The 209,473-nt window shown below is 35.7% G+C and overlaps 17 protein-coding genes across 22 annotated transcripts; 11 read left to right on the top strand and 6 right to left on the bottom strand.

Annotated features, from left to right (window-relative positions):
• Positions 1-4,075: 4,075 nt before the first annotated feature.
• On the bottom strand, positions 4,076-9,433 carry Clbn (Nuclear export mediator factor NEMF homolog Clbn). Its single transcript, XM_066406717.1, has 16 exons — positions 9,250-9,433; positions 9,022-9,193; positions 8,098-8,434; positions 7,876-8,039; positions 7,630-7,825; positions 7,395-7,576; positions 6,862-7,343; positions 6,502-6,636; positions 6,255-6,349; positions 6,090-6,197; positions 5,922-6,029; positions 5,670-5,868; positions 5,442-5,611; positions 4,692-4,810; positions 4,386-4,639; positions 4,076-4,334 (listed from the first exon to the last, which is right to left on the bottom strand). Exons 1-16 carry the CDS (start codon positions 9,303-9,305, stop codon positions 4,136-4,138), a joined length of 2,976 nt encoding a protein of 991 aa, XP_066262814.1. The 5' UTR covers positions 9,306-9,433; the 3' UTR covers positions 4,076-4,135.
• A 290-nt stretch (positions 9,434-9,723) lies between these two features.
• On the top strand, positions 9,724-36,510 carry Myo81F (Myosin 81F). Its single transcript, XM_066406716.1, has 34 exons — positions 9,724-9,913; positions 13,713-13,819; positions 20,389-20,451; positions 22,907-23,180; positions 23,958-24,148; positions 24,204-24,423; positions 24,478-24,635; positions 24,687-24,929; positions 24,984-25,176; positions 25,810-26,074; positions 26,257-26,463; positions 26,514-26,717; positions 26,773-26,927; positions 26,983-27,223; positions 27,484-27,719; positions 27,857-28,015; positions 28,138-28,301; positions 28,427-28,700; positions 29,752-29,906; positions 29,962-30,090; positions 30,147-30,377; positions 30,440-30,669; positions 30,721-30,907; positions 31,037-31,201; positions 31,258-31,423; positions 31,481-31,750; positions 32,228-32,401; positions 32,462-32,620; positions 32,689-32,932; positions 33,234-33,496; positions 33,603-33,898; positions 33,963-34,202; positions 34,449-34,709; positions 34,766-36,510. The coding sequence occupies exons 1-34, from the start codon at positions 9,886-9,888 to the stop codon at positions 34,856-34,858; spliced, it is 6,645 nt and encodes a 2,214-aa protein (XP_066262813.1). The 5' UTR covers positions 9,724-9,885; the 3' UTR covers positions 34,859-36,510.
• A 2,026-nt stretch (positions 36,511-38,536) lies between these two features.
• LOC136420003 (uncharacterized) lies at positions 38,537-39,903 on the bottom strand. The gene is made up of 2 exons (XM_066406626.1): positions 39,331-39,903; positions 38,537-39,075 (listed from the first exon to the last, which is right to left on the bottom strand). The coding sequence occupies exons 1-2, from the start codon at positions 39,815-39,817 to the stop codon at positions 38,696-38,698; spliced, it is 867 nt and encodes a 288-aa protein (XP_066262723.1). The 5' UTR covers positions 39,818-39,903; the 3' UTR covers positions 38,537-38,695.
• A 427-nt stretch (positions 39,904-40,330) lies between these two features.
• Positions 40,331-43,751, top strand: LOC136419908 (asparagine synthetase domain-containing protein CG17486). The gene is made up of 7 exons (XM_066406505.1): positions 40,331-40,481; positions 40,593-41,475; positions 41,532-41,657; positions 41,777-41,991; positions 42,042-42,125; positions 42,289-42,446; positions 42,915-43,751. Exons 1-7 carry the CDS (start codon positions 40,419-40,421, stop codon positions 43,093-43,095), a joined length of 1,710 nt encoding a protein of 569 aa, XP_066262602.1. The 5' UTR covers positions 40,331-40,418; the 3' UTR covers positions 43,096-43,751.
• A 367-nt stretch (positions 43,752-44,118) lies between these two features.
• Positions 44,119-120,433, top strand: pnt (pointed). 2 transcript variants are annotated; one of them, XM_066406506.1, is made up of 11 exons: positions 44,119-44,392; positions 49,352-49,477; positions 58,711-58,843; positions 90,027-90,143; positions 97,281-97,481; positions 98,906-99,115; positions 116,654-116,911; positions 117,047-117,325; positions 117,382-117,500; positions 117,562-117,719; positions 117,779-120,433. In XM_066406506.1, exons 2-11 carry the CDS (start codon positions 49,352-49,354, stop codon positions 117,840-117,842), a joined length of 1,665 nt encoding a protein of 554 aa, XP_066262603.1. In that variant the 5' UTR covers positions 44,119-44,392; the 3' UTR covers positions 117,843-120,433. The 2 variants fall into 2 exon arrangements, with proteins under 2 accessions (XP_066262603.1, XP_066262604.1); XM_066406507.1 differs by lacking the exons at positions 44,119-44,392; positions 49,352-49,477; positions 58,711-58,843 and adding an exon at positions 81,112-81,811.
• A 1,063-nt stretch (positions 120,434-121,496) lies between these two features.
• On the top strand, positions 121,497-123,893 carry spn-A (RAD51 recombinase homolog spn-A). The gene is made up of 6 exons (XM_066406550.1): positions 121,497-121,740; positions 122,001-122,348; positions 122,401-122,609; positions 122,815-122,944; positions 123,150-123,288; positions 123,382-123,893. The coding sequence occupies exons 1-6, from the start codon at positions 121,651-121,653 to the stop codon at positions 123,486-123,488; spliced, it is 1,023 nt and encodes a 340-aa protein (XP_066262647.1). The 5' UTR covers positions 121,497-121,650; the 3' UTR covers positions 123,489-123,893.
• A 3,108-nt stretch (positions 123,894-127,001) lies between these two features.
• On the bottom strand, positions 127,002-128,063 carry BORCS5 (BLOC-1 related complex subunit 5). Its single transcript, XM_066406311.1, has 3 exons — positions 127,770-128,063; positions 127,508-127,718; positions 127,002-127,453 (listed from the first exon to the last, which is right to left on the bottom strand). Exons 1-3 carry the CDS (start codon positions 127,993-127,995, stop codon positions 127,090-127,092), a joined length of 801 nt encoding a protein of 266 aa, XP_066262408.1. The 5' UTR covers positions 127,996-128,063; the 3' UTR covers positions 127,002-127,089.
• Positions 128,064-128,387: 324 nt separating this feature from the next.
• Positions 128,388-129,328, top strand: strat (RAB interacting factor STRAT). The gene is made up of 2 exons (XM_066406361.1): positions 128,388-128,585; positions 128,661-129,328. The coding sequence occupies exons 1-2, from the start codon at positions 128,460-128,462 to the stop codon at positions 128,895-128,897; spliced, it is 363 nt and encodes a 120-aa protein (XP_066262458.1). The 5' UTR covers positions 128,388-128,459; the 3' UTR covers positions 128,898-129,328.
• A 7,153-nt stretch (positions 129,329-136,481) lies between these two features.
• On the top strand, positions 136,482-148,664 carry LOC136419923 (uncharacterized). 2 transcript variants are annotated; one of them, XM_066406529.1, is made up of 7 exons: positions 136,482-136,553; positions 145,147-145,242; positions 145,298-145,384; positions 146,000-146,275; positions 146,327-146,623; positions 146,746-146,838; positions 146,893-148,664. In XM_066406529.1, the coding sequence occupies exons 2-7, from the start codon at positions 145,149-145,151 to the stop codon at positions 148,182-148,184; spliced, it is 2,139 nt and encodes a 712-aa protein (XP_066262626.1). In that variant the 5' UTR covers positions 136,482-136,553; positions 145,147-145,148; the 3' UTR covers positions 148,185-148,664. The 2 variants fall into 2 exon arrangements, with proteins under 2 accessions (XP_066262626.1, XP_066262625.1); XM_066406528.1 differs by lacking the exon at positions 136,482-136,553 and adding an exon at positions 136,581-136,679.
• A 1,542-nt stretch (positions 148,665-150,206) lies between these two features.
• Nf-YC (nuclear factor Y-box C) lies at positions 150,207-153,382 on the top strand. The gene is made up of 8 exons (XM_066406080.1): positions 150,207-150,457; positions 150,964-151,090; positions 151,158-151,343; positions 151,410-151,532; positions 151,592-151,759; positions 152,065-152,211; positions 152,297-152,413; positions 152,598-153,382. Exons 1-8 carry the CDS (start codon positions 150,429-150,431, stop codon positions 152,661-152,663), a joined length of 963 nt encoding a protein of 320 aa, XP_066262177.1. The 5' UTR covers positions 150,207-150,428; the 3' UTR covers positions 152,664-153,382.
• A 133-nt stretch (positions 153,383-153,515) lies between these two features.
• LOC136419608 (XK-related protein 6-like) lies at positions 153,516-166,891 on the bottom strand. Its single transcript, XM_066406079.1, has 6 exons — positions 166,246-166,891; positions 162,923-163,108; positions 159,950-160,095; positions 159,728-159,889; positions 158,245-158,524; positions 153,516-156,694 (listed from the first exon to the last, which is right to left on the bottom strand). Exons 1-6 carry the CDS (start codon positions 166,533-166,535, stop codon positions 156,475-156,477), a joined length of 1,284 nt encoding a protein of 427 aa, XP_066262176.1. The 5' UTR covers positions 166,536-166,891; the 3' UTR covers positions 153,516-156,474.
• A 423-nt stretch (positions 166,892-167,314) lies between these two features.
• Positions 167,315-173,955, top strand: mute (muscle wasted). Its single transcript, XM_066406502.1, has 14 exons — positions 167,315-167,442; positions 167,499-167,648; positions 167,701-167,916; positions 167,970-168,128; positions 168,213-168,352; positions 168,476-168,676; positions 168,733-169,084; positions 170,487-171,302; positions 171,503-171,689; positions 171,744-172,188; positions 172,250-172,448; positions 172,499-172,696; positions 172,746-173,289; positions 173,552-173,955. Exons 1-14 carry the CDS (start codon positions 167,335-167,337, stop codon positions 173,833-173,835), a joined length of 3,999 nt encoding a protein of 1,332 aa, XP_066262599.1. The 5' UTR covers positions 167,315-167,334; the 3' UTR covers positions 173,836-173,955.
• LOC136419910 (dnaJ homolog subfamily C member 17) lies at positions 169,152-170,133 on the bottom strand. Its single transcript, XM_066406508.1, has one exon. The coding sequence runs from the start codon at positions 170,079-170,081 to the stop codon at positions 169,215-169,217; it is 867 nt and encodes a 288-aa protein (XP_066262605.1). The 5' UTR covers positions 170,082-170,133; the 3' UTR covers positions 169,152-169,214.
• Positions 173,956-174,554: 599 nt separating the features above from the next.
• Positions 174,555-177,247, top strand: LOC136420016 (putative leucine-rich repeat-containing protein DDB_G0290503). The gene is made up of 2 exons (XM_066406652.1): positions 174,555-176,183; positions 176,525-177,247. Exons 1-2 carry the CDS (start codon positions 174,559-174,561, stop codon positions 177,165-177,167), a joined length of 2,268 nt encoding a protein of 755 aa, XP_066262749.1. The 5' UTR covers positions 174,555-174,558; the 3' UTR covers positions 177,168-177,247.
• A 580-nt stretch (positions 177,248-177,827) lies between these two features.
• On the top strand, positions 177,828-181,782 carry LOC136419734 (polyadenylate-binding protein 1-like). Of its 2 annotated transcripts, none has more exons than XM_066406265.1 (9): positions 177,828-178,038; positions 179,688-180,053; positions 180,102-180,377; positions 180,434-180,658; positions 180,709-180,912; positions 180,968-181,193; positions 181,298-181,399; positions 181,450-181,580; positions 181,636-181,782. In XM_066406265.1, exons 1-9 carry the CDS (start codon positions 177,949-177,951, stop codon positions 181,708-181,710), a joined length of 1,695 nt encoding a protein of 564 aa, XP_066262362.1. In that variant the 5' UTR covers positions 177,828-177,948; the 3' UTR covers positions 181,711-181,782. The 2 variants fall into 2 exon arrangements, with proteins under 2 accessions (XP_066262362.1, XP_066262361.1); XM_066406264.1 differs by having other exon boundaries at positions 181,280-181,399.
• Positions 181,783-182,371: 589 nt separating this feature from the next.
• On the bottom strand, positions 182,372-187,494 carry mIF2 (mitochondrial translation initiation factor 2). The gene is made up of 11 exons (XM_066406547.1): positions 187,334-187,494; positions 186,867-186,996; positions 186,586-186,808; positions 186,286-186,519; positions 186,071-186,232; positions 185,698-185,991; positions 185,448-185,647; positions 185,232-185,400; positions 184,870-185,176; positions 182,655-182,827; positions 182,372-182,565 (listed from the first exon to the last, which is right to left on the bottom strand). The coding sequence occupies exons 1-11, from the start codon at positions 187,420-187,422 to the stop codon at positions 182,393-182,395; spliced, it is 2,154 nt and encodes a 717-aa protein (XP_066262644.1). The 5' UTR covers positions 187,423-187,494; the 3' UTR covers positions 182,372-182,392.
• Positions 187,495-187,803: 309 nt separating this feature from the next.
• On the top strand, positions 187,804-209,010 carry Dhc64C (dynein heavy chain, cytoplasmic). Of its 3 annotated transcripts, XM_066406764.1 has the most exons (46): positions 187,804-188,281; positions 188,721-188,878; positions 188,946-189,061; positions 189,114-189,369; positions 189,430-189,579; positions 189,635-190,573; positions 190,637-190,772; positions 190,936-191,309; positions 191,460-191,495; positions 192,430-192,930; positions 192,988-193,112; positions 193,169-193,289; positions 193,340-193,759; positions 193,966-194,222; positions 194,276-194,512; positions 194,586-195,831; positions 195,973-196,196; positions 196,246-196,433; positions 196,486-196,758; positions 196,812-197,046; positions 197,104-197,414; positions 197,470-197,558; positions 198,161-198,181; positions 198,452-198,687; positions 198,746-198,923; positions 198,976-199,111; positions 199,898-200,117; positions 200,166-200,539; positions 200,593-200,780; positions 200,831-201,045; positions 201,170-201,424; positions 201,473-202,161; positions 202,276-202,466; positions 202,527-203,097; positions 203,805-204,003; positions 204,116-205,858; positions 205,911-206,200; positions 206,340-206,505; positions 206,566-206,779; positions 206,839-207,033; positions 207,086-207,318; positions 207,378-207,546; positions 207,604-207,849; positions 207,901-208,098; positions 208,231-208,402; positions 208,534-209,010. In XM_066406764.1, exons 1-46 carry the CDS (start codon positions 188,035-188,037, stop codon positions 208,797-208,799), a joined length of 14,004 nt encoding a protein of 4,667 aa, XP_066262861.1. In that variant the 5' UTR covers positions 187,804-188,034; the 3' UTR covers positions 208,800-209,010. The 3 variants fall into 3 exon arrangements, with proteins under 3 accessions (XP_066262861.1, XP_066262862.1, XP_066262863.1); XM_066406765.1 differs by lacking the exon at positions 191,460-191,495; XM_066406766.1 differs by lacking the exons at positions 191,460-191,495; positions 198,161-198,181.
• The last annotated feature ends 463 nt before the right edge of the window (positions 209,011-209,473 follow it).

Below are 209,473 nucleotides of genomic sequence, written 5' to 3'. Positions count from 1 at the left end.
TTGAAAATTTGTTTTCATACAATTTCAATATACACCTTTCAAACATTTTACTTTACCGTTTATTGCCGTTTTCACTATTTTTTCTGAAATTCTGAAGACGCCGACAGATTTGTCATCGGAGCATCTGTGTTGGTCCAAGCCTTTAGTAAAGGGTGAATGTTATTCTCGGTTACTTCTAACTAAGAATAACCTGCAACTCTGTTCCTTCAACAACCCCTTCTTATGTGAGACATTATTCCCAAACTGAATAAAAGGAAAAATTATATAGTATGTTCCATTAGCGATCGGAACAGAGCTGCAATTTGGTATTTGGCAATTTGGCAATTGGTAAACTTTTGCAAACTGTAGGCGTCCTCCTCAGCGCGCCCCTGTCAAGTCATAATCAAATAAAAAACTCAATATTCAAATCAAACACAAGAAATCTATTTGCATTTTAAAGTTCTATTAAAATCAGTGATGCAACGAGCTTAGGTATAACATGACAAAGATAAATATTGAAAATTCGTAAAATTTTGCAAATTTTTCTGTGCAAATTCAATTGTAGATAGATGCAACTAAACCTATCTACAATTGAATTTGCAGTTGTAGTAGGGCCCCATTGATAAATAAATTAAAATCGTTGTTAAATAAAATGTGGAGGCTCTTTCTTAAATGGGGCAAGGAATATAAGCTCATAAGCCTGAATTACATTGACCTGGGCAAGCTGATATTTTTAATATTTGGCAACTCTTTTATGTTTGTTTTACGTGGGAAATGTAACTTAATACCTACCTAGACAGAAAATAGGTATTACAGTTAAGAGATGTCAAAAATACCAATATTTCTTGGTCTGCTGATAATTATTTGATATGTCACTTGTTTATTTTTTGAAAACAATTGAATGGCATTTAAATTTTATGGTTTGCGGAATATTTTAACCAAAAGTTGTTCGCATGCGTAAGGAAATGATCCTTTTTGAAGATGCGCATGCGTATCCTCAAGCAAAGAAAAATAAGCTCTCAATGATGAATAAGTTGAACTTTCCAAAAACCATCCAGGCTAAAAATTTTAAAAATGTATTACAGGACTCTAAACCAAGACATTTAAGGAACCAAGAACTTTTTTAAAATGAAAAATATCACAGTATACGGGATGTTGATATTTTCGATGGTCACTATTCGTATATTTCGGTATCTCTGTATAATTCGTACAACATCGATCAAATTGCAGAAAAAATACGCTGTTATATTAGGTTTTTATTAAAAATATATGTAATCAACACTTCTTTCTTACAAACCGGGGTATTTCACTCAAAGCTTTCCGCATTTAATAAAAATCGGTAGTTTTACGTTTTTGGCCTTTCAACGTCGTGAGTGCAAATTCCTTGATTCAAGTTATATCGTTACATCGTTCGTTTTTTAGTTAAAACTTCCCACAAAGCCGGATTTCATTGCAGCCTCTCAACGAGGACTAAGATAATAAGACAGCTCATAGTGAGAAATTAAAAACAAAAACGCACACTGAGAAATAACAAATGTAGGAAAAACCTTTAGGTCCTGCTTGACCGAAAAACGACGTTATAGTACTACCTAATGGATATCTAATGACCGGCAAAATTCAAAGAATAAGAAGTGTATAAGACCCTCGACTCCATTGTTATTATCGTTATTATATGACGTAATAGCGTATCTATTTTTCATACTCCTAATAATATTTAATTGTGTAGTACAATTATTTCCAATTAAAATTAAAATCGTAACTGATTTATTATTCATTGGCTTCGCCTGGCCAGTCCTTTTAGTTATTGTTTACCTATGTAGGTACCACAATCATTAAATCGTTTTAACCAGTTTTTAAGCTTAAGTAATTAGTAGATTTATGTAAAAATAAATCGAATTAAGAGGTGCGAAAGATGTGCACATAGTAAAAAATTAATCACCTACATCTAATACCGGCCTTAAGAGGATGGGGGTAAGGTCTGCGATTGCCCAGGACGGCGGACTTTTCTGCTCGACCGTTTATTCTTGGGAGTAAGGAGGTGGTGATTAAAAATTTTAAAATTCGCCCAGAGCGCCATACCTGTTAAGGCCGTCCCTGTCTACATATGAAAGAAATCTTCGTGATAAAATCGCTCGTCACTGAAATTTATGCAATTATTTGAAATCTATGTCTAGTACATAATATAATTTGAGGTATCATAATGATGAAGTTTTTCATTTAATAAAAATAAAAAGAATCGGAGTTAGAAAAACCTAAACAGCTGGCGATCTCCTTCACCTAAAACTCGTTTTAGAAGGCCGAATTTTTATAATTTAATTCTTTGACTTACATAGTATAATATTGATTCAATTTTTTGCAGTTTTATTTATGGGGATCCTGATTCATGGTAAAATAATATGCAGACGATATCCATGACTCATTAAATCTAGGTTGGCTCATGGAGCAGGGTTTCGTGTCATTTGTCTCAAAGGTTGTCCACTTGTATTTCAAGTCTTTTTTCTTCCCCAGATGTTTCAATATTTAATCTAATATTTATGTACATTAATATTTATAGATTTAATATTCAATAACGTCTGATTTGCTTTTTATTAATTGCCTTAACTTGAATGTTAATACCCACAATGCAGTTATTTAGTCGAGAGTCGATTAGAAAGGCATTTGCCATATTTACTACCATCGAAGTACCATGCAGGATCTCATGAAAAACTATTTAATAAGAATTTATCTCGCTTACTTTTTTGTATCCGTTTTTAGGTGTAAAAATTTACAAATTCACTGTGTCGTTTTGGACCCCTCAATGACATTGAACACAATTTTGTGGTCATATTAGCCAAGAATTGGAAATAACTCAGTGCAGTCTTGAAAATATTGGGTATTTTATTGATAATATTATGTATAAGAATCACATAATTTTTTTTTTTAGATATAAAGACAATACAGAGAATGTTTCAGGAATCAGTATAAAGTTCTGAAATTCTGAAAATATAGCGGATGTTTTTGAGAAACGGTTCATTCATGTTAAAAGTACATATGGTCCATCGAATGCCTGGTCGCATCGCGGGTACTTGCTTAGTGAGTATATGCTCAAACTTTTTCGTTTTTCGGCCAATTTCATTTATATTTTCAAACCATATATTTTCCACATGCTTATATAGCAAAAAGATATACTGTAAATATGCTTTAGGCATCCTTAAAAGTATATTGGTTTAGTAACGTACACATTCTATGGATATGCCATTTCTCGCCGAAGAGCTGACCTCAAGGCTGTACGAATACAAATATTCACAAGTATCGCCTAGAAGTTAGCAAGGAATGTCATATAGAGTGTCTCACTTGCGTTATCTTGTCAGGTAACCCTGAACTTATTATCGAAGTTTTTCCTATATCAAGCCTAAGTCTCATATGCTTAAGCTTGTATAAGGTCGGGAATATAATACAAATTCAAAGATATGCACACTTAACTAAGGTTGTATATATTTGTTTAATTCGAACCTTCTACTAGACACTTTACATGAGAAAACAAGTCTAATTAAATAGGAGTGGATTTTACCTAAAGTTTAAGTGCTTCAAGTGTTCTTATTTTAAAAATTAAACATGTTAGGTTTATTCAACCAATTTTATTGCGTCTTTTAAAAATAAAAAGCGATAAGGCTAATCAAAGTCGCATTAACTTGATTTAGGTTAATTTGGTTAATAAGGAATGTTGCTCATTTAAAGAACGGAGAAATATGAATCAGGTACTAGAGTCGGAATGCGGAATCGGTTCAAATGTAAACAAGCTCATATAGCTTCTTAAAATCATAAAAACCAGCCAAATTATATACGTTTTCACTTAATTTCAACTTAGTTTATTAACTAAAAGGTGACTCATAACATAACGTCGCACAACCACATTATAAAAAAGCAACACTGCGGCAACATTGCCAGATGTGCTAAAAATGTAAGATCGGTATTCGATGATGAAATTAGACATCTCTCTTAATTTGCCCCCCTCCAAAAAAGTTTTGACGGTCCTATGTTTTGCATCTCTATATACATCCCTGCTGCATTCCCAGCTCTAATTTACTTCTTTGTTTTGTACGAAATAAAATGCACTCTCCCAACAATTATAAATTTTAATTACAAATGAACTCCAAATCGAAAATCAATGGGAAAACTACTTTCTGAGGTTCTGCATTTTAGGCGCTGATAGTTTGACCTTTCCGGGAATATTCCTCGCCAACTGTTCGTCTTTTACCGCTTTTAGAAGGTCCTTTTCACGAGACGTTATTGATCTGTCTTTGAAAAACATGGAAACGGCAGTTTTAGCCGCTTTGCCTCTTTTTGCTGTACCTGGGGTTAATTTTACTTTAAACCTAAAAAAGACATAAAATAAATCTTCATAATACCGCTAATAAGACACCTACTTGTAATTTGCTAGGGTATTATACGGAGCTATAACAGGAACTGCAAAAAGCAACTCATCTGTCTCTAATGGGATTCCAGTTAGAGCGTTCACCATATCTACATCAGCTTGTACTGTAAGTTCATCGTCATCCAAATCGTTGGATTCTTTAGGCACCTGCGGCCTGGGCATTCTAGGCTCCCTTTTGGTGTTCCTAGATTGCTGTTCTTTACCACCTTTCTTACACTTTTTAACGTCCTTTTGATTACCTGAGGACTAACAACAAACATCATTCCCGTATAATTAATTCATATAACATCCAAACCACCTGCAAAACATCCATTCTTAACCTTCTCTCTTCCTCATCCTGATCCTTGTACTTCTCCTTAATTTTCTTAAGCTTGCTTTTTTGCCCTCTCTTTGCCTGAGATTGCTTTACTGGCTCGTCTAAAAAAAAATTGCCAAATTTTATCAAAACTAACAGCATCCAATTTAATTAACCCTGATTTAAACGACCTTAAAAATTGAAAGAAAACTCTACCACAAGTGTCAACGCTTTTACATAACGCAGTTACCGCAAAACCGTTCTAAACGTTTTAATCTGCGAGCGGTTTTATTATTTATACGCTAAAAAAATTGGCATTAGCGATGAACGTATAGGCTTTAATTAATTTGCTTGTTTCGTAATAATTTAGTTAGACTTACAATGATTATGTGATCCAATTATTGAGCGTAATAACGCAAAATTCTCTTATTTGAAGTGCCACTCGAATCCAATTATCGCCACGCCATATACATTAATAATAGTTAAAAAAGTTAAGAACTAAATAGATAATTTTAGAAAAACATTAATTATTGTTTTTTTTTGTAAAATACTTATTTGTTTGCTTTTGTGGGAGTGTTTCAATCAGTAATTCTAACCATTTTTTAAATACATTTTTTAGGTATCTTCAGGAAACTTTTTTACTCTTCCCACCCTTTTAAGAAACCCTTAAAAGTAAAGTAAAATTAAAAAGAGCAAAGTAGAAATTCTTCGGCTCAACTTCAAAGTTTGCATACAATAAAATCAAATACTAACTCTTCTGAGACTTGTTGCTTCTATCTTTATTACTTGATTCACTAACGCCTCTGCTTTTCGCCTTCGATTGGTTGGGTTTCAGAATTACAGGTTTGTCGTCACCCAGAAAAATGATGTTGTCCTCATCTTGCTGTTTCTGGTCTTTAACAACTGGTTCGGTTAAAATTTGTCTATAAAAATAATTTTTCAGATATCTAATGCTCAGTCAAGGCTCCATGTCTAACACACCTAGTGCCGCCGAAATGATGAATTTTTATATGCGTATCAGGAAATCGGGAATCTTCCTCATTTTCGCTACCAGAAGAAGACTCCTCTTGTGGTGCCTCATCAGTTTTCTCCTCGATATTTCCACTTTCAACTACGTTTTTGTCAGTTAGGTTTTCATTACTCTTTTTATAGATTTCCCCGTCTTTCTTAATTTCGTCTTCTGCAAATAATTCTGCTAAAGACAACTTTTACCCTTTTTTAAATCAAACGTACCATCACTTTCATCCAATACTGGTACTTCGACATCCTCATCTTTGCCTGATTCGTTGTCTTGAATACTGACATTATCGTCGCCTTCTTGGACGATAACTTTGCGCTCCCCTGATAATTATTACCATCATTATTTACATTCAATATACCATTTTTTGAATATAGATTTACCTAAATGTTTTTCAATACATCCATCTTCCAATCGGAATAAGAAGCTCAACCCCAGAATCAAATGAGAGGGTGGTAGGAAATTCTTTTTGCCTCTTATCATGAAGCTTCCTAGAAAAGTACACATGTATACGTTTTTGTAAAATAATGATGTTAGAAGGGACCAACCAGTGGACAAATATTCCCCAGTAGGTGCAGTTTTGCTGACTTGCTCGCCCCACACCCAATAGGCATTAGTTACTACTTTGGCATCCCAGGCCACACTGGAAACATAATATACAAGTCAAATGACATGTAAATTTAGCTTACTGCAATGAATAATTCAAAAATTTGTTGAGTTTCAAGACAGTTTTGGTCTGAGTATCGGTCTAAGCTTAAGAAAAGAACAAAGACATTTAAGAATGTTTTCACCCACCTGTAACATATGGCCATGGTACCTGCTTCATTTAATGTTTTTGGGGGTACTGGCAGTCCAGTAGGGTTCTTAATAACTACACTACTAGCGCCATGAATATCGGCGTGAACGTAAACATCTGTAGGTTTCATATATCTGAAAGAAAAATATCAATAAATTGAGAAATGATGAACAAAAATGTACCGAAGTTAAAAATTGATTGCATTCAGCAGAGTATTGAAAAACTGTTAGGATTTACTCAGACATTTAAAAGAACATTTTTAAAAAACATATTAAATAAAAGAGTTGCCTAACTGTTACCTGTACTGAACATTTATAACAGACCTACATTGATATTTAAAACACAATTTATCTTCTCACCTTTTAACAATAAGCTCATTTTGTTGCTGATCCCGTCCCGCAATAACCAAATAATTCTCAGAACTAATAAACCAATAAAACTTCTCGAACCAATACACCTTTCTGGCCTTGTTGATGTTGGTTATCGTTTGCACATCCTTCAAAGTTTGCTTAGTTTTTCTTTCTGCAGATTTTAAGGCTTTGGTATGTGATTCGATAGTCTTCTGCTGCTTTTTTGCCGCCGTGCGTTTTTGATCATAATATCTTCTAGCATTGGCAAAAGCCGTAAGATCCAGATCAAGGTCCACCACCATTGAGGGAATTTTATCATCATCTTCATTCTCCTGATTCGATTCATCACTATTTGCGGATTCTGCGTAAGGGTCTTGCAAAAACATGCTAATGTGGTTGATTTCTAGTTTTAGCTTTTTAATTGCTAAAGCACTAGGGTCACTTCTAGTTCTAGCTTCATCAATTATTTCTTCAATATTGTCCCAAGACATCTGAAAATATAACCACTAAATTGAAGAATTATTAATAATAATGAATTCAACCTGTTGTCCCAAAAGCATTTGTACAGAGAGTATAGTACGATCCACTAACTCCTGATTGCTTGTAATCAATTCTGCTTTTTGTTTGTCCATCTCCTGAGCCTTTTCCAGCCCCACTAGACGCTGACTATGATCTTTTCTAACATTTTCCAGTTTTTTCATAGCTTCCCTTTCCTGCTGAACAGCTACAAACTTCCCAATAATAAAGTCATATTATGAACATACACTGAATTGAAACCTTTTAACTCCAACTTCTGACTCTCCAAGCTGGAAAAATACTCATCTACAGCTAAACAAAATGAATTGAATTCTTTGTATGGCATGGAAGCATATTGCTCAAAAAGTATTGGGTGAAACTCCTGATTGGAATAGAAGTATTCCACTTCTTTGGTATCGGCAGCAGGATGTTCCTCTTTCTTTTGGATTATAAAACCCTAAAAAAAAAGCGTTAAATTTACTGATATGGACAGATAGACATTCATACCTTAAGCAAATCTTTTTGTGCTGAGTTAAAGATTGACTTGGCCTCAGAAAGACCCAACATGAGTTTATCAATATCCTGGTTTATATCAAAAGTTTTTCCGATTTTGGTTGAATTTGTGAAGCCTTGTTTCAATAAAACATGCTCCAAGAGTGAAGGACCATATTCTACAATAATTTTTTTGTCAAACAAACCATTTTAATTATCTTAAAAAGGATTCCCTACCTAAATTCGAAACAAGCACTTTCTTCAGCTGATCACCAACTTTGGTTTTCCCCAAAACCTCCACAATTCTTTCTTTACTAACACTCTCCTCTTCTCTAGCCCTGTTTTGTGGATATTTTTCCCTTACGGCGAATTTTACTTTGTCTCCTTCAGTGTGTGGTCTTAAAACATACAAGATGGTCATCTCATAGTCGGTCAGCACTATGTTACCACGGTCATAAAGCTCTAAAATTACATGATAAGCCGCTTCGCCCGATCCAAATTGCAGGTCAATGATACGATCCACTCCTAGTTGGGATAGGCTCTCTAATCGTTTGTTTTTTAAATGTTTTCTTAGCTGCAAATTAAGATTAGATTAATGTCAATTAAGCCAATATGGTACAAAATTATATATTAAATATAAGAAAAACCCCTTATTCAGTGAAGGAACCCTTTAGATCCTGAACATTTGGAAAGGGAGAAACAAGTATTGTTGAATGAACCTGTGTGAAGTACCCTATGTAATGGGCTCTATATACTTTTTTCAAAAGAAATAATATGGTCATTAAGGATGGTTAGCACACTAGAAATTCTAGTTAAGGTTATTTTATTAAATGAAAATGAAATTGAACAAAAATGTTGGCAAATATCTATACATCCTCCTCCTCCAAGACTGAACTCCAGATCTGGAATCTCAATTGACTTTCGAAATTTTCTAAAAATTTCCAAAAGGCAAAGATGTCTACTTTTTGACCATTTTCAAATTTTAAACACTGATATTTTGAGAACATGAGGAGCAATTGCTTTAAAAAATAGCTCAAATTAATTGTCACAATGCTCTCTATATATAAACAAAACAACAATCACAATATTTCTTAGCACTCTTGTGATTGCTATATAGCCCTAAGGCGAAATTAAAATTTCAAAACTCCGTGACTGACTTACTTTCATACTAAATCCTGATGGTGCAACATTTTTGGGCCACTCAAAACTTGTTGAATGTATTCGATTACCTGATTCCAACAATATAACCTGTTTTTCTTCTCCACCTTGCAGCCTTATCAGATAGGTCTTACTGTCGATGTCATAGATATTATTCACTCTCAAGCCAATAAACCTTTAATCAACAAAAAACCTTTGGTAAAGGCTGTTTGGGAACTGTAAAGTACTTACTTTTGAAGTTCTTTAACAACACAAACAATATCTAGTGTGTTAAAACGTGTCTTCATTTTAATGAATTTTACCGAATTTATTCAGAATTGTATTTTATTATTTATTTTTTGTTTAGACAGAACAAAGGCGCAAAAAGTTACGCAAGAAAACATCTATTTTCACTTTCTTTATTATTTTAATTTGCAACTAAAGAAAATCTAATTATTTTATACTCAGTGTGGAAATGTCAAAATCAGCTGCTTATGTATACTTTCACCATCTATTCATAACTCCACATAATAGTAGATAGTTTAAAGGAGAAACTTCATTTCTTCCTCACCAATTTTGCATACTTCAGCCTCCCGTCCACAGATGGACGATGGTAGAATTGATTTATTTTCTCCATTCCTTTTCCTGCGTGAAACAAAGACGCAGATACGAAATTCGCGCTTATCCTCTTTCTTCAAACAAATTTCGCCCGATTCGTCACTCGCTCGTTGAACTTCGCGTGTGTGTTTTGTTTCTCTGTGTGGCGTATGTAGGAATTCCCTCGTTTATCGGAACCATAAACTGGATTTTGCAATGTTTTTTGGGCAAATTTTGCCATTTCATGAATGAAAACTTGTTCTAAATAGTGACTTTCTAGTGCCAACAACCATGGTTCAGCTGGATTTTAGTTCAGTGGGTGAGTAACTTGTGGAAATATCGCGGAAATCGCCACCCTCGATACCAAGGGCGGTATTGACATTTTGCCAGTCGGGAGGGTTTTGTTTCTAGCTTCCCTTTTGAAACCTGAATTTGTATCATTGTAGCGTTGATAATTAAGAAAGGGGCTCTGTAGCATGTTACATTGGGGTAGGATATGCCCCCTTTGGGAGATTTAATTTATTCAAATAAATTTTTGTTTAAATCCCGGATGACAGGTCAGCTGTGCGAACTAGGGGAGGTGCCCCTAAGCCCATACCTTGCAATGTGATTATTTCAATGTCCTTAATGGATAATAATTAATTATTGCAAATATTTGTTTGTTGATTTTGTTATCATTTATGGACGAATTCTTAATAATGCCATTAATTGTGTAATTAATAGGTAATAAGTAGGAGGCATTATTTACTTGAAGCTTCCAAAGGGGAGCTCTCTACAGAAGAATCCTCAAAATTACGCTCTGAATAAATTCCCATGCTCTGAACCTTTACTGCCACATCGTCTTTGACGTAGCTTAGGTATAATTTTTATTTAGAGGCAGCTCAATTCAATGGTTTTAGCACATTTCGTTGCTTCGAAATGCAATTTGGCAAGCAAAATGAACGTTTTTACGCGATGTTTTTACGTTTGAAGAACAGACTGATATGTTATTATCATATATAACTTTTCAAATTGTCGAGAGGCGTTTAAAAAGAACTGGAAGTCGCAAATTGAGAAAAATGGATGCAGAAAGGCAATACGTTCCTATAGTTGAAGTGGAAGAGGAACTGTTAAATCGTGTTGAAGAAGATGCAACAAAAGCAGCTGCTAAAGAGACTGAAAATTGGAGGAGTTTGATGAGCAGGATTATTCGCAAACAGTCGTTACATGACTTTCACATTCAGAGTTCAAGAGCTTTTACTTGTCGACAAACTAAACAGATTGAAGTTTTGGTGTCTTCTTCAGGCACCACTTCTAAACAATAACATGACACTATTGTTTCCTGACGAGTCTCGCTATACCTAAAAATGAAATTACAAATAATCGCAATAGACATGTGCTTTCAGACGGGAATTCTTTCGTATTACCAGAACGAAATATGCAACAAGAGTTTGGAATAAATAATGAATGGGTACCATTAAAGAATTTTTACTAGGGTTATAAGATTTCTAAAGTGCTTTAATGGGGAATTAGAGAGACAAATCGCTGAGGTATTTCGGTTTACACGCTCCAGGTATGTCGAAGCATTTCCGAAACATTTTAACATGCAATATTTTCATCAACGCGTCTCCCCCCAATTTGCAATTCGAACATTTTTTAAGGAAACTTTTGGTTCCGCGGCAAACACCTAAATAATAATACAGTCACGTTGCCATCAATGTATTTCTTATAATCAGCCAGCCACCTGACGTTATTTGCTAAATGTGTAAACTGCTAAACCTCGGGCAGCGACTTTAAACCGAAGAAAAGCCTCTTGGCCATTGTCCAAATCGAGCCGAAAAATAAGCCTTGAAGATGGATCGGCAGATGTTCACCACAATATTCACCCAACGAAACTTGCACGTGCCGCATGGCCAACCAGACACCCAAAACCACTGATAAAATTAAATTTCGGAGTTCATGCACGCCAGGTGTTGTGAGCACAACACAAAGCAGGTACACCCGTCGAAATCCTTTTTCTTGAAAATGGAGTTACAACCTCGGTTTTTAAGACAAACGACCCCTTCATTTTAGAAGATATTGGTAAAATATTGGCAGGGATTCCAAATAAAGTTCCTTTAAATACTGATAATAGAAATGTGAATTCCACCAAGGAATGATTTCCTTATATTCCTACTCTTCTATGATTTATTACCAAAGGTTTCTGTCGGTGTTTGTCTTTTGTTAAATTATTTGCTCTTCAAATCTTCACAAATTTGATAAGGAAAGATCTAATTTCAGTATTTCCCAGGGTACTCCTGTTCTTGAGGTCATTCAATTAGCGCGAGTTTGTGAAGCTTGTTTTTCCAAGTCGATGCTGGTTTTTATCCAGACTTGTTGTCATGTTTACGTGGATGTTTCTCGAAATAAACCTTGAAATAAACAGCTATACCTGGAAAATGTTGACGCTGAAACGTAGACACATAATCAGGTTAGGCGGTGATAAAAACATGAATTGATGGACATTTTTACAAACTCATTTAAGGTACATAATAGCTTTGCCACTAAACCCCGTGAAACCACAACCAGTCCGGTTTTAGTTCGACTTATTGGCTTGAAGCCAGGCCCTCTCCCTCGCTCTCCCGTGTCATATTTCATTTTGGAAATGACATTTTAACATAGGGAAATTGCGAAATCCAATGCAATCTCTAACAAAATTCCTGCAATTTGTGACACTCGAAATGCGGTTTTTATATAGAACCACTTTTTTGCTTTGCCTCGGTACTGGTTAAAACCGGTCATAAATACTCAAAATTGACTGATTAAAACCCACAATGCCCATCCGAAAACTAAAAGAATATTTTTCAGTACGAAAGAGTTAAATCAAACTCATATTGACCTCCATGATTATAGGTATTCTATCCAATACCAGCAAGCCCTGCAGTAAAACGGTTTCACATAGCTTCTTCCGAACAAGTAAAATACCACCTCTCTTCTACATACATGTTAATTATAACTGATTCTATGGAAACATTTTTGCTTATCCTTGAAGAGGTACTTTAACCGCCCATCCTTGGGCAGTCATTGATTGGTGATGGCCCTTAGGGCAGCAGCCCAGCCCGCCTTCGATCGCTAGGCTTGCTTATTAACGAAGCCATGTTTGAGCTTTCTTGTTGTTAGTACTCATTATTTAGATTTTTGCATTTGCAACTACGTGCCAAGTGTAATTACTGCTGTGAGAATTATTGCTATTACAGGGGTTCGTACCGTAGAAATCTAAATAGGTACTTGATGGTAGCTAAGATCTTTGTCGGCCTAAATTTTTTTGTCATGTCATAGTTGACAGTGTATTCTTTTTTATTCGCTCAGCTCAATGTTATTACTAAAACGCGTGATTTGATTAAATCTTGAATATTATTGTAGCATTATGTGTTGCTTTTTGATAATATTCCACAAGCAAACGTATCATTATGGCAAGGTCAATAAATAGTTGCAGTCGTTCACACTTTGCTTCGCCGATTATCAATTTTCTTGTTCCCTCTTATCAAGTACAATTATCGTTACGGCACTGCATCAAGCTTGTTATTGGCTTGTGCAAGGGTTTATGGCACAGCACTAAGTGCGGCTTAGTATTAATCCAAGGTTAAAAACGTGAGAAATTTGACCACGCATCCTCACATTTATCTATACATATGTGCCATAATACTCAATGGTCATCTTGAGTCAAAATTACAAGTGGTCATTTTGTCTTTTGGGGATCTCTTCTTGGCTAAATGTTCAAATTGTTGTTAAGCTGAATTGGCGAAATATGTATGTATTATTAATGGCTTGCACTATTGAAATGCAACTGATCATTAAGTTACATAACAATTATTGTGGATAATGTGTACAGTAAATAAAAAAAATGTCTTTGTTTTTATGTGCGAGGAAGTTGCTAGCTATTATTATATACATATATACTTATATATAGTACAAAGTGTTCACAATTCGGCGTTCGACATGAAGGGCTTATGATACCCACAGATTAAATCGAGACAAAGTGGCTAATAATAATAATAATAATAATAATTAGAAAAGTGATATTGTATTGTAAAAAATCTCGCTACCGTATATAAAAATATAAGTGTATATTTTACCTATTTTTGTTCATTTTCTTGCAGGTACAATGCCGGAAGAAGGGGTACCCGACATGACCAGCCTCACTGTCCTGGACGAGGCTATCATTAACAAGAATTTGAAAGTGCGTTACAAGCGGGACAACATCTATGTATCCTTTTATTGGTTAGTTGTCAGTAATTAACATTTTCCTTCTGAATTACGTAAGTACGTGAGGAAAATAGTATTATCAACTGGGAATTTGTAGGTAGAAGTAGTCTATTTTTGACCGTAAATTGCTGTAACTTCATAAGATATAAAACACAGTGAAATACTTAATTTACCTACATGTGTCTTTACTTTTGCCTTTGGTTTAATTGAAAAACTACTATTACTCACGTGAAGAAAACGTGAATATTTTAGAAGGTTGTGCCGAAAAAGGTCACGCATTTTGCTCAAAACATCAACCCGCCCTTTCCGTGTACCCTGCTAATATATTGAAACAAGCAATATGGATCACGTAACTTTTTTATTACTAAAAATACCATAAAACTGTCAGCGACATTCGAGGGATGTCCTTGCGGTCATCAGGTTACAGGGAATCAATCTAATAAACTGGAACGTGGTTCTAGGTGTAAAAGTTGAATGATGATGAGCGATGATGATTCAGCCAAAGAATGCAGTAAAACAACGTTTCGTGTATGTGAAATTGCGTTATTGGCATTCGACGTATTAGAAAAAAATATATATGAAAAAAACACACTTTTCAGCGCTTGTAAACTGTAATGTTTTAACATAAAGCCAGCTGAGATAAATTCAACAATTTCCTGCATAGTTCACTCAGCTTATCAGCCATTAGCTTTTCCATTGAGCATTAATGGAAAAATCTATTTCAAGAAATCAATAACCGGCTTTCAAGTTATTTCAATCAAAAGCAGTGAAGCCCGAGCCTACGCATGATGATAATTTAACACAGTTTACTGCTGAACTGTCATATGTTTTGGCATTACGTTAATTATTGGGGGCTTCGCTTCGTTTAAATGAAATTCCTCCGTGGAACTTATTATCTCCACTCTCACCTTGACACCAACCATAGAAAGCAGTTGACGTTAATCCGGTCCTGCAAAGAATAGAAATGCCGGCTTAGTCATTGCATTCGGGAACTTCCTAAAATCAATTCTTCGAATTTCATCCGAATCGAGAACCGGAACCTCTTGTCTTGACTCTTGAGGTCGGGCTGACTCACTCTCTGCAGGAATGTTCCTTTCCTGCCTTTGTCATATTCAAATTAAATGTCTAGGAGAGGAAGTGATTCGAGGTTCGGTATCCTTCACTTATCGACCAATATAATCGAAATTGGTTTAGGAATTATTATTGCAGTTGATTGATGATTTACCGTTAAAAAAAAGTCCGAATGAACTAGTTATGATTAATCTTAATTAGTGTTTTATAGTAATAATTTAGTCTACTTTTCGGTTTTTTTCAAACGGCAAGAAACAGTGGCAGACTGAAAGTTATGAAATTTTTTTCGTATAGTTTTTCACACAAAATTTGCCTTAGAATTCTGTAGACAAGATTCTACCAAAGCCTGCATATAAGTACGTTGTGGCGATTTTGAGATGCTTTTTGTCGCGTTTCATTTTGAGATCTTCAATTTTGAAATTTTAGGTGCAAACCTGGAATCAAAAATAGGTTACTGCTGCTGCCAATATTATCCCAACTCAATTATATTGCCAGCATTAATCACTGTTTGTCACTGTTATTAGTAGTCAGTTATCCCTGTCAAACTCACTTTCTATTATTGTGTCAATTCCTTACTCGAATTACACCAAGTGTGAGTGTCGTAATGCAGCCAGTCTATTAAACAATTCCTACCGTATTGGTATTAGGGAATTTTTTTTTGAAATTTTGTAATAACAGCGAGATACAAAAACTGGACCTCTTGCAACCCAATATTTAAATTCGCTACTTAAGACTAACCATCTTTAAGCTACTTTTAACCCTTACTTCCTTCATTGAATCATCACGCAAAGAAGCACATAGGATTGAACCCCTTGAGAGCTCTATCCGTGATCACAACAATATACGACACAGTGACACCAGTCCAAAATACAATGCGCCCTCATTTACTGGCGTATCGACGACGCCCGTGCACTGCCCTATTTTTTAAGGGCGAAAAGAGCCCCAAGGATCGAACTGCGATAAGCCCGACCTGAATGTTCTGTGATTCGCAAACCCTGCGAAGCGTATTGGGGCTTACGTGTGCACTTGCAAATGACGATTAAATTTTAATGAAATGTGGAGAAGCTCGAGTAATTTGCCACTTGAGAGCCTCTATTTAAGAGTCTCCGGCTGGATCGTTAAGACTGACTCAGGGAGGGGAAGATACGCAAATAATATCAGCGTTTTTGTCGAATTTTGAAGGCCTGAATCCCCCAATAAAATGGCTGGACGGATAATTGATTAATGAAGGTTTGTTGGCTTAATTGACATGCTACTAGCAGGAGATTAATCAAAATTGCTTTATCAGTGTCCGTATATTGAGTCTAAACACGGGGGCTTTAACTTAATTGCCGTTGTTAGCCCTATATCGAGTTTGTTTCCAAACAGGCCTAATTGAATCTTTGCCTATCATACCTAACCAACTTTTTTTTATTCAGTACATATAACATAATTTCTATGTATCAATTCACTTGAACATCTCCACATACATATGCCGCGGTTCCCTCTTTTATCCATACAATTCATTGTAGTCGTCACCCATTCAATAATTTCACGGCAGTTTACTTATGCTCATCATGTCCTACACCGTGCATTGAAGCATTGTCCTTTTAGCAGTTGAGGTGTATTTACTGCAATAGGTGGAAAATTGGTTTTTCTTTTTTATTTCTGAACTTGGGGCGTGGAGAAATCGTGATGTCAGACAGAACTCGTTTCTAGTTCATGGTTGCTTGGTAAGCAGTCCTTAAGACACAGTAGCGTCCTTCAAACAAGAGAAAATATATGATTTTAGGAGGTGATGATTAAAATGTTTTACAACGTAAAAAATTCCCATTTTTCTCCAATTATTAAAGTTTAATTCCGAGATTCTGCCTTTAAAAAGCGAAAATAGTTCATTAGTTACCAAAATTAAATATTTTTAATGAAGGATAAAGCGTCACGTCGCGGCATTATATTCCTTATCCAACGTTTCATTGTCCCTGATTTCTTTGCTCTATAATTATCGCAGTACCTTAAGAAATTTAGAATAGTAAGTGTGACAACAGTGCCCTATCTGATGGGTAAAGGTGCATCGAGTGTTGCCTATGTCGCGTCACAGAGCATATTAGTAAATATCAGGCGTCGTTGCCGTAACTTCAAGTATTCCCTTTGTACTCCCTGGTAGGTTTACCTAATTTTTCCAAGTTATGACCTGATCTAATGTAAGTCTTTTAAGTGTATCGGTTAGATATTTAATCATTTTCCTCGAAAAAATCTTCGTCTGCAACTTTCTAAAACAGTCATTGATTTGCAACAATTGAGTATGTTTTTGCCACCTTTCAACAAATATTCCCAAAAGAAAATCGTTCAATTAGACATTGTAAATATTGCGTGGCTATTGACAATTAAAGCGGGACTAATTGCAAGAAGGAAGAAAGTTCAATAATACTTGACAATGAGGGAACAGGGCCCATCTAAAAATGGAGCATAGAATCAAAAAATAATATTTTCATGATGTGTTTTTACTGAATCAGAAAGGTCTTAAGATAATTAACAGGGAATTAAAGGTACATTTATAAATAAATATTGCATTGTAATACCTAAAGTCCTAGTGACGTCCAATTTTCGATTAGCGAAGTCGCAACATAACATGATTCAGAGAGTAGTTCAATAATTTTTGGAGAAGTTTCAGAGGTGACTATAATTCGTTTTAACATTTGATCACACCAGAGTTTTTCGAATTATTTATTTAACTCATTTTTCGAGTTCTTAATTTTTTGACGATTATTTCGTTCAGCTTTTCGTGCATCAAATGCTTTATTTTTTATTCAGTTTAATAACTCAAATCCTCTAATTCCTCCGATTTAAATGTTGGTAATACCATTTAAAAGCCAGCGATAAGTCAGTCTTCTTCTTAAAAGCTCTTAAACCGTAATTCTCTTGTAAAGCGATCTTAGAAGCCCTACTCCTGACTTAAAAACCTCTTTAAATCTGTATATGAAACCTTAAGATAACATACGCCTCTAATAGCAAGATGATCTAATTTCGTACAGCACGAATCTGTTAGTACCGCGCGTAAAAGTTAAAAAGTAATTTATTTCACATATGGATTTGTTTCACGAGCAGAACAAGAATTCGTCTTAAGTACTGAAAATAAAGAAGAAAAGTGACGACTGGAAATGAACGTGCTGTTGAAAACCAGATCTAAATTTGTTTCTCTGATCGAATTCAAATGGGATTTCGGTTCATCTTTTGCATAATGTTTGTTTTTACAGATGTTAAATGTGCCTTATACGTTTCAAAATTAGACCAGATGTATAAGTAAATAATAGGAATCTCTACGCATACATGAGTAATAAATAAAGCGCATTTTATTTGTTTATCTAATCGAATGTTCATAAAAATGCAAAACAATGAAATTACCTACTTTTGTGTTGCTCTCGAAGCACATTAAGAACAATTGCTTTTATGCAACATAGATAAGATTTTGCTAAATCAGTATGGAACTGATGGTTTATTGTAATCACATGCAAATTTAATTTTAATATCAAACAAGCATTATATGAGTCAAAGCATTATTCTCGTTCACACCACGCGTACCCACTTAATATTTTATCCTAACATTTTAATTTTAACTCATGTTTTAAAGGCCACCATTAATAAATTAGCCTTAATTAAAAAAATACCAAACAAATTACAATTAATTAGGGTAAAAGGTATCTAAATGTAACAATTGTGTACGAAGGCACAGCTGTTCGGGTTTAGAGGCCACCATGAATTTATCATTTGAGGACACTTCCTGTCAGCGTGTGCATTTGATAACCAATTTCTGCTGTTTACCTCATAACGAAGATATTCGGGTTGGGAAAAGCTCAAATATTCCCTATATTTATCTTAATTCATACTGAGAAAGTGGAATTCTCAGACATTGATGTCTCATGATAAATATATGGGTAAATGCGCTCACTACAATTTTATTTGTCTGATGAAATGGGCTGTTTAATATTTCTTTGTAGAGTTATATTTTATGAATGGTAAAAGGTCGGTTAGTTCAGGTCCAAATATCAGTTTAATACATTGTGCCTTGATGCCTAAAAGTGCGGAAAAAATATATTTTCCGCGCTGAAAAATTTTTGCAGCCGAAAACTTCCACTCGCTGCACTCAAATGCATGCGGAAAGTAAACTTTCGTGCACGCAAGTAAAAACATGAATAAAATGGCATAATTTCGGACTCATTATTGAATTGAATAGCATTTTTCTTGATCACTAAATCAGGCATGCAGTGTGGTATTAAATAATGACCAAATAAGTACCTTACAGATAATGGGAAAAAAATACAAAGTGTTCATTTCAAAACGAACCAGCTGAAATATCTGTTCATTGGGAGGAAAATTTTTAAGTATTCAAAATGTGAACCGTTATTAGCGAGTAATGATAAAGTTCATTTTCAAATTCTTTTCAAATATTGACCAAAGTTTGTCCAATATTACTTCTAAATTCCAGGAAAACTATCTTTCAATTCTTGAATACTTTCAAGTGGAGTTAAACACTTTACGTTTTAAATAATCCCATAGAAAAAAGTCTAATGGACTGAGACGTGGAGATCGTGCTGGCCAATCTAATACAACTTTTCTGTCAATTCATTTTTCCGAAAATCGTTCTTTGAGCCATTTTCGAAACAGACTTTATTGTTTCCTTGTTAATAGCGGTCCCCATTTTGATCACTTAATAAAATAAATGATTTAATCCTAATAAGCTATTTGCATTAGTAAATATTTTTCCTTCTAACTCTCGGCTCTATTAACCGATTTCAGTTTTCTTGTTACAGTTACATAATAAATTGAATTTCGCTTGCAATGATGTACCACTCATTGGGGTGTGCCATTTGAAATATCAAAGTGAGGGTACCTGGGGATGACGGGGTGACTGACACACTTCTCTCTAATGTCAAATTAAACTTCCCCCTAGAGATTTAAACAGGTATTTTCTTCATTAATTTAAATTTTCCTCCCAATCAAGAAATATTTTGGGTCATTCGTTTTGAAACGAACACCCTGTATATAAATCAATGTACATTCTATCTCATTTTTCTGGACCTAGAAAATCTGACAGAAGGTGCAGTGTCCAATTTATCTTCCTCAAGGCACAGAAATTTCAAATATCTTTATATACCTACGTTACAAGAGTCCAGATGGAGCTGGGACAAAATCATTTATCAACTTGGCCTTGTTTCCTCTTTTTGCGGTCTTTCGCAGGTTCTCGAACTCTTTATTGTTTATTCAACGGTGTTTCCTTTTCACGGCACAGTTCCTCCCCAGCCCCAACAATTCCTCAGTTTTGGTTTGTTTTTTACATATACTTTGTCACTTTTGAATTTAAAGTGGCATTGCGAGGAAAAAGCATTGTTTTTGACGGCTGCAGAATGCGGAAACTAGGGCTTTAAAGTGTTTTTCATCAACAGTGAATTTCAAAAATAAGTTGAAGTTGTTTTTTTTTTAATTATTATTATAGTGAAGGTATTCCTTAATTAATATTTTTAGACATACACAGGCTCAATTCTGGTAGCAGTTAACCCTTACAAAGACTTGGACATCTACTCCCAGGTAAGTGTGTTATTACCTCAAAGACAGCATAATAAGAAACGCGCAATTTCACATAAGCCAACATAAAGCCACATTTTCGGCATCTTAAGTTTGCAAACTAAATAGGCAATTTATTAGCTTATTTCGGTAAAAATCCCAAGTTGAGGTAAATCAGCATGGCAACTTAGACGTGGGTCTTTAAGAAACTTTCCCTACTCTCACTATTTTGTTAGGGCCAAATTAATTACACTTAATGATCATAGAAAAGCTTTGGCTGTTCATAATTGAAAATTTAGTTACAGCCTCGCGTTTTACTCACAAATAGTTACCAACTCTCATTGAACTGAACAAATGTAGCCACACCCTTACATGCTTCACATGAAGTCTCGGTATTATCTCAACAGGATCTGAAAGCAAGTGATCCCCGAAATGAAAAATCTATATTGTGTAAAGGAACAAATCGCGTTTAATTCAGAAAAAACTGCTAAAGTACGTGGGTTTCGTACCAACTTAATATCAGGTATTGGGGCGATCGATAAAGCAACCCCCGGGTGTTTGATATTACAGCCGAATGTTCTAGATTTGCGGGACTTATTGCCTGAAAATCGGCCATAAAGTACGCTTTTATTGCTTTTTCGCAGTTTATGATATTTAAGAGTCCTTTTATTAATCGAGGTATAAGAATCTTTCAGCCAGAACAAATTCTCTCATGCACAATCCATTGAGAATTTTCATATATGGTCTCTAAGGCTTGTTTGATATGCAAGATCAATTGCAAAAATTGCTTTTTCCATCCAGGAAGTAAGCAAAATGTAGAAATTAAAAATTTTAAATGGGCCTAAATTGACGGAAAATCAGTACCTGTTTTTTTTTACAAAATGTTTCCTAAATGTTGAGTTCTGGGTGTAATTTATTTGGTCAGCCATTCCTTGCCTAAATGATGAGACTTACCAATTTACATTTGGTTACATATAGTTCCATTTGTGCAGTTCCCATGGTCAATCGGAAACGTAAATGATTCGTGTGCCATGTTATTAATTTAAATAACACGAAATGCGTAATGCGACAATTAATATGGTGATCAGAACGCAGCGGCACTTCCGCTCCTAAAGGTCAGTTTTTTAATATAAATGCCTAGCCTGAGAATAGCGGTTGTCAGCGGAATTTTATAAAGTCTAAGCATTGTTTAGGAGGTGGCATTTGAGTAGGGTCTTTATTCTAATGCTTTTAATTTAAGACGTTCTGCCTTCGTGCCTACCTTCCTTTTCCGGGTCCACAGCTGATTCCTCTATTTTCATTATAAAAAGAGAACTATATGAAGGATAAGTTGCCGCTCTACGTATTCTCTTGGGTGGTAAATAATTAAGCTATGAAAAGTATGAAGGATGTACTGCCTACTGGTGTACCATGTACTTGCGTCTATAGCGCTTGCATTGTTATGTAAATAAGTGGCACAGGTAAAGAATAAGTTATTACCTACTTATTTCATATAGGTAGGCAAGTTTTGTTGCTTTTGTTTATATACTGAACTGAGTTTTTAATTAATTTCTTTCAGTTGAGTTTGTTTTTGTATTGATCGAGTCACACATGGGTGGCATTATAAATACCTTTAATCAAATTCGACGGACATTATGGAACTTCTATCCCATTCTTGTTGGCTAATCTTCATAGGTATCTACATATATATGGAGAAACTATAAAATAAATACATTTTCAGGAAAAGCTACTAACGTAATTTTACGTCAGATATTTTTGTTACACCATAAAATCTCAATACTAAAATCAGTGGTATTGTTCTGTCTGAGAAAATAGTAGATTTTATAATTGAGCCCCGAAGGGTCGTGGGAAGGCTTTTCTTTTACCGTCGAAAAGAAGAATTATTGTATTCGGTCGTTACGCCATCTGGGCAAGGAGAATGGTTGTAATTGCGTTTTTATAACCCTTTTGGGCAAATTGCTACTTGTTATTTATGACTTTGATATGCAAATCTCGTCCACTTTCCATTATTAAAATTGCCCTTATGATATTGAGTTGCATTGCGTAAAATTAAGCAGTTTGCCAGAACTAACCAGAAGTTTTCTAAGAAGAAGTCTTCTAAAACAAGAAATTTTTCAATGGCCTCTGACACGAGATGTCATCAAAATTATAGGAGATATAAGAACGTATAAAAACCATGTGATGCGAAAGAGAAGTTAAGAAAAAAATTAGGGATAATGGCAAAAATGCGGAAAGTGTGAAAACATGTCGGAAATTGTACAATAACGGAGAAAATGAGTCTGAAATGTAGCAAAACATCAATAATTTAGAAATATTTTGTAAAATTCCCATATGGTATTCAAAATTTGGAACACTTAGCGCTTTACCCCTCAACGTGTAGCTGTGATTTGACTGACTCTCAGATAGTTCAGTAGAATTCCACATCCAGAATTTTGGGGTTACAATTCACATTTTTGGTTTATATTCTCTTTATTTGCAGGAATACGTAAACAAATACCACGACCGTAAACTCAGCGAGCTCGAGCCCCACGTCTTCGCAATAGCAGAGGCTGCTTACGCATCAATCCAAACATGTCTTCCCGTGGTAGACAGATCTCACAAAAACCAAAGTTTAGTTATAAGTGGCGAAAGCGGTGCTGGAAAGACCGAGAGCACTAGGTTTATCTTGCAGTACCTGTGCTCGGTAACTTCGGGGGTGTCTGCCTGGGTGGAGCAGCAGATTCTGGAAGCCAACACCATTTTGGAGGCTTTTGGTAAATATTATCCACCGAATTTTCATCAATTTTTGAAGAGAACTTGGCTAAGAATTTTAATATAAGATTTAAAAAATAATCCAATTATCCTCCACCTATCTCTACAGAACAATTCTTGGTAATTTAAGAGAATTCATAGCAGTATTTATCTCAATTGATTGACTAGTTTTTAAATTCGATACACAATCCTGGAATTCTTTCCAATTAAGGAATCAAGTCACTATCTCATTAAGACGCAATCGTAATGTAAAAATAATTGCCACCATTTTACATACTGCAAATGAGGTATGCCGGGAAATTACTCGGAAACCTAGTTTATGCACATTTATCTTGTTAATCCATCCATAGCTAATGTTTAGTCTTCAGTGCACTATATTACCATTAATTGTATTGTCATAAAGGTCCTAATTATTGCGGTAAATATTTAATATAGTGGTATTTGTCCACACAGTTCCTTTGTTATATCAAATCTTCGGTTTGGGTTTTACATCTTCTTTCTCAACACTTTAAATATCCATCAAATTGAATATGAAAACTGCAGGATTTGCCTGCAGCAATGAGGAAGAACCTAAACATGACAAGGTTAAATTGCCATAATCCTTGTTAATCAAGTAAATTAGCTTTGTTGAAGCGGTCACTCTGTAACACACCGTAGTTCCCAATTTCAGTCTCTTTAATTAAAGTAAATTGGAATGGAAAGAAGTAACTGAAAATTATTAAAAACTTCAGTAATTGAACATTTCCTGCAAATTAAAATTCTACATTTTCTCGGTAAAGGAAATGCAAAAACAATCCGAAATGACAACTCCAGCAGATTCGGAAAATTCATGCAAGTCTGCTTCGATTCGAGATGGATGATAGCGGGGTGCATTGTCCAGGATTATCTCTTGGAACAATCTCGAATCACTTTTCAAGGTTCGGGAGAACGAAATTATCACGTGTTTTATCAATTAGTCGAAGAAGCAAAGGTCAGTAATGTTATAATTTCTTATTATTGTGCCCAAGCATAAAAAGCGTTTTTAGCACAACAATGAATTAGCATCCCAACTGCACCTGAGAGACGCCAAATTTTACAACTACTTGAACCAATCTCATAGCATTAAGATCGATTCAGAAGCCAGAGGTCTGGATAGCCTACGGCTGGCATTCCAAGTCCTTCAGGTGCCTGCGAATATGTGCAGTGGAATTTTTCAAACCCTCTCTGCTATCTTATGGTTAGGCAACTTATCGTTTGAGGATGTGGGTTAGTAGAGTGCAATTTAATTTGATATGTTGGGTGTAATTTATTTAAATCTAGATGGAGAAAAGTGTCAGTTAACCAAAGATGATGAGGGGATTCTGGAGATTTTGTCCAAGTTACTCGGCTTGGAAATTGAGAATTTGAGGCAGGTGGTCTTGTTGCGACAGATTAATGTCAGGGGAAATATTACGGAGATTCCGCTTACAAAGCAGCAGGTAGGCGAAGCCTTGCACCTGTTTGCATAATACATGAAACAATCATTTTAGGCTGGAGAAAACCGAAATGCGATGGCAAAAGCCTTATATTCAAGGACATTTGCCTGGCTGATAAACCATATTAACAACTGCATAAACCCTGGCCAGGACTCTTCCAGATTTCTGGGAGTTTTGGATATTTTCGGCTTCGAGAATTTTTCGATCAACTCCTTTGAGCAGCTGTGCATTAACTACACCAACGAGAAACTGCATAAATTTTTTAATCATTACGTTTTTGCCTTGGAACAAGAAATCGTAAGTTTTTCCACTTTTTTTAAGAGAAAATCTGCAGTTTTTGAATTGTTCTAGTATGAGCAAGAAGAAATAACTTTCAATCACATAGCATTTACGGATAATACGCTATGTTTGGAGTTATTGGAAAAGCCGCCAAGATGTATTTTGAGACTGCTAAGCGAGCAGTGTCACTTGCCTAGAGGTTGTGACGCTTCATACATTTCCAACCTGCATTCGGAGTTTGAGAGTCATGAGAGATATGTGAAAGGTAAGGGTCCAATTTTTTATTTTAAACAATTTTTGATACCATTTGGGGGGTAAACAAATTCCATTCATTTCAATCTACTAGTGAAAAAATTCAAACGTTGCAACATTTTTCCTCATTCATGAATGACTTCAAATTCTTTACAATTCCCTGTAATAGTAAAGTGTAACATCCTCATGAATTATTTTTTAATATTAAACCAAATCACTAAGAAGTTTTAATTATTCATGTGAACCCAGTCCGTGTTTGTTGATGGGTGTTTAAAAAGGTGCTTAAATAATGAACTATAGTAGTAGGTCAATGTTCTGTTTCTAAACTCAAAGGATTTTTTAAACTTTAAATCGGAGGATTAAAATTCTCCTATGGCCAAAATTTTACGGTTAATATGCGAGAAGCTATTAATGAAATGTCCACATAATTAACAAACCTTTCGAGGTGCACGAAATTTTTATCGAAGACCGAAGCACAAAGCGTTGAAGGTCGTTATAATGGGGTATTTATTTTTAATTTGTAGGGCAACAGCACACGTTGCGGCACGAAAATAATTGCTTGTGTTTAGGGTGAATTGAAAAGTTTGCTATATGATATATGCAAAACATAATAATTATTATATGTATGTTTTGAACTTTATTACAGGTGACGATCGGAGGAGATGGGAGACTGAATTCGGCGTAAAACACTACGCAGGCTGTGTTACGTATAATGTTAAAGGATTCGTAGATAAAAACCGGGATGTGCAACAAGACGTATTTTTCGATATTATTTCCCGGAGTACCAACGAGTTTGTGCAGGAATTATCCACGTTTCAAGATTTGGCCCAGAAGACGCAAACTACTAACGGGGTGGGAACTGTTTCTAGGGGAACTAGCAAAGGAAAACCTACAGTTTCAGACACATTTAGGTAAATTAAGTACTGAAGACGGTTTTTTTTAATGGCAAATTAGGGAACAACAGCTGTCAGTTACAAACTGATTGTGAGATAAAGTGTGTATTTTTTTGGCGGGAACACGTGCATTTCGCTATTTTCAGAACTGTAGCGCCACTTAGAAAATTTACCAAAACATTCTAAACTTTTTTACCTAGATACCAACTCCAAGCATTAGTAGATGTTCTGCAATCAACTACTCCTTGGTACGTCAGATGCATTAAGCCAAACAAAGACAAACTGCCGAACGATTACGATGACGCTTTAGTTTTGGACCAATTAAAATACTTAGGAATGCTAGACATTATTAGGATAAGGAAAGAAGGTTTTCCTATACACATGTCTTATGAGGATTTTGTTATACGGTAAAACATTATTTTTCAAAGAAATTTAAAGTTGATAATGATAATTGTAGATATCACTGTCTTTCCAAAAACCGGCTGCCTCCTGACGTCAACAAAGCTTCCTTGTGTTTGATAGAGAGCTATCAGTTACCGAAAACGGAGTGGCAATTAGGGAAAACTAAGGTGTTCATGAGATCGCACGTACACGAGCCTTTGGAGGACAGGAGGAATAAAATGATTAAGGATAAGACTGTTTTAATACAAAAAACGTGGAGGTATACTTTATTTGAATTAAAGAGATAGTTCTCATTCATTAATAACGATTTTTAGGAGGTATAAAGCTAGAAAAGAATATGTTAGAATTAGGAACGCTGTACTGCGAATTCAGCACGCTTATAAAGGATGGAAATTAAGAATAGAGTTTTTGAAGAAGAGGAGAGCCGCTGTTGTTATACAAAGCCATTTGAGAGGTGTTTTTGCAAGAGGTAATAAATCTTTGATTCTATTTTTCTTCATTTCATCTTGATTTTGGGTTCTTAGAAGTTGCTGCCGCTCTTCGAGAAATGAGAAGAGTAGAGGAGGAAATGCGTAAAAGGGAACGATTAGAAGAGGAACGAAAGCAGAGAGAGGCGGAGAGATTAGAGAGGGAGCGACAAGCCAAAGAAGCAGAGGCAGCTAGATTGGCGGAAGAAAAAGAGAAGGAATCTTTGGAAATGGAAGCGTTACCACCTCCACCGATTCCAACAGATTTGCAAAATGGAGATTTAGAGCAAAGCGAAAGGTAAATAGGTAGTCATTAAGAATGACAGAACACATTTTTTAATAGGAACATTGGAAATTTCTTTTTATTTTTAAAAAGTAGATTCTATCAAACCAGATGTTAAAGTCAACTGCTCGAACTAACTGAATTTTGTGACTAAATCTGGAATTTAATATCGTAAGCCATTCGTTCACGTGTGAATTTCGTCAACTTTTCACCATCAATAAATTACTTATAACTTCTATGCCTTTTGATTTAGTGTAATACTGTATTTATTCCAGAGCTGCAGAGCAAGAAATTGCAGCTCTATCGCAGATGGCTCAACAGCTCAAACCGCATCTCAATGAAACTACCATCGAATCCGTCGATTTAGACAATCTCTTTGCCTTTTTGTCTGATGTGGGTCCGCAGACAATTAGTCGGATTAACATTATAGACGAAATTGGGGAAAAAATGAACGAGCTAGTGGAGGACTTAGACGTGGAGCTTGAAACAGTGATACAGCAAGAATTAGAAGGTAAGTTTTTAATTTCAAAGCAAAATTATTAAAGTTAAAGTGCCCCAAAAAAATCGATTGTAATGTTATCTCTGGGAAATTATATTTTCTATATTTATATGCTTCATTTAAATTTTGAAAACATAATTCTCTTCTAGGATTAGCCAAGGAGCAACAAACCCCAGTTCTTCCAAAAATGGGTTTGCCGAGCCTTCCAGAACCTACAGGTCCCCCTCCCCCGCCACCACCGGCATTCCAGTCATCGCCCGAAACTCCAGTTCCTTCTCCACCTCCTGTGGAACACATTCCAAATGATCGTAAGTTAAAGTTCTTTCATGATGCGACTACATATTTTCATGAGGTACATTATATCAATTTTTAGCAATAAGTATTGAGTCGTTATGTTTAATGACCTTAATATTTAATTGTAATTATCCAGGAGGAAAGCCTCGAAAGAAGGAACCGATTTATGAGTCGGTATTGCCAAGAGAAGAGCCAATAATGCCAGTTTGCGTATCACCACCGCCTCTTCCGGCTCCTCCTAAATTACCTTCGGAAAGTCCTAGACCTACCCCTGCAGTCTCAAGGTCCAGTAGTTCGCTGGTGAGTATCCTTAGCTTCAACGATAACGAATAAATTGTTAATCCTGCAAAATATTTAGCTATTCATACTTGAACCTAAATTAATAAAGAAAAGACAACAGCAACTCATGTTCTGCAACGTTTCAGTCACAACATTGGAAACACAACAACCATGAAGTGCCCATTCAACAGCCTTACCAAAACAATCATCTCAGCAATCAACAGTACCATCAACAACAATTAGATAAATTGCCACAGGTGATCAACACTGAACGCGAACAACGCCGCAAGTTTAGGGTGGAGAAGAAATTGCAGGAGCTAAACGAGAATAAGGAGAGAGAAAGCAATACGGAAGAACTACATTTCGATATGGTTGAGTTCGCCAATCAACACTTTAATGCGCACGAACGCAGTCCTGAAGGTGAGTTTTTGTTTTGCAATATGTATTTTATGACAAATCTAAAAACATATTGTAAATATGTATTTTTTAGTCACTGTTATTATTGTCATTGCTGTAAAACACTGTAAATAATTCATTCAAGTTAAACCAGTTATCATAATCCCTGATGCGAATGGTCATGTCCCAGTTATCATGGCTTAGGGAATTGATAGAATTCCTCTCCAACAATGCTTTCAGTATGGTAGCTGCACTCTTAGACCCCCCGAGATGTACAATTTTTACAGAGAAACTATTGACGATTAAGAATTTTGTTTTCTAAATTGCAGGATACAGTCAGTCCATAGGCTGTTGGTTGTTTTCCTGCTGTAGAGTTGGTGAAAGGTATGGCTAGGAATCTAATTACAAAAAAAAATACCATCGTAGAATTGCAGATATTACCAATGCGTAGTTGCAAAAAAAACCGTGAATAATGCTTGGATCTCTACTCAGACACAGATTTTAAAACATACACATTTGATTTTTTGCGTAATATTGCCTACTAGAAATCTGGTAAACAATACTGAGGTACTAGTAGGGACGTAATTTCTTTATTTAATGAATACAACAGCATATATTGTTATATGTATACCTAATAATTCTTTGAGCAAGAGTATTTCATTGCATACATTAATTTGCTTTTCCTAACATGCCGCAAGACCACTTTATTTTACGCTATTTTAAGAATTTAACATACCGAAAGCATTATTGAGAGTTAAATTCATATCAAATAAGGAGCCTAATAAAGTTTCTTGTTCACGAAATTCGTATAACTTATACGGTCACATCCTCGGCAATATATATATTGTAATAATTTGGCCTCCTTTTTTCATAAAATCATTATCCAGAAATTGGGATGTTACGTCTTTTTAAGGCGCCGGGAAAAGGTGGAAAATTTCATAAGAATCTGCTAAAAATAAAATATAAAATCACACTTTTCAACGTAAAATTAAACAATATTGCGGTAACAACTTCGAATATATTAAATATTTATCAAAAACTATAATCTTGTTAACGTAATTCTTTTTTCTTATAGGCACGATAATGGCAACTTTAACCCGGAAACGGCAAAGTTCTGAAATGATACCGAAGTACGAGATGGTAACTTATTATAAGGGCAACACTATCCCCAATTCCCATATGCATTTATATGATCCAGATAATGTCAATGTTGCCTGTACCATTTTTCGAGTAAGTACCACCATTTTTTGTCCTTCCAAAGGTGTTAGGTTATTCGAAATTTTAGGATCTCTGCAAATATTTACGAGGCGAACTAAATGCCGATAGAGAACTGTTTGTTATTCAATCCATTATCGGTTTTGCCCTAGAGCGAGAAGAGCTTAGGGATGAGGTGTTTGTACAGTGTATTAGACAGGTATTTTCAACGAATCAAAACGTTTTTGAGTCTTAGTGTTGTATTCTTTTTGATAGGCTACAAATAACCCAAGTCCAGACGCAACCGAGAGAGTTTGGCTATTGCTGTGCCTCTGCGTGGTGTCCTTTCAACCCTCAAAGTTGCTGTATAGATATTTTATTTCGTTTTTAAAGAAAAATCTTTCTCAGGACGGGAAAATTGCTCAATACGTTCAGTGGTGCTTAGACAATTGCAACAACAATAAAGTTACTGTTAGGGAACACCCGCCCTCTTCAGTGGAAGTTGCTGTGAGTGCCAACATTTTTGCGTGTAGTAGCAGCAGCAACAGGAAAAATTTTTGTTTTTAAAGGCAATGAAAAGATTAGGCACAATTGTCTGCCGCTTTTTCTTTTTGGACGGACGAACTAAAGCAATAGACGTTCATCCGACTGATACAGCTCAAGACGCTGCAAAGAAACTAGCAGAACGATTAGGGCTTCGCAATTTGGAGGGATGGGCTATATATCAGAGCAGGCCCGATGGGGAGGAACACGTGCGTGCACATCATTATTTGTACGACATTATTGCGCAATGGGAACAGTAAGCATTATCAAAATAATTGTGGATGTTTCTTATAATAAATTATTGTAGAAATCAGAACAAATTAACACCTCCAAGTGGCTTGGCCACTTTGGGAAGACGCAGCACGCAGGGCCTTAGCGGTGGCGAAAATCGATTTATCTTTAAAAGGAGGCTCTTCAAGGCTTCGCGAGTGCTTAGCCAGGATCCCGTCGAAGTGAATTTGTTATATGCTCAAGCTGTTCATAGTGTCGTTAAGGTAAGGTTTGTGAACTTAAATTTATATTGGTCATTTATAAAACTAGCTTAGGATCATACATGGCTAAATCTACAACACAATGCTTAGATGTACTGTTTCAAATGATGGTTACGTGTTTTTTTTTTGCAGCGAGACGATTTCCCTGTCACCGAAAAAGTAGCTTTGCAACTAGCAGGCTTGCAAGCGCAGGTAGCATTAGGCAATCCTAAGGATAATAATAAATTGGAATATTATACAGATATTGATACGTATTTGCCTTATCGCATATCAAAAACCAGGGGCGATGACGTATGGGTTAGTTAAATCTACATGATATTAAAAAAAAGGCGTCATTACTGAAAAATTTGTAGGTCCCTATTATTGCTCAAGCCCACCGTCAATACGGAGCTAATCGCTTGGAATTAACTGCCAAAGCTCTTTACCTCACTTGCGTAATGCAGTATCCTTTATACGGCACAACAATGTTCCCAGTTACGTATCGAGGATATTGGTCATATGGCAACGCTTTAATATTAGGTACTTACAATACAAAAATAACCTTTCAATTTCGTAAAAAGAATTGTTCTTCTTTAGGTGTCAATTGTGATGGAGTAATGTTAATCAAAAACGACGACAAGTTCGTCTTAAATGAATTTAGATACCAAGACATAGAGAGTATTTTATTAGACCCTAGTGATAGTTTCATAACTATAACCCTTCAAAGAACAGTGGGAGAGAGCAGTCACAAGTGTTACGTGTTTGAGACTAAACAGAAGAATGAAATTGGGTCTTTAATTGCTAGTTATTATCCAGCATTGGCAGGGTGGATGACTGAGAGTGAGGCGCCGCAAAAACGGATAAAAAGTAAGTACACAGAAAGTTATGCTTAAAGAAATAACTAAGTCCACAAGTGGAGAAATATACGGGAAATATGTATATCGGGAAAAGCATGCCTTCAGTCATTACTAATATCTAATTATAGTTTAAACAAAACATTGAAAGCTCCAAAATGTTTTGGATTTGACGTGTTCATATAACAAGGTATTTGATGTAGACAACCAATATATTTTTTACTTCGCATGCATCATATAATAGACTTTTTGTATTCGCCGCAGCGTGCGACGATCTTTGTGATACATATATGTTCACTAGGAGAACAATATCAACACTTTAACAAATTCATAATACTTCTTGACGCCTAAATGCGTCAATCAATTGTAATATTTTCAGCAGCTTCGTCGCTTCGACAGTTCGTTCGACGCACAAATTTTAAGGGCCTTTTTATACTATTACATGGACATGTACAATACATTTTTTTAACCCGATATCCGATGTCGATAGGTATCACCAACGAAGATAGAGTCCGCCTTTATCACAATCTAGTGAACTGCAGAAGAGCCCTGGTCGACCATGAGATTTTACGCAAACCCACCGACTCATCTGGCAGTTTCTTAAGGAATACTTTAAGGAGACTAAGTAAACACAAATTAGATAAACTGAGGCAAGAACACGGAGGTATGAAACTGCAACGTTTTTTATGTTTGCAATGAATTAAAGAGTTTTATTTATTATTAGGGGATACGTCAGAGACTTACAAAGGTTTCCATCATGCCTTTTGGGCGTTTAGTAAACAGCCCTTGCTGCAAAGCATCAGCAACATCCCCGAGCCTAGCGAACAGATAATGCTACAAGTCTTTCAAATTATTTTAACGTACGCCGGTTTAGGACAAAATGGTAAATTTGTGATAATAGAATGTTAAAAATGGGCGATATTTTTTCCTAACTGAAACATTTCTCTGCAGGTGAAATAATTCGAAGAGTAGAAGACGAGCACGTGTCTCTATTGCAAACGATCCTAGAGAGGTGCATGAAGAAGGATGTATTGTTGTGCGAATTGTACTTACAGCTGATCAAACAGACTACAGACCATCCAGATCCTAATTCCAGAGTTAATTTGAGGCACTGGGCGCTGTTATCCTTGTCCTGTTCCGTTGTATTACCTCCGAATAAGGTTATCAGGAGGTACCTGATTTCTCATTTAAAAAGGTATGAAAATAATTTGCTAAAACTCCCGAAGCATTATGTTTACTATCGAAGGGATATTTCAATATTATCAATCAATATTACAAATGTAACCGACAATGTCACTTTAACAGTGAACGAGAATACGATAACAGAAATGTCTTTAAATAGCTTAAAAAAATTGACGAATAAAAAAATGACGAATCTTATCAATAAACTCAGTTTGAAGGTAAAATCTTGTCAAGTTGATATGTTGATTAGTAAGATCCTAAGCCAAGCAAATATCTTTTATATTTTCCCCTTCTACCAACATTTTTTGTTTCAGATGTGGCTCAGACTACGTTACAGAAGAAGGTAAATATGCCAGATTTGCCGAAAAGTGTCTTCTCAAGACCCAAAGCACCCGCCGTCGCCAGTGGCCTCCATCCCGTGAAGAAATCCTTTGTACCATCAATAGAAGACCTGTTTATGCGAGATTTCACTTCATGGATGGTCAATACCACAGTGTAGAATTTAATCCTTCGGCGACTGCAAAAGAAGTTTTGGAGGTGGTTCGGGACAAAATTGGTTTATCTCCGGAGGCAAAAGGTGTGTTAGAATAGTGATATGTTATTGACATCTATGCTCGTTCTACATATACGTACAAACACATTGGTAATTTCTCTTTTAATAAATTCTCTTCTGTCCTCTTCAGGTTATGCAATCTATGAAGTGTTAGGTAACTCAGAACGCAGTTTATCCTCCGAGGAAAAGATAGCCGACGTTATGGCCAAATGGGAACGATACAGGGCAGCTTCGACGGCAACACAGACCAATAATACTGGGACAGCGAAGAAAGTGCGCCCCCAACACCACTTCTTTCTTTTCAAGAAGCACCTGTTCATGGACAACTATATCATTCTGAACGATCCAGTGGAGAAGGAGCTATTGTATCATCAGGTGTTGCACGATTTACGCACTGATCGCTTTCCGATTACTGATAAAGAAGCGGTAAATAATCTTTGAAGACCTGCTTGAATGGGGTTTTTACATATTATACATGTCTTTTTTCCAGATGATGTTAACAGCGCTGCAAGCGCAACTAGAACTAGGGGACTTTGATGAAACAATCCACGATTATCGCCCGATTGCATGTCATTGTCTCCCTGCTCGGATAGTTCCAACGGTGCCGCAAGACGGGGTGCAAATGCATCATCAGAGCTTAAGAGGGATGACTGCTTCAGAAGCTAAACAGGCGTTTTTGAATTTGATTCAAAGCTGGCCGTTGCATAAGGCCACCATATTTGATGTTATGGTAAGAATTTACACTGGTAATTACAATCTACCGTATTTCTCATATCAAATTTATCACTCTTAGTGTGAATAAATTAAACACATGATAGTTGACGCATATGTCAGCTATCACGCAACTAATTGACATTTTCATCCCATATTTGATGCCAGTCCATTTATATACATGTTTTTAAGGCCTTTAACATGGCCTCAAAAACGGTTCCGTCATGTTATGTGTTAATATGATTTCTTCTTTTACTCGAATCAGCAATCATTTACCTCGAATTGGCCTCGAGTTCTGTGGCTGGCAGTCGATCAAAAAGGACTTCACTTATTGGAGCATCGATCGAGGAATACTCTATGCACATACGATTACAATAGTATCATGTCTTATTCGCCTGCGTTGCAATGTCTCATGATCATCACCGGGAGTAATCACAAACAAAGCAAAGTGATTTTAACCACCGCCCAAGCCTTTCAAATTGCTACGTTAATTAGGGAATACATGGAAGTTCTACATGAAAATATGGTAATTATGATTTGATATATCATGTGTCACATAGAGTGTCCTTTTTGTATTTCTAGGTGGAAATGAGGAAAGTAGAACAAACGAGAAGCCGACCGGTCAGCGCAGCTCTACATCCACATGCTCCTTTAGTACCTCCGCAACCCAGCTAGAAGAGGGTCACATTCGCAGATGACGTCGCTAGACCCAGCTGTGGTTAAACTACTGGCGGTCTAGGGGCAAACCCTGCTTGGTAACATCATTTACATTCTAATAAGTTATGTTAATAAAATTCCTCCTTCATTCTTGTCCTACAATTTAACAACCAATATCAAACGAGAGCATATTTAACTGCCATTTTGTATAACGCATCACTGCCAGTAATACACACATCGACAATTTACTGTCACCATTTACAAAAACACTATCAATATTTCATTCGGGGTCACTACTTCTGATTTTCAATGCTTTATTATATGAAACTATTAGTCAAGAAAAATAACAAAAAAATACCCATACTAATATTACGGTTACCAAGCATGGTTTGTAGTTTTCTGCGAAGAGCAAAATTTTAGCCGTTTTAATTTCGCCATCGCATTCAATTGCCGCGTTAATAATAACCAAAGAATTGCATGATAAAATAGCATCATCAGTGTTATTATTTGATATTTATTTACAGCGGAAATTCGTCTAAAAAACGGTTTTAGGAGTCAAATTATTAAAGTACTTCAATTTAGAACATTTTCATAATTTTGACTATTAGTGGTAGAAGCACAATTTTTATATGGAATATACAGATCTGTTTTTACTGCTTGAGTTATATAACAATTTCTACTTTTGTATTGAAATCATTCATATTCTGCTTATTGTTGTAAATTATGACAATGAAACGGTTAATCTCTGATAATTTTGCCTTCAAAAAGTCTTATTTTAGTTAGTCCACTTTTTGCCTTCTGAAACATAATTTAGCAGTGTAATATAGAAGATGAGACGTTTTAATAACCTACATGAAAATTGGACAACCAGTTATTCAAAAATTCAGAAAACTTTCCGAATAGTTGTGCTTCGTTGACTGGTGTTTAAATGGACGATTTTGCCGTTATCTATTGTTAGCAAATAGAAATAGAGCAGTTAATATTAAATACTCACTATGTCTCAATTCATGTTTAAGATGTTGGACTAGCCTAATAACTTGTAAAAAAGACTGAGTAGCCAAAACAGGACGATGCGAAACAAAGATATTTTACTATTGTTTATAAGAATTTCTTTGACTAAATTTAGTATGCTGGATTGATCATAAATTGAACCGAGAACATTCACCACTTTGTTGGGTAGTTTTAGATGTTTATTTTTGAACACGAAGTCTTCAAACAAAGTCACTTTACTGTACGGTCTGTAACAGTACAGTAATATGGACATTATAGTATTGTTTAATTATTAGACATAATAATGAAGATTATGGTGTGGTCATAAGCTGGACATGGAATGAAACTGAAGTGGTGTACCGCTGGTGGCACACAATTACCATTGTAATAATAGATCTTCTTGAACGTATTAAGGAATCTTAGATATAAAAATCGTTAATTGAACCTAGTCAAATGTACATATTATTACGTACGATACAGAATTTTATGACTGTACAGATGTTATGCGCGCATTGTTTGTCTTGTATATTATTTTCTTGGTAGACATAATCCGAGTTTTAGACAATTCTTATTTGTGATACATTTATGGCATTAACTGAATTTTTAAATGCTTCCTTTGTACATTTTATTTGCTTTTTATTTGCTTTCTGTATAAATATTTATACTTATAATATTATTAAAATAAATGAAAGTCAAGTAAAATTTTCTTATCGATTTTGTAGATTACTCACCTTATTCCCACTACATAAAACAAAAAATTGTAGTAAAAAATAATTTTAAAAAATCGATTTCGCTAATCTGTAAAAAAACTTTCCCACGTTTTTATAAGAGAATTTGTTTTCCCACGCTTTCGTAAGAAAAAACTTTTTCCTCCTTTATTATAAGGAAAAGCTTTTTTCCCACGTTTTTATAATAAAAAACTTTCCTACGTTTTTATAATAAAAAACTTTCCCACGTTTTTATAACAAAAAAACATTTTCCCACGTTTTTATAAGGAAAAGCTTTTTCCCACGTTTTTATAACAAAAAACATTTCCCCACGCTTTCATAAGAAAAAACTTTTTCCTACGTTTTTATAAGGAAAAACTTTTTCCCACATTTTTATAACAAAAAACTTTTTCCAACGTTTTTATAACAAAAAACTTTTTCCCACGTTTTTATAAGAAAAACATTTCCACATTTTTCTAAGGGTGGGAAAAAACTTCCACAAGGTGCTTCTTTAATGAAGGTGTTTGATTTAAGAATTTACTTTAGAAAAATCGATTTATTTATTTTCAAATATTTTACAGAATTTACAAAGTCATGTAACACGTAATATATTAAAAATATAAGCATAGAAAAACAACATAGTATATATATATGTATTTAAAAACTGCTTTTAGTTATTAACTAAAATACAACACTTCAGGAGACAAAGTATCTTTTTTACTTTGGTATCACATAAAAAGAAAACTTTGTAAAACTAATTTTAATTCAAATACAAAAAAAAAACGAAAAAATATACAGTATCTTTTTCGTCGCTATACACAGTTTTAGTAACTGCAAATAAAAGGCAATTAGGCAACTAATAAGTGCGAGGAACACAGGCTATTGTTTGCTTTTCCATTGTCAACGATCGGTTAGCGTCGGTGATTCGCAAGCAGTATTCTTTAATCTGAAGATGGATGTAGTTCTACGTAATTTTGGAGGATACAAATTACGTGCATACATTCCATTTTATAATAAATTTTAATTTTTGAGATTCAAAACAACAGTTACAAGAAAATCTATTTTTTCTAAAAAAGAGGTTTATAGAAGGTGCGCGAACCGACCACCTCTTTGTGCTAAATAATACCCGAGACGATTATAGATCTCTACGAACATTATTTAGCATGTCCGGCATAATTGATTGACAAGCATCAAGAATTTTTTCTCAATTCTGCTAAATCAAATGCCCGATTTTCCTCATATTGTATGATTGTTCATTTAAGATAATGTGACACAATGTTCCTGATAGTGCTCATCGAAAAAGCAGGTCGATCAGGGAATTTTAAAGCAAATTCCCATTGAACACATACTAAGGAACCTCCAAAATAGAAGATGTAAATTTGAATGCGTTCTTCGAGAACAAATTCTATAGTAAATTTTAATGTAGCTTCACCTCTACGAACACCATGGTAGAAATAATATTTTTAGAACGCATCAATTGAAAAACAAGCCCTTTTTGTGTCATGATCCATCCTCGAATTAAAGCATACAGCTACGATAACCTGTCTTCCTCGCACTTATCAATCGTCTGATTGCTTTTTTGCTTGCACTCACTAAACTTCCATGTGCATAGTAGCGAAAAAGGTACTGTATTCTTATATAATCAAAAAAATCATAAATAGCACCCTTTATAATGCATATAAACATATAAAGAAACCACATAAATATCCAACTCAGATTTCATTTGTTTTAAATTGAGAAAAATTAAGGAATTGTGTTCCGTAAATATTAATGACGACAGATGAAACATTCACATAAAACGAGATTACATTCCTAGGAAATTGTAAATAATTTAATTGAAGGGCTTATTGTAATAACACAAGCCACAGACAATAAACCTATTTTTTTAATGTGGCAAGTCATGTTAATATACACAATTGTATAAATTTAAAATTTGAATAATGAAATACAACAATAATATAGATTTGCTTGTTAGTGTAATTTATCATGTTACAATAAGCCCTTCAATTCAGAAAATAAAACAAACTTTTATTTTCTTATTTTGAAGTAAGGAACGTCTACAGATAGGTACTATCAAAATATTTAAACTGGGTATCCTTGCAAATTTGTTTTTAAATGAGAAATATCTTCAAACCTAATATATCATTAAAATAACTACCTATACCAATTTGAGATTAACACCTTGATATTCCCGAAGTACCTCATTTGCCTTATGTATGTCACCAGCCAAGCCATATTCTAACTCAGCAAAAGAAGGTAACAAAAATGGCAACTTTGGAATTTTTCCATGTTTTGAAGCTTTTCTTTGTGTATACCTAATTTCCCTTATTTCTGATAAGGTCATTGACTTGGCTAAATGATCTGTGATCATGGAATTGATAAATTGATAATTATTCTGGTCTCGTAATTGTAAAAAGAGGCACTTGTTCATTTCGTCTACATTAGTCACTTGGCCATAGCACACTTTGTTAGAAACCAAATTGACAAATTGGGTGACTGCTACTGAAGACCAGTATGACTGATTTATAGGTCCCAATCCTGAAAAGAAAGTCTTTTCTGTAAAACACATTTCTATTTAACTGGTTTTTGCAAAAAAAAAGGAGTTTCTAAAGTACTTCAAACATAGAAGACAACTGAATTCAACTGATATCAAATCTCATTGACGAACTTACAAGACCAAATTGAAATTAATTATACATCAACTTTTAGAACTTATGGTAAATGTTACAAAATCCACTTATCTTCAGAAGACCAATAGGAAATTTTTTAAACTTCTTAAAAAACAAAGCTTACCAGATAATGTTGCCCTTACAGCAAATTGTGGCACATCATATAAATTCTTCGTCATAAAGTAGATTTGATCAATTGGAACCTTGGCTGTATACCCAAAGTCCATAAGAAACACGAAAACCCAAGTGGTTTTTTCAATTTGCAAAGGAACATTCATTAATATTACACGGTAAAATTCATTGCAGACTAAACACACACAAGGCATTTTCAATCCAAAATAATTAGCACTCAACTTGTAGTGCATATGGTGTTGTGAATAGAAATCATTTATATATTTATGTAGAATGTCCACCGCCTTTTCTTCTGTAATTACCCAGAAATGGGAAGGATCATATATGTCGATTATTCTCATCAGGTGGACGGAACCTATGGTCCATTTTACCTGATCAAAGTAGGATTTCATTTGAAACTTATTAGAGAGCCCTTTGAAGTATTTCCAGTCATCTTCCCAGTGTGGAGGCTTCACAAGTACTTCTTTTGAATCTTCCATTCTCTATAAGACCAGCAGATACTTCAAATTTATCTTGAATTTAGAAGGTAAAAGAAACCCTCGACTTATAACAATTAATAGATTTATAGCTACAAAACAGTGTTTTCTTTCAAGTTAAAATTTAAAGGAAGAGGAAAACAGAAGACACCACCTAACCAACAAATTACAACAATGTGAAATTATCATTACTTTGTCGATCAAAAACGTATAATTTAACTAACCGTAAAGCTTAAAATGTAGCAATGCCACTACTAGTGTCGATTTAGGAATATTTAGAAATAGTACCTCATATAATTATTAATTCACGTTTAATAAGAATCGCTTAAAACGAGAGTGAATAACTAAGTGAAAAAAAATAGAATACATATAAGGAAAAATTACCTTTTATGTGGGAGAAATAAACAGACTAAAATCTATAAGTAGGAGTAGGTTTAGAACGTATCCGAAGAACAATTGCAGAGATGCCAATTCGTATATCATGGCTCTCGAACACATTTTGCGTATACATTTAACACTTGACGAAAAGATTGACGTCACGCATTGACGTAAGTGTCCATTTTTGAATTTTTTCTTCGAAAGAAAACACAAATTAAATTTCAAAATGTGTGGAATTTTTTGCGTTTTGAACAGTTTTTGCAACAATTGTGACAACCTAATTAGCCAGGTATGTGAACTAGTTCACATATTTTTTCACATGGTCTCTATTCATGTATTTCTGAGCTCTATGTATTATAAGCATCAAATAAATCCTTAAAAGACTTCGTACCATTTTTAGCTAAAATTTGAATCAAACGTTAAAAGACGAGGTCCAGATAGCTTCGATTTTCGTGTAACATCTACAGAAGAAAGCAGCCTCGCTTTGGCGGCGAGTGTTTTGTGGCTACAAGGAGCTTCTCCAACAACTCAACCTCTCGAAGATACAGACTCAATATTTTGCTATAATGGAGACATTTTCTGGGGGTTTGACCCCAACGTGCAAAAAACTGAAGGAGACACCAAGCTATTTCATACATTATTAAAGCAGGAGATTGCTTTGAACTCTTTTATAGACTTAGGTAAAATCCATGGCCCTTATGCCTTTATATTTTATGATAAAAACAACAAAAAACTATATTTTGGAAGAGACATGTTTGGGAGACGCAGCTTGTTGTTAGGCCAAAATAAGGAAAAAGACACTTTGGTGTTGACTAGTGTGGCCAAACGGCAATCTGAGTTTAGGTTCATTGAAGTTCCATCAGTGGGGGTGTTCTGCTTTGATATTCAGGAGAGAAAATTTAATATAGAGTTCTGGCAGCACAAAAACAAAAATTTCTATAGTAAATTGAAAGAACTTGAGGTTTTTTTGGACACAGAAATACAAACCCCTTCCCACATCAGTGAGTCAGAACTGCTTACACACAATTTTGAGGACAATAGCAATTTAATACTATTGAAAAGCCTTACTGAAAATGTGAGACCTGGTGACGTAAATACTGATTCAGATGGCGTTTTCGAAACCCTTCTAAACTCATACACCTGGGTGCACAATATTAACAATCTGAAAAACTTTCTTGAAAAAGCTGTTTACAGTAGGATATTTAGTCAACCAGAATATTGCAAAGATTGTGTCGCCAATAGGTTGAAATGTAAACATGCTACAACAGGTATTCTGTTCTCAGGTTGTTATAATTTCATATAATTTCATGCAGTGGAAGGATATAATGAGATATTTTAGGAGGCGTTGATTGTGCGATCCTAGCCGCCTTGTGTCACAAATATGTAGATAAATCTAAACCTATAGATTTACTGAATGTTTCATTTGATGAGGCAAATAACTATCAATCTCCAGATAGAGTTACTGGCAAGTAATAAGGTTAATTTTGTTAATATTTTATTTTGAAACTTATATTTTTATTATCGTACTATTCAACGCTTTTTCCTTCAGAGTAAAAGATCATTTTCTTTCACTTTTACTCTTAGGCTTAGAAACCTATAAAGAACTAAAAGCTTGTTATCCAAATCGATCATGGAATTTTGTTCAAATCAACGTCTCAAAAGAAACTCTGAATGAAGAGAGGGAAAAACATATTGCAGATTTAATTTACCCTTTAAATACAATATTAGACGACAGCCTAGGATGTGCTTTATGGTTTGCCAGTAAAGGTACTGGAGAAACCTACACCTCTCCGGCAAGAGTAAGGGAAAGAAATTAGTTTGTTATTAAGGTAATTGATGACAATTTTAGATCTTGATTGTGGGCATGGGAGCTGATGAGTTGTTTGGGGGGTATCATAGACACAGGATGGGATTCATGAGGTATTCATGGCAGGTAAGGTGGTTTGAAATGAAGGGCATAGTGTGTTTGTATAAAAAAGTTTAGGTTAGTTCAGGTTAGTGAACTGTGAGAATTGAATCAAACTGTAAGGTCATTTTTCTCTTGGCGCATATGTTAGATGTTAAATTATAGTAAATATCCATTTATTCAAATTCAGGGTCTACAAGAACTCCTTGATGAAGATTGGATGAATCTTCCATATAGAAATTTGGGTAGAGACGATCGAGTTGTCTCAGACCATGGCCGGCAGCTTCGAACTCCATATCTAGACGAAAAAGTGGTAGAGTTTGTCAACAGTCTCGAGTGTTGGGAAAAGTAAGTCTGAATCTTTAATTTAAAGGCTTTGGTTTCTTATAAGGGTTAGAAAAAACCTTTATTTCTATTATAAAAGTGTATAAGTTTTATTTGGAAACCTTTTTGCTGAGAAACAGAATAGAACAATTGTTTGTAAGGAAATTTAAAGACAAATCCAAAAATGTTATAACTGTTGCAATAAATCAATTGCATATAGAGTTTATATGAAACACATCACTAACTCCATAACTCCATAAACAATACGAGGGTTAATTGGCTAATTGTAAAGTATCCAGTTGGCCACAAGAAATAACATTCACTGAAAGCATTTTTTTTTTCAATCATCGTAAGGGAAGCAGCCTATAAGTTATGCACCGTATTTAAGAAACATCCTATCTATTGAAAAAAGAGTAGGGATAAAAATGTTTTAAAAGCAAATAATTTTATGAAAATAATTTAACCCTAGTCCAAACATTTAAATATTTTTAGATCATACCCCTCGTGTCGTCTTCCACTGGGAGTGGGTGAAAAAATCCTGCTTCGATCATTAGCTTACCAACTCGGGTTAAAAAATGCAGCAGTCCTCAAGAAACGGGCTCTCCAATTTGGGTCTAGAATAGCCAATCCTAAAGAAAACGCACACGAAGTGTCTCCAAGACTGGTGTTTTGAAAACCGTAAGGTAGCTTAAAGGATTATTTATATCCCTTGCGATTTGTAATGTAAACATATACAACATTGCATTTTTTTGTTATATTATATAGTTACATAGTTTATCTTGCACGTGAGTAATTTATTCTGCAGGGTGTCACATAATTAATAATGACATATAATCTGAACCACAAATTTCTTATGTAAAAATATTTTGATAAACGAAATACTAATTATTGTTACGTTACATACAGGATATCCTAAACTACCAGCTGACCTTTGGGATCTCAGTAATTGTAAGAAATGTAGATGGAGCTGCACAGTTAATTGAGGTTTTGATATTAAGAAAATTATCAGTGTTTTCTCAGATATAAAGAAGGACCAGTCTACAATAAACACGATTTTTCAAGACTAAGTGAATGCGCTATAACACTGTTAATTGTGGGATACTCTGTATATTAGCAGGGCTTTACATAGAAGTTGCGGATATACTTATAAGAGCTTTATTATTATACGAGTTTTACTATTTTGTACTAATTGGGTAGTCTAGTGTTGACGAATTGGATATAATATACTCGTTAGTTATTAAATAATTGTTGCCATTATGGTTTATTTCGTAATCCCGCCCTCGGGTTAAGAATCTAATTGACATTCTTAAGAAATCCCAAATACAACGAGTTGATTCACATCTACCGATATTAAATTGTTTGTAGTTATAAACGTTTATGCGATACTCGTTTCAGACGTAACTCATTCATAAATTCTATTCCCCACCCGATTCCTCTTTCCCCAGGTTCTATAAGTAGTTACTCGTTTGTAGTTTTAAGCACAAATTAATGGGCCCCAAATCGATATTTTTGCAAACGAATTTTGGACTTGCCGACAGAAACTAGAAAAGAAAAATAAGCGATTTTACCAATAAAAAAATTGAAAATATTACATCGTCGTCGTAAATCTCAAGTGGTACTTCAAATAATCGGTACACAGATGCTTGGTGCCGATAGAAGCGAGTTAAACTTAGCCATGAACGTGACGCGCCACCAATCACATTCAAACGAGGCCCCTCCACCATGCGGTTCACGTTCATTCATTAAACAACAGACTGTCTGTGTTGCTTGCTCGGTCTTGGCCATCTCCGTTTCTGAGATTTTTACGCCATCTGATTTTTAGTACCGCGTCGTGCTTACTTTTTCACGGGTTTTCCGACCGTATTGCAAGAATTTCGGTACCGCAGTGCTTACTCAGTGACTCAATACATGTCCTAACATTTTGGATTTTGCATTCAATTCAGTTTGGCAGTACACGATAGTACCAGAAGGTGAGGTTAAGTTTATCTTAAGAGTACTGCTTTGTTTACACGATCTGTCAGAGCGGCGATGCGTTAACTGTTGCGTTGACCTAATCAAATGTGGAATTGCTCGTTCGATTAGTATGCCAGTGAAGCTGGGTGGTACTGCTTTAGCTGCTGAATGTTGTTTTGCTAATTTAGTAAATTTGGAATACCCTGTTAATGTAGAACCGTAGAAGTTTCTGTTTACTTAGCGGGGAACCTGGTAAACCACCAATAATCAGTTTAGCTCAAGGTTAAGTCCTGGAAAGTCGATAAGACTGTCGTAATTATTTATCAAAGTAGCACTGACAAGAAATGCATAAGTTCCATTATGCGTATAACACACATGTCTACTTACGTATCAAGATCAAGCGCTCATATTTATTTATCGGAAATTGCTAAAGAGGTCTCCAAATATAAAAAAATAGTTAAAGAAATTAAATAAAGAAAATATAAATGATACCGTGTTTTGGTTTAAATTCAATAATTTCGTTAAAAAAAAAACGAAAAAGGGATTTTGGAACAGCAAAAAGAAGGGGAATATCTGAATTTCTTGAAATTAACTCCATTACCAAGTTTTTACACGTAATGTAGAAAGCAGTTTTCGAAGTGTATTTTCCCCGATTCTGCCTTCCGCACTTAGGCTTTTATGGTTAAACAATCGTATAAAATTCAAGGTAGCCCAAAATTGAGTTCACCATTGAAATCTTGGAAATTATACCAGATTTAGCTCTCGATTAAGTTGTAGAGGTGTTATGCTATTAGTTCCCCAACAAATTGTCTTCTATCAACACCAAAATAAGTGTACATATTTTCATTCATTTCTATGTCCAGTAGACACTGTTTTCTTGGCCATTTTTCCTTCTGCTGGTAACACGAATTATAATACATTATAGGCGTTCCTACATACATATGTATGTATTTTCCTTAATGCTCTTATTAATATAAATAATAACCCATATCAGTTTATCAATTAAGATAAGGGTACACATTCTGCCGGGTAATTATTGATAAATTAAAAACAAGTTCAAAGTCGTGCATGAACGAATCGCAAATTAAAAAAAAAATCATCTGATGTCGTTGGGAATTATTACCCCAATCAAGACAATGTGCAAAATTTAGTTTCTCAAACTGTGAGCCACAATAAGCCTTGTGCCTGTGATTGTTTTTATTTAAGACATAATATACAGGATGTTCCAAAAAAATTGTGTCAAACTTAAGAAGGTCATAGGGGACATTGCGATGAACGATTTTTACATGGAAACCTGTAGTCAAAAATAAGCCATTTTTATTCGAAGGCCATTTTTGTTCAAAAGATTTCAGAGTTTAATCAATAACCAAGTTCAAGTCAAGTCAAGATTAAGTTAAATAAATAAAATAAAAACAAACAAAATAAATATTTTTTGGCTCATGATTCAAATTTATAAATTGTACTCTTAAACTATATTTGTTGAATAATGATTTTAATCGTAATCGTAGCAAATAAGTTGCTTCATATTCATTCTTATGGCGATAAATTTTTGCGTTTGAACTGGAAAAATGTTCTAATTTTTGTTATGGACCTATCAAGTTGCCAACGCGAAATCCTAATTCAAGCCCGTTGGATTTTTTTCTCTGGGATTAGGTCAAGTCGTTGGTGCACGAATGAAGTATAATGTTCCCTATAACTTCCTTAAGTTCAAAGTTCAAATAATAAGAAAGGAAAATGCGAAAATTTATCTTGGTGTCGACGAGAGAGAGGAGAAAATGGGGGAATGGAGTCAATAACTTAAAAGTAAATTTCTCTTTGGTTTTGACCCATTTGGATTCGGATCTTCATATATTTAGAATTTTTCTAAATCCCAAATTAGCAATGTTTATTAGACAAATGATTAATTTTTTATTATTCACATATCAAGTGGCATATGTATACATTTACCAGTAATATAACTGCCATTGAAAGTAAGACATCAATTAATCTGTCTCATGATTTGAAAGTTTCTATGGTATTTACCAAGAAAATGATGTTGAATATTAATTAACCATAAAAGAAAAGAGATCATCTAAATCCAAACGAAACAACAAACTTAAACTACCCACATTACCAGCAATAGATAGAATGAACTATTAGTGGTAAATTTTAACATCAGAATATATTCGCTGCAGTTTGTCGGAACCAATTTATAACAGAAAATCATTTTTACGACTTATCTTTTTTCTACACCAATGTGACGAAGCATCTGCTTGATGGCAGGATCTACCTACGCCCCTGGGTTTTCACCGTAGGAGTAGGTATAACATGCATACATTTTTATTTACCCACAACGTCTGCAGACCACCTGTTAGCAACCCGTAAGATTTCGTATCGAATTTCAAAGGGGCAGAAACTAAACATCCACGCCAAGAATAAGAATTGAGAAGAAGTCTTAAGTACAAGAAAAATAAAGTGATTTGACATTACTATTAATGGTTAAAGTGCAAAAACTCCTAAGAATTTTTTGAAGGCCAATATATCGAAGTAATGGTAACTTTATCTAGAAATCAGTTTCCGTAGATTCTAAGAAATAATCTGTCCCTATTTGATCATTCGCATGGAAATTATCCTCTCGGTTAAAGACACCTAGACTGAGTTTTCAGTAGGTGCGGAAAATCAAGGGACTGATAATATTGCCCAGAGGGTAAAAATAAAGGCACATCAATGGTTTATTGCTTTGTTTTCATATTGGCCCTAAAGATTTCAAAGCCCTAATATAAACCTTTCGAGCTTCTGAGATCATTTCCGATTCTATTGAAAAGTTATTTACCTAACTCTGTATCACTACAGACAAATATACTTTTACATCACTGAAATAATCCCGTTGTGCAATTTTAGGGCCTATTGACCGATATGTGTTTTAATCTAAATCTAAATGACGTAGTAAAAAAATGCACCATAAATTTTTCAAAAAGACACGGCGCAACCTTAATATTTCTGCCGATCAGTGATTAGGTCTCGTATCGATTAACTCCTATTCTGAACTCATGAGTAAATCGCGGAATTGTAATGGAGGTCCGCCTCCGTTTGAAATAATCGTAAAACTCTCTGTAATAATTAATAAGACAATCGAAAAGCATATATTTATAGATCACCGACCTGATTAGATAAGGCAAGAAATGTACCGTTTATAACTGACTAATAATATAATACAATAACACGAGTTCATATATATATATATATATATTTTACTTAGACTTTAAGATTTTCAAATATTTTTTCCAACTTGTAAGTATTTCATGTGAATTTGATTTTCTGAGAGCGTTGTCACAACAAAAACATAAAATTCATGATTGAGACAGTATGTTTGTTGTTCTAAATTCGCAGTCATTCCAGGAACTGCATATGCGGTCCTGATAATATGTGAATCTTCTTGCTGTTCCAGAACCTGAACCTAGTCAGAAAATTTCTCCACATGACAAATTACGTATCTTCGCACGTTTAATTTCTCAATCAAAACGCCAGTAAATATTATTACGTAATTACGTGAAATTCGGTTATTCTCATGGAGTAGATCTTAGCACCTATAAATTATACAGGGTCGAGGTGAATCAGGTAAACTTTAAAATTACTCCAGAAGTCACTTCTAAACCGAGTGTAAAACACCTAGCGACAAAAGCCAAGTTATTTATATTCCATAAAAGCTTTCAGAACCTTTTCGTATTCATGGCGCCATAGTCCCGAAAGAAGCAGGTATGGTTGCATGTCTCAGGGCTGTATGGTTTTGAAGAGGATGGGCAAAGTGGAAATTTTATGGTGGGCCAAATATAAAAAGTCAAGAACCATGAAATAAGGCACAATATTATTATCTTTTATTCTTTCATTCTTATAATTATGGGCAAATTTAGTTTGCGACAGATTTTGGTTAAACTGAAGAAAGGAGGATGAGGATGTGAAGTTTTATAGATTATTTGCGCTATAAGGGGTTATAAATAGCTGAATTTTGAAAATGCGTACAAGGACAAGTAAACTGATGAAATGAACATCTTTGGGGAGAAAGTAGCAGTTGCATTACTAGCTTATATCCAAATAAAATAAGGCACAAGCTATAATCAGTTTTCTCATCTGACTTGATTTAAATGCATGTATGGAAATTATACCATCTAGAAGCACCCATTTCGCAGCTGGCATATTTCCAAGCCAAGCCTTTCATTTTAAATGCGGCTCTGTGCAAGTCAAAAGTAACGATTTCAGCGTCTCCACCGATCCGATTTCGAATTGAATTAAATTATGAAAATAACTTTCCAAAGATGAGACACCTTGTATAATTTATACGAGATTTAGAAATGGTCCCAGTCAACCTGGTATAAACGAAAATGCAATACATATTGGTATTCGTAAAAATAAAGTCTTCCCCATTGAAAACACTGTTTGACCATTTTTTTCACCGTGAAACTGTCAATAATTATTAATACATAGAAATCTTCTAGAGTGAATTTTAAATCTCTTAAATTTATATAGAAGCGCAGGGCATTTGTTGAAGAAATTGTGAGTGTTACATGTTCTCTTCAGTGGGCTTTCTATGGTTTCAATCAGTCTTAGAAATTATCTGAAAGTAGAGAAAACACATGAAGTTTCTAATAACCACATTTATAATGTTTTGTTACTAACTGAATTTTTGGTATTTTGTCGACGGTATAATGAAATTTGCTATAAAATAATACCGGATTAACCTACATCTATGATTGGACAAGTACACTAGAAATGTCGGAGTTGCTAATATTTGTATGCATTTCTTCATATTACAATTTCAGATAGCGATTGCTCTAACCTTGCTTCGAATTTTTGCAATTCAAACATTTTAATTTCCATCGTCGCAGTAACACTAGTTTTAATGTTATAAATATAAAAGTAGCTCAGAAATATTATAAATTGTGCTGTTTATAGGAAGTTTGTTGTTGAAATCGACACAATTAATTTATTTCTTATTGCAGATGGAGCTAGACTCATACGACACACAATTTGACTACGGGATAGATGATCAAAATTTTTACGACAATCCTCCGATTAAAAAGGAAAATTTGAGGAAAGTCACCTTCAATCCTCAAATTTATATAAAGGTAAGACATTTTTTCAAGTGCAATCTCAAAGGCGAACCTCCCTATAGGCAGTCTTTCAATTTATAAAAGCAATCTTTCCCACATTAGCTACTACCATTATTTTCCCAAGAAATCTAACCTTGTAACGGTTTAAAAGAAGACTGGCACCCTCATATATCTAAAGCAGGTTGCTGGCTTCTCGTATTACAGTTAAGGGCACTTTTTAGACCGATGGTTGAATTAGTTCATATGAAATGACTTGCAGTTCTAGGGCTAGACCGATGAAAATTTCCCTTTCTTGCACTGAAAACAATGCTACTACAGTGTCGACTTAAATTTCCTGTATCCCAATCTAACTTTAAACCTGCGTGTCGTTTATTTTTATTTCCCTTCTAGGACCTACAATAATAGCTTATCTTTCCGGTGTTTAAACATGTGTCGGCGATCCATACCAGTGACTTCTTACGTACCCTTTTTGTTGTGGACTTCTAATTAAAGGACAATCAGTGTAGAAGCACTAATTTGCCGCCGGAAACCGGTAATAGAACACTCTGTATATACTTGCATTCACTGCGTCGCCACTTGTGAGGTTGATCACCAGGTGCTCTTTTATCGCCATAATTGAGAAACCTGGGATGCCAAAAGGTCTGTGGCCGTATCTTCGAGGGATTTAGGGAAGTGAAGTTCGCAGAGTTTTATTAATTGAACGAGTACGTGCATTGACACTTTGATTTTTTGATTGATCGACTAAACGGCGATAGTGGACAACTTTAGACTAAAATTTCAGTAAATAATGTACAGATTATTTACTTAAGTGCATGCACCCTCCACAACTATAAGTTTCGATTAGTGAACGCAAAATATGGTGCCAGTTTCGATTCTTCTTAGAATTGGAATGCATAGATGCTAAAAATAATTGGAATGTAAAGCTTCGTGCTGATCGCAAACGCCTTGAATATATTTCTTGATTTAAACGAATATTCCAAACAGAAAGTATTAAGGTGCATCTTTAAATGGATTAGGGCGCGTTCCCTTTGACGTTCGGGAATAAACCAAAATGTGACGGGAACACTGCAAATCGTTTGCAGAATAGGAATGATTACGAACCTGAATAACGTTATAACGCCTCTTTTTTAACTTTCACATTTTTGATTCTCCAAAGAAGTGCTTTAGAAGTGTTAAAAGGTACCATATTTGGAATATACAGGGTGCCCCAAAAAAGCGAAGTTTACGAAATTAGTAGTTTTTTAAACAACTTAAAGAAATCACCAACACAAAAAATTAAATTAGAAAAAGACAGAGGTTAGATTAGGTCAATTACTTACTTCGAATCTTTATTGTTGACACAGCACGCACTGCACTGTCCTGTCTCAGATGAGCCCCTGAACTTTTTCTTCTGAATAACTGAAACTTCTACTTGGACTCAATTTGAGTTCCGTCCAGGTATGTTGCTCGGTGATCGTTCAACTTCGGAGACTCGAAAGTAACCGACACGATATCGCTGGTATTATCAAATAAAATTGAATTTTAAAAACGCGATTTTTATCTGTTTTCAACCGGGCATAATTCCGGACAAACACTCATTACGTATCTCTTTAATTAACTTTCAAGTGCGCACATACTTTCCAAGTTTTTTCCACATTTTCAGTCGAAATTTGATACTTTTTGCGAGTGAAATAGAAGCTAACGCGAAAACTCCATTAACACTGACTGACAACCGAAGCGTTATCGTTGTCTCCAAAGCCTTTTTGACCCAAAGCATCACTCCCATATGACGGATTATTGAAAACCACGTGTCAATTTGTTTATACTGAATTTAGTCAAGTTCCGTTGTCATAATGAAAAATACCAAATAAAATAATCTTAAAGCGAGCGGTTTATAAACTTCTTGTCGTCTTAAGTGAGTAAATGTGTTTTTTTAGCGACCTTCAATGTCTTGCAATGTTGTAAATTCCATTTGATTAAATTTTTGCCAAAATATTTGCGTTCAGCTTCCGGGGTGGCAAAGAAATGGTTGCGAGAAAACAGTTGCAACTAACATGAAGCCCCAAATTGTTGAATAATGTTGAAAAAGAAAGGCGAGAAGAGCTCCATCGAACAATATACAGGGGATATCATTAAAAACTAGTTTGGTCTGCCACGCTTTTTTCGAACACTCTGTATATTCCAAATATGACGTGTTCAAATTTTTAGATAAAATCTTACTCCTACAAATATTATTAGTGGATTATTCATCTTGTAAGTGATCTATAAATCAAAAAACAGTCTCCACTAAATTCGTACTTGTCTTATGTGGGTAATTTCCGAGAAATAAAACTTTTCAGATTAGAGAATTTACAATTGCTAAACCATAAAAATGATTAATGAATGATATGCCTATGTAATTTTATAAGTGTATTAAATTAAATGTATTTTAAAAATAATTTTGAATGGAAAAATTTGTCAAGTTCTCAAGAAGAAAATAAAGTATGGGAATTTACCGAGCATTATCTGTTATTATTTGATCTAGATACCATCAAATATATTGTGCCTAACCTGTTACTGTCCGTATGCGAACGGGGAATCAGTATTAAAGCTTTAAGATTTCGGAGGCATACTTTTGAATTAGCCTTGTGAAACAATCTTACCTCGTTTAAGGATTTCTTATGATTCTTGAGGACTATTTTTTATCGTCAGCTCTTAAGAAAGGCCCTTAGTCTCTGAAACAAAAGTTAGTATTATTGTATACAGGGTGTAACATATCATCATGGAGATAATTCAGGAGGGGATAGTACAGGAAGATGTGATGTTCGTATTCAATATTGATAACTAAGTGGTGACCTCGCACTGAGTACGTTTTGTGCAACGGCCCTCAAAGTAACTCAAAACCACTTTTGCATGGCTCTAAGACTTCTACGTCCCTGGCGTTGTAAGGCCTGCACTGGTACACTAAACCATCATCATAACTGTTCTTTAAACTTGACTTTGAAGTTCCAGAAATAGCTGGAGCACCGTTTCTTGGCAGCATACACACCATTCTTGCAGAAGGTTCCCCGCCTTGCTCCTGACGTCTATTTATACGGGCTCCTTCACAAATCATCCTTTTTCAATACACTCCTTCATAATAAAAATGTCTTCACGATCACGCGACAAACTCAAATTTGTTCCGTTACACAAGTAGCGCGAGCGCATATCTTCCGGATATCAACAATGACACGTTTTCGGTGTTGCTACAAGCCGGATGTTACATAGATTTATTTTGTGAGAAATTTGTTCACCTATGCCTGCTCAAAGGGGAGACGGATTTAATAAACTGCCTTTGATGTCAGCGCCCGTAGATTCGGGTGCCAACAAATTAAATTATTTCAAAATAATTTAATGCCTCCATTAATCCTCCGCAAAGCAAAGAGCTGAAGTGTTTGGAAAAATACTGAGACTAGTTAATGTTTGATGCTAATAATTGAGGAAAAGGGGATTATAGGAATGTCAGAGTAATCAGCCTCTTCTCTTGATTCGCAGTTTGCCGTGATGGTTGCTTGTAATAACAAAAATTGTCATGATTAATTTGTGTCGTCTATGTTAATTTAGAATTTTTATGCAGTTTTTAAATAAGGAAATAATATTTGCCCTCTGCTTCCGGCTCATAATGCTTATCAATTGTGACATGAAAGATGCAAGTACGTAAGTTTTATCAGTTTTTATGTGTGATTTAATGATTCATGATCAACAGCTACTTGTTTGCTCTTTTTGAATTATTAATGCTGGTTCACGAGGTAAACAAAGTATTTAAAAGGAATGTTGAAAAATGGTGAAATAATTTTTTTTAAGTTTGGGAAAAGACTTTTTGAAAACTATCACAGAAGTACCTAAGAGATTCCTACCGTCTCGGTTTCCGAAAAAAAGAACGAAGAAACACCTACCGATCTTGTGGAAATTTAGATCCTTCAAGGTTCTCATAAAGAATTGTGGACTCGGAAAATAAACCCCCCTGAAAAACTTGAGTTCCAAATGCCTTGATTTCTGAAAATGTTCAGTGAGGAAAGCAGACCAGTTGAGGAAAGTGTGAACTTTTAAGCCACAAAATTAGAGACATAAATACGAGAAATTTCAGTTACTCTTGGTTTACGAAATATTCGGGAAAATTAGGGCATGAAAACAATTAATTTAAAATTTTAACTCCAAGAAAATTACATCTGATTAACGTAGCAAAAGAAAAATGTGCCTATAAACTGAAACGTCGGCAATTAGCGAAATTTTGACGTAATTTCAAGGAAATGTTATATCGTTGAAAATTAACTTTGGTGTTTAAGAATTGATTTCTAAATTTGAGAGTAGAAATTCCATGAAAATCTCGTCAAATTGGCGTGCTTGAACTGTCAGCAGGCACAGATGGGCTTGCTGACAGGTCAATTACATGTCATGGTGGCAGATGTCAAAATCAAATACAAGTCAGGGCAGTAAACGCCGGGGTAGCATACCTGTGCTTGCTAACATGTAATTTTGACGTTACTTTTGGAAAATTCACTTGAAAACCCACAGTTGGTACTTTAAAACCGAATGTGTTTTCGTTGCTATAAATATTTACGGAAAGTTTCCAGTAAAAGTTGAATATTATTGGTCTTCGCCATTACCGTTATTACATTACGTTAATTAAAAATTGCACAGTGCTATTCTAGTAAGTCCCGTTTCGCTAAGTTTTGAACCACTGGGTTCACCTCCGTAAGTCTGGCACGCCCCGGGACGTCATTAACAGCGAAAAATAAACAATAGATGGATTTCAGTTTCAATCCTACGTATATTTCTGGCATTTCCCCAGCTTATTGCCTGTATTCGCTTGCTCTATGCACGTTCATACAACAAAACTTTCGAATCGGCATTAAATCAAAACCCTGCGCAATTTGACTTGATTTTGCACCTTACTTAACAGCATGACCTGCTTTTATTGACGTTTAAAAACCTACGCATTTGTGCAAAAGTAAATTTATATTGACAAACAGCCAATTTGCTATTTTGTCTAAAAAATGCGTCGTCAAACATGCAAGCTATGTGCTACTATAATGTTTTATTCCTTTATGCGCCATTGAATATCAATGGCATTCGGAGGCAACAATAAATTAACATAAAATATGCTAAATCTAACGTTCGTATGGAGTGTGGTTGGACATACAAATCGGCCCTTCTACAGAGAAGTCACTTCCTTTCGAGGTGTTTAACAGCGGTTGGTTTGAATGTTTCGGTACAAAAATTAAGAATCCGAAGGGCTCGGAGCAAAAATGATTTTTTTCCACCAAGTAAACCCAGAATTGTAAGATCAAGTAATCAGTGAAGAAATACAGAAAAGAGGAAAAGCGAGATTATTCTGACAGGAGTTCAAGACATTTCTTAACACTCCCTGGTTTTGACATACATTATAAACGCTCTATATTGCTTTTCATTAAACTATACAAGGTGTTATTTAAGTACGTGGTCAAACTTCAAGGGGTGATTCATTGGGTGATTCTAAGACGAAAAGTTTATATAAATATAGGTCCGGTAATGCTTCGTTTTTAAGATACAGGGTGTCAAACTTTTTTTTAGAATCACCTGAAGAAATCACCTTTGATGAAGTTTGGATACGTACTTAAATATAACCCTGTACAATATACACAAAGTGTAACATATCATCATGGAAATATATTAGGGGGTGATAATACTGTATAAAGTAATAAAAAAATGCTAATAGACCCACGATTAAAAAAGGATCATTTTCAATATACAGGGTGGCAAAGTTTCACATTTTTTTATCATGTTTCCTGATTTTTTCATGTATGCATTGAGTTCAATGTTTGAAATATCGTACACTTACTTTCTTTAAGACTCTCTACAATAAAATGTCAAAATCGTCAGTTGCCATATGTAAGGTGTCATGTCTTTGGGTTGTACTATTTTATGTTTTGTATCTCTTTTTTGGAACAGCCTGTATGAATTATGATATCAACTTTGAATTTCTTCTTTAATGCATTAGCTTTTTGGTGTATTGCAGTATTTTCATATTTTTTGCTGTTTTCATAGATTTTGCAAAAATATGTATCTATCAATGCAAAATAAGAATGTAAAGGAAATAAGGAAAAAATTATAATCCGACTCAGTTATAAACTATCTGAAGCAATTCGTAAGATTTAATCAAATTTCTTAAGACAAAAATAAATCTTAAACGAAAACAAAATCATAAAAACTATTGAAAGAGTCCTCCTCCTATTAAAATGCGGAATTAAATTTTACCACCTTGTATATAAAAAGTGGGACGTTTTTGACCATGCATCTATGGCATTTTTTTATTATTTTACAGAATACTATAGGTCCCTAAAATATCTCCATGATGAAACATTATATCTTATACAGGTTGTTTCCTAAATGTTAAGTAACATTTTAGGAGGCTATTATCTGAGTAATTTTAAGAATTTTTTGTCCAGAGGGGTGAAGTTTCGGAATCTGGCTGACCACAAGTGAGGTCCACTATGACCAATTCAGCGATCTTCATATATTTTCATTAAAAATTCGCGAGCTATCCTACTAAAATGCGCAGGTGCAAATGCATGTCAGTCATCTTAGCATTCGTATAAATACTTATGATAAAAAAAAGATTAAAAATGATAAATTTGGAAACGTATTCAAATTAAATGACGTTCAATATGTTTACTAGTGTTGTTTTCAAGATTCACACTATCTTACTACGCTTATTTGAACCATTTTAATAAAAAAGAAAAAAATTTGGTCAATAAACAGTTATGGCCTTTTATCTAGGGAACAAAGCATTTTTCCTAAAATTGTCAAAGGATAAAAATTTTTTAAAATTACTCAGAGAATAGCCCCCTAAATTTTTGTTTCATATTTAGGAAACACCTTGTATATTAAATTGCAAGGAATTTAGCCCTAAAACGTCGCTACTAAATATAAAGATGTGATGTAATTTGAATCAAAATACGAAATAAACTGACGACAAAATGACGTCACATTCTTCAGTTTGTCTTGTCCTGGTCAGGTCAATGACCTACACTAACGTACCATTCAAAGTGATAAATTATTACTACGCTGGACTTTGGTTCTGATTAAAATTCTCTTTAAGTACAAACATTAGTTTTACAATGGCCAATTCCTCTCACATGCTCTAGCGTTTTTTTAACCCTATTATTATATAAAAGTCTTCAACAACAACTTCTCGATTCTCAAAACAATCTCAAGGACTCCAACGATTGAAAACTTAAATTTTTTGCTCTTCATCTGCTACTTTCAATAATTTGATACGAGCCTAATCTAGATCCTTTTTCTGCCAACATCGCCCTGATCAAAGATCTCCACTTTCCTATTATAACACCATGAAGTTGACATCCTCAGCACTTTCTGTCGATTCAGAAAAACTGGTAAAACCTTTCGCTAGATGAATTCTCTACATTGGTCCTGGACAACATTTCTAGGTTTGCTAATTAAGTCGTGGGCATCATCCTAGCTCAGGCCTCCACACGCAAAACTATTTTTTTCAATTATGATGCCTTTGTTATTTATGATCCTCTTGCATGCTTATCATTATGGTGGTAAAACTTGGATTATATTTTTTGTCCACAAACCCACATACGTAGGTGAAAAGTAACGGGGCTTGCCAAATTATTCTATGGTTCTCTTTCATTTCTATCAAGGGTCAAAATCTTGAGGGGTCTTTCTATGTGCCTTCATTCTTGTGAGTTTTACTTGCACTCGCAGCATTCAGTCTCCCATTAAATAGAAGATTTATTTTCCGTTTTTAGTTTTTAAATTAGACTAAACTGATTTCAATATAACTCGATCTCACAAAATAAAATCAACATGTTTTTGCTTATCTCAAATACTTTCTTATCCATTCACATCCAACCATAATAATGGCCCACTGCGTATACCGAATAGTACTTAATGAAATTAAATGATGGTTGTTGTATTATATGTACGTAATATTAATGACATCAGTTGATATAAAACTCTTTAGATTATAATAATGCAATATGGATTTTAATACGCGTTTTTAAGTGTATTTAAGATTAATTGAGGAGTGATGACATTAAAATACGAGTCAGTTTTGCTGAGGATATAAACATCTGAGAGAACATTTTTGTAGAGAATAAATATTTCGTACTTTTGCCGAAATAATGAATGTCCTCAATCTGCCGCGAACCTTTGAGTTCTCAGCATAAGGCCCCCGTATACTCGGCTTCTCTTTTTATTGCGTTATGCTCAAGTCATTAACACTGTTCTCACAAAGCCAGTAGCAGCAAGAGACAAAGTCACTCCTATATCATATCATTACGTGCTTTTTATGGTGGAACCCGTCATAAACATGATTAATTTTTTGTTTGGATCCGCGTTAATTCATTTTAAATTTTATAGTTTTTATTATCATTAGGCCTCATTTGGTTGCGAGCAGTCCCGTAACAACAATTAATTTATTTCAATGTGAAATAGTATTATTTATGAAGGCGACAACAGTGGATCGGAACGATATCATTAGATACCTTCAGTAGCACAAAGACTTCGGTCTTCATGCAGTAACGCCACTGTTTCTCTAGTGATGCCAACAGACTAGACTCTTCTATCAATAATTATTGTGGGTATAAAAAGGCAATCTGGGACCTGTTTGAGAGCAGGTTTGGTGGATGCCTTTACTTAACTAGATACGAACCCAATTCCCATTCCACATTGCGTACGTGGACAAACTCGCAAGAACTATTATTATGGACATTGAGGTATAACGAGGATCACAAAACCTATGGGGAACGACCATAATCGTTTGATTATAGTTGAATGTCGAAGTCCAATGCGTTCGATGTCCGAAAAATCATGAACATTTCTTATCGACTTTGATTTTATAACAGATTCTTTCAAGTTAATTAGGAATGAGAATTTGCCGACATCCAATTTCGGACGTATAGGACTGCAGCTTAAGAATTATCGGTTAATTGCATTCAATTATCATAGTCGCACCCACTACAGTGTCTGGTCTTCAGTTCTTTTCGTGTGCCTACTCTCGTATTCCCGCCATCACTTACTCTTTCGTTTCGTCCATTCATTCATGTCTTAACCGAGTGCTTTGTATGCATTCGGATGTCACAATATGAACTTTATACAGTGAGAACCTACGAAGTCAGCCAAAAAAGTGCCTTGCAGACACTGCGTGAAACTTGAACCGTAGCGTTTGTTTGCTGTTTTGTAGAAGTTGGGTCACAATCATCTTGCAATTGAAGAAAATCTAATTTAATTTTTTTTCTTAGGAAGAGGAATATGGACTTAAACAAGAAATCTTGGATGATAGCAGCGATGAGGATCAGAGTCAAATGCAAGCTTTGGAGTCTATCCAGAAGGTACCATCTATCAGCGATCTGTCGGATCCAGAAGCTTCGCTTGGTGAGTTTAGAACATAGTAAATTTCCTTGAGGGATGTGTAACAGTGTCAGGTCGTTGGTTTGACCTGCCTCACGGGCATTATCAAATTGAAAGCGATTCAAGTCATGTATAATATGGCTTAATGAGGATGTAATTTTGGGCTATTTAGCCTTGGGCACAACCAATTGAGGCTCAGTAGAGATATTTTATAATAATTATGAAAAATATATCACAGCACTGTAATTATAGGAAATTAGGGGGGAATGAAAGTGTATGTGTTTCGTAAAAAAAATTAAAAATTTCTGGTTAAAAGTTTGGGGGAAGCCAAATAGAAAATAGTTTTTTAAATATTACTATTTCTTTTCAAAACCATCCTACGAATGTGTGACTGACTTATGTCATTAAAAATTATAAATAAGTGAATGAATGAATAATGAAGTGAATAAAAATTACAAATTAGTTATTGCTCAAAGCAGCCTAAGTAGATATTCTTGATATAATGGTGAAGGAATTTTATTTGGTTACACACTTCATAATCGATATCTACAGAATACAATAACTTTATTAGTCACATTTATACAAATACATGTTCAATATTGTCAGGTAAACTAAAATAACACATAAATCATACTACGTCCCAATCTGGATCAATAATATTTCAATATTTCATTAATTTTCTTCATATTTTCAAAAGGCTAATTTATGTGTTAATAAAATATTAGAGAATATAGCTAAAGTAATAGTATTTTTCAATCATTTTTTTCCTTAACTTTTACTCATCACTCATACTTGATTTTTAAAATATGTAACAGTTTATAAATTATTGTAAACAGCCAAGATAGAGTTCCTTCAGCTTCATGCAAAGCTAAAGACATTCTGTCTTGGTTATAAATTTAAAAAAAACGTGAGACATAATATTCGGAACGCAATTCGAGGTAGGTATATTTGCATTTTATAGGGCAGTTTAAATATCCACGGTGAAACATACTAAAAATAACAATTATTGTTCATTTTAAATTGGGCAATTAGGTAACAATTCGAATATATTCTGGCCCTAAGAAATAAATGAAAAAAACTAAGGCAATCAAAGTTCATCTAATCTGAAAAAACCATCATTACTGAAAATTGATTTAATTGGGCACATTCCCAGTAACCTTATAATAAATAGATTAGTTCGAGTAATTTCGTAAGTATTTATTGGAAATTTCTATTTAAGACAATTAAATTAAAACATTGAAATCAATTCGTAATGCCAAAAACAATAAAGCGAAGCAATGCAAAGATTGTACTACGGTAGAATAAATTGCATTCACCATTCTGTCGAGAAGTACTGGCGTTATGAATATTTTTAAATTAATTGTTCAACAATGTATTGGTCTAGGCTTTGCAAACCGGATTTTCCATTAATATAAACCGATTTTTCTTTACTTTTCTTCTAATTAACGTTGATTAATTTTCATCCTATGAAGAAAGATTTTTTGTTGAATTTTGAGAATTCTCGGAAAACTTCGTATAAGAGCTTGCTCGTGATATGTGTTGGTATTGCTGTCTAGTCCAGGACACTGGGTAATTATCATTTTAATGATCTTAAAATTATATTGAATGGTAGACGTTCTAAAGATGTAAACTGCATATTAATTTATCCCCTTTCAGACTTTTGTCCTTCTATTGCTTGCAACAACATATTTTGTTGTCAAGCTAAAGTAATCTTAATCAGCAAATCCACCCAAAAGTCACTCAACTCTTGCCCTCTCCGAGTTTAAACAATTTGCCCTATCTTTAAAATTATCGGATTTAAAGATTGTATCATTTAATAAGTTTCCATATCATGCCGAGGTGTTATATTGCTACTGCATTGATCTTAGGTGTTAGTGAAAGAAACCTCTTCCCCATTGGACGCCTCCCAATTTAATTAAATTCGTAAAAATCCCCGGTCTCTCGTTAAAGAGAGATACGAAATGTGACGATAATATCTTTCAGAAATTATAGTTCCAGCTTCAAAGGTGTTATAACGTGCTACTGAATAAATTGCCCTTTGCCGTAAGTATTCAATAAATAAATTGGTTATTGCTTACAAGCCCCAGCGTCTCGCGTATATTTCTGGATTTTTCAAAATGAAGATGAAGCATGTGTTTTTGCGTCCATTGAAATTCTTCAGTTATGCTCTGGAGAATTCTTATTAGTTTTAATTGGCGATAAGGAATTTTCTTTATAATTCTGTGATTTAGTCTTATTGAGTGTATCGATAATCATCGATAGACCATATGAGAATTGAGACTATGCACACTTGCAATCCTCAAGTGAAATATTTTAAAGAAAAAATCAAAAACAATCAAAATATTCACAAATAAAAGTTATTAACGTCGACCTTGAAACACAAGAAACAAAAATAGATTTTAATAAGGAGCTTCGAGTTCGTTGGGTATTGCCTTATTATACATATTTTAATGTAATAAAGGAATGAAGCGGTATGAACCCATTAATATCGTAATAACAACGCAAGTATAGCCATTGAAAACTTGTTCTTTCCTTGAACTCTTTCGTAGAGTGCAAGTGAGCAGGTGCATCTCGAGATTGATTGTGTTATGTAAAATCGGTTGCAGGGAGTTTTTAAACGGGCAAGAGAGACGAAGATGTGAATAAATTCTATAATTCTTGAAGAAGCTGCTGGAGTTGATATGGAAGTGTTCGAGTTACTGGAAGTTTGGATTGCGTGAAAGTTGAGGAGAAATTATGGAAAGTGGATATATATGGATGCAGTGAAAAGCCACAGTTGTTGCGCATGTTGACTCTTGGTAGAAGTCACTGAGATACCAGCCTCACGTGACAAGTGAAAACCTCTAGAAAGGCCTCTTAAATCTTACTGCCCAAGACAGGCCAGTTCAGTTTAGATATTTGTAAAAACTGCTTAATTCGCAGAAACAGGTATCAAAGTGATCAGCTGCTCTACAAACTCCCGAGATATCTAAAATTAAATTTCGAAAAAAATAAAAAATTAGGCGCCCCTTCCATTTAGAAATTCTTAAGATTTTTTTTTTGAAGAGGTGTTTTTCACTTCAAATCGACTGATTTATTATGGATTATTTCCATGGTTTTAGATTTCCATGTTTCAGTTTTGTAAAGCCGAGTATCGACTAAAGGACTGATGAAGAGCAATTATTTGCTCGTGTTTGCTAATGTTCCTCTGCGCTCGTGCCTGTTTCCTCACGCTTGCTCAAACGTTGTCCAAACTAACCAGAGCGTGTAAATGTTCTTGTATTCATAGATAGGTCACAATAGAAACTTTGAATATATTTTGATAACTTGTAAGGTTTCTGAGACACTGGACTATAGCCAAATTTATCAATGACCCTCTATTAGATTTAAATGAATCCAAAGAAATCACCCATAGGAATTTGTCGAGCTCTATAAAAAAGTTTTTGTATTATTTGTGGGATGTACAAGTCGTAAATCCAATTAAAAATGCTTATAAATATTAAAAATTTTCATTTAGAAACATTCTCAATTCTCACCTGACAACTTTAACTACGATTTCTTAATTTGCTTAACAAACCAGGTAAAACTGCCCATTAACATCTACCTAATAAACAAATTCTCCCAAACGAGGAATTCAGCATAAAATTACAAAGCAACTTAGGCGCCAGAAAAATCACACATCATTAATGATATTTACATAACAAAAATCGCCACAGGAAACAATTCGGCTACATAAAAGTCACTAAATCTTTCAAGAAGTTTCTTTCCCATAGTGGTACTAAAAATCAAATGGGAAAAACCGCTTTTGCGCATCTCATTAGCCGAAATATTATAATCCACTATCTCCGAAACGATAAGAGGGAATCTCGATTAGTTGTTTATTGGCAAGCCTTGTTGCCACATTTTTGAGATTCTTAAGGATTATACGATTCTGCCACTCAATTATATGACAGTTAAGGTTTGACATTCTGATTATAAAATTATGCTTTGACCTATGTTTACATCCAGTAGATTATATGTCTTGTTGCCAAAATTCCTCTGCATCCCCATTCGTTTCCAAATTTTTTTATACATCACCATTCTTATCTTGGACACATCGTATTTCTAATGTCTCGGAAAGATTCGTGAAATATTTCACTAAAAATATATTTCATGAAATTTCCCAATAATCAACTTGTCTGAAGCATCTCGACTCTATGCGTCAAGTATTCTTAATAAGGATACAGTCTCACCAACTAGAAATACGTAGTGAAGAGAACTTCCTGCTGTCGCACTTTCGGCTTCATTGATCGAGATTCGACTTTGGCAACATCGAAGGTATCAGTTCCCGTGTATTTCCTGCAGTTTAATTTCGACGTCCCCCCAGGACTGGTAGTAGGTATACTGACCCCATAATATACCTGTTCATTCATACACACTCACACATCGTGGGAAACTGCGGCGGATGGGCAGCACGCCATGTGCCTTTCTCTTTTCTACGGACGTAAACGACGTTCACTTTGTCTTTGTCGTTTTGTCAGATTCTGGCCATCGATATACGCTGACCGCCGATTGCCCTGCAGGTGATGGTTTATCCTAACAGTGGTGGAGAATTATCTCTTAATCACTTGAACATATTTTTTTTCACTAGTAAATGTGTAACACTCTACTTGACTCCAATGATTTCTTGGTCCTTCTTTTCCAGTCCGGTCCTGTACTTCCTCAAAGCTACATATAAAATGTGGATTGGAAAATTTTTTTCTTTGATGTGAAATTTCTAATGATCTCAAATAGAAAATCTCCGCCACTGTATAAGGAACTGACCATTTACTCCGCCACAACCGGAGGCAGCTATAATTTTTACAGTAGGCAAATGTATCAGCGTTGGAGAGTATACGGTTATGCTAAAGATAAATGGCGATTTCACAATGGTAGGCTGGATTTATTAACGTATGTGGTTTGTGGCTGTTGGTTCGCTACCTGATTTGTTAATTGCCCTTTTCCTGGTGGCCTTTAGGGCATGCTTTTGCCGGTATTGTTACGACTCGAGCTCAGTTTATCAGCAGGCCCTTAGCGCTGCTTTATGCTATTTTCTTCGCTGACAAATCGCCTCGACCGGAGAGATAGGTGATTAATAATTACGAGCAATTTTATGTAACTTATTTGCTATGTTATTCATTAAAAACATATTCGTAGCTCTCGTTTTGCTGCTGTTGCGACGATTACATACTTATAAATCATAATTTGCTATCGGTTCCCACGGATTATTATTAAATCACATTAGAAAATTAGAACAGATAAGTTTTGAAATTATTTTGCACCTAATATAGAAGATATCAGAGGCGGATCTATGAAGTGTCTATTAAGAAATGAATCAGCTAATTCAATATTGAATTAGTCTTTATAGGACGTGTTTCCTACATACATACAACTTTCATGCAGGGTCTTAGATTAAGAATCGTGTCATCAATCATGATATAGATGGATCGAAACTTATGTTTGGTGATATTGAAAAATCCAGGTTTACACATATAGGATGGTCTATGCTAAAAAATTCAGTTAATGGAAAACAGTGATCAGGTAGATATAAAAATATTGCCTCGAAGCTCTTAGAGGTAGCTATAGGAAATAATATGGCTATTGGTTATTGAACTCGAGTGACAATTAAAAATACAGGGTGTCCTATGTGGAAAAATCATGTTTTTAAAAGGCGGTTCTAGTACCTATTTTTTGGTTTGTGCAAGTATGGCGCTTCAAATATCTTGTAAACTATCGAAAATGAGTCAGGTCATATTTGATTCTAAATGGAGCCTTTGATTGATAAAGTAAAAAATCACATAATGTACAACGAAAGCAACCATGTATAGCATGTTTTTATCGGATGGTGAACACGTTTGCAACTGAAATGCCGCACTTAAGGCTTTTGAAGTGTCCAGTGAGAATTCCACGTTGGCTTGCACCATAATAATTTGCAAAGCTATTCTATTCCTATCTTCGAACTAATTAGTGATATTAATATTCCGCAATTGCATGTAATCCTGTTTCCTCGAAAGAGCCAAGTGATCCGTAGCGAAAACAAGGAAGAAAATTACTAGCTGCGTCCAACTACTTATTTTATAGGACCAGTAGTGGGTACTTATGTATGAAATTATCAATGGAATTCCTTATTCTGCAACTGCTGCCGCCGTTTTCTCTTTATTAGTTATTTTCAATTAATAACATTGACGTGGAGTTATTGAGTTGCGAGGTAGGCGATAGCGCGAATGAGAGTTAAAGCCTCATTCATTTCTAAACTCGTAACTGAGCTGAGCTATAAATCACCGATTTTTTTTTACCGCTGGTACCGCCTTGTGGGCCATGGGTACCAACGTTTATCTAATCACATACACACTTCGTGATGAAACGTTTGTAACGTAACTGACCGAAGAACTGCATCTCATCATTCAAGTTTCTGGTCCTGTATGGAGAGGGAAAAGGCATGAATGAACAGTCGCGTGGCTGACAGAACCTGTTGCTGAAAACGGGTACCGAACTTGATGGGTTAGAGTAGAGGATTAATAGTCTAAGTACCTTTGATTGTAGTGATATAACGAAGCTGGAGCTATTGGTAGAAGAGCAAGATTGCATTGTTAGACTTATGAGAAATATAGGTACCGTTCGAAGTGCTGAGTCTTGAGTTTTATGCCTAGAACGGATGAGTTTCATAGCGCATACTTTGAATTTCCACATAGGGATGAGGAAAACTTAAGACTCGGTTCGCAGTAGGTTCCAGCAAAAAAATAACTCGAGACTTAGCTTCATAATTAAGCTTCTAACGCCTTGATTCAATGAATTCTCGCCCCTGAACTTGGTTATTCTGATTGACTGCAATTAAATAAACCTGGAAAGTTAAATCTAGGTTTTTGAATTTTTGTGTGGAAACTTGTGAATTTTAAGACTAGAAATTGATATTTCCCGAAACTTATTGCTTTGAAAGAAAGCCCGTCCTCATACGGCAAAGATCGCACGGAAAAACTTATTAGCTGGGAAACTATATCTAACCCGGCATATTCTACTGATTTGTCTCCTTTTGACTATCAGCTGTTCAAAGCACTGGACAACAATATGAGTATTTTTATTAAAAAAAAAAGGAATTCGGTATTTGAGTCACGTTGGAAAAAGGTTTTGGGGAGTGAATGTGTTTGTTTTGGTGCGTAAATAATATTTAAAATATTCGTTTGCTTTGTTCTTGCCTCGTAGCAAAAAAACGATAGGACTTTTGGCTGTACTTGTATAATATGTGGCTAATTGATAAATTTCGCTGCATGCATCGAAACCCTAAAAAAGTTGTTTTTTGCTCAAACAAAAGAATTTTGTATGTTTTGGTGCGTGCATAAGCAAATCCAAGTGGTCCAGCTTTACCGCAAACAAACCTGACACTTATTATCTCCCGACGGATATCCTGTATAAGTGCTTGAAAAATGAAGAGATAAAGATGTACTAATAACATTAAAAGTCCGAAATCGTTTCAGTAAATAATGCATAAATTTTCTTTTCACAGTCTTTTTATTTGTTGATCAATAGCCGTCATAAAAAAAAATGTAAAAATTCAAGTGCAAAAACACGGTCTTAGTGCAGTTAGATTTGTTGAAAGAATAAATCATGTAAACACTCTTCCATTGGTTATTGTGACTGGTCTGGTAAATCAGAGAACCATGTTTAAAGATAACATTTGTCGAGCTTAACCAACGAGCAAGGCGTCTGGAGGTCAGGGGTCACTTTAAGGCGTGAATAATAGGGAGATGGAATAAATAGCCACACAATAGTGAATCTCCATTGTATTTTTTGTTTATTTTGAAGGTGGATGAGAAATCAGGACAGCAAACTGGTGGGTAGAAAATGCGCGTTTAACTCATTTCCGTAAGTTGAATAGGCATGTGGTCTGAGAGGGCAATGAAAGGTTCTAACCAAACAGTCCAATCCTACCTCCACTTTGCGGAATTATGGTACGACACATTACTATAATTTACCATCAAGTTGCAGTAATTGGGCCGTAAACCAAATCCACAAGCGCTGTACCATCGTCGTCAATAATTTTCCTGTCAGCTGTATTTTTCTAGGCAATTTCATCTGACGCAATGATTACTCTAGAATTTAAGAGACTCATTAAAGTGAAAAAAGTGAGTATTTAAAGCCCGAGTGGAAGGCAACAAGTAGCCAGAGTCAAAGAAGTCGGCAGCATCGGTCTATTTGCAATGCAAATAACGCACCTGCGTTGGTTGCCATATTTTTTCTTCCCAAGAAAAGCTCTTTGGTTGGCAGTATGTGTTATTTATGTTTGAGTTTATTAGCGTCTCTAATGTGTTGTGGAACAGTTCCCAGTGGTTTCGAATATTAAGGGCAACGATTGTGAACATGTATTAGCGGGGAAATAAAGAACTTCTGAAATGTTCATTGCAGGCTCGCGAATGATAAACAAAAGCGGAGCAACTCCCCGGAACGAGCTCATTAAAAGGAAGAATTCCTTCGACTGCGTAAGAAGCAATCAAACTTGGAGATAACCGTTAAATTACCCGATGCAAAATCGGCACTATTTTTGACGCCCGTTTTCCGGCGTACCGGGAATTTTAAAAAGAAAAGTAAAACTTTCGAATTGACTAAGCAACAAACGTTCATCGATCTGGCAACAAGAGTTTACCTAACATTAGTTTATAACAATGCAAAAATCCACCTCGATAGTCAGCGTACCTTGAAATGACGCATTGTGTCATTTCTTATTTCTTTAGCATAACAGCGCTTCCTTCGATTGTCGATTCGTTTTGCGCTGTGCCGCCAATCAGATTTTCTAATTTTTAATCGAACAAAAAATGCGAGTTTTTATGCCTCGGTTAGATTTTTTAGACCGACTCCGTATATTGTTCCTTGTTGTCTCGCATAACTGGAAATTCTCGAAGAGAAAAGTCAATGACTTCACTGCAGCGCAAAAATAAACCATCATCCACACATCAACCCTATACATATACAGGGTTTTCCACATGAGAGCGACTACCCGTATCTCTTTTACCCCTTGAGGCGGATCAAAAAGTTAAGTGGCACAGTGCGGAGCATTTTTCAAAATGTCTGCAAAATATACGAGGCGGTTAAAAAATGTTCCGATTGCTTTAGAACCCTTTTGAGGTCGCAGAGGTAAATTTGAAAACTTGTGAGAGATCGGAACAGGAATTGAGAACAGGTATACACTAAGCAGGATTCAGAAGCTCCATCCACGTTTTTAAAACGCGTTAAGGGGCCCCTAATAGGGCCCAGAAGAGGCAGAGAAATCATGGAAAATTATGCTGCTCGACGTGGACTTTACTAAAAACTAGTGACCGTTTCCTGGAAATCGGTTACCCCTGGACTACAGTTAGGCAGGCTTGACAGCTACACCAAATATTCTATTAGGAAAATTTTGGTTTTATCAAAGGTAGAGACAAGCATTATCCAGAAATGGGTGGAATTCATGAAAATTACAAGAAAGTTTGTTCAACACGTTAGAGTGGCACAGTTATTTCAGACACATTTAAAAATTTACGAGTTAACTAGAGTCACTTTGGTTTTAGGGGCATTTCCTCGGTACTTGGTTGCCCAAATAAAGTGGATGATATAAATGAGGTTTTGGAAAACGATAAAAGATGCAGAGTGATAAATTCTTAGAAATTCAAAATTTGTATACAGGGTTTTTCAAACGATGAGAAAAAATATCTAAATCTCTGTTGAAATTGATGGAAATTCTCAATTTCTCAATAAGTTATTTTCAATGTATGAGGCCCTCGTAATGTCCCACACTAAAACTTGAAATAATTTATTCCCCGAAGAAGCTCCCCGTTCTTAGACATGAATTCGTGACACCCCGTATGCGTAACGAGACTATCATTAGTGTCACTAATTACTTTAAAAAAAAAATATTAATATTGAAGTAAAAACCGATTAACGGACAAAAGTGAGGTGGACAAAGCTGAGCAGTAGTTCACACCTGCCTTTGTTCGCGCCACTTCTCGTTTCCCACGCAGTTAAAATTCATAAAATATAGGAAAACGCACGTGTGTCCGGGAGCATCATATCGTAGCTAAATGATGCATGAACGTAGTTACACTTCGATTACGTTTAACGTTACGTTCGAGTGCAACGCAAGTGGTCAGTTTATCCATAAATTGACCCTTACGACGATGTAGTACGAATGCCCTAGAACCATCGTGGTGTGTGATGTACATCAGTATTTACATCATTAAAACGATGGGTATTTAGAGCCAGCAGGTGCACATTCTTCGAAAATCACCAAGAGGAGTTTTTCATGCGGAGAGATAATTTCATCGAATATCAGTGAAGCCAGAGTTTGCGGATATCTGTGTCTTGTAATATTTTTGACTAATATTTTATCTTATGTTCATTAATAATAAAAATGGCGTAGCAACAAAATGCTCGACAGTCCATCAGGCGGTAGACATCTCGTCTTTCATGGAAACTAAAAGGTTTTACAGATCGTTCCCACCGATAGAGTTCGCATTGTTTCGTGAAGCCACTACATATTCATTATTTTATTTTTGTGCAGTGGAAATAAATTTTTGACTTTATGTGTGTTCATGTGCATATAATGTATCGAGCAGGCATTTTAGAGGTTGTTTTGCATTTTTTTAAATCCTTGGTCCTTCCCAGACTCCCGCTAGCGAATGCTAAAGGACAATCGCCTCGAAATTAGTCGATATTGCCTCCCTTGACAGTTGCACAAAGTCGATTTTTCTTTGAGGAGATTGAGAGCGATGTTAATTAATTTCAGGTCCTCGGCGACACTTTTTGTCAACACTCCACGCGTTAAGATCGGCTTCGAGGGTAACTAGCCCGAGGTGTTTTATTGCTTTCAACCCCATCGCTGTGATCGCTTATTTGAGTTGCACGCTTTAGCGGACAATCCCCGATTATTAAGGGCACTTGCGTCTCATTATAAGCTGACACTTTGAGGAAAGCGTCTCATATAGGTGATTTTCAATCGTTGATGCAAATTACTTTTCCCAGAACTTGTTAGCTCAATGGTATATATGTACGGAATGTATATCGTGACGACGTAACTCGAGAAGGTCTCATGCTGCTAGAACAAGTGGCTAAAGACTCTCGTGTAACTATTTTCCATAACAATAATTATAGCCAACGTAAAACGCGATAAACCAACAGCCGGCCTTCTTCTTATTAGGATTCGCCTTCTCTTTTTTCTCCTCGAATCGATGATAACTACTTAATTCTAAACGGTGGGGACTTGTAATCGTAATTTCAGCAAAGACAAGAGCTATAATAATAATAAAATATAAGAGCAAACGCGCTTACGACTTTATATTCGTTTTATTTATTTCTCCCCGTAATTACATTCGCATGTAACTTCTTTTATTTATCGGTTCCAGTAAATTATATCTTGTTAGTCGGCATTTTTGTATGCAGCTTTTCTGCGGCTTTCGCCTGGTTATTTGACCTTAGTTCAACTTAAATAGAGGTGTTCAGGTAATTTCATGAACCATCGAAATTGGCAAAAACACCTGGTACGTTCCGACGAAAGTGGAGATATTCCGGATAATTTGGGCGCAGAGACCCTCCAGAAACGATCGCTGTTAGTTACCGAGGTAGGAAGAAAACCAATTTTAAATCATATGCCAGTTCAGTCTGAGAGCAAGTACATTTATCCCAACTTGACCAAATTCGTATCTGTCACTGGTTTCAAAATTTCTATGCTTAGCCTGAGATTTGTGGCACCCTGTGTAAATGTTTCAGGAAATAGATTTTTTTGCTAACCCTGTAAGTCGCACAATTAAACGGCCACAAAAGCTTAATTGTGCAGAAAATAAAAAACCGTAGCCAGTCCCTCCAAATTACTGGCAAAGTTTAACTCGAAGCTGTGTTGGACTGAAGATCTGTCAGTCGTTCAGTTGATGTTTGATAACAGTTCAGTAACAGCTAGATAAAGGAATGCATCCGTGCTGCCGGCTCTCGTAAATCTCCTCATTTGCAACCTTTTCAGAATTGTTTTCCTTACGGTTCACATCCTTCGGGCGTACAAATCGAGTTTCAATTCACATGCGAGTTGCTTCAATAAATTTGTTGTTCGTGGACCAACCTTTTTGATATAAACTCCCAAAACCCTTATACGAGACAATAAAACGAAAAAATAATGCTTAAGTGCGTACTGTCTGTTAGCCATTAAAGGCCCACCATATCGAAATAAAATACTGTCCACAAGTGGCGTATAATGGCTTTATGTTAATTGAAAAATCTACATATAATGCAAAAGAGACAATGAATATTCATGGTGGTTTATTATTATTGCGGGGGATCATAGAACTGCCCTGACCCTTTATCGGGAACATCGTGGACTAAATTTAGATTGCTGTTACACCACTCATATAGCAATCGGATGTATGCAAATATCGGTCAATATTCTTATGTCCAACGTGACTTCGGAAGTTATTTTTTATTTCAGTCCACGCTGCGAGGCACTTTACACAAATCATACATAATTATGTTGTGTCACATTAATTTACGAAAATTCATCGCCAACTCGGATTTGAAGAATCTAATGACGTATTATCGGACTAACTAGTTAAAAAAATAATTTTTCATTTTTGTTTGTGAATTTCCACAATTTTTTCATTCTCTTCCTACTCTTACATGTCACATTTCCATACTAACAAGTAGGTGTTTATTAATATATCGCCACTCTGGCATTAGTCGTCATAAAACCCTTCCTGCATAACAAGTTTAAATTGGAAAAGAGATGTTATCGGCGCTTAACCGTTCAAAACTCATAAATTCATTACGATTCCTTAAATAACTCTACCACTTAATTTAGGGGGCTGCGTCAAAAATAGGGGTAGTTGTAACTTTGATGTTTTCACATAACGTAATTGCAAAGGGGGAGCCAACGACCGGAACAAACAGGTGGACAATAGTGTGGGAAAAAAGTTTTGCAGGTGGGGAAAAATAGCAGGAAGTTGGTAAATTTGATCTTTCGAGAAAAATGGTCGGTTTTGGGGTGGATGAGATGAAAATAGATTGGTGAAGATATGAATATTCAATGTCAAATTAAGAAACGCAACCTTGGGATGCAAAGACCGTCAGGAAACTGTGTTGACGCACTACAATCCCAGACAAAACCACCGTTTCTTTGATCGATATTTTTCATTTAATATTAAAGTTCTGCAATATCGCCTGTTTTCCGTATTTTCTAACTGCACTAATATGATCACGAACACAACTATTACTCAATTTCTCCCTTTCCGTTAGTACAACTCGTCATTGAGTATTCGAGTACGTCTCTGTATTGTTGTCTAAAATTACTATCAGACGCGGTGTTTATAAAAGCCCATTGTTAAATTGTATGATGCCAACTGAATTATAATGTTTAGTGGGTTCCAGGAACGTTAAATTATTTAAATGATCTTATTTCGTATGGTAAAACTAAAGTGGACCTTTGAAAATAAACGAAAATAGCATTGCCGTGAATCACGAAATAATTAAACCGAAATCTTCGCGCGCATCTTTGGCTTATACCGAATTCGTGATTCATTGGAATGTACATTTGATATTTGATCTGTCTTACTCAAATTGGCTGCCACGAGAAATTGATGAATAATTAAATATATTGGTTCTCCTCATTCTGTTGGTATTTATTGAAACCTCTAAATGCAAAACCTTTAAAATCGTAATATTATGTTCCTCCGCGATAATCAGCAAAACAAAATCGATTTTTATTAGGACATAACCACGGAAAAATATGACCCTGTAGGTTTTCAATATTGTTTATTAAATCTATCTATATAACCTGCTACATGCTCTCCATATAAATATCTCAAAAATCGCAGGCGCTATGACGTGAAAATTGAAATTTTTCACTTAGGCATCTTAGGGACAAGACTTTTGTCTGAGACAAATGTTAAAATCTTTTTCACTCATTTTGGGCATCCCGTATACGGTACGTCAGTAGTCTTGTACAAAAATCGGGATATGCTCTCCAGAAAAACTCTCTTACACTTCTTTGACAGTATTCAATATATACACGGTGACTCAAAAAACATCCTTTTAATAACCTTATTCTCATTAAAACATTAAAGGCGAGATATAGGGTATATTAGATGGAAATTGTTCAAAATTAGTATCCACACGACTGACCGTTAAGCAGACAAAGACAGTCAGTCACACGTCACGACTCATCGGCATCGCGTCATCAAAGGAGAGCATTCCAATTTTTTCTCTTAAACAAACCAGGCGTTTGTCACAAAATTTTCGAAGAACATTATTCCACGGTCCTCAAATATTGACCGTACAAACATTTATATGTTAAATACGAAGTGTTAACTCGTACAAGATTGCTCGAAACCTTAAGAGTATTTATCTGTGTACACATATAATGTGTTCGTCATTATGTGAAATGTTTGGCTTTTAGTCGTTTGTACAAACAGAGTATTGGTATCTCACGAATGCGCACTTCAAACAGATATCGGCCAAGTCGGTCATCAAAAGTTTCGTCTTTGGTCTTTGTTTTTGTTTGCACGGGGCACGTGACGTGACAGTTACAACCACCAACCAACGGTTTTGAAAATTTCCTTGGGTTGAGAAGAGAAAAGGGGGAAGCAATTTCTAGGCCATGTAAGCCTAAGCGGTTGAAGGAATTGTTAATCATTGCCATAGACCAAAGGTGGTGTCTACCAACCAAGCCTATCTACTTGACAGAATAAATGACAGCAAATCTTCTTTGTGCAATATATTCTCCATACAAATCACATCAAAAATTACTCGATAACTTCAGGTTCACAGCAGCAACCTTCCGAATGCTTCTAGACCGCCTCAACAATATAACACAGTTCTTTTTTCACAGTCAAGATCCTGAATTACTCCCCTGTAACTGTTTAGTCATCTATCACTGTCCCATATCACAAAATCTTTTATGTTGCTGATCTATGCTAGACGTGGTTTATCCAACATTAATTATTTCCTCTACTTGTAAAAGAAAACGATCCATTACGTTCAGTGCGATCATCGCCAGTCTGAAGCACCTCCAAAATGAAATTTATCTTCAAGCTTCGCAATACGCAATCGCAGTTGGTCCAACTCTAGGTTATTCTAAGCCAATCACGAAACTCTTCACGACTTCGATGACTCAGCAAAACCGAGAGGATGACCCGGATAAATTCCATTAATATTAATTTTTTTAAAATTTTGTCGTTAGTTGGGTTCGAAATTTTACAGATTTAAGTAATAACATTCTGTATTTGAATGAAAGCAGTAAGATGTATAATTTTTAATGTCAAGTAGCCAATAGTAAGGTTTGCACAATTTTATGCAAGCGACTCTGAATAGGTAAAATCTATCTGAACAGAGAGGAGTTAATGTGATTATCTTAAGATAAAATAGACAAGGTTCTAGAAGCTTTCAGGAATGTGCTTTGGACATTGAAAATTAATCTCAATTATCTGAGTAAACACAGGCGATTTTTCAAAACCTTTTCCCTAAGACTTAAAAAAATCTGCACTAAGTCCGGCCCTGAACTTATTAGCCCATCACAACAAGCGAAAACAATTATTCGTCGTTAATAACGTTGTCCATTCCAAGGTGGAAGGGACCTCTCCGTGGAGCGGAACCACGCTCTGGTGCTCCTGGTCTGTTCTGGGTGCGCCTTTGACCCCGACCGGTAAAAACCACTGGGAAACCGTCCGTCTAGTGTGATGATTCGTCTGAGCTTCGTTTTGCTCTATTTTTTCGACATTTTTCAACTTCTACGGGCATTTACTGCTCGCCTCGAAATTCCATTCCGAAGATCTTATTTGCCTCGCTATAAACTTTATAGTCAAATACCTCAGAGAATTCCCAGCTCTATCTATTACTAGATTCCTAGATGCGCATTTAAAAAATAGCTTCAAACGAAAACAGTCGAAAATGGTAACTTGACGGTTGTGCACGTATTTAAATTATTTAATTAATGCGATCGATTTCCAATTGCTTCTTAGATGCCATTATAAGCAAAACGGGTCTTCGAGATCATCTGCGCAACTTAAACACACATGTACAAATCAAAGGTGACAAATTGATGAGACCCAGGAGCTCTACGGCCATACCTGGGGGCCCTGTTTCACGGTGTGATGAACACGCTGGTTGGCAGGATTAACGATGGTCTTATGTTAATTCCAACTGGTGAAACAATGGAACAGAAAATGGGAGTAATAGTCATCTTTTTTTATATATTTAGATCACCTATTGTTTTTCGCATATAAGCTGTTGGGGTGACGCCGCAGACCCATTATGGACGTAATTAAAAGCTTCGACAACAGAAATGGACAAGCACCAAACATTAAAGTGTCAAGGTCTCGTTTGACCTCTTGAACATATTTAAATTTGTAAATCCTACTGTATAAATAACATGATGCGAAATTACCAATTTTAATTTTTTTTTAATTGTAGGAATTGTCTAATTAGAGTGCATCCCATGGCCGGATGTTGTGCGAAATTCAAGGCTAGAAGCCATATTTTTGAGTTTCAATGTTTCAACTTTGTTCACATTCAATACCAAATAGATCTACTGAAGACACGAATACTTAAGACGTACCAAAAGGAAACGAAGGTAATAAAGCTCGAGCCGGCGTAATTTTAATGAACAGCATCCTGGCTATCTTATTCAGCAACAGGTTTATCTAGTTTTAATAAGCTCTCGGTCCATCGACTGATGAATGAATATTACTCGACATAACAGTACTTTAATATAAAGACACAATTAATTCGCGTACAAAAACCCGATTTCCGATTTCCTTCGTTGACGATCCATTTCCGATCGAGCCGAGATCTAATCCGGTTTTTCTCTCTAAGGAAAAATTCTTCTTTTATTAGAGACTTTACTTAATAATTATTGTGAGAGTTTTAATTTCTTTTAATGTGATCGAACAGAGTTACGTGGAAATGATAGTCTAACATCCTTTTAAAGAGATATGTGCACCATATCTTCTATAAAGGTATTTCCTGCAGTAAGTTAATTTGTGAATGAATGAGTAAGTTAATGAACTGAAAACTTTCTAGTACTAATAACGTTGAATAATTATTATGATTTGAAATTTTGTATTAAAAAATGTAAAAGTATTTAAAAATATTCTCGAGTGCACCTGGATTGTGCAGATAAACTCCCGAATTTGATACTTTTTGTGGGTAAACAAATATGTCCGATTTGACCCTGGCAAAATCTCCGAGCCACTTTCTAAAAATGACCTTCAGGAGTGCCTAAACACAAAAAATCGCTACCAGTAGTCTACAAGGACGAGTTGAATATTGCAACAGCCAAACAAATCAACAATTTATAAATTTTGAAATGTTGATAAACACACAATAGGCAGAGATACTAGATCCTTCCATAAAGTGAACATAGATGAGAAACAAAATTAAAACCAAGTGAGGAAAACGTCAGCCTGTAATCACATTTTTATGAAATACTCAGTTTGATACTTGATGTAAATTTGGGATGCTTTGATGAGATCCCGCGGAGGCACAAAGGTTTTTGCACCTTGATTGAATCACTCTAGATCGAAGAACTGAAGAAAATATTATTTTATCCACTACTGTTCAAATAATAGTCAGCACAGAAGTAGCTAATTCTGTGGAACAATTTGAAGATCTTCCAGGGGAAACTCAACGATGGCCTCTCTCTATTCGATGAAAAATCATTAATAACTGAATAGATATTGAATTAAATATATATAGAAGATAGATTATCCAGATACAAAGTTGATCCTGAACTTGAGCCATTTGATAGTTGTCGCCTATTTTCGTCTTAGATGCACATTAGTTTTGTTTCCACGAAACGTTATTTTGGAATCAAAAATTTTTGTGCACCTCACAGACAATTCTGTGGTATTCTGGTTAAACCAGTATCTCCCCGCGTTTAAATTTGTCTCTTAACATCCTCCCAAACATCGATCAAATTGTATCGCAATGCGAATTAACATCAACCAGACATTTTGGGGCAATATGCAACTTGTGAATAAAACGCGACCACTTTTGGTTTAGGACCTTCATGGCATTAGTTGACTTAAAGTCATCAATCATACGTCAAATTTCTTCCAGGTTATCAGTTAGTTTCTAATCATTTCCTCCATGATGATTCATGTAATGACCATCTCCATCCATCAGTTTGCTTTTAAGCTTTATTGCTCACCCTTTGGCTTGAATAACATAATAATAAGACGGCTCCGAAAGGCAGCATCATCGTGAAAAATGAACCTGAAGATCGATATCGCAGTTTCACCGATTACACGTTCGGGTTCGACACCCATTGACCCATGCAGAACCATGAACGGCGAACTTAATTGGGCCACATTAACGGCAACGCAGCTTCCTTTTCAATGTACGGATCCCGCATCCGGTCTCGTTGTTTCTTCTTAGCTACTGTAAGATTTCAGTATAATGTCTGTAATGGACGTAACGAGTTGTGTTATTAAATCAGTCTTTAACTGGTTTTAAGTAAATTATTTTTTTAAGTTGAACATTTAAGGTGGGCGTTTATTAAAAACTGCTAAGATTTAAGGTGTGCTTAGTAAATGACCACCGCAGAGGCTTTTTTGCCCATAAGGAAGAACATAATGAATAAACCAAAAAACCGGGTATATGGTCGTCATTTTAATCTGCGACGAGATTTAATAGACTAACATCCTGTTTGCGGAGGCAAGTTCATATTTATTTTGCTAATATTAGACGACCACGGCCTATTATGGTCAGTTATTAATTTAAAATGTTGTAATAAACAAAAAATACTTTGTTGGGTAAAATAACGTCAGTGTAATTATATAATATTAGTGACCATTTACAAGTTAAGCGAGGAGATGCTGCACTGAAAAAGCAGTCAGAGGAGCTTTGATAACCAAAAAAAATATATTCATTTTAGAGAATGTTTGTCTCTTCATTTAAGAATAAATTAAGCCGGTGACGCAGCCTCAAGAAGGAAGCGAGGCTGTAAATGGCACAGAAAAAAAATTGAAAGCTGAATGGAAAACACTATTATCAAAAATGTATAATTAATTTTAACTTGAAATGTATTGGAAGATCTTTATTTGATTCGTATGAGTCGGGTTCCCACGAGGCCAATTCCCACGCATTCCAACTTGAATGTGCACCCAAGTGCACCCAATAGTGAAATTGGAAAAATGATTCAACTTCCGCTGATTTATCCAAAGTCTCTCCTAAACAGAATCATATGAACTGAATCCAGGATTCGTTTCAGTCGTGTTACCACGGGACGTCACGGCGCACTATAAGAGCACTCGAGCAGTTGGAATTTATTTTTTTCACTTCATCACTTTGTGATTAAACGTTTCCTGATTTATTCCAAAGTTGCAGCTTTGTTCTACGACGCATCCAATCGAAATTTTAGCCGCGTTCTCTGAGAGAGCTCGCAAAAGCTGCGATGTCGTTTTTAGGCATCCAGGCAATTTAAAAAAGTTTCGAATAACACAAATTATCCTCAGTGACATTCTCACATTTCCATGAATTTCTTACGGTATGCAATGTGGGCCAAAATACCAGACACTATACAGGTAAAATTCATTCGGGTCTGGTGCAACCTTCATCTTGGCTAATGTGCCTGTGTCGTCACTTATCGTTTACATTAGAGGGGTGAACGAGGCTGCAAGACAACCCGCCGGAAGTGGAACAGCAGCCACCCCCGCTGCTTTTACACCGGAAGTTGGGGATGACCCTGTTAGAGGCTAGATTTGCAAGGGGGCTTTAGACGTTCAGGGCTTCTTCGGCTGGTATTCGGGTTAATGGGTTTTAAGGTGGGATATCACCTCGATTTCCTTGAACAAAAATAATACAGAAAAAATGGAAAAGGTACCCCATGACCTGTTACGAATTTTCTGTATGGAAATTTGCTGCAATCCTCTGAAGGTTAGAGGGAACTTAGACGAGTATTGTCACAGATCCATCTGGATTTAGAGAGGGATTTTCATAAATTCACGCTGAATTTAAAAAGGAATTTAACCGAATCCAGAGGGAGATCTCTAGGTTATTATTATTTTTTTACTTTCGGCTTGATACTACTATGGGAATTTTTAAATATCTTTGATTAAGGGTCTTCGTATCGCCTTTCTAAGACTAGGAGAGGGGGTTTATGCACAAAGAATACAGTTATGAATGTTCTAAGTAAAAGTTAAAGCCAATACCAAGCTCTAAAATTAAACATCTCTCATTATAGTGACAAATTGAATATTAAGTGAATAATTTCTGGAAATCGCTGCATATACAGACATTAAAAACTGTCCGGATTTTCTTTAGATGTTTCAAATGCATTTAATTCGTAATTTATGCTGTTTGGCAGATAAATCGTATTATTTTGCTGGATGTATTTATTTATTTCGTGTTGAACATGCCACAGCGAAAAGCTCATTTATCTCACTGGTGTGGAGAAACTGAAGATGCTCAAGACATAAGGGAATAATGGTAGTTTTGTGCTTAGAATTATGGGACAATTCAAAATAGAAATAATGGAGAAGGAATGTACAAAATAAGTCGGATTTATTCGTCGAAATTCTTATTAACTCGATACAGGGAAACATTCCCTTAGGGATTTTTCCAAAATTTTAGGGTATTTTGATAGCCTATTTTTTCTTGTTACATCATCATTTTTGGTTCTGAATGAATATTTCCTCAACGTTTCCATTGAATTAAAAAGAAATTAATGAAATTCAAATATAATAACTGCGTGATACATAACGAGTTCCTTGGGAAACGTTCATTCATAAACTTATTGAAGCCAAAATTTGAATAAACACCTGGTTGATTCGAACATAAGTACGATTTTATTTGTCTTTATTGTTCGCTTATAACACTTCAAAAAGTCCAACAATTCTGAAATGATCATTTGCGATAATAAATTAATTGAAATAGGCTTATTTTCATATTTTTGTGTCGGATGTGGATATCCGTCTTGAAAGAGAAAAAGTAGCTTGTGTGTGTTGAAAAAGATGAAATAAGTAATTGATTCTGGTACAGAATTTCTAAACATCCGCCAGCACGTATTGGTACCACCGATATCCTTTAATATGTAGTTAGATATTAATATTTCACTTATTATAAATAATTAGTGTACGTTAAGAACTGATTATATCAGTTTTAGAAAATGGATAATAATGCCAATAAGCGCGATAACAGTGCGGCTATTTTATGATAATGATTGTTTGCTTAATCCTTGCGGCTTTAACAAAGCAATGAAAATGCGTATAAGAAGTGAAAATCTAAGGGAGGAAAAGTGGAACTGAAAAGATTAAAATATGGAACTAAAAGATTTGGAAAATAATGCAAATCCTCCTTTTGTTCGCTGTGGAATGTTTCATGAAAAGGAGCGGATTAGTCACGATGCTTCAACCTAATTATCCAAAGATAAAACCCTATTCATCCTTGTCAAAAGATTCATTTACTCAAACCCTTTTCTACAACCTTCAATACAAATTATCTTTCGTTCAGCCACACTTTCAATGTCATTAATATTTGCTAGTCTTTGTAAAAACAGTCCATTATTCTGTCATTTTTAACAAAATTAATTTAAAATCCTGGATTCAAAAGTTGCTTTAAAAAATATAGAGCTTAAGACTGTACAAGGTTTTTTCGAAAAACTTAAACACTTCCAACTAACTGTTTTTTAAAAAAGCCGCTCACTCTAGTTTGTACCGCGCATGTGCTGAACTCACTTTCAGCGCGCAGAAGTGTACGGAAAATAGTTTCTTTCCATACCCTCTATAATGATATTTTTCAAGAACAAGTGGAGCGGACTGACCGTCATATTTAACATGATAATCACAGAATTTGAGTCAAGCTGTACATATTGGACTTATTCTGTTTAGTTATTGAGGATACATCCTTCTCTTTTCGGCAAGATTAAATAATTGGAAAGGGGATTTTTCCGTCAGTTCCAATAATCATGACGAGATCCGTGTGAAACAAGCACGATTAATTAATTTCTTATACCGAGCCGATCCCAGAATCCATCCAGATCCACTTGTACCCTGTGTCACGGCTTATAATTGCAGCCATTGCCGAGGCAGTACACCAAATTAAACATCTTCATTCTTAACACCATCACCAAACAAGTAAATGCTCTTCAGGTTATTCAGATTGAGCAAACAAGATTTTTTCGGTCTCGGGTCACACTCGCATCTCAATGAGATGAAAAAACTATGGTCTCTCGAGGCTCGTACTACTACGTCACATGACTCCCTGCCTATAGACTATTAGCTTTCATTCATAATTTCAGAGCGTAGTGGAAGGGAGCGAACGCGTTTCCTTAGCTAAACATATACACCAATTCATAACACTGAGTGCGGCGGTACTGCAGGTGCTCGCTCTTTTGTACATGCCTTTTGTGTCTCCTTCTCGGTACCAGCATCTTTTATATTATTTGAAGGTTAAATAGTACCTTGTAGTAAGGTAAGAACTTAGTACCGGTGTCCGCGAACCCTTTTTGTGCAATGCTGTGGTACCCATTCGCACCGGGAGGTGGTGGTACTTACAGTGATCGGAACAATTGACGTTTGCGTTCTAGTGAGTGTTCACGGTGATATTACCGGGTAGGCTGTAAGAAAATTCCTGTGTAAGTTGCCTCGGAACCGATTTTGTGAATGTACCGACTGAGTGAATCGAAAACATCATCAATGGCGGGCCTATTTTAAGCGCTCCCAGAAATAGCGCGCAGTGACAACATAAAGCCAATGGACATTATGTCGTATCAAGCAAAAAATCTTTGCCAATATGACTTTGACTGAACTATTTTTGTGATATCTGTGATTTTAGAGTATAAGTTTTTCTCGAATCTCTTGTATATATAAAAAAAAAATCTCAAGCAAAAATTTAGTTCCTGAATATCGGACTGAAGGAGGGGGACGGTGTTTGTTCTTATGTTGTGTTGAAGTGTGTACAGCAAGATTGTGGTCTAGTCAATGTATATAGACACTTGGAGGCCCTATAGCGGGATGGGAATAAAAACAATGAAAGCAGTCAGTAGGCAGAAAGGTAAGGAGAAAAGCTGTTGTTCTTGTGGTGCTTGTTTAGGGAGTTTTTGCGTTGGAGGATCCATTTGCTTCAACAACGTTGATTTAAATCACAACTCAACAAAAATTATTAATTCAAGTTAGGAATGCCGTATCTTAAATTGTTTCTCTAATATCTAACATATATCCAAGAAATTGTGTTAGTACTTAAGGGAACGTATGGTTTGAGGCTTCCCATCAGAAGTAAAGACAGACTCTGCTTCCCGTTCAATACCTGGAATATGATGTTGTCAATTGAATCTCAAATCGAGTAAGAAATATCGAAATTACTGTTAGTATGACGTTAAGGAATTTTTCTAAAAATATTTTTGTTTAGTTGGAATCAAACTAAGACTTAAACTAACTTTGAAGGAGCACAAGAGCATCAATCTCCACAGCGAAGTTATACTTCATTCTGCTGATGATTATCACATTCTAATAAAATTTATAGGAACAATACAAAACTGCTAAATAGTGAATATAAGGTGTCTCTAAATGATATGTACAAAAGGCTACCACTGATTTGTGAAGTCGATGTGTGATATCTGACGATTGACGATTATAATTGAAAAACCTTTCCACAACATATATAAGTTTCTTTCTAGTTTCATAGTCCATAGTTTCATCTTAAGTTTCTTCACTTGTTTTATTATCACTTACATGGGTTTTCTCAATTTTTACAACGTTTAGTCATATAGTTTTCAAGCATCCGATAACTTTGGTTTTACATCATTAAGACCTTTGTTTCTCCACTTACACAAGTTTTCCCAACTTTTTTCAAGTGTATTCATGTAATTCTCAGATCGTATAAAACTTCTGCTTTATGCCATTATTGTCATTTTACGAATTTCTGAGGTTTTCCAGACTTGTTTCCTTATTGTTTACAGGTTTCTAGAGATCATTGTCATAATAGACTTTTTCTGAATTTTAGCTCTTGGAAAACATTTTTAATCGAATTCAATAATAGTTAAGAAAATGAAGAGCGAATTGTAAAATGAGGACAGTCAAACTGAGCGAGTATATGTGTGAGTCAAACATCACTGTTGAACAGCAATTCACATTTTACTCATTTCTCTTCAATTTACCGCAACTGCATGTCAAACTCCCCCCAAATGAAACATCACTCCCGAACCCAGCAACAGTGTCATATCAAGCCTGCCACCGCATAAATCACCAACAACCAAATCGCATTAAGTCAGTACCCTCGGAACCTTAAAAACCATTAACCCAAAATTTCATCCCACGCTGTTCCGAGTGTTTCTCTCTCTCTCCCTCGCTCATTCTCTGCAGAACTACCACATTAACGAATATGATCGACCCTAACATGTGTTCACCACGTTCGAGGCCTTCGACGAACTTGTACCGGGTCGTACCCATCAGTTTTAGCATTGCCTGTGCGTTTATGTTAAATTAAGAATCGTTTAACGTATCTCGGACTGATAGCCCTTAAGCACTGTACTAAACTCATATGATAATATTGTTCTTGGAAACTGACGGAGAATTGTGGTTTATAATTGTTGAGGCTTTAGGTGAAGTAGGCATCATGAGAGCCTCGTCAAGAACCATTATCAAACGATCATAGGTTAGCCTTGGGCATTCGCCCACGGTCGTCTGATGAGTTCCAAATAGCAAGAAATTGGTGACGGTTTGATCTGGGTTGCTGTGTCTACTGTAAAGTGGATGGTTATTCGACATGGGACTCTAATTTCTTGTGATGATCATTAGGATTAGTGGATATTCTTTTGAGTTTCCCCTGTTTCAAGTGTTTAACAATTAGGAAAAACTTTGTACTTCAATGCCTGGAGAGGTGTTAGCTTTCCAAGCAGTTGTTCCTCTTTTATCCTCTTAACCCTGTATAGTTAAGCGTGTTTTTTAACGTAAATTCCTCGACATTTTCCACGTTTTTGGCATATTTGCCATATTTTCTTTTGTAAATTTTTCACACTTGCCCCCATTCTTAGAGCATTTTTAATGGAAATGCCCCCAAATTTTTAACTTATGAACTTTAAGTAAGATCTCCCAGCGACCTCCTAATGTAAGTTAAAACGTTTCCATTAAACCAATCAAATTGTTCTTGGAATTTCTCAGCATTCAAACTTCAAAGGAAACTAAATCTCGTTACAAGTAACGTCTTAATCCACCGTGTTGTGGTGACGTATTGGATATTATGAAGACTTCATTACTCTTTGTTTTATTACCATTAGCTAATAAAATCGTTTTAGATGTTCAGCCGACCTCCCCGAACTAATAGGTTTTATTCCATTGACCAAGTCTACATTTATTTAAGTGTTAAATGTATTATTCACACCACGTTTGCGGCATTAAAAACGCAATTTTTCATCTGAAAGTTATTGTCTAGGAAGATTGCTCAATTTTATGAAATTCTTGTTAGAAAAATGAGAGAGAAACTGGATGATTTTGGACGTCCCTCGTAGCTTCGGTTGCAGTAGGTAGACGCTAGATTAGTTGATTGCCGGATGTGGACACTTCATCTCATTTTCTTTGTTTTCGTCATTTTGCCTCTTTTCTACGTTTAGTGAACGATTATTTCGGTACATACAGCTACAGTCCTAATGATTATCCTATACCAAATGAGTTTGTTTCCGACACAATCAATCAATTTCACTGGAATCTGCCGGACATCTCAGAACAATAACTCAAAGACAGATTGCCGCCAATTAACCAATTAGAAGCGCCTAGAGACATGAGCTGATGACATATCAAACTACTTTACACATAATTGAAGTTATGGCGCAATTAACTAATCAAGTGAAACAGTAATTGCCACAAAGTTTCCGGGGGTTTTATACGGTTTTTGTTGTTATTAGATTAGACTGTTACAATTAAATTACACTGATACGTGTAACTGTCAGCATTAATCAATGCAACGACCACACGAAACGGCTATATTGATATGATGCCCCCAATGATGGATGTTTTAATCGGTCTCTCAGGGTTTTAATTGCTGTACACAAAAAGCATCTCAATACCGAAGCCTGACGTGTACTTCAACTCAATCTAAATAATTGCTACCTATAGACCCAGCTGATGAAGAGCATCATCTTCACTAAATCAGAGGCGATGTTATTGCTTTTTTTACAATACCAACGACCCGTATCTCGCAATTGTGCTTTCTAAAGATGGTACTTCAATCAATTGACGTGAACAACAAAAATAAAGAGCTTGGAAATATCGCTCTTAAGAAAACTTAGTGCGTGCGTTGGCCAGCTCTATTATGCTCTAATTTATCGAATTATGTCAATTAGTTTGGTATTGTTGCGTTGGTTTTGTTCTCTTTTGATATGCACGGGGTATTAGCTTTTTATCCGATAATGGGCGATTTGTGAACTGAAACGACTGGATGGTGTCCAACTGAAAGGCTACCACGGGGGCAACAGATATTTTACAGCGAAAATGCTGTCAAAACACGTTGTAATCGATACTTTTCACGTTGTAGTGTAAATGAAATTATCTGGTGGCGAGTTAACGTGACTGTTTTGATTTTTTTAATGGAGGTGCTTTCAGCGCTGTTTTATCAACAACTTTAACTGAACGAATAAGATTTGTTAAAAATGTTGCGGATCGCAAAACAAAAAACAGATGGAAATTGCGACAAAAGAAAAATCGAACTGAAAAGGAAAATGAAACTCACATAGTAAAACCCTTCGTAACACGTTCTAGAGTAGTGAAAGCAATTAACAGAGTGTGTGAAAAGTTTCCAAGATACGGGAGCAATCTGCGATTTTGAAAATTCCTTAGCAATTTCAAAACTTCCAAAAATGTTTATGGGGGATATTTTTCGTTTTAACACGTTTCGTTGAAAATAATAAAAGTTGAACAATGAACTGATTCAGTGCAGGTATACGCAATAAACAATATAAAGGGATACTTTTTTGACTGGCAAAATGCCACCTCAATACTTTCTTGCCACGGGTTTACTTTGGTTTTCTGTGGTCTTACCGAGTAATGGCAACAATCTTATTCATTTCGAAGTGTTACGTGACAAATTGTTTGGCACGCTCAAAACCCGTGCCACAGACCTCGCGACTGACCGATGGATGCTCGTCTGGACGTGACATCTCCTCTGCCCCCGCCCATTCACTTCAAAGACATCTATTCGAATACCAATTACCTGATAGGCGATCGCCTAAACCTCTGTTTGCTTATTTCAAACTTCCACCTTGGATTCATTCGTTCATTATACACCTAGACTATAGTCATCTATCAATCAGCTGATGAAGGCTTGACCGAAACCGGTGAAATCCAGCCTTAGTTCAGCCGTCCAAAAGCGCATTCGATATGCAGATCGCGCTTAGAATTTCTATTTGTTGTCGATAATACCATTCATGGAATCTCAGTGTTTCATTGGAAGGCATTAGCCGTTTATTCAGTACCATTGATTGGACGAGTGGCTTTGCAGACGAAACAACACAAGTTTGTCATTGAAATTCCGTCATGCGGATGGGTTTGTGCTTTGGATGACTAAAGCTTTAGCTTTGGCATATTTCGTCGTTTACAAGTACTTAATTAAGTAGAACAACACGGGATGGAATATGAGTGGTCTCCGAAAAAATATCAAGCCTGTGGCGTGTAAAGTTATATTCACCGAAAGATCGAAAGCTGATATTTTGCTGGTTCTTGTCAAATTTAATATTCCACATTAATGGGTCACCGCCCATTGTTTGTGAATTATGTAAAGTTAGCCTGAGATAGGCAAAAGGTTCAGACAAATACATAAACATTCCCATCACAATATACGTACAACGTAAAGTGAAATAATCTCGAAACCAATTTACATCGGTCATATCGTAAATAATGGTCAATTATGTGAAAAACGCATGGGAAAATCATTCGAGTGTCCGCTCGGACGAAAGGTGTACGGTGGCAAATGCGTAAAATGTAGACCGTTTTTAATTATAAAAAATAACGTAATGTGACTTGCGCACGCAATGGCAGGTCGTTCGTACCGGGGTGAGAGAAAGCAGGTGGTTTCAGTCTCGGTACGATGAAGGTACGTTACAAAAACGCCTCAGACCAATAGGCCGATTAAGCTGTCCGAGAGTGATTCTTCAGTGTTTTGTTTTGGGTCAATTTTTATTGTTAATGTGAGTTCAATCAGACTACATATTTAAATCCGAATTTTGCAAATATTTTTTCCTGATAAAAAAATACAGTGTGCTGTTTTCATTAGTAATGGGGGATTCAATGAGATAAACATGGAAAAAATGCAAAAAGAAAAAGAACAAAAATAGAAAGAACCAAGGAGAAATCTTTCAAAATATAAGTTTTCGATGGAAAAAGGAGAAAGCTACTGAGCCTTAAAAGTCACCCATTTCAAGCAATTACTTATAACAACTTCCATATTAGAATAAATGCGGTTTAAAATTACATACACAGAAAGGTGGCAGCTGGTTTGGCAAAAAGATACAAAACCGTTTTAAACAAATAATAGAACAGAAATTTTCTGTGTCTTAAATTGTTTTCAAATAGATTTCAAGAGAAAAGGGCAGGAAAACGTTGAAAAATGCTAAAAAACATGTTCTAAATCATAATCCTTCCCCTTCACGCAATTTCCTGGGAGTTCAATACAAAAGCAGATGATAGTTTGGGAATAAATATTCCATGGAAGTGGGAGAAATGTTCTAAAAATAGGTGAATTCATAATCAAAAAAGTAGAAAATCGTTCATAACAAATAACACGTGCGAAATTTTCGGAATCTCGGTAATCTTTCTCTCCATCCTATTTTCTGGTAGATTTCGAAGCTAGAAAGTAAAAAGTATTCAGTGCCTCCAAAATCTTTCTTTACCAAATGTTTCTTTGGTAAATTTCGAAGCAATAAAGTAGAGAACCATTTAATACAAATATTGCATGGAACAAGGATGAATGCAGAGCCTTGAGAGCCGACTATTTTAATACAATAATATGGGGCTCTAATTTATTTCCTTTATTAACAACTTAGGTGTGGTTTTTAGTTCTTTGTCGGTCTGCCTTTCTCTACCCAATATTTAATTATTTGTTCAAACTTTAAACCCTTTGATTGTGCCGTTTCAATATCAGTTCTAACTGTATTAGTTATTCATAGATTATCTTTTTCCTTGCTACAGTTTTAGACTCGAAATTTGATCTTGCTAAAATTTGCGTTCTGTGTTTGTTGGTACCATCTTATTATTGCTGCCACAATTAGGTTCCACATAATAATAATACATACAATCCATTTTCAATGAAAAATCACATCAAGCATTCAAAACAAAATTAATGGCATGCTTAATCAGCTCAAATTGAACAAGTTGTGTGAACTCGCGACAAGGCAATATAATATTGAATGATAATTGAAACTGAACAACTAATGCTTTTATAATTCGATTTAACGAGTTTATTTTCATCGAACTAGGATTCCCAATAAAATAATTACTCATTTGCTTTAGGGCTTGCATAACATCGTGAATACAAATAGCGATCAAGGAGGGTTATTTTCCATTAATTTTTTACTCATTTTGGAGTCCCTACAATTTGTATATTTGGTAATATTATTTGTCATAATAATGGGGAGCCATCTAGATATTCAAAATACGCATAAAATGTTCTCATTTAATATCCAAAACCCCTGTCTCCGTAGTATATTATTACACCAACTTGACTGATGGACTACTGACAACCCGAAAATTGAAGTTGGGAACTGAGGCAAATTGAAGAAGAAGCCACGCTTCAACCATGATTTCAACGTTTCTATGGAAACAGCTTGCAGTTAATGTTGGCAGCATATTAGTAATTCGACCCTTAATCAAATCGATGGGGTTTCAGTTATGTATAATTTTACTAAAACTAAAAGTTAATAGCTTAGAACTCAAGTCAATATCTTTGGAACTTTGACGCGGAGGTTTAACGAAAATTATTTGAAAAAAGAGTCTTTTAGGAAATAATGGACTATTTTGGTTATTTTTTCAGTGATGATGTAACAACAATACCGAAGATTAACGGTTTTGCTTCTGAAATGATCTAAAAACTCTTACAAATTGCTATTACATACGATTCAGAGCCAAAGAGGATTCATATCTCTAATGATTTTTTCATTGTAGAAATCCGGAATTACGAAGCACAAAAACTAGTTAAAGTTCTCGGATTTTTGCTTTTCAACCTTAACCTTGGACATTCTGCATGTCTCTGTTAGATTGTATCTGCTGCGTAAGATCAAGGCTAAAACGCCTGCGTTTTTCCCTAATAGTTGAAAACTAATACCTGATTCATTTAATAACTCTGGCAATATTTGCGATATACATACATCCTTGCAGTAACTAAAAATGGATATTTAAAAATGTACAATTAATAGTTAAAAAATCTAAATATATGTCAGGATTAAATTGATACTGAATTATGCACGACTTTTAGCATTAAAATGAAACCAATTATCGCTTAAACAACAGACAAATGTTCACTTTCCTCCATGCAATCAATGAAGACCTCGACCGGAAACGACCCGCGGATAACTCACGCCTATAAAACAATAACTCCCTACTTGTATGAATAAATTTCAATTTAAATTAATTTGTAAAATTCAATATAATTTATCAGTAATGGATATGAGGATCAGGTTTATAGAAGCGATTTAATTCTCAGCGTGAAATAAATTTTTTTATGGAACGGCGGTTTTATGGAGCCATTAGAAAAGCTGTAAAGTTGATTCAGTCAGCACCTGGCTGGAGAATTAAATTTAGAGTGATTACAAATCAATTTTTAGATCTGTTTTCTAAGTCAAAACAATAGCCTTCCGAGATCTAAGGTACATCCACTTAAAAGCCCCTAATCACTCAATGAAAGCAGGAATCGGGCAAGTTATATTCGATGATGTTAAAGTATCAATTCATTTATGCAGTAGATATTTATTTATGTATAAACCCACAACCTCATAATGCCATCAATGTGTCGCCGTGTGTTTGGAGCTTAAAGCCAAAGCTTAAAGTGAGGCTTAAAGCGGGACCATCTACGCCAACAACGGAAGTCAGTGTTTAAAGTCTCGAATTATGTCATTTAATTTATTCCTTCTAATTGCGTGAAATGCCCATTATTAGGAAAGGGTGGGGGCTGTGATGACTGGACTAAAAGCTTGCATTCCTGATATATGTCGCCCCACATTAATTTACCGTAATTTTTACATGATCTAATTGGTATACAGGGAGTAATTTTTTCCTGTTCATTGCAGATATTCCGACGCAAGTGCCCCCTTTGACGCCGGGCACCAACAAGACCATGGCCGAGGCGCTGAAAGCGTCATTTGCGTCTTGGGAAAAAGAACAGATTCGTCTAAATATAACCAAAGGTAAGTGAAATTTTCAAATTATATGGGAAAAAGTAAGAATTCACTGCTTTACTTAATTTTCAAGGTACTTTAGATGACTTACCTAGAAGCGAGTCAAGCTTGACCGAATATATCAAATCAAGTCAATAGTTTTATGGTGAAGCACTTTAACAATTCAAGTGGTTTAATTCATTGCTTTAATTTTTGAATTAAAATAAATTATTATTCAATTGGAGGTCTACAGCGGCATCCCGAGGCGTCTAGAATTATTTAAAATTTATTAAAACATGAATTTTTCTCAATCATTGAATATCCCAGTTTCTGGATTTGGACCTCAAATTAAAGTTCCAGAAATATCCATCCTTTGGTAAATGTTTAAATTCAAGTTGCTGCCCTCAGTGATGCCTCAAGATGTCTAGAACTTTCCTATATAGTTTATCATCTTTTCGACGCCCCGTTTTTTTTTTCGATTTTCAATGTCAAATTTCATTCAACTCCACGAGTATTTCATAAAATATTAAACTACTTGACTGAACGCAACCATAGAAAGAACCCGAGTCTCGGTGTGGCACATTATTTAAAACTCTTAAAAGGAATCCAGTATTATCATAAAAACATCCGATAAAATCGCAGACCTCTCCATTCTTCAGTTTACAAGCCGTTAACGGTCAATATTGTGACCACAAGCTGTCATCGGAGCCCCGTTTATTGGTAATAAAATTGGCTCAAAACGAGCAAACGGGAAATTGGCATAAACTAAGTCAATCGTAATCAATTTTGAATTTATCGTTTTGCTTTAATAATGAAAACGTCACTAGCAAAGATTTTAAATGAGTCATAATGAGACGAAACCCCTAGGTTCGGGGTGTCTAGACATCTAGACTCTTTCATCTAGCCGACTTACAGTTGATTGAACCGATGCTCGGACAGGGTCAGTTTTTGTAACATTTATTGCGACCATTGTAAGTATTAATAGTGTCTGATAGTAGTAATTCAGGTACAAACTTCACAACCACGGACGAATGCTACATTTTACAAGCTGAAAATGCATTCAAAGGCAGCGATCCTGCTACAACGTTTACATTTTAATCAGCTTCCATTCTCGGCCTTAAGCCTGTCGAGCTTGTCTAGGATCGGTCGGTAAGGTCGGAAATCCTTTCTGGTCCGAAAGACGAAAGTTTAGTTAGAGTATACAGGGTGTTTTGTTAACGATGGGAAATCCATTAACTGAAGCTACGAGGGAACAAACAACGACCAAATATTGGTACTTTGGTAAATCGCTGACTTGCTTCGCTGAGTTTTTTTTAAAGTTACTTGTTATCCACTATAAAACATCAATTTTTTACCTGCACGTAGGATATGGTTGACATTAGGAATCGAGTGATAAGAACTTCGGTAGACTCTGATCCGAGCTACGAGGAACGCTCTATTATCAGTTCTTTATTTTCACAGGTCGTGTAGGCAATGCCTAAGTTTAAATGTATTAGTATTAGTAGATGAGATAGTGTTTGAAGTAAATTTTCAGGTAATAGCAGAGCTTTAAGAAGAGGGTGTACCTTTCCTGGAGGTCAACCAGGTGGTAATTGATTTTCTACAATGCACAGTAGACACGAAGAAAAAATTGAATTTTTAAAGCAAAATTTTCATAGTTCAGTATACACATACATATGTTTGCTGTATATATACAAGGAAAAATTGTTTAATTTTAACACTCAGGTTACAAATTTATTCAGTACCTTTGACCCTTCCAGATGAATTGACCTTGCATATGACTATGGACCTAAGATGTATGACCTATTTGGAGTTTAATGATCTTTTTTCGATGCATGATAGTGAACCTAGCACTAATACGACTCAGCGTGTTATTTGATTAAAAGAGGACAGGATTGTTCAGCAAAAACCTTATCCCGTTTCACCTAGAGAGACTCTGTATCAGCAAATTGTTGATATGCTACATACGTTTGTAATTATTGTTATGTTACATATGAGACTAGTAGCTCCGATTACCCACTGTTCTCCCATCGTACTGGTCGATAAACCAAATGCCTCTTATCCTCCATTCTGCATTGATTTTCAAATTGAATGACATCACTATTAATGAATCTTTCAACTCACCAAATAAGAATTATTAACTTTGCCAGCATCTAAAAAGTTGGCCTTGCATTCCCGATGAGTCTTTATAATAATTTTCGTGTAATGTCTTTTGGAATCAAAAATGCACCTTGTACTCTTTTGATGACTCAAAGTATTGGCAGGATACTTGCATACATTTTTGAAAGTATATTTAGACGATGTGATCATTTACAGTCCAGATATTCGAACGTCTCATTTAAAACATCTTCGGCTTATCTTAGAACCTTTTAAAATTCATAAACTTTAATACAATGTATTTTCGATAAGCGGCCTACATTCGGATAAGACACATTAAGGCCAGTCAACATTTTTCGATGTGAAGTATCCCTACTAATCGTTTCTTCATTGTCAATAAAACACCCTTTGTAATCACCGTAGCTTTGAACTTTGGTAACACCTCTTTTACCAAAGGATTTAGAGTATTAAAAACCAACCATAATTAGGTCTTTGTTATTTCTAAATGTGACGGAATTCTTGAAGGTACAGCATGAGGTGCAAGGGCGGTTTTCAAGTGTTAAAGGCCATTATATGCAAAATGGAATTTCTTGTGTTTACTTAGGTCCGAGCAATGACTTGCGGTTCGTTTACAAATAAATTTTCCCAGGCACTTTCCGAAGTGTATAATTTTAAGTGGAATGACCACACATACTACCCTACTAATAGAAAAAAGTTACAATTAGGCTGAAGTACCCTGCTGGGACCTAAACGAAGGTGGATTTTTCAATTTCCAAATTCAAAATACTAGTTTTCCTTAAAGGATTTTCATTACAACTTGTTGTTGTTGATGGGCAACATATTGTCTTACAAAAAAGTACCACAAGCACGCCTCAAAAAACCAAATTCCTGACAGACGGTCGACTAATTATAGCTAATAATTGCCGTCGATCGGGCACTTTTTCCACCGCAAACCCGCCTCTGATCTTAAGTATCTCTTCCGATGATAAACGCCAAAAGAACAGAGTACCACCAACTAATTAAAACCCAGTGGAGCGTGAACGATTGGCAGTAAAATTTGTTTATACCCCCTAGTAATTAAAGCTTATTAAACGTGTAGCTGGTAGGCAACTGTAACCACTGAGTTGTGTATGACAAGGTTTAATGGGACCACTGTGTAGAGTCATTTGTGGCTCTCATCAGATTTCTTTTTATATTAATATTTTGTGTCTTTGACACATGTAGTTTTATAGTAAACAGCAGTGATGAATAAACTTTCTGATATTTACAGCTAATTCTCAAAATTTACAAAAAATCAGTTTCCTTTACTATTGCCTAAAACAACTCAATTTACGTTGCAACTACTTCGAAAAATTATTACATTTATTGATTTTTTAACTGAATCACAGATAGACAGCAATAAAAATTAATTACTTATTTGAATTAACAATTCACCGCGACCACCCAGTACTGTGAGAGTACTTGACGTCACGCCACGTCTGACGGCACATGCCCGGCATTCGAAACGTTGCAGTATTTGTGTGTTCCCAGAATGGCGGACCCATTTGTATTATTGTATTGTTGTTGCAAAATTATGAAAATAATGTGTGAGGAGACAATTATTGAGCTCCAACCGTCATGGACAATGAGCTTTGCCGTTGGCTGACGTGATTTTTTGTTCGAGGGGAAAACACTACCATTATGTCGTGTATAATAGTGTGGCCAACCAAATTCGTAAGGCAAGTGTTATTTTGCAACATTTATATACTTGATATGAATTAATGAATATCTAAACAAGCGCAGTAGCGCATTGCGAGCACATCTACAGCGGAAGAGATCAAAAGGCGTGTAAATATAACATAGTGTTAGTTTATTCTAAATAGGAATGAACAGTCGTAAAAGCGATACGGAAGCTTTCGCAGCTTAGTCAGTTGAAAAACTGAAACACATTATGATTTATGGAGTTAAACTTTTACTTTCGTTGCAAACGTTACTACATATCAATGTGAAGAAGGTTAGTCAGTCTTACTAATTTCAAAAGCAACAAAGTCCTCAAAAAGCCAAACCCACAGCAAATCATTGTTTGAAGAGATTAGAGCATGTTTATAGAATCGTTTTTTTCTCATAACCACAAACCTAGTGCAAACACATTCCATAACAATTTATTACAGTTTTCTAATGAATTTTACCCAGATATATTACTTATCAAATTAGTAGGCTAAATTTCAGTTTCATGAGGTTTAAGCAATATTTGACTAGACAATTTGTTTTAATTATTATTTTGTGAAAAATGATGTATCGTAGTACGAAAAATTAAGAGCGCTTTTTTATTCCAAATTCACCATTTATTGAAGGAAAAATTTTCGTTTTGATGGAGATAGAGCGTACGTATTTTTTTCTTTAGAGTAACTACAATAGTATTTTCGGGCACACCACTGGTGAAAGTACCTTTGGCAACAGATAATACTCACAAAATTTCAGAAAAACCATGAAAATGGTTTCAGAGAATTTTTTCTGTACTTCCGATTTTTTTAAAGAAAGTGACGGTCTGTATATTAACACCTTGTACCTCAAATCTTACGAATTCTCAGACAGAAAAACTTGTTCCACTAACTCCACTACTCTCTCTCTCCCTCTTTCTGTCTCCTCAAGACACATATCTTCCGTCGACATCAAGTTAATTTAAGACTTCTACGACCTTGAGTCTCTTGGTCCTGCCCTGAATTCCAACTTCGCACCTTCTAAAGTGTTCATAACTGTTTATTTCAGCAAATTTGTGTGTGTGTGTATGTACAGGTGATTTCATTAATAACAACTGATAGCGGATGCAGCATCGTTACACATTGTTGCTTTTCAATAGCGCCGGATACTTCCTCTTTTCCCCCCGAAACTTTAATCATTTCCGGTATCGCCGTCCCCCCTCCTCCCTCAAATACCGCCCGCTTTCACAAAAATAGAAAATATCTCATATATGAACGGGTGCACGATGATAAAGTATGGTACATAATGAAACCTGTACTCCATGCGTTTTAAATTGATCTCCGCCTGGATAACGGAGTCGTATGGCATTAATCATAATTAGATGTAATTTGCAAGTGAATTAGCTCCAGTAGCGTAGAGAGTGAGGTTGATAAAAATATTTTGTGGTTGTTAGTGCGTGGAATTTTTCGCGTTCTTTACGACTGATTTATCGGTCCCTATGGACAATTATTGTAAAATAATGATACACGTGGTATTTAATAATAATTTCCTCTGTAACGAGACACTCCATAACACAAATACCTCGAGACGGAGTGTTCAATTAGTTACGCAGAATGCAACAAAGGTGTTTGACAACTTGTATATTAATCTGTCCCGATGAATTACTCACGTTACAGTAAGAAGTGCAAATTGTCTATGAATCATGCAATTAATTCCAATAAAAAAGCGTACTCATTAATTACCTACATGATTATCTGTGACCTAAAAAAATACGATTTAACGTCAGATTACGGCAACAAAAGACCGTTTTGACCCAATTCCATTTCTGAGGGTCGATTTCCATTTTTATTGTAATAAAAGATCACTTAAAACGACTAGGAGCACCACTAATTACGGTAAAGTTCCATCAGTTTTAATTTCATGTTGGCAACAAATTTTTACGCTCGCTGACTCCAATGCTGTCATAAGTTATGAAACTCTTTTTTTTGTAATGTTCGGTATGGTTATGTGTGTTAATGGCAAGAATGCACCTGCTCGCCAGAGTCCACTAATTCAGTTGAAAATTGAAAAAAAATTTAGAGATTAGTTGACTCACCAAAAAGAAGATTCAACTAACATGTAAGAGAAAACAAGAAGACTGAAGGTTTTCCGAGCATTTTCATTATCTCATCTCTTTGATAGCAGAAATAACAAATGGGTTTAGAAGATACGGCTCTCGCACAAAATGTGTATGGAAGGTTAGACAATGGAAGAAAAGAATTTTCTATAGAACGGTTGTCACATGTTTGTACCGGCTTTTATATATGTATATAGCCTACATGTATTCATACAAGATCATCCACTTCAAGTTGCCATCCATAGCACGTGTCAGACCCTTCAGACTTTTCTCAGATATTCATTGCAGAAATTATACGTTTCAGCAGAATATATGCCAACTCCTCCATGTTTCACTTCAACTTTACAGTTGCACGATACCAGTTTATAATTTGTTACCTTAACAAAAACTTGTCTTCGACATTAATTCATTGTTCACTTAGTATTAGCATGTGAGATTTATCTTCAGCTCCCTCAATTAAATATTCAATCTCAAACATCTTAATTTTTATTATTTTTTAATGCGATCTAAACTGCTTGGCGCAATTCTCTTTTTATCCAACGTAACAACAAGCAATTCCGATATTTGTAATCGTTATTGCTCCACGCAGTGCTTTATAGTTGGCTTTTTGAGCTGTCAGTCTTTGTAAGATCGGACAAGATGTTCTAAAAGCTGCATGGTTTTGGTCCATGACGTGGCACTTATGATCTTCGGTGACATATCTTCCACATGATTTAGAATCGGTACATTCTACTGCCAAATATCGGAATTTGTGCCAATTATATTACTTGTATGTTACTATGTACAAATATACAGCATATTCCACCCTTTTTTAGACTTTGATAGTTACTAAATATCGAATTCAGTTGGGTTTTCACTGGTAAAGCTCTGTTACGACTTCTGAAGTACCCCATTTTTTTAATGGTACATCCATTAGGAATCTTTTAGTACCTACAAATTTTTTTTAATAAGAATTGTCGGTTCCATTCACCTTAAGTCGATTTTACACGTCTATGGTTCGGCCAAACGAAGCGTTACTCTGAATAAAAACGCGACGCAGTACTCGGTCGTGGGCGTAATCGCGTTGCTTGCAATTGGCGATCACTGGACCGCGAGAGGGCCGACTCCCTATCAAAGCAAAAATCTCAACGTCGAGAACAATGGCCGACTTCAATCGGCATTAGCGTCACTCGCGTTTCCAACATATTAAAAAAACTAAGCAAAATTGTTTCTTTAAATCTCCAAAGAAAGTTCGTCTTCCATCCAAAATATTTAACATGGGAATTTTGTTTCAGATCCGCGTCAATGGAGCGAGAACCACGTGGCCCACTGGCTCCAATGGGCAGCCAAGGAGTTTTCCTTAGAATGCAGCCCCCTTCACCAATTCCGAATGAAGGGCAAGGACATCTGTGCTATGGGCAAGGACGCTTTTTTGGCACGAGCGCCTGCTTTCGTAGGAGACATCTTGTGGGAGCACTTAGAACTGTTACAGAAAGGTAATTTGTTGAAATATTCAATAAATGATCCGAAATTATCGATAAAAAGTCTGAAAAATTATTATACATTCTGCATGGGTTTTTTCATTCTCTGGAAGTATACCTGTACTCTACTAGTTATTTTCCGTCAACTTTCGTTAACACGAACACTTCATCTGACTTTCTCACTCCTTCAGATGTTTTCAAAATCCAGTACCAGAATGGGTATTTACTTCTCAAATTCCTCAATGAATCCTTGTTAAGGGCTCTTTTCACTTTAACAGGTTAAAGTCGTTGAACTTCTAGATTTATTTAATTATATTACTGGTCTTTGATGGTTATTACTAGTGTTTCACATTATTTATTAATGGTGGTTTAACCAGGTTTGAATACTCGATCTCTCGATAGCTCAGTTTGGTATTTCAACGAATTTTATAAGCCAGTTACTTTATTATTTCATGTTTACTGCTTCTACTTCAGTTGACTACTAGTGCTTCATTGATATTTAGTATTAGACATCTCTTGTATTTTAATAAAGCCAGTTACTTCTGATGTATTACTGCTATATGTCACTCAGGTTTCAAAATATATAAACAAATTTAGAACCAAGTTATTACAGGTTATTTCAATTTTATTTTAAGAAAGCTTCAAATTTAGTACTAGATACTGCTTCAAATCAATTACTACAATCATGTTTGAATGGTACCTCCAAATATCTGATACTTTAACGAGTTTTACAAGAAAACTATTTCAGATTTATTACTGGTGCTTCATTAATGCTTGAATATGTACTATTTAACAAATTTTGCAATTTAATAAATTACTTCATATTTTTATTTTTCTTACTAGTGTGTTAGGTTTGTATATTACCTGGAAATCCTTAGTATTTTAGGTAAATTTTGCAAACCAATTACCACAAGTTACTTCAGTTTTATTACTGGTGCTTTATTTAAGTTTGATTGATAGCTGGGAATATCTGGAATCTTAACAAGCCATGGTATTTAACAAGCCACCACTTCAGATTTATTACTAGTGTTCTAGTTCTTCACTCATGTTTGAATACTACCTCGAAATCTCTGGCATTTTAACGAATTTATACTTTCTACTAGCTACTTAGGTTAGTTCAGATTTCTTACTGGTGTTTTAGATTTATTCCTGCTCCGCGCGCAATAAGCCAGTTTTTAGTAGATGTGCAACATAATGCATCATTTTATGTTTATAAGCAGACACCATATTTGCATTCATGCATATACACTTTTAATTTTTTATAGGCTGCATTTATGCAGGTACTTGAAAAATTAAAATCGTAAATTTGTTTTTATTTGTATCACAATAAAACATTCCTTGATTCATCATTTCACGTAGTAGTTCGTTTCGAATAATTTTGAATTAAGACAGAAAATTCGACAACAAGCGTCTACTGAAACTTTATTAAATTATTTTAGATGTCGAAAAGGAAGAACGACTCTCCATCTCCAATGCTATGTATGACTCCATATGCGTCCCGGAAATCCCGCCTTTCATCGACTACACGCAGGCGCCTGTACTCAGCCCTGCAGAGGACCGGAAGCCTGTTCCCTTGACAGCTGTCACTCCACCCCCCACCAATACCCCGGCACCTGCGCAACCCACGAATAACAACTTTCTACACGATGGTAAGTACTCGTTATTTCTAACAAAAAAACCTAAACGTAAAAATATATATGAAATAACCAAACTAGCAAGGTCAAAGAATGACCTTAAAACTGCTCCTCGGGCTCCAGTTTGCTGATGCAGTAATAGCATGTTAATCTCTACTTTCATTACGGACTAGAACTTTGATATGGTAAAATTAATCGAGAAGATATCTCTTGTTTTATTATTTGTAATAACTCCTTAAGAACTCGTTATTTCATCACACCAAGGTAATAATTTATGGCTGATACACGATTCGGTGTAATGGTAGCTCCTATGTGGTACAGTTATGCTAATTAAAGCCGAGCTCTTCTCTTGGCGTGTTTAAACCTCTGCGGGAATCACCAGTTTCATATTGAAAAAAAAAACTATATATAGTAAGTATCTGTTTTATAATTATTGAGATGTATTGATGGAAACTGGGATGATTTTCCTTAGCAGGATATTTTCTGAAGGGGTAATCTGAAGATGAAGACGTGGTTACCCAAACTCAAGTCTTCGTGAAAATTACATAATTTCGAATAAAATTATCTGTCCGGTCACTTAATTTACAAATGATTGATGTTTGACTTGGCTTCACAGGAAGTTGGCCAGAAGAGCGTTCTGAATGAAAATGAGGCGTAGTGAGTGTTATAAGGTTTATGAATCGAACGCTCAGCCTGCCAGTAGCCCGAGAATTATAACTGTTTTCTTCGAAAAACTGGTACTACGATGTTGTGCAAGATGCTTGAGTTGATTTAATAAATGGATTTCGTGATTTGAAAGATTTTCCATCGCTACCTGAGTCAGCGAAGGAAATATCTACAAAGAACCGCAATATTTCCTCCACACTTGTGAATAAATTTATGCTTTCTTATGTAAATAGTAATTATAATAATTTTTGCTACATACATATGATTCATGCACGATAAACGTATCCATTATACGCGTTATTAATGAACTCTTTGCTACTGATGCGTAAAACAAGACCTAAATACGAGCAATTATTGTTGGTAAACCGAAAAATGGAGGCGGTCTTACGATAACGCATATGCTTGAATATAATATGTCGGCCAGACAAAAGATGTTTTAACGTATTAACTTAACCTAAATTAAGTAATAATAACTTTCGTATTTAAGGTGCCGTGACGACGTTTCAGTTATGCAATTTACGGCCCGATGGTCATACAAGGTCTGAATGAAGAACACCTTTGTTTCTGGTTCTCGGTTTTTGCACCATTTGAAGGTTATGATGGAAATGAAAATTATTGGTAAAGTACTATCTTCTTCGAAAGTGATATGGATTTAAGCTAAGAATCTCTTATAGTAGTGAGCAGATGATTTCAAGTGAAAATAGGTCTCTGAAGGAACTATTTTCTGAACAGTTTTATGTAAAAAGCTCACCTCGCTAAAAAAATCTTGTACCTCATCCTTCATGAGAAAAACTCGACCTACTTAAGAATATTTAATAGCGATGTCCTTAAAACTTTTGGACTCCGTATTACAGAGCCCAAGTTTAGAGAATATCTTATTCATTTTCTACATTGTGCCACTAGTGCTAAAATGCCTCGATAGATGGTTCAAAGTCCACGTACAACTTTAGTCCTCAAGTCGGCATCTAAACATTTTTTAAATTCATTTTTCTAACAGTTTTCAACTTTGATATGCTGATTAGCAAATAACGATGACTACCACTTTATGATGTGTGCGTTGTCATGTGTTGCTTATCTTAGTAGAGATGCATGTTTTAAGCTTCTTGTATTTAAAATTTGTTTTTAAGACCTGTTTTAAACAAAACAACAAAGAAGGAACGCCTTAAATAAAGGAACCTGAACTGCATGGAGCACTTGAACAATTAATACCACTACAGAAAATGTTCTGTATCGTAAGCTTAATTCTCAAAAAGTATATTCTGAATTTCCGCCATTATTGTCAAAGTGTATTTCTTTTTATCTAGCCATCAATTAGTTTCGGTTTCCAAAATCGATGTTCTGGCACTAGTACATGCCACAGATCAATGTTGTTTAAAAGACGAATTAACAGAATCGCACCCATTAGGACAAATATCCGGAACATGAATCTAGAACGTACACCCTCATATTTTCCATTCACAAATTTAAATATCATTAAAGATATTGCAAATCTACATTCCATCGAGATTACAAATCAGAAATGTTTAAATCTCTAGAAAATTAATAAAAATCCAAAAACCCTTTAAATAGAAAAAGTGAATCTAGACTTAAATTCGCCCAAACAAAGTGACAAAACTGGGTCAAAACCCAAGAATCAAACGAGGATGAAGGATGAGTTTGATAGTGAAAGCCAGATAAGGAATATTGCACACAGTTGCTGCAAACCTCTAGACATGGTTCGCTACCCTGCTAACAATGCTAATAGCGTTCTCTATTCTTCTTCTTTAGTACTGCTCGTCTCTCCTCCTTTTCAGTTATTAATTACCCTTTCTGCTGAGGAAATCACAATCAAAACGATCCTCCGTGGTGTCAATCTTGATATGCCCAGTTCACGTTAATTGAAGAATCGAATCGGTTAAGTGTCTGTTTGTGGTTTCGTGGTTTCATGAATCAATGGTGCCCGATTTTCTTAATCTCAGGATGGCTATCATTTTAAGAGGTGCGTATTATTGCTCTAAGGAGATAACCCTTTGGAACCCTTTTTCAAGAGTCTAAATATAGCGGTCGTTTTTCCCCATACGTAAACAACGCAGCATGTTCCTTCTTCACTTCAACAGCCCTCCAAGTGGAGTCCATGAATGAAGTGCCCTGTTTAGCGGTAATAAAAACAAGTGGCCATGATTCTGTCGCACGTGTTCCCAAAAGAACCCCTGACATATGAGCACTACTTCCCGTGCTTTCACGGTGTCGAGATGGGGTAATGTAGAGGGTTGGATTCCTGAAGTAGTTTTCGGGGCCTACTATGCGCTTTTCTTGCCTCAACATTTACGGCATGCATTGAACGACACAGGATGCGATTTGTTAATGACTCTCGGTACTACCTAGTTTATTTATGCCCGGTAATTATTATTAAAGAGGTGATCGGCCAGATCTCCATGTAAGAGGAAATGCTTCGTTTCAGGTCGGAATCGAATTCTTATCGGGCAGGGTTTTTAATATTTCCTGCTTTCTGCAAAAGTCCGGAATCCTGTTTACGAGATACCGATCGGGTGTCGAAGGAAGGAAACTACATACCTTTGTCACGACAAAAGATGCCCCTACTGGTTTATAATCGTGTTCGTTATCTCTACATTGATTGACATGAATCTGATGAGAGTCATAATTTATTAAAAAAATCTCGATCAAAAAACTCTGCTATTATCGATTAGCTGCTTTAATGGATTGCATTACTTTGCACTAAAGGTGTAGAAGAGAAAAAGATGTTGACGCAGCCCCGCGGAAGAGTTTTTCAAGGAGAAGTTAACCAGATGTATGCAAAATGGCGGAAAGGGTTTTTTAAAATTTGCTAACTACTAATAAAAGCCATACGCGCAATATTTGTTTCCCTGCATTCAGGAGCAGAACCCAGAACACCTGAAAGGATGTACGCGAGTTACGTACATAAAACATGCAGAATTTATGCAAACTCGATTTATTTTCAACATTCACTTTTTTCCGGTTTTAAAGACATTCACCAAAACTCTTAAAACAAACACAAGCAACAGTTATCAATAAAAAGACACCATCAGGCGCAAAGCTCGAGCACAAACAGATAATGCTGAACCTTATCTAGTTAAAACACACACATTTTTATTCAAAACAAACCAGTCTGGGTTATCTGTGTCTTCAATTGGGCATAGGGTGTTATTTACTTGTTTAACTTAATTATGAGATAATTGAAACAAATGTCAATCTATTAGCGACAGTCTCAGTTGTAACGGTTGACATGGTAAATTGGATCTTAAATGGATTCTTGTTAGTCATAATATGTAAAGTGATCCATAGAAGCCGGTTTTAACACTTTATTGTGAAGGAAAACTTAACCCTCTATAGAATCAAATCAAGAAGTTCCAGTTAGAGAAGCCAGGGAATTAATATATACGATATGTGTCATATGGACTTTTTTTCTACCAAGGTGATCCCACTCGAGGCACACCCATTTCCGTTCCCTGCTTTAGTGGTGTCTATACAAACACACCAATAATGTCTTCGGAAGTTACCACGTGCGCCATTTTCCTTAGGGGGTAACCAGAGAAGATTTTGCGGACCCTTCAGAGATTTTATACCTACTATGGTGATCATGTGGTATGACTCAAATAACAGAAGTTGTTTTTTTGGTAATTTTGGTACTTTAAAGGTGGCAAAAATTGTTTGTTCGAATTACTAGTTTACTAGATTCGATTAAAACATAAATTTCAAATACAAAAAATGTGTTTTCTTTGCAATTGTAGGTGGATGATCTTGTCAGAAAGAACTCAAACCAATGCGTTTTGACAGCATTGCGCTACACATACTTTACAATATTATTTAACAATTACTTTTTACAAAAAAATACTAAAACTTACAGGGGCGTAGAATCTGAGATCACAGAGTCTATGTGGCGAGTAAAAAGCTATTTTTCTGAAATCGTTTGTATGAAATGGGCTTGCTGTACGGGTAAAAACAGCACAAAAAACAGGCACTGCGATTTCAGGAATTTTGACCAACTTCATTAAAGCAAAAAAAGGAATGCTAGTAGATATTGATTTTACCCGTTTCTCGTAAGTTGGGTGATTGCATATAAGAGTTTAAGGTTTTGCATGTCAACAATAGCTAAATTTCTCAAGTTATAGCATCCCTAAGTGTAGAGTAGACTCTCAGGCTATGTCAGAATAATGATTATTCAATATGGTCATTGACAACAGCGAAATTACTTTGATAATGATAGTGAAATTTTTGTCATTAGTAATGACATTGACAGTTGCATTGCCCTTATAGCGACCATATAAATAAATTATTAAGGCCAAAAAATGATTCATATTTCTAATTTCTTCTTACGATCCATTTTAACTATATCAAATTTTCGAGGCTTAATTTAACAGCTAATGAAAAATCATATGTCCGTACTTTATAGCAAACAATAGGGCTTCGTCCATTGACATTCGTGCTACGTTTAATTTTCTGGTGTCAAATTGGAAATCAGACGGGCTTAATTACGCCGCCAACGATCAAATCCCGTGCTGCCCCCTTTATTTAAGCCAGTTAATTATTTATTTGTTTTTTATTCAAGCATGCTAGATGTTATCGGCCATGTTTCCTGTTTTGGAACGGAAATCGGATTTCTGTTTTATTGTTTTTTATGGAGGTGTCCAGGGGATCTCGTGTTTAGGGGCATAGATGATAATAATTATTACCAAGTTCATCTCATGGCAAAGATTCGCAATCTCCGCGGCAATTTTAGATCCAATTTTTGACGTTGCCTCACGTGAAATTTTTATATAAAAAAAAAAAATCGCAGCTTCGATTACATTGCCAAAGATCATTTACAATAAACACATAATTAGTCCATGGCAGAACTTAATTTTGATGTATTACCACTAAAATGTTAATAACAGGATGTAACTCATAAAATTTCGTAACAGACATAAAAGTTGACACGCCATTCACAGACAAATATCCGAATTTTGTAGTGCTAGTTTTTTCTTTATTGACTTTTCTGTGTACGCGACATATCCGTTCGATTTTTCAGCCAGATCCAACAATTTCTTTTTTGCCGAAGCGCCCACGGGGTGCTGAATTCGAAACAGCCTTATTAACAGAGATCTTAATCGCGATTAGGGCTGGAAACGTGCTCTGTATGCGCTTCACCTGGCCGAGGGTGGTTTGAGGGCGTACCATTTTTCATAAAAACAAAGCAGGGTGATGACACTATCGACCATTCTTTTTAAACAGGTGCGAAAAGTGCAGCACAGATAACGGCATACTCAGATCTTTTTGGAAATGGCCCTAAAGATGGCTTCAGATAGCGAGTTGGGACGTTGTGTTGGGAATACCATATTGCGTCAAGCTGCTGTAATACTTGCTTAATTAACAATCCGAATAATATTAATCGCAGACACTATTTTTAATCACTTATTCTAATATTCAAAACAACCGGAAAAACTTATTATCCACGTGCGTCGTTTTGAATTTTGACACCCGAGATGCATAATGCGTGGATTCCTCTTTCACGACCGATTTAAAAATGTCCGTCACGTGCCACCAATCACTTCCTGTCTGCGCGAAGGTTAGGAAATAATAATAATTCAAAAGAGGCTTTAGAGAGCTATTAAAAGGGGCTATCACGATGATCGTTGGGGTCGTTCCTTGTACACCACGTTCATTAAAAGAACTTCATTACCTGGGCTGCAAGAATGAGCATCGATCTTCGGAGTAGAATAAAAAAAATGGGGGCGGTTTGCATCCAGCGTGTGCATTTGGCAATCGTATTGAAACTGCGATTGAGATTCGAGTGCGTTTCACGACATGAATGAGTCGACGAAGAAAGGGAATACGCGTTCATTGTGAGCACTTCCGGCCGGAAACTCCCGCAACCTGACACCGACACACATGATTGTCCTAAACTTACCCAAAATTGTGCTAAGCGAATGGATTAGACGATATGAGGCGGGATTGATTCTTCATAGGTTTCGGTTGTATGAAAAAATTGATTTATGGTCTCTACGGTTCAAGGTTCACGAAAAGTACTACCAAAAGCAATGGATTTCTGGTAAATGTCACAATAAATAAGTAAAAGTTGAAATATGAGTTTGACCGGAGGGTTGTCTCAAAGGTATAATAATTATGCGTTTTGCATCTCTAGTAAGTTTTTGCGATCCAGTAAGCACTTGTAAATTTTTTATCGGTTTTAAGAATACCATTTATTACAAATTCATTGATTTATCGCACTAATTTATGTAATATTTTAGTTTTTCACTAATTTTATGCTCCTGTCTAAATTGCCTATACATAGTTAACATGAGTTCAAGAGCTCTACTTTCGTAGTTTTTCTCCCTCCTCAAAGTATCGATAAACATAATTTTTGAGATAGTCTCAAAGAGATGAACTCTAATGGGGTGATGTCCCGAGAACAGGCTAGTGGGTCCGGAAAAAGCGTTAATACATAGAGAAACGTATACAGTGGGTAAACAGTATCCACCTTTATTAATAGCACAATTCATCCGCAGATTCCCTATATAAAAACATAGGTTAAAATTAGGTTGATATTAACCTAATTGCTATATAATCAGCTAGACTGGCAAAGTTTAAGATTATTAATAGAGGGGTAATTAATGATGATTGTACTCCCTTCTAAAGATAAGTAATATTATTTTAATTTGACCTGCCGGAACCTCCTAGGATACATAATATCCTCTGAATAAAACCTAAAAAGTATACAAGACGTTTGGATGTTTGAAAAGTAAATATGTACAATCCTGAGTTCAAAAATGTTGAATGTAACACATACAGGCTGTTTGCTGGTCTAAAAATTCTAAATGTTCAAGTAATAAACTATCTAAACTGCATCATTGGTCATTTTATGATAATATGCGCGAAAACAGAGCACACACATTGAGAAATCGCGAAAATCATTGCGTGAAAAGAAGAAAAAGATAAAAGAAAATTATTTCAACTTTTTCTATAGCACTTCGAAAGTTTATCACACATAACTATAATATTAAATTCGATGTGGAGTCTTAAGGTCACACGACATGCCACCCGTTGGTGCTGAAAATCTTCAGGATGTTAGCTAGTTATTTTGAAAGGAGATTTCCATCCGTTTTTCCAAGCTTATTGTATTCCAAAACTATTGTCACCGTAAATTTTTCACTGCAATTGAGACGTAATATTGTGCAGTCAGATTTCCCAACAAAAACCTTTTACATCTCTGATTACATGAACGAAACCACCTGTACTACTATCTTATGCTCAGAAAAGCACCTTACACCCTCTCAATCGGTCTCTAGCAAATTCTCAAATTTCAAAATCTCACACTATTATACCTATCTCAAAGAATCTGCTTTTTTCATCTTTTATCCTCCGCTTTGGCTAGGTCTTTACAATTGTCATTTTCGGATGATGCTGGTCTTTCCCACGTATATAACCATCAAAAGACTGGGACCGCCTAATTTTCTACCGGGTGAAACAAAAGACCTTTTTAGAGCACCACTTCTTGCAGTCTCCGATGCAAAGAGACGCATTAGGCTTTTGTCTGCTATAATAGCGTCTTCAGAAAAATTCTTCAATGGTAAATTGTATTACATAGTTTGGTGGCAAAAATGGGTCTGTAGTCACATACATAATATCAAGGCCGGAAATGCGATATAAACTATCATGTGGTTATTTTAATTAACACTATGAGACAAATATGTAAATTCCGATTATTTCGCAAATCCACTGTAAAACACATTTTTTTCGTGATTCGTTCTTCTTCCCTTTTAATGCCCCATCATAAATCTTACGGCTTTATTAACTCATCTCAAAGATTTGCATAAACTGATTTGAAGCAGTAGCAATTTTTTTATCAGACGAGGCATATCCTTCGAAACCTCATAACGTTAATGATCTAATGTTAATAATGTTATAAATACGTGATTTTACATGTTTTATATTGAGGAAGTTACGAGTACATTTATCGCAACAACCGGCCTATTTTGAACACTGAATAAATTTCAACATTTTCCCGTTTCAAAGCATTAAACGCAGGCTCGTTTTGCATTTACAGGTTGTCCCTAAAAAACCTACAGTTTGGATGTGTATGCGTGTAATTGAGAACGTGTTATGTATATGACTTGATAATCACTCGAAACCATTAATGATTATTAGGAGGAAATCGAGTTGTCGTTTCCTTTTATAACCAATTAGTGCATTAATTCGATTTTTCAATTCATTGATTTCTTGAATGAAGCAAATTATGAATGACTGATTCCACTATCATAGAACTCAGCCTAAAGTAGTAGTTGTATAGAGAAATGATTGACATCTTCTATCTCTAATTCCAATAGCTTTAATTTGGTCTTTTCAAGTTTACCTAGGCGTTCTTTCCCTTCGTAAACATTTTTTTTTGAAGTCATACTAATCAAAATACCATAACGGTAATTTTTGAGACGTTTATGTAACTTTCCAGAAATAGGAAATCAATTCTGATAACTGATGAGAATGACCTGATTAAAAATTAGGAAATGTGCTTTTGGACAACTAGCGATATTGTGTGAGAAAATATTTGATAGTGTGCGATGAGTGGCCTACCTATCAATATATAGCTTCTGTGTACGTAAAAGATGACCATTGTTAACATTGACTTTTTGGTTGAATATTCACCTGATTTGAGATGGATTTTTCTGTTGAAATTGTTTATCTACGGTTTATACGAAATTGAGGAAAGTATAAAGCATAGGAAAACAATGTTTTGCAGAGTAAACCAAGTAGCTAAATACATTTTCGATAGCGTAACGTACAATATTTTTTACGACAGATTTTAGTTGATACTTTCCAAAAACATTGACATTATTTAAAGTTTTACAGTATCGTTTCGCAGACAGAGGGACCGGATCAAACCATTACCGATCCCTTAAGGCAACTTTCCTCTCTTGACCGGCGAAACCTTACTTTGAGGCATAAATATTGAACAGAAAGTGCATACTTTCTGGCTGGTCATAAAAAAATAAGAAACTTCATTTTTTATATGTATAATTTCCTCTTATAAATCAAGTTATTTTGCTGAATTTTGCCGGTAACGAAGCATTAATTTTAGGATCTAAAATTCTTGATATGCAAGAATGAAAAAAAATTCTCCAAGAAATACATGATGTATGTACCTATTATACGGCTAATTATTGATTACCAGCTCATTACGGACTAAAATTCTTGCTGCTCTAATTGCATTGGAGTGTCCCAATAAAATATACCTTTGAGATTATTTAGACATCCATCACCCCAATTAACCACATCGATCCCGATCAAAACGTAATCTCTAATTCCCGGAGAATTTGAAAACCTAATCAAGCTCTTAATTTGATGTAGGTATCTCTGCAACGTAAAGATTCAAATCATCATCAAAGTCCGGTAATAAAGGCAGAATACCGTTGGAACCGGACTTTGAAACATTATCTCCCATTAAACCTTCAACCGGAGTGGTTAATTACCATAAGAGGGCGCTCGACGACGTTCTCAGTTCTTGCTCATTCAACCGTCGTGAGCACATAGGTGGGGGGAACCACTATCGCGGTCCTTCTCAACGACCCACCGCTTTATGATGAGCAGTTCGGCAACGTTCGCAGAAGTTTACGGACCGGCAGTGACGTCATTTACGAACAAAATCGCGACAGTTCGGATACGATTACGAGCGGAAACAACACGGCGGAGGTAGCGGCGATACGTCAAAGCACCATGGTCCTACAGGTGCTTGACCATGTTGGTACCGGGGAGGAAGAGTCGTTTTACGGGGACTGTCCCACCAGTTTGTCGGGTACTATTAGTTCGTATACGAATTTAGATGTTACTACAGGACAGCCCACTTGTACTGTCATCTCTCCAGGTTAGTGCTTGGTAGTTATGAACAAAAATGTGTTACTAAAAGTAATGCATATTCGTCAATCTTTAACTAAGGTTTTTCCAAAAAGCTCTGCGTCGAATTTGGGAAATTTTACTAACAATACTGAGCAATATCCGATTGGAAATAATTGATTCTTATTATGTGTTTCCTTGAAGGTTTGATGTCCTACTATACAATTGTAATTAAATTTGAGGTTGCCTGTAGGTCACGTTATTGAATTATTTATTCCTATAAATTTCCGAAATATCCATATTCGCGACTATTTTTAGCCTTTTCTCTCTCATCTTGTGTCAATTTAGGTCTTTTTTATTCGTTTTTGGATTGCGTTATTTAAATATTAATGTAAATATTAAAGAGTATTCTACACAGGGAAAAGAAACTAAGACAAAATATGTACATTAAACTAGATTTTCAAATAAAATCAACTAGGCGTATTCATGTTTTCAATATTCACGTAGAAAATACTTATTTTACGACAAGTGAATTATTTATTAATGAAGACAATTAATAAATCGAATCTTTAGCGTTTATGTAGAAGTAGGTTCATTGAACCTACTTCTACGTAAATACTAAACATTCCAAGTTGAAATTATTTCTCCTCAAAAATCAATATTTTATTCAAATTCGCGTTAATGGAAGTCGAGATTATTAATTACTCATCAATATGAGTGTAAGTTACAAGATTTTTTCCATCACTCTAAATTTAAAACTCTCTACCTACTCTAAGTGATTAACACTACAATATGAGATTGAAAACTTCTAAATCAAAAAATGAGAGTCCGTCAGAAATGACAGACAGATATTGATGATCCCTCGGATCAACTTATAATCAGTCCACAGTTTTTGGCAAAAGCATACGCTTTTTATAATAAGTCGGAACCTAAAACAATATTTTTCTTCACTGTACATCGCAAAAACAGATAAATGCACATTACATAAAAGGTACTACATATTTACTTAAATTACATTGGTGTACAATCTTAATCGAATAGTAAATTTGGAGACCCATTGCAAGGATGTTTTAAAAGCTCATTCTTTAGACAACATTTTAAGCATCCTCTAAAGTGCTTAAGGGATGTACCTTAAATTTAAGTGCCTGATATTGATCCTTAAACGGGCACTTAAATTTAAGCAACCCATGTAACATGTCAATGTTGACTTTAAGGATTGATAAAAGAAGAAACCTCTCAAACACCTTTTGAAATTTTATTGCACAAGCGTCGCAGGGATCGTTATAAGATAATTAGAATATATGCCAAAATTCATCGTAATGAGACACTCAGTGACAACAAGAGTGTCAATCTGAGTTGAAAAATTGAAATAAGCAATATTCTACTACAAAAGCTAAAAGCTAATCCAAAAAGCAACTAGCTGTAACCAATAATAGCAATTCAAACTCCCAAATTAGTAATTAAAAAAATTAATACGTCAATGCTGTGTTGTCGGATCTTCTCCCAGTACACTTCTCTACCTAAACTGGTTTATATTATACTAAGACCCCGTTTTTATCCTGCCTATACAGGGTGCCCTTCTCCTTGTCGCAGAATATTAACAGCTTATTTTAATCCATTTTAAGGTCACATTTCATTAGGAACTTATATGCCAAATGCTTAGTTTTCTCGGTAACAATAAAGCTTTAAATACTTTTTGAAATTTTAAAACAAATAATAGAAACTTTGCTAGTTTTCACGTATAATAAAATCTATTTTTCTTGGAGTGCCGATAAACTAGCTTTACCTCATTTAAGCGCTGAAAGTGTCACTTCACTGCACGTGTGCTGTAAAAAGTTTCGCCGCACGCAAAGGGGAATGAGTAGCTCTAAAATTATACAGGGTGTTAATATGACATATTCATTTGTGGTACGAAATATTTTAATAAATAAAGGGCGATCGTTAAAAAACCTCAAGTAGGCGTTGATGCCCCAGCGTCACGTCTTCGAGGTTTGCTTTTATCTATTGGCAATATCACACGCTTGATAATAACCCTGAATGGCTTAATTAACGCCCGACATTGACGGTTCACCACTGTTTTTTTTTTTAATGATCACACGTCATGAGCTGTAGTGTCTGAGAAGTTCAAAGAGTTTGATAAAAAACATAAACCTATGACAACATAACTGTTACATTGATCGCTATATTGGACTTATTCCCTAATTCGATCATTGTTGATTATCATAAATGTGAATTAAAATTCTAAATTCGAAAAAAAGCCATATGGGTTATAGAGAAAGTATATAGCGGAATTTTTAATGAATGGTGATAGGAGGAAGTAAACTCGTTAAGACATTATTTCAAGCAAATTAACAACATCAAAGACTTGGATCTAATTTCGAGTTAGAGACATAGTGATAGAGAATCGTGAACGAGGTCTTAAAGGGCATTCTTATGAGGGCAAGTTGGTAAGAGTCTGTTGGCACTGAAACGAAAAGAAGTACTTGGAATATGAAGATCTGAAGATGATTCCTCTTTTTTTTAAATTTAACCTAGACTAAGGTTTTATCTAGGACTCTTCTAAACATCTTTCTATTTAGAACTTTCTGACTTTGTTCAATTTATGAGATATTTCCTCGATTATAACATTTATTAGTTTATTTAAAATCAGTTCTTTTGGACACAGTTCATAAACTAGATTTAGTTTCTCGAGATCTATAATATTTGAATTTCATCACATTAATTGGCTTTCAAGAAAAATTTAACGGTTGCGTATTTGATAACAATGTTTATGACATGTTTATATCGTTCCGTCTTGTATCCATTGCCTCCTTTCCCCGTTGTTTTTCTAGTTTTTTTGTATTATCCCACGAAATTATGCTGATCTCTTTAATCAACCATTTTCGTTCTCCACATAAATTTCACTATACACATTTTATATTCCATCGAATTACTTGTTTTTCACCAGACTACACGATCAGCATCAATCTGAAATGACACAAACAATGCAAAACCATCGGAGCGCAACTGAGTTACACGGACACACAGCAAATTTGAGTCGCATACACATTTTATACGAACAGAGGTCGACAACTCAAATAATATAATTTCAAAATGCCATGTCGGTTTCGTAAGTTGGGCGGTCCGTAACCGTCAAACGGTAATTTTTCAACGAGTTTCCCAACGACCACAGTAATAATTTTAAAAAGCTATTATTTGATGGTAGACGAGCAGACAAATACGCATGTGCCCGTGGAAAGTGAGGATTTAAGTATGTTGCAAAAATTGTAAATTAAGGTGAGTTTTTACAGTCTGCCAGTTTTGAACCTGAAAGTTGTTACGTGCAGTAGATGAAAGAGTAACGTATGTTGTTTTTAAATTCGTTACAGTTTATGAATTTGAAAACGATTGGAAGTGGTTTTGATTTTAAGATCAATGGGTTACCACATTTACTGAATTTTTACTTACTTACGATTCCTAAACGCACGTTCAGTTTTCACACATATAGAAAATTTACACTTTAGAGGGCTGGTCTGCCCCTTAACTAACCCCAAATCCAACGTTTGTGATGGAGAAATGGGGCATATGTTCGAAAACGATCGATTCGCAGCTGACTTTCGGGTATTACTGTATCTGCCTTATGGCCTAACCACCTGTTACAGGGCTCGTGCTATCACACTGACAAACTTTTATGTATTTTTCTGATTGTGGGCAATTATCCCGTCGACCGTTAGGTTGTCTACAAATTTGCATCCCAAGACATCTTGCAAACACCTTGCAGCCATATTTCCACAATAGCGATTTTATCGGGGAGGTTCGACTGCGAAAATAACCTGTTGATAAGATCGGTTGGAATTTTCGGAAATCTTATCGGGTGATATGCAGAAAGCAAGCTGCGAGCTGTCTCTGATAAGCATGTTTATGAAATTTTGGTAGATTAACTTAAGACATGTCCAAAACAACTTTACCGTACAATGATTAGAAGGTTCCGAAATCATGGCTCATGGTCAGCCGACAAAGACCGGAGTGGCTATTTTTTAAAGTCGAACCGCTCGGACAAGTGCAAGTTTTCAGTTAAAAATACAAACTGGTGTATAGGAACGAGACAGGTGCTGCGTTTTGAGCCACCTGCTGCACCGAAGAAGTTCACTCTCGACGAGAAACCGAGGGCCTTAACATCTTGAACAATAATAACGGCCTTATAGTGGGTCGATTGGAATAATATTTTCTGAAGCATTCAATTGGAAAATTAAATTTCTTTGCGACCTAAATACTAGATATTTCGCATATCACAATCCTAACAAACATTAAGTCTGAACAAAAACATCATTGGGCGCGTTAAACATCCGACATTAATCGATTGAGTGGACGCAGACCTTACACCCTTTTGAGTGATCATCCAAACATTATCATCCGGTTGTCGGTGAAGATTTGCCAGCCCTCTTTTTTGCGTAGGTATTAGTTTACACCTCGATGGAGAATAAACGGCTTCCGCCATTTCAATATATTGTTTTTCACTCCAGATGAAAATAAACTGGACATTTTCTATGAGGTTTGCGCCAGCAACGCAGTTTTTCTGGATGTAGTCTTGTCAGAGCTTCCGCAACGTGTTTTAGTATTGAACAGTGCGATTTTTATCATGAATGTGCATTTTGCGAAATGTATGTATGCTTTTAATAATTAGAACATAACTTATTTACAATCTTAAATAGCATTTTTCTCTAAGCCAATATCCAAAGGCAAAGCTTACCGTATCTTGAGATTTCTTATTGTTTCAGCAACTTTAACAATTCATCAATGATATGCAGATCTTTACCTTATATTCGGGTGTCCGTGTTGGTCTTGTAAATTACTCTAATAGGAAATAGCGAGATAGAATCAATAGAATATTATATAATGTCCACATATGATATGTATGAGCGTTTTAAAGTCACTCCAGACACCGCTTAAGGAGAAAGAACAGGTGTCGTATAGGAGTAAAAACACAGTTGAAACACAGATTTTTTTAGCATGTTTCGAAAATATAATTTTTACAATAAATGGACGTATCAAACGAATGCAGGCATTCCATTAAAATTAGTCCCATTTTTTAAATAGAAGATCACCAAGCATTAACATCCTTGTAACGTCGCGTTTTGGTAAAAGATGTCATAAGCTGAAACAATCGGCGTATATAGGAAATAAAAAGTCATCGTTTCATTCGATATCGCCGCCATGGATTTACCAAAGAATGTGACAAAAAAATTCCCCCTTTTGGCAAATGGAGACGGCAAAAACTGTAAAAAATAAGTCCTTCTAGATCATTGCCTACAGGTCAGAAATTTTTTAACTAACTGTAACAAATAATTCCATTGTTTGCAAAAAAGTTCATAACGTTAACGCTAACGCTTCATTATCGAAATAGTGTTTAAGTTTTAGATTTTTTCGAACGAAGCAATACCATAGCGATTTGTGTTTATGTTCATTTTTCGATTAGAATCATAATTCCTACCGTCAGTATTTTTTTTACATTTTCAATCGGAACATTCTGTATACAGGGAGTATCATCATGTTTTAATGCATAAAATTTAATGGGTTTTTCTACCTCAACAACAAATTACACTAAACAACGTTTACAAATGGTCTAAGCACAGTAACTACACATGCGCCTAATTTATAAAACGACATCAGCAAATCGGTCCTTTATTAAGAAGAACGTGGTGCGTAGTAGAAATGCGCCGCAAAACTGTTTCGACCTCCCTGCGAGATTTTCATAGCCAATTAACGAACTTCACTACTATCCTATTACCAGTCGCTATATTATGGGTTATCTATTATTATATCATTATCAGTGACAATATCATTGTTGTCTGACTGTGAACATTGTAGGTTTTTATCGTATAATTATGATCACAAACATAATGAAACTAGCGAGAGAAAATTATGAAATCACGTTATATACTGCGTAATTTCAATAACTATTCGTTCTCTGCTCTTTCTTAACCATTAGTGTAGAAAGATTAGAGAGAAATGTGGAAGCTCGAAACAAAATGGAATTAGGAAAGTCCTCAGAACTATGTATTGAAAAAAAGTCCAACAGATGTTTGTTGAAATTGTTGGTAATTAAAGATCGGGCTGAACATCTCCCTTTTCATATTACTTAAATGGTACCCGCAATAGACACTTCCCCTAAATTAGCAACATCAACGAAGCATGGTTGTTTCTTCCAATTTAGATACAGCAGATTATTCCGTATATTATTAATCTGACAAAAAACCGTTTCCTGTCTACCTATTGGACGGACAAACCGCTTCTCACGCTACGTTGCCGGCATTTAACCAAATCTGCTTTTTCCGCCAAGGCCATGGTTTCTCGTTAACTATAGTTTATTAACGAGGAATAATCGCTGATTCCTCCAAAAAGGCGGTCCTCAGGCCCCCCAGAAGATGCCCCATTCCGCGAGACTGCTTCACATTCGATTGGCCCACCACAGGCCCGCCTTTCGCGGCACGGCGTCGTACTCGTGAAGCTGCGTCCGCCCATCGAATCCGCTAACCTATACGCTCCACTCCATCTAGCACCTAAACTAATCGGTTACGGTTTATTTGAGTCATCACTTTTTTGTGGGAGATCTATTTGCATGTTAAACGGTTTTTTTGTCCTGGCGGAACTTTGCTTTATGTTGGTTTTCTTGCGCCATTTAGGTGTGGTCTTGTTTCGCTCTAAATGTTTAATTAAGTATACGTATTTGGTATTGAACTAAAACAATCGCTTTAGGGAAAGTTCGAAATCACTCTAAAAATTTGCCGATGCTGGATCTAGATATACTTTTTTACTCTTATTGACTACTCGAACTGTCGATAAAGGAGCTGCAAAACGTGTCGTAGGAGTAATTGGGAATCCAAAATGAATGGCAAAAATGCAACCAATATCTCACTCCACTGAGTTAATTTAAGCATCATCTAAGTGATAGACTTCAGTTTTTAAAAGTGATCACGCTAATATTTGTTACCCATTTTCATGTGTTTCACAACGCTCTTATTGGTAACTAAATTCCTCAATAATTCACCCCGCAGTTCAACCACATCAAAAAATGTTTTGTTACAGGCACGGGTCGGTTTAGCGACACCCCTTATGGCGACGCCTATGGCAGTCCCTACCAGGAGGGTTCCCCGTACCAAACGGTGCCCAGCGGCGGCTCCAGCGGGTCGGAGCAATGGGGGCACACCCCTAGTCATGACTTATCGATGGGTAGTCATGCACCCCCTTCGCATCATCCTGACACCAAACCAACAATGCTACAAAACGGGATGCTAGCGGGATACCCTAGTAACCCTCCGGGTACTGGCGGGCATTGCTTCTCCGGTAAGTAAAAAATTGTCATGAATAGTAGACATTTTTTATCCATATTTCTTTTTGAGAAGCGACTGAAACCTTCCATACATGTATTCAATACTTTTCAATTATCATACTTCAGAAAGTCACTTCTTTGATTCCCAGGAACGGGTCGGTATACCGACGGTTACAGTGACATGTACGGACCACCATATGACAATTCCCCATTCCAAACGGTGCCGAGTGGCGGTGGTAACGCCACTCCAGACCAATGGGCCCACAACGAGTTGTCACTCTCACACCATCCTCATGGGCATCCAGCATTCTTACCTCCTGGATTGGTGCGGGATGGCCTGGGAGGGATCTCTCAGGACACCAAGCCAATGATTCAGAACGGGATGATAGCGTACCCGAGCAGTCAAACTGCAGGACCATGCTTCACCGGTAATGTTGGAATAATAGGAAATTTTGCATATGTAATCTAACAACGTATTTCTTAGGTTCTGGGCCAATTCAGTTGTGGCAATTTCTGCTGGAGCTTTTAACAGACAAATCCTGTCAAGGATTTATATCATGGACTGGAGATGGCTGGGAGTTTAAACTTACCGATCCAGATGAGGTAATTGATCAATATTTTTTCTTAAAGCTTATATTTTGTTTATTTAAACTTTGATTTAAAGGTTGCGCGAAGGTGGGGCATAAGAAAAAACAAGCCTAAAATGAACTACGAAAAACTGTCGAGGGGGCTGCGCTACTACTACGACAAAAATATTATTCACAAGACTGCCGGCAAGCGATATGTGTATCGGTTTGTGTGCGATTTGCAGACTCTGTTAGGGTTAGTTGATACAAAAACTTTTGACTCATCAATATACATGAATCATTGCCTTGTTGCAGATATACTCCGGAAGAACTGCACGCCATGGTTGATCTCAAACCAGAAAAGAAAGAAGACGACTGAAGCAACAAAACAATCTTCCAATCGCCGACAATAAACAAAAACTGGATTACAATTGCAATTAGTGGTGCCTAAAAATCATTATATTTCAATAATTACTTTTGCAATACAATCGTTGTTTAAATTTAAATTAGTAAACAAGTGTAAGTAACCGATTTGTTGCTAATCTGATGTTTGAAACCTAATTTTGTTATCATGTCTTCAAACGAGTAGCATTAATATCATAATTAGTTGTTAAAGTTCTAAAAACTGGAAAAATGTGTACTGGGTGCATAATATTTTTGCACCGTTGCAGGTCACTGGAATGTGATTTCTTACCAAAAAGTAATAGGTGTTAAAATGTTGCGCATGTGTGCAGAGATGTTAAAGGGCTTGCAAAATTGCTTAGAACTGACTATATGAGTTTCACACTGACGAGTTCAGTACGTACAAAAAACGGACAATACGTAAATGTTTAAAATAATAGCAGAATCAATATCATATTTTGCACAATTTTTAAAACTTCGCAATATATACATATTGGTAAAGTTGGAGAATTTTTACATATATTAAAAAAAACTTAATGCATGGTCTTTTTTTATCCAAATATTTGTTATACTAATATGACTAATATGACTAGAATTATCAGGTATGCCTAAACACTGGAATTCAATTTAAAGAAGAAATCCAGTTATCTTTCAAATTAGAAATAACAATTCATCGGAAACTATTCGTAGAATAATGTAACAGTGAGTTCAAAATCAGTTGTTCTAAATGATTAAAAAGAAGAGACTCCGTGTCCATAAGTTCCTGTACTATGATAAGGTTGCCACATTGACTACTTTAATGAATATTACCACATTTTCGTTTTATGAAAATGGAGAAAGTCCGGTTTAAATTTCGAAGCCGGATCTAGCAATTAGGGTTTACAGGGAAGTCAAATCGGATCTGATTTCAGTACCTTGAGAATGATTTCAAAGCTTCAGGAAAGCGTGGTAATTCTTAAAAAGTAATTCAGGGTCCAATTTCTACAAGAGTAAGAGATAAGTACTAAAGTTAGAAGTATAATTCTCTACAAACGAAGAAATAACGAAATAAAAGTTGCATATAGGGTTAGTGCTAAATTAAATCAGATGGGATTCATCAATTAATTAATAGCACAATTGTCAATGTAAAATCAGTTTTAATAAGTGAATTAATTCATCAACAGACTTGATAAATAAACTCACAAGTTACACAGATGACAATATGGTTTAAGAAATGATGTTAAATCATATCCATGCAACACTATGAATGCAATTAAACTTAAAGTTAATGATACAATAACTATTTACTGCTAATGCTTAATCCTTATTGAAATTGGACTCTGATAGAATTGAACTAAATTGAGGGTGAGGTGAAACAAGGTACATTTTTATTGGGTCTAGATGTTCATGGCCCAAAACTAGACCGTGTTTCTTCACTCCCCATCAGTTATTGTTCGTTTTATCGTTCTTCATTGAATCTAGAATTTACTCAAAACTTAGACTTACCTTTAGTTTGTAGATCAGGCTTGACCATTTTGAATCTTCCATCGTTAACATTTTCAATTGTCCGATGACGCGCACACCACTAAATATTCTGTTCCGGTATTATGTTGCCACAAAATGCTTAAATTTACTTTTACTAGTACATATTTACCGCATTTTCTGCCGATATATTCGATTTAACATCGACAAAAATTAAAGAGTATTTTTCCCGAAATACCCGGCCGTCACTTAATCGCTCCATTTTCAAATAAAAGAACAACGAAAACAAACGTCAAAACAAAATTACTACTGTTCAGATTTGTTTATGCAATCTTTATACACTTTCCGAGTATTCCGATCTTAAAGGGAGGTAAATGGCAATTCTTCAAGGTTTAATATTTCCGAGACTATGCATTTAAGGGATTTGCCGTATGATTCATTTGTTTACTTTGTGCAAAGTATTCATCATTGAAACCGAACAAATCGCCGAACAGAAAGAAAACTATTATACTTAGAAAATAAAGCCGTTTTCTGTAAATATAAATGTTAATTGTGATAAGCCTATAAAATCAGATAGTTGAGAATAAAGTAATGTTTATATTTAGAAGAAAAATATTGGACTTTTGAGGGGTAATAGGTTGACCCCCTTCGATAAGTATTTTTATATTGGATGTCTTTCCTGTTAAATAGGATTATTTATAAATATTAAACTTTAAAGTACTTCTTTTTAATTAGTCAACACGCTGCGACCTTCAGTTCATAACTTTTATTTGCAATAAGGTGCTAATAGTGATATTATTTTATATTCACTGCAGGTGTTAAGTGCCCAAATTTAATCTTAATTATTTCTTCCAAACCCTGATAATGTCTGAAATTTTTAAATAAACCGACATTGTTTTCCTAATCAAAGCGTGTTGATTAGTTGTTTTAATATTGTGGTCTCAGTCTAGGTTTTAAATTAAGTTATTTTAAAATACAGCACATCAAAAGTATGGCTACCGTCTCGTTATATGGGATGTTATTTGCTGAACTTTTAATTGTTGTATTATTCCTACATTATATAAACTACTGTATTAAAAATAATAAAAAAGTGTTTCAATAAATATTCGTATTGATTTTTATTTTTCTTCAGAATTTGTGAAGTTTAGGTCATTTATTTTGGTGACTTGTGGTGGCACTGTAACAAAAAAATAACCACAATAAACCTATATTGTAGCAGTGTTTTTCACTAAAGATCTAACCTATCGTTAACCGAGATTTGCTCTGTATATTTAGTCGGCCCTACTTCAGGGATTTAACAGACTATTGATCGAACCCTGCAGTTACGTGTATCAAGAATTAGATTTGTCACCATAAAGTACAGAATTTTATATTTACCTCTCAACATCTTTTCTTACAGTATTGAGAAAAACTTTTGATTGAAAAAAAATAGGTACGTGCTCATGTGTATCCCTTGGTTTCTTTACAGCTTCTCTATACGGAAAAAAGTGAAAATATATATAGTTCTACCACTTACTTAAAACATACCATATCTCCGCAACTCCATATAGATAGCTAAAATTTGTCCTCCACTCACATTTTATTAAATTTCTCAGTAAGAAAACCAAATAAAAAAATTTAAATAACGTCTCTTATTTTTTCAATCTCATCTTAAATTTAAAGATCTTTCTGAACATTTTTGCGAAGTCCTCCTTCGTATCAGACAATGTAAGATTGTTCTGATTTTTGAACGACACACCTTAAAATAAAATTTACGAGCCCAATGGATAAAATCTATTGATATAAGAATTGAGGTGTTAAGACAGCTCCAATACTGATAGACGCCTTGCAGCGGTAATAAAGAAGAGTTTGAGTAATATACTCCCAAATTATAAAATTCATGGAGATTTGAAACATTTTAGCTAGAACTGGCTTTTTTGGAATGAGAGCGACACTGTCCATTTTTATGGAAAATTACGAAATGTTTTTTTATTTATAATTTTGGTATTCGAAGGGTAAGGAAACAAAAGATTGTGCTTCAGGTATATAAAGTATAGTCGTGTTGGAAAGCTACAAAAGAAAACTTCATACTTCAGAACTGTTTCGAACTACTCCCTCGATCAGATGGAAAGCACCTATGACGATTGTTATTTTCTTAACGACATCTGATGGTTGAGCATCGTGACATTAACCCGCCATTTTTCATACAAGTTTTGTTTATTAGTTTCGTTTGGTTAGTGTCTTATAGCAAATGTTACCGGTTTTTATAATAAAGTTTTAATCCTTTTTTAAGGAAATTTTAAAGAGAAATAGTTGATTTATAATTAAAAAGCCTACGTTTCACCATGAGTGTTAGCGCGGCATCCACCACCACCGTTAGAGAAGATGATTTGAACGAAAATGATTGTGGCCCTCAGCCCATTGCCAGGCTGGAGGTAAATCTCACATTTTAAATTGAAAATAGCTCCACTAAATGAAAAGTTTTTAAATTGTTGTTAGGCAAGGATCCACACACACACTTACATATTACTTCTCCCTTTAGTTAGAGTGGTTTATTTCTTGAATTTGGAGTTTTATCTTAATTTTATTTGGGTCAGCTGATTACTCACCAACCCTACTTAAATCATACCAATGCTCTAATTGAAAATATTTATTTTCTGTAAAAAATAGTTTGACATTTTTAACCTTTTTTTAGGGTAATGGTATAAATGCAGCAGATATAAAAAAATTAGAAGGATGTGGCTACAATACAATAGAATCTGTGGCTTTTACACCAAAAAAAAATCTTCTTGCCATCAAAGGCATTTCTGAACAAAAGGCTGAGAAGATCATAGCTGAAGCCTCAAAACTCGTCCCTATGGGTTTTACTACCGCCACTGAATTCCATCAAAAACGTGCGGACATGATTGCGATTACTACAGGGTCAAAAGAGCTCGATAGGTTATTGGGAGGTGGCATTGAAACTGGTTCTATTACTGAATTGTTTGGAGAGTTTCGCACAGGAAAAACTCAAATTTGCCATACTTTAGCTGTTACTTGCCAAGTAAGAGGCTTTACAAATATGGAGTATTATTTAATTTATCTTTTGCAAACAGTTGCCTACAGATTGTGGAGGAGGTGAAGGAAAATGCCTTTACATAGACACTGAGGGCACTTTCCGGCCTGAAAGATTGCTCTCAGTAGCTGAAAGGTTCAAAATGGACCCTCAGAGGGTTTTAGACAATGTTGCTTATGCAAGAGCTTATAATACAGATCATCAGACTCAACTGCTTATACAAGCAAGTGCCATGATGGCTGAATCTAGGTGAGTAATGTTTTATAGCAAAAAACTGTATTTTTTATATTCTTCACTTTTCCTTTCCATTTTGAAGTCTGGGCTATCGAGGTAAGGGTGTTTCCAAATACATTATGTGATATAAAAACAGTAAACTTAGTTGACATTTTATTTATGAAACTGGATTTATGTTAAAATTATCAACACATTAATAATTTAACCCTAATGCCTTTAGATATGCAGTATTGGTGGTCGATAGTGCGATGGCTTTGTACAGAACCGATTTTTCTGGAAGGGGAGAATTGTCAGCGCGTCAAATGCATTTAGCCAGATTTTTAAGAATGTTGTTAAGATTGGCCGATGAGGTAAGTGATACTCTATCATATTGAATTTGTGTGAAGATACTTTAATCATATTTGCAGTACTAAATGGTGCTGTATGGTTTATATTCTTAACGCCAAATGCAGCAAAATTGCAACTATAAATTGATAAACAAACAAGTAGATAGCGTACTATTTGGTTGCATTTCTTTAAAAGCAAAATTTCCTAAAAGACGTTTGATTATTTCAGTTTGGTGTCGCAGTTGTAATTACCAATCAAGTGGTGGCTCAAGTAGATGGTGCGGCCATGTTTAATGCTGACCCTAAAAAGCCCATTGGTGGTAATATTATGGCGCATGCTTCAACCACCAGGTTATATTTACGAAAAGGTATAAAAACACATTTAGGGAATTCAATAGAGTAATGATTTATGCGGGCAATTTTCTTTGCTTCTCAATATACATTACATAATTTCTTTTTAGGGCGTGGAGAAACTCGAATGTGCAAAATATATGATTCTCCATGTTTGCCGGAAGCCGAAGCTATGTTTGCCATTAATCCAGATGGCATTGGAGATGCCAAGGAATAGAATTTAACTTTGGTTAATATTACTTTTTGTGATTATTATTGTTGTTAGGGATATTATTTTCGTTTATCATTCTTTGTACATATTAATTTTGACAATAAATCTCACTAAAGTCTTTCAGAAACACCAATATTCCTCTTTTACAAAGGTTCGTCACACTACGTGAAGATGTGGAATAAGTGTTATTTTGATTTGAGAAGGTTGAGTTGTATAAATAATCTCAATTTAATATGTTAATTAGTTGATTGTACATTATAGATAGTCAGTAGTGTAAGTAAAGTTTCGAGGAGGAAATAAGGGTTAATTTTATATATTATGTTGCTGTTCATTAAGTTGATGCTTTCTAAGTTTTAGGTTCATTTTCATTGATTATTCTAAGTAGTGTCTCAATAAATGTCGCTTTAATTTCGTACCAAAGACTTTCATTTTTGGATGTTGAACGGAAACGGAAATCGTTTGAGATAAGGACAGTTGTTGTCCAGCAGTCTAGGAACATCAGTACTATTATCAATCTTGGTGATAGTAGCGTTAAGTTTTTGGAGGTCTTCATGATCGTTTAGGCTCATACAGTGTTGTTTTGAAGATACAAAGTGTGTTAGTTAAAGTTTTATTTTAAAAATATTAATTTGTTGATTCCTAAAAAACCGGCTTAAAGTTCTTAATGAGACATCTTGTATACTCCTCAGGTTTCTACTTAAACCGCCCTCAGTTTTTATGTTTTTGTAAATGTTAAACCGTTGTATGCTTTATCGTCCATTCACCTCTGACTTTTTCCGACTATCGCTTCATACATATACATATGTATTTTGGTATCGTTTGCAAGTCTACGAAGACGACTCCAAATAAAGTTTATTGGGATGACGAATGGAAACACAAATAGACATTGAAATAATACAGGCCTTATATTTTACCTTTGGTAACAACAACGAAATGACCACAGTCGAGAAAATACAAGTCTTTATATCGCTAGATTACATTATTTTAATAAATAGAAATAAGACATTCAATAAGCTGTAAAATAAGTATTATTTACAAACTGACCCTTTCTTAGTAACGTTCTAACTTTCGTAAAGTAAAAAACTGAAAACAATACTAATTATATGTATATATATATATATATATATATATATAGTAGGTAGATATATATATATCTACCTTCTATTTACCCACCATCATAAAATTGAGCTCAACCTCTACCTTAAAAATAAAAATAAAGAAAGGAGACAGGTTTTCTATGTGATGATTTAGTCGTCATTAGAATAATTACATAATAGTATAAGGCTTGACAATACTTTTTTCGGTGTGTGCAGTCTTCGTTAAACAAAATTTACAGATTAATACTACAAAAAGTGTCTTCTACTATTCATCTTCAAACGTATCTTCAAATGCATCATAGGTGCGTAATCGCCAATACCAGGAAATATGTTTACACTAAGCTAGTTATACGCGATATCTTTGTAAATGCTTCAACGAAACGATTACTGCTTTCCGTACAATAATCGTTGTTTTGGAACATTTGCTGCAAAATAACATATTCCTGCATTCATACCGATTAAAGCAGGAACTATATAGCGAGTTAAATAATAAACAGCACTCAATCAGTAAAGAGCATTTTTAACTAGATAAAAAGGATTTATTGCATTAAAAGCACTTCTGGTTAATGTATTATGTATGTAAATGGCACACCACATTAGATCCGATGCAGGTCATTTTTATGACTTCAAGAACATAGTTACGTTTGAAAAATGTATTTTATGAGTCATCCTGAAAATAAAAATCTAAAAATAAAGTAATATAAATGGCCTTTATTACACTTACACTACTATTAAAACCTCCCTCACATTTACAACCTGACCTCTACACTAGGGGTGGATCATCATCATCATCCTGACCAATCATAAATTCGTCATAATTCCTATTTCTTTGGTTCCACTTTTCCCTTAACCACTTCCCCAGTTCAAATCGTTTACTTATATAAATACTACATATCACAATTGTAATTAAAATTAAGGGGATAAGAATACCCGCAACAAGAGATCCATCGCCTTGGTTGTTAACAAGACTGGAATATTTCGGGGTGGTTGATTGGGGTAAGACACAAGTGTCGTTGATGTTGTATTTGGGATGGCACTGGCAAGTATGGGATACAACATCACACACTTCGGTGTTGTTAAGGCAAGATTCGTCCTCTACCGCTGAATCTGGATTACATTTTTGACCAACTAAAAGATAACAAATTACTTATGAAATTAATTACAACTGAAAACTCAGGGAAATTACTCAATTATTAGAGACAATGGAAATATTGTACTTGGAAAACAGTGTAAAGACTCATTGCAATGTGTCAAAACATAACAAATTTTGTAAACAGTCTTAATCCATATCATTATATACATATATTTTACCCTATAAAATTCGATGATGTCTTCTAGATAACAGGTTAATGAGATGGAATGGAAATGATAATCAACAAAAGAATAGAATCATACAAGTGCCCATATTTTTTTATAGAATTATATTAATACATTTTCATTTCAACAGTTTTCTAATATAATTTAGAGTTAGATTTCAGGTTGGTACATATAAGTATTGGATGCTCTGGAGATTTACCCATATTATGATGATTTCATATTTAGTTATAACATACTCTAACATGTTAAAGTTATTCAAAGTTGTTCAATTATTAAAAATGATATACTTAATTCTCAAGACAACTTCACCACAAAGAAATGAATTGACATGTTCTTCCAGAATAGATCGACACATTCCAAATTGATGCAGTTACTATGAGTATTTTAGCCTTAGTTATGTTAATAAATTATGAGCTATTTGACTAACCTTTGGATAGAGTTTTAGTAAAGAGTAAGCCCAGACAAAAAAAGCTTCCATAAACTCTTGTAGCAAGCATGTTTCCAAGATTACATTTCTCCCAAGAAGATCCAGATAACCAAACACTGACCCTGGTACTCTAGGCCGGAGGATAACTTTTCATACTTTCTTTGTAACGAGTAATTGTGTCTGTAATAACAGACCGATGACAACGAATTTAATATCAATAGATTTATCGGTATCGTATCTTTTGAACAAACACTATAAACAAATATTTTTGAACACACCACAAAGAATGATACCCGGGTCGCCGACGAATAGAGAGTGTGAAAAACTTTTACCTTTTAAATTGGATAATGATGTTAACAGGGAGCCAACAATTCGGGCACTTATTCAATTAAATTTTTATGAATTAATTTGAATCTCTTTCCGGAATGAAAATTACCCACAAATCACAAATAATAAACATAAAAATTTCTGTCAAAGTCAAAAACCCGCAACAAAAAAAGATTGTGACAGTCTAATCAGCTGAGGATAGGATTACTATGACGTCATTAGATGCGTAAAATGTCAGTAATATATTAAATTAATGAAAATAAAAACCTAGAAAAATAACAAGGATTTTCAACAAATTTGAATTCAAGTTATTAAATTTTTAATTAAACATACAACTCAATACAATAAAATATAAATATTGAAATCAGACTTATAAATTCATAAACACAACTCTGGAATAAAGTTTGACTAGTTACTATATTAGTCTGAATTATATATCTCATCCAGTAGTCCACACAAAGGGCTCAAGTCGATCTTCTATATCTAAGTAATTATTTAGTGTTTCCATGCTCTCTAATGTTTGATTTAAAATCATGTGACACCGATTCAACTGATGAGATAATTCCTGCACTTTAGAGAGCTTGTCCGCATATTTTGCGTACTTTTTCTGGCGATCTGTTGCAATAGCTACCATTTTGGTTATATCTGAATCAATCTCTCGTATTCTTTGAGTCAACAGATTCTGTTCTGTAGCAACCAAATTTGCAGCTGATGTTAAATGATGCTGGTATTTTAAACATAAATTGCGCAAAGGCGCTGGATCTAATCTTTCTAAAACTTCAGGATCTCTTGCTGCTGGTAGGCTAGAAACGGATTAATTGCTTGGTTTTTGCCTGGAAATTAAGTGAAAAATATACCTTAATGTTGCCCGCATTATTGGTAAAAACATGGGAATAGTTTGCAGTTTAACAACATCAGGATCTTTATTCACATCTATGGTACTGCTATCCATTCCTCGAACAACCACAATATTGTGAGTATTTTTAGTTTTAAGTTGTTTTGCTGATTGTGATCTTCGGGTTGTTGATTTGCTTTTTATTAATTGTTTATTTGCCAGTTTTGGAGAGTCTAAAGTCCCGCTTTGATTTTCAATAATTGAGGACTAATGGAATGACTTACCTCCAATGGGCCTATTTACAGTGTAACTGATATAAGGGAGATCAGTATCACTGCACACACTGGGGCCTGGAGATGTAGATCTACCATTTTCGGGCCCTTCCAGTGGCTGTTCGGCAGTACTGGAACCTGGATTTGCAATGGTGTGTTGCCTTCTGACACCAGATTTTGTTTGTTCTCGTTTTGTGGAACTTTGGCCCGATAAATGGCTTGAATGTTCTGATCCCATTTTTAAAGAATATTTAAATTTCTTTTCAAAGGAAGTTATAGAGATTATTTAGACTTTTAAAATTGTTGTTATTGGGAAAATTATTTGTTTACACTTGTGTCGAATTTGCCAAAAATGTCAGATGCCAAATGACATCACAAATATTTTTGGTGCAGAAATTTCAGAAATTTTTTTTAAGTAGTGCAATCAAGACGTGAGAATTTATTAAACAATTTTTTTAAAAATTAACTCGACGTTTCCACACATCATCTAGTCGACTAATTGAAGGTAGCCAGAAATTTTTTGCTGGAGCAATTAGAACTAGAATTCACATTACACTTGTGTTTATTTCAAGGATTTTTAGAAAATGCCATTTATTTCGATGCCCAGCTGATTGTCAAAATAATTTCGTGACAGGTAAACAAAAATAATAGTCATTAATTTCTATTTTTTACTTTATAATTTTCTTAATATCGCCAATAAAAATGCCCGATTGCAGTCCCAACTACGATTCAGAAATAGAAGAAGGACAAAACAAAAGGTCTATAAAGTGCAAGTTTTGTTCCTCAGTAATACTAACTCCAGTAACCGCATCTTTTACAAGTATTGAGGTTGGTTCTTTTCTACTGTTTCTTTAACATTTTAATACCAATACCGGCTTTTATAACATAAAAATTTGTTTTTAGTATAAACTACCTCTGATAAAGCAGACGAAAGACCACGGAGCAAATCCAGAAACGGAGAGCATGTCATCTTTCTGGGCTGTAAAAGACATTTACACATTTTACAATGTGGGTTTTTCAAATACTGTTGGAAACACCAAATACCTGACTTGTGCAGATTGTGAAGCCGGTCCTATAGGATATCATGACATTCCGAGTAAAATTAGTTATGTGGCATTGTGCAGGGTGGCTCACGGATAAAGAAAAAATCAACTTAAGTTAATAACTACTTAATGTTATTAGGGCTGCCAGACTTTCCCATGTAAGCGGGAGTCCGCCGATTTTGATCTGAAACTCTCACTTCTCGTGTATGCCCTAAAAGTTCTTGTTTTTGAATATTTTTTGTTTTGGTATGAGGTAGTGCTCTTAATTTTGTAGTATCCATAATGCTGTTCCAGTGGTTTGCAAATTGATTGGAATTTATGTTCAGAACTACTACTAGCACCTAGAGTAAGACCCCTACTTCTTTTTATGAAGAATTTACTCCCATTTTTCAAGTTAAAAAACCTGGTAGCCCTAAAGGAAACCCCCAATTTTAAATTTAGCTATGTTATTAAGGAAATTTCTATTGTTTATACTGTACCAAAAATAGTAATAGACAGTGGTTAAAAAGAACAATCAGTAAATAACTATTTTGCCTTATCATTACACCCTATTTTGATATACATATAAAAACTAAACTTGTCTCTATCTTCAGGGAACATAAATTAAACATCAATAGTTATTTATAGATGTTTTAATCTGAAAACTAGAAGAAATTTGCATACTGAGGAGAAGATACAAATAAAATAAATATGGTATCTACGAAATGTGAGGATAACAAAAACATTAGATCCATAAGGGTGGTATTCGTTAAATAGTATGAAATACATTGTAATAAAGCATTACAATAATATTTTGACCACTACCTCTGACTCACTTCTAGATTTTTGTAGTCAGATTTTCAATTTCCAAGCATTTAAAGGAAAAACTACCCGCATTCACACAACCCTTAATATATTACTTAATAATTTTAAACCATACTCCTACTTTATGCAGCATATCCAATTCTTAATTGCATCATTTTTCCCAAATCTAGGAATTTACCCTTCAATTTAAAATACATAGTTTCGACCAAAAAAAACTAATATGAAGAACTCTTTAACTTGCATTGTACCGCCGGTGCCTTTTTTGGCTTCCGCTAAAAAGGAAATTGTGTCTCATCAATTTTGCCGATAGGCTTTGACCTCAATAAAGTATTGGCGATTACCCGCTTTAACAAAAACAAATTTAGAACGCGAATTGATTGGACCGTCGTAAACCCCAGGTTTGCAACAAGCCGAGAAGCTGCAGCAAAAATAGATCGGAGAGAACAGAAAGGAAAGATAGAGAAGTTGAGTCTGACCGATTTATAATAAAGACCGAAATTGTGCAATAGTTATTTAAAAGGTTTGCACCATTGGTGATAAATTAATGAAATCGCCTGGGTGTTTAATTAAGTATAATTTTCTCGATCACATTGACGCTTTCCTTGTGATAATTAAGTCACACATGGCATTACATTCCGTGGACGATTTAAGCGATATAATTATCTGTTCACCACACTTTAATAAAGCGATTGGCGCTTATATAATAATAAGAAATTATCTGTATTCTTTGAATTATATGTACTTTACCACAAAAACTGAATATAACCAGTCTATGGTCTCAGAACCGATCTTATGAAGGGCGAGGCTGGGCGACGGCCCAAGGTGACAGACCAGAAAGGGCAGTGGATTTTCCTGGTTAGCGATTTTTCTTGGAGATATGGAGGCGATGACTAAAAATTTCGCCCAGGGCGCTAGACTTGTAAAAGCCGGCCCTATATAACTTAAAGGCTTCAGGAGTTGCTAACATTTACTGATATATCTTCACCTTAGAAAGCAATTTTAGGTACGTATCTAGTAGAGCAGTGAAAGCGATACCCGGGGTAATTCTGTCGTGTAGTAACGTGTAACATTACCATGTAATATTTGGTCTGTCTAAATAGCCTATAGGGTTCTAGACTCACTAAACATCTTGTGGGAGGTCAAGAAGGTGAAATTGAAGAATTACTTGCAGAAACAATCCAAAACACCGTAACCATTGTTAATTTTTTATGATGTGGTGTTCTTTATCTGTACATAAGTAGCTTGAAGGCGGAAAATAATAAGCACTGATTTACAGCACATATTGTAGGTATTATTATTGGGTGCTTGTTTAAATTTGAACACTTTTTAATTTGCTGACACCATGGTGAGAGACTGAGGTAACATTTGTGAATTTGCACTTAAGTTCAAATATTTGCTTAAATTTACAAAATACTTAGGTTTCCCATTAAAATTTAAGAAATCCTCTTAACAGCCAAAAAAGCGCTCGGTTCTATTTCGCACGATCGTTTTGTAAACCGAGAGTGAGGTTTAATTAATTATAAATATTGCCACAGCCTAATTAACCTTGTCTAAGCTTCTTCGAGAATGAATTTGGGGAATACAATAATTATATTTGCTGAAGTAGGCTTTTCACCTTCCTACTGACATTTGTGGATTTATGGTTCTTTTGTGAGCTTTAAGGACAAATCACATAAGCCATTATGCGTTAGGTACCGTAATTATTAATATAGTATTAGTTGTTATTGTTGCCTCTCCTGCAGGCAGTAGCTAAAATAAATATTTACGAATTCTCTTTATACAAATAAATGCCACTAACTCATAGCTTGAATAAATTATTAATGATCAAAAAACTGTACTTCAAACTTAAGCCTAAAATTGATTCCTTCTCGACAATAACTTCACATGCATAGAAATGAAGCTCTTAAGTCCAAATTGACACTATTAAAATAGCACCAATTCATCGTGATCACGATAATCACCGATCAATATGATTTGTAAAAAACCGAGTCCTTGTTCAAAATAGCGTGAAATATTCCGCTCCACGGAGATTACATTTAAAAGTCTTCGGTTATTGAAATATCTCGTGAACTGCCTTATAATGAAGCCACGCGAATGGTAATTAATTGATTAGTAGTACTATTCTACAACCGAGAGTCATTCAGTAAATTTGATGTTTACATCACCATATTCTTTGTAAGAACTAATTCATTACTTAATGATAGTTAATGCTAGTGCGGTAAGAAAAAATTGGACTTTTTGTGAATAAGTTTTAATTACTGCTTTAAAATGTTTGTTACTATTGATACTGAGGCGTTAATGAGATGACCAGGTTCCTGATTGCTTTGAAAGTCCTGTCATGGCATCATCTAGGGAATAATAATTTACATAGAAGCTAAGTTATTGTTATTAGATCTACTAGTGTAAAGACAAGTAGTTTTTGACCAGATATGCCATCTTTTTATAATTATTTTGTTTATAAAAATTTGTAATCTCCACCGCTGTATCATCGATTATACCTTGTTAAATTTAGTGCCAATCGGATTTTATTTCCATCTTTGTTTATTGCGCGGTTAGAAGGAGATACAAAATACTGGCACCATCTTGTTTTGAGATCCAGGACTTGAAATATTGCAGCATCTAGGTCAAAATGGATATTCGTTTCCGTCTTCAATTTTGACTTTAAAAAATTCCCACGAATTAAATTTTGTGAATAACTTTTTGAAAGGGCTCCTCTATTTTTTCCTAAAACTTTGGTTGTCAATATCTGGGATATTTGTGTAGAAATTCGCTTGAAAAGTACATAAAATTCTTACTCATAGGCAGGTTAGCATAGATCAGCTGTGCAATGTTTAAGGCTTCAAATATGCTTGTGCGGTACTCTAAGGATGAACCTAGACGAATGTGTTTCCCGAATTTAAACATTTCTCTTATTTTTAAAGATATTTCAAAATAAACCAATAAATTTTCATTGTGCGTTTCGAAGTCCCAGCATTTTATATAAATACATTAATTAGTCAGTTTTTAACGAATGCCAAGTAATTCGTCTGTTCAAGGCAATCTCTTGTCAATCAACTACCAGAAAAGCAGAAGCGGCACGTCCCCTTGAGGTTTGCACTTCATATTAACATTAAATCCTATTATATTATTAAACAAATTAGAAAGGAGCTGCTGCCCGTAAGCTGTTGATGTATCAAAATAATGGACCGTACGTGTTATTAGAACGCAAGCTCTCGATTTGTAGACAAGGTTGCTTCTTGTGTTTCTCGTATGTGATTTCATAACTGACGACTATTTTCAATTGTACGTTATGTATCTCAACCTAAATTATCAATTTCAAAACAAGCAATTTTCACATCTAGGGGAATCATCTGTGGTTTACCTACTCTAGATCCAATTTACCGAAAGGACGATATACGGGCTGTGGGGCATCCGCTGTGTGATGTTCCATTTATAAGCATTTCTTACCGATATCAATTTGTTGGAGACGATATCTATAAAGCGATCTTGCCGGATGTAGGAGTATGACACATACGACATGTTTGCTTACCTTGGAATTTTCCGAAAATGCTTTTGAAAGTGTGGGGTTTTCAATCATTTTTACTGCTGATTTAATCAACAAACTTATTTATTTAAATGCCACACATCCCTATTAACCATTTATAGCTAACAGGTTCCACAAATATTTACTTTACGACCTAAAGGATATCACATTGGCCTAATACCCTTTAATATAGACTTTAGTATGTAAGTATGAGCAAATACATTTAGTATTTCGTTTACAAATTTTGCTTAAATTAATAATATCTACTCCGTGTATTACTCAATTTCGGAGGATTTTGTTAATTACACTTTCGCACCGGAGACGCACTTATCATAATTTAACAATCATTAATCTGTAACAGAAGAATATCCGTTCACTTGCCGCATTCGGTTTGTTTGCAGTTCGCAATGTTTGCATAATTTATCTTATGATCTGATATATTTTGCATTTGATTGCATTGATTGAAAATAGCTTGACCTCATAATGTGTAAAATTACGGAAGATCAAGCTAAATAAAGAGTAGGAGAAGAAATGAGGTTGTACGTACGAGTGGAGGAAAAGAATGTCTTAATACTGTATGTATTAATTAATTAAGGACATACAGGTAAGGAATAGAAAGAAGAGACCGAAAAGATTGGGAAACCTGGACTTATGAAGATTTGTGCATATTTGTTTTTTTCTTTAAGTCTCCATTTCCGTTATTTTTCCCTTTTCGCTTCGCTCACACATTATTGACCATTCCAATAACTGATTAAGGTTTAACTACTGTTATGCAGTTCGCATTCACATTCACGGTTTATAAGAAGAAAATCTACCAGGGCGATTTTGTCAAGAAGTCTGCCAATTTCAAAAAGCTGCTTTTTTCCTTTCTTATGGCAAAATAACTTGCCAAACTTTATACTTAATAAATAATATTGTAACATGACAGTGAATTTAATCTGAAAGTGTGAAAATGCTTTAAAAGAATTACTAATTATGCATTCATACTTCGATTGTACTAAATGGTGCTAATCAACAAAGGCATAATCAATGAGGGATTAAAGATAATACATGAGAGAGTTTACTACTTATTACATAAAAAGCTTATTTCATCAGTTTTAAAAGTACCTACTACCGGCGAAAGTGTCATAGTTATTAGACAAATATTTAGAAGACTTAAAAAGTTTATAGTTCGGGTTTACTTACCTGCAGAGCAAATTTGCTATTGCGGAACTTTGGTGTTTTCAGCTGTGAAATGCTGATTTTTGTATGAAATAAAAACAATAATATTTTAATAGGAAATTCGACCCTCATCCATAACGACACAAATATGTAGTCAACGGATGGTATTTGCATATCAGAAGGACGTGAAGACTGCAGACGTATTAAATTTTGCTGGGTAAAACCTATAAATCGACGATAAACTGTATTTATTTAAACCTATTGAGGATTCTAAGGTATGTGACAAGAATTGTAATGGTACTATTCTTTTATTAGGTATTCGATCATCACACATGTCATGGCACATGGAAATGCATTGAAACGATACCAATCACTATTCACTTTATTTGATCTTAATAGAATTTACGTATAATTACAATAAGAGCTCTCGTCATCACTATAATGAAATCGATAATTTTTGCATATTGTTGTAACATAAATCCCCATAGTGGAGTGATATATTTTTGCAACATGTAGTGTAAACAGAGATTTTCACTTTGGCACCATTCGCCACCTGAGCGAGCGTTATATCAGTTCATCATTGTTTGGCCTATAAAGAATATTTATTTTGACGACAAGCAAAGAATTCCAATTCATCTGACATATGGTTCAATTTGGTTCGTATGGTGTGGAAATGATAAATAAAGTGTTATTGCATTTTGAGTTGCATTTCGTAGAGCTTGATCAGGAACTTCATTGGAGATGAATTATATGAGAAACATTTTTTGCTTTGAACAAATTCTCAGACTTTCATTTAAAAGAAGTTACTCTATGAGTAAAAAGAAGTTCCTCTAAACTATAAAGAGATCGTAACACGAAATTATACCTTAGCAGATACAAATTGTTGGTTTAGAAACATTTGAAAGCCCTCACGTTTTTAATAAGATAAGAAAGAAGATTTCCATGCATGATTTGAAAACTTTGAAGATTGATGTATTTATGAATTTGTGTAAAAATGTCTTAAAATAATTTCAAGATTGGTATGATTCGCATTCTAAATATGCCTGGTAATGTTGACAGGCAAGAAATTATCTTTATAAGTGCACCTTGAAGGATAAAGAATGAAGGTTATATCGTGTATGAAATGTATGTACGTGTGTATATATACCGATATTTCACTGGAGAAATAGCTAACGGACGAAGCTAAAACGAGAAAATAGAGAACGCCAAAGTGGCGTATGCCGAGAAATCAAAAGTCTACCCACAGCAGCCAAAATCCTTTCCGAAAAGCAGAAATGGGAAGTGAGGTCGACTAAATGCCTGGATGGTTTCTAAAATTCCTCTAAAATGGAAATGCTAGACCTTTTAGAGAAATACTATTTCCCCACGTAGCCTGATGCGGAATGGAAACTGGATAGAGCGTCCTCAGAGTTAGCAAAAATGACTCACTGGGGCGAATAGGAAACAGAAGATTGATTGGATCTATATTTTATGTTACAGTCTCACTTTTTGACTTCCAAAGGTCATCTTTTTGGAAATTTAATGACTCCTCGTCTGAAATCATTATTTGCCATAATAGTTAATAATGAATAAATTATATCTGATAAATTCGATGATATTTAAAATTCCTCTTCCCGAATCGCACCTTTGAAATCATGCAATGCAAATAATCATTGCCGACACTGTATGTGTAGATATGTAATATGAGACATCTATGTAATAGTTCCAGTTGATCTAGTAATGATGATTTATGTATGAGCATCTCAAAAACTCTATGAGAGACAATTTAACAAAAAGCGAAATTCTTACATCTACCTCTAGCTATTTCTACTCGTACATGGTCTGACCAATAACCAAAAAATATAAAAGACTAATTTTGCAATACAAGTTAGGTCTGCTTTTATACCAAATATGATATTTTTGCAATTGGTTTAACATAAAATAAATTCCACGACCACCAATAGATACAATCAATAAACACACACAGAGTGCGATATTATACTGTTTCAAAAGAAAGTGAAATTCGCAGATCATTTATCAAAAAGTCTAGATAAACTCAAACAAAACTGAACAACGGTACCAGGCAACCGTAGGTGGTCCAGCGCATATCGTACCCACTCGAATGGCGGTACCCAAATGAAGAACCAAGCGCCAGCCGTAGAATTGGGGAAGCGACAATGTGATGATGCATCCGAATATAAAAGGGATTTTACTCTTCAATTCTTTTAGTTAGCTTTTAGATTTACTATTATTAAAATCCGAGCCTACTGGTGAGACACACTTTAGGTAGGTATTAGAACATGGCATAACACATACGATGGACGATTAATTGATTGTGAAGTGCCAAAAATCGGTGCCGAATTTTTTTTCTGGGATTATTTTCAGTGATTGATGATTGTATACCGATGTACTGTAAGTACTTTTTTTGTGTCTTTAGATGTTGTTTTAAAGTTGTGAGATATTTGTTAAATGAGAAGCGATTTTTTGACTGTTACTCCATTTAGCAATTTATAACTTTTTAATAAAATTTTTTTTTTTAATTGCTAGTCATAGAATTTCTTAAATATTTTATTTACGGTTTATTGAGATTTAAGTACGCAGTTGTTTTTCTTTTGAATATCTATTCGAAGTTTGATGGTTTGTCCTCAAATCCATTTTATGTCTTTTTCCTAGTTTTAATTGGACAAACCTCCCACTTAATTATTTAAAGTAGTATTATGGTATGTTTATAACAATCTATCTTATATATACAATATGTATATATAAAATACATATATAATTTAGATTCACAGAAATATTTGAATTCATTTAGAAGATGAAAGACAAGAATATCATCAATTTTCTTAGGTTTTTATTCTATTGTTTTTTACCAGGCGAGTTGATTAACGCCCAAACTCCATGAAGACTTCTTATGTCAAAATCCATTTCTGACCAATCGCGTAGCCGCATGGTCGAAAGATCATCAATAAATTTCCCTCATTTATTTTCATGAAAAGAAATACATCTTCTAATTCCTTTTTAATAATTTTTTAGGAAAAATTACTAAAATCTTATTTGCAAACCCATCTAGCAGATAAAAGCGCTTAAACCAATTATTAAACAACGTGTTACGCCACTCCATTTCAAGCTATAACTAATTTATCAATAATCTTAAAAGTGATTAGCACCATCCTAAGTAATTAAATAAGAATTATTAATAAGCACTAGTCCGACATCGAAGCCACTTATACAACAGGCAATTATTTTTCAATAAAATTAATTTCAAACATTGTTATTTTTTATAATGTTTACTGGAACGTACCAAAGAGGTAGAGACAGGTACCACACTGCTTTGTATTCAATTTGTTTAAACACTTTCATGCCTAGGTATGGTAATTAAAGCTTAATTCTTATTGTTACACCGCTGATTTTCCCAGGCCATTTACATGAATGCCTCGTTGCCTCGTTTCACACACTAAAAGTTAAGGCTACAAATTTTATAATTATTTAAGGAACTTTCTTGGATGGCAAAAATTTTTTAAAATATCACAAAATAAATATAAAAAAACCATAAAACACATATTTTAGCATTTTTTATTACATACTCCTAAAAAATTAGTCAGCATACACCCTTCAGTATTTTTTTTACAAAATTCATAAATTTTCAAATATAATTCCTTCGTTTATTGATTTTTGTAATTTTCTGACTCTTAGTTTTTGAATGCAAATTTCTTCGAAGCAGAATCATATTCTGATTCTATTGCTGTTATACGATTAGACTTCATACTTACAGCTTAAAGAATGTAGAAAAAGATTAATTCAATCTTAAACAGCACATAATACATATATTTACCCACACAGTATTGTCTTCAGTGGGAGCATCTTTAAGCTTTCATTTTTCATCCAAACAAGCAACCATAACTCCAGTACTGTCACGTAAATTATAATGTAAGTACCTCCAAATTGTCTTATTACATGAGAACGTATTACATGGCATTGTTGGTATACTAGAATAGGTATCTATGCTGAACAATAATGATTATGTATTCCTGAGCAAATAAATAATCCGTGTCTAGGAGGTCTTAGGATCATTATCAAATACACTATCGCTTGTTTGACTTAAGACATAATTCAGATCTGGATCTAAAGTATTTGCAGTTACTTCATTGTAGGGTTTACACATCGAGAGAAATATGTCGTAATGGTAGGTTCAAAGAACACAAAAGTGTTAATGGAAACATCATAAAAGTGGATCTAAATTGCAGATCTATTACAAAATGCGATAGAAGAGCGAATCTATAGAGTAATTTGGTAGTACATCTTATCTTTCACGATCTTGCTTGCGCGAGAAAGGTTACAAGATTAGATTTCGTTTGCATTTTAAGACCGACCAAGGTATTTTGAAGAGCAATAATTGTATCTTGATGATCATGACCATTTAGACAATTAATTCATTACCGTATTCAAATCTAAGACAATGAGTGTTTGAGCAAACACATTTGAATATAATTCAATGAATAAATTTACCCAAGAATAGTGCAGAATTTGGAAGAGATATTATTGAAAATGTCTTTCTATTTACGGGCAATTACTAAATTAGGTAATTTCAAAATTTCAAAATGTGCCATTATTCAAATAATCATACCTAGAACCTTCAAGATGTTGCATGCAAAAGCTTTTTTTTGGTCAAGTTCAGCCTTAACGAGCAGAAATCACTCATAGCTGGTAAAGAATCTTTTGAAAGTTAATGGGTATTTACGTTAAAAGTTATATTTGATGTTTAAATGTAACTTTTATTTTTTAATTTGGATCAATTTCGATTCGTTATAATGTGGAAGAATTAAATTCAACTAAATTCTTTCGTGTAGATTACCTTTCTGTGTTTTTTTAGATAGAATTACTAAATTTATATTTTACCGCATTTGTATTTTCAAAATTTATTATTAATTTTATTTTTTTGATATTCATTTAGTTCCTTTGTGTTTGATAATTTCCATGATCTCCGGTTGGATTTACGTGCTTTTTAGTATATTTAAAATCTTTGTTGACATTATTGATATTTTAAAAGCTGATTAAAGTATTTTCAGGCGAGTTGATTTGTAACCGAATTTCAGAGCGATTTTGTGTATCAAAATTGGCTTCTGACCAATTATGTGCTCGAATCGAAGGAAATTCATCAGTTGATTCGTCTCAGTTTGTGAAAATTACTTAATTTTTTAACTGTAAATCATCCATAATGGCTCAATTGCAATATCTCATTTTCAGACAGTATTGATTTCTCGCTATTTTTCAAACGGTACTAAAAGGTTGAAGCCAATCCTCTTTAAGTTAACGTTAATACAAAGTTTCAATGAAATTGCATATTTAGCAACCTTTTTCTGATATATCTATAAAGATGTTTATTTTTCGCAAACCAACAATCAACAAATTGAAAGTAATTGGATGTCACAATCCATATAACATTTCTCAGAGGTAGATATCGCAAGCATCCGTATCTAATTGACCATCTTAAACTTAAACGGTCAAATACTCAATTTTTTTCCAACTCTTAACAAATGATTCGACTGCTTTGACGTAACAACGCGATGACTGGCTTGGGAAACTGAAAATAATGGAATGACGGTTAAATTTGAGTGAAAGTGTTAAAGAAGAGAGTTTAGGGGACACGGTGTTAAATGCTATTAAGACAGAGAGTTTTTTGATTTGACTATTTGACCCGAAAGAAAGATGAGGTTTCTTGGTTCTACACCATATAATTATACGTGACTCATTCGTGACTATAGGCAAGGATATGTGCATTATTTTTGAAAATATGATTTTATGGATTTGATCGCAATACTTTGCAGTAAATTTGGAAAGATATATGGAATGTATCGAAGTGATGAACGAAGTTAATGTCAGTTACAGTAACAGTTTGGTCCTCAATTTAGTATTTTTTTTAATTTGAATGATCTTTAAATGCCATTTATCTTAAAAACAATAAATTTATATTTGCAGATACGTAACTACTAATTAGATAAATGGTCATTAACTTTCTATACTTTTTACTCGGAGTATAAAAGAGTCATTCATCATAAAGCTTCGTGAAGCCTCCTGCAGTTTTTTGACAAATAAATTTAGTTTCGTCATAATAACACACGTTTTGGGATGTTCAACCATTTCGTTTGAACCATTCGTAATATTGGTAAGAAAGTTTGTGGTATAGAGTTCCTATAATGGCGACATCGATACAGGAGAAATTTTAGTCGTGAGTCATAATTTTCTTGCGGTCTTTTGTGGCGATTATTTTATTACCTATTGGAACATCTTCGGTTCGCATTTTTATGGGCTGTTTTGCAAATGTTAGATTTCAAAAGAAAGACATTTGAGTCGCTTATGAAATCGTTCTATTTCAGCTTGTGACCTATGTTAATTATGGGAGATTTTGAATTACAAAGAAACTTAAACATCTTAAGGGACTAGAATGCGCTACAAAAACGGTTTAACGCTAAAGATAAATTTTCAGATCTTTCAAATCAAAAACGGCAGAATTTGTTTCCATTCTTTTAGTTCTGAGTAGGAGGAATTTACTTGAGTGCTTCCAGACTAAGATTTATTTGAAATTCGGATATCTGAAAAAGTTACACGTCGATCTAGCAATGGTGCTACGTATAAAACCAAGTGCATGGATTGCTAATTGCCTAATGTCGAAATATCATATAATGCCGCTCTATTACCGGCTTTTCTTTTATTTCCCTTCACCCATACATATAATGAATAGAAGCAAAATATTATGTATACATTTTGTAATTTTCTGAGTCTTAATTCTGAGGTTTCAAGAAAGTTCGGAACCTTAGAAGAGTCTTGGAATTCCAAAAATACATAGATACACGAATACAAGTTTGGGTTTTTGTCTTTGTGACCTTTTGTCATACGGGTCTAGCTTTCAAGATTTTTGAGGAATTATGCAAAGTTTTTAAGTGAACCAAAGCATGTTTCAAATTATTCAGGGGCTTTGAGAGTTGTGAAGTTTTAAAATACTTACTGCTAAAATAAATTATATCTCATATGCGAATACCACCGATTTGATCCTAAAAATAACATGAAGCAGCCCATCATGTACGAACAATTAAATAACATTGAAGCTCATTTGCGATACCATCTTTACATTAATTTATATTCAAAAGAGGAGCCGTTTATCTTATGCAATATGAAATTTTATCATTCCTAATCCATAGCAAGAAATTAGTTGTTGCATCTTAAACGAGGTTAAGATGTATTAGCACAGTTATGTCCTTAATAAGCAAATGCATTTTGCAATGCTGCAATTTTTGCACTTATTATTATACCTCACTTGTGTAGGCATACTTCAGAGAAGCAGCAGAAATGAGGGGATTGTTTTAAAAAAACTTTTATTAAATATTTCCAAGAAAAGTGGAAATGCAGATAGATCAGTTCACATCGATGAAGAAATAGAGGTACTAACGAAAAATAGAAAAGTTATGTCATATAAAAATATTAGTCCCATTGGAAACGCCTTTGGACATTAACGTTAGCTCAGGCTCACTACTCGAGGCTAACTTATTAGACATTCAATTGATTTTATCCATTCATGTTTGTTCCGTTGATTCTATGATACCTGACGAAGCAAAATTTGTCAGTGAAACTCTTAAAAAGATCAATAGTAGAAGCCTAGATCTTGCAGCAAAAGAGTGATAAAAATGAAAACTAAATAAAAGAAACTGCCAGATTTTTGAGCTAAATGAAACCAACAATTCACAACTTAAATAAGGCAGAGAAAAACATAAAGATGAAATTAAAAACAGAGTAGAATAGTCAAAAAAATTGGCTTTAGTGTTGAATTAACTGAGCCTGACTATAAAATTCCATCTGATCGTATAAGCGTATTGAGATGCACAGTAAGATATAGTAATTTTTATAGTGAAACAGAAACACCCAACATGTTCTCTTTGTTTCCCTCAGGTCTAGCTGGGAACACCTAATAGATAATCCATCATTTTCGACACGTTCATGTAATTCCACTAGAGAACACGGTACCTTTAAAACGCAATCATCATCAACGACTCCCAGATATTAAAATAATTTCCGAATTACTATTAACTTTTGTGTACTGTTATGAAAACATTTTAATCCGTGAGATACACACAAAGATGTTCGTAATCGAGCAATACAATCTCATCTCGGACCAGTCCAAAAGCATTTCTCATTGCAAAACTCACCACTTTTATTATGTCTTTAATAACTTCCATTTGTTGTCTGGATTTTAATCAGATCTTGAAGGGGAAATAGTGTGGGAAGAAGCATTCGTACAGATTTTTGTTAATTGGCTTAATCTGGGGTACTAACCGAGTTAATTAAAGAAGGTGCAGTTTATAGATCGTAAAACTACCCGGTTAATTAAAAAAAAAAATGTTTATCGTCTGTAAAATGTCAAATTGCAATTTTCGAGTTTGTGTGGTAAGATTTAAGAGAAGAAATTATGGTTTAGGTTTAAGGTAATTATCAATGGATTCTTCGCATTTTGGGGCTGTAGCCGAGAGGTGAGGACGTCAAGTCTGCAGGTGTTGGGACCTGCTCCTTGTGAAAACCAAGTTGACGTGGCAACATGGCCCTTCGCCATACATCGTCATTTTATGAGTTTTTTGTATCCGTTTTTGTACGTACACTTTTTGAGGCACTTACCCAACACCACTCATCCTGAACGGACCCATTGGCTCGTTCCTCGCTTTGTCTCGTTATCGCACCCTTTTCTCGATATTCTTTTAACATGTATATAATTATTTAATACTAATAAACCTTAGCTTTAGTTACAGAAGTTGATTGAAATTTTTTTTGCGCGAAATAATGGCTTTGAGACTGCGCACTCAGGGTGGTCTGAACGTGATCAACAAATTCATAATTAATTTGGCGGCTATTTTGTAAATCCTCAAGCTTCGGAGGTATCCTCAAAATGCAACATCTTCAGTCTTGCCAGCCAGAATCTCATAATTTTTAATCCTGCAAGAAGGACACACATTGTGGTTCTGCGACAAGTACACATACATTGTGACCCCATGAAAACAACACATACATTATAGCCGTGCTAGAAGGATCAAACACATTACTGGTCACTTCGAACCGGAAGCGCAACAATGGGTGTCATTAAATTCCAATGCTCTTTAATCGATTGGATTTTTGCTTTTATCGAAAGGTCAAGAGAATGTGAACTCTTCTTTGCAGCTTTGCCCTAAACGTCTTTTCAATGTTAGCCCCAAAATCCACATCCTCGTTACTCTTAACCAAATTAGGTATTATACAATGTCTCTCGCCTAGATAATTTTTAAGGTAAATATGCAGCTTAGTGCAAATTGTTAGTTAATACGCATAGCGAACAAGTGAAATGATTAGCACCTTTCTAGTGGTATTCTCGGCTGAAAAAGTCATCCATACGGTTAACCCGCAGACAAATATCGAATGCAAAATTAATTTTCTACTTTCCTTTTTTAAGCACATGGCACTTTCAAGAGTCTTCAAGCGTTATTAACAGCCGGTGTGGTATTGTCATTACATGATTTATTGTGTAACTAGAGGATTCCCAGAGATTAATGGTTGTTTTGAATAACCAGAGAAAACATCCTTAGACCGTTTTAAAAATCGTTCAAAAAAGCAAAAGACGACATTAACGCTGCATCACCATCTCTATCATTAATTTTTTGACTGGGCATCTGTATTAATGATGGTCTTAAGCACTCTGACCTCCTACACGGCATCACTGACACAATGCAGACTCCTTTAATGGAGAAATAGTAAATAAACAAATTTCTCCTATTAATTATTGCTTTGTCTATTGCAAAGCAAACCCTTTTAGAGCGCGAAAAGTAGGTGATTATAACATAAAAATGCCGCATTCCTTCCAAGTCCCTTGAAGACCGTCACGTGTAAGTAAAAGTACAGAAGTTCACAATGCACCATCACCAATATCAGGTGCGTGATGTAACACATATCCTTACGTGTCGGATAAGAATGATTCTTGGTGGATGGTGCTCAAATCGAGATTTATCGTTACTGACAATAGCTGCACTAAGCAAATGAAAGTGTGAAGGTTCCAACTGGTAGTGAGAAATGGGGGCACAAAAAAAGTTAAAATGAAAATTGCGTTTAGCATTATTAATCGTTCCATCGGTGTCGGTTTAAAATGTTATAGGTATAAGGTTTGGGAGCGAAGAGATGAAAATGATGGGGCCATCGCTAGTACCAGATGCATGATGTAACATATATCTTTACGTGTCAAATAACAATGATTCCTGGCGGATGGTACTCAAATCGAGATTTCTCGTCAATGGAAATGGCCACATTAAGCAGATGAAAGTGCAAAATCAGTTTGGTTTTAAATGGTAATGAGAAATGAAGGCACAAAAACGTTTGAAGAGAAAATGCGTTTAGTATTATTAATCATTACATCAGTACCGGTTTAGAGTGTGGTAGGTGCGAGTTTTATGAATGAGGAGATGTGATAGGATGGTTTATGGGTCAACACAAAAATCATTTGTTATTTCGGTTTGGCGATGTTTCAGTAAGCTTCAGCCGCCAGACATGAAATGTTTTTTTAAGAGTGAGTTAAAGAGACGTATCTTTAATAGTGAAGAATATCTGTGAAATTTGAAGATTAAGATTGGAGATAAGATATTATGGGGAATACCTCAATTTGAGCTTCAATTGCTTTCACTTAACCAACTATAGCTGTGCTTCTATAATATTTTCCAAGATCCCCGTGATGAGGGGTCAATTTGGGGCACCCATTGCTCAGTAGACCAAACCAGCATTAGCCTTTTCCCGATATAAAATTTAGAAAAAATTATTAATTGAGCCGTCATTGCAAGATATTTTTTGCGAGAGATCATTAACTTTGCCTTCATTTCAGGTATGAGATTCCCCATCCTTCTTGTCACCATTCTGGTGGCATGTGCCATAGAAACTCTAGGCTACACTAGAACTGACAGAAGAGTATCTTCTATAGGTATGCGCCTCTTATATTTAAATCAACAACAATTGATTCAAATTTCGAAATTTAGACAAAAGGCAGGCAGCAAATGCAGACCAAATGGTGCAAAACATCCTGAATTGGTTACAGGACGTCTACGTTCAAAATAGTAGAAGCGGTAGGTATTTCTAATCTCAATGCTGGAATTCGTCCATAATGGTTTTAAATGTTAAAAACGAGCACAGAACGGTTACCCTCGGTAAAAATCAAGGACTTATCTCTTATTTGGAATGGTCGCTAATTACCGTTTGGTTATTTAAATGAAAATAAGAGGATGTCAGTGTTAACAATATGGTCAATAACTGATGATGTCCATTGATGCGAACACCAACAAGTTTGCACGAATATATGGTGAAATTTACAGATATCAGATTATTCAATAGTAGAAAACAATAGGCCTGTTGCTATATTTTTAAAGCATCATTTTATTACTTCAAAACCAACGCCATAAATCACATAAAACAGGTTTTAATTAGCAATGCATTTTTCGCCAAGTAGTTTAATTAACTGCTGCTTATCCATTTTAGACAATGATACGTGAACAAGGTATGTGAATTTAGCACGTCATTATAACATGTAGAAGAAAATATAAAAGACAATGCGTATATTTTCGGATTTTGCGAAACGAAGATCATTAGATAACAGGCCGTTAATGACAGCTCTTGTAGATGATTAAAGCTGTGTTGTTGAGTAAACTTCAGTGGCGGAGCTTCAATTTTTTCAAATATCGTAGTTCGACAAGGTACTCTTCGAGAATACCTCCCACCTTCCAATACAGAGAAGCCACGTCCGTTTAGACCTGGATATCCTCCAGCAGGGTATAGTCCGGAGCCGGCCTTCCCACTACCCACTAACCCCGCTACTGGGGGAATAACAGCCCCTGAAGGTTATCGCCCTGATGAGCAGGCTTCTGACGTCTTAATACCTCCAGAAATTGGTTCTGGAGGAGGTCAGAATGGATATCCTAAGGCCGATACTGTGAAGCCCAGTTTTACTTTACCTACAACGGGTATGTGTGCAGGTATCACCGCATTTCCAGTATTTTATATCAATCCTTAAGGTGGCGCAAGTCCTCAAGCTACTAGGCCTACTACCACCATATATCCTTCAACATATCCTCAGGAGCATACAGGGTATCCCACAGGGCAGCCTACAGTGCCTTCAACTATTGCAGGTGAAAGCCAACCAGGTACGCTTCCAACTCGACCAGAAACCGGCCCCACCGTGACCTCTACATTGGGCATCGGATATCCCGATAGTACCCCAGGAGTACCTTTTACTAGTCAGACAGCGATTTCTACCTCAATTCCTGAGCAAACCCAGCCCAGCTATCCTCCTTATACTTCACCACCTCAAGGTTAGTATAAGTATAGAAAGTGTTCTCCGAACGAAGAATCTTTCAGATTATTTCCTCTGAATCTCCTTTATAAGCAAATAGTTAAATATTTTCCTAAATTTCTTGTTCACGCACTTTTGTAGGCACTCAAACCCCTGTTGCACCTGAAGGCACTACTTCCACTACTCAAGCAGAGCAAGCTACCACTACTTTGAACCACGAAACTTCCGCCCCTAGTAAGCCACCTTTCAAAGTCCAAAATTCCCACTAACTTAAAGTCTTAATTATAGGTACAACTCTCTCACCCTCTTCTCAAGCCCCTACAGAAGGAGCCGCACCCTCAACTCTGCCTCCTTCAACTACTTTAGCTCCTAATGTTCCTAGTGCTCCCGCTGAAACCACTACTGGAAGCACTCCTGCTGAATCTGAAGCTACTACTATTAGTCCTGAATCTAATACCATTCCAGGCCCGGCAAGAGCCGTTCCTGGCACTGTAGAAGCGGACGATTCCAAACATCCTCCTCATATACATGCAATCGACGTGCAGTGCAGCAAGGAATCGATGACTATCAATTTGGAATTCAATAGAGTCTTCGATGGAATCATCTACTCTAAAGGACACTACGGAACTCCAGAGTGCAGATACGTTCAAGAGAACTCTGGACAAACTAAATACACCTTTACTGTAAGCTTAGACAAATGCGGTACAGAGTTTGTTAACGCTTTTGATACTCAGAATCAGTCCTACCTGGAAAACGTGCTGGTTCTTCAAAATGAAGCAGGTATCCAGGAAGTTTGGGATACTGTAAGGTCAGTGAGGTGTCTCTGGGAAGGCAATATTAAGGACACATTGAGTGTTGCATTCAGCATTGGGATGTTGACTCAGGAAATTATCACCTTCAGCGGAGATACTGCAATGGCAAGACTTGATGTCGTACTTGGGCGAGGCCCTTTTGGAGAACCTGCAAATGGTTTAGTAAAGATCGGAGAACAAATGACTTTGGTAGTTGCAGTAAGTGGTGATCCAGGCTTTGATTTGCAAGTAAAGGACTGTAGGGCTGTTGATTCTGAAGGAAAAAACTCTGTAGTGCTCACAGATGAGGAGGGATGCATTCTGAAACCGAAATTATTTGGTGCTTTCCAGAAAACTAGAGAAACTGGCAGTACTGGAGCTTCTATTATTGCTTATGCTTACTTCAACGCCTTTAAATTCCCCGATGAAATGGATTTGATGATTGAGTGCAATATCGAGCTTTGCAAGACTGACTGCGATATATGCTCGAAAGAGGGTCAACAAGTAGAGCCTGCTAGAAGGAGGCGCAAGAGGGACGCTGAGGGATTCAACTCAACTGTAATGGGTGATTGGGTGACTATGGGGAAACTGGTGAGAGTTATTCTACCTGAAGATTTGAACCACAAAACTGCACTAGAAGTGAGCACTAAGGACCACATTTGCATGGCCACGCAGAGCTTTGTGTTTTCAACTGCGGTTTTAGTCACTCTTCTTGTAATAACCAGCTTTACAAGTTTGTGTTTATGGATGAACATGAACAAAAGGGAGAAGGTGTATTTGAAGTATTAATTAAGTTATTCATTGAAATGATTATTTATGAAGATGTTTCGATGAGAGTTAGGGAATTTTTAGGAACAGGCATATTCAATGTAATTTTCAATCTCTGTATTCCCTAACTTATGCAAAAAATTTTAATGTGAAGAAACATATGCTCATGAACAAATCATTGCCAATAGCCTGCCAGAGCTCTTAAGTTCCGTATTTGTCGTAGTTACCAATGTTACCATTTTGATTATTTATTGTATACAGATTTATGATAATAAGAAGAGGAAATAATGATAATATATTAAACATGCCTCTAGTAAGATTATAAGTAGGTAGACGTTTATTTAGACGTATATTTAGAATAATATGGAAATTTATGTTTTTTTAATTTAGTGGAAAATCTTGTACATGTCTTACTTATTAAGAAAAATACGCTCTTATTCGTATTGACCATGTATATGTTTATAAGAAAAGCAAAAGTGTAAATAAATGTTTTTTACTATACAGGGTGTCTCAAATAAAGTGAGTTCTATGGGGATTATGAAAGCGGTAAGACATACAAGGTGACTCAAATTAGAAAAAAGAAGCGCATTTTTATGCCCATTCAGAAAATGTTCTAAATTTAAAAATATGTACAGGGGTTGTCAACATATGAGCAAAAAACTGAAAACTGCGATTTTCGAAAATCATAAATTATGAGTTTATTGTTTGAGTAAATTGTACCAAATTTGGCAGTTCTTTATTATCGACAACTGCCAATTGAATGGCGTTTTCAGAATTTTTCCAGGTCTTGTAGATTTCGAGAAATTATATCCAACTTTGTTATTTCTTATGGCTGCCATATTGGATTTTGGTGCCATCGAATAGACAATAAAAAAAAGTTTTTTAACCATGTATCACAAAGGTGCCCTTGAACCTACCAAAGTACGAAAAATAAATCAAAACATTTTTCACCTCAGTAGGCTTAGAAACAAGTGCTTTAGTGTTGCTATGGATACTTTTGTTACATGCAACGAATGTCAACAAAAAGTCTTCACTATTGTTGTATTTGAGGTCAATTTTTATTTTTTCTATTTCATTTTTATCAGTTTTACGCTTTCATTCGGCAGAAATTTTCAAGTAATAAAATTATGGAACGGTTTTCAAATCAAGAAAAGCTGGAGATTAATGACTGCTACATTTTAAGTGGAAGAAATGCAGGTAGAGCTCAAAATATGTATCTCCAGAGGTATCCAGAGAGGCGTCAACCTGGGCACGCAATATTTAATAGGCTTAGAGTGAATCTACTTAAGTATGGATCATTTGAAAAGAAAACCAGAACATGCAGAATTAATGAATTAATTCTAAGTGAATACGATTTAAAATCCATATTACCTTCACAAGTGGCCACGTACTAAAGGGGAAATGCAGTATATTTCGCCATTAGTAATATACTTATTTATAAATAAATAAGTAAGATTTAATAAGATCAAAAATAAAATTAATATTCATTTGCAATGCGACTGCTTCAAAGAAATATTCTTTTGACGTCACTACTGAAGGTTTTTTAGACGTGTAGGAATTAACTTGGCTTTGCTGTCAAAAAAATGTTGTCAATTTATTTTTAAGGTTATGTTAATTTCGTGTTTATTTTTTGATTTGCCATGTCCTTAAATCTCAAATATTCCGACAATAATGAAATCGTAAAAGAACTTTCTGTTAAAGTTGATTCTCTTAGCAATTATAGTGAATATCGGAAATCATTGCAGGTGCTCAAAAAGGATACAAATGAGTTTTTGACCTCTTTAGTTGTTGGTAACACAGGTTTGGGCTTCTAAGTTTTGGAGGGGTTTTTGTTGAAGAAAGCTGGTTTTCTAGGGCCATTAGAGGAAGATAAAAGTGAGGATTTGTCGGATTCGGAGGCAGAAGAAGACAAGAGCCCGAAACGAGCTTTGAGTAAAGATCGAGGGGCTTCTAAAAATAAAATCTCAAAGAATTAACAGATACCCTAAAAAGTTTTTTAGTGGTATTAGTTTATAAGAATAATAACAATAATAACAGAGATTTTAAAATTCTTTAAAATAATAATTTGTTTCAAACTTGAAATTTCTCTTTATAAGTATTAGAAAAATTGAAGAAAGTACCGATTTGGCAACGCTGAATCAAAAATTCTATGCAGCATTGTCAACGTCAATAACTTAACCAATAATCAGAATTAAACCAAATCATACAAACCAATCAAGAAAATTCTTCTAGGCGCTAAATTTTAACTTTATTTGAAAGTTTGGGATGGCTACATCCGTATTTTTCGTAAATGCGTAAGTATGCCCTTTAAACCCTTTAAAAATCTCCTTTAAAATCCTATCAACCTGTGAATCCTATCTCTCAGTGGATTTGTCTTTCTCGGGAGTTGAAACCATAGGAATAACCATTGGTTTAGTTAGATACATTATAATGAAAACATAAAGGTCTTCTTAAAATTGAAATAGAGGCCATTGTTCTATATTCATGGAAACTATTTCTATATGTTTTATAAACATATCACTACCTCAATCATTTGGGCTTTAAGCCTTATCCACCAGAAGCAACATTCAGTACTGATTTTGTTCAACTATGTTTCTTGTAATTAAAGTATGTCATTGTAATAGTTTATGTTAGAATGTCTCTAAGTAGCTTGTTCAAAGTATAAAGTGTTTGAAATCTATTTATTATATGTATGTAATCCTCACAGAACACATGGCAGAATGTTGATGTTAGGATTTTCTTAATCATTTATGTTACAGCCTGAACCATTCGGTTTACATTTATGATCTCTTGATTTTAGCGATGGCAGTGAAGAAAGTAAGAATGATTCCACCTCTGATGATCTAAGCCAAGCAACTACTGAAGCTCAGCAGTCTTTAGCCCAATTTTGGCCTAAAGTAATGGATGAAATAAGATCCATTCGCACGGTAAGTAAAATCACAGAGCCTTTAAATCTCTATAGTCTGGGGTAAATAATGATTAAAACAATTTTAGCTGGATCTAAAACAACAAGTACTGCCTTTGGCCAGAATTAAAAAAATTATGAAATTAGATGAAGACGTGAAAATGATCAGTGCGGAAGCGCCCCTGCTTTTTGCAAAAGCTGCGGAAATCTTCATTCATGAGCTTACATTAAGAGCATGGATACACACTGAGGATAATAAAAGAAGAACCCTTCAGGTAAGCTTGAATATTTAATTTATTATTTTACTTCTTTACAACCTGTTATTGCAATCTTTATTATAGAGGAATGATATTGCCATGGCCATTGCAAAATATGACCAATTTGATTTTTTAATTGACATTGTACCTAGGGAAGATATAAAACCTGTAAAAAGGGAAGAAGGGCAAAGATCCAGTAATGACCAAGTATGTCACATGTTCTCATCTATAACATCATATTTTTTTATTGTTTCTGTTTATTTTAGGTACATTATTATTTCCAATTAGCTCAGCAACACCACGCAAATTTGCAGCAAAATAGCTCGTCGCCAGCAACAACTACAACCACCACAGCGACGGTGGCGCAAACGCCTGGAGCGATTCAAATTGTTCAGCCACAAGTGCAGACGGTACAGGTCAGCGCAGTTGAGCAGGTAAATATAAAATTGGTTTTGGTTATTTTCTTGTAGATGTTAATGATCAATGGAGAGTGGTTACTATTTGATTAATCTTAAAAGGAATTTAAAACCTCATAGAATCTACAAAATTTGAGGCTTACCAATTTATTTAACTAAAATCGGGAGCGTTCCCGGCTTCTGGAAAAGTATTTAATAGATTTTCAGATAATTATATGAAACTTCAAATGTACGTTAAGCTTTACCGCATTTGCCCACGAATATTCGCCACCTTCTTCGCAAGATATAACCAATTAATTATTTCGTTTTTTGTTCTGTTCTAGAGTGCATCAAATACCGGTACTGCAGAATCAACCCAGGCACCCATTATCCTACAATCTAGTGGTCAAACCATTTCACAAACGCCGACAGGCAACGTACAGATTATACAGCAAATTGTAACGCCAAGTGGGGAAATTCAACAAATACCTGTAAGCTAAGAAAATAATGATTATTGTTTTGCTTACTTTTTTCGTACTGAAGATTCTGTTAGAATCAAGAAAATTTTGATTTCAGATTCAGTTGACTCCTCAACAATTGCAAATGATTAAATTACAGCTGCAAGGAAATTCATCGCAACCAGTAATAATTCAAGCCCCAATAGCCACAAATACACCTCAACAAGTTGTGCAGGTTCGTATTTGATTTCACCTCTAGGTTTTACCCCGGAGCATACATGGTGTAACCACCCCCTTATCAAGAATGTATATTATGATATAGTACTAGATCAGTCGGTTAATGGCGGTCTACCAAAACTACTAATGAACCATTTACTGCATTTAAGCAGCAAATGTTTTATTTAATTATTTTCCTTTAGGTCGCTCAGCAAAATGGTGCCCAAGTATTTCTGGCGCAAGCGAGTAGTGCCACAGATACTGAATAACCAAGAAGATTTATATGTACTACTGGGCCGGTTCACTTGAAGCAAACATAACTGTGATCACCCCTGAAAAGAATGTTTACTGACTCTAAAAAATATACAGAAATTTACTTACGTCAAATAGGTTTTAAAAAGAACAGTCCAACGACATACTACTATTTGCATAAAATTTAATTTGGCAACATTCAATTTCATTTTACAATAGTTGCTTTTTATCGACACTTCTGAAATCGTGATCAAAAGATCGTGATTTCGACTTTGCAGTTCCAAACCATTACAATGGAAATTAAAGGACGGAAGTTGTTACGATGATAAAGTTTTCTCTTCTTGCCCTATTGAAACAGATATTTAAATTTTTTTTAAGGCTAATGCTGTGTATTGTATTTTTATTGTACGATTACGAGAATTTCATTGTTCTTTTATTAATAAGCATTAATTACATCATTCATGAAGATTTCTTAATGAATGAAAACTGCTTGTTCAATATATATTTCTTTCATAAGTGGTGAACGGGCCGAATGAAAAGGTGAATGAGTAAAAAATTTTGATGATTGTAAAGATTCATTTTTAAACGTTTTAACATCTAAGGAGTTTTGTAATAGGAATTTTTTAAATACAATTATTGTCACTAATTTCGACTTGAACTGTATATTTTTGTTGAAGTGATTAATTAGGACTCCTTAGTGTGTATTAAACGATTGAATATATATGTAAAAAGTAAATAGATAAAATTCTTCATTACCAAGCAAACCATGTTCAATAAAGCAATATCATATATGGTATAACAAGAAACTATACCGAATAACCCTTTCTAAAAATTGGAACAATTTTAGTTCGTTACTAGTTTTAAGGAAATTGTCAAGTACCTGAAAGCCCCGGGGCAAATTAAAGAAACAACTTATTTAAAAGTAAATTTATTTTGAAAATCAACACTTTATAAAATATCAATGTATTAAACGGCGCTATAAAATTGCGAATTCGGTCAAGTTAAATAAAATAGCCCCACCTGAAATTCATTGTAAAGATTTATAGCTATCGGATACTGTACAAAAATTAAGAAAATAATACAACTTAGGATATCTAGTAGGAACTAAATCAGCTAAACAGTATTTACATAACAGTTAAATCAGGTTGCATAGGGGTTTGGGAAGGAAAATTAATGTGGGATCTAGTTTTGAATGTTACAATTTTTTTATGACTTTAACACAGGATGGTAAACATTAAAATGCCAACGAATATCATATTCGATAAAAAGTTTAGGTACGTACACAATCAGTGTTTGCTAATGTATTTCTCTATTTTTATTCGATTAGTACTTGAGATCTTAAAAAAAATTGTCCTGATTTTATACATTTTACTTAATCTAAACCTCTGAGAAAGATTTTTTGGGGCGTCTCAAAACTCAATACTTTAAGTCTATAGAAAAAAAATTTTAAAGTCATAATTTTCTTATAATACATCTTGGCTTAATGACAGTGAGTACATAAATATTTCCCACATTTATAACAATTTTTAAATGTATAAAATATACTTCAATAGGGTAGGTACTCCTTAACCATCACATATTACTTTTATACTGGTAGACTAAATGCACAAGGTACTTATTGGAACTTATAACAATATTTTACTCTGAATTAAACATCAACATGCGCCTTATTAGGTGCATGGGAAAAAAATTTATTACATTTATTGTCTAAAGGTGGATTAAGTTTATAACCGGTGAATTACCTAAATGTAATAAATTAAAATTTAAGGCATCTAAATATTTTATTTTTTTAAGCTATTGTTTAGGAATCTTTAACCTATATACTTACATATTTTGTGCTGGATCAATCGAGTTTTTCTCATACAAATATAAAATTTAAACAAATACACTAATTAGGCACATACAAAATGGTTTCTACAAAAGCTAACCCTGTCTGTTTTTTTGGTCGAAATGGTCATATTATTATTTTACAGTTCGCAGTAGCAATACTTGTTAGAAAAATGTTGTAACTTATCGTGACAGGTGTATAATATGCCATAAAATCTTCACTAAAAAGTTTTATAGGTGCCCGTTAGTTAGAAAAACGACTTGATTTATGGGTAGTAATGTTTTGGCACTTTGGCTGGCATATAATATGTATAAAACAATTCTAGTTCAGAAATATAAAGTCCTAAACATATTATTGTATAGATAAATATTTAATTTACAGCCTTCTTTCTTTAACTACCTACTCACTTCCTTTAACTATTATTTATTAAGGCCAAGTTGCCTTTACCTTATAAAATAGTTACCACAGTTTTTTTTCTTACATAAATTTGTAATACATTATACAATGAAAACAGATACTAATGAACAATCATAAAAAAAATGTTGACGTGTCTGTGTATATATAATAAAGTTTTCTAGACATACTTAGCCAATTGGCAATATGGCGAAAAAAGCTAATGAGAATGTATGGGGCGGCTATCTAACTTTGCGGCGATATTTGATTTATTGAGTGGGTTTACATCCACACTAATGTTAGCAAAAAGACTTTTAAATATTAATGACAAACTATGTAATTTTAAGCACATATGCCTGTAAAATTCCATTTTGTGATTTTATTACATTGTACCTATTTTCACGTACACGCTAAAAATTCGAAACTTAGGTAAAGTATCATTTTATTTATTTTAAAATATTTGTTATGTGTAAGTTCTGAATGCTGAACTGTGCGAAATAAAATTTACCAAAAAAGTGGAGAAAGAAACGCTTTTTGCGTAATTCAAGTTAAGGTGAAAAAATAGCGACATGTGATTTGTGCAATAGAAAATTTGAAAAAAAAATCGAGACACTACAGTTCTGTATGAACAACTGAAAAAAATTGGTGCACACAATGTACCCTTTTGAGCAACTCTTTAATAGCTATGTTAAAGAGTGTATATATATGTTAATAAATATGTCTTACAATACTAAGTACCAAAAGTTTAGTCCTAAGCCGAAAAATTTTTATACCCATGAAAAGCAACCGGATGTTCTGCTGTCAGTAGTGAGGAAATGTTTCTAACCCTCATAAGAACGTCAAAAGAGTGTAACTAATATCCTGTTTAACTCTGTATCTGTCGATCTACTACAGCCTTGTCGGCTCATAAGCATATTTTGCCATTTACTATTAACTCCTTATAAATTTGTTTCAATATAACTTTTGACCAATTACTTAATACAGTTTCACTATTATAAGTCTGTGAGCAGTTCAATTCGCCCCCAGCTACAAACAACCTGAACTACCCTTCGGTATCCGAAGGTTCTTAAGAGGTAGAAATCTGACACCCCATATATTTGTATATGTTAATAAACCTTTTGGCTCAAAAACCAGGAACCTAGTCCCTTTTGCAAACACTGTATGCGAGCCTCTCTTGACACAACATCAAACAATAATATAACAGCTATTAGCACCCCATAAAGGCATCTTCGTTAACTTGCTAGCAGGATAGCGATTGCTCATTAACATGTGGTGTCTAATTCAATAGTATATATTCTGCATACAGTCTAATCCCGTTTACAAGAAAAGCACTGTAATGATAGTCGATAAGTTTTCCTTTAATCATGCGCGTCTTCAATGCAAACACACACCCAACAAGAACTAGGTAAAAAAAATAAACATACCAACTACTCAACAACAATGTCACAGACCAACAAACATCGCCCGAAAATACTGGTATCAAGTGAAATATTTATACTAATACTTTACAAATATACTGTTTTTTTATGTACAAAACAATTCTGGGGATTCGTTTAATTTTCAATTTTTGGTCGATTGGAAATTGAAAATTAGACGAAAACGATGGATCAAGAGCTAGTCCTAAAGTTATACGAAGTCTTACTGTAACAAGGCTTGTCGTTCTCAATGCAAGTGTCGGTCGGGTACTTTGACCGTTGTGACAGAGAAGGATGGCAGTATTTGTAGTAAATAATTAGAAAAGCTATTGCTAGAGCGAAGCTAATCACTTGACTGCCCGCCGCTCCGTAATATAGGAATGGATTGCTTGATGAGTTGTTTGTAACACACCTAAAAAGAGGAGAAACTAATTAAAATATTACTTAAGACAGTAGAGTAGTAAGAGATTAAGGTTATTCGGAAACATTTATTTGTAAATCAATAACCGACGAACAACAATTAAATTGACCAAAGAACTAGAATTAGAATGGTGACATAAACGTGTTCTATATTTGATCATGTGGACCACGAACGTCAATACGGATTATCCGGTTAAGTGGTTATTACTTCTCAGAAAACTTAAAAGCCTCGTTATTCAATTAAATAGGTATTTGCTGCATCATTGTTTTATGATGAGTTTGGAGCGTGCAATAGCCGCGTTAATTATTTGCTAGCCAACGAAATTGACACTTAACCGCTTATTATATACTACTTATGATAAACCATTTTTTACTTACAGGGTGATTCAGAACCATGAGATTAAACCTCTAGAAATTATTCAGTGCAACGATAGAAGATATTTGAATGTAAGAACATATGTCCGAAAATGTCTTCCTAAAGATAGGCGTTTTTTACAAGACGCCCTGTCGGAACTTTTTGAAAACGACCTATTAAAGGTTCAACAGCAAATGGAATTGCCACATAATGGTGCGTCTGCACACTTTTCTGTTCAACTCCGTCAGTATTTGAATCATCCGTTCGGACAACATTCAATTGGCAGAGGTGGCCCAGTTCCGTGGCCCCCTAAGTCATCTAATCTAATACCTTTAGATTTCTTTCTGTGGAGATATGTAGTCTCGGGTTTATCAAATTTTTAGCCAAGTCCGCTAATACTATGAACGTCAAATAAGTGTATTTGAGCTCAAGGATGACATTTTGAACAATTACTGTAGTGTTATTGTGTAAAAACAAATTAAAACGAAACGCACCAAATCTCGATAAAACTCATTTTTGCACATAACTGTGTTAAAGCATCAGAAGGCCGTAGCGCCTTAGGAAAATACTTCCGGATATGGATTCTTATACTCAAATATCTAAAAAGTTACATACAAGAAGTGTTAGAACTAGTAACTATACCACACATTTAGCGTATTGGAAACATGCTTTTTTAGCAAGACAATGGACAGCCATATATTGTTTGTGTAACTGTAGCTCATTTACAACATTGTAATGTTAATGTGCTTCCTCGGCCTTCACGCTGTCCTGATCTTTCCTCCACAGACAACGTATAGGACATGATAGGAAGAAGAGTTACCACACTGAAGAAGCCACCATGTATTTTAGCAAAGTTACGAAATGTAATTTAAGTCGCCTTGGATACACTACCTCAAGAGAACATCGATCATTTGTTTAAAAATATGCTTAGACGAGTTACTGAGTATGTAAATTCACGAGGTGATGATACACACTATTAGAATTTTAAAGACTTTCTGGACTTCGGTTGACTTGAAAGTTACTTCGTTTATTTTATGTAGTGTTGTCAATATATTTACCATATAAATTCCAATAAAATATGTGCATTTTTAGGTATTGCAATTTTTATGATAAGTAGTATAATCCTATTTTGATATTACTTTGCCGATTTTTTTCCGGTTTAGCATGATCCAAATGGATTTACTTACCAAACCACTAAGGCAGCAGTATTCTCCATAAAGCACACTAAGTAATAAGCCAGATACACGTATCTGGTTGGTCCGTCTCTCGGCGCAATGAAGGCCAACACGTACGCCAAGCCCAAGGCTATTGAAAGTAGCAGTTCTTCGCATCTGCTCCCACAAGCAGCCGTCTGGTGCTGACCGATGGCCAGCCAGATGGACATGACGCCCCAATGGAGGGCGCACACCACCCCCATCCACGCGGGAAGGATTGCTGCCAAGAGGCTTAAGGCAAGGATCCTGGACACTGGAAAAAAAGGGAAAATTAATTGTGAATGTTGCATGATTTGCATATTTTAAATAGGGACAATATTTTGAATCCATTTCAACCCAACGATTATGTGAGTTGACGATAAGGAATAAAGTTATTAATCTCCCAGGGTGCTTGAAATAAAAAATAATAACTGAATTGCTAGACTAAATCCGAAATTAAGCGATAATAGTTAATTTCGTACGTGCGCTGTAGCCACTTAATCGCACGTAACATAATTACGATATGGTGGACAACGACTGGTTCGGCGGAGTCAACAGTTAGGCAACTGTTGGGGTTTTTACCAAACGGGGCGCCGCGCTTCAAATAAATTTAAATGCCGGCTAAGTGTCGTTTTTGCTCCGAATTTGTCAAAACGTTGCATAACTATTGCTTCTCCTGAATGTATCAAATGGGTAGGATCAAAAACACATATTTTGTCATGAAGGTTAAACTGTAGAAGAACGCCATACGAACCAATGAGAAAACGCGTCAAAAATAGAATGAAATTAAAATTACATAATCTCTCTATAAATAACTTCTAATTATTTTGATTAGTAAGTGAACTGCAAGTTGAAATAATTGCCAACACCCACTGGAATAAACAGTACCGGCGTTAATGGGTGAATGGGTAGTTAGACTTCCCTTGTCGGAGATTTTTCTTGAGAGTACGGGGACAGTGATTAAAAATTTCGCCCAAGGCACTGGGCTTGCTCAGACCTGCCCTGTACACAGACATTATCGCAAAACCGTAAATTTCGGGACTGGAAAATTACAGCTGCACGAAAACAACGTAAAACTGTAATACGCGTCTAACCTTGAGTCTTGAGTTAATCAAGCGTGAACTATTCGGGGTCTCAAATGCAAGGTCGAAGCGCCGATTTCGGAAATTCCGATTTTAGAAATAGCTTAACATTTATGAATTATTGAGAAGCACTCCGAAACTTGCCCCAATGGATTAATAGTTTATGAAGTTTCAAACACATCACATGATAATGTCTGGACTATTATAATCCTGATATCGATATATTTGTTTCAATAGTATAAATATCCTGAATGGGAGAACTTGGGGTGAATGTTCCACCTACGCTCCCAAACCTTCCAGCAGCAAACCGTTGAATTATTCACTAAATGGCTGCTTGATGCGGATATTTTCTTACCAGTATTTCCGCACAAAAAGCAGAAGCAAAGGAAACTTACGTGCACTCATCAGTTGCCAACAAAAGGCAACAAGAAGTCCGATCCACTTGATCTTGTTCTTGTCGTCCCTGGCGAACCTCACGGATCTGTGGTAGGACGTCAGAGACCAGGCTATAGATATAACTGAAGTAAATACTGTCCAGGCTTGGATGATTAGTACATCTGGAAGATGCCAGATTATTTTTGGATGAAATCATGGAAGAATAGGGACAAGGTGCAGACCTAATTTTATGGAATAAGTGTTTCTCTCGGGGCTTATCACAAAACTCAGCAGGAAAACGAGCTGCATAACTGCTTGCGGGGCGCAATGCAGGAAACAATGGAATAGTCTCAGCAATGAGCTGTTCGTGTCCTCGTCCAGCATTCGTCTGAAAGAAAAAGCATGTTATGACTAAGTTCAGCAGGAAAAATCCGGAAAGTGCAAGAGCACGAGATGTTAACGTAAATTTCTAGACGAATTTATTACTAATTATTGGTGGCTTAGTGAGTGTTTAGTTTAACAAATGGAGGGAGCTATCAATATATGTGTAGTACATAGAAAAATCTTAGAAATGTTAACTTATTCTCTCCGAAAATATTCTGAACATTAATCTCGTAATAAGATTAGATTAGGGGTATCATGAGGGAGGCTGCAACCGCCTTTGCACCGCTATATAGAGTGTGTCAATATCCGTTTCAGCTCATTTAGCAAATTCAGCTGCTTAAGGAAGTAATATAAATTAAGCCGCCAATGAGATTTTGTTCAGTATAGATATATCGAAAATTTAGCAGTTCATACGTATTATGGTATTAGAATTGGTGATAAAATAATTATGGGCAAACTGATAGAGATCTTGAGATGAAGCACTCTCGAGCGAAGTTACCATTACCGCTGTTACTAGATAGTCAAGTGTCGAGGAATTTCCTTTTGGACCTTCTCAGAATTGAAAAGAAAATGCAAGGAAAGAAAACGGAGAGTCGAGATACAGAAGGGCGAAGGTGCGGTTGAGTAGTAGTAAATTCGCTAGTTTGTCTTCCTATACATATAGGTTTTTTAATATCGTTATCTTGGGTTTTGTTCCAATGATGGGTACACTATTTTGATTTCTGCTCCATAGATAATAGGTACAGATAAGCCACTCGAAAAAAACAAGACCTTTTAAGTTCGGGGCGATCTTAAATACTAAATCTAAGGGTAATAAAACAGTACCGTACCCTGGCTAGAGAGCAGTTATTGATTTATGACACCATTTGCGGCATTACAGCGTTACTGATAGTGCTTGGTCGGTACTTTTTTATGAATGCTGACAAAGCGCGGCTGTACTTTCTTACCAGTGCCGACAAAGGGTGGTTAGACATCAATCAACAAATATAAATATTACACAAAGATAACGATTGCAAAATTCTCTTAATTGACGAGAATATTGCTAACCAAGTTGCCACACACATCGGCGTCCTATAGGGTATAGCAATCCCCCCACATCTCTTTTCACCTTAGAACTAACAGAGATAACTAAAGTTCCACTGAACATTTAACTTATCACTTTGTACAACTTAGAGACATCTCAATCGTGTCTCGACCTTGTTGGAAAATAGAGAAGTTTTTTACATATATACAGAAGAGTTCAAGCGATCCGACTAACGGATCCCACATACATAGTATATCATTAATTACTAAATTAATTTATTAACTATGGAGAATGTTCTCCATGTTATTCCGACAGATACAAACAACACATAATTACATCTACTCAAAGTGTATTTCACTATAATCTGAATCATCCACAAAAAACCCAAGGAAGACCTTCCAGTTGCTCGACCTTAATGAAAAACTTAGGAAACCTATAAGGTCCTTCATCTGTGTGAATTACTGATGAAACGAGCTGTAACACTACCAATCGGCTTTGATTGATTACAATCTATTTATATCGAATGCTTTACTTAACTTTTCGACCCCGTCAATTTAGAAAATTGTATTTGCCCAGTCTCGTTAAACATCGATTAGTTTTTTACTGGCCAATGTCGATCAACTGTACACAGACGTTTTTAGTAGTCTCAATTTGGACTTATTTACTTCGTAGTTGCGTGAATTAGCCCTGGACGACGATTTTCAGTAGACGTCTTTTTGAGGGGATATGAGGAGCAGTACCGGTTTAATGGGGAAGTAGCGAGGTTGGACGGAGGATTTTCTTGGTCGGCGGTTGTCATTGGACAAGAGAAGTGGCAATAAAAAATTTCGTCCAGGGCACCAGACTTCCTGAGGCCGGCCCTGTCTATCTATAATCGTTTACAAGGTCCTTATGCCAGACATTTTTATTTTGAGACCGCTGTGTATTATCTTGTGTCACGTATCGATTTTTTAACCAATCAGCTGTACCTTTACCAAAGGCAGTAAAAATTTTTACGACTTCGATATCAGTTCTTAGATGATTCAATTCAATATTGTCGAGACGACAAACAGACATTTGTAATACGAAATAAAATAATAATCGGGATCACTTTGTGGGTGTTGTTAACGTGATTCTGGTTCATGCTCTTGACGCTCGAAGGTACGTTCCTCCCTCAAGAGCAGTACCGGCCAATTATGGGGGGTAGAGAGGGGAAGGCTAGACGGACGACAACCCAAGGCAGCAGATTAAGAAGAAAGGGAGACTCTTCTGGTCAATGGTTTTTCTTGGGGGTAGGGGGGATGATGATTAAAAATTTCGGCCAGGGCGCCAGGCTTGCTCAAGCCGGCCCTGATGAAAAGGCCATAGTAATTCTAAAATGCCCATTCGTATGTAACCGGTATAATTAATGCTCAAAAATAGTTTCTTGCAAATAAAGAATTATTCACTTAATGTGAGGTCTTCCATTATATCATTGCCGGGTATATCTAAAACGGACGACACGTCGAGCAAAAAATGAATATTCGTCAAGGCTGATTAACCTTGATGTCCATATCACCGCATCTAACGCGATAAAAAAAATTGCTTGCACTTTTACTTTACCCAGACTACCAGCTTTGTGTAACAGGTCATTCTGCGCGTCTACACAATTGCTACAGTACACAAAACTAAAGCTCAAGTTACATTCCAGCTAAACTTAAACACAAATGAAATGAGGCGAAAAATATCACGTATGTCGTCTTTATTTCTCGGACTTCTGTGAACTCGAAAAGCGGCGAAACACCATCTCTGAATCCATTCTGCATCTGCATATTTGTGAGTTGCTTACCTGTACAATATCGTCTGCTTGCTATCACTCTCAGTCTTTGCTGCTACTTTGCTCCTGATTCCGTATATCAGAGTGTCGATATACCGCAACAAGGGGGATATTTGGAGCACCAAGAAAATGATTCTGATTATCCAATGACCCAGGGAAGCTCGGCCCACTGAGGGATCATCATGATCGATAATGTACCTTTAAAAAAAAACGAAAACAATTAAAATTCATATTTAAGGGGATATACATTATCTGAAGAATTATTTTTTGGCAATTGGTAGATTTGGACGAAAAAGAATAAGTTACATATAGAAGTATGTATGGAAAGTATTTTACAATAATGTGTCAAAAATTCATGTCATGAATATGTGAATGATTTTAAGAAAAAAGTTCATAAGAACACGGTTAACGCTACGAAAAATGTTCAAGTGACCTTTTTTCCCCAGAAATATGGAGCTTTCGGAAAATTATTTAATTTAAAAAAATAGTAATGTATCATTTTCTGTTTAAAATGTTCGGGGTTACATCAATGGGGACGCCACTGGTGAAATTAAAAATATTGTTTTCCCCTTAAAAATGTGTTTCTACACCTATTTTACGCTCCTTATCTTCATAAAAATATTAAATCCTGGAACGGACTTATTAAGGGAAAACTAAAAACAAAAACATTTTTATCACTATATTTGAGACGGGAAGCAAAAACGCATCCATTTCCACATTAACTTTTTTCTTAAGATCATTCACAAATTCGCTCCCCAATTTTTGGTATACTATTACGGAACTCCTTGTATATGATGCAATTTTCCCATGATTAATAGATTATGCGGTATTAGAAATGTACGTGTCACTTAACTGTTACTTGTGAATCATCATGACCGCTTCTAGCTTTTACATTACATCCACTCTCTAAAATTATTGGGTTATCACCAAAATGGGGGATGTCCGAAAGTGAATAAGACAATTCATTATACACTTCGCAATTGAACATTAAACAACACTATCAGCTGCCTTTCAGTACTCAATCAGGCCTAAATTGATCTCAAGCGCAAGGGGTGGGAGGAGAAGCGAAGAATAAACGTAGCTAAACTTTATGTCCTTTACTTAAAAAAATGCCATTTTTTGGGGAGTTTTAGCTTCTTGATAAGAACCACTATCTTAGTTCCCCGATCGCAAAACCTCTTGCGACCTTTAACTTTTTTCCTTCTTCCATTGAATTAGCGGATATGCTGTTTATTGCTTTTGATCATCGAACCATACGCCTATTTATAAAAGTGATTGTTTTCGTAATCCGCAGCTGCAAAAATAATTTAAACCCTATAATCTCATTAAACCGCTATGGCAGCTTTTAATATCCCGAGTTAATGGACTATTGTCGCAGGATATAACACGCATAACCAACAAGACATTATTTTTTAATGCTCTTAAAATAGAAAAGTTTATGATCAGCGCGTAATAATCCCAAGTTGTTAGCGGTAGAGAAAGATTTTTTTTTTACGATCAGTAAGCCTCTAACATGTATGCAGCTCTGATGAAAGAAAATACCAATAGTCTTTTTGATTATTTTAGAATTAATTTATTGCATATTTCCATGCATTTGCACCTTTATACAAATATCTACATGTAGCTAAAACCGCGAAGGCTTGATTATTCAATGATCTCACTGTTCTGGTTTTGAAGTAAAACGACTTACGCCAGCAACAGTTGAAAATAATTTTGCACAGGAAGTAATTGGTGCCAATGAGAAATGTCCAGATATCTTTATTTAAGCAAATATTTGCACATGCAAGTCAAATAGAGCAGTGATGGTGGGAATTTAGGGAGCCGAGTTTGACTCTAGAATTTAATTAAATATGTAGGCACCGAAGTGTGGTGAATTAAATACATAATGTATTGATGTGGAGCACCAACTGAATCACGATAATAGATCACTGTTGAGTTAAGTTCCACTATAATCTATTGCTAAAGTTGGAAATGTCCTGTGGTGTGAAAAAAATGTGAAAGTTTACCACCCTATATATCGAAAATAATGCGTTTTTGACCATGGGCCTATTAACAATATTTTATTAGTTTGCAAAGTACTATAGCCCCCTGAAATAGCTCCATGTTGATATGTTACACCCTGTATATACTAAATATTTAAAATATGTGAGGAGTAGTAAATCACAGACTTAAATTTTTTACATTAATTGCCAACACTGCCCAGTATTACAGTTATAGTCTGGATATTGCTCAGGAAAGCATGCAGTTCTGGAAATTTTTATCATCGTTATATGTTAGTTGTATGCTTATGGTATCGCAATTCCCTAGCATTGCCATATATTTCTCACAACATTACTTCAACTTCCCTTTAAAAATAAATATTTAAATTGAAGGATCCCTTTAATGCAAAGATGAGATTGCAGAGCGGTTGATTTTCTTGGTTCTTTAATTGGTTTTACAAGCAGAACTCACAGTGAGAAAAATCAATTATTAATTCAGCCATAAAAATGGAGCTTAAAGAAATTCTAATTGAAATTAATTCCTTGTCATATACAGAAATGAGTATGCCTTATGAATAAATGGTTGATTATTGCCCAGTTAATCCTTTAGAAATAACGACGCTCTTAACAGAAAATTTCTATCGATTTCCTAGTTCGCTCGATTTTGATTTTCAGTACTTCCAGCTGAATATTATTTTCCTTATATTCATACATTGTTTGTACTATAAATATTAAAAACAAATACCTCAATTTGTTGTTAATATTACAATTATACAACATTCAGACCTTGATAGACTAACGTTATGCTAGTATTTTCAATATATCTTCCAATTACCAAGTCCCAACTCAACTGCAAATTATTATTACCACCTGTTGCCACATCCTTGCCAAACACACACCATAAATTCACTAAAGGCTTCTGCTTATTTATTTAAGTGAACAGTTAGGTTTCCTTTTGTTAAACAATTCACGCCTGTTAGTAATGAATTGTTTAACCATAAGTTTCAGCAAGAATTTTACTAAACCAGAATTACATCAGCACTAAACCAATGACATCATTGTTTATATTTGGTTATTATTTAAAGAAATCGCAAAGATCCCTTGCTATTATATAGCAGACTTAATGCAGAATATGAGCATTGATGAGAAAATAGATTATTTCACCATAGAAATAATATTATCATTTGTATTATTATGTGAATTACTCCTTACAAGACTACTAAGAATTAGTTGTTAAGTTACCACGCTTAGAATCATTAGATAGATATTTTCTTTGAGACTGACAATGACTGATTTACACATTAAATATAAAATATAACATTAAGCTCATTGATTTGATTAAAAAACAATACTTACCATCTTAGACTGACTGTGCTCATACATATTGCAGGCAACAGCACAAAAGTCAGAGTGAGAGCAAAATAAACCCCATGTCCCTGTGTAGAGTAGAAATACAAAAGGATTATTGTTAGTACCAAATCTGCTAGGTAGGTCAGGATGGACAAAACAATGCAGCATACATAGAAGGCCCCAAAACTGTGACTGCTTTCCGAAATTTTCCCAGGGTGCTCATTCGGTTTTATAGTGTCTATTCTTGTCATTGATGATTCTCGTGAAAAGTGTACCACTGTGCAAATCTCAGGCATTTTCCAGTTTCATTAGGTTCTTCTGAGGTTATAAAGTTTGTTTCTGTGGAACTACAATATGCTAAGGGCGCCAGTTCTTTTACTCCGCAATTCCATCGATTCATTAACCCGGATTTTCCCCAACATTACTGAAGATATACGATGGTCCTTAACTTGGAAAGGAATGTTAACAACACAAATGGATAATTTTAACAAAACGGAGCACAAATGGTTCTCGTTTAGCTGCCCATGTCATACGGGATTATGAAACTGTTTGTAAATTGTGGTAACCGTAAACCGTTTTAAATAAATTACCGAATAATCAGACCCGTTTGTCAATCACAAACTCTACTCCGAAAATGCGAAAGTGACAGGTGGTAAATGTTTTGATTTTTGCATAATTTCCTGCGCATGCGTTGAAGACCACATTTGATATCAACCCAGGCAACGTTGCCACGTTTCAAGTGGACAAAAATTGAGAGCCGAAATAAATTTCTCCTGGAAATATTTGCTTCATCGGAATTCAATTGTCGGGAGTTGTAGGTTTTCTGTTGGATCTTTATTAATTAATCATTCATTTTAACCATTTATTCATTATTTAATAATTTATTAATTAACATTCATTAATTGGAGCTGTAAATCTGTTTTAAGATATAACAAGATACGGAAAAATATCTACATTGTATACACTAATAATGGCAACTGCACCTTATTATTATCAGTAACAACTGATACTTGTTAAATGCTAACATCAGCTGGTTCTTCAAAATGTGAGGTTAAATTTTTGCCTCAGTGTTTCTCAATTGTTTTTTTTTATTTCATGATACTCAAAGTAGAGGTAATAGAGAAAATTTTTGGCCCCCTAGCTATTACCACTGATATGTACGACATGGAGTGTGATGATGATGATTGGAAGCAGTTTTTACAAGTAAAATAATTTAGGCCTGCATTAACACCAAAGTTTTATCAATAACACATTTATAGGGGTTTACTGAACCTCTAGAGGAACTATTCAAACAGACGGAAGATGAAGAACAGGACCCTGAATACAATATTATGGCAGATGACAAAATAAATGATATAGATAATGAAGAGTTTAGAATGGACAAGGCTGTTAAAATAACAAAAAAAGAGGTTTAGTCTTTAACTGGTAAAATTTAAAGCATTGAAATTAACTGTGTACTAGGTGCAACAATTATGGGAAGAATTTTTCGAGTATTTAAGTAATGCATCAGACACATGTCCAGAGGAGAATGGGGCTAAAACTGTTGGATTAAACAGCAGTCAAACTCCAGATACAAGCAGGATAAGTAGGGATGGAATAAATTCAGAAAACATTAATATTTTAAATTGCTTAAATGTTTGTGAGGAATCTGCTTCCTGTGTGGCTGAAAAAGGAATGGTATTATCTAAGTTTTTAAGTTGTTTCCTGCAAAAAATGTTCAATTTTTTCAGCCTAATGAAGCAGTAGATTTATATCAAATTAGTCACCAACACTTGTGTATCTTGGAACAACAAATGAGGCAGCATATACAAATGTTAACTCAAAACTTTCTTTTGACTTATGATCATCCAGAATTTCATAATTCCAGTGTCCAATTTAAGGAATATTTGGTGAGAATGATGAAAAATACTAGTTTTCACATTTTTATTAAAATTTTAAAATTTACTCAAGATAATAAAATTAATATTTTGCAGCTCAACTTAAAATTTCTCAGTGATGGAAAAATGTATTCATCATTTCGGCCAGTCAATTTATTCCCAGCATTGAAACTTATTGAAGATTGGATTGAAATATTTTCTCATACAGATGATGAGCGTGTAAAGAAAACTAAAGAGTAAGCATCAGATAAATCAATTTTTAACAATTTTACATTTACAGGGTGGCAAACCTTATAACAGGATTTTTTTTCTCACACTGTATATTGCAATTGTTTTTCATGCTTATAAATCAATTGTAGACATGTTCAGACAGAACTCTTGAAATCAATTCAACACAAAATGACTGGCAACTGGCAATATTTGGTGACATTCCCTAAACTTATTTTAGAAACAATCGCCAAAAGCGACGTTTTTCTTTACCCAGCCTTATTACCAAAAATTCCATTTAAATCAGATCAATTTGCAAGCAGCAGGATCGGATTTACCGGCGCCGAAGACCAGTAATAATATGCATAACTATATAATGACACTAAAAACAAAAAAATTAATATTTTAGTTTATTGGTATTTGGCTTGGACATGTTTGAAAAATTCTTATTTGAAACTTCACCCCATATAAAAAACATGATGGGAAAACCACCTTTAAAAAAAGTGGTGGCACTTGTCAGTAAATACATGATGCCTCATAGAAGTAGTCAAATTATTTTAAAACATATATATCAATCTAAACATCCAAGATGTTTGACGAATCCCATTCAACAATATATGCTACGTCAGAAATTAACTCCAATGGTGCATTATGTGTATCCTTTGCAACAAATAGTTCCTCCATGTAGAAGACTACCAAAAGAACTGCCTGAGCAATGGAGGAATTTTATTTACCCAACTGAAACAAATAATGTGCTACAGGTATGTAATTTTTCATCAGTATTTAAACAGAAAATGTTCAATTTTATACAGTATTTACAAAAGATCCCTAAGGAATAGGTACATAAGTACAATGAATTTGAAACAATTTTTTTATAGGCCACATTTGGAATTAACTATTGTCTTCATCTGCCATCATTTGTTCAATCAATTTCCTCCTTTCCTCTGCTCTTCTTAAATTCATCAAGGTGACACTTTCAAAGTCTGTTTCTTTAATTAAACCACTCTTAGGTTTATTAGATGAGGTTCTAGGTGGCCCGTTTATCCATTCAAATTTAAGAGTGTTTTCTGATAAACCTAATTCTAATTCCACGGCCATTTCTGCTGCCTTTTGGTCTTTGAATTCCACTAGAGCACTGCCCTTTTTCTTGGGTGATATTACCAATGCTTGAATTTCTCCATACTTTGAAAGGAATCTGTGCAACATTTCTTGTGTGTACCCTCCATTGTTTGGGTCTTTTTTTTCAGCTTTCCACTTAATTTTTATTTTGTTGTTTGAACTATCCCATACAGATTCCACTTTGTTCTTCTCAGCATTCACTGCTTGCAAGACTTTTTGCACTTCCTCTTCTACTTGTTTGGAACCTTCTTTTCTTAATCGTTCAATTTCTTCTCGCAGTTTCTGTGCCTCAGACTTTTGAGGTCTGTTTGGCCCTTTAGCAGCCAATTTCTCTTTTGCTTCCAAATCTTCTTTGAGCTTTCGCCTTTTTCCATCTAATTCTTGATGCCGTAGCGCAGCCTGTTTTCTTCCTTTCAATACTTTGTCATATGCAGCTTTGGCAGCCTCATCAGCTAAAATTTCTAATATCTTTGATAATTGATGAAATTTTTTGGCTGCTTCTAAATCATCTGGGTTTTTGTCTGGATGGCATTGGAGCGCTTTTTTCCTGTAGGCCTTTTTGATTTCTGACGCCGAGCTGGATGGCTCTATTTCCAAGATTTCATATAAGTCCATTTCTTCTATTTTGAGGTCGTCCATGACGGTATAAAATTTACTTAACTTAAGATTATAGGAAAACTTAGGAATATTTTTATGACAAACGTTTGAAAAACATCAAGAAAGGTATTCTAACCTCAAACTAAAATTCTTTGCCAATGACATTTCCCCGACTGCTGAGCAGACTCAACGAACGTACATTAAATATTCATTCTTACACAATTAGAACTATCCGAGCAGTTTGAACCGCTTTTTTTGACAGATGTACCAATCAAAGTGACAGTTTCGAATGTTTTTGTTTTTAATAGGATAAAAAATGGTCGTAACTAATCCTATAAAAGACAATTAACTAGAAAAGCTAGTTTCCTTAAACTCATAATAGGACACAAAACTAAATCTACTGAATACTTGATAAGTTCAGAATATATTTTCCCTTTTTTGTTGCAGAATACTAACATAATCGTACTCTCAGGTCCATTAAACCTCTCCCCGATATATCCTAGTCCTGTACCTGTAATCCCAACAAGGAACGTAAGTGTCCCCAAAGCCAAAAAGGTGAACACTCCTAGAAAGAATAAAACTGACACTTCTGTGCTAATACAGATCATTAACTCCCAGGACATAAATGGCTCAGAAGGCTTAAAGATTGGCAAATGTAATAAGGGAGACCTATCAATTTGTAGGGCAAACACCACATCCTCTCTCATTCCCCAAAGAGATAAAACTAAGTTAAATACTGGAACTAGTTTGGAACAATTTCTATTAATATTTTCAAGGCTCATTGATGTACAAAAATTGGTAAATTTCTTAACTGAGGTGGATACCATTGATTCTGCACAACTGAGCATAAGTTCAAAAGAAACACTAATTACAGAAAATTCTTTAAATATGATGCCCAGTATGCCCTCTTTAAATACCCCAATAAAAGCTCCTGAAGAAAATAATGCAACAAATTTAGATTGCCCTATAATAAGTTCCATTCAGGATGATTCTGCTGAAGGTAGTGCTGATAGCATAGAAGGGCATAAAAGGCCGCAAACCATAACATCAAGTACCATTGAAGATCATAAGAGGTTAAGAATTACTAGGAGTCTGGAGTTTTCCACTATAACAAGCAGCAGTTTCCAAAAAGCAAATACAAGCACTGAAGTAGAGTTTTGTCGAAATTCTAGTAATATACAAATTTGTCAAATGTCACAGTCTGATGAGCATGATTTGCCAAGTAGTAGTGGATATAGTTCTGGTCCAACAGGATGTGGAAAGGTAAGGGCTTGAGATGCTATTATGACGTAATTAATAGCTGTTTATATAAACAGTATAGGAATGCATAATTTTATGTATGGAGTGGGATTTTGTGAGAAGGGGAAGTAAGCTGTATCATGTATTTATATTTTAGTATTATTTGTTTGTTATGCCCAGAAACCTCTAATAGATTTATCTGATTATTTCTATTATTCTTTAAGGACAATCTTGAAAATTTCAATGGTCTACATAAACCCAATTCAACTGTTAATCCGTTAGTAAATCCACATACTAAAAAGAAACTTTCAGCTGCTGAAAGAAAGAAAAACAAATTAAAAAAAGACTTTTTAACCAACTTGGCAGTGGCGACGCCTGACGATCCCGAAACTGAAAAACATAAAAACGAGAGTGAGATTGTTTTAAAAAATTTAAAAATCCTCTTATGAAATTTGTCAATTTCAGTATTTGCTGTGACCTATTATGATAAACTGCGTAAAACCTTAGAGCTAAATGATTACAACCAAATAATGCAGGTTTTAAACAATTTTGAGTCTGGAGATGTAGTTGATCTCTACAAAGAAGTTCAAGCAATACTTCGGCCTAAATATACCGAACTCGCCGACGATTTCCTGTTTTTCCTTAGGGAAAAAGAAGCTAGTGCAGTGGGCCAATTAATTCCCTGGTTGGAATTGCAAATACGCGTAAAGTTTTTAAGGAAGCTAGAAATATTTTTAAAGGATCAGCCTACACAACTGAAAAGAATTTATAATGCTCTAATGGAACTAGCTAAAGCTGAGGACACAACCATGAAAAAGGTTAAATCTGTGTTGGTGCCCATGCTCAAAGGAAATAAGATTTTGTTGGATTTATTTTTTCAAAGTTTTAGAGATGAACGGCCGCCTCCAAGGTTATTAACATATTTATATTCTTGTTCATTTTTATTTATTTTGATAATTTTTATTGTATAGTTTATTGGAAGGGCATTATGAAACAATTGATATTAATAAAGAACTTGCAAGACCAGACAATGAAGAAATATATGAAACTTTTGTTGTTCCAAACACAGAAGACAAATACGGCGGGCAAAATTGCATTTGCCATTGTCACAGAATCGAAGATAATGAGTATAAAAGTCGGTATAAACATTGCAATTCCTGTGGTTTGAAGGTAATAAAAGTCTTTAAAATGTTTTTGAAGTTGAAACCTATTTCCTTTAGTTCGCTAATGGGAAGCCTTATCTTGCCACTGGGCGAGTATTTCAGCCTGCAATGATAACGTTTAAAACCAATCCGCACATCAATCATAACATAAGGTTAATGGGGAAATCTACCTCTGGTTCTGGTGTTAAGAAGAAGCGCTCTAATATAAGCCCTAATAAACTAACCTCGTCAAGCACTAAAGAAAACTTGGAAGAGGTATTTTTTATTTTAAAAAGAATTTTGTATTGTTAGATTTTATATTTAGGATACTGAGGATGAAGATTTGGGAAAACGGAAAAAATCTATATCTCAAAGAACTCCCGGAAAAAGGAAAAAGGCGAGTAGCCCAAAGTACCGAGAAGAAAAATCTGCTTCACCAAAGAAATCACCGGGGCGAAATTGGGAATTATTAGATGCACAGAAGGATAGCATCAAGCCGAGGAAGCGTACTTATTCCGGGAGGAAATCCAGAAAAGAAGATTCCAAAAAGACTGATTTAGGAAAGGAACAGGGGAAGGTTGATTTCACTGTAGTAGACGATCGTAAGTCGGAGGATTTGAATGAAAAAGATGACGGACTCGCTGAAAGGTTGGAAGAATTTGATGATAAAGTGGACGAGTTTGAGGAAACACTTAAAGAATCAGATGAAAAAGAGGAGGACGGTTTTGTTGTTGCAGAAATTGAAGAAAGTGAACATGAAACCAGTGAAGAGCATCCGGGCAAATCAACAGATGATTGCATGGATTCTTCAGGAGAATCTTTGGAGAAGCCTTTGACTCCAGGACAACAAACTACAGAATCTGAGACTGGTAAGGCATTTAGAAACAGATTATGCATGAAATTTAAAATGTTGATTCTGGTTAGTTTTTTATTATCTTACCATTAATATCTTAATCATTCAAGTCGTTGTACAACGGTTTTAATTTACGTTTTTTTAAATAGTATTTTGTGGATTTTTCGGAGTGTCAAAAATGTTTAATTGAAATAAAACCAGTTCTTCTAATATCATTATAAAGCTTATTTCCTTTAAAATATGACACATCTCATAACATCAAATATAAATAATTCTAGAAATATACCTTGAAGAGTCTTCCCAAGACAACTATGAATCGGACGATTCCACTTCGTCTACAGAGAGCGTCAAAGGGTCTCAAAGCGACAGCAACACCAATGACGAACCTCCGTGGCAAAGAGAAGAAGACACCGTTATTTTGGAAACGCTTCAGAAAGAAGATGATAAGGAATACGCTTTACAAATTATATCTGATAAACTGCCCAATAGGACTGTTAGTCAGATTCGAAGCAGATTGTCGAGACTTATGGATCTGTTAATAGAGACTTTAAAAAATACGTGATGAAATTTAACAAATATTGATTCAGTTAGCTTTTAACTTAAGTGAAAATATTAAGTTGTTATTGCTGTTGAAGTCAATTTTAATTTGTACAATATGAATATAATTGTTCTGTAAGTAAAACTGTGTATATTTTTTCCGATTTTACTAATTATGGTTTCGATAACACTAATCAATTACAAAATTAATAAAACTTTTTCACTTATAACAGGCCGCACCAGGACAATGCTAAGCTATTCCTAATCTTATATTATCAGTAAATTAAGAAATGATGAAGACACTTGCATAGCACCTTAATGCGGTTAGAATCCCATTCAAACATCGGCATTCCGCAAAAACAGTAAGAATTTTGTTCCTTTTGCTACGTTCGAACTACTGCAATATTTCAATTTCTCTTAGAATGTCTAACTTTTCTTTTCGATAGCCTAAAACATTCCAAACGAGCTAAAATAAACCTGCCTTCAGAAAGAACAATAAGGCCAGTTGCTTTATTTTACCTACCATTTCTACTTCAATCCTCACCTAAAGAAGCGCTAATCGTCAGCGTCAAATGTCAGCGAGTTATTTTTCTTATTAAAAGTAAAATTATTATAAATTCCAGTCAAATGATTAAATTGTGACAAAATTGTGGTATTTGTCGTATTTTGTGCGAACATGGCGTCACCACAAGGCGAAAATGTTCTGAGCAGCTTCGAAAGTGCAGCCGGCAATGAAGACAATGAATTTATGTCGATCAGCAGCGTGCAACCAATTGATATCCCAGAAATGGAGAGCACACCACGAACTGCTTATAGTAGCGTTTCTTCAAGTGAAATGTTTTCAACGTCCTCCGGAAAGCAACTGCACCCCAGGGCTTTACTCACAACGTCATCAAGTATTCCTCTTCCCGTTAAACGTTCTGGCTCCATAAAAATTCCTTTATTACTCAAAAACTCCCACTCAATCAATAAAAATAGCTCCCCTTCGACGAAGAATTGCACCAGTACCGTTTCAAGTAAACACACTTTAGAAATAAAGTTTATAAACACAAATAAACGTTACCTGCAACTGAAGAAAGAGTTGATAGATAAGCAAAAGCCTGTAGTAGACCTTTACAAATCTTTACTCAACACCAAGAAAAAACTTGAGGAATTGGGCAAATTGGTTACTCTTGAGGATATCAAGCTAGTACCCTATAGGGAGTACAATCAACCTTTTAAGTTTGACGGGGCCGGTGAGCAGGTTTCGCTAGAAGTATTGCATGAAATGAAAGGCTCTGTAGAAGAAATACCAAAAACCTTAGTTGAAGTATGCCAGAAACTGTTAAACAGAAGAGCTCTGCTTGTGGAACTTTTGGATAAAGTCACCAAATCTGAGGTTGATATTGGAGATGTGGCAGGTCGGATTGAACCCCTAAAAAGCGAAGGACAGCAGCTGGAAGAGTCTTTAGAAGCAATGCTAAGAGAACATGAAAAGAAGGTCGAAAATCTAGTTGCCAATTGGGGAGATCTACTGCATATGAAGCAATTTAGAAATAAAGTCACTGATTTGGAGCTAAAATTGAAAGAAAAGGAATGTATTATTCAAGAATCCAACCACGTTATCGTTGATTTAAAGAAAAGTTTGGATGAAACGAGAGTAATCCATAGCAGTGCGGTTGTAAAATTAAATGAGGCAATAAGTAGTTTGAGGAATCAAATTAAGAAACTGGAACAAGACATTGAAAGTGAGCGAAAAGCCTGCATAGATGCAAGAACAAGAAACAGCTCAAATGCGCAAAATATGAAATTAATACGCGCAAAAGTAGCAGATCTGGAAAATGAAAAGAAAAATTCGGAAGCGGCAATTGAAACAATGCAGAAGAAATTTAAGAGTTTGCAGGAGCAGTTAAAAACTAAAGAATTTCAGTGTAATAAAATTAAAGGAGAAATGAGCGGGAAATTGAAGAAGCAGGAGAACATGCTTCAGAAGCTGAGCACCGAAAAAAACGAATTTGCTACAACGCTTGCAGCTATAGAGGCGCAAAAACTTAGCACTGAAGAGAAATTGCAAGAGACCATTGAAGCGCTCACTAAACAGTTATTCAGTATAAAAACTGAATTGGAGCAAGTGGTCAAGGAAAGAGATGTTGCTTTAGGAAAATGTGCGTCCTTCGAAAGCTATGTTGCTAGAACGGACGATCATACAACAGAGCAATGTGCGCAAGGAGTAGCGAGGAACATGCGGATTCAAGAACTTGAAGATAAAAGCAGATATTTAGAAGAAGGAAATGAAGGTATGTCGAAGAGCGCTAGCAGGCTGATTCCAACCGATTGTATCGAGTACACCCAGATAATGCAAAAGATCACAAGCCAACAGGAGTGCATCAACAGGTATAGGATGTTTTAATTTGTGCCTAATAGGTAATTTTTGTAAATTCACTCCTGTTCTGAGGTTGACTCACAATTCAAAAATCTAAAACCATTTCTTGCTTCATTTTTTTAATTATCTGCTCTATTTTGTGGTTGGTTATGCTTAATTTCATTCTCTATTCGCCAATTTCTGTAATATTGATCAGTAAGCGACCGCAAAACCGATTTACTTACCAATTTTTACTGTCCAATTTTATCACTTAGGTATTTCACATTCATTATAACTAATTGTATTACTAAAAATTCTATTAGAAAAACTGCTTTGTGCTACAAAAAAATTAGAAAATAAATTTTTTCATTAGGTATAGGATGTTGTTGCAAGAGAGAGAAGAGCAACTCAAGGGTGAAACTAACGAAGTGGCCAACCTGCAAAAAGAAATAATGCAACTACAAATCAGACAGAAAGCCCTGGAAGATCAAAACAACACCTGTCTGACCGATCAATTGCAAAGTATGGTCGATGAGGGCCGCCTGAAGCTGAACGAGCTTACGAAACAATCTATTGAGAACAAGCAAAGACTCGAACACAATGCCAACGTCATCGAACAACAAACTCGACAAATGAACCAAATGGAGAATCTTTTGAGGTACAGAGAAAAAATGACGGAGGTACTGAAAGCCTCCAGAGATGAATTAGTCCTGGAAAAGGGAAGCCTTTCCAGGTACTCGCAAGAAATGAAAGCAACGCTTGGAGAAGTAACTAAGAAGGGGAAAACGAAAGACCACTTGATTAAAGAGCTGCAGGAAAAGATCAATTTAAGAGAGAGGCAGATTACAAAGTTGGAAACGGAGGTCAGAGACACAAACCAGAAAAGGTTCAAGTTGCATGAGGCAGTCGGCTCTCTGGAAAAGGAACTACAAAACACCAAAGCTTATGTTAGTTATTTAGCGGATATCAACCAGAGGGCGGAAGGACTTCAGAGATTCATGAAGGAGCCCTTTTAACTAAGTTAGAAACTTGATATTGCCAGTGAAGAATTTTTGACGGTCGTTATTTATTGTTTGCTCCTGAGTAGTAAAGACATTTTAGGAAAAAGGTTGTTTAGTTGAGAGTCCTCAAAACAGAAAAGGAGTACTTAATACAGAAGTTAAGGCTGGAAGATTTTTCTACTTTAACGGTAAGGCATTAAATGAACACCCTCTTGCCTACTGCGAGTTTTTTTTTATTATCACTCGTTATTGGGCAGGCATGTAGGTATATTTCTGACCTTATTAGGACGTCTTAAACACTCTTCATGGTGTCTGGGGAAGGACCAAATTCCTAACCAATACTGGTCTTATGAAGGGAAAGTTGAGCGACGGTCCAGGGCCGTGGACCGAGAAAGGTGGCGGGGTTTCTTGATCGGCGGTTTTTTGAGGGTAGGGCGATGATTAAAAATTTCGCCCAGGGCGCCAGACTTGCTAAGGCCAGCCCTGTTCCTAAGATACGCTCACCTGGGGTATATAATCTTCGAACTCAACGCTTTTACCATTTGCCTTTTGATTTGACACTTTTTCAAAATCCGACCATTCACAGCGCCGGCCTTAGCCCGGCGACTTTTGAATCAAATCAAGATTGCCGCGCACAGGTTGCCGAGGAGAACGTAAACAACGGTAAATAATTTGTTGTCAAATAGTTAACAAAAATCAAAAAATTACGAAAACCACAAAAAAATTGTATGTCCGCGTAGTGGTTTAAGTAAAAGACTTGTAAAGTAAGCCAAAAACCGACATTCCGTCGCAAGTCATGTTTCCCATGGGGTCCTTGTATGTGGGGGACTTGCACCCCGATGTCACGGAGGCGATGCTGTACGAGAAGTTTTCTTCAGCAGGACAGGTTGGTTTTTAAGGTTGCCCGCAGGTCAGCCGATAGTTGAGTTGGAATCGGAGTGAGTATTTACGTGAGTGCATTTATCGACCGATTTAAAATCGGTGAATGTGCGGACTCACGCGTGCCTTTAAGGCGATAAGCAGGAGACCAAACTGTAGACCGACAAAAAGTCTGCGATTGGGCGGGGCCCTAATTAATTGGTTTATAATGGGTGATCATTGAAAACAATTTCGCAGTAGGCGGTGAGCCCTAAACGTAGGGCGTTAATTAAGTCATTTCCGATTTACCACCAAACATTTGACTGTTTACAGGTAAGGGATAAATTTATCCAAGACGTATGTTTAAGCGGTGCATAAAAAGAAACTAACCACTGAAGTTAGCTGTATTAAAAAACATACGTAGACACATCTAATTAGTCCGCAATTTTGAGCATGTACGGTTAAATCATTGCTCTTTATATGATAAAAGTATCAGTTGCCCACGAGTTGTCATTTAGTGTATGAAACATGATTAAAAAATGGACGTCCCCAAACAAAATTTAAGAATATCAATGTTGTTTTGTTTTAAACTGAATAAAAATGCTGCTGAAACTACAGAAATAATTCATTCGGCTTGAGGAGATAATCCTGTTAGCGCTTTAACTGTTAGGAGGTGGTTTCGTGAGGGAATTTTATGCTTTGAGGACGATCCACTACATCCGGGAGTGGACAACTTGTAGTGAAACTTTATTGGACGAAAATCCATGCCAAACTGAAAAAAAGCTTGCAGAACGGTGAGAAGTGACTCAACAAGCAATTTCAGTTCGACTGCGTGTAATGGGAAACATTCAAAAGGAAGGAAAATAGGTTTCTCACGAGCTAACCGAAGACGACAAAAATTGAAGAGTTGACATCTGCATAAATTTGCTTTCTCGATATAAAACAAAGAATTTTCTCTATGACAATTCTAAGTGTAGAAAAGTATGAGATTGGAAGGAAATCCGCTGTTACGGCTAAACGTTATCAAAACCAAATGATCAAATTATGTGAAGCTCTGTAACCAAGGAAGTCGGAAAGTGACGTTGCTGCATGAAAATGCTCGTCCGTATACAGCAAAACCGACACAGGAACTCATATTCTCCTTAAGCTGAGAAATTTTTCAGCGTGCGACGTATTCTCCAGACCTAGCTCCTCGTAATTTCCACTTGTTCAGATTAACGCGGTCCCGTCTAGCTGACCAGCGGTTCTCTAAAATTGAAGATGTTCGAAAATGGTTCGATAACTATTCTGCCTGGAAACCACTAAGTTTCTATCCGAGAGCGTCCATCATCTAAAGACTGTAGATAGTAATGGAGATTATTAATTTCCAATAAGTATATTATTGATTAAGCTCAATTTCACCAAAAATGCTCGGGTTCTATTTGTACGCTTATCAATATTGCAATTTCTACTTCGTCTTGCTTAATGATTACCCTTTATTTAATGAGATTGCACAATACATCATTAGAGAAAATTAATTTCTGATGTGAAATTTAACGTTTTAGAGTAATTCGACGTTTTACAAACAAGAACTGAATCGTCCAATATGCGATTTTGAACTGCGCTAAAACTGTATACAGTTTTTGTGATTCGATTCATCTTGATAATTTCTTCCTCATTTTCTTTCATGTTTACTAGGTTTTATCGCTTCGAATCTGCCGCGATTCCCGCACAAAGCAATCCCTCAGTTACGGCTATGTGAACTTCAACAGTCCTCGAGATGCAGAAACTGCCCTGGACACTATGAATTTCGATCACTTGAAAGGAAAGCCTATTAGAATCATGTGGTGTCAGCGAGATCCCTCCCTGAGAAAGTCTGGAGTCGGAAACGTTTTCATCAAGAATCTGGACAAGAACATTGACAATAAGGCCATGTACGACACGTTCTCGGCATTCGGGACCATTCTCAGCTGCAAGGTGGCTTTGGATGAAGATGGTTATTCCAAAGGATACGGCTTTGTTCATTTTGAGAGTGAAGATATCGCTAATCGGGCTATAGAGAAGGTTAGTGGAAAGAAATAATAAATCGATCATTTTGTGGTTGGTTTAAAGGTGAATGGAATGCTTTTAAATGAGAAGAGGGTGTTTGTGGGAAAATTTATCCCGCGATCGGAGAGGGAGAAAAAGTTAGGGGAGCGGGCCAAGCAATTTACAAACATTTATGTCAAAAACTTTGGGCAGCATATGTTGGACGAGGAATTTTATGGAATTTTCTCCAAGTTTGGGACGGTCACAAGCAGCATGGTGGCGAGGGACCAGGATGGCACTAGCAAAGGGTTTGGGTTTGTCGCTTATGAGGATGCGAATTCGGCCGAAAAGGCTGCACGAGTAAGTTCTGTCACTTGAAATAATTATCGGAGCGTGCTGTAATAACTCAACATTAGGAAATGAATGGTAAAGAGTATGGCAATCGAATACTCTATGTGGGGCGCGCTCAAAAAAAGTCAGAACGCATGAATGAGCTGCGAAAGAAGTACGAGCAGCAGAGAATGGAGAGGTTCAACAAATTCCAAGGCCTTAACCTCTATATCAAAAACCTGGACGACTCTTTTAACGACGACAAGTTGAAGGCCGAATTTGAGTGTTTTGGCAACATCACCTCTGCCAAGGTTTTTAAATTGCACTTAATTGAATGTTTACTAGGAAAAGTCAAAATTAGGTGATGACTGAGAACGGCCGATCTCGAGGATTTGGGTTTGTGTGCTTCTCTGCCGCGGAAGAAGCAAATAAGGCCATACATGACATGAACGCCAAAATTGTGGGCACAAAACCGCTCTATGTTGCTTTAGCTCAACGCAAAGAGGCTAGAAGAGCATTTCTCACCAGTCAATATGTTGCTAGAGCCCATGCAGCCAGACAACAAGTGACAATTTCACACTAATGCGTTTATAAATTCAAATAAAACAATACAATTTCAGGGTTTGCAATTTCCGGGAGGCCCTCCTTTTTTGCTTCCAGCCGTGGCTCAAGGTCCCCGTATATTTGGCCCTGCGCCAGCATTGAGGGCGGCCCCACGATGGCCCGCTTTGCAGCCCTTGCCTCGACCCAATGGAGCTTCTTTCGAGCTGCCACTGCTCAGTGCTTCGCCCTTTCGAGCGCCTTCGCGGCCTGCTTCCATAAGAGTGCACGCCCGACCTATAACCGGTATCTATGTAACCCTCCCTCAGGCTTAAATCTGTGGAAATGTTTTCCCTGTCGAAAGATGAACGTATTGTTTGCAATGTCTTTAGGTGCAACGGGACATACAGCGCGTCCAAACTCTAAGTACACAACTCGCCACGGCCCGGACACTTTTATTGCTGATTCAAGAATAATGCATGCGGCCCCACAGGAACAAAAACAACTTTTAGGTAAGTCTTAGAGTAAATTAGGAACCTTTTAGCTATATTAAGATTCATAGGGGAGCAATTGTTCCGGATTGTGGAGAAACTTCATCCAGAATTGGCAGGGAAAATCACAGGAATGCTGCTGGAAATTGATAATTCCGAGCTGGTGCATATGATCAAAAATCAAGAGTCACTGATGGCGAAGGTACCTTAAGAGTGTTAATTTTCTTTTTTAAATGTTATTTTTAAGGTACATTTAGGTTGAAGAAGCACTAGCAGTACTTGAAGCTCACAAAGCCAACAAAAAAGGGGTGACAGTGCAAGACAAGGCATGAAAAACGCAGATTTCGTTGTGCGGGTGTTTTATTATCGTTAGTTTAAAACGTTTTTGATAACAATTCCTGAAGTAAGTTCGCATGCTTGCTGATTTAATTTTTTTATTAATAAATGTTAATATGTTCTCTTGCTAATAAGTACGACAAAACATATACACGTCTTACTAAATTCGCTCAATGGGTGGAATGGAACTCGAAGTAGAGCTAAAATTTATTAATCCGCATAACCTCTGACTATCCCTCCCTTTATCTTAAGTTAGACCATTAAACTCAGCTGCTTGCCGTAAAGATGCTGTAAACCTTGCTGTTAAGTGGACACAGCCTCAAGGAAACATTCGCGTCTTTGCTACCGAGTTTTACATCAAAAGTAATGTGGTCAAATAAATGTTTTTGGGTTCATACTTTACGTGTTATTTGTCGAAATCAGATATCACGACAATTTCACACCACCCATTATCATCACATAAAAATAACTGATAGACACTAATTTCTACGGTAAAAAAACTTATTCCTGGGAGATACCCCGTAAAACCATCGAATTTGAGACATTTTGTAAATTACCAGTTACAGAAAATTCTATATACTTTTTTTAAAATTTAATATATTGTGATTTTTATAACATTAATAGATTACAAAATTAACAAAACTTTCGCATTTATTATCAAGCAAAAATTACAAACACTCAAAAACCTGGATCCCAGTCGGTTTCTTGATTAACCATCTTCTTTTCTAAACATAATATTTTGTCTCCTTTTAAAAATATGATATCGTGGTCGACCAGCTGAAGTCCACATTCAGTGTCTGCTTTTATAACATCAACTTCACTTTTTAAGTGTCTCATCGATGCTAAAGGTCCTAAAAAAAGAAAAGAACACAAATTAGTGTTTTAGCAAAATTCCCTAATTATCGCTTTTGAAATATCAACTAATTGGACTATAACTTACCTTCGTAAACAATATTTCTTTCTCTCATTACTCTAAACAAAGCATCTCGCTTTAGAAGCCCAGTCACACATCGGCAGCCCGCAACCGGCAACAATTTTCTTCCTTTGCTAATTTCAAACTGTTGCAACACTTCAGCTTCTCCTAGAATTTCTTCTATTTCCTTTTTCGGTAATCTAAAATATTCCAAACAAATTAAAGAGACTAAAGCCAAAAGACGATTAGACAGGTTGTGGAGGCAGGTTGTTTCATTCTACAGCAATCTTCACCTAAAAAAACTTTACTCGTCAGTGCCAATGTCAGTCAACATTTTTTTCCCTTAACAATAACATTTCAGAATTAAATTATTAAATTGTGAGAAACTACAGTATTCCTCGCAATTCCCATAAAACACGTTTTCTTTAGAAATAGATAGCGCGCCACGAACCACCTACAGCAGCGCTTCTTCAATTACAATGTTTTCTACTTCCTCCGCCAAGCAATACACTAAGCGATCTCAGATCCGAATTTGTGCTCGGAAGGCTTTGCACCCTAGGGCTTTTCCCACAATGTCATTAAGCATCCTTCTTCCTGCTAAAAGTTTTGGCCCTATAAAAATTCTGTCACTACTCAATAATGTTCGCTGCAATAACAAAACGAGTTCCTTTTCGACGACGAGTCGCCAGCACCGTTTCAAACAAACACATTTTAAAAATAAAATTTCTAAACACCAACAAATGCTATTTCCAATTAAAGAAAGAGTTGGTAGACAAGCAAAAGCCTTTAGAATCCCTTTATTTATCTCTAATAGGGATCAGAAAAAAAATTGAAGAGTAGGACAAATTGGTTGCTTTTGAGAATACCAACAAGGAGTATCATCAACCTTTTAAGTTTCAAGGTGCAGATGAGCGGGTTCCTCTAGAAGTACTGCATGAAATGGAAAGCTTTGTAGAAGCAATATTAAAAACCTTAGCCAAGATGTGCCAGAATATTTTAAAGCTCTAATTGTGGAACTTTTGGACAAAGTCGCCAAATCTAAAGATGATATTGGAAATGTGGCGAGTCGGAATGAATCCCTAAAAAGCGAAGGACAGTGGCTGCAAGAGTCTCTGGAAGTAATATTAACAGAACATGAAAATAAGATTAAAAATCAAGTTTCAAATTGGGAGAGTCTGCTGAATGTCAAACAATTTAGTAATAAAGCTAGAGCTTCGGAATTGAAATTGCAAGGACTCCTCGAAGTGCGTCAGTAGGCTGATTCCGACCGATTGTATGAAATACACCGAGACAACGCAACAGCTCGTGAAACAGCAATAATGTATTAACCGGTATAAGATGTTTAAATTTAGAATTTTTAGCGTTATACAGAGATAGTAAATATAATTAATATGAAGTGAATAACAAGACGCTAACAAATCAAAATTTAAACTATTTTTCTCAAAAAATACTTATTCTTTTCATTAGATATAAGATAATGTTGCAAGACAGTGAGAAACAACTCAGGGACAAATGCAGTGTCGAACCTGCAAAAAGAAATAATGCAACCCCAAATCAGACAGCGAGCTCTAGAAAACCAAGACAACACCTGTCCGACTAATCAACTGCAAACGATGATCGAGGACGGCTGCCAAAAGCTGAACGAGCTCATGAAACAATCTCTTGAGAGCGAACTAGAACTCGAACACAATGCCAATGTTATTGAGCAACAAATTCGGCAAAAAAGCCAAATGGAGAATGTTTTGCGGTATAGGACAAACGTAGTAGCAGAATTGAAACTCTCTAAAGATGAACTGATCTTGCATATTGAAAGTCTTGCTAGAAAGTCGTAAGAAATGAGAACGGTGCTTACGGAAGTAACTAAGGAGGGAAAAAAGAAAGATCGCTTGATTATAGACCTATAGGAAAAAAACAATTTAAAAGAAAGACAGATTACCAACTTGGAAAATAATATTAAAGCATTGGAGACAAATTTGATGGTGACGAACGAGAAGAGGTTTATGTTACAGGAGGAGGTCGAGTCCCGGGAGGAGTTGCAAAGCGCCAAAGCTCACTTTAATCAATTGGCGGATATCAATCAGAGGAATGGTATACAGAGATTTTAGAATCTCTTATCGTTTATTCTAGAAATTGTTAATGAAGTATTTTTGTTCGTCGTTATTTATTGTTTATTCATGAGTATTAAAGAAATTTTAAGTAAGTATTATTTAAATGAGAGAATTTTATTTAATAATAAACTTGCCTTGTATTAACTTCCTTTTTAAAATCCTCAATTAGTCTGTATATAACGTTGTGCTCTCGGATGTCAATCCCATCCTGCACCACCATGGACTTAAGACTATCTGGCACTGGTGTATTAAAAGCGTATACCACACATTTAAATGCTTTGGCTAGTTCTATATCTGTCGGAGTCAATGGTCCAACTCCATAGTTTACAATATCTAAGGGACAAACGTCCGATTTGTAAGTGTCTAGAGTTTCCAAAATTGCCTCTAATGTACCAACTACGTCGGTTTTTACTATTACATTTATGAACGGGGATCCATCTTCTGAAGGTTGATATTAAAATGAGAATTTTGGGCCGGTTTTTTTCCAAATACTTACCTTCAGCAATTTCTTTCTGTCTCGGCCCTTGTCGCCTCATTTTAAATTTCCCCAACTGGCGCTTTTCCTTTAAATATTGCTGATACTTGTTATCGTGCATTTCCTGTTTTTGTTTTATAATTTTCAAATCTTCCTCTAATTTCTTTTGCTCAAGATCATCCTCCCTAAACTAAAAAAATGCGTAAATCGAAAAATTTTTTTGGCAATACAACTTACTTTGATAACAATTCTAGCGTCTTTTTCACTTTTGGCTTCCAAAACAACATCTCCAGCAGCAGGCAATACTTTCCAACCATCAATTTCCGCCGGATAACCAGGAGAAACTTGATCCAAAATCCTTCCATCAGCATCTTTAATTGATCTAACTTTTGCCATTGCAGTTCCAGCCACCAAAATGTCGCCTTTCTTTAAAGTACCTGAAAAACACATTTGACACCACAAAATAATATACCGGTCCTGTTCCCACCTCTCTGAACAACTAAAGTAGTAACGTTCCCTCTCCCTGGGTGCGTGTTACTTTCAATGATAACAGCCTCGACGGGGCCTGTGGGATCCCCGCCAATTTCTAGCAGATCAGCTTGCAAAACTAAAGCTTCAGTAAGCTGATTTAAGTTTTGCTTCTTCAATGCTGAAATCGGAACCGCTTGAACGTCACCTCCAAGGCATTCTACTTGAATACCAACCTCGACCAGCATCCTTTGGGTGCGTTCAATATCTGCTTTTGGTGAGTCTATTTTGTTAATTGCGACGAGCATAGGAACTAAAAGAAAAGGTTTGATAGTTCTTTATATTTTGCAGGGACATTTTATTGATTATTTTCTGGCATTTCCTGTAATTACCTCTAGCATTTTTCGCCATTTTTATAGATTCAATGGTCTGTTCCATCACCCCATCATCAGCTGCAACAACTAATACTACAATGTCAGTCAAATTAGCACCTCTTGCTCGCATTGACGTAAAAGCCGCATGTCCTGGAGTATCTAAGAAGGTTATTTTTGCACCTATAATTTCATATTTAGGAATTAGTTTCCCAGAGCTGATTTATGCTAAGTACCAGAATCAAGAGTAACAAGGAAGGCCCCGATATGTTGAGTGATACCACCAAACTCTTTATCTACTATACTGGAATGACGTAAAGCATCTAGTAAAGTAGTTTTACCATGATCTACATGACCCATAACTGTAACTACTGGAGGTCTAGGTTTTAAGTCTTCTTTGGTAGGAGGAGGGCGTGGTTTGAGAACTTTGACTTCATCCTCATATTCATAGGTTCCATTTGAGGGTTTTGCTGTAGAAGAATTATGCATGTGACAGACAAATCACATATGAAATAAGCAAATATGTAGATAATTACCAATAAATTTAATTCTTCTTCCACCCCTTCTCAATGCATTTTGAAGTTGTTTCATATCATTTATTTGGGTATTTGGATTTTGATAAACATTGCCAAATAGTTCTTTTATATGATCAATATCCTTTTCCAGCACTTTTGCTAATTGTAGTAAAGTAATTCCCTGCCATATATCTACTACTTCACCTTTAGATTTAGGTACATATTGTATTATTTTTGTGGCTTTCTAATAAATTGCTCCAATAAGAGTCAAAGACCTATACTCAATTGATTTAAATATTTACCTTCTCTTCTGTGGTTTTTCTTCTTTTGTGGTAAATATAACTTGAATGGAAACTCATTTTTCCATTTTTCAATTGAAAGGTATTATAACTGCTATTGAATAATAAATTTTGGAGGTGAAAATGGCATAAACTGAAACAAAAAAAAACAATATTAAGAAGTGCCTGATGAAAAATGATAAGTTTTGCTTTAACTATTAAATCAAATAATCAAATCTATTCAAATTTGATTCACAATTTAAAGGTTTCTAGGTTGGAAAGAACCTATGGATGTCAAAGCTTCAGCAATATAGGTAGGTACCCTGTAAATGACATGCAAATGCTTGCTCCTGAAATTGATTATTGATAGTCTATAAGTAAATGAGCAGGTAGGTATGAGTCGAGAAATTTTTACAAATATTTTACTCAAGGCTTGCACCAAGCCTTGGATAATAAAGAATTGTAATATGAGGTTATTTAAGATTGCTTACATTATCCTCTTTGAATGCCACCTTCGAAGATTTTGGTACTGGTAACTTAGGACAGTTCCTAAATTAAAAGTTTTCAAATATATGGCCATAATCTATCAAAGAACAACGCTAGTTTATTAATCGTTCTTCATCTCAGAAGTTTATGAATACTAAAGTAATTATTATTCATCAAATCAAGCAAGAAATATATGTTTTATGTTATGAAATTTATTATATATTACAAATTTTTAATATTTAGAACTTCCACAAAATTTAAGGTTAAAGTTTGAAATTGACAAGTTATACTTTTTCTTCCCTCTCATTAGCGAAACTGAGACAACACCTATTCCTCCAACTAACAGATATTAAAGATAAATAATAAGCATCAGACATACATCAATCTAGCTATCCTTCTTAGACCCTTGTACCCAATAAACGAGGCAGTATATAAGCCGTAACCGTACATGCGTCATCGTACTTAGTATTTTTTTAATGATGTGATGTAAAAAAATTCTCCAAAAAAGCTTCTGAGGGTTTATTCAATCGATGATTCAATATCCATTCATGTTATTGTTCATAAACATAGAAGAGTTTGTCCTAACGCCTATGGTTCAATAAACAACGTATATAATCCTTTTGCGTATGCACTCGTATATCTCTCTTGTGTATGCTGATTAAATCCTACTGAATTTTATTCCTCCTGAGGAGGAAGACACCCAGGCATGGGTGACTCCCTAGAAGGGAGTGAAAACACTCCAGAGACCCAAAATGTGGCCCTCGTTGACTTTACCGCCTTTTCGAATTTCATTTTGAAAGCAGCTACAGTTCTACTCCCTGAAGATGAGTCTCAAGCTGAGCCCAAGAACTTGGTAACTGCTCTCGATGATAAAACCAATCAGGAATGTATTCGAAAGTTTATCAGTGATCCACAAGTGACTACACTTTACATACAGAGGAACTCTTCAAAAGGTAAGATCGAAACATTTGGATTTGTTTTTTACTTGGTTTTGCATGAATGTTAAGCAATTTTGAGTTTGGTGAATAAAAATACATTAATATACTAACAACTATAACATTCTTGTTTTCATAAAATTATGAAATATTTTTTAATAGGGTTCCCAAACTTTTATTGCTTGATTTTTAAACATTTCTTTCGCTAATAAAACTATTAATGGCCTGAGTTGAATGATAAAGTCTTGTAAATTCGGCATCATCTTCCTTTCATAATCAATAATTTTTTAAAAGTATAATTTTTTCCTTGTGTTGCCCACCTTAATTTTACAAATAGGAGTATTCTTTTAAAAGGATCTAATTGATTTATGTTCAAAACCATAAAAGAAAGGATACATTCAAAATATCTACCTCATTTTAAAGTAACTTTTCTACAGAATTCCTAATTTTCTTATAGATGATGATACTGACCAACCCCCAGAAGGCGAAGAAGAAAAAGAGCCAGTTGTTTATTATGTCAGCAATGAGGTTCACTACAGCTCCTCAAAAATGTCTAGTTTAGTATGTATTAAACGAGGAGCTGTGATAGAGGCTGATAAAAGCATTAGAGCACAGGTACAATTCCTCATATACCTGCTCCACAAATATTATTTTATAAGGTTTATTTGTAATTAAACTTTAGGTCCGTCTGCTAAACTTTAGTGAGGGATCGCCATATGAAACCTTACATGACTATGTCAGCAAGAGCGTCGCCCCATATTTTAAGTCTTATGTTAAAGAATCAGGAAGGGCTGATAGGTAAGAAAATGCTTTTAAAGATGCAATTTTATTAAATATGAATGAATTGTAGAGATGGAGATAAAATGGCTCCTTCAGTTGAGAAAACCATTGCTGAACTTGAGATGGGCCTGCTACATTTGCAACAGAATATTGACATTCCTGAAATAACCCTACAAGTTCACCCATATGTGGCCACTCTAATTAAGCTTTGTGCAGATGAAAGCCGAAAACCCAAAGTGTCAGATTTTAGTGATAAAGTTGAGGATTCTAATTTCTTGAATCAGTTGCAGCATGGTGTGAACAGATGGATAAAAGAGATTCAGAAGGTTTGTTTTTGTCTTGTATTTTCAAGAAATTGTCTTAGTAAATGATTTTGATAAATTTAGGTGACCAAACTAGATAGAGACCCTTCTTCGGGAACTGCTCTGCAGGAAATAAGCTTTTGGCTGAATTTAGAAAGGGCGTTGCATCGCATTCAAGAGAAAAGGGAGAGCTTGGAAGTTTCTCTTACTCTTGATATTTTAAAACATGGAAAGGTAAGATTTGGCCTTAACAAACTACATGTTTTAATAAACTAATTTAATTTCTCAGCGTTTTCACGCCACAGTCTCATTTGATACAGATACAGGCTTAAAACAAGCAATTGCTACTGTAAATGATTACAACCCATTAATGAAGGATTTCCCAATTAATGACTTGTTATCTGCCACTGAGCTTGAAAGAATTAGAGCTGCAGTCCAACTTATATTCTCCCATTTGAAGAAAGTGAGGTCCACGAAGTACCCAATTCAACGCTGTTTACGACTAGTTGAAGCAATTTCTCGCGATTTGGGGGCACAACTACTAAAAGTATTAGGAACTCGAAGATTGATGCACATTCCCTTTGACGAATTTGAAAAGGTCATGATTCAGTGCTTTGAAGTATTTTCAATTTGGGAGGATGAATATGAGAAGATCCAATCGCTGTTGCGCGACATCATGAAGAAAAAGCGTGACGAACAAATGAAAATGGTGTGGCGAATTTCAGCCCAACACAAAAAGCTTCAAAGCCGTATGGATCAAATGCGCAAATTCCGCAGGCAGCACGAACAACTTCGCACAGTTATTGTCCGGGTTTTGAGGCCTTCTATTAGAGAAACCGCAGTTCCAATCGAGGGAGAAGAACTGGAACCGCCTAAACTAACTTTCTCTCTAGATGCTGCTGACGCTAATGCAATTGAAGAAGTAAATTTAGCCTATGAGAACGTCAAGGAAGTGGACTGCTTGGACATCTCCAAGGAAGGTCAAGACGCCTGGGATGCTGCAGTTCAGCGCTATGAAGAACGCATTGATAGGGTTGAGGCTCGAATCACCGCTCATTTGCGTGATCAATTGGGAACTGCCAAGAACGCCAATGAGATGTTTAGGATTTTCTCCAGATTTAATGCTCTGTTTGTGAGGCCGCATATCAGGGGAGCCATTAGGGAGTATCAAACGCATTTAATTCAGCGAGTGAAGGATGATATTGAGGCGCTGCATGAGAAATTTAAGGTTGGAATTGTGTTCTATTACTTAGGAGGTGGTTTTAAAAGCAGTTTAATGTTTATTAATTAGGTTCAATACCCTCAAAGCAATAGCGCAAGGATAAGCAAAGATCGGGACTTGCCTCCGGTGGCGGGATCAATTGTTTGGGCCAAACAGATTGACCATCAGCTTACAACTTATTTGAGGCGTGTTGAAGATGTTTTAGGTAAGTTTCAGTTAGACACTATTAGTTTCCCTACATTGTTGGACTTGACTGATTTAAAATTCAAGCACCATATTAAAAAGTAAAGCTTCGTAACGAAGTCCTCTATAATACTGTCAATACAAAATTCCATTCCTTAACTTGAATTCTTCCATTAAATCCTTAGGCAAAGGTTGGGAAAATCACATCGACGGCCAGAAACTCAAAGCAGACGGAGACAGTTTCCGCCTGAAACTCAACACTCTCGAAATCTTCGAAGAGTGGTCCAGAAATGTCCAACAGCGTAATTTAGGAGTATCGGGGCGCATTTTCACCATTGAAGCCATTCGGGCGAAGAATGGCAGGGGGAACGTGCTGAAATTAAAAGTCAACTTTCTACCCGAAATCATTACTTTGGCCAAGGAGGTGCGCAATTTGAAATGTCTTGGGTTCCGGGTGCCGTTGGCCATTGTCAATAAGGCTCATCAAGCAAATCAGTTGTATCCCTTTGCCATTTCCCTGATTGAGAATGCCAGAACCTATGAGATGACTTTGGAAAAGGTGAGTTTGCTTTGAGGAATATTTGAGGAAATGGTGGAAGCACTAGGCGAGCAGTGGATTAGGTTTCTCCTTAGATATTGCCAAGGTTTTAGATTTGATTATTTAAACCTGGAAGTGTTGGGGGAATTTAATGATATTCTTCCTGCATAGCTCACCCACAGGAGTAGCCAACATGGTGGGGCTAAGGTAGAATTTTCTTAGCTGTATTAAGTGGATATGGAGCGTGGTAACTTGCATGGTTGTTTATTGTTAAGTTATATTGAATGTTAAGTTGACTTATGCGGTAAAATTTGATGAACTTTTTTATTATTCCACATCATTTGAGTATTTAAGCATTTCCTCCCTTTATTTAGGGCATAGAAAGAATTTTTTTTTATATTCTAAAGGCGATTTGATAAAACACCTAACTCGAAAAGGGAAGGAAAATAGCTGATTTTTGCATCTATCCTTGTTTCAGTATGGCTTGTCGCAATGTGTATACAGCTCTAGGCGGCCATTTTTCATCCTCTCTGAAAACGCTTCTGTTTTTTTGCACATTTTGACGCATTTCTTCGAATTATCTGTGAAAATAATTCAATAGCAGCAGTTAATGGCGTCGGACATGTCACATACTCCGTGTTACGTAACTCATTGAAAGTGTGCAAGTTCAAGTTTTTATTATAGGAATATTGAAAAAAGTTATACTGTTTGAGTTTAGTGATCCAGAAATAATGTCCAGTACCAGTCCTGTGCCAACAAAATAGGTATTCGTTTGAAATATATTTACTTTTGAACAAATAGGTATTTTTGACGGAATAATCGAACATTGTGGATTTTCTTTCCTTGGTTTCTTCGGGTGTTTCCATCGTTTACGAACGTACGAAGTCCTGGTATAACGTTATCGCTGTTTATTTAATTTTTAAAATTTTTTTGTAGGATTTCTCGATTTTTCCTATTTTATTCTTTAATAACGGTATCAGATCATTAGGAATGAAAATGAAATAAACGATAATTATTATTGCTTCTATATGACTTTTTATCGTTCCTTTCTCCATATACATAATTTCAGCATTGTGTGCATGGTAAATAAAACCTTTAGCACTATCCCTCACCACAAATAATGTAATATTTCCATTGTCAGATCGAAGATAAAGCCAGCATAATCCCCCTCGTGGCCGGTATGCGGAAAGATGTCCAAAACCTCATTCAAGAAGGGGCCTCTTTAGTCTGGGAGAGCTATAAACTTGATCCCTACGTCCAGAAATTCTCCGAAACCATCGTGGGTTTCCAGGAAAAAGTTGAGGAACTAGTCATCATCGGTGAACAGCTCGAAGTCGATGTCCGATCGTTGGAAACCTGCCCTTATTCAGCCAACACCTTCGCCGATATATTATCGAAAATTCAACATGCAGTGGATGATTTGTCTTTGAAGCAATACTCTAACTTGAACATTTGGGTTAATAGACTAGATGAGGAGGTTGAAAAGAATTTGGCCCGAAGGCTGCAAGCAGGTATTGAAGCCTGGACTGATGCTTTGGCTGGCACTAAGAAGGATATCGATCATAGTATGGATACAGATGCGCCAACCCAGCCTACACATAAACCAGGAGGAGATCCTCAAATTCAGACTATGATCCATGAGGTAAGTAATTTTCCTTTTGATTTTTTAATTTACATTTAATTTCCTTGATGGTGAAAGGTGAGAATTACCAACCAAACGATGTATTTATACCCAAGCATTGAGGAAGCTAGATTCCAGATAATGCAGCAACTTTTTGCTTGGGAAGCCATTGTGACTTCTCAATTGAGGCTGCAAAGCAGTAGGTAGGTTTCTTTGGTACACCATAATCGTAGGTGCCATATGAATTCTCTCACTCTAGATATCAAGTGGGTATTGACAAACCTGTGACTGAAACCTACAGGAACATTTTAACGAAACTCCCTACAGGTTCCCAGCCTTTAAACAACGCTTATAATGCCATTGACAGCAAAATTAAGGAGGTTAGTTATACAATCTTGGCAAAATATTAGGATTTCATGTTCATGTTTAGGTTCAAAAATACGTTAATCAATGGTTGACCTACCAATCTCTGTGGGATCTTCAAGCAGATACGCTCTATGGACAATTAGGGGAAGATATCGGCAAATGGATGCGCTGCCTAAATGATATTAAAACCACGAGAGCCACTTTTGATACTTCAGACACGAGACGCGAATTCGGTCCTATTATCATAGATTTCGCAAAAGTCCAAAGCAAAGTGTCGCTTAAATATGATTCCTGGCATAAGGAGACTTTAAGCAAATTCGGAGCTTTGCTCAGCAATGAAATGGCCACTTTCCACACTAGCGTTTCTAAATCGAGAAGTGATTTGGAGCTGCAGAGCATTGAAGCTGCCAGTACTTCTGATGCTGTTACTTTCATCACTTATGTTCAGCATCTGAAACGTAGCATGAAGCAGTGGGAAAAACAAGTATAATTTATTTGTTTAGGGCTAAATAATTGAGGTGCTGGTAACTTTAGCCGGTTTATATGTTTACTTTCCATGAAAACGAATTAACTGACCGATTCTTCTGCATTCCTAATTTATCAAAAACTTCATCTCCCTGTTAAACTTAGCAAGCCTTCAATAATTTGGCCTTTAGTAAATGTTTTTTGCGCAACGTTGAGGTGTGTTAGGTGGAGATATACAGAGAGGGTCAGAGAATACTAGAACGACAACGCTTCCAATTCCCCACTAACTGGCTGCATGTGGAGAATTTGGAAGGGGAATGGGGCGCTTTCAATGAAATAATTAAGCGCAAAGATTCCTCGATTCAAACCCAAGTTTCCAGCCTACAGCAGAAAATTGTTTCCGAGGATAAAGCCGTTGAAACTAGAACCCATGACTTTTTGGGAGATTGGGAGAAGAGCAAGCCGGTAGAGGGACATCTGAGGTTCATTTCAGTGCTTTCAATTTTATTTGTTTTAAACAAAAGTTTTTATTTAGACCGGATGAAGCATTGTCACAGCTGCAACTGTTCGAAAGCAAGTACGCGCGTTTGAAGGAAGAACGCGATAATGTGGCCAAAGCCAAAGAAGCCTTAGAGCTTCAGGAACCAGGCGGCATCAGCACTAGCGAGGATCGCATGCAGGTCGTTTATGAGGAACTTCAAGATTTGAGGGGTGTGTGGTCTGAATTATCGAGGATATGGCAGCAAATTGATGAGACTAGAGAGAAACCTTGGTGAGTTATTTTAATGATTATTTTTATACCTTGTATTAACTTGTTTGATTACTCATTTTGTATTATGAGTTAGGCTTTCAATACAACCCAGAAAACTGCGCCAGCAACTGGATACAATGTCTAGCCAACTGAAGGAACTCCCTGCTAGACTTCGTCAGTATGCCTCTTACGAATACGTGAAGAAAACCCTTCAAACGTATACGAAAGTCAACATGCTCATCGTTGAGCTTAAATCGGATGCTCTCAAAGAGCGCCATTGGAAACAGTTAATGAAACAACTTAGAGTCAATTGGGTGCTCAGCGACTTGACTTTGGGCCAAGTTTGGGATGTGAATTTGCAGAAAAACGAATCTGTCGTTAAAGATGTAATTCTAGTAGCTCAAGGCGAGATGGCTTTGGAAGAATTCTTGAAACAAGTGCGAGAATCTTGGCAAACTTACGAGTTAGATTTGATCAATTACCAAAATAAATGCAAGATTATTAGAGGTTGGGACGATTTGTTTAATAAAGTGAAGGAACACATCAATTCTGTAGCCGCCATGAAGCTTTCGCCTTACTACAAGGTATTTGAAGAGGAGACTTTGACTTGGGAGGAAAAATTGAATCGCATTAACGCCCTCTTCGATGTCTGGATCGACGTTCAACGTCGCTGGGTTTACCTTGAAGGCATCTTCTCTGGTAGTGCGGATATCAAAACGTTGCTTCCAGTAGAAACCTCCCGCTTTCAAAGCATTAGCTCCGAGTTTTTGGGCTTAATGAAGAAAGTCAGCAAGTCCCCAATGGTCATGGACGTGTTGAATATTCCAGGAGTTCAACGAGCCTTGGAACGCCTTGCAGATCTATTAGGCAAAATCCAGAAAGCATTGGGCGAGTATCTTGAAAGGGAAAGAACTTCATTCCCGAGATTTTACTTTGTGGGAGACGAGGACTTGCTGGAGATCATCGGCAACAGTAAGAATATTGCCAGATTGCAGAAGCACTTTAAGAAAATGTTTGCTGGGGTGGCTTCGATTATTCTCAATGAAGACAATACCGTGATTCTGGGAATTGCTTCGAGAGAAGGCGAGGAAGTTGCTTTCCGCACTCCGGTTTCCACTGTGGAGCACCCAAAAATCAACGAATGGCTTTCGTTGGTAGAGAAGGAGATGCGGGTTACTTTAGCATCAAGTTTAACCCAGGCAGTGCAAGATATAAAGCAGTTTAAGGACGGAATTGATCCGAAGAGTTTTATGGAGTGGTGTGACAAATACCAAGCGCAGATTGTTGTACTTGCAGCGCAGATATTCTGGAGTGAGGAAGTCGAAGCTGCTTTAACCAAGGTGCGTTTTGACTGACTTAAAAACGATCTGTTTACAGAAAATTATCTGCATCTCTGAATACGGAAATAATTAATTTCAATATATTGCAAAAATAGACATTAAATGGAATATAATATTAAATATATAATAATTTTTTTTAAGATGAATGGAGAACCTCAGAAAGGACCAATGGAAAAAGTCCTACAATTAGTAGAAAACACGCTAAACGTACTAGCCGATTCGGTACTTCAGGAACAACCCCAATTAAGGAGAAAGAAACTAGAGCATCTAATTAACGAATTCGTGCACAAGAGAACAGTAACTAGGAAACTTGTGTCTGGTGGGGTGTGCAGCAATAAAGCTTTCGAGTGGCTTTGTCAAATGAGGTAATAATCAGTTTTTCTGTTTAACTGAATAATCCACATTTTGCTACAGATTCTACTTCGATCCCCGCCAAACAGAAGTCTTAAAACAGCTAACAATTCACATGGCAAATGCCAGATTTTATTATGGATTTGAATATTTGGGGGTGCAAGACCGATTGGTGCAAACTCCTTTAACAGATCGGTGTTACTTAACTATGACCCAGGCTTTAGAGGCTCGATTGGGTGGTTCTCCTTTCGGTATGCATTTCTTAAACGCAGAAAACTTTTGAAACAATAATTCTTAAACTAGGTCCTGCGGGTACCGGTAAAACCGAGTCGGTGAAGGCTCTGGGTAATCAACTGGGCCGATTCGTTTTGGTATTTAACTGCGACGAAACATTCGATTTTCAAGCAATGGGTAGAATCTTCGTTGGTTTGTGCCAGGTGGGCGCTTGGGGATGTTTCGACGAGTTTAACAGATTAGAGGAAAGGATGTTGTCTGCTGTTTCACAGCAAATTCAGACCATTCAAGAGGCTTTGAAGAGCCAGAAAGAAAGCAGCAAACAGTCGGGGCAAACGGGAAGTATGTTTGATGTTTATGAGTGGAGGTTGGACACTATGTGGGTTTTCAATCAGGCATTAGCGTGGAGTTAGTGGGAAAGCAAGTCAAAGTTTCCCCGGATATGGCAATTTTCATCACAATGAATCCGGGTTATGCGGGCCGATCCAATTTACCTGACAATTTAAAGAAATTGTTCAGATCTCTGGCCATGACCACTCCAGACCGTCAGCTTATTGCCGAGGTTATGCTCTTCTCCCAAGGATTCAGGAGTGCCGAGAAGTTGGCTTGCAAGATTGTACCCTTCTTTAAGTGCGTTTTTCTTTTTTACTAAAAATAGGCTTCAATGTTAACAATTTACAATTGTAGATTGTGCGACGAACAGCTTTCCAATCAATCCCACTACGATTTTGGGCTTCGTGCTTTAAAATCCGTGCTAATATCTGCTGGAAATGTTAAGAGGGATCGAATTCAGAGAATAAAAGAGGGCATGACACAGAGAGGCGAGACCAATATAGATGAGGCCAGTATCGCAGAGAATTTGCCCGAGCAGGAGATTCTTATTCAGTCGGTTTGCGAAACTATGGTGCCCAAGTTGGTGGCCGAGGATATCCCCTTGCTTTTTAGCCTTTTGAATGATGTCTTCCCCAATGTTCAGTACACCAGAGCTGAGATGAAAGGTATGTGTTTTCTATTGTGTGTTATAAAGTGGTGGAATGTTGAAAACTTGTGCAGGTCTTAAGGATGAAATTAGGAAAGTTTGTGTGGAGGAATATTTGGTATGTGGAGAAGGAGATGAACATGGGTCAGCCTGGATGGAAAAGGTAAAAAGTTTTTTATTTGGAAATTTACATCGTTGGACTATGGTTTCTGAGAATTATTTTCTGGGTCAATATTAAGAGTGCACAATATTTGATAGCAGAAATAATAAGGAAACAATTTCGAGATTTAAAAGAGTATTATTCTGGGGGGATTGTGGACAAATTTTCATAACAGAATACTGTAATATATACACACAACTGTAATATACATGTATAATAATAAAAAAATTGTGTAGGTCTGCACAAAATTAGGAGGTAGCAATGTACTGAAATGGGGAACACTTATAACGATTATTCATTTTCGGTTTGCACATAAGTAGGACCGGAATTATAACATCGGCCAATCACGTATACTCATCAGCATAGATTTAGTATATGGAATCCTAATATCGCGACTTCCATCACATAGAATTTTTATAAACGTACAGTGCTACTTCCTGCTATGCAATTTATTTATTCATTGGGTTTTATGTCTATAAAATCAAGCTTTAGAAACCATAGTATGTCAGTTTGTTGCTAATGAGCACTGCTTTGGCTTGGGTCAATAATTGCAATTTTTTTATGTACATATTACTACAAAAGCACCCTCATTTCATGCTGCACAGAGGGACACGTGGGTCGCCAAGGTATTAGCCATCAAGCTATTTCTTAAACAAGCGCTTTGCATGTAAAAATCCATTTTTTAATACAATGTAATTTAAAGATTAAAGGAACCTAACCTGAAGTGAAGTTCAATCTAAATTATACAAACGTCTTGCTCTCATAATCAATGCTTAGAGCAATTTAAGCTCATATTATGGAATCGATATGAGCTTTCGCACTACTAACTCCGGTGGTCATGTTTATTTTCTTAGGGGATCATGGAAGAAATATAATACACAAATTACTTTGAATAGGTGCTCCAACTTTATCAAATTAGCAACTTGAACCATGGTCTCATGATGGTGGGCCCTAGCGGCTCTGGCAAAAGCTCAGCATGGCGAGTACTTCTCAAAGCTCTAGAACGCTTTGAAGGGGTTGAGGGAGTTGCTCATGTAATTGACCCTAAAGCCATTAGCAAAGAGGCGTTATATGGTGTCTTAGATCCGAACACTAGAGAATGGACCGATGGTCTTTTCACTCATATTTTAAGGTTGAGTTTTGATTGTTTTTTAAAAAACTAGTAAATTTATTTGGTGTCACATACACAGAAAAATCATCGATAATGTAAGAGGGGAAATCAACAAACGTCAGTGGATAATTTTCGATGGAGACGTCGACCCTGAGTGGGTGGAAAATTTAAATTCAGTGCTTGATGACAACAAACTTTTGACGCTACCGAATGGAGAGCGTCTATCCTTGCCGCCTAATGTTAGGATTATGTTTGAGGTATTCATTCTATTGTTTTTATATTGTAGTTTCGATAACCCTTTCTCTCAAGGTACAAGATTTGAAATACGCAACTTTGGCTACAGTCTCCAGGTGCGGTATGGTTTGGTTCTCCGAAGATGTTTTATCTACTGAGATGATATTCGAGAATTACATGCTACGCCTCAAGAATATTCCCTTGGAAGAAGGTGAGTTTGTTTTGTATTTGATTTTATAACCAGCTGAAGAGTGGTTTCTAAATGAAAACACCGTTTGAGTTTTATATTTGTCAAAGTAGAAAATCTTGTTACAGGTCCACAAGACTTTGTAATAGTAGCAGGTAGTGACAGATTATTAATCTTATGTTCTAATATCTACTAACCCAATTATAAAAATCAGTAACATTCGTTGCCTGTTGATGTTGTAAAAAAAATGCATTTAAATTGTTTTCTTGAGGACAATTTTTAAGATGCAATGTTCCTTAGATTTTCACTTTCGTCATATTGAAATAATTTAAAGACATTTTTTGTTATTTATACAAAAAAGGTGATACGGTATATATAGTCAATAATCTTTAAATGAATCCAGGAAGAAATTAAAACGGTTTTAGAAAAGTTCTGTTTTTGCATATATTGTCGGAAGTTTTTGAAATTTACAAAATTTCAAAAGGGAATTTAACCAATCTTGTAACTTTTCAAATAACCGAAAAACGATCATCCTATATATAAATTTGGAGAATCATATATTCCGGGATATACTGTTTTTTAAACGTAATTTTCCTACCAACACATTCGTTCTATAACTGCGGTACTTTTCTGTTAATTTTAAATCGGAAGCCTTAAAGTAACCTTCAATAAATCCAAACTTTCCAGCTTTCTCCTTAATAGTTAATTCTTTGTTCCATCTCAATAATATTGTAAATATTCCTGTACAGAACACTAACGTACGTTTATCGCGCCTGTCTGAGTTTGCTTTTTTACTTACTTTTTTCTTAGGCGAAGAGGACAGTTTCGGCAAAAAAGAAAACAAGGAAGACACTATTTCCCCCACCTTGCAAGTACAGCAGGATGTAGCCAATCTCCTTCAGCCCTACTTGCAACCAGACGGCCTTGTAGTGCGTTGCTTGGAATATGCAATGGAACAAGAACACATAATGGACTTCACCAGATTAAGAGCTCTCAGTTCGCTTTTCTCCATGCTCAATCAGAGCGTGAGGTTGGTGATGGTTTTTTGAGGTTAAAACTTTGCTAATAAAGTGCATAGGAATGTCTTAGCCTACAATCACTCACACAATGATTTTCCGTTGCCCTATGAGACTCTGGAGCGCTACATTCCCAAGTGTATGGTGTACGCCGCTTTGTGGAGCTTTGCCGGCGATGCCAAGCTTAAAGTTCGGTCGGAATTGGGTGATTTTGTCAGGTCGATCACTACTATACCTCTGCCTCCCGATAACAACATGCCCATAATTGACTACGAAGTTACTATAGAAGGAGAGTGGGCTCCTTGGTCTAATAAAGTACCACAGATAGAAGTAGAGACTCATAAAGTTGCTTCTCCTGATATTGTAGTCCCTACATTGGATACTGTGAGGCATGAGTCGCTGTTATACACTTGGTTAGCTGAACATAAGCCTTTAGGTTAGACTTACTTGGAAATTGTATTTATTTAAAATAATAAATACGTTTTATAGTGTTATGCGGCCCTCCTGGCTCTGGTAAAACAATGACTCTCTTCTCAGCCTTAAGGGCTTTGCCTGACATGGAAGTGGTGGGTCTAAATTTCTCCTCAGCTACAACTCCTGAGCTCTTATTGAAGACATTCGACCATTACTGTGAATACAGGAAGACGCCAAATGGAGTTGTATTAGCTCCAGTGCAGGTATGTTTTTGGCCAGATAGTAGTCTTTTTTTCATATGTCCGAGTTTCAGTTGGGTAAATGGTTGGTGTTATTCTGCGACGAAATAAATTTGCCGGACATGGACAATTACGGTACCCAAAGGGTAATAATGTTCCTAAGACAGATTGTGCAGCAAAAGGGATTTTATCGAGCATCAGATCAAGCTTGGGTGACTATGGAACGCATTCAGTTTGTGGGAGCTTGCAATCCTCCTACTGATCCCGGAAGAAAGCCTCTTTCGCATAGGTAACTTTATCACATCTTGACAGATACATTAGAAGAGAAAAACAATGTTATATATTATTTAATTATTTCATACTGTAACTTATTTTTTTCTCGATTAACTCATAAATACATATTTGTTATAAAGATTTCTACGTCATGTCCCGGTAATCTACGTGGACTACCCAGGAGAAACTTCTTTGAAGCAGATTTACGGTACCTTTGCTAGAGCAATGCTTCGATTAACTCCTGGACTGAAAGGTTATGCGGAACCTCTTACAAATGCCATGGTCGAGTTCTATTTGGCCTCCCAGGACCGATTTACACAAGACATGCAACCTCACTACGTATATTCGCCTCGTGAAATGACCCGTTGGGTTCGAGGCATTTGTGAGGCTATAAGGTATGTTTTTTATTATTATGAAAATATTGTCTGCAACATTTTTTATAGACCTCTAGACGCTCTTAGAGTGGAAGGCTTAGTCCGACTCTGGGCCCACGAAGCACTTAGATTGTTCCAAGACCGTTTAGTGGAGAATTCAGAGCGTCAATGGACCAACGAAAACATAGACGCAGTGGCCTTAAAGCACTTCCCATCGGCGAACTGTGAAAAGGCTCTAGAAAGGCCAATTTTATATAGCAATTGGTTGTCTAAAGACTACATGCCGGTGGATAGAGAACAATTAAGAGAATACGTGAAAGCTAGACTTAAAGTATTCTACGAGGAAGAATTGGATGTGCCTTTAGTGCTCTTTGATGAAGTCCTTGATCACGTATTAAGGATTGACCGAATCTTTAGACAACCGCAAGGACATTTGCTATTGATCGGTGTGTCGGGAGCTGGAAAAACTACTTTGTCTCGATTCGTAGCTTGGATGAATGGCTTGTCAATATTCCAAATTAAAGTACACAATAAGTACACTGCCGAAGATTTCGACGAAGATTTGAGATCGGTTTTAAGAAGGGCTGGGTGCAAGGACGAGAAGATTGCGTTTATTTTGGATGAATCTAACATGTTAGATTCGAGTTTCTTAGAGCGAATGAATACTTTGTTAGCCAATGGAGAAGTTCCAGGACTTTTTGAGGGTGATGAGTACACTACTTTGATGACGCAGTGCAAGGAGGGGGCTCAAAGAGAGGGTGAGTTAAAAAAAGTTAATAAATGCCCTTTGTTATATAAGGTTATTCTAAAAATTGTCCCACTGCTTCTCGTATTAAGACATCAAATGAAACCTTCTAATTCAATTATTGTAGGCCTAATGCTCGACTCAAACGACGAGCTATACAAATGGTTTACCCAGCAAGTAATGCGCAATTTACACGTCGTCTTTACCATGAACCCATCCACCGACGGGCTTAAAGATAGAGCTGCCACATCTCCCGCCTTATTCAATCGTTGCGTCTTGAACTGGTTTGGCGATTGGTCAGATGGGGCCCTATATCAGGTATATATTACATTATTTCCCTTACCAACATGATTTTTTCTGGTTAATGTGTGAGTATAGGTCGGAAAAGAATTCACTAACCGTGTGGATTTGGATCGTCCGACCTGGAAAGCCCCCGATTTCTTCCCTGCCTCATGCAGCTTTGTACCAGCCACTCCCCATCATCGAGAAGCCGTCATTAACGCTTGCGTTTACGTACATCAAACTCTACATAAAGCTAACGTGAGACTCGCAAAGAGAGGAGGTCGCACCATGGCCATAACTCCAAGGCATTACCTCGACTTTATCCATCATTTTGTCAAACTCCACAACGAGAAACGTTCGGATTTGGAGGAGCAACAGCTGCACCTTAATGTCGGCTTGAATAAGATCGCAGAGACTGTGGAACAAGTGGAGGAAATGCAGAAGAGTCTCGCTGTAAAATCCCAAGAGTTGCATGCAAAGAACGAAGCGGCCAACGCGAAACTAAAGCAGATGGTGAAGGATCAACAAGAGGCCGAAAAGAAGAAAGTGCAGAGTCAAGAAATTCAGCAGCAATTGGCCGAGCAAACTGTACATATTGAGCAGAAGCGAACTGAAGTAGTAGCTGATTTGGCGCAGGTCGAACCTGCAGTTATTGACGCTCAGACTGGTAAGTTTTCTTTTGATGTGTACTTGTTCTAACCTAAAACCATGTAGCGGTTAAGTCCATAAAGAAACAGCATCTAGTGGAAGTGCGATCGATGGCGAATCCTCCGGCCACTGTGAAAATGGCATTGGAGTCGGTGTGTTTGTTACTGCACGAAAACGCCAACGAATGGCGCTCGATTCGCTCAGTGGTCATGCGTGACAACTTCATTGCCACGATCGTTAATTTCAGCGGCGAGAATCTAACGTAAGGCCCAATGCCTTATATGTAAACGCTCCTTTCCTCTTGTCTTTTGCCTGAATTATTAGAATAATTGGCATGAGCGTATACATGGGCTTTTCAAAAATTTGAGTGTAGTCGTCACTGCAGCAGCAATGGTCTTAGTTTTGTTTTTTTAACTATAAAATTAAGTTTAGAGTAGGTTTTTTCATTATCTTTTTGTTGCTAAGTACAACAAACGCTAGGGACATTCTTGAATAATACTAATGTATACCCGGTGACACAACAGTCGTGTAGCAGCCTGAAACTTTTTTACTTACTGAGCTTTTGATTTTTGAATTGAAAAATTGATATTTTTATTGTTCGCGATAACAACAAAGTAATGTTTGTTGTACCAGCAATATTCGTATGAATATGTACATTTTTTACTACTTTCGCACTTAGCTTAATTTCTTTTCGCTTATTTCCATTTTATTTTTACCTTCACACAGCCGTAAAGTCGATCAAAAAACAACAATTGGTCGAAATCCGTTCCATGGCGAATCCTCCTGCCATAGTAAAACTGGCTCTCGAGTCTATTTGCCTTTTGCTCGGGGAGAACGCCAGCGATTGGAAGTCGATCCGGGCCGTGATCATGCGCGATAATTTCATCAACACCGTCGTCAACAATTTCAATACAGAGGACATTAGGTAGGTGCATGCCGCTGGTCATAGCCTATTATATTTGTTTTTGCCCATAGACTAGTAAAATCTACAATATTCCCATATAATCTCCACAAAACAAATAACTCTGAATTTTTAGTGACGAAGTCCGTGATAGAATGAAAGCCAAATATCTGAGCAATCCGGACTACAACTTCGAAAAAGTTAATCATGCAAGTAACGCGTGTGGACCTTTAGTAAAATGGGCGATGGCTCAAATTCAGTACGCAGATATGTTGAAGAAAGTTGAGCCTTTACGTCAGGAGTTGAGTTCTCTGGAGACTCAAGCAGAGGTTAACAAGCAACGGGGGGAAGATGTTAAAAATCTACTCAGTCAGTTGGAACAAAGTATTGCTTCGTATAAAGAAGAATATGCGCAGCTTATTGCGCAGGCACAAGCTATAAAAACCGATTTAGAAAATGTCCAGGCTAAAGTTAATAGATCAATTGCGCTTTTGAAGTCTTTAGTAATAGAAAGGGAACGGTGGGAAGCTACTAGTGAAACCTTTAGAGCTCAGATGTCTACAATTGTGGGAGACGTTCTATTGTCTGCAGCTTTCATCGCTTATGGGGGATACTTCGATCAACATTACCGGCAAAATTTGTTCACTACATGGTGTCAGCACTTAACTCAAGCAGCAATTTTATACAGACCTGATATAGCCAGAACTGAGTACCTTTCAAACCCCGACGAAAGACTTCGTTGGCAGGCCAATGCTTTACCTTCAGATGAATTATGTACTGAAAACGCGATCATGCTGAAGAGATTTAACAGATACCCCCTTATTATCGATCCTTCAGGACAGGCCACAGAGTTCATAATGAACGAGTACAAAGATCGTAAAATAACCAAAACTAGCTTCTTGGACGATTCGTTTAGAAAAAACTTAGAATCAGCCTTGAGATTTGGCAACCCGCTTCTAGTGCAAGATGTAGAGAACTATGATGCGATATTAAACCCTGTGCTCAATAGAGAACTGCGCAGGACTGGTGGTCGTGTTCTGATTACTCTTGGCGATCAAGACATCGATTTATCTCCCTCCTTCATCATTTTCCTCTCCACCAGAGACCCCACCGTAGAATTTCCCCCAGATATCTGCTCCAGAGTCACATTTGTCAACTTCACAGTGACCAGAAGCTCACTGCAAAGCCAGTGTTTGAACCAGGTTTTGAAAGCTGAACGTCCAGATATTGATGCCAAACGTTCAGATTTGCTGAAGCTACAAGGGGAGTTTCATTTGAGATTGAGGCAGTTGGAGAAATCTTTGCTGCAAGCACTCAATGATGCCAAAGGCAAGATTTTGGACGATGACAGCGTAATTACCACACTTGAAACCTTAAAAAAGGAAGCTGCTGAAATCGGACAAAAGGTGGAAGAGACTGATAAAGTTATTTCTGAAATCGAAACTGTCTCCCAGCAGTATTTACCTCTATCCCAAGCTTGCAGCAACACATATTTTACAATGGACAGTCTCAATCAAGTTCACTTCCTCTATCAATATTCATTGCAGTTCTTCCTGGACATGTTTAACAGCGTATTGCTCAGCAATAGCAATCTGGATGGGATCTCTGATTACCAACAGAGACTTAATATAATTACCACTGATCTGTTCCAAGTGGTTTACGAGAGAATCGCTAGAGGAATGCTGCATAATGATAGGATGACTTTCGCTATTCTTCTAAGTAGAATCTACCTTAAAGGCCTTCCTAATGAACCTAACTACGACCAGGAGTTTAACTTCTTCTTAAGAGCCAAAGAGGGTCTTTTAAGCTCTTCTTCTGGGCTTATTGTAGATGGTTTGAATACAGAGCAGCAAGAGGCGATGGCTCGCTTATCTCTGCGGTATGGTGTTTTTTTTTTGTTAATAAAATCATGGTAATGTTGGAGTGATTAGGTTGCCTGCTTTCAAGAAACTCCCAGAAAAAATCAAGGAAATGCCGGAATTTAGTGCGTGGCTTCAGCAGAGCGCTCCAGAACAGGCGGTTCCAAGATTGTGGATCGAAGAAAAGCAGCTCAGTCCCATCGGTACCGCCATGTATCAACTGTTGGTCATTCAGGCTTTCAGGCCGGATAGAATCATAGCGGCTGCTTCGTTGTTCGTTTCCGCAGTTATGGGACAAGACTTCATGGCCGCAGCTGAAAAGGAGCTGGATTTAGCAGCGATTATCGAAAAGGAGATCAAGGGTGAGCGTTGATTTTCTAAATTAAATGTTCAATTTCATTCGAAATAGTTCTTTATACGCACGAAAAGAAAAAAATTGATATATTTCATAATAAATCACAATTCTGTATATATTCAATTCTAGAAATCTTAACATTTTAGCTAGCGTACCAGTTCTCCTATGTTCAGTACCCGGTTTCGATGCTTCCAGTAGAGTAGACGATTTAGCTGCTGAGTTGAACAAACCGATATCCAGTATTGCAATTGGTTCCGCCGAAGGTTTCAACCAGGCAGACCGGGCTATTAACATGGCTTGCAAGACAGGAAGGTGATTTTTTTTCACCCTGCCAAATACTGCTTTTGCTCATGTTTTTTATTCTAAATTTAGATGGGTCATCCTGAAAAACGTACACCTCGCTCCACAATGGCTAGTACAGTTAGAAAAGAAGTTACATTCGTTACAGCCTCACGCCAGCTTCAGACTGTTCCTCACCATGGAAATTAACCCTAAGTTGCCTGTAAATTTGTTGAGGGCCGGAAGGATATTCGTTTTCGAGCCGCCACCAGGAATTAGGGCTAATTTGCTCAGAACTTTTAGCACTGTAGGGCTTTATTTAGACAAATATTCAAATTGCATGTATATATTGAAAATATTCTATAGGTACCTGCAAGTAGAATGATGAAGGCTCCGAATGAAAGAGCTAGGTTGTACTTCCTTTTAGCCTGGTTCCATGCAATAGTTCAAGAAAGGTTGAGGTATTGCCCTTTAGGGTGGGCCAAATATTACGAATTCAGTGAGAGTGACTTGAGGGTTGCATGTGATACTCTGGATACATGGATTGATACCACAGCTATGGTACTTTTTTGTTTATTTAAATTGGGACATAAATAATTATTGTTATTGATAGGGAAGAACCAATTTGCCTCCTGAAAAGGTCCCCTGGGATGCCTTGGTGACTCTTCTGTCACAGTCTATTTATGGGGGGAAAATTGACAACTTATTCGATCAAAGATTGCTACAATCATTCCTTCACAAACTCTTCACTTCTAAGAGTTTTGAAGGCGATTTTGCCTTGGTAGCAAATATTGATAATGGTCCCAATGGCAACAGACATATAACCATGCCTGACGGCACTAGAAGGTTCCATTTTACTATATTAATATATTTTTATATTGCTTCCATTACTATTAAATTTGCAGAGACCATTTCCTGAAGTGGATAGAAAGCTTGGCAGACAGGCAAACTCCCGCCTGGCTGGGATTGCCGAATAATGCTGAAAAGGTGCTTTTAACGACCAGGGGCACAGACCTAATAAGCAAATTGCTAAAGATGCAACAGCTGGAAGATGACGATGAATTAGCCTATAAGGTAAGTTATAATGTAGCTTGTCTCAAAGAACGAATTTAGGCATGAAGCTCTTTGCAGATGGATGAAACATCTCAGGCAGATTTAACTGCCCAAATCGATGGTAGGCCCTCATGGATGAAAACTCTGCATAATTCAGCTCTCACATGGCTGCAGCTCCTTCCCAAGTCGCTGCAAACTCTCAAACGAACCGTGGAAAATATTAAAGATCCACTTTATAGGTATTTCGAGCGGGAAGTTAATTCGGCTTCCAAGCTTCTCTTGGATGTGATTCACGATTTAAATGACGTTCTGCTGATTTGCCAAGTAAATTTTTCTTTAGTGTTTAAAATTTAAGTTTGTAACGTTTTTAATTAGGGGGAGAAGAAACAAACTAACTATCATAGAACTATGTTAGCGGAGTTGGTGCGGGGGATTATTCCGGGAAATTGGCACAGATATACAGTTCCGAAGGGTTGCACGGTGATTCAGTGGATTACCGATTTTAGCCAGAGGATAAAGCAGTTGCAGCAAATATCGCAAGTGGTTTCTACGTCGGGGGCAAAGGAATTGCAAGTGAGTAAAATTTTACTGGGCTCTAAGAGAGTAATTTCCCAAATATTAACATTTTTTGTAATATACATATCTTAAAGATCTTGTTACATACTTCACCAAAAATACCCACCCTTTGTTTAATTTATTTTTCAGAGTTTCCCGGTTTGGTTAGGAGGCTTATTAAACCCCGAAGCCTGGATCACAGCTACCCGACAATGCGTAGCTCAAGCCAACAGCTGGTCCCTCGAGGAATTACATTTGGACGTCACCATTACCGACTCCCACGATACTTCATCCATTCCTCACGATTGTTTCGCAGTAGTCGGTAAGTACATGTTCAAAAAATTAAAAGAAACATGCGCTCCTATTTCTTCTTCAACTCCTTGGTTTATTCATGCTAGCATCTCGTATTTCTAGTAATGTCTTAAAAACTACATACTTCTCTTTGTCCTGAAGGTCTGAAATTGCAAGGAGCCCAGTGTAAAAACAATCAGCTGCTGCTAACTTCTAGTATTATGTCTGAGCTTCCAATTACCTTGCTGCGATGGGTGCGCACTACGGATGACAAACAATCGGGAAGTAAATTATCACTGGCTGTTTACTTGAATTCCACGAGAACCGAGCTGTTGTACACCGTGGATTTGAATATAGCGCCCGGTCAAGACCCGCACAGCTTCTACGAAAGAGGCGTTGCTTTGCTTACTTCAACTGCTTTAAATTAGAAAATGTTTATGTTTTTTTAACTTATCTGCAAAGTGGCTTGAACATAGATTTTAAAGGGCGTAAGCCACTGTGTTTAAATCTGCTTATTTATTTTTATTAATATATATTTATCTTTCCAAGGGTAAACAAGTATTTATTGTAACCAAATAATCTTGACAGTCGTTATTAATAAAATTAAACATGTTAATGTTAGTAGATATTGAAAATGAACGACATGTCTTTATTTTTACTGCAGCTTCCTATACTAACTTTCTCAGTATAAAACCCGTAATACCGTCTATAGAGCACGGCCTTTGCGAATAAATAGTTTTGTGCCTTCATTATTGCTTAGACACGGCAACATCTAACCACCAATTCGATAAGCACGCCTATTTTATATAAAGAAACATATTTTTTCCTAAATTGAATGTTATGTGAAAGAAGAGATATGCTTGTGGGTCGGAACTAGTGTTGCACATGATTTTTAGATGACGTGACAAATCAAACAAAAAAATCGGAGTATACTGATAATAAAGCTTGGGTTCCGCAATACACATCTGCATCGAGTTGATGTGCAAAAAACCTGACTACGTCGATATTTCGAGTCAAATATTTTCATGGTTTGACGAAGATCAAATTTTGAAATCATTTGCACATTATGAAATTTTTTTTGAGGAAAAAAATTATTTTCGCA

The sequence above is a fragment of the Euwallacea similis genome, chromosome 3, assembly GCF_039881205.1.
Source record: "Euwallacea similis isolate ESF13 chromosome 3, ESF131.1, whole genome shotgun sequence".
NCBI classification, from domain to species: domain Eukaryota; kingdom Metazoa; phylum Arthropoda; class Insecta; order Coleoptera; family Curculionidae; genus Euwallacea; species Euwallacea similis.
This window is presented reverse-complemented; position numbering and strand designations above follow the sequence as displayed.

Excerpts from the sequence above, each read along its gene's own strand:
- strat (XM_066406361.1), top strand. The coding sequence starts at position 128,460 with ATGCCCGATTGCAGTCCCAACTACGATTCAGAAATAGAAGAAGGACAA. Across the intron at positions 128,586-128,660 it reads CATCTTTTACAAGTATTGAG|TATAAACTACCTCTGATAAA; the intron begins GTTGGTTCTTTT and ends ATTTGTTTTTAG.
- Clbn (XM_066406717.1), bottom strand. The coding sequence starts at position 9,305 with ATGAAGACACGTTTTAACACACTAGATATTGTTTGTGTTGTTAAAGAA. Across the intron at positions 6,637-6,861 it reads AATGAGCTTATTGTTAAAAG|ATATATGAAACCTACAGATG; the intron begins GTGAGAAGATAA and ends TTTTTCTTTCAG. Across the intron at positions 6,030-6,089 it reads ATGTATTGAAAAACATTTAG|GGGAGCGCAAAGTTATCGTC; the intron begins GTAAATCTATAT and ends AATAATTATCAG.
- mute (XM_066406502.1), top strand. The coding sequence starts at position 167,335 with ATGATACTCAAAGTAGAGGTAATAGAGAAAATTTTTGGCCCCCTAGCT. Across the intron at positions 168,353-168,475 it reads CGTGTAAAGAAAACTAAAGA|ACATGTTCAGACAGAACTCT; the intron begins GTAAGCATCAGA and ends AATCAATTGTAG. Across the intron at positions 172,449-172,498 it reads GCAATTCCTGTGGTTTGAAG|TTCGCTAATGGGAAGCCTTA; the intron begins GTAATAAAAGTC and ends TATTTCCTTTAG.
- LOC136420003 (XM_066406626.1), bottom strand. The coding sequence starts at position 39,817 with ATGGAAGATTCAAAAGAAGTACTTGTGAAGCCTCCACACTGGGAAGAT. Across the intron at positions 39,076-39,330 it reads TGTAAGGGCAACATTATCTG|GATTGGGACCTATAAATCAG; the intron begins GTAAGCTTTGTT and ends CTTTCTTTTCAG.
- BORCS5 (XM_066406311.1), bottom strand. The coding sequence starts at position 127,995 with ATGGGATCAGAACATTCAAGCCATTTATCGGGCCAAAGTTCCACAAAA. Across the intron at positions 127,719-127,769 it reads TGTAAATAGGCCCATTGGAG|ACTCTCCAAAACTGGCAAAT; the intron begins GTAAGTCATTCC and ends GCGGGACTTTAG. Across the intron at positions 127,454-127,507 it reads ATAATGCGGGCAACATTAAG|CCTACCAGCAGCAAGAGATC; the intron begins GTATATTTTTCA and ends ATCCGTTTCTAG.
- LOC136419608 (XM_066406079.1), bottom strand. The coding sequence starts at position 166,535 with ATGCCTGAGATTTGCACAGTGGTACACTTTTCACGAGAATCATCAATG. Across the intron at positions 163,109-166,245 it reads AGCACAGTCAGTCTAAGATG|GTACATTATCGATCATGATG; the intron begins GTAAGTATTGTT and ends TTTTTTTTAAAG. Across the intron at positions 160,096-162,922 it reads AAGCAGACGATATTGTACAG|ACGAATGCTGGACGAGGACA; the intron begins GTAAGCAACTCA and ends TTTTTCTTTCAG.
- pnt (XM_066406506.1), top strand. The coding sequence starts at position 49,352 with ATGGAGCTAGACTCATACGACACACAATTTGACTACGGGATAGATGAT. Across the intron at positions 49,478-58,710 it reads ATCCTCAAATTTATATAAAG|GAAGAGGAATATGGACTTAA; the intron begins GTAAGACATTTT and ends TTTTTTTCTTAG. Across the intron at positions 99,116-116,653 it reads TAACAACTTTCTACACGATG|GCACGGGTCGGTTTAGCGAC; the intron begins GTAAGTACTCGT and ends GTTTTGTTACAG.
- LOC136420016 (XM_066406652.1), top strand. The coding sequence starts at position 174,559 with ATGTCGATCAGCAGCGTGCAACCAATTGATATCCCAGAAATGGAGAGC. Across the intron at positions 176,184-176,524 it reads CAACAGGAGTGCATCAACAG|GTATAGGATGTTGTTGCAAG; the intron begins GTATAGGATGTT and ends TTTTTTCATTAG.
- LOC136419734 (XM_066406264.1), top strand. The coding sequence starts at position 177,949 with ATGTTTCCCATGGGGTCCTTGTATGTGGGGGACTTGCACCCCGATGTC. Across the intron at positions 180,378-180,433 it reads CGGCCGAAAAGGCTGCACGA|GAAATGAATGGTAAAGAGTA; the intron begins GTAAGTTCTGTC and ends ACTCAACATTAG. Across the intron at positions 181,581-181,635 it reads AAGAGTCACTGATGGCGAAG|GTTGAAGAAGCACTAGCAGT; the intron begins GTACCTTAAGAG and ends AGGTACATTTAG.
- Dhc64C (XM_066406764.1), top strand. The coding sequence starts at position 188,035 with ATGGGTGACTCCCTAGAAGGGAGTGAAAACACTCCAGAGACCCAAAAT. Across the intron at positions 188,282-188,720 it reads ACAGAGGAACTCTTCAAAAG|ATGATGATACTGACCAACCC; the intron begins GTAAGATCGAAA and ends ATTTTCTTATAG. Across the intron at positions 194,223-194,275 it reads CCGGTAGAGGGACATCTGAG|ACCGGATGAAGCATTGTCAC; the intron begins GTTCATTTCAGT and ends GTTTTTATTTAG.
- mIF2 (XM_066406547.1), bottom strand. The coding sequence starts at position 187,422 with ATGGCCATATATTTGAAAACTTTTAATTTAGGAACTGTCCTAAGTTAC. Across the intron at positions 186,809-186,866 it reads GAAAAACCACAGAAGAGAAG|AAAGCCACAAAAATAATACA; the intron begins GTAAATATTTAA and ends GCAATTTATTAG. Across the intron at positions 185,177-185,231 it reads ACAGAAAGAAATTGCTGAAG|AAGATGGATCCCCGTTCATA; the intron begins GTAAGTATTTGG and ends ATCAACCTTCAG.
- LOC136419923 (XM_066406528.1), top strand. Across the intron at positions 145,385-145,999 it reads CGTTCAAAATAGTAGAAGCG|TTCGACAAGGTACTCTTCGA; the intron begins GTAGGTATTTCT and ends CAAATATCGTAG. Across the intron at positions 146,839-146,892 it reads CCACGAAACTTCCGCCCCTA|GTACAACTCTCTCACCCTCT; the intron begins GTAAGCCACCTT and ends TCTTAATTATAG.
- Nf-YC (XM_066406080.1), top strand. The coding sequence starts at position 150,429 with ATGGCTACATCCGTATTTTTCGTAAATGC. Across the intron at positions 151,091-151,157 it reads AAATAAGATCCATTCGCACG|CTGGATCTAAAACAACAAGT; the intron begins GTAAGTAAAATC and ends AAACAATTTTAG. Across the intron at positions 152,212-152,296 it reads GGGAAATTCAACAAATACCT|ATTCAGTTGACTCCTCAACA; the intron begins GTAAGCTAAGAA and ends TTTTGATTTCAG.
- Myo81F (XM_066406716.1), top strand. The coding sequence starts at position 9,886 with ATGGTTCAGCTGGATTTTAGTTCAGTGG. Across the intron at positions 26,464-26,513 it reads TATGAGGATTTTGTTATACG|ATATCACTGTCTTTCCAAAA; the intron begins GTAAAACATTAT and ends TGATAATTGTAG. Across the intron at positions 27,720-27,856 it reads GATACAGCAAGAATTAGAAG|GATTAGCCAAGGAGCAACAA; the intron begins GTAAGTTTTTAA and ends ATTCTCTTCTAG.
- LOC136419910 (XM_066406508.1), bottom strand. The coding sequence starts at position 170,081 with ATGGACGACCTCAAAATAGAAGAAATGGACTTATATGAAATCTTGGAA.
- LOC136419908 (XM_066406505.1), top strand. The coding sequence starts at position 40,419 with ATGTGTGGAATTTTTTGCGTTTTGAACAGTTTTTGCAACAATTGTGAC. Across the intron at positions 41,476-41,531 it reads AACAGGTATTCTGTTCTCAG|GAGGCGTTGATTGTGCGATC; the intron begins GTTGTTATAATT and ends GAGATATTTTAG. Across the intron at positions 41,658-41,776 it reads ATCTCCAGATAGAGTTACTG|GCTTAGAAACCTATAAAGAA; the intron begins GCAAGTAATAAG and ends TTTTACTCTTAG.
- spn-A (XM_066406550.1), top strand. The coding sequence starts at position 121,651 with ATGAGTGTTAGCGCGGCATCCACCACCACCGTTAGAGAAGATGATTTG. Across the intron at positions 121,741-122,000 it reads AGCCCATTGCCAGGCTGGAG|GGTAATGGTATAAATGCAGC; the intron begins GTAAATCTCACA and ends ACCTTTTTTTAG. Across the intron at positions 122,349-122,400 it reads CTTTAGCTGTTACTTGCCAA|TTGCCTACAGATTGTGGAGG; the intron begins GTAAGAGGCTTT and ends TTTTGCAAACAG.